Here is a 240120-nt window from a genome sequence, read left to right as displayed (position 1 = left end):
TTCTAGCTGGATGTTCTCATTTCTTAGGACCTGGTTGCCAGGTTGGGCTGGAGCTCTCCTCTTTGCCCTGACCTGAATAGATTTGAGACAGGGACTCTGTGCCTGTTCTGACCAGGTCTTTGGGACCAATGCTGTCTCACATGAAACAGTCTTCTAGTTGAAATGGAAAACTCTCATCTGGTACAGCAGTGGTAAAGAAGCAAAGCAGGCTTCTGGTTAGGCCGAGTAGGCCTGTGTAGTGTAGGCTAAGAAGTCTTCGGAATAATCTCCACCATTTCATGGAGCCAGCTTTAAAAGATATTGGTTATTTGCTAGACACCAGTATAGTGTGCGAGACTGTGCTAGAAGAATGTTCCTTTGCCTCAGTTTCTCCTGTGCACATAACTGCCCACAGTTATGTGATCTCATATGGTGTGCTAGCTATGATTCAGGTACTTGGGATCCTGCATTTCAGACCTGTTCTCTCCAAGATACTGTCACCACAATTTAAACTTCGATAATTTCGTCAAAGGAAGCTTGTCAGTGCAGGTTAGAACAATAGGGTTTGCAGTATTTCCTTGCCTTACACAGTCAGAACTTGGGAGAGTCTTGTCTGTGTATACTATGTTGTTTAAAAACAGCTTTATTGAGGATTAACCTATAATAATCTAAACATCTCAAAGTATACAATTTGGTAAGATTTGACGTGTATGTATTCCCATTTCACCATCACCACGGTCAAAGTAATGAACATCTCCATCAGACCCAGTAGTTTCTCCTGTTGCCTCTGATTTCTTACCCCTGGCCCCTACCTGCCTCCCTATCTTCAGACAAGTCTTAGTCTGCTTTCCGTCAGTAGATTAGTTTGCATTTTTTGGAGTTGTATGTGACTAAAATCGTACAATGTATTTATTCTTTGAGGGAGGGAATGTGCTTTCTTTACTAAACATAATGGAAACTTAATCCTGAGATTTATCCATGTTTCTAGAGTTCATTGCTTTTTGCTGCTGAGTACCAAGCTCTCCACTGTATGGATATTCCAAACACAGGTTGTTGATCTGTTCACCTGTAGAAAGACATTCAAGCTGTTAGCAGCATTGGGTTATTACAGATACAACTTTGTACATTTGGTTCTGGTGCTTTTTTTTTTTTTTTTTTAAATGCCAGTTACTGACTCAATTTTTATTTTTTTATTTTATTTTTTAAAAATATTTTATTTATTTATTTATTTATTTATTTATCAGAGAGAGATCACAAGTAGGCAGAGAGAGAGAGGAGGAAGCAGGCTCCCCACTGAGCAGAGAGCCCGGTGTGGGGCTCGATCCCAGGACCCTGATATCATGATCTGAGCCGAAGGCAGAGGTTTTAACCCACTGAGCCAGCCAGGCGCCCCTACTGATTCAATTTTTAAAATAGCTATAGTCCTGGGGTTCCTGGGTGGTTCAGTGGGTTAAGCCTCTGCCTTCAGTTCAGGTTGTGATCTCCGGTTGTGGGATGGAGCCCTGCATCAGGCTCTGCTCAGCAGGGAGCCATCTTCCCTGCCCTCAACTGCCTGCCTCTTTGCCTTCTTGTGATCTCTCTCTGTGTCAAATAAATGAATAAATAAAATCTTTTTAAAAAGTAAAATAAAATAGATATAGTCCTAGTTCTCCTTGTGTGAGTTTTGGCAATTTCTTTCAAGGAATTTTACTATTTCATCTAAGTTAATAAATTTGTGGGCATGGAGATTTTGTAGCATTCTTTTACTATCTTTTTCATGTCCATGGAATCAGTAGTGATAACCTTTCTTTTTTTCTTTTTTTCTTTTTTTTTTAAATTTGAGACAGGGACACCTGGCGGGCTCAGTCAGAAGTACGTGCAACTCTTGATCTCAGAGTAAAAAGTCCAGGCCCCCATATTGGGTGTAGAGATTACTTAAACTGCTTTTTTAAAAACTGAGTCATAATTCACATAACATGCAATTGACCTACTTGAACTGTGCAATACAATGACTTTTACTACATTCACAGAGTAGTGTATCAATCACCACAATCAATTTTAGAATATTTTCATTGTCCCCAAAACAAGCCCTTTACTCTGTAACCACTATTCCCATTTTTAGGAGTTTAATCCATTTTGAGTTAACTTTTGCATTGGTGTGAGGTAGAGGATGCAACTTTGTTCTTTCATCTATGGCTCACCAGTCTTCCTGCTACCTGTTAAAAAGACTATTATTTCACCATGGAATTGTCCTGGCAATTTGTCAAAGATAAGTTAGCTATATATGTGAAGAATTACTTCTGAACTCTAAATTTTTTATAAGATTTTACTTTTAAGTTATCTCTACACCCAATGTGAGGCTTGAACTTACAACCCTGAGATCAAAAGTTGCATGCTGTACTTACTCCGCCAGCCAGGTGCCCCTGAACTCTCAATTCTATTTCACTGATCTATATGTCTAAATTTAGGCCACACTGTCTTGTCTTACCTAAACTTTTTAGTAAGTTTCAAATTTGGAAAGTGTGAGTTCTCTTTTTTGTAATTCTTTTTCAAGATTATTCTGGCTGTCCTAGGTCCTTTAAATTTCCAGGTCAATGTTAAGACTACCCTGTCAGTTTCTGCAAATAAGTCAATGGGACTTTGGTAGGTATTATGTTGAATCTATACAATTTTGGGAAATTTTGCCACCTTAATTTTAAATTGTCTGATCTGTGACTACAGACTGTCTTTCCATTTATTTAGTTCTAATTTCACTTTTTTCAATAGTGTTCTATATTATTCAAAGTTTTTCATTTCTTAAACTCAGATACAACTTTTTAAAAAATGTTCTTTTAAAGATTTTATTTATTTGAGTGAGAGAGCATGAGCAGGGGGAAGGGCAGAGGAAGAAGAAAACTCCCTGCTGTTCAGAGAGCCCAATGTGGGGCTCTATTCCAGGACCCTGGGATCATGACCTGAGCTGCAGGTAGAGGTTTAAGTGACTGAGCCACCCAGGCGCCCTAAATATAGTTTCATTTATTCTGAAACAGCTTGAATGACATAGAATTCACACACCACCCAGCTGATCCATTTAAATTATACAACTCAGTGGTTTTTGATATGTTACATTATTTCTTAATTATAATAAATAATATATAAACATAAAAGTTGCCACTTTAACCATTTTGAGTAAAGAATTAGGTGGCATTAATTACATTAACAGTATGTAAACAACACCATCTGTTTCCAAAATGTTTTCATTACCCCTTTGTAACCATTAAGCAATAACTCCTCATTCCCCTTGCCCCAAGCCCTGGTGGTCTCTAAACTGTTTCTCTCTATGGATTTGTCATTTTAGGTACCTCATGTAAATGGATTCATACCATATTTGTCCTTTGTGTCTGTATTATTTCACTTAGCATAAGCTTTTCAGGGTTCAATCAGGTTGTAGTGTGCATCAAAACTTCATTTCTTTTTATGTCCGAGTAATATTCTGTTCTATGACATTTTATCGATTTACCTGTTGATGGACACTTGGATTGTTTTTACCTTTTGGACTGCAAATAATGCTTTAATGAACACTGGCATACAAGTATCTGTTCAAGTGCCTTACTTCACTTTGGATATATATTTAGGAGTGGGATTTCTGAATCATATGATAATTCTGTGTTTAGCTTTCTGAGAACCACCAAACTATTTTCCATAGCAACTATACCATTTTACATTGCTAAGTATTTTATTCTTTTGATGCTATTGTAAATAGAATTTGGGCTTTTTTTTTTAGATTTATTGATTTAATTTAGAGAGAGAGAGTACATGCTCACATGATTGGGGGCTGGGGCAGAATCTGGAGAGGGAGAGACTCTCAAAGAGACCCTGCAGAGCAGAGAGCCAGATGTGGGGCTTGATCCCATGACCCTGAGATCATGACCTGAGCCCAGATCAAGAGTTGGACACTCAACTGACTGAGCCACCCAGGCACCCTGCAATTGTTTTCTAAATTTGCATTTTATTTGTTCATTGCAAGGGCACAGAAATATAAGTGATTTTTGTGTATTGATTTTGTATGCTATAGGTTTGCTGAATTCGTTTATTAGCTCTAACAGTTTTTTGTGGAATCATGAAGTTTTTCTACATGTAAAGCCATGTCTTCTATGTGCAGAGATAACGTTACTTCCTTTCCAGTTTGGATGCCTTCTATTTCTCTTACTTTATTTCTCTGGTTTGAATAAAAGTGGTGAAAGCTGGCACTTGCTTTATTCCTGACCTTGGAGGGAAAGCTTTCAGTATTTCATGAGTGAGTATGAGGTTAATTGCTGGGTTTTCATAATATGGCTTTTGTCATGTTGAGGAATTTCCCTACTATTTCAGGTTTATTGAGTGTTTTTATATATTTTATCAGATGCTTTTTCTGTATCAATTGAGAAGATTGTTGCCTTTATCCCTTTCTTTCATTAATGTGATTGACTGCATATTTTTTAATATGTCACACCATCCTTGCATTTTAGGGAAAAAAATCCCATATGGTCATGGGATGGTCTTTTCTGTGGGCTGCTGAATTTTATTTGCTACTATTTTCTTGAGTATTTGCATCTATAGTCATAGAGAATTTTTGTCTATAGTTTTTTTTTTTCTTGTAGTGCCTTTGTAGAGTTTTTGTATCAGGGTAATGCTGTTCTCATAGAGTGAGTTTGGAGGTATTCCCTCTTCTTTAGAGTTTGCAAATAAGTGGTATTGATTCTTATGTCCACATTCAGTGAATTCACCAGTAAAGCCACCTGGTTCTAGGATTTTCTTTGTTGTGAGATTTTTCTCCTCACCTATTCAATCTCACCAGTTCAGGCTGCTGTACCAGAATACCACAGAATAAACAAACATTTATTTCTCACAGTCTGGAGGCTGAGAAGTCCAATCAAGGTGCTAGCATACCCAAGGTCTGCTGAGACCACTCTTTCTGCTTTGCAGATGATGGTCTTCTTGTTGTATCCTCATGCCAGGGAGAATAGAGAGAGAGGACATAAGCTCTTTGGTGTCTTGTCTTATAAGGACACTAATCCTGTTCAGGATGTTCACCCTAATAACCTAATCATCTCCCAAAGACTTCGCCTCCTATTATCATCTCATTAGGGGTCAGTATTTAGCATATGAATTCTGGGGGTACAGAAACATCTAGTCTATAGCATAAGTCTATTTGGGGTTTCTATTTATGTGCAAGTATTTGATTTTAATTAAAACTCCTATTTGAGGGGCACCTGGGTGGCTCAGTGGGTTAAGCCTCTGCCTTCAGCTCATGTCATGATCCCATGGTCCTGGGATCGAGCCCCACATCTCACTCTCTACTCAGCAGGGACCTGCTTGCTCCTCTCTCTCTGCCTGCCTCTCTGCCTACTTGTGATCTCTGTCAAATAAATAAATAAAATCTTTTTTTAAAAAATTTTTAAAAACCCTCCTATTTGAAGGTCTTTAGTTTTGGAGGACTGGAAGGCATTCTATTACCTATTCTTTCCATTCTTTAAAGGTTTCCATACGTTTTGGCAAACTCACGTTATCCTCATGACTATGTTTTGGAGGGAATCCAGGTGTGTCAGTAGATTCACCATCAATCCACCTCACCAGCACTTAGCATCTTTCTACAATAGGTTGAATCCAGCACATTGCAACTTATGTAAACTGATGGGGCAAGGATTTAGAAGACAGAAGTTGGCTTTTTCTAAGTGGTTGGAACCTCACATTAGCCATATAAGCTCTCAACAGTGTTGTAGTTAATATGTGTTCAATCTCATTAGCTAAAGTCTTATAAGACTGAAGCAGCAAAATACTAGTCATTTAAGGATAGAATAGTTAACAGAAAATGAATGGTCACTGGAAGATGTTTTCTGGAACCTATTTGTTCTTCATATCATGAGCTATAAAAAATCACTGTCATACCTAGTAAAGCTGAATATTTCCATAACATCTGTCAAAGAGGCCTGTCCAAAAGAAGAAAAAAAAATCAATTGACGTTATCCCTACAACAGTACACATCTTCAGGTTTCTTTAAAAAAAAACAAAAAAAAACCACTTCAGGATGTGTTCTGCCTGTGTTTGTGGGTTTTATGAATTATCATCACTCTAACGGTACACCTAGGTGCAGAAACAGGAGGTGGTTACAGGAGTTTTACTGTGAAGCCATAGAAAAAATGCTCCATAGTAACCCTCGAGCCATTTAATATATTCCTCACTAGTAATTCTAGTGTTCCCTGAAGATCTAGTATATACCAAATGGACTGTATATAGATAATGCATTTCTTTAGGGAAGGTGTCTTTCTGTAAGTATCATTGAAAAACTGTTCGGGGGCGCCTGGGTGGCTCAGTCATTAAGCGTCTGCCTTCGGCTCATGTCATGGTCCCAGGGTCCTGGGATCGAGTCCCACATCAGGCTCCCTGCTTGGCAGGGAGCCTGCTTCTCCCTCTCCCTCTGCTACTCATCTGCTTGTGTTCCCTCTCTTGCTGTGTCTCTCTCTGTCAAATAAATAAAAAAAATCTTTTAAAAAAAAAGAAAGAAAGAAAATATGCTTTGGGTAATATCAATGTAGTTCATTAGTATATAAATATTCTGCTTCTATACATCTCGATCCCTCCCTCTTTATGTCATTACTGTCACAGATTACAACTTTATACATTGTATACCATTATCATAGATTTCTAATTGTTTTGTGAACTTTCATTTTAAATCATACAGGAGGGGCACTTGGGTGGCTCAGTGGGTTGGGCCGCCACCTTTGGCTCAGGTCATGATCTCAGGGTCCTGGGATTGAGCCCCACATCGGGCTCTCTGCTTGTTGGGGACCCTGCTTCCCTCTCTCTCTGCCTGCCTCTCTGCCTACTTGTGATCTCTCTCTCTCTCTCTGCCCAATACATAAATTTTAAAAATCTTAAATCATATAGGAAAAGGGAAGACATAAACGAAATCAAAAGTACAATAATAATCCGTTTTAAATTTACCTATGAAATTACCTTTACTAGTGTTCAGTATTTTCTGATTCTTTGGAGTTGCTTTCTAGTGTCCTTTCATCTCAGCCTGAAGAACTCATTTTAGCATTTCTTACAGGGTTGCTACACTGGTGAACTCCCTTGGCATTTCTTTATCTGGAAGTGTCTTAATTTCTCCATATTTCTTGAAGTTTTGCTAGATATAGAATTTTTGGGTGACATGTTTTATTTTAGGACTTTAAGAATGCCATCACACTGCCTTCTGGCCATTATGGGTTCTAACGTGACATCTGCTCCTAACCTGGTTAAGGATCCCCTGTACATGAGAAATTACTTCTCTCTTGATGCTTTCAAGATTCTCCCTTTGTCTTTGAGTTTCAGCAACTTGACTGTCATGTATCTAGTGTGAATCCCTGTAAGTTTATCTTGTTTGGAGTTTGCTGAGCTTGGATGTGTCTTTCATCAGACTTGGGAAGTTTGGGGCCATTGTTTTTTTGGTTTTTTTTAGAGCCTTTATTTTTATTTTTTTATTTTTTTTCCAATTTATTTATTTTCAGAAAAACAGTATTCATTATTTTTTCACCACACCCAGTGCTCCATGCAAGCCGTGCCCTCTATAATACCCACCACCTGGTACCCCAACCTCCCACCCCTCCGCCACTTCAAACCCCTCAGACTGTTTTTCAGAGTCCATAGTCTCTCATGGTTCACCTCCCCTTCCAATTTACCCAAATTCCCTACTCCTCTCTAACGCCCCTTGTCCTCCATGCTATTTGTTATGCTCCGCAAATAAGTGAAACCATATGATAATTGACTCTCTCTGCTTGACTTATTTCACTCAGCATAATCTCTTCCAGTCCCGTCCATGTTGCTACAAAAGTTGGGTATTCATCCATTGTTTTTTCAAATTTTTTTCTGTCCCTTTCTCTTTCTCTTCTCCTGGGATTCCTACAATGGATACGTAGGTGTGCTTGGTGGTGTCCTCAGCTCCTTAGACTATTCACTTTCTTCATGTTGTTTTTCTTTCTGCTCTTCTGGATAATTAATGTCTAATCTTCAAGTTCAGTGATCCTTTCTTCTACTTGCTCAATCTACTACTGAATCCCACTAATGAGTTTTTCATTTCAGTAATTATACTTTGCAGCTCCAGAATTTTTGTTTTTGATTGCTCTTTATAACTTCTCTCTTTACTGATATTCTCATTTTGTTCAGACATCATCTTACTGATTTCCTTTAGTTCTTTGTCCATGGATTTCCTTTAGCTCATCAAACACATTTAAGACATTGATCTGTGGGCCACCTGGGTGACTCAGTGGGTTAAGCCTCTGTCTTCGACTCAGATCATGATCCTAGGGTCCTGGGATGGAGCCCCACATCAGGCTCTCTGCTCAGCAGGGAGCCTGTTTCCCCCTGTCTCCCTCTGCCTGCCTCTCTGCCTACTTGTGATCTCTGTCGAATAAATAAGTACAATCTTAAAAAAAAAAAAAAGACTGTTGATGTAACATCTTCGACTAATAACTCTAATACATGGGCGTCTCCAGGGATTATTTCTGTCAAACTCTATTTTCTGTGGATACTCATTTTTCTATCTCTTTGTATGTCTTATAATTTTCTGTTAAGAAGTGGACATTCTGAGCATCATATTATGGTAATTCTAGAAATCTAATTCTCCCACTTATCAGGGATTGCTGGGTTTTGCTTGTTGGTAGCTGAAATGATCCTTTGTGGTTTTTCCATATGGCATTGCAAAGTGTGTATTTTTTGTTGTATGTGTTCATTAAAGTTGTCTCTATAGTCATCAAGTGACCTGACAAAGATTTACTTAAATGTGACTCCTGAGAGAGAGAAAAAAATACATCTGTCTTTAAATTCTTTGGTGGCTGGGAGGCACTTCAGCTCATGGGAGTTGAAATAACCACCAACTTCCATTCCTGACACACACTGATCAAAAACAGCAATCAGGATGTACAGCCCTGACTTTTTGAGGACAAAGTTGTTCTTGCCCATTCTGGCTCCAACAAGCCACACCAGGACCATGGGCTGCTGACCCTGTAGCTGCCTGTTCCAGGGCTGGAGGTTAAAAAATGCTATCCCCTTTTTCACCAAAGCTACAATTGACAAGATTTACCACCCCAGCATCATGTTACCTGATTTCAAACTTTACTACAAAGCTGTGATCACCAAGACAGCATGGTACTGGCATAAAAACAGACACATAGACCAGTGGAACAGAGTGGAGAGCCCAAATATGTACCCTCAACTCTATGGGCAAATAATCTTCGACAAAACAGGAAAAAATATAAAGTGGAAAAAAGTCTCTTCAATAAATGGTGCTGGGAAAACTGGACAGCTATATAGAAGAATGAAACTCGACCATTCTCTTACACTGTCACAAAGATAAACTCAAAATGGATTAAAGACCTCAACGTGAGACAGAAATCCATCAGAATCCTAGAGGAGAACATAGGCAGTAACCTCTTCGATATCAGCCACAGCAACTTCCTTCAAGATATGTCTCCAAAGGCAAAGGAAACAAAAGCAAAGATGAACTTTTAGGACTTCATCAAGATCAAAAGTTTCTGCACAGCAAAGGAAACAGTCAACAAAACAAAGGGGCAACCCAAGGAATGGGAGAAGATATTTGCAAATGACAGTACAGATTTGTACTGTCAGATTTGTATCAAAAGGTTGATTGATATCCAGGATCTATAAAGAACTCCTCAAACTCAACACACACAAAACAGATAATCATATCAAAAAATGGGCAGAAGATATGAACAGACACTTCTCCAATGAAGACATACAAATGGCTATCAGACACATGAAAAAATGTTCATCATTACTAGCCATCAGGGAGATTCAAATGAAAACCACATTGAGATACCACCTTATACCAGTTAGAATGGCCAAAATTAGCAAGACAAAAACAACATGTGTTGAAGGGGATGAGAAGGGGGAACTCTCTTACACTGTTGGTGGGAATGCAAGTTGGTGCAGCCACTTTGGAGAACAGTGTGGAGATTCCTCAAGAAATTAAAAATAGAGTTTCCCTATGACCCTGCAATTGCACTACTGGGTATTTACCCCTAAGATACAGATGTAATGAAAAGAAGGGCCATCTGTACCCCAATGTTTATAGCAGCAATGGCCACGGCCGCCAAACTATAGAAAGAACAAAGATGCCCTTCAACGGATGAATGGATAAGGAAGATGTGGTCCATATACACTATAGAGTATTATGCCTCCATCAGAAAGGATGAATACCCAACTTTTGTAGCAACATGGATGGGACTGGAAGAGATTATGCTGAGTGAAATAAGTCAAGCAGAGAGAGTCAATTATCATATGGTTTCACTTGTTTGTGGAACATAACAAGTAACATGGAGGACAAGGGGAGATGGAGAGGAGAAGGAAGTTGAGGAAAATTGGAAGGGGAGGTGAACCATGAGAGACTATAGACTCTGAAAAACAATCTGAGGGTTTTGAAGGGGTGGGGGATGGGAGGTTGGGGGAACCAGGTGGTGGCTATTAGAGAGGGCACAGATTGCATGGAGCACTGGGTGTGGTGCAAAAACAATAAATACTGTTACCCTGAAAAGAAATTAAAAAAAAAAAAAAAGATTTACCACCCTCATCAAATGCTCTGCTGGATGCTACAAGTGTTCTACATACTCCAGAATTACCAGTGTCTAATTTTTCCACAATTTCCTGCCAGTCTGATTACTGTTCCAGTGGAGAGAGGGATTCCTGGCACTTCCTACTTGGCTATCTACCCTGATGTCACTATAGTGGATTTTTGTGTATTCATTTTGTGTCCTGTAAACTTGCAAAACTTATTTATGATTTCTAGTGGTTTTTAATGGATTCCTTAATATTTTCTATATATAAGACCATGTAATCTACAAAGAAAGAGTTTTGCTTTTTCCTTTCCAGTCTAGACACCTTTTATTTCATTTTCTTGTCTAACTGTCTTAGCTATAGCTTTTAGTAAATATTGAATAAAAGTGTTGAGGACATCCTTGTCTTTTTCCTGAACTTAGAGGAAAAACAATTAGTATTTCACCATGAAGTGTGGTGTTAGATGTGGGTTTTTCATAGATACTCTTTATGAGTCAAGTAAGTTGAGTGTTTTTATCATAAAAGGATATTGCATTTTGTCAAGTCTTTTTCCTACATCTATTGAGATGAACATGTGGATTTTGTTCTTTATCCTATTAATGTGATGTATTATGTTAATTGATTTTCAGATGTTAAGTCATCCTTACATTCCTTTGGATACATCCCATTTGATGATTATGTATACTCCTTTTTATTTATAAATGGATTTTTTTTTTGCTAATTTTTGGTTTTAGGTTTGTTTGTTTATTTTAATATATAGCCATGAAAGATACTGCTGTGTGTGTGTGTGTGAAATGTCTTTCTCCATTTTGGTATCAGGATAATGCCTCAGAATTCATCAGTGAAGTCATCTGATCCTGGGATTTTCTTTGTGGGAAGTTGGTTTTTTTTTTTTTTTATTGCTATCTCAATTTGCTTGCTTACTATAGATCTATTCAGATCTGTTTCTTCTTGAACCAGTGTTAATGGTTTGTATCTTTCTAAGAATTCATCCATTTCATTTAAGTTATCTAATTTTTTGGCTTAAAGTTGTTCCTAGTATTCCCTTGTGATTCTTCTTTAGTTCTATAATGTTTATAGTTTAATAGCCCCTATTTAATTTCTGATAATAGCAATTTCTGACTTCTATTTTTTTCTTGGTTAGCCTAGTTAGTGTTACAAATCTGACTGATATTTTTAAAGAACCAACTTTTGGGGAACCAGGGTGGTTCAGTTGATTAAGAATCTGACTCTTGGGGCGCCTGGGTGGCTCAGCGGGTTAAAGCCGCTGCCTTCGGCTCAGGTCATGATCTCAGGGTCCTGGGATCGAGCCCCGCATCGGGCTCTCTGCTCAGCAGGGAGCTTGCTTCCTCCTCTCTCTCTGCCTGCCTCTCTGCCCACTTGTGATCTCTGTCTGTCAAATAAATAAAATCTCTAAAAAAAGAGAGAGAGAGAGGGTGGGGGGGAATGGCAGGGGACAATGAGGAGGAGAGGGAGAGAGAGAATCTCAAGCAGACTCCTTGCTGAGTATGGAGCCCAATATGGGGCTCAATCTCCCAACCCCGAGATCATGACCTGAGCTGAAATCAAGAGTTGGACGCTCAACGAACTGAGCCACCAAGGTGCCCAGGAGCAGTTATTTTTAAGTGTATAACGTAATTGCATTTTGGTGGGGTTTTTTTACAATTTTATTTATATGGCAGAGAGACAGAGAGAGAGAAAAAGAGAGTGAGAGAGCAAACAAGCTGGGAGAGTGGCAGGCAGAGACAGCAGGCTCTCCACTGAGCAAGGAGGCTGATACAGGACTCGATCCCAGAACCCTGGGATCATGAGCTGAAGATCACTGAGCTGAAGGCAGAAGCTTAACTGACTGAGCCACCCAAGTGTCCTAATAATTGCGTTTTGGAAAACATGCTGCTTTCTCTTCTGACATCATCATCATCATGCCTTGAATTTCTGACGTGAAAAAGGCCTCGGGCTAAGTCTGAGGATAAACAAGTAAAGCACGATTTGTACTTTCCTGGCTGTTTTATACTGTGTATATAAAACAGAAAGGTGGCAATAGACAGCAGATGTGTTAAGCAGTAAACCAGAAGTATAAAATAAAAGTGCTTTCTGGGTTTAGAGAAGGAAATGATCACAGGAGAGGAGTGACAGAGGGAGTTAGCAAATGAACTGGATCTTGAAATTGATCATGGAATTGAGCAAACATTTATTAAGCCCTATGTGACACTATGGGGCCAGAAAGATGAGTCAATGGCCTTTGCCTTCCAGGAATGTATGGTCTGGTGGGAGAGACAAACCCTGAGCCAAACAAAAGTGGGCAGAATAAAAACTTGGTGCACCGGGGTGCCTGGGTGGCTCAGTTAGTTAAGTGTCGTATTCTTGATTTAGACTCAGGTTGTGATCTCAGGGTTGGGAGATTGAACCCCTTGTGGGGCTCCATGCTCAGAAGGAAGTTGGCTTGAGATTTTCTCTCTCCCTCTGCCCCTCCCCCACCCTATCTGTGAGTCTGCTTTCTCACTCTCTCTCAAATAAATAAATAAATCTTTAGGGGGAAATGTTGGTACATCGAAGATAGAATACAGAGGAGAGAAATCCCATAAATTTTAAAAGATAACTAGGAATCTTCCAGGTTACTGAGATTTAAAGTATATTGGTCAACTAATTTTTGACAAAGCAGGAAAAAATGTCCAATGGAAAAAAGACAGTCTCTTCAACAAATGGTGCTGGGAAAATTGGACAGCCACCCAGAATGAAACCAGACCATTTCCTTACACCACACACAAAAGTAGACTCAAAGTGGATAAAAGACCTCAGTGTGAGACAGGAATCCATCAAAATCCTTGAGGAGAACATAGGCAGCAACCTCTTTGACCTCAGCCACAGCAACTTCTTCCTAGAAACATCCCCAAAGGCAAGGGAAACAAGAGCAAAAAGGAACTATTGGGACTTCATCAAGATCAAAATCTTTTGCACAGCAAAAGAAACAGTCAACAAAACCAAAAGACAACTGACAGAATGGGAGAAGATATTTGCAAATGACATATCATATAAACGGCTAGTATCCAAAATCTATAAAGAACTTATCAAACTCAACACCCAAAGAACAAATAATCCGATCAAGAAATGGGCAGAAAACATGAACAGGAACAGACATTTCTTCAAAGAAGACATCCAAATGGCCAACAGACTCATGAAAAAGTGCCCAACATCACTCAGCATCGGGGAAATATAAATCAAAAACACGATGAGATACCATCTCACACCAGTCAGAATGGCTAAAATTAACAAGTCAGGAAACAACGGGTGTCGGCAAGGATGCAGAGAAAAGGGAACCCTCCTACATTGCTGGTGGGAATGCAAGCTGGTGCAGCCATTCTGGAAAACAGTATGGAGTTTCCTCAAAAAGTTGAAAATAGAGCTACCCTATGACCCAGCAATTACACTACTGGGTGTTTACCCCAAAGATACAAACGTAGTGATCTCATGGGGCACATGCACTTGAATGTATATAGCAGCAATGTCCACAATAGCCAAACTATGGAAAGATGTCCATCAGCATGGGCAGATGCTATACACACACACACACACACACACACACACACACACACACACAATGGAATACTATGCAGCCATCAAAAACCTCGAAATCTGGGGCGCCTGGGTGGCTCAGTTGGTTGGTTGGACAACTGCCTTCGGCTCAGGTCATGATCCTGGAGTCCCGGGATCGAGTCCCACATCGGGCTCCCAGCTCCATGGGAAGTCTGCTTCTCCCTCTGACCTTCTCCTCGCTCATGTTCTCTCTCACTGTCTCTCTCTCAAATAAATAAAATAAAATCTTTAAAAAAAAAAAACCCTCGAAATCTTGCCATTTGCAATGACATGGATGGAACTAGAAGGTATTATGCTAAACAAAATAAATCAATCAGAGAAAGACAATTATCCTATAATTTCACTGATACGAGGAATTTGAGAGGCAGGACAGGGGAGGGCGTAAGGGAAAGAAAAAATGAAACAAGATGGGATCAGGAGGGAGACAAATCATAAGAGACTCTTAATACCACAAAACAAACTGAGGATTGGGGGGTGGAGGGGAGGGATAGGGTGGCTAGGTGATGGACATTGGGGAGGGTATGTGCTATAGTGAGCACTGTGAATTGTGTAAGACTAATGATTCACAGACCTGTATCCCTGAAACAAATAATGCATTATATGTTAATAAAAATAATAATTAAATTAAACTTTAAAAATATCTTTTCAGGGACACCTGGGTGGCTCAGTTAAGCCTCTACCTTCAGCTCATGTCATGATCCCAGGGTCCTGGGATCAAGTACCACATGGGGTTCCTTGTTAAGGGGAGAGAACTTCTTCTCCCTCTCCCTCTGCCAGTCACTCCCACTGCTTGTACTCTCTCTCTCTCTGACAAATAAATAAATCTTAAAAAAATAAATTATCTTTGCAGAAGAAGGGAAAGACAAAAAATGACAAAGCACGGTATAAGGGGAAGAACAAAGGAGAGAGATAATGACAAACGTGTGCCAGAGACTAAGTCTTGGGACCTTGTATGTCCTGCTATATAACTGACATAACCATGAGATTCCTGAGAATACTATAAGGGGCTTGGAGAGGAAGTGGAGGACACTAAAAGCACCACCTCAGGTTTTTTTTTTACTACATTCTGGTGTGAGCTCATGAATATCCCGAAGACTCAATTGCCACATCTGTCAAACTGGGATGATAATAGCTCCTATTTCTGAGGTGTTCATGAGATGGTTGAATGGGACATTCTGTGTGAAGACTTTTAAGATAGCACCACGGGGCCAGCATTCAGACAGTGATGAATATTTGCTGCTTTTATCAGAGGAGAAAGATCTCTAGAATTGAGTAAAATTTTGATTGGGGGGGCAGGAAATGGGTGAAGGTGGCCAAAAGGTACAAACTTCCAGGTATAAGATAAATAAGTCCTGGGGATGTAATGTGCAGCAAGGTGACTGCAGTTAAGAACACTGTATTTGTAGGTTGCTAAGAGAGATCTTTAAGTACTCATCACAAGGAAAAAAAAGTTGTAACTATGTGAGATGATGGGCTTAACTAGATTATTGTGCTCATGATTTTGCAATATTGACAATCAAACTATTATATTGTATTCATGAAACTAATACAATTTCATTTTTCAAACATAACTCAATAAAACTAGGGGGAAAGATGCACAAAGTGCACATTTGCAGTGATATTAAGGAATGAAATTGCTTTGAAAGGTGCTTGAAAAACTTAAGATGGTAAATTTTTGTCATGACACTTTTATTCTTTTTAATTTTAATTTTATTTTGGTAAGTCTTCGCAAAAGATCTACACTTTTTATAGATTTTCAGTTGTAGAACACAATAGTGTTAACTATAGGCATAATGTATAAGTACCGCGCGCTAACCGATTGCGCCACACTATAGGCATAATGTTACACAGCAGACTTCTAGAACTCTTTCATCTTAAAAAAGCATTACCAAAATTTTATACCTCTTGATTAGCAACTCCCTATCTCCCCGCCCTACTTTCTCTTGGCAACCACTCTTCTGCTCTATGCTTCTATGAGTTTGACCAATTTAAATAGCTCTTATAAGTAGACTCATGCAGTTTTTTTTCCCCTGCAACTGGCTTATTTCACTTAGTTTAATGTCCTTACAGTTTATCCAAATTGTAGCATATGACAGGATTTCCTTCCTTTTTAAGGCTGAATAATATTTCACTGTATGTATTTACCAAGCTTTCATTTGTGTGTGTGAGAAAGAGATAAAGATTAGAATTTTTTTAAGATTTTATTTATTTATTTATTTGACAGACAGAGATCACAAGCAGGCAGAGAGAGAGAAAGAGGAGGAAGCAGGCTCCCTACAGAGCAGAGATCCCGATGTGGGCCTCGATCCCAGGACCCTGGGATCATGACTCGAGCCGAAGGCAAAGGCTTTAACCCACTGAGCCACCCAGGTGCCCCTAAAGATTAGAATTTTGTGTGTGTGTGTGTGTGTGTGTGTGTGTGTGTATATATATATATATATATATATATATATATATATGTCATGAGTGCAAGCCCCACATTGGGTTCCATGTTGGGTGTGGTGTATACATACATATATATATGTATGTATATATATATACACACACATATATACACACACATATATATACACCATATATATATGTATATATGTATATGTATACATATATATGTATATACATATATATGTATACATATACATATATACACCACATATATATACATACATATATATACACCATATATATGTATATTTGTATATGTATACATATATATATATACACCACGCCCAACATGGAACCCAATGTGGGGCTTGCACTCACGACCCTGAGATCAAGAACTGGGCTGAGATCAAGAGTTGGACACTTAGCCACTTGAGCCACCTAGATACCCACAGTCATTACTTGACTTTTTTTTTTTTAATTTTTTTTTTTAGATTTTATTTATTTATTTGACAGACAGAGATCACAAGTAGGCAGAGAGGCAGGCAGAGACAGAGGGGGAAGCAGGCTCCCTGCTGAGCAGAGAGCCAGATGCGGGGCTCGATCCCAGAACCCTGAGATCATGACCTGAGCTGAAGGCAGAGGCTTTAACCCACTGAGCCACCCAGGTGCCCCCATTACTTGACTTTTATCTAAAATTATACAGGGCACCTGGGTGGCTCAGTCAGTTAAGTGTCTGCCTTCAGCTCAGGTCATGATCCTGGAGTCCTGAGATTAAGCCCCACAATGTGCACCCTGCTCAACAGAGAGCTTGCTTCTCCCTCTGCCCCTCACCCTGTTCCTGTTCTCTCTTGCTCACTCACTTGCTCTCTCTTTCTCAAATAAATAAATCTAAAAAAAGAATTATACATTCTTGGGATGCTGGGTGGCTCAGTCAGTTAAGCATCCAGCTTTGGGTCGTGATCTCATGAGTTGTGAGATCAGGGCCCACATCAGGCTCCATTCTCTTGAATGGGGAGTCTGCTTGAAGATTCTCTCCCTTTGCCTTTCCCCTCACTCACTCACTCTCTCTCTCAAATAAACAAATATTTTAAAAATTATAAATTCCTCATTCTTTTTAAGAATTAATCCATTTCTAGGTCAAAGAAGAAATTGGTAAACATACCAAAACTCTACCATTTACGAAAAAAATCAGGGTTAATGTTTGGTGATTATAGTTCTAGTCATTACAGTAAGAGGAAATAATTGAGATATGAAAGGCAGATAATCATTTCTTAGGCTGGATTTCACCATGAAAGCTATTTTTTAAATGAACAGCATTAAATTTGTTTTGCTTAAATTTAAAGATCAAAAAACTAAAACGAAAGGTAATTACTGAGTTTTAGTACAAGAGATGTTAATTCTTTTTTAAAACTCCTCCTTGAAGGGGAGCAGAATATGCTACTCTACCACTTTGGCATGTGGATTATCTTAAGCTGAGGTCAATCAAGATCCAGAAGCCCCAGGAAAAAGCTTTTTACCTCCCCCTTAACTGCCTGAAAGAATTTAGATAGAAGTTCTGGTATATCTAAACTAACACCAGAGATAACTACAAAGAATATGGCATAGGCATGGGTAAACTGGGAAGAAGGGTGGACTGGAAATCAAATTCCTCTCTGTCCCACTGTCTCCACAAAGCATGGCAGACATGTTTACCAAACTTCTGCTCTACCTGTCTTCCTATAAATTTTCTTCTTTCCTGTCTTCGAAGTCCCAGACCCCTACCCCTTCTCCTCTGCTCAGGACAGCATGTAAGTCTCAATTGCCTGACTGCCTGTGGATTTCATATTCTTTTAAGGCTCCTGTACATGTATCATTAGATTTGTTTTTCCCTTGTTAATCTGTGCTATGTCAATTTAATTGTTAAGCCAGCCAAAGAACCTGGAAAGGAAGAAAGAGAAGTTTTCCTCCCCTACACTTTCTTGTATATGGGCAAACCTCATTTTTTTTTTTTTGGCGTCACTTGATTTTATTTTTTAACGTTCAAACAATACCTGGCAAATAAAGAAATGTTCTTGAATTGTGACTGGCACAATGATACATGGCTAGCTGCACAGAGAATTTAAGCAAACTATCCATATGGTCAGGGTGCAGGATAATCTGCAATTACCTGCATTTGGTTTTTTTTGGGCAAACCTCATTTTATTGCACATACCTTTATTGTACATCACAGATACTGCATTTTTTACAGATTGAAGATTTGTTGCAACCCTGCATTGGGCAAGTCTCTCAGCACCATTTTCCAAAAGCATCTTCTCACTTTGTGTCTCTGTGCCACATTTTACTAATTCTTGCAATATCTCAAACTTTTTTTCATTATTTTTGTATTTATTACAGAGATCTGTGATCAGTGATCTTTGATGTTACCACAGCCATTGCTTTTGAGTGTCACAAACCATATCCATATAAAATGGTGAATTTAATGGATACAGGTATATGTTCTGACTGCTCCACTAACCAGCCATTCCCCTATCTCTCTCCCTCTGCTCAGACCTCCTTATTCCCTAAGACACAACAATATTGAAATCAGTACAATAAGCCTACAATAGTCTCTAAGTGTTCAAGTGAAAGGAAGAGTCGCATATCTCTCACTTTAAATAGGAAACTAGAAATGATTAAGCTTAGTGAGGAAGGTATGTCAGGAGCCAATATAGGCCTAAAGCTAAGGCTCTTATACAAAACAGTCAGCCAAGATGTGTGCAAAGAAAAAGTTCTTCAAGAACTTTTAAAAGAGCTACTCCAGAGAACACATGAATGATAAGAAAATGAAACAGCCTTATTGCTGATAAGGAGAAAGTTTGAGTGGTCTGGACAGAATAAACTAGCTACAACATCTCATTAACTACATCCTAGTCCAGAAAAAAAAACCTAATTTTCTTCAGTTCTATGAAGTCTGAGGGAGGTAAAGAAGCTGTAGGAAAAAAAAGTCTGAAGCTAGCAGAGGTTGGTTCATGAGGTTTAAGAAAAGAAGCTGTATCTATAATATCAAACTGTAAGGTGAAGCAGCATGTGCTGATGTAGAAGCTGCAGCAAGTTCTCCAAAAGATCCACCTAAGATCATTAATGAAGGTGGCTACACAAAACAACAGATTTTCAGTGCAGACAAACAACCTTCTATTGGAAAAGGATGCCATCTGGGACTTTCATAGCTAGGGAGAAGAAATCAATGCCTGGCTTCAAAGCTTCAAGGAACAAGCTGACTCTCTTGATAGGAGCCAATGGAGCTGGTGACTTTAAGTTGACCTCAGTGCTCATAGATCATTCTGAAAATCCTAGAGCCTTTAAGAATTATGTTTAAATATACTCTATACTCTGCCTGTGCTCTGTAAAAGGAAAAATAAAGCCTGGATGAGAGTACATCTATTTACAACATGGCTTACTGAGTATTTTAAGCCCACTGTTGAGACCTACTGCTCAGAAATAAAGATCTCATTCAAAGTATTACTTCTCAGAGGCACCTAGGTGGCACCTTCAGTTCAGGTCATGATCTCAAGGTCCTGGGATCAAGCCCTGCATCAGGCTCCAGGCTCCCTGCTCAATGGGGAGTCTGCTTCTTCCTCTCCCCTTGCTCCTACCCCTCACTGGTCTTCTCTATCTCTCTCTCTCTCTCACTCTCATAAATAAATAAAATCTTTTTTAAAAAGTATTGAAGTGCCTGGGTGGCTAAGTGGGTCAAACCTCTGCCTTTGGCCCAGGTCCTGATCTCAGGGTCCTGGGATCAAGCTCAGCAGGGAGCCTGCTTCCCCCTCTCTCTCTGCCTGCCTCTCTGCTTACTTGTGATCTCTCTCTCTCTCTCTCTCTGTCAAGTAAATAAATAATATCTTTTTTAAAAAAGTATTACTGCTGGGGCACCCGGGTGGCTCAGTGGGTTGGGCCTCTGCCTTTGGCTCAGGTCATGATCTCAGAGTCCTGGGGTCGAGCCCCGCATTGGGCTCTCTGCTCCGCAGGGATCCTGCTTCCCCTTGTCTCTCTCTGCCTGCCTCTCTGCCTATTTGTGATCTCTCTCTCTGTGTCAAATAAATAAAATCTTTTTCAAAAAATAAAAATAAAAAAATTTAAAAAGGATTACAGCTCATTGAAAATGCATGTGGTCACCCAAGAGCTCTGATGGGTATGTGCAATGAGATTAATGTTGTTTTCATGTCAGCTAACACAACGTCCATTTTGCAGCCCATAGATCAAGGAGTAATTTTAATTTTAAAGTCTTATTATTTCAGTTCATGGATCTAACTGCCATGGTTATTCCTCTGATGGACATGGGAAAAGGTCATTGAAAACCTTCTGGAAAGGATTCACCATTCCAGATGCCATTAAAAACACTTATGATTCATGGGAAGAGGTTAAAATATCATCATTAACCAGACTTTGGAAGAAAGTGATTTCAGCCCTCATGGATGACTTTGAGGGTTCCAGACCTCGGTGGAGGAAGGACTGAAGTTGTGGTAAAAATACCAAGAGAATTAGGATCAGAAGTGGAGCCTGAAGGTGCTCTTCGGTGGCTCAGTCACTTAGGTGTCTGACTTCAGCTTGGGTCATGATATTGGGGTCCCGGGATCGAGCCCCATGTAGGGGTCTATGCTCAGCAGAGAGCCTGTTTGTCCCTTTGCCCCTCCCCACTCCCCCTCCTCATGATGTCTCTATGTCTGTCTCTCAATAAATAAATAAAATCTTAGAGCAGAAAGAAAGAGGGGCGCCTGGGTGGCTCAGTGGGTTAAGCCTCTGCCTTCGGCTCCGATCATGATTTCAGGGTCCTGGGATAGAGTCCCATATCGGGCTCTCTGCTTGGTGGGGAACCTGCTTCCTCCTCTCTCTCTCTCTCTCTCTCTCTCTCTCTCTGCCTGCCTCTCTGCCTACTTGTAATCTCTCTGTGTCAAATAAATAAATAAAATCTTTAAAAAAAAAAGAAGAAGAGGGGCGCCTGGGTGGCTTAGTGGGTTAAGCCACTGCCTTGGGCTCAGGTCATGATCTCAGGATCGAGTCCCGCGTGGGGCTCTCTGCTCAGCAGGGAGCCTGCTTCCTCCTCTCTCTCTCTGCCTGCCTCTCTGCCTGCTTGTGATCTCTCTCTGTCAAATAAATAAATAAAATCTTTAAAAAAAAAAAAAAGAAGAAGAAGAAGGAACAAAAGGAAGGAAAGAAGAAAAAGAAATGGAGCCTGAAGATGATACTGAATTGCTGCAATCTCATGGAAAAATTTGAACAGATAAGGAGTGGCTTCTTACGGATAAGCAAAGAAAGTGGTTTCTTTTTTTTTTTTTTTAAGATTTTATTTATTTATTTGACAGAGACACAGAGAAAGAAGGAACATAGCAGGGGGAGTGGGAGAGAGAGAAGCAGGCTTCCCACTGAGCAGGGAGCCCAATGCAGGGCTCAATTCCAGGACCCTGGGATGATGACCTGAGCTGAAGGCAAATGCTTAACGACTAAGCTACCCAGGTGCCCCCCAAAATTGTTTTTTTTTAAGATTTTATTTATTTATTTGACAGACAGAAAGAGATCACAAGTAGGCAGAGAAGCAGGCAGAGAGAGAAAGGGGGAAGCAGGCTCCCTGTTGAGCAGAGAGCCCAATGCAGGGCTCTGACCCAGGATCCTGGGATCATGACCTGGTCCAAAGGCAGAGGCTTTAACCCACTGAGTCACCCAGGCGCCCCACATTTTTTGTTTCTTGAGACGGAGCCTATTCCAGGTGAAAGTGCTGTAAAGATTGTTGATATGACAACAAAAGATTTAGAATATTAAATAAACTTAGTCAATAAATCAGTGGCCATGTTTGAGAGGATTGACTCCAATTTTGAAAGAAGTTCTACTATAGGTAAAATATTATTTTGTGGGTGAAATATTATTAAACAACATTGCATATTGGCAGACAAATCATTCATGAAAGGAAGAGTCCACTGATGGCATAGATTCATTGTTGTCTTACTTTAACAAATTGCCACAGCCACCCCCTCTTTCAGTGACCCTGGTCAGCAGCCATAAACACTGAGACAAAACCCTCCACCAGCAAAATGATTATGAGTCACAGAAAGCTCAAATTATGGTTTGCATTTTTTAGCAATCAAATTTTTTTAAATTATATACATAAGTTTTTAAACACAATGCTATTTCACACTTAATAGTCTACAGTATAGTGTAAACATAACTTTTATATGCACTGGGAAACCAAAAAAATCATTGACTCCCTTTATTGCAATATTTACTTTATTGCAGTAGTCTAAAACCAAGCCTGCAGTATCTCCACAGTATACATATATAGTATAGTTTTCCCTGAAGTAAACCTACTTAAATTGCATGTGAAAGAGACAGACACAAAGAAAAAGTGATACAGAACAATTACCATAAAGACCCTACTTGGGGTGCCTGGCTGGCTCAATTGGTAGAGCATGCAACTCTTGATCTCAGGGTTGTAGGTTCCAGACCGATGTGGAGTATAGGAATTACTTGAAAATAAAATCTTGGGTGCCTGAGTGACTCAGTGAGTTAAGCCTCTGCCTTTGGCTCAGGTCGTGGTCTCAGGGTCCTGGAATCAAGGACCTCAAGACCTCATTGGGCTTTCGGCTCAGCGGGGAGTCTGCTTCCTTCTCTCTCTCTGCCTGCCTCCCTCCCTACTTGTGATCTCTCTCTCTGTCTGTCAAATAAATAAATAAAATCTTTAAAATTAAAAAAAAAAAAGACCCTAGGGGCACCCGGGTGGCTCAGTCAGTTAAGTGTCTACCTTCAGCTCAGGTCATGATCTCAGAGTCCTGGGATTGAGTCCTGCATCAGGCTCCCTGCTCACCAGGGAATCTGCTTCTCTCCGTGACCCTCCCCCTTCTCATTCTCTCTCTGTCTCTCACTCTTTCTCTCTCTCAAATAAATAAAACCTTAAAAAAAAAAAGACCCTACTTGGTTACATTTCTGAACTGTAAGGATAAACATTTTTTCAGACATCTAAGCATAAATAGCAAGCCTTCATGCAACGACAATTCCATGGGGAAAGAATAGTCTTTTCAATATATGATACTAAGGCAATAGGATATCCACATATGAAAGGATGGTTTTTGGATCCTTACCTCATTCTATATGCAAAAATTGGATCTAAAGGGCCAAAAAAAACCTATATGTAAGAACCAAAATCATAGAACTCTGAGAAGAAAACAGTATATTTAGTTAGGCAATAATTACTTAGCTATAAAACCATGCATAAGTGACAATAGAAAAAAATAGGTTGGATTTTATCAAAATTTAAAACTTTTGTACTTCAAGTGACATCACCAAAAAAAAAAAAAAAATGAAAAGGCAATCCACAGAATAGGAGAATACATTTATAAATCTTGTATCTGCTTAGGACTTGTATCTAGAATACTTAAACAACACTTGCAACTCAATAATAAGACAACCCATTTTTTAAATGGGCAAAGGATTTAAATAAACATTTGTTCAAATAAGATGTGAAGGGTACCTGGGTGTCTCAGTTGGCTGAGTGACTGCCTGTGGCTCAGGTCATGATCCTGGAGTCCCAGGATTGAGTCTTGCATTGGAGGGGGGTTCCTGCTCATCAGGAAGTATGCTTATCCCTCTAATTCTCCTCCTCAGGCTCTCTCATTCTATCTCTCTCTCTTAAATAAATAAATAAAATCGTTTTTCCTCAAGAAATTAAATATAGAACTTCCCTATGACCCTGGCATTGCACTCCTGGGTATTTACCCCAAAGATACGTAGTGAAAAGAAGGGCCATCTGTACCCCAATGTTTATAGCAGCAATGGCCACGGTCGCCAAACTATGGAAAGAACCAAGATGCCCTTCAATGGACGAATGGATAAGGAAGATGTGGTCCATATACACTATGGAGTATTATGCCTCCATCAGAAAGGATGAATACCCAACTTTTGTAGCAACATGGATGGGACTGGAAGAGATTATGCTGAGTGAAATAAGTCAAGCAGAGAGAGTCAATTTTCATATGGTTTCACTTATTTGTGGAGCATAACAAATAGCATGGAGGACATGGGGAGTTAGAGAGAAGGGGGTTGGGGTAAATTGGAAGGGGAGGTGAATCATGAGAGACTATGGACTCTGAAAAACAATCTGAGGGGTTTGAAGTGGCGGGGGGGGTGGGAGGTCGGGGTACCAGGTGGTATTATAGAGGGTACGGATTGCATGGAGCACTGGGTGTGGTGAAAAAATAATGATACTGTTATGCTGAAAATAAATGAAAATAAATAAATAAATGAATGAATGAATAAAATCTTTTTTAAAAGATGTGAAAATGGCCAGTAAGTGCATGAAATGATGCTTAGTATCATTAATGATGTAAATAAACATAAGAAGATACCAATTAGCATCACTGTGATAAATAAGATAATAACAGGTGTTCACAATGTGGAGAAACTGGGACCCTCATACACTGCAAGCTGGAATGTGAAATGGTGCAGCCACTCTGGAAAACAGGCAGTTCATCAGGATGTTAAACACAGTGTTACCATGTGATCCAGCAATTCTGATCCTAGGCATATACCCAAAAGAATTGAAACATATGTCCACCCAAAAACTTGATCATGAACTTTCATAATAGAAGTGGGAGCAATCTGGGGCTCCTGGGTGCCTCAGTGAGTAATGCAACCAGCTTTTGGTTTTGTCTCAAGTCTTAATCTCATAGGTTGCAGGAGGGAGCCCTGAAACAAGATTTGTACTCAGCAAGGAGTCTGCCTGAAGATTCTCTCTCTGCCCCTCCCCTCACCTAAGTGCACTCTCTTTCAAATAAATTGATCTCAAAAAAATAAAAAATAGAGGCACCTGGGTGGCTCAGTTAAAGCCTCTGCCTTCGGCTCAGGTCATGATCCCAGGGTCCTGGGTCTGAGCCCTGCATAGGGCTCTCTGCTCGGCAGGGAGCCTGCTTCCCCCACTCTCTCTCTCTGCCTGCTTCTCTGCCTACTTGTGATCTCTGTCTTTCAAATAAATAAAATCTTTAAAAATAAATAAATAAAAATAAGAGTGAAAACAACTCAAATATCCATCGACTGTTGACTGTGCAAACAAAATGTGCTACAGTGGAATATTACTCGACCATAAACTGGGATGAATTATTGATACATGCTACAACATAAATGAGCCTGGAAAAACATGATGAGTGAAAGAAGCCAGACACAAAAGACCAAACATTCATGATACCATATATACACAAAATACCTAGAATAGCCAAATTCCTACATCAGTGTTTGCCAAGGGCTGGAGGGAGGAGACATTAGGGAATGGATAAGAAGTTTCTCTTTGGGGTGATAAAAATGTTACAAAATTAGAGAACGGTAATGGTTGCAAAACTCTAAATATACAGAAGTTAAGTTGTATACTTTTAGCAGGTGATTTTACGGCATGTAAATTATATCTCAGTAAAGCTACTTTAAAAAAAAAAAAGTTTCTTCAAGGCCTCAAAAATAGGGGCGCCTGGGTGGCTTAGTCGGTTAAGTGTCTTGCCTTCAGCTCTGGTCATGATCCCAGGATCCTGGGTCCGAGTCCCATATCAGGCTCCCTGCTCAGTGGGGAGCCTGCTTCTCCCTCTGCCTCTGCTTCTCCCCCTGCTTGTGCTCTCAATCTCTCTCTCTCTCTCTCTCAAATAAATTTTAAAAAAAAATCTAAAAAAAAAAAAAAAAAAAAAAGACCTGAGGCGCCTGGGTGGCTCAGTGGGTTAAAGCCGCTGCCTTCAGCTCAGGTCATGATCCCAGTGTCCTGGGATCGAGCCCCTCATCGGGCTCTCTGCTCAGCAGGGAGCCTGCTTCCTCCTCTCTCTCTGCCTGCCTCTCTGTCTACTTGCGATCTCTGTCAAATAAATAAATAAAATCTTAAAAAAAAAAAGACCTCAGTAAGACTCACCTGACTTCACCGTGTCAAATTCAGTGACACATAGCAATGTCTAACCTCTAAGGGAAAGATTAACCTAAAATTTTTATACACAGTCAAAATGTCTATTCAAATACAAAAGCAACAGGCAGACTGCTGAAAAAGGCACACAAGAGAGAAATCTAGCTTAACAAGAAAGATTGAAACTAAAGAATATGACACCAGAGAAGTGAAGGTAAAAGAATTAGAAGTGAAAATTCAATCAACTTAAATATAGAACCAAGATAAAACAATAGGGAAAACACAGTTTGAATAGAATGTAAATGTTATAAACAAAGAAAGAAAATTGAGTCCTTTCTTCCAGAGATGAGGAGAAAAATATTAAACTACTTTCCTCTTCCCTTCTTTCTGCCTTTTGAGTTTGTTCTCTATATACATGTTTAGTTTTGTTTTTTAACATCGTCAGTATGGCTCTAGTTTACCCTGTTCTATGGGAACGAACAACTCCAAAACCTCAGTGGCTCAACAGTACAAGTTTATTCCTTGCTCAGGTCACATATCTAATACTGGTTGTCCCAGGGTTCTGCACTACACACTCACCTTGAGACCTAGACTGACAGAGTTTCACCATCTTGGAGCTGCAGCCCTGGAAATACCTGGCCCTCATGTCAACACACTAGGGGAAAGACTGCTGGACGGTGATCACTGGGCAATAAAAGGCTTCAGTCCAGAGGCAAGACTTGTCACTTTGACTAGCTCCTCTGACTCACAGCCCATTGCCTTGTCTTATCTGCAAAGGGACAAAAAATATAAAGTCCAATGTCCCTGGCAGCAAAGGAGGACTGGATATGGGCAAGCTCTTAAAGGATCAACCTCGGCACAGGATGTGGCTCTGGCCAGTCAAATTTGCCTTCCTTGGACTTGAAGTACATTTCTAAGATGTTAAAGGGTCCTAAATGATAGAGAGTCTTCTGTCTCTAGTCATTTTGAAATAGACCTCCCTAGGAGGGTGCTAAAGCCAGGAGCACTGTGTCTGGGGATTAGTTTCAGGATCTTATACTGGTCAGTGACACCCTTGCTGTCCTCACAGGACCTGTGGAAAGTTTCAATTTTGACTGTGGTTTTCCTGTGTGTCTGTAGCCAACCTGTTTCACCAGGTCTCCAAAGATGTCCATGTTTTTCCATAAATTATTTATTTCCCTACAGCAGCCAAAGTGGATTTTTGTCATTTGAAACTGAAAACCCTTCCTGATTGCGGACTGCTATGCATATAGCAATCAGGACAATCACGTGACTGGGAAACCTTCCCATTTTCATTTACTTGTTCTGTGCTTTTGAATGAGACTTACGATAGAAAAGCTGTATTTATGGGTTCGGCATAAAGGAATTTACTCCCATTCCCCAAGTGGGGCTATTCCTACCAGAATTACCCTTGTTAGATTGGTCTTTTTTTTTTTTTTTTTTTTATTTGAGAGAGAGAGACAGTGAGAGAGAGAATGAGCGAGGAGAAGGTCAGAGGGCGAAGCAGACTCCCCATGGAGCTGGGAGCCTGATGTGGGACTCGATCCCGGGACTCCAGGATCACGCCCTGAGCCGGAGGCAGTCGTTTTAACCAACTGCGCCACCCAGGCGTCCCTGGTCTTTTTTTTTTTGAAGATTTAATTTACTTATTTGACAGAGAAAGAACACAAGCAGGGGTAGCAGCAGGCAGAGGGAGAGGGAGAAGCAGACTCTCTACTGAGTAAGGAGTCCAATGTGGGGCTTGATCCCAGGACTGTGGGATCATGACCTGAGCCAAAGGCAACTGCTTAACTGACTGAGCCACCCAGGAGTCCCTTGTTTGGCCTTTTGGAGACCTTTATTTCCCTTAAGAATAAGAACAAAAGAAATAATGTATCCTATCAACTATGACAGGACATTCTTTCTCAAAAGAGTTCTCTTCTCATCCCACTTCTTTCTCAAAACTGAGAACTTCGGATATTTTTAAAAGATATTTTATTTATTTATTATAAAGAGAGAGCACAAGCAGGTGGGGGAGGGGCCAAAGGAGAAGGGGAAACAGATACCCCACTGAGCAGGAAGCCCAATGAGATGACACAGGTCTCCATCCCAGGACCCTGAGATCATGACCTGAGCCAAAGACAGATACTCAATCAAGTGGGTCACACAGGTGCCCCCTTTGGATTTTTTTTCATCAGTAATTGAACACTACTAAACTGAAGCTAACTGCCAACTCCATTTTGTGAAGAAAAGTATGGTGTCAAGCAACTTCCAGCTACAAAAAGGACACATAAAACCCACAGACCGGGAGGGAATATTTCTAAATCATATATCTGACTTGTATCCAGAGTATATAAAGAATATTTATAACCCAATAATAAAAAGGATTACCCTATTAAAACATGGACAAAGAATTTGATTTTGATATTGCTATATATCTATTATACACATACACACACACACACACACATATCAAGGACATATACATTAAAAGATATTAGGAGGGGCGCCTGGGTGGCTCAGTAGGTTAAGCCTCTACCTTCGGCTCAGGTCATGATCCCAGTGTCCTGGGATGGAGAACCCGCATGGGGCTCTCTTCTCAGCAGGGAGCCTGCTTCCCCCCCACCCCGATCTCTGCCTGCCTCTCTGCCTACTTGTGATCTCTGTCTGTTGAATAAATAATAAATAAAATCTTTTTTAAAAAATAAAAATAAAAGATATTAGGAAAATGCAAATCAAAGTCACAATGAGATGGCACGTCACACCCAGTAGGATGGCTACAATTTAAAAAGAGGAACACTAACAAGGATTGTCAGAGATGTGGAGTAACCGGAACACTCTTCCATGGCTGGTGGGAATGGAGGGTGGTGTGGCTGGCCAATCTGGAAAACAGTCTGGTGGTTCCTCCTAATGTTAAAGCTAGAGTTACCACATAATCCAGCCAAACCACTGCTCAGTTGACAACCAAGAGAAATGAAATACTTGTCCACAAAATATACTTGTACCCAAATGCTATAGCAGCATTATTCACAGTAGCCAAGAAGCGGAAACACTTTGAATGTCCGTCAACCAGAGAGAGGATAAATACAATGCACTCTATCCACATTGTGGATTGTTATTCTGCAATAAAAAGGGAGGGAGAACTGATACATGTTACAACAGGGAGGAACATTGAAAACATGATCCCCAGTGAAAGAAGCCAGTCACAAAGGCCTCATGTTACATCACTGCATTTGTATGAACTCCCCAAAAGAGGAAATCCATAGAGATAGAAAGTAGCTTAGTGGTCACCAGGGCCTGGGGGCAGAGGCCCTGGTGAGAAGGAGCTGCTAACCAGTATGGGTTTTCTTTTTGGAGTGATGAAAATGTTCTAAAATCAATTGTGGCGGTCGTACAACTCTGAACCACTGAATTATATACTTTTTTAAAAGATTTTATTTTTAAGCAATCTCTACATCCAACCTAGGGTTTTCAAACTTACAACCCAAAGATCAAGAGTCACAGGCTGTATGGACTGAGCCAGACAGGTACCCCATGAATTGTATACTTTATTCTGTTTATTTTTTTTTATTTTTATTTTTTTTTTAGAGAGAGTGAGACAGAGTGCACCGGAGGTGAGGGGGCAGAGGGAGAGAATTTTTTTAAAGATTTTATTTATTTATTTCACAGAGTGAGAGAGAGAGAGAGAGCACAATCAGGGGGAGTGGCAGGCAGAAGGAGAAGCAGGCTCCCCACTGAGCAGGGTGCCCTATGAAGGGCTGTATCCTAGGACCCTGGGATCGTGACCTGAGCTGAAGGCAGAGGCTTTAACACACTGAGCCACCCAGGCGCCTCCAGAAAATTTTTTTAAAGATTTTATTTATTTATTTGAAAGAGAAAGAATGAGAGAGAGAGAGAGAGAAAACACGAGAAGGGGAGGGCCAGAGGGAGAAGCAGACTCCCTGCCGAGCAGAGAGCCCAATGCGGAAATCTATCCCTGGACTCCGGGATCATGACCTGAGCTGAAGGCAGATACTTAACCAACTGAGCCACCCAGGTGCCCCCAGAAACTTTTTTTGAGGCTTGAATAAGTTTGTTATTCTCATTTTCAGCTTTTGAAAGTGATTATGTTGGAAGAAAGGAGATCAGCTTCTTGCCACTAAGAGTGAGTTAGAGTTTTGCCTTGGGGAATAACTGATTAGTTTGGTCCTAAGCCATATGTGGTGCCTGGGTGGCTCAGTCATTAAGTGTCTCAGGTCATGATGTGGGATCAAGCCTCACAATAGGCTCCCTGCATCAGGCTCCCTGCTGGGCGGGAAGCCTGCTTCTCCCTCTTCCACTCCCTCTGCCCCTCCTTGCTGTGTCTCTGTCAAATAAATAAATAAATAAACCTTTCATATATATATATATATATATATATATATATATATATATATATTATTTTTTTTTTCAGTGCTTGACACCCTTCCCTTGTTCTCCCTCACCTTGTCCAAGGAGCATCTTCCAAAGACCAAAGTGAGAACTTAATCATGTTTCCCTACTATCATGTCCAGGATGTGGGTAGAGGAAGGACCTCGAAAACCCTTTTCACTAAAGCCCTGGGACCTAAAGCATTATAGAGAACACTGAAAGGAATGAATGACTCTAGACATTGGCCAAAAAGTCAAGGATTTCCTTGCTTGTCCCTCCACCCATTCATTTCTCCATAGGGCTTCCCCTGGAGGACTGCATCTCAGAACAAGCCAATGCCGTTCAGTGTAACAGGTCTCTCATCTGGAAAGTTCATGTGGTCAGGATAACTAGCACTGGATAGAAGTTGCTGCTTTTTAGGAAAGACAGCTTCTAATACACGGTCGTAAGCACCCACCTAGGGTCTGAGGTCTGGGTGGTGCCCTGGATGGGGCTGGCAACTCTTTGGCAGGATGGCTAGGTCACTCTAATTTTAGGGCCTCCATATCCTTGTCTGTAAAATAAAAAGTTTGGATTGAATAATTTCTAACTCTTGGATTACAGTTTCTTTCATTTATTTATTTATTTGTCAGAGTGAGAGAGCACAAGCAGGGGGAGTGGCAGGCAGAGGGAGAAGAACACTCCCCACTAAGGAGGGACCCAGAAGCAGACTCAATCCCGGGACCCAGAGATCATGACCTGAGCCAAAGGCAGATCGTTAACCCACTGAGCCAGCCAGGCACCCCCATACTAGTAATATATAATCTTATCTTATGAAAGGGCAAATGCTTTCAAGGCAGCATTGGCCAATAGGTCCCTAAGTGTGGGCTTCCCACTAGCGTGAAGAATCCACGTTTGTCCCCCGCAACTTTCAGGTGAGTGTCTGGAAGGAAAGAAAATGTAGGTCTTCCTGACCTATATCTCCCTCTGCTCCGCATAAGAAACTACTGTTCAGAGGTGTGTGTATCCTTCCCATCTTCTTTTCCACAGAGTAACATGCAGACAGAAAGGCATGTTCAGAGACCAATCACAGTGATTTTAGGTCGTTGGCTTTTTCATTTCACAATTCCTTAGAGAGTTTTCTTTTTCTTTTTTTAAAGATTTATTTATTCATTTTCGAGAGTGAGAGCACGCATGCACACATGAGTAGGGGTAGGGACAGAGGGAGAGGGAGAGAAGTAGATTCCCTGCTGAATGTGGAACCCTACCTGGGACCCCATCCCACGACCCTGAGATCACCACCCCAGCAGAAATCAAGAACCCAGTGGAAATCAAGAGCCTGGCTCTCAACTAACTGCGTCGCCCAGTCTCCCCTGGAGAGTTTTCTTTATTGGCCGTAGAGTTCCACCAGGCGATTTTTCCTGGATGCAAGGTTTTTTGTTTGGTTGGTTTTTTAACTTTTTTAAAGATGTTATTTTTTTGACACAGAGAGACACAGCGAGAGAGGGAACACAAGCAGGGGGAGAGAGAGTGGGAGAAGCAGGCTTCCCAAAGATTTGGAAGCCTGATGCAGGGCTCAATCCCAGGACTCTGGGATCATGACCCGAGCCGAAGGCAGACGCTTAACTGATTGAGCCACCCAGACGCCCCAAGGTTTTTTAACTTTTTATTATTACTTTTAAATAATCGCTACCCCAACATGGGGTTTGAATTCATGAACCTGAGATCAAGAGTCACATGCTCTACTGACTGAGCCAGCCAGGCACAGCCCAGCTGCATGTTTTTATTCCATGAACTCACTTATAATGCATTCTGGATGTATCCTTCCTAATGATGAAATTAGTAGCAAACATTCTCTTTTCTGTCATAAAAAAAAATGCTACATATCCTTGCATTCATGTTTGTGTGCACATATGCCTGATACCTAGAAACAGGGCTGTGACAAAAGGCAGCTTCCCAGATGCTGACCGTTGCTATGTATCCTTCCAGTCTGTTTTCCAGGCTGTGGCATGTAGATAGAGAAGCGTACAGAGAAATATATGCGTACACAGAAATATATCCCAGTGTCTGTATTGTAAAAAAGTAAGACTGAGGTTGGATTTTGGATTTTGACAGGTGCTGCCAAGTCACTTTCCCAAAGGCTATATCACACAGTCCCTGCCTCTCCACACTCCCTTATACTGGAAAGTGTTGATAATGTTTACATTTTACCAGCCTAATGATAGAAACATGTTCTTTTTTTAAAAAATATTTTATTTATTTATTTGAGAGAAAAAGAGAGCATGAGAAGGGATAGGGTCAGAGGGAGAAGCAGACTCCCTGCTGGGTGGGGAGCCCCATGCGGGACTCTATCCCAGGACTCCAGGATCATGATCTGAGGAGAAGGAAGTCACACAACTGACTGAGCCACCCAGGCACCCTGACAGAAACATGTTCTAACTTACAATTTCCTAATTGCCAGTAGGACTGATTGTTTCAGTTTATGTTTATTAGCCATTTGCCTTCCTTACGCTATGCATTGTCTATTTATTATGGTCGACTTCTCTTTGTTTTTGGTTTTTTGGGGTTTTTTTTCTCTTTCTTATCAATTTGTAATTAGACTATCACCATCGTGGATATTAGCCTTTTGATTATCACTCAGTTTCCCATTAGCCTGGTTTTCCTAACAATTTTGCTACTACTTCCCTTTTGTTCACCATCATGTTAGCAACCCTTTACCTTGATGTTATCATCTCATTTCAAGAAAACAAAACAAAACAAACTGAGCTCCTAATTTGCCCTCTTTTAAATATTAAGTTCTCGGGGCGCCGGTGTGGCTCAGTGGGTTAAAGCCTCTGCCTTTGGCTCGGGTCATGATCTCGAGGTCCTGGGATGGAGCCCCACATTGGGCTCTCTACACAGTGGGAGTCAGCTTCCTCCTCTCTCTCTGCCTGCCTCTCTGCCTGCTTGTGATCTCTCTGTCAAATAAGTAAATAAATAAATCTTAAAAAAAATTAAGTTCTCTTATGACTGGATATGAAATATTCATGCAAGTCAGCAAGGACCTTGAGGTTAGCCAAACAAGTGTTTCCCCCAAAGCATTCAGGAACAATTACTCTGAACCTACCTCGTACACAGCAGCGCAAAGCCACTCCTTCTGAGCACCTTTCTTTACCCCTCTCTGTGCAGAAAGCCCACATTTGTTCAGGTGGCTTGTCCACAGGCTTCCCTGCATTCAAAGAGTAGGTGCGCAGAGGCAGAATGCATATTCGCTCCAATGTCACTTTATCTACAGCACATTTGTCTGGCTCTCGGCTTTAGATGCATCTACTTATTCTTGATGTCTGATGTCTATATTCTATGAATGTATGTTAAAGATCCTGTATATCTAGAAAACTATAACGTGTGGCCTTTTAGCCTTTGCAGGGCCAAGGTGACAGGAGAGAGAACAGGGACTGCAGGAGGTGATGTCCCTCCTCCCTTCTGATGGGTAAGTAAATATTGGGACATATTATTGAGGCTATGCCTGATGTCATATCTGGGTTATAGCAGGGTCGGAGTAGGTGGTAGCAATCATTACCATGCATGTTAATATAATTTTAAAATCACGTTTCCACAAGTACTTAGTTGTACGGATTTATCTCCTAAACTTCACAGTACAGCTAAGAGGCATCTTAATCTGCACTGATATCATTTCCTGCTGAGTTTCCTGAAATGTCCAGGCTGAGATGTAGGCACAAGATGCCAGGATTGGCTCTTGTTGGCAGTTAGTAGACAGGAAAGGCTTCCATAAAACATAAAATTGCCATTAGCTTAATTTTTTTAAGGTCACTCAGGAAGGCTGTATTTGGCACCACTGGCTTGGCTCGGCCATTACCAGCAATAAGCTTAATGTGAACACATGGCAGCTGGAACTGCAAATGTTTTCCTTGAAGGTAAGTTGGGAATAGCGTTTCTTGGAAAGTTTAACTTTTTAGAGCAACACTGGAAGTTTGCATCTACAGACACTTAAGGGTTAATGGCCACTGGAGAACCTATATTTAAAGCTGCCTGCTCATTCTCCTGCCTGTCTGAGATTCAGACTGCAGGAGGGTGGGGTCGGGGTCTCGGGCACAGCACAGCTCCGTGGTCCTCTGCATCACTCTTAGCTCTCACTGAGCTCTGCGGTACATACAGGTAGTGTAGGGACAGGGCCTTTGCCTATGACGCCGTTTAATCTTGGCAACTCACCTGCTGGGCAGTTAGGAAGCTGAGCCTCAGAGAGGTTAAGGGACCTGTTCAGGAGGTGGAAGAGCGAAACATGAACCCCACATCTCTGCGTGTTTTTCCTTGTACTCTTCTGCTCTCTCGGTGGAGGTAGCAGACTGCTGATCTTTTCTTTCCTCACCCAGTTTGGTCATCTCCATGTTCAGGCTTTCACCTAATGAGCTGATAAGAGCTGGAAAATAACTAATGAATGTAGCCTGCCTGCCAAAAACAGGCGCCTTACATCTGCGATCTCTTAATCCTCACAGTTCTAAGAGGTAAACCTTTGAACTTTTTATTTGAATACTGTCATTGATTTTTTTTTGAAGTAGAAATACATACAGAAAAGTACACAAATCCTAAGTATCCAGCCTAATAGGGTTTCACAAAAGGCGCCCTTCTGTGTGATCATTGTGGGATTACTAAAAATAAATAAATAAACTTCAAATCAGAATCCTTTTTCTTTTTAAAGATTTTATTTATTTATTTGACAGACAGAGATCACCAGTAGACAGAGAAGCAGGCAGAGAGAGAGAGAGAGGAGGAAGCAGGCTCCCTGTGGAGCAGAGAGCCCGATGCGGAGCTCGATCCCAGGACCCTGAGATCACGACCCGAGCTGAAGGCAGAGGCTTCAACCCACTGAGCCACCCAGGTGCCCCTTAATACTTATTTTAAGTAAACATTCTTTCAGCAGGTGCCGAGTTCCTAATATGCACCAGATGCACGGAGTGTGCTTGCCTGGCTAGGCTCCTTTCCCGCATATGCCTCCTTTTGGAGCCAGAGAAAGTGCCTGCCTGTCATTATGGTTCTAGATCAACTCTCAGATTTTCTCTGCCGCCAACTGGATATCCAACAACTCAACTCAACTCGGTTCTGACGCTAAGTACTCAGAGTTAGCGGCAGACCCCACAGGTTTAAGGATTCACTGCCACAGAACTAGCCCCACTGCAGATGCCAACTGCAAGTCCCAGCCACCCATACTTCTGTTGGAGCAGCTACAGACCAGGGGTCTCATGATCCCCCTCCTAAGCTTCTGTGCTTGGCTAGAATGATTCACAGAACTTTCCTTATGTTTACTAGTTTATTATAAAGGAAACAATTCAAGAACAGCCTAAAGGTGTTTGGAACTAATATGGAGCACCCACACCTCCAAGCACACCTCCCTCCCAGCACCTCACTATGTTCATGGATCAGGAAGCTTCCAGAACCTGCTGCTTAGAGACTTTTATAGGGATCTCATCACATAGGTATGATTGATTAAATTATTGGCCAATGGTGATCAAATTCAATCTCCAGCCCCTCTCCCTACCCCAGAGGTGGAGAGCTCTAAATTCCAACCATCTCGTCATGCGGTTGTTTCCCCTGGCAACCAACTGCATCCTGAAGCCATCCTTGGCCTCCAAGAGCCACCTCATTAGCATAAACTCAGGAACGGACAGGCTGACTGGGTGGTTCAGTTGGTTAAGTGTCTGCCTTTGGCTAAGGTCCCTTATATTATGTGTTTTTTACCACAGTTATAAAACATCTAATTGTGAGGACAGTCCTGGCACACATGAAATAAATGAAAGCAAAGGAAGATAATGGCTAATTAAGTACTAAACTGTGAAGTGCTATTGGAGCTTAGAGAATGGAGATGCAATATTAGTTTGATTATTGGAAGGGGTTTGAAAGAAAGGTAAAAACTGAATTAAACCTTGAAAGAAGACAGTGGCAACAATACAGAAACCAGTATATTATTAGAGAAATTAAAGTGAAAAAATAAGGTAGTTTTTTTACAACCTAAGACAAGGAATTTTCAGTGAGGAATTAATGAACTGATAAACAAGCACATGCTGAGGCTTATCTTCAATCCTCCCTCTCATCTCCGTTTGTTCCTGCTGCTGTAACAGAACCCCACCGACCAAGGGGCTTCAGCAACACACGCTGACTCCTCACAGCTTTGGAGGCTGGGAGCCCAAGATTAAGGCACCAACAGATTGATGGCTAGTAAGGGTTCATTTCCTGGCTCATAAACAGCTGTCTTCTCGCTATGTCCTCACGTGGGAGAAGGGGTGAGGGAGCCCTGTGAAGTCCCTTTTAGAAGGGCACTGGTCCCATTCATGGGGACTCCACCCTCATGACCTGATCACCTCCCAAAGGCCTCACCTCCTCATACCATCACACTGAGGGTTAGGTTTCAACATACGAATTTTGAGGGGGACACAAACATTCAATCTATGGCACTTCTGTGGTTATAAAGGAATTCATGTAGTGTGTATTTTTAAAAAGCACTTCCTTTACAGTTATTCTAAAGGCATTTAGTTAGGATATCTTGGGGCACGTTCTTTTTTCTGCCGAGGTTCCTGAAATATCTCACAAAAAGTGTCACTTTGTAATGAGAATTTGGCAGAAATTTTCTGCTGGAGTAGTCGAAGTCTATGGGCCTTAATTATAAAGTTGGCTAATATAGCTCATTATAACACAGTAGTTTGGATGTAGGAGCCAGTACTAAGTCTCACATGGATAAAGGGGAGTGCCTTTCAGCCCAGCTGATTTGTGGCTTCCTTGCGCTTTATTCTGGCCCCATCTCCTCAACATCTCACTCTTCTTGTTAAGAGCCTGGATCAGATCAGGTGACGTGTCACGTGAGGGCACAATGGCCAGCCCCTCAGACAGACAGGAACAACAGCCAGGTCCTCAGAGCCTGCCACTTCTTTGGTTATCTGCGAATAGAAATGCTGAGCTGGTGATGAAGAACCAGTTTTCTTGAAGCTGCTGAAACAATATTCATGCCTCCTCTCCAGTGAGCTCTGTTTGGAATGTGAGAAACTATAACCTCTCTTAGCTGGGGACCTGTCCCCACTACTTCCTTCCCCCACTGGCTCCCAGGGAAGGGAGGAAGCATTACACATTGCTGTGTATTACCTGTATTTTGTGAGCTTTCTCTTTAGAGGAAAAAGAATGTTTTGTTTTGTTTTTTTAAATTCTGGTTCTACTGCTAGAACTAAAAAGTTACTCCTTAATGAGATTGACACAAAAGAGGGTTAGAAAAATGGGCAGCTACTTGAACAAAAATCTTCTGACTTATTTAGGGATCTTCCATTTTTGTCGAGATGGAAGATGGGGCTTAGGTAACACAGGATCATTTTTCTCAAATATACTCCTCCTTCCTTTAGACTCTGGGAGTTTACCAACTCCCTCATTCAGAGTAGAGGCATCTTGTCTCCTGTTATTTGAATTGTTCCAGGGACTCTTTGTAGTTTGTTCTTTTAACAGAAGATGTAATTTATCACATGAGTCTGGGGTAGTTTTATCTTCAGGCATGGACTCTTTCAGAGGTTCAAACAGTATACCCAGTGTGGTTCCTTTCCAGCTGCTCCAGGTCATGTGCTACATGGTAGCAAGACAGCAATGCCAGGAGAAACACGAGCTGTGACTTGCTCAGAAACTGTCTGGCCTGAACTGGGTCATGCGGTCATGCTTGAGCCATTCACTGGGATGGGGAGGATGAGAGATGCCAGGCCTGGATCCCGTCCATGCAGGGGAGAGTGAAGCAGAGCTGACCTAAGCAGAGGCTGGAAAGCAGTGGATGTGTGCTCCTTGGGCACCTCACCGCACGCACCCACCAGCTCCTGCTCAGGCGGGTGTGTTTACCAATAGTTAGTTCGTTTTTACTGCTGAGTAGTATTTCATGGTGTGGACCTATCACAGTTTCTTTCACCATTCACCCACTGAACGAGGTCTGAGCTGTTCATAGTTTCAGTCTAGTGTGAATACAGTGGTTATGGGCAATTGTGTAAAGGTTCTCATGAAGACTTAAGTTTTCGTTTCGCTAGGAGAAATGTCCAGTGGTGTAATTGTTAGGGTGTAGGGTTAAGAAACTGCAAAACTGGGCTGAGAAAGTGGCTCAGTCAGTTAAGTGTCTGCCTTCAGCTCAGGTCATGATCCCAGAGTCCTGGTATCAAGCCCTGCATCAGGCTCCCCACTCAGCCGAGAGCCTGCTTCTCTCTCTCCCTCTGCTACTCCCCCTGCTTGTGCTCTCTCTCTCTCTGTCAAATGAATAGATAAATTATCTTTAAAAAAGAAAGAAAGAAAGAAAGAAACTGCCAAACTATTTCCAAAGTGGTCGTACAATTTTACATTCCCATGAGCAATGTATGAGCCATCCCATTTTCTCTGCATCCTCGCCAGCATTTTGCATGCCCACTACTTTTTATTTCAGCTGTTCTCGTAGGTGTGTAAGAGATCTCAGTGTGGTCTTAACGTGTCTAATGAAAGTGACATTGAGCATCTTTTCCTGTGCTTGTTTTCCTTCCATATATCCTCTTCAGTGAAATGTTTATTCGTGCATTTTCCCTATATTCTAATTGGATTGTTTGTTTCTTACCATTAAGTTTGAGAGTTCCTTATATATTCTAGAAATGAGCTGTTTATCAGGTATGTGGTCTGCAAATATTTTCTCCCAGTCTGCAGCTTATACTTATACCCTCTTAAGAGGACCTTTCATAGAGAAAAAGTTTTTATGAAGTCCAATTGATTGATTTTTTTTTCTTTTGGATAGTGTTTTTGGTGTCATACCCACAAACCATTCAACAAGCCCAGGTCCTGAAGGTCTTCTGCTGTTTTCTTTTAAATGTTCTATAGTTTTACACTTCACTTTAAAATCTATGATCCATTTTGAGTCAATTTTTGTAAAAGGGGTTAAGTCAAGGTATTTGGGTTTTTTTGTCCATGGATGTCTAGTTACTCCAACACCATTTGTTTGAAAAGACTCTCTTTTCATCCATCAAATTGCTTTTTTATCTTTGTCAGAAAACAGTTGGTTGGTCTTATGTAAGCAATCATTTTGTTCTTTATTCTGGGAACTACATGTTTGTCCCTAAGCCAATACAGCAGTTCTGATTACTATACCCATATAAGGAAACCAAAATATCAGGTAGAGTGAGTCTTCCTACTTTTTTTTTTTCAAAATTCTTTGAGATATTCCAATTCCTGTTTTTTTTTAAGATTTTATTTGTTTTTATTTGACAGAGAGAGATCACAAGTAGGCAGAGAGGCAGGCAGAGAGAGGAGGAAGCAGGCTCCCCGCTGAGCAGAGAGCCCAATGCGGGGCTCGATCCCAGGACCCTGGGATCATGACGAAGATGAAGGCAGAGGCTTTAACCCACTGAGCCACCCAGGCGCCCCCAATTCCTGTTTTTTTCTATGAAAACTTCAGAATAAGTTTTTCTATGTTTACCAAAATCCTTGGTAGAATTTTGGTAGGAATTGCATTGTATCTATCTATATATATCGATCAATTTGGACAGAACAATATCTTTGTTGAGTCTTCCAATCCATGAACACAGTATGTCCTTTCATTTTTTTTTTTTACCTTTTTAAAATTTCTTTCAACATTTTGTAGTTTTCTTTATATATGCCCTTACATATTTTGTTGGATTTATACCCAAGTGTAAGTGAAGGAGATGTTTTGTTCCCCTCCCCATCCTGGGCCCTGCTTGCCCTTTCTCCCTGCATTCCCCTTCCTACAGCTTTGTGTGGTTTTGAAGAAAGAAGATCCCTAGTTTGGTATGTCTGGGCTCTGCCAGGGTCCTAAGGCTTTAAAGCTTAGGAACTCAGTTTCTATAGAAGTTAAGATCTCTGCCTTAAGGGGCACCTGGGTGGCTCAGTGGGTTAAAGCCTCTGACTTCGGCTCAGGTCATGATCTCAGGGCACTGGGATCGGGCCCCAAATCAGGCTTTCTGCTCAGCGGGGAGGCTGCTTCTCCCTCTCTCTCTGCCTGCCTCTCTGCCTGCTTGTGATCTCTATCTGTCAAATAAATAAATAAATAATCTTTAAAAAAAAAAAAACACTCTGCCCTGAGAAGTAAGAAAATATTCACAGCATGGGTAGCCTTCGAAATTACTCGGCTATTCACCAGACACATTTGTGGCCAGTGCTGTAGCTACATGGCACGTCACACTTTGACACGTTCATCGTACTAGCTGCAGAGCTTCAGCCGGACAGCCTTCATGATCCAGTCAGTAGGGAGGGACGGTGGGGTCAGTGAACAAGGATTCCTGATGCTTTCCAGCATATCCAGCCTCTTTTCCTTTGCATTGCTGTCACCCTCACCACTTCATCGTTTCCATTGCTTCATTATATGTTCAGTGACTTCCAATCAACATGGTTACTTTTTGTTGTTCCTGAGCAAGCCCCAAGAAAATTGTAATCTTCTTCAGCACAAATCAGTATCTGTGCTTGTAGCTTCTCACCAGCCTCTGCTTTCTGGGTCCCATAGCTTGCCTTCCCTTTTTTAATTTTTGGGGTTTTCCTTTTTTTTCTTTTTTCATTACTTTTTCTCCTTTCCTGCTGTGGTGAGATGTTGTTTATTTAGTCTCATTGTTCCTCCATCTCTGCACATAAAGGTCTCTACTAGAACACTGCAGAGGAAAACGATGGTTGTCTTGAATTGCTCTTGTGTTTCCATCTCTGAGAAATGTAAAGTCACTATATGCAGAAAGGCCTTCGGGTACCTGGGTGGCTCAGTCAGTTCAGTGACCTACTCTTGATTTTGCTCAGGTCATGATCTCAGGGTCTTCAGATTGAGTCCCAGGTCAACACTGAACATGGAGCCTGATAAAGATTCTCTCTCTCCCTCTTCCTCTGCCCTGCTTGTGCTCTATTTCTCTCTCTCTCAAAAAAAAAAAAAAAAAAAAAAAAAAAAGCCCTTGTACCATTTATAAGGTACTAACTCTTGGAATGTGTCCCACTGACCTCAGAGAGGGCTAAGAAGGAAAAGCAGATCTGACCTCAGGCTCTTTCCTTCCCTTGGTGTATATCCAGTTGCTGCAGCTTTAGGAGGTTTAAGAGTTAGAAGTTCAGGAGCTCCACAAGTCCTAAGGTGCTAGACAATTCAGGGAGGATGACAGCTTTCAGCATTCTTGGGAGAAGGCCCAGAACTTCTAAGTTTTTAACCAGGACCCAAAGGAGTTGCAACTGGCATATTCCTGGGGGGGGGGGAGCAATGGGAGAATTGGGGGAAGGATTTTTATTTTGGTGAAAACTTTAAAATAAAAATTTTATTTTGGTGATGGCTACACTGGTAGTTACCAGGTTACCACGCCAAGCCTGCCCTTCTCAATTACACTCCAGTGATGCTTGGTCTGGCTGTCTGCAAACCATTTCCCAGAATTCCTTGCCACCTGATTTCCTTTTTAGGCTCTGCTGACAGGAAGTGCTGGTGAGACCCTGGAAGGTGGGAGAAGCCGAGCATCTCTTCCTGTTGGCAGCTACTGTGGTCCTCCTCCAGTAACTGCAGGAAGTTCCAGCTCCCCACTACTTTGGTTCTCTGAGCACTAGCCCAAGGGCACCCCACAAATGTTCAAGGACCAGGCATACAGTACCATTTTAAGAGGTTCCAGCACCAGAGGTAAAATGGTTGTTCAATCCAGCACCAGCCTCTGGGGGCCTATCTTTCAAGGTCCTACATTCTGGGATGCTAAATCTTCCCTAGTATTCTCTAACCCCTAAAGGTGATAGGTACTTCTTAATTTTGCTAATTGTGGGATCACTTCAACATCTACTTCATACCCTTAGACTGTATAACCAACTCCTTGTATTAAATGCCTTTTGTTTGAAATGCCTAGTGTGATTTCTCGTTCCTGGAACCTAATTGGTATAGTACTTGGTACCAGGATTAGGAGTTATTCCCCGCCTCCCAGAACACACATGACTTTCTAATGCATCTAAAGTACTTGCCATCTCCTGCTCATCATGTCCACTCAGCAAGATGTCACCAATGTAATGGATAAGTGTGATGTTCTATGGAATGCCAGGAAGATTAAGTTCTCTGCAGGCAAGTTTACAGTGAAGAGAAGGATAGGTGACATAACCCTGAGGCTAGACAAGTGAAGACATATTCCTATCTTTGAAATACCTCTTTCCTGACTGGACCCTGATGGATATAGTAGCCATTTATAACTATTGCAATTTGAGGATGAACCACACAGGGTTCCAAAAAACATGAGATCTTGTAGAAAGTCTTAAATCTCTAGACTCAGAGAAGGAAATAGGATATATATATATATTTTTACTGCTGGATAAACACGTTGTGGCATATTCATTCAGTATGTATTGAATGACATAGTACCCAATGCAGCAAAGAAAAGAATGAATTATGCCTGTACCCAAGCAGAGAGATGCATTTCTGTGACCTAATGTTGAGAAAAAGAACCCAGACAAAAAGAATACATACTATATGAGTCTGTTTATATGATATCCAAAACAAAACTATCTCTGGTGATATAAGACAAAATAATGGTTATCTTCTGCACAGGGACTAGTACCCGGGTGAAGGCACAAACAAGGGAGCCTGCTGAGTTGCTTGAAATATCTACATCTTAATTTGGATGGATTTGTACATTCTAGGGGCACCTAGGTGACTCAGTTGGTTAAGTGTTTGCTTTCGGGAGACACCTGGGTGGCTCAGATGGTTGGGCGTCTGTCTTCTGCTCAGGTCAGGATATCCAGGTCCTGGGATCAAGCCCTGGTCAGGCTCCTGACTCAGTGGGGAGTCTGTTTCTCCTTCTCCCTCTGCCTGCTCCTCCCCCAGCTTGTGCACTCTCCGTCTCTCTCTCAAATAATAAACAAAATCTTTAAAAAACAAAAGGAAAAAAAGCTTCTGCCCTCAGCTCAGGTCATGACCCAGTGCCCTGGGCTCCTGCCACATTGGGCTGCTCAGCGAGAGGCCTGTTTCTTCCTCTCCTCCCTACTCATGCTCTCGCTCAGTATCTGTCTCTCTCTCCCAGATAAACAAAATCTTAAGGGGAAAAAAAAGATTTGTGCATTCTACATGTGTATGTTATATCTCAGTAAAAAAGTAATATAAAATTCTCAGCACAGACTACATTTTAAGAGTCTTTATAAAATAAATAGATGTGTGAGTTGAGCTTTCCAACTTGGTTTCATTTATTTTACCAGTAATAGCTAGAAGTTTAGAAACTTCTTGATGTTAAATTGTGTACCCAAGGGACATACAAAGTCTTAAAATACATCTTTTCAGAGTAGTATATATTCTCTACCACGGAGAAAATACCATGGGTCTTACCAGTTTGTCAAGAAATACTATCAGAAATATTTCATACTGGGGCGCCTGGGTGGCTCAGTGGGTTAAAGCCTCTGCCTTCGGCTCAGGTCATGATCTCAGGGTCCTGGGATCGAGTCCCACATCGAGGTCTCTGCTCAGCAGGGAGCCTGCTTCCTCCTCTCTCTCTGCCTGCCTCTCTGCCTACTTGTGATCTCTCTCTGTCAAATAAATAAATAAAATCTTTTTTAAAAAAGAGAGAGAAATATTTCATACTGTCAGAAACGTATTTCGTATTTCTGAAACACTCAACCCATGTAGACATTGGTATATACAGATAAATATTTATTTATTTATTTATTTGAGAGAGAGCACATGCATGCATGCGAGCAGGGGAAGGGGCAGAGTGAGAGAATCTTTAAGCAGAATCCCCACTGAGGATGGAGCCCAAAACAGACCTGGGGCTCAATTCTATGACCATGAGATCAAGACTTGAGCTAAAATCAAGAGTCAGATGGTCAATCCACTGAATCACCCCTGCAATTCAGTAAACATTTATTTTAATCAAATTAGAATTTATCCTCCCTTATAAGTACCCAACTGGACGTACCCTGTGGAGGGTACACAAGAGGCAGGCACCATCTATGAAGCAGATTACAGTCTCTGTGTGCTTGCTTTTTGTGGAGGCCAGAGCACAGATTCAGTCTCTGCATCTCCTCCTAAGACCGGACCCATGTCAGCGTGGAAAGTGGGACAGATGAAATCTGTGTTACCCATTGAAATCTCTTGCAAAAACTTATTTCATTACTATGGGTTGACAAATGCCTTTAGTGCATCAGTGCATTGCTCATCCAAGGTGCAAATCCAAAAGAATGGGTATGTCTGTTGTACAGGTCAATTTCATGTTTATCACAACACCCTGATACCAATAAGTTTCACAGTTATTGAGCATCTTTGACATGCTAATCCTATAATAGCTTCATATTTGTAAACTTATTTAAATTAAATAATCACTCTGAGTTGTTATGCTTTAACTTGCTCTAGGTTCACAAGTATTCAGTGTCAGTGCTGGAATTTGAACAGCCTAATTCCAAAGTGCACGCTCTTCATCATTACCATATATACTTTTTTAGATACAGCCACTTTGGAAAACAGTGTGGAGATTCAAAATTGTGCTACACTATGACCCGGCAATTATACTACTGGGTATTTACCCCAAAGATACAGATGTAGTGAAAAGAAGGGCCAGCTGTACCCCAGTGTTAATAGCAGCAATGGCCACAATCACCAAACTGTGGAAAGAGCCCAGATGCCCTTCAACAGATGAGTGAATAAAGAATATATGGTTCATATATACAATGGAATATTACTCAGCCATCGGAAAGGATGAATACCCAACTTTTGTATCAACATGGACAGGACTGGAGGAGATTATGCCAAGTGAAATAAGTCAAGCAGAGTAATCATATGTAATCATCTCATACGGTTTCAGTTATTTGTGGAACATAAGGAATAACATGGAGGACATTAGGAGAAGGAAAGGTAAAGTGAAGGGGGTGGAAATCAGAGGAGGAGATGAAGCATGAGAGACTGTGAACTCTGAGAAACAAACTGAGGGTTTTAGAGGGGAGGTCAGTGGGGGGATGGGTGAGCCTGCTGGTGGGTATTAAGGAAGGCATGGATTGCACTGGGTGTTATACGTAAACAATGAATCTTGGAACACTACATCAAAAACTAATGATGTATGGTGACTAACATAACACAATAAAAAATTAAAAAATAAATTGAGATATAATTAACATAATACTGTGTAAGTTTAACATGTACAATCTGTTGATTTGATACACTTATATACTGCAATATGAGTATCACTACAGACTTAGCTAACACCTCTATCATGTCACACAATTATCATTTCTTTTATGTGGTGGGAACAATTAAGATCTAGTCTCTTACATTACCATATATTCTTAACCATTCAAGGCAAGAAATGATGGGAAGCTGTGCATCTGGAAGCAGATGATTGGAGCTATTTTGATAAGATTAGTGCAGTTATATCATAGCATATTGAGACAACATTTCAGGATCATGCAGAGGGCTGGAGCCACAGTTCCCTTCCCCAATAACATTACATTCCTATTACTTGCTGGCTTTCTTCTCTACTTATTCGGGTCACAAATAATGAGTGCATGACTCCTATGTACCAGGTTTCTCTATTTTGTGTAGGAAATGAGAAAATAAGTAAGACAGCCTCTTCTGTATTTCTGGCATATATTGCCCTCTGTTTCTTCCTCCTGTTCATAGTTTCATTCTGCATACTTTTGCTTTAGTTCAAACTGTTGCTTACGGATGGGAGGTGACCTCAAAGTGACTTTTTAAAAGTCCAGACTCTTTGCCTTTTGGCATTAGTTAACAATGGCCACAGCATCTGGATCCTACTTCTCAGTAAAATGCCTCTTCTGACAGCTCAGTGCAAGGTTTGTTTTTGTTTTAATTTGGGAGTGTTTCAAGTCTAACTTAGTTCCATCATTTACTTCCTGACAGCTTGATAACCAGGGAGCAATAACTCCCTTATCTGTGGGCTGTTTAATGATGCTATACTAGAGCCCTGGGAGCAATAGACTTAGGCCCTTTCCAGATGCCATATTTTAAGACTTCCAGCTGGAAAAAACTTCACTATGTGAAATTTATTCGGATTATTTTAAGTCAGGATTTCATCTTATTTAAAAACAGCAGAAAAAAAAAAACAGCAGCAACAACAAAAACAACAAAAAACGGACCTCTGGCTTGCTGTCTCCTGTATTTCTGGCTGCAGGCCATATGATATCTAATTTGCAGTTTTTCAGGCAGACAGAGGTTAGAAACAGGCAAACGTGGCCTCACCAGCAGATAAGTGTGTCAAGACTGTGACAGGAGTTGTGAAGACCGCTATAGAAATAGCTTTTTTTTTTTTTAAAGTCGCCTCCTGTTCTCCAAAGCATAGCTGTCTGTTCCTTTCTCTGTTGTCCTTCACCAGGTTCTCTTTGGGAGCTTAGGTCCAAGAGACACCAATCGGATACTCAGTTTCCTCAGTTTTTGTTGCCTACAGGTAATTATGCTAGAAGTCTGTAGTAGTAGATCTGATTATGCTTGAGTACATTATGCATTCTAGAGCAGAAGGTTTTTGCTGGAAAGCTTCACTGTCAGATACGATTTGCATTTTTTACTAGATACTTTTCTTTGCTCCTTGAGGACAAACATGTTAAGGACTCCTTTGTGCATAAACAGAATAGCAAAACACAAAACAGTCTATCTGTGGGTTTGAGTCTTTGTTAACAAGATTGGCAATGCTTTAAAAGAGGGCATGCCTTTGCTGCAGGGCCTGTACAGTTTGCGTTTGGAATGGTGAGGGTGTGGGAGCAGGGTGGAAACAAGACTTAGTGCAATTCCATCTGTAATTAACAAAAATGCCAAGTCCTCAAATCAAATAGCAAGTACTGGAAATTGAAGTTATTACTCTTAGTTTTTTTGTTTTTTTTTTTTTTTTTTAATGTTTTATATTGGTGTTTTTGAGACCCTTGCCCTGCTAATGCTGAGCAATGTTACTGGGCCTATTGACATCCTGTCCTGTGGGTAATTGCATCGAAGTCCTCTCCTGCTTGGGAATTCGGGGGTTCAAGACAGAAAGATGGACTCCGATACCAAAGGCTGGGTGCTGTTTGCCCTTCTAGGTCCGTGAAGAGTCTGGCAAGGGGCCTGGAACACCTCCCTCAGGCATGGCCGTCGCCAGTCGGTCAGCTTGATTTACGCGGCTCTGAGCTGCCCGGTTCCTGGCTGCTTTTGAAGGCTGCGGCCGGGTCGCGTGAGGCAACATGAGGCGTGGGCGCTTGTGGGGGAAGGGCCGTGGGCAGCTGGGTGACGGGTGCTAAGAAGGGCTAGGGCCAGGCCGCAGGACGGGAAACCCCAGCAGGGCCCCGGCGCCTACAACGCTGCCCTCCCGGGCCCGCACGAAATCTCCCGGCGCGCTGCACGTCCGTTCGCAGAGGCCGGGCAGCCCGGCGTGCAATGCGCCGGCCGACCGTGCGGGTGGCTAAGCGGGCGGAACGTGGCGCTCAGATATGAGGCTGGCCAGCCGGCGACTCCGGAATCGCTCGGCGACTACCCTTTTATTCCAACTGCCTGGGACTCAGCCCCACGAATGGAAAGCAGCCCTCTAAATTCAACCCCGTAGAGTCGGCGCCAGCCAATAAAGTGCGCGGACTCAGACCACGTGACAGTAGCGGGGCGGTGCTCTGGCTGCTCCGGGATCTCTATGGTTTTCGCGGCTCGCTAGAGGGCGTGTGGTCCACTGGAGGACTCCCTACATTCTTCCTCCATTACCTCACTGCCTCCGGTTGCTGCTGGGATACTGGAGGACTCGGGTCCCGGCTAGACTCAGTCCTCCAGCAGCCCGGGGAATACCTCTAGCAGTTCTTCCCTGCCGCCACCGCCGCCCCGCCGCTTCCTCCTCCGCCCGCCCGCCGGCCTTCTTCGCCCCGCCCCGTCCGCGCCGCGCGTCCGGCCCGCCCGCGGGCCCGCTTCTCTCGGGAGCCTCCACCTAGGCGCATGGCTCCATGAAGCAGGAGAAGAAGGCAGAGCGCGAGAGGTCCCGTCCACCCCAGCTGCGTCTGGGCCAGGAGAAAAGGTGGGAAACTCGGGCTGCGCCGCGCCCTCTTCCTCCTCCCCCGCCGGGCCCGGCCTCCCTCGGGCTGCTGCCGCCGTGCCCGCCGGGCCTTCTCACCCCAGAGCGAGCGGAGGGGCCCGGAAACGGGGTCTCTGGGGTCAGCGGCGGGGGTCCCGGGGCAGCGTGGGGGAGGGGCTGTCGGGTGGCGGGGGAAGAAGGCGAGCGGGGCCTGCGGGCCGCGTGTCCCCGCCGAGGGCAGGGGGGTCGGGAGGCTTTGCTGGGGAGGGGTAGGCGGACGCCCCTGCCCTGGGCCGCGAGGTGAGGTGAGGCGAGGCCAGGCGAGCCTCCAGCTCCTTTCTGCACTCCCTCCAGGAAACAGTCTCGGGTCTATGTAAAGTTTGGTGGTCTCCGGCGCCGCCTGGCGGCCCCCACCCACTGTCCCGCCGCCCCCTCCCCCGCCCGGCGTCTGGATTCCACCCCCGCGGCTCGGCCCTCGGTGCGCTACCCGTCGCTCTGGCGTCTCCCCAACTACCCCCAGAGCCTCGTACTCTCTTTCCCCACCCCTTTTTTTCTTACCTTTCACCTTTCTCTCTGCCTGCTTTGCCCCTCCCTGCTCCGGCCTCTCCTTGCCCACTCTCTCGTCCTTTTCTTGCCTAACTCTCTTTTCACGCGCACGCTTTTTCTCCTCTTTCTCTTCTCTTTTTTCCAAGCCCCACCCTCACTCTCTGCTTCCTTATCCACCCATAGCCCCATTTCCATTACCTCTTCAGCTTAAACTCTTTGGGTTTTTTGCCTCTCTCTCCTTTCCGGGCTTTAGGTTTTGCCCTTCATTCCTTGCCCTCCTCCCTTCCCTGTCCTGATCTGAACTCCTCACTTTGCTACACTCCCTTACCCTCATCCCTCTGGGCCTATCCTCTTTCACTGCCCTCTCCTTGGATAGTGTGGGTGGGGCTTGGAGTCTCCTGTTTACATCTTTGGGAATAGCTTAATTCTCTACTACTTTGGGGTGGGGAGAGTTGTTGAAGAGATTATGAAGAGATTTGTGCAAAACTAATAGTAAGGATGGATGACTCTTACCAACAATTATCATGTCCACCTGGGGTGACAAGATGACCTGTCCTCAGGACCCTAGCATGCTGTCCAGTAATTCTTCAACACCATCTTTGCAGAGGATTTGGGAATGTGCTTGTATTCTGAAACCAGTAGAGAGCCTTGAAATGGTATATCTTGGCCTGAGAGCAAGTTTTGATCTAAATTAGTGGTGGAGAAGTTTTAATGTATGTCTCATGTTCAGGTTCAATAAAACCTTTGATCCTCTGTGTCCTCCCTTCTTGGTGATGACGCTAAGGATGAGGTGATTCAGTGCCTGGGACTGACATTGCTACCTTATATTTAGATTTGGAAATGTTTTGAAGTAGGGAGAGCTTGTTCCTAGCTGTTGTTTTCTTTTTCTTTTTTTTTTTCTTTTTTCCTAGAAATTGCTCAATGGAGTTGTAATTTTTCAAAAACGGTATCTTCTGGGCTGCCTTGATTTTGTTCATTCACTGCACCTGCATTTCTGTCTTAGGTACAGGGAGAAGGAATGGAATCGGAAGGAAGAAAGTTCATTTCCGAGACAAAATAATTCCTCTCCTCTGTTATAGCTGTTCCCCTGGCAATACAAACTATCTGCTTTCAGTGAGTATTACCTTGGACATATTTAGAATGTTTAGAATTTGTTGCTGTTGTTGGTTTTAGTCCTGTGCTAGGACATTAGGATATAGGTTTACTTTCTCACTTGTATTTTTCTGCTTCCTTGAGAAGGTCCTAATACTAATGAATTTCCTTCTGCTTGCTCTCCTAAAGTAAATTCATAAAGACAAGTTTATTTTCCATAATCCCAGTAGAGTGACCTAGATAGTGATGTAGTATTATGCTTACCCTTTACGTTTTTTAAAAGTACATAAGGTCTGACTCCCTCCCTTCCCAAGTAACTAATTTTTAAGACAACCAAAGATCAAAACTCTGAGGTTAATGCAGTTCCTAGTCAAGGTCAGTTATTGGGTCTCTTCCATATGGTTATAATCTTCAGAGATTTTTGGAACATTTTGCCCTAAATCTGCAATGATGATACTATTTTCCGGAAAATTTTTTATTATAGCCGCATCCCCTTGAGTTTATTAAATGTGGTATGCTAAAACTTGTAAGATAGTTTTTCACACTGCTTCACATCTTATTGGAGCCTTACAATCCCTCTGTGAGGGAGACAGGACAAATATTTTCATTTTACAAATGAAAGAACCAAGGCCCCAAAATATCTGGCACTTTGCCATAGATCACACAGTAAAGGGAGAGGAATCTAAAAACAAAACTTCTAACTCCTCTGTTTTTCTTTAAGCTAAGTTGAAATGAGAATATATAGTTCTGTGCATTTTGTAAATCTGTGTAAGTTTTAAAAGCAGTTATATAGGTAGATCTGAATTTTGCGGGATCACTCTCATCCTAAGATCAAGTGTATTTTGCGGGGAAATTTTTCAGACAGCAAGTATTTGGATATGTGTATGTGTGTATTTTGAGGTTTCAAAAATATAAAAGTGATAGTTTGAAATGATTACCAGAATGTTTATCTGACTATTTCTTGAAATAGTTACATAAGTAGGCCAGAATTACAGTTCAGGTGCCATTTTCCTACTCATACAATATAATTATTGATTTTCGGTTCAACTCTTTATCACAAAGGAAACAACAACCCGTTCCCTTCTGTATAAAGCTTGATTTGAACAGACATCTGGACACTAGGTAATAACAAGAAAAACCAGAGACTCCTTTTTTTCTTTGCCTCTTTCCTACCTCCCAGATCTATTTGTTAGAAGGTCATGCTCCCCAATAAGTTGTTTTAAGCTTATCTTCAAGAGGTGAATCTAGATTTTGTTTTTTCATCTCCAAGCTTTTCTAGACATTTTAATCTGGTTATTGTTTGAGATCTAACTACTTTGACACAGAGGTTCCATTAGTACTCATATGTCAAGACTTCTACAATAAATAAACTATTTAGCAAGTTTCATCTTTTTTTAGTGTGTGTATGTAAGCTTAAGAGAAGACTCTGGTAGATTAAAAGTGTGGGCAAGTCAGGCAGCCCAGTATTCATTCTCTGTATTTTCTGGCATCTCACAGTGGATAGATCAGTGGATGATTTATTAGAAGCCATTGCTCTGCAAAGAGGAAAAACATCAAGGTCATTAGAGTAATAATTTCATGTTAGTGATAAGATCTTTTAGACTACAGTGTAGTTCTTAAAGATTTAATTTATTTGACTACAAGGTAGTTGTTAATAGAATTTTGTTATGAGGGCATTTATTTCTCTAGAAATTTTAAGAATTTTAAGCTATTTTTCTTTGTAATATACCCTATCATAGTGGTAGTGTTAATAATACTAGACACTCTAATAAATAATAGTTACGTGTCGAGGAATGCTAGATGCTTTTCATGGCTTATTCATTGAATGGTCACAGATCATCCTCTGTGTTATCAGGAGCCTAAGTCCACAGAGATGTGACAACCCACCTGAGTTTGTGTAGCCAGTACATGACAAGTCAGAGTTAGAATTTGAGCCTAGACTATAATCCCAGAGCCTAGGCTCTGTCCTCTGATGATGGGTGCTGCTCTGTGAAGATGTCAGTGAACTTGAGAAGCATGAGGGAGACCCAAAGCAGGGGAGGAGGGCCATCCTCCCGAGCTAGCCAGATCCGTCGGGGTATCTTCACATCTTCTCCTCAATACAGGTCTCTATACCTTCTTTATAAACATTAGCAGTTTATGAGATACCATTTGTCCTAACTCCTGATATAATAAATTATTTCCCAGGGAAATAATATTCCAGTGCGTAGCTCTTAAAGCATCCCATCATTCAAAAAAAAAACTTCTCAAATACAGTTTTAGAAGCTAGGTATGGCCTGTCAAAGGAAGGCCTTGAGCAAATCTAAAGTTAAATACCACCCATGGCTAAGTCCAGGACTGACCAGTGACTAATGTGTTTTAGCAAAGAAAGCAGCTGTAAGCATAAATCAAACCAAGACATTAATTTAAGGGATATCTGATCTAATTTTTAGAATGAATCGGCCACATTGGATATTCATTTAGCTATGAATTAAACCATTCCTTGGTTTGGGCTGAATAGAGTTGATGTCAATAAGAATACATACTAGTAATTCAGTTTCCTTCAGCTTCTAACACACCTCACAGTTGGCACCTCACAATAGAACCAAAGGTCTAAAGATTAGCTTGTGCCTTAAGCATTCTTTTTATAAAAAAGACAAACCAGTGAAATAACTCAGAGATCTGTAGATAAGATTGTTGGTATGTGGGGCGCCTGGGTGGCTCAGTGGGTTCAAGCCTCTGTCTTCAGCTTAGGTCATGATCCTAGGTCCTAGGAACCAGCCACACTGGGCTCTCTGCTCCGCTGGGAACGACTTCCCTGTCTCTCTCTCTGCCTGCCTCTATGCCTACTTGTGATCTCTCTCTATCAAATAAATAAATAAAATCTTTTATGAAAAAATTTAAAAAGATTGTTGGCATGTAAACTATATGCAGGGCACTGTATTAGGTGTTGTAAAAGAAAACACAAAAAGACCACCCGGCCTCTGAGACTAAAGGTAATGAGTTCAGTGCTGTCTGGAATTGAGGTGGCATGGTAAGTAAGCCACCCAGTGTGGTGCAACAGAGCACTGCTCAGGTTCCCCCACAGAGGGAAGAAGAGTTACCATCTTCTGTTATGGACCCTAATGAAGGTCAAAATGCCTTGACTGTTGCATATCAGATAAAGGGTGTGGTGCCTTTTTCAACAGTAAACATGCTTCCTTATACTTGACACAGGTTAGGAGGTCCTGAAGGAAGAGGTAAACTGTGATTCCTATTACTTCTTCAGCTTTTGTGGAAGTATGGGTGTTGTCTCCATTTGGTGGAAATCTAGTTTTAATTTGTTCATTCTCATTGATTGGTCTAAAGTAGATAGGCAGTAGGAAAATGAAATCAATGCTGCTGGCATTTTAATTTTTTATTATTTTTTTAAAGATTTTTTATTTATTTATTTGACAGACAGAGATCGCAAGAGGACAGAGAGGCAGGCAGAGGGAGAGGGGAGAGCAGGCTCCCCGCTGAGCAAAGAGCCTGATGTGGGGCTCGATCCCAGGACCCTGAGATCATGACCCCAGCCGGAAGGCAGAGGCTTAACCCACTGAGCCACTTAGGCACCCCATTGCTGGTTTTTTTAAAGTGGCCCTCAAGAAGCGCCTGGGTGGCTCAGTGCGTTAAGTGTCTGACTCTTGATTTTGGCTCAGGTCATGATCTCAGGGTCCTGGATGGAGCCCCACATCAGGCTCCATGCTTTGCATGGTGTCTGTCCCTCTCCCTCCACACTTCCCCCTGTATGTGTGTGCACACACTCTCAAATAAATAAAATCTTTTTTTAAAACAGTGGCCCTTGAGGCACCTGGGTGGCTCAGTTGGTTAAGCACCTGCTTGGGCTGAGGTCATGATTGCAGATCCTGGGATTGAACCCTGCGTTGGGCTCCTTTCTGAGCGGGGAGCCCACTTCTTCCTCTCCTGCCGTTCCCCCTTCTTGTGTGCTCTCTCTGCGTCAAATAAAAAATATCTTTAAAAAAAAGAAATGGCCCTTGAGTTTAGCTTTGAAAGAGTAAACCAGCTAAAGGCTTAGAAGGGTCTCAGTGATATATGTGTTTAATAAAGGTGGTTGATGCGTTCAGTGCCGTCTGGGATTGAGGTGGCATGGTAAGCCACCCAGCCCAGAGCAACAGAGGAAAGAAAAGTTTTTATACCCGATTCCACTTATTTCAGACGAACCGACTTCATAGTATCCATTCAGGAACTCCTATATCAAAGTACCAATGTTGGTAGTTTACATGAAGTTTGGGGGAAGGGTAAGAACAAATGCACATGCAGCTTTAGAAAAGGTAGAATGCATCATTAGGAGTAATTTGTTTTTAACTGGTTAGTCTGTTGTATTGAAATACTGTTCTGAGTTCTCTTAGGCTGTACTCTCAGAAGCCCAGCTTTTGGAGAAACCAGTATCTCTTAGGTCATTGGAGGTCAGTCCTGGGAGCTGAGTTGGGGACTGCTTTGTTGTGGTGAGATGGCTCACTTTGTTGGAGTAGGATTAAAAGAACCTTAAAGGGAAAGTTACATTTTTGTTGTCGTTGTTTTAAGATTTCATTTGTCGGAGAGAAAGAGTGCACAAGCAGGGGAGCAGCAGGCAGAGTGAGAAGCAGGCTCCCTGCTGAGCAAGGAGCCCCATACAGGACTCCATCCCAGGACCCTGCTATCATGACTTGATCCAAAGGCAGACACTTAACCAATTGAGCCATCCAGGGGATCCCTCAAAGAGAAAGTTTTGATCAAATTGGTAGACAGGGTTGATAATCTAAATAAGTATTTACTAACCGCACTCTCATTTCCTTCACATTCTTCACCTGTAAGTCACTCATTATTTGCCTTAGGCCAACAGATAAGTAAAATATTGGCCTCCTTAAAAACATGTCTTCAGGGGTGCCTGGGTGGCTCAGTGGGTTAAATAAAGCCTCTGCCTTAGGCTCAGGTCATGGTCTCAGGATTCTGGGATTGAGCCCCACACTGGGCTCTCTGCTCAGCAGGCTCTCTGCTGAGCAGAGAGCCTGCTTTTCCCTCTCCCTCTACCTGCCGCTCTGACTACTTCTTGTGCTCGCTCTCTGTCAAATAAATAAAATCTTCAAAATTAATTAATTAAGGGGGGGCATGTCTTAAGCCCCCTGCAAGGTAGCCAGTGACATCCACTTCAGACTAATGGCAGTGGCAGGGGCACTGATCATTTTCAGGGTCGTGGTTTAAGATGTTGGCTTTGGGCATAGGTCATTTTTTAGGCCATTTTGTTTTATTATTTATTTTTAATTTGTTTAGTAATCTCTGTACCCAAAGTGGGGCTTGAACTCACAATGCTGAGATCAAGAGTTGCATGCTGTTCCAATTGAGCCAGCCAGCGCCCCTCCTGCTCCGTTTTTATTGACAGGATTCTGTGAACTATTAAGTTCGTTTTAGTATACCCTTGAATATAATTCAGTGTAATTCAAGCCCTTGGGAAATGACTGAATCCAATGGATATTATTGGCAGACCTCATCTTCTCTGTGACTTTGGTGGAAGGACCCAGGCCTTGGAGACTGACAGATTGTGGTTCAAATCCTAACTCTGCTACTTAGTGGCAGTTTGATTTGGGGCAAGTTATCCTGCTTCTTTTTTTTTTTTTTTTTTTTTTTAAAGATTTTATTTATTTGTCAGAAAGAAAGGAATAGAGAGCGAGCACAGGTAGACAGAATGGCAGGCAGAGGCAGAGGGAGAAGCAGGCTCCCTGCCGAGCAAGGAGCCCGATGTGGGACTCGATCCCAGGACGCTGGGATCATGACCTGAGCCGAAGGCAGCTGCTTAACCAACTGAGCCACCCAGGCGTCCCTATCCTGCTTCTTAAGGGCAAGTTTCCTCCTTTGTGAAGTGGTAGTAACATTGTCGGCCTTGCTGAATGGTTTCAAGGATTCAGTGTAATATTTAAAGTGTACCTGTTGAGAGCAAGCACTGATCTAAGTGCTAAGTACATAACGGATTCCTGGCCCTCTAGGATTTCCATCCTAATGGGACAGTGAAATATGAGCCTAGGTGATAAGAGCAGCTAGATATATTGCCACCTACTAGGTACCAGGCACTGTTTGAATCACTTTATGCATATTAAACTAATTTAATTCTCCTAAAACCCCAAGAGGCAAGTAGGAAGTACTACTATTCCCATACTGAGGAAACTGAGTCATAGAGAGCTTGATCCCGGAGGAATCAGAATTTGAACAGACCATTTGGCTCTGGAGGCAGCATTTTTAACCCAAGACAGTTCTCTGTCTTTTAACAGTCTAAACAAGAAAGACAGCAACATCCACACTCAGAAACAAACTTGTCATTGGTGGTGGGGGGGGGGTTACTTGTCATTGGTGGTGGAGGGGTAGGTACTTACCTAAGGCTTTCTCAAAAAGAAACCTGTGTCAATCCAGACATTGAAGTGTACAAACTATGATCCCTCAGCTACAAGCAATTTTCATCTCACTAAGAATTGCCCTAAGTACAAAAATAGTATTTTGTTATGGATCAGCATATATCAAGAACAAAAATAGGGGCGCCCAGGTGGCTAAGTCACTTAAGTGTCTGCCTTCAGCTCAGGTCATGATCCCAGGGTCCTGGGATCAAGTCCCACATCGTTCTCCCTGCCCATTGGACAACCTGCTTCTCCCTCTCCCCATGCTTGTGTGTTCCCTCCCTCCCTCTTCTCTCTCTGTCAAATAAATAAAATCTTTAAAAAAAAAAAAAATCTTGTGAATTTTTTGTATTTCATTCAGCCTAAAGTGACAACTTATTTGTGTAGAGATAATGGCTTTGCAGATGGGCATGTAAATATCTAATTTGATTTAAAAGGTTGTAGAATTGGGGCGCCTGGGTGGCTCAGTAGGTTAAAGCCTCTGCCTTTGGCTCAGGTCATGATCCCAGGATCCTGGGATCGAGCCCCACATCGGGCTCTCTGCTCAGCAGGGAGCCTGCTTCCTCCTCTCTCTCTGCCTGTCTCTCAGCCTACTTGTGATCTCTGTCTGTCAAATAAATGAATAAAATCTTTAAAAAAAAAAAAAAGGTTGTAGAATTTACAACCAAAATACTATATTACAGAGCAGTGCATAAAAAGGCAAATTATGTGTTGTTTTTTTTTTTTTAAAGGCAATTAATGTGTTATATGTCCAAATCACAGAGAGATTTAAGTGTGCTTTTTTTGAAGTCAGCAGAATTTTACAAACTTTGGTATTATTGACATTGAAATAACTAGGATCTATTTTCCTGATTCTGTTGACTCTGTTCCTTCTGTTGAAGGAATATTGGTTGTGTTATAACTGTCCATTTTTACATTAGGCTGTTTAAGAAAAAAAATTCAGTAAAAAAAAATTCCTTCCTTCCATTTACATCATCAGATGGGGTGTTCTGGTTTCCTGGCCCATCCGCTGCCACACATTGTTACGCTGAGTGGCTTTGCATGCATCTGCCTTGCTGTGACAGGGAGGAAATGGCTACCTCACCAAAGGCAAAGGTTCCTACTAGGTTGTAGCTTTTTTTGAATTGGGGTTTTGAAAGGATAGAAAGATGTGTAGACATTGGAGTGAGTTCAGAGAACCAAAGTAAATGAGCAAGGCATCGGAGAATGAGAGCTGTGAGGATGGAAAGGTGGGAGCCTTGTGTTGGAAGGTGTGCTCTTTTCAGAATGGCAGCTAACTGCTTTTCATATTCACTCGGGTCTAGGGCTGAAATCACAGATTTAGGTTAGTGATGAGTAAAATGCTGAAAGGATGTGGTTAACGAGGAGAAGCATGAAGATTCCTCTGGGACTCTTTAAAAATAGGGTGGTCTAATTTGGAGGCCCTAAAAGGTAGAGGACTGCAGTGACGAAAAGTCTGACAGGTCCAGTGCTATCTTGCAATCTTGAAATGTCCTCATGCAGCTCCACAATGGCTGCCACCCGCCCGCCCTTCTGCGCTAGGGAGTCCTGGGCAAGAGGGGCTGCTCGTTGCTTGCCTCTATCTGTGATGATCATAAGGCTTTATAGTAAAGGAAAAATAGTTCTTTAGGAAAAGGTCAGACGTCCCTCGTCTGCAACTGAGGATCTCTTCCAGTCATGCTGGTCCACAGCCTTTTGTGATCTGGTGACTGGATGAGAAAAAGAATTTGGTGACTTTCTACATAGACGCTTTCTTTTTTATTTTTGCTTTCTCCTTTTAACTAACCTTTTGAATTAATGTGTAACTGTTCTCTTTTTGGTCAGGGTTCTGCAGCATTCCAGACCTCGAGCACTGAATCAGGATGGGAAAAAGACGTTGTGTTCCTCCACTTGAGCCCAAGTTGGCAGCAGGCTGTTGTGGGGTTAAGAAGCCCAAGTTATCTGGAAGTGGAACGCATAGTCACGGGAACCAGTCCACAACTGTCCCCGGCTCTAGTTCAGGACCTCTTCAAAACCACCAGCATGTGGATAGCAGCAGTGGTCGGGAGAATGTGTCGGACTTAACTCTGGGACCTGGAAATTCTCCCATTACACGAATGAATCCCGCATCGGGAGCGCTGAGCCCTCTTCCCCGGCCCAATGGAACTGCCAATACCACCAAGAATCTGGTGGTGACTGCAGAGATGTGCTGCTACTGCTTTGACGTCCTCTACTGTCACCTCTATGGCTTCCCACAGCCACGACTTCCTAGATTCACCAATGACCCCTAGTGAGTAAATCAGTCAGGTGCAGGGGACATTAAGAAAGCCATGATGCTGTCTTTCTTGGGTTGTTCTCTTGAGAGAGTCTGGCACTTAAAAAAGCTTTAGTATCATTCAGGCAGAGGATAATGGGAATAGGATAATGAGAAATGTCTAGACAATATCTAGAACAATACCTGGATTCAGTAACAGAAGAGGTCTAGGTTACACTTGGCAGAGGTCTAGGTTTGTTTTTAAGGTAATGTTGTAGAAATTAGGATTTTGTTCTTGGTTCTTCTTTTGGTTTGTTGGCTTTATATTGCAGTGGGTAGGTAATTCAACCTCTTGAGTGAAGATACCACATATAACATCATTGTGGACCCAGGTGTTGAAGTCCAAGAGAATTGGAAGTGTCTGAGGGCCAGGCTAGAGAATAGGAGCACATTTATTGGGAGCTATGATGCTCTTAATAAGAGTCCCCTCACTTTGTTCATCAGTAATCCCATGGTGATCCCACATGGCTACTCACACCCCACCAAGAATGTCAGAATCTGCTTTACTGTTTTTACCACAAGACTCCATCATTTTTGTCCCGAACTGGGATCAGTGATTTAAACGGAGTATGTATAAAGTGAAGTAATCCATGCCTGTGTTTTCTTCTTCCACAGAATTGGAAGTAACTCTGAGCTACCTGGCCTTCTTTCCTTCCTTTTCTTTTTTTTAATTTAAATTTTAGAGAGTTAACTTACAGTGCAATATTGGTTTGTGGAGTAGAATTCAGTGATTCATTATTTATATATAACCCCAGTGCTCATAATAACAAGTGCCTTTTTTTTTTAAGATTTACTTATTTTTTGTAGAGAGAGAGAGAGAGAGAGAGAGCATGTGAGCAGGGGGAGGTGCACACGGAGAGGGAGAGAGAATCTCAAGCAAACTCCCCAAGCAGAGTCTGACATAGGACTCAGTCTCACAACCCTGAGATCATGACCTGAGCCAAAACCAACAGTCCGATATTTAGCCACCTGAGCCACCCAGGTGCCCCACAATTACCCATCACCCATAGGGACACCTTGGATGGCTCAGTTGGTTAAGTGTCTACCTTCTGCTCAGGTGATGATCCATGGTCCTGGGATCAAGCTCCATGTCAGGCTTCCTGCTCAGTGGGGAGCCTGCTTCTCCTTCTGCCACTCCCCACTGCTTGTGCACATGCGCGCGCGCGTTCTCTCTCTCTCTCTCTCTCTCTCTCTCTAATAAGTAAAAAAAATGTAAATACCATTTACATTTTTTTAAATTATGAGACACATTGTCCCATCCACCTCCATCCATCAACCTTTAGTTTGTTCTGTACCATTGCGTCTCTTACAGCTTGTTTCTCTCCTTTTTTTTCTCCCTTCCCCATATGCTCATCTGTTTTCTTTCTTAAATTCTACATATGAGTGAAATCATAATGGTATTTGTCTTTCTCTGACTGACTTATTTCACTTAGCATAATATACTCTAGCTCCAGCCACATCATTACAGATGGCAAGATTTCATTCTTTTTGACGGCTGAGTAATATTCCATTGCATATAATATATATCACATCTTTATCCATTTGTTAGTCAGGGAACATTTGGGTTCTCTCCATACTTTGGCTGTTGTTGAGGTAGATAGATGTGTGTGTGTGTGTGTGTGTGTGTGTGTGTGTGTCTGTATATACAATATAAATTTTTTAAGGGTTTTTTTTTTTTTTTTTTTAAGATTATTTATTTATTTATTTATTTATTTGACAGAGAGCACAAGCAGGCAGAGAGGAGGGAACCAGGCTCCCTGCTGAGCAGAGAGCCCAACGCGGGACTCGATCCCAGGATCCCGGGATCATGACCCGAGCTGAAGGCAGAGGCTTTAACCCACTGAGCCACCCAGGCGCCCCTTAAGATTTTATTTTTAAGTAATCTCCATATTAACTTGGGGCTGGAGCTCACAACCCTGAGATCAAGAGTCTGTTCCTCTGACCCATCCAGCCAGGTGCCCCTGAACTGGCTTTAAAAGAACACTGAAGAGATGCTTTTGGAGCATTCATTGACCTAAGATTACTCATTCATTCAGCTGTTAATGCCATATTGGAGCAAGCATAGCCCCACTGGTCAGGGAATGGAGAGGGTATGAAGAAAAAGTCCTCACTTTTGAGAAACTTACCAAGTTGGCAAATCACACACACAAAGCTAAATAATGTGTTATGGCACATTGGACAGAAGTAGAGGGAAAGTTATTCCTGTGCGATTGTGTCAGAGGAAAGAATAGAGAAATGTAACTTTTTAGGGACATATTTCCAGGGGAAATTCAGAAAATTCTTGACTGAACAGGAGGCGATTCTAAGCCTTCATCCTTATGGGATCAGGTGTGTCCCACGCAAGAGAGGGATGTGGACTTGGAAGAGTAGGTGTGGCTGCAGTGTTGTAGGGAATGGGCTGTTGTATTCAGGGGTTTATATTTCCATCGTGCAAACAGTGAAATTCTTGAGGGGTTTTGAGTAGGTTTGGGGACAAAAACTTTCGTGCTGTTCAGGTGTGTACTATAAGGAAAAGATAGGCAGCAGATCTGCTTAGTAACAGTGACCAAAGTAGATAGCTTTAAAAATTTAAGTTGATTTTTTGAAGTATTTTGCTCATTCTGAGAAATAAAGGCATAGGAGTACAGAGGAAATACCAGGATGAAGAGACAGCTCTGTAACCTGTTTATAAAAAATTCTGTTACCTCTAGTCTGATGTAGCTTGACAGTGACAACGCATGACTTTGGCCAAGAAGTAGAAAGTGATAGCTTCTAATAACAGGCTTTCTTGCAGAAACATTGTTTCCCGTCCCCCCAAACATTTAAGAGCAGGACAAGGGGCAGAGATAATTAGGGGAGTAATGGGGGGTTGCAGGGAATGGGGGGGAAGTTATGCAAGCCCAGTGTCAAGTAACTGGGGAACATGGACAATCCTAAAAATAGAGTAAAGAAAAGGAGAAAGACTTGGAAAATTAGAAGTTGAGTCCTGGCCAGAGGGAAAGGAAAGTAGCACAGACATGTCAAAGTGAATTAAAAGTATCAGTAAGGATCATAGGAAGGGCTGCACAGCGCTCCTTTCTTCACACTGTCTTACTGTGGACTCCCCTCTCTCTCCATCCAGAGACTACATAGTCCCACAAAGGCAGAGTCCTTCGGATAGCCACAACTCACAAAACAATCCTTTTGGGGAATAACAGAAATGAATGGGGCAAAAGCAAAGGTTTTGTTACTACCCATGATTGATTTGGGGCTGGAGAATGTTTTTTGTTTTGCTTTTGTAGTCCGCTTTTTGTGACATGGAAGACAGGGCGGGACAAGCGGCTTCGTGGCTGCATTGGGACCTTCTCAGCCATGAATCTTCATTCAGGACTCAGGGAATACACGTTAACCAGGTAATGACACCAGACATAAGCTTTATAGATAAATTGGCTAGAATTGAAACAACTGCCTGACTTTATTTCTTCTAAATGGTAAAGTTTGAGTGTTCTCTTTTTGGTAATCAGGGTGTACGGGGGCTTTAATCTGGTGAGTTACTCAGCTGTTCAAGTGTAGACATTTAATAGCATCAAGTTATTTTTAGCATATTAGTGCGGATAGATAATCAATATTCTCTGCTTAGCTCAGGATTCATAAATTTTCAGGCACATAATGTTGGCTCTCGGCTCCAGAGCAGCCTCACTTATGTTTTCTGTCCCCCTCCAGTGCACTTAAGGACAGCCGATTTCCCCCCTTGACCCGAGAGGAGCTGCCTAAACTTTTCTGCTCTGTCTCCCTCCTTACTAACTTTGAGGATGCCAGTGATTACCTGGACTGGGAGGTGAGAACAGCCGCATTTGGAACTCTGCATCTCTCGTTGCATTTGGGTTCGGGTTAGTACATGGTAATGTATCTCCTTTATTGAGAGAGGGTACAAGAATGTTAAAGCTCAGTTTGGAAGCAGCTGGGGGCCACAAAGGTGATAGAAAAACTGCTGTGATCTTAGAAGTGGGAAGAAATGTGAAGTCTTTCTTTTCCTGTGTCTTCCCAGTCCACTCCTATTCCATAGCCTTCTCCCACGTCTAATAGGATATGATACTGGGGATAAAGAGCATTCCAGATCCCTCTTGTAAGCCCTTGAGTAAGAGTTGTGTGGAGTCATGAGCCTAGATGAAAGCCTTGTGGTATGTTCAGTGGAATAGATTAAAGGTGGAATAGTTCAGATTATTGGATAAGTGGTTGAGAGAATTTATTTCTATAACCCTCGTACTTGGAGAGCTGAAATTACTTTGGCTTCTATACCTGAGGCAAAGAGTTAGTCATGAAAAAGGAGCAGGTCTCCTTTTCTCAGACTTGGATCAAGCTGGTCAGGGGACAGTGTCAATTAAACGTGGTTGCCTGAAGTTCCATTAGAGTAAGTAAATGCTCTTTATTTGATTATTTCTCCTGTAGGTAGGGGTCCATGGGATTCGAATTGAATTCATCAATGAAAAAGGCGTCAAACGTACAGCCACATACTTACCTGAGGTTGCTAAGGAACAAGGTGAGTTTTACAAATGGAATTTCAATGAAGGATACTATTCAGTGTCACCGTTTAAAGGCAGGAAAGTGGCATTTATTGTCTTTGAGCCCAACTGCAACAAAAAATGAGTGCCTTTCTTCCTCTTAGTGTCTATCAAAGTTTTATAAAATGAGAAATAAACTCCCAAAATAATGCAGAAGCTGGGGAAGAAAAGGGGTAAAGACTTCCCTTACCCTCTTGTTTCACTTCCTCTCAGTGAAAAGTTTTATTCCTTGGCCCCCAAAACTAGAGGTAATTGTAGCAAAATTCCACCAATCAGTTGGACCATATTATAGAGTCCATTGTAAAAGGAAGTTGCCCATATCCGTGGATGTTGAATTTTTGATCATTAATTATTAGACCGCGTTATACTTGTTAAAAGGCAAAACATAATCTTCTCTATATTTAGAATATTTAGAAGAATACCTTTCAGTGTTGGTTGTGTGCTCTGTGATATGTAACCCAGTTTCTTTTCTCTCTTCATCCTTCTCACCTTCCCTTCCTCCTCTCCTGTCTGTTTTTGAAAATAACATGTAAAACACAGTATTTATTGGGTGTAAACTTGGAATAAAGAGAAATATCCAGTTCAGTGTATCAGTGAACTAATTATTTGGAGAGTGATTGCCTTATTGGTTTCCATCATGGTTGTGTTTAAACTTCAGAAGCAGTGTGGATGTGGGATAAAAAGGAAGCCTTTTAGCCACTTTGAGGCCGTAAGTCTAACATTTTTGTACAAAAAGGGACACCGTAAATATTTCCTAACAGTGAGATGTGGCAGTAACAGATAATCTGATTACTTGTGCCTTTTGAAAATTTGTTGGCAAAATTTAAAAATTGGGTGTAATTTAGGGGTTTCTCTTTGGTTTTCAGTTTTGATGTGTTTGGTTTTATCTGTTAAAAAGGTGCAGGAACAACACAATGATGTATGTGTGAACAACTTTCCTGTCCTTCGTGAAGGATTGGCATCCTTCCTGCTGTCAGTTCTCTGTAATAGATAACAGGACTCCTAGAAATCATCAGAGTAAAGGAAGGCCACGCAAAGACATAGAGGCTACAGAATTTGAATTCTCTCCTCTCACAGAACAGCCTTGGTTACCAGCACTAGACCAGCAGGCCAGTCTTAAGTTGAGACCATGTTTACTCCTAGATAATTAAAGTGGGATCACATCTGACAAGAAAGACACAAGAACAGGGGGCCTGGGGACAGCCATTATGGTGTTTGTCCAGTTATCATCTCATGTTTCCAATTCTACTTGGATGTCACTGAGGCAGACGGGGCTCTAGGGATGTGGGGCCATTGTCCAGAGCTCCCCTTGACCCTAGCATACCTGGCTGCTTCTCTTTTCTTGCCATTTGAGAACATACCCTACTCTTATGTCATCATGCACTGACCTCAGTGTGCCTCTCTTCTCCTCAGACTGGGATCAGATCCAGACAATAGACTCCTTGCTCAGGAAAGGTGGCTTTAAGGCTCCAATTACCAGTGAATTCAGAAAAACGATCAAACTTACCAGGTAACCCACTGTCTCATTTTCCTTGTCATTTTAATTTAGCTCGGGTTGGATGGAGGATACTTTTGATGGAAAGGACTAGAAAGAATTTTCTCCGCTAATGTCCCTCAAATAAAGAGATCTGGGTCAGGTTTAAGCTGGGAGGAAGCATGGCAGCAAAGGCAAAGATTTCCCAGTGTCCTGGGCATCTCTGAAGCTGAGTTGATGGCAGAGCTGGAGCAGAGTTCAAGCCACGATCAGGTGGTGGATGTCTTCGCCAGACCCACTGCTTGGGAGACTTAAGGGGGCAGACTGAGGTCAGCAATGAAGGCTGTCAGTGCAGAGGTCCAGGGTCAGTTGAAGTCACATGCAGTCAGGTGGCAGTGGATACAGGTGGCATGTTAACAGTGAGAGTTTTCACAGAGAGTTACAAGGAAATACCCCTCTCGTTGGGGGAGGATGCCTCAGTGTAGTAGAATGCACACGGACTTGGAGTCTGAATCCCAGCTCCACCACTGCTTAACTGTGTGACACCTGGGCCAGTTACTTACTCTGCCTCTCTGAGGGGGGAGGGGGACTTTCCTGTATGTAAGAAGTGAATGATAATGCCTTGGGGTTGTTTTAGAGTGTGGTAAGGTAATGTATGAAGAATTTCTAGCCCAGGGCCAGGCAATAATTATAGGTGGTCAGTAGATGTCAGTTCTCTTGCCATCCCTACTGAAATCGGAAACACTGAGAGGTTTAGCTTCTATGGGCTTCTGTGGGCCTCTGTTGGCCCCCTCATCTGTAAAATACTGAATAATCATATACTAACCTCACAGGTCTATTTGGAAGATAACCCAGTGTTTTTGAAATGCTTTGGATTCCAAAAAAAAAAAAAGAAAAAAACTTCAAATACAAAGCATTATTATTATTATTATTATTATAATTTATTTGAACAGCCATTTCCCTGTCAAAATTCAGGAATAATCACCTTGCAGTGGAGGAGTGATTACAGTGGGAAAGAGATGGCTCTGGGTAAGGATTGTCACACCCAGCTCCTGTGGTCTGTAGTAGGCTCCATAGGTTTGTAACACCCCATGCTTCGCATCCTGACTCATGGCTCTTTCCAGAGCAAAGCCAAAGTGCTATGAATTCTGTTCTGATGACCCTGTGATATGATATGGCATATTCATCTGGGAATTGAGACCCGTCCTTTATAGCCCCAGGATCCTTTAACCTGCTTCATCAGAATTTGACCCAGAATTAGGTATCTGTGCCCCTTTTAGTTATAAATAACTTGTTTGTTGCTTTTCTGCAAGTTAAGGTTGCATTTCTGTCAAATTTATCACATTTTATGCAGTAGATACGCAGTTTGCGCTGGGCATTGGTATAGCCATCTTCCAGTCTGCCACCCGTGTAATTTGACCTTGACATTCTTCATCCAGACCCCAGTAGCAGAATGCTTAAGAGCAGCCTGATAAGTAGTGTTTAAAGGTGGGATGTGCAGAAAATACATTCTCAGGGGTGAATTGTGATTGTGCTTTTTCATCTTGTTCATTTGTAATAAGAACATTGTTTTCTTGTGCTGTCTTTCATTTTCTGTAAGTAAGATTGCTCTTGGTCTTCCATTTTTATTCTTTCAAAATGTGGAATAAGCTTTTGGTTTTCTCTGCTGAGTGACTTTACAGAATGAAGAGTTTGAGGTTCCTAATACCCTTTCCTGTTTCCTTGTACAGGTACCGAAGTGAGAAGGTGACAATCAGTTATGCAGAGTATATTGCTTCTCGACAGCACTGTTTCCAGAATGGCACTCTTCATGCCCCGCCCCTCTACAATCATTACTCCTGACACACGGCTGCATGACCAGTCCCATCCCCCTGTGGCCACCAATGGCTATGACATCATTGGAGCAGATGCCTCCTCTTCCTGGTCCAGTTACTTCTATTACTGCACCATTTTATGATGCTAGCTTCCGTTGCCAAGTCTGCCTCCAGCTGACTGAGGGGGAGTGGGGTTATACTGAATGAAACAGAACTTGAGGGGCCCAAGCCTTATCTCAGCCTTTCCTCAATATGGGGTTCCGTTGGATTGGGGCTCCTCCATGACTAGTGAGAATTACCGTGTGGGTTCAGAAGACCCTTGGCATGCAGGTGCCACTGCTGATTTGCTGCCTCTGTGTTGGCCACACAGTGGAAGCCAGAATTGGTGGTTCACGAAGGCTTACCCCACACACACCCCTATAGCCTCCCCAGATCAAGTAGGTGTATTCCCCTGGCAGTCTGGGCAACGGAGACCAACAAGAAACATTTTTAGGTTGTTTTAAATTCCTTTTTTAAACTTCCAGTTTATTGCGTACCAAGAGTTGATCACAACCTCCATGCTTCATAAGTGGACGCCATGTTAGGGTTGAACGTGGGCACCATGAGTCCTCTGAGGCTCCTGGACAGAGACCCACATCAAGATCGGAAGCCCTTTGGATGGCGTGGCAGATCTCATTGCTCAATTAGCCTCGAAGGTTTTAATTCTCATCCCACTCTCAGCTGGATTTTCTGGCACTCTTCCTGCATTGAGTCTCCTGGTATTGAACAGAGCTCTGTGGTGTAGCCTGCTGAGGACTGGACTGGGATGCCCTTGGGAGGTCCTGAAATCATCGCTGCATGCAGTGAGAAAGGAGAGACCTCTTCCTTACCACCCGGCTACCTCACTCCTCTACTGGTAGCAGTGCCTATAGCTGGATCTAGGTTCTCAGAAGGCATAGGTTTTCCAACAAGCGCCTGGGTTGGGCTTTAGAAGGACGCATTGTCATAGGAGAGAATCCAGGGTCTCCAAGCTGTTTTTCTTTTCAGGCAAACATCCTGAGGGACCTTTAAGCAGAGGAGTTCCTTTGTCTAGTTTGCCTGGAGAAGTGGGAAGACTGTTGCTGTTTCAGTCCTTTCCAGGACTTTAGAACAAAGCAATGTAATTAAACAAGATGAATCTTTATCTTGCCTAACATGCTGGGAATCTTCACCCCACCGTGGCAAAGTTCCAAATAGCTCATTTTATTCTAGGTCATTCAGACTTTCATGGCATATTTCCCCTCCCCATTGTTGCTGATTCCAAATAGCTGTCAGCAGGTTTCTCCTCCCTCTTGCCTATTCCTCCCTCGTTTGGTGGCAGAGTTCATAGAAGCTGGGGACTTGGAAAATGCTTTGGAAACGTCACAGAGGCACTGCTGAAAAGATTCACAGGAAGAGGTGGCCAGTTGGAAGAAAGGACCTGGAGGGTGATACAGTGGTTTTCAACAACATGCTTAGAGAACTCTTGAAGTGGATTGGGTGTCAATCCGGTGAACACCATTGTTTTGATTTAATTTATTTTTTAAAGTTTATGTGGTGATGGTGTGGCTTTCCAAAATGGGCAAATATCCAAATCAAAAGAAATTTTGAGTTTTCTTCTGCCAGAAATGGGGGAGGGGAAGCAGGGACATAATCCAAGAAACGACACACTTGCCATTCTAGGTATTGCTGTCTCATTTCTTGGGAAGAAATGGATGAGGGTGAGCAGATTTGCTTGGTACCATCCTCTGCTGTTCATGAGGATATGGAATGTGCAAGGGAAGTGGGCTGACTTCAGGATGCCCAGGTCAGGCTGCACCACCCTATCTTAACTGTTGTGCTGTGTTGGCATCCTGCCACTTTTCCCTTGCAAGGTTAATGAAAAAAAGCTTTTGAAGATTAAGGGATTGTTTCGTGATTTCCTGCTGCTGAGAATAATAAATGTCTTGTTCACAAACAAATGTGACGATAGTTACTCTTAGGTGCCATGGATTGATGTCAGGGTGGTCAGCTCTGGACTAAACCACCCACCTCCAATTTGTACAACAGTATTGATACATAGGGCTACACTCATTACTGTTCAAGTGTTCTCTGTTAAAAGTTGTGTTTAATTTCTAAAGATTAAAAAAAGCAAAAAAATGGTGCTAAACTTTCACCCCTGAGCACGCTCAGTGAGACTGGTCATGCAAGCATTTACTACAGTGCCATGCTCTTCAAGCCTATTTTTTCTTGTAGAAATGTTGCCCTATTTGTCTTCCCCAATGTATAGTATGTTTTTTATTTTATTTTATTGAGGGTGGGGTAGGATACCTGCCGTTTAAAAAATGAACAGAAAATTTTAAAACCCACGAAATGGGGAAAAAAACCAGTGCACAAGAATTGGGCTGATTAAGCCCAGCACCACACTGAAGTGGGCTCAGTGGTTTTGGAGTGAAGAAGCCTTACTCCCTGCACATTCCCTCATGCTCCCATACAAGTCCAGCAGTGGAGATGCTCAAGTCCCTCTGGTCTGGTCAGGGGGACCCAGGAATCGACCAAGTAAAACTATTTGGCCCCATAAGAAATGCCACTGTTCGTGTCTGTCCTGAATGGGGCCTAGTCAGGAAGCAGTCTGAAAGTGTATGGTCATGGTCACCTCAATAAGATGTGTGGCAGGTGGCTCTCAGGAAAAATACTAAGTCTGGATCATCCATGTGGCAGCTTTGCATAGGGAGATGACGGCTCCGAACTGGAACTGAACTGCCTTCCACACGCTTGACCAAAGCAGTGATGAGGGTGGCCAGTACATGTGGTGTGAGTGGCAGGTGTAAAAAGAAGGGAATGTTTTCTGCTTGGTGTTTACTTTGTCCTTGGGCTGCTCAAGCTGAACAGTATGTAACTGCTGTAAAGGAACCAGCCCATGTTGGCTGGTTCAGTTCGGAGTTTGTTTCATCCCTAGCTGTGAGTGCCTTTTGGTCTGGAAAGTTGGATTGTCTCATAATACCCACAGCTAGGACATTCTCTCTGTAATTATGAATTGTTCTTGTTTTATGTTAACTAAAAGAGAATGTCTTTGATCACTAGGATTTGTCAGTGTTGGATTGTTTCCACTGTGAGGTTCTTAAACTTTTTCGCTTCATAATATTAAAGCAACTCATGTTAGAGAACCTTTCAGTGTGAAAGGTTTGTAGTTGAGACATTACATATATTTTATTGTTTATAATAAAAATCATCTATACAGAAGTCCTGGGTGTTAATTTTAATATTTGCACAAGACCTGTTTTCCATGATGTGTTAACACCTACACTTTCACTAACTGTTGATGCTATTTTCTATTGAGATTCTGAAGCTTAGGGAGCTATGTGTTTTGTTTTGTTTATTTTCATTCTTACTTCCCTGAAGCAAGAGACTTTGTATGGCCTTCAGTGCAAAGACTTCAGACCAATTCTTTGTATTACACTTGGTTGCCTCTTGGCTATATAACTTCTGAGTGCAAATCATTGAACTCTTTAACAAAGTATTGTAGAGAATAAATCATCATGGGTAAAAATTGTCTTTGTCCTTTTTTTTTTTTTTTTTGGAATAGTGGCAACAATATTTTTAAGTTTATTTCTTTTTTTTTTTTTTAAAGATTTTATTTATTTATCTGACAGAGAGAGATTACAAGTGGGCAGAGAGGCAGGCAGAGAGAGAGAGGAGGAAGCAGGCTCCCTGCTGAGCAGAGAGCCCGATGCGGGACTCGATCCCAGGACCCCGAGATCATGACCTGAGCCGAAGGCAGCGGCTTAACCCACTGAGCCACCCAGGCGCCCAAACTCTTTAACAAAGTATTGTAGAGAATAAATCATCATGGGTAAAAATTGTCTTTGTCCTTTTTTTTTTTTTTTTTTGGAATAGTGGCAACAATATTTTTAAGTTTATTTCAGTAATCTCCACCCAACGAGGGTATTGTACTCAAAACCGCAAGACCCAAGAGTCACACCAGTGTGTAGAGGAGTCTCCAGCTGAGTCAGCCAGGCACCCCTCACAGTTACCTTTCTTTTTTTTTTTTTTGAAGATTCTGTTTATTACAGTGCACACAAGCAAGGGGAGCGGCAGGGGAGTTGGGGGTAACAGGCTTGATCCCAGGACTCCGGGATCATGATCTAAACTGTAGGCAGACACATAACTGACAGCCACCCAGACACCCCATCATCTTATTTTTGAAGACAGCCACCCAGATGGTGTTTTTAGTCAGCCTGTGTGTTTTGCATGGTGTCCATGATCCTCAACGGTTTGGGTTTTGTTTTGTTTTATTTTGGTTTTTTTGCCCTTGTATTTTTTGTGTGGTTGGTAGCAATGCCACTGGCCTTTTAGAACCAAATTTCCTAAACTGAGGTTCATGTACCCTTTAAAATTTGGGTCTTTCTAGAAAGAAGGTTCATCATTCTCTTTAGATTTCCCTTTGAAACTGACCTTGTCCAAAAAGCTAAAAAACAAGCAGGGGCTGGGGGTTGGGGAGGTTGCTCAAATTGAAGATCTCATTTGGTAATGAATTAATCCAACCAAAGACCTTGAGACATACTGGTGTGGTCTAACCTTAAAGGGAAATGTTTATTTTGGAGGGCCCAGAAAGCATGAGATGGGTTTGAAGAAAATAGCCCAGAATAATTTTTTTTAAAGATTTTATTTATTTGACAGAGAGAAATCACAAGTAGATGGAGAGGCAGGCAGAGAGAGAGAGAGTGGGAAGCAGGCTCCCTGCTGAGCAGAGAGCCTGATGCGGGACTCGATCCCAGGACCCTGAGATCATGACCTGACCAACCCACTGAGCCACCCAGGCGCCCCCAGAATAATTTTTCAAACAAATGCACACATGCTGTGATCATCGTCTTAAGTTTAAATCCTTATTTGCAAGGATGTTATTTAAGATACCCAGTTCTGGGGGCGCCTGGGTGGCTCAGTGGGTTAAGCCGCTGCCTTCGGCTCAGGTCATGATCTCAGGGTCCTGGGATCGAGTCCCGCATCGGGCTCTCTGCTCAGCAGGGAGCCTGCTTCCCCCTCTCTCTCTCTGCCTGCCTCTCCATCTACTTGTGATTTCTCTCTGTCAAATAAATACATAAAATCTTTAAAAAAAAAAAAAAAAAAGATACCCAGTTCTGAGGCCCTTACACTCGGCAGAACTCCTAAGCCTATGGCTATAGATATCCATGCTGTTGGGGTTAGATAATTTGGAAACAGACTACAAGCAACTGTTTAAACGCAGAAGTTGGTGGTAACACTGGGGTGTCTGAGAAGGATTTTCTGTGTGTTTGGGGGTTTTTTTAAGATTTATTAAGAGGGACGCCTGGGTGGCTTAGTTGTTAAGCGTCTGCCTTTGGCTCAGGGCATGATCCCAGGGGCCTGGGAAGCCTGCTTCTCCCTCTCCCACTCCCTCTGCTTGTGTTCCCTCTCTCTGCCAAATAAAATCTTTAAAAAAAAAAAAAAAGATTTATTGAGAGAGAGCAGGGGGAAGGGGCAGAGGAAGAGAGAGAGTCAGACTCCGCTAAGTGTGGAGCCTGACATGGGGCTCATAACAAGCCTGGGACCACTACCTGAGCTGAAACCAAGAGTGGGACGCTTAACTGACTGCACCACCCAGGCACCCCAGATTCTCTGTTTCTTAAAGAGAAGAGAAATTTTGGTTCTAGAAATTACTTCCATATTATCGTATTACTTGAAGTTAAATAGCATGGAATTTCATATAATTGTTTTTTTTGTGGGGTTTTTTTGTTGATTTTGTGTGTGTGTATGTGTGTGTGCACACACGCTGGTGGTGGTAAGATGTGTATAACCAAAAATTTGCCATTTTTTACATTTTTTTAAGATTATATTTATTTGAAAGAGCACATACAGAGGGAGAGGGAGAAGCAGACTCCCCACTGAGAAGGAAGCCCAATCCACATCCCAGGACCCCAGGATCATGACCTGAGCAGAAGGCAGACACTTAACTGACTGAGCCACCAACATGCCCCTAAAATGTGCCATTTTAACCATATGAACTAAGCCAGCTGGTCAGCGATCAGTGGAGTTAATTCTGGGGGTAAGGGAGATGCTCTAAAGCTGCTTCCAGATCAATCTAGGGGCTGACCTTGGCTTGAATACCTGGCTTTGAGATACTATTCAGTGATCTCCTTGAAGGACTTGATTCTGAACCAATACTGTACAAAGAACCATAGTAATGTCCTAAGGAATGCACTGCAAGTGCTGTCCCTTCTGAGTCTGTTTTCCTTATTCTAAAATGAAGCTCTAACCAGGATTCTGGGATCTCTTCTGGCTCCTTGCTCTCTGATTCCTTGAGGTTCTGTATGCTAGAGCAAATGGGAAAACAAGTGACTCTTCCAGCTTCAAGACTATACCTATTGCTGGGGGAGCTAAACAGGAAAGAGGTCCCAAATTTACCATGAGCCATTCAAGTTTCTGCTGCCAAACTGACTTCCCACCTACTACACCAGTATGGCCATTCTTTCTTTGATCCCACCCTAGTTCCTGATGAAAGAAACTCAGAATGCTGATCCTGGAATCTTTAGGCTGGTGGTCTGATAGGCCTGACCTCCAATCTCGGTCCTGCTGTTTATGAGCCAGACAACTAGTTAATACTCTGAGCCAAATGTTCTATTTTATGACAGGACTGAAACTCCAAAGTAGCCTGCTGGAAAGGCTTTGCCCCCAGGCTCCAGCACACTGTTGCAATGACTGGATGACTGACTCTCTAGACTGTTATCCAGTGACAGATGTAGGTGGGGACAACTGGGCAAGTATTCAAAGCCTCTCAGAACCCTAAGCTACTCTGGACATGTGAAAGGAGGAAGTTTAACTATCCTCAGCTCTTTAAGTAAGGACAGGCTTTCTGAAAGAGGTGGTTGCTGAAGTAAGCCCAGCTTGACCTCAAGAAGAGAGGGCTTTTCAGGTAGAATCTAACAGTGCCAGCACAGGGCACACTGCCCTGTCACACTGCCACAGGTCAGACAAGCTTTAGAATCCAAGAGCAGGACTTCAGGGCAACCCCCTCAAGTTTTCATACCTGGAAGTCAAGGGCTGTTGGCAGAATCACACAACCTTCTACCATCCCCATATATCTCCTTCCTTTCTATCTCTAGAGATTGTATTAATAGTAAAAGGGAGAGGGTTACATGTTTATTCCTTTGACTTCCTCGGTAGCACTTACCTGCGAACTTCCTTCCAGCAGCAGGTGCCAAGAATTTTTATTTAATTTATGAGAGAATAGCATAAATTGGGAGATTCTGTACATTAACTCTTTTTTAAAGATATTTATTTATTTATTTGACAGAGAGAGACAGTGAGATAGGGAACACAAGCAGAGGGAGTGGGAGAGGGAGAAGCAGGCTTCCCACTGAGCAGGGAGCCCCATGCAGGGCTCCATCCCAGGACTCTGGGATCGCGACCTGAGCCAAAGGCAGATGCCCAATGCCGGAGCCACCCAGGCACCCCTGTACATTAACTTTCAGTGTACATAGACCTGGGAAACATCATACTATATTAGGGGCAAAAACCTGGGTCCAGGAAAGACATTAGTGATTCAGTCCATAAGAGATTCTTTGAGAAGTACACCAAAAGGTAACAAAAGGTGTAAATTATTACTTGGGTTGAAAAAATGATAAAGGGGCACCTGGATTTCTCAATCGGTTATCTGCCTTCAGCTAGGAAAATGATCCTGGGGTCCTGAGATCAAGCCCCACATTAGGCTCCCTGCTCAGTGGCAGGGAGGGGGACAGTCTCTATCTTCCTCTCCTTCTGTCCTCCCCCCTCATGCTCTCTCTCTAGCTCTGCTCTTTCTCTCTCAAAGAAATACAAAAAAAATTTTTTTAAGATTTTATTTATTTAAAAAAAAAAAGATTTTATTTATTTATCTGAGAGAGCGAATGAGCGAGAGCACAATCGAGGGGAGGAGCAGAGGGAGAGGGAGAAATGTACTGGGCCACCCAGCGTCCCTGTATAAAAATCTTTTTTAAAAATTATTTATTTATTTATTTATTTTATTTATTTGCGAGAGAGAGACAGTGAGAGAGAGCATGAGCGAGGAGAAGGTCAGAGAGCGAAGCAGACTCCCCATGGAGCTGGGAGCCTGATGTGGGACTCGATCCCGGGACTCCAGGATCACGCCCTGAGCCGAAGGCAGTCGTCCAACCAACTGAGCCACCCAGGCGTCCCTCTTTTTAAAAAATTTTAAGGGGCGTCTGGGTGGCTCAGTGGGTTAAAGCCTCTGCCTTTGGCTCAGGTCATGATCCCGGGGTCCTGGGAGCAAATTCTGCATTAGGTCCCCCCCATGCTTGAACTTTCTGTCTCTCTCTCTGACAAATAAATAAAATCTTGTAAAAAAAATTTTTTTTAGGGGCACCTGGGTGGCTCAGTTGGTTGGGCGACTGCCTTCGGCTCAGGTCCTGATCCCGGAGTCCTGGGATCCAGTCCCACGTCAGGCTCCCAGCTCCATGGGGAGTCTGTTTCTCCCTCTGACCTCCCCTCTCATGCTCTCTTACTCTGTCTCTCTCTCTCTAATAAATAAGTAAAATCTTAAAAAAATTTTTTAAAAAGATTTTATTTATTTGTCAGAGAGAGAGAGAGGGAGAGAGAGCAAGCACAGGCAGACAGAATGGCAGGCAAAGACAGAGGGAGAAGCAGGCTCCCCGCCGAGCAAGGAGCCCGATGTGGGACTCTATCCCAGGACCCCGGGATCAGGACCTGAGCCGAAAGCAGCCGCTCAACCAAGTGAGCCACCCAGGTGTCCCTAAAAAAAAGTTTTTTAAAGAAAAAACGATGTAGGGGGCGCCTGGGTGGCTCAGCTGGTTAAAGCCTCTGCCTTCGGCTCAGGTCATGACCCCAGAGTTCTGGGATCGAGCCCCGCGTTGGGCTCTCTGCTCAGCGAGGAGCCTGCTTCCTGCTCTCTCTCTCTCTGCCTGCCTCTCCGCCTACTTGTGATTTCTGTCAAATAAATAAATAAAATCTTTAAAAAAAAAAAAAAAAAGACGCCTGGGTGGCTCAGTTGGTTGGACGACTGCCTCCGGCTCAGGGCGTGATCCTGGAGTCCCGGGATCAAGTCCCGCATCAGGCTCCCAGCTCCATGGGGAGTCTGCTTTGCTCTCTGACCTTCTCCTCGCTCGTGCTCTCTCTCACTGTCTCTCTCTCAAATAAATAAAATCTTTAAAAAAAAAAAAAGAAAAAATGATGTAGTAACAATAAAATATTTATTACAGCAAACATTTGTTTGTGTAAGTTCTGTATAATTACTGGTTCTCTTCATTTCCCGAGGATGATATAATGAAAATGACATTTAAGGAAACTGAAATATGAAGTTACCTTAATGAGTAAATATTCCTCGTATGTACCTGATAATTTCATTCATGTTATGCCTCTCCCATGTCCGTTTGACTAAATGAAAGAGCAGTTCCAAGCCAGCCCCCGCTCCTCAGATCTCTTACGACACCTACACCCAACCAGAAGTGACTTTTTCTCCATGGATCCTTCCGTAGTATTTTCTTCAACTTTCTATTTTCTCGGTTAACCACTTGCCTCTTTCTTTTATTACGGAAAATAAGTCCAGATCTTGCATCCACTACTTTTGGTGATCTCTTTGTAGGGAAAGATTTAGTCTGAGTCATCTTTTTAAACCCAGGGCTTTCCACATAAGTGTTTATAATGGTTTCCTGAATGAAAAAGTTATGGACAAACCACCTTGTGAAACATCACTCTGTGAATTATTTTTCTTTCTTCTTCATCTGTTGATTTCTTCCCTACTGTGTGTGTGTAGAAGATACCAAGTGTTGGGTATCCAGCTAGTCCTTGAGGCAGCACATGGTAAGTTCCAGTAGGTATCAGGTGCTCTGTAAGGGCCTGTTGGATGGATAGATGAGAGAAGGAGGTCTACACTGCATTCCAGGCCTATTTCTCACACCCAGCTGCTGCATGTCCCCAGACTCATTAGGACTTCCATCCTATGCCTCTAATGAACTATGTAGGAAACCGCTTTGAAACAGTTATTAAGTTCTGCCTATGCTATATAACCTATTATTTTACCCAATACCTTTCTTCTGGTAATACAGAAACAGCAAATTAATTTTGTTAAGAATTATTATATTTATAAATCAAAAGAGTATAGGTAATACATATTCTTGTATGGTAATTTTTTTTTTTTGTAAACATAGTTTAAATCATACCTAGGTGGGGGCGCCTAGGTGGCTCAGTGGGTAAAAACCCCTGCTTTCGGCTCAGGTCATGATCCCAGGGTCCTTCTATGGATGGAGCCCCGCATCGGGCTCTCTGCTGAGCAGGGAGCCTGCTTCCACCTCTCTCTCCCTGCCTGCCTCTCTGCCTACTTGTGTTCTCTCTGTGTGTGTCAAATAAATAAATAAAATGTTTTTTAAAAATGATACCTAAATATCGTTCAGCACAGAGACAACGCACTGATTACTTCTTTGTTGCAATCTTCTATATTCTCTGAAGTTGAAAACAGCATCGTTTTTCATCTGCCTACTTTTCTATGTATCATCCAAATGTTCCAACAAAGGCCTCTCAGCATCACTTTCCACGCGTTCAGAAGTATCAGAATAATCCACCACCAATCAATTTTTTTTAAAGACTTGCTGTCTTTGTTGAAGAGTATCTTCTTTTTTTTTTTTTAAGATTTTATTTATTTATTTGACAGAGAGAAATCACAAGTAGATGGAGAGGCAGGCAGAGAGAGAGAGAGGGAAGCGGGCTCCCTGCTGAGCAGAGAGCCCGATGCAGGACTCGATCCCAGGACCCTGAGATCATGACCTGAGCCGAAGGCAGCGGCTTAACCCACTGAGCCACCCAGGCGCCCCCACCAACCAATTTTTTAAAAGATTTTATTTTTAACCTCCACACTCAATGTGGGACTCAACCGACTAAACTAGACAGCCACCCCAATCAAATTTTTTAAATATTTAAGCGTTGAAAGAAATTCCACCATGTGATTTTGGAGTCACTAACCCAGCTTTCCATCCACGGGAGTTCCCAGGATCAGTCAGTCACTCTGCGCGTTTCCGCATTTCATCTAAACCTTCCCCCGCCTCACGACACTTCAGAGGTGAGGAAGCCGAGGCTCAGAAAGTTCAAAGGACCAGACCCACCACGCGCGACAAAGAGATCCTCGTTGCCCCCAGAAAGCTCCACAACGCCATCGCCCGACTTGTGTTGTGCTTTCCAGAGGGCCACGCCACTCCCACCAGCCTCCATTCCGGGCCCGCCCACCGAGCCCTCTTCGACCACGCCCCTTCCGTGGCCGAGACCCGCGCTTCCGCGCTTCCGGCGCGAGGGTACTTCCGGCTTGTGCGGGTGGTTCCGGGCGCGGAAAGGTCTGGCGTGGTGTTGAGATGGCGGCCGGTGGGAGCGACCCGCGGGCCGGCGACGTAGAGGAGGATGCCTCACAGCTTATCTTCCCCAAAGGTGGGGCTGGGACTGCAGGACTGCCCCTGCTGTCCTGCGTGGTCGCCGCAGGCCTGGCGTTGCCCATGTGTCGTCCTAGGCGGGCAGCCGGGCGGGTCGCCTGCGCGGAGAGGGGCAGGGAGGATGGGGGATGCGGCGGTGAGAGGGGCCCCGGGCGGGGCCGCGGGCGGGCACCGCCGGGCTGCCTCGAGAGGGGCCTGTTGGATTCCACGCCTGCTACCCTGGAAACTTCGGCGCCCAGCTGCACACTGCCCTTGAGCAGCCTCTTCCTACTTGTTTAAGTAATTTATTTTATCTGATAAACCGCGAAGTGCTGCAGGGATGTGGAAAGGATGAACAAAGCCGACAGTAGTTACAGTGGTAAGGACAGATTTTAATAAGTAATACACGATTGTAGGGGCCACTGTCTGGCTCAGTCCGTAGAGCATGCTAGTCTTTTTCTTTCTTCTTCTTCTTTTAAACATTTTACTTACTTATTTTGAGAGCGAGCGAGCATGGGATTGGGGGCGGGGGGCGCGGAGAGGCGTGAGGCAGAGGGAGAGGACCCGGGGACTCAGGACGCTGATGTGACTTGCACCGAAGACCGGCGCTTAACGCCGGAGCCAGCGAGGCAACCCTAGCCTTCTAGTCTTGATCTTAGGATCATGAGCCTGGGCACCGAGCCTGCTTTTAAAAAAAAAAAAAAAAAAAAGCTACTATACGATAGCAGTAGGGAAAGAGGCCAGCGTGTACCGAACTAAATTTCTTTTTTTTTCTTTTAATTAAATTAAATTTTATGTATTTATTTGACAGAGACATCACGAGCAAGGGAACACAGGGCAATGGGAGAGGGAGAAGCAGGCTTGCCGCTGAGCAGGTAGCCCGATGGGGGCTCTATCCCAGGACCCTAGGATCATGACCTGAGCGGAAAGCAGTCACTTAACCAACCCAGCCACCTGGGAGCTCCTGAACTCAATTTCTATTTGTAGAAAGGTGACTGGGCGTTTTAAAGGGAAAGTGGAGGGGCTAGCCGGGTCTCTAGGATCAAGGACGTGAAAAATTACTAAAAGCGTGAAGGGGAAGTGATTGGTTCGTTTGAACCCATTTGGGCTTTTTAACTGGTGCTTATGGGGGTTTTTTAAAAAGATTTTATTTATTTATTTGAAAGAGACCTAGCGAGAGAGGGGAACACAAGCAGGGGGAGTGGGAAAGGAAGAAGCAGGCTTCCCACCAACCAGGGAGCCCGATGCAGGGCTGGATCCCAGGGACGCTGAAGTCATGACCTCAGCTGAAAGCAGACAGACGCTTAATGTCTGAGCAACCCAGGCGCCCCCAGTACCCACCTGTTTTTAAATTATTTTATACATAGTAAAAAAAGTGAAACTCCACACCCTTTATCCAGAGGCAGCACTGTAAACAATTTAGTGTTTATTCTTCCAAACTAGTTTTGTTTATTTATAAATAAATAAATACATACACGCCCTTTTATTTGTAAGATGAGATTATGCAAATGAATGCTATAGCCTTTCAAAAATTTGATGATCTGTTGTGTAGTCCTTTTTCTTTCTTTTTTAAAACTCTAGGCCCAATGTGGGGCTTGCACTCGTTGATTCTCATGACCTGAGATCAAGTGTCACATGTTCTACTGACTAAGCCAGCCAGGCACCTTGTCCTATTCTTTATTTTTTAATTTTTAAGATCTTATTTATTTGTCAGAGAGAGCATGCACACACAAGCAGGGGGAGCAGCGGGCAGAGGAGGCAGGGCAGGTGGTGGGAGAATCAGGCTCCCCGCTGAGCAAGGAGCCAGATGTGGGGCTCCATCCCAGGCCCCTGGGATCATGATCTGAGCTGAAGGCAGATGCTTAACCAACTGAGGGTTTTCCTCTTTAAACCTAAGTTTGCTCATTGGTATTCTTACTGATCAAGAGAATTATTTTAGGGGCGTCTGGGTGGCTCAGTGGCTTAAGCCTCTGCCTATGGCTGGTCATGGTCTCAGGGTCCTGGGATCGAGGTCCAAATCAGGCTCTCTGCTCAGCAGGGAGCCTGCTTCCCTCTGTGTGTCTGCCTGCCTCTCTGCCTGCTTGTGATCTCTCTCTGTCAAATAAATAAAATCTTAAAAAAAAAAAAAAGAATTATTTTAAATGAGTATCAGGGGCGAACCCAAATGTCCATCGACTGATGAGCAGATAAAGAAGATGTGGAATGGAATATTGTTCAGCCATAAAAAAGAATGGAATCTTGCCATTTGCAATAACGTGGATGGAGCTAGAGACTATTGTGCTAAGCATAATAAGTCAGAGAAAGACAATCGTATGATCTTACTCATACGTGGAATTTAAGAAACAAAACAGATGAACATAGAGGGAAGAGGGAGCAAACCAGAAAACACTCCAGCTATAGAAAAAAAGAGGGTTGCTGGAGAGGAGGTGGGGCCGGGGGGGAGTGGATTAAATGGGCGATGGGTAGAAGATACTTGTTGGGTGCCATGTGTAAGTGATGAATCACTAAACTATACCTGAAAATAATATACTGTATGTTAACTCACTGGAATTTATTTTTTTTTAAAGGTTTTATTTATTTTATTTGACAGATAGAGATCACAAGTAGGCAGAGAGGCAGGCAGAGAGAGAGGGAGGAGGAAGCAGGCTCCCTGCTGAGCAGAGAGCCCGATGCGGGGCTCGATCCCAGGACCCTGGGATCATGACCTGAGCCGAAGGCAGAGGCTTTAACCCACTGAGCCACCCAGGCGCCCCAACTCACTGGAATTTAAATAAAAATTTGAAGCTAGGAAAAAATGAGTATGAAGATGTGTGTGATGGCAAATATTTGAAGTAGGTTTAGTTGGGAAACTAGAAGATTATGAAATCTAGAGGGGAGGGAGTTCTGGCCACAGGTCTAATGCCTAGTATGTAATAGGCAGTGATCTGGGTGAATGAGTAAATAGCAGATTTGTACAGGTACAAAAGTAGAACTTGGGACACATTGTTAATGTGTTTCCAGTTACCCTAAAGTGCCCTCCCTAACATGTAATAATTCTTAAAATTGAGAATGTAATACAAGTATTATGGAACTAGGTTACCACCTTAAGGAAGTGAAAGAGGAGTAATTGTTGGCTGTGCTCTGTATTGAAATCAGTAAATGGCCTCATTAGGATAATGATGTGTAATTAGTTAATAGCACATCCGCATCAGGTTCTTTGATGTTAGAAACTGTCTCGCCAGACTGATTTAAGTTTTTAGTATTTTATGAACTCTACTGTGCCTTGATAGATCAGTCTAGACAGAGATAAAGCTGTGGGATGTGAGGCCTCTGGATTCATGCAAGGACAAAAACTTGCTGTTAGTCTCAAGATAAAATGAACATTTAGACGCTGTCCTTTGAAGGAGTATTTTCAGCTGACATTTGTGCTTCTCACAAATAGAGTTTGAAACAGCTGAGACACTGCTAAATTCAGAGGTTCATATGCTTCTGGAGCATCGAAAGCAACAGAATGAGAGTGCAGAGGATGAACAGGAGCTTTCTGAGGTCTTCATGAAAACCTTAAATTACACAGCCCGTTTCAGTCGTTTCAAAAACAGAGAGACCATTGCCAGTGTTCGTAGGTGAGTGCTAAAAGAAAGTTTTTGTTAATCCAAACTGTTGGACATCTACATGTAAAATGCTTTTGCCTCCACCACTGCCATCCCATGGACATCATCTGTACCATTAATTTAAGAAAAATAATGTCTTTGTCAGAAATTTTTTAAAAAATTGCTTGTAAGACCAAAATTCTCTTTGACCACTTTTCCCTAAACCTGAAATCCCAGTGATCATTCTGCACAGTAACCACTGTTAGTTTATTCTTAGTCTTCCAGATATTTTCCATGCATTCACATACATACGTTAAACCTATAAAAAACACAGCAGTGTTTGTGGGTTATTGTTGTTTTTAATAAAGTGGGGTAATTTATTACTCACCTGGGATGTCTTCAAGACCTCTATATGTTAATAAATATAAATCAGGAGCATTCTTTCTGAATCTTTGCTCTGCCTACCAGACAGCGGCTTTTAGCATTTTTTTCCTAAGGCATTGCTTCTCAAATTGGGTGAGATGTAACTTGGAAAACTGATGTGCTAAGGCATATAGGAGACCATGGGAGAAACATATCTTCAGATACCAGTTTTATTTGATGGTAGGTGATTTAAAACATTTCTACATTAAAATAGATACCAGCATATTGTGGAATAAAACAAAAACATATATGTGAATTCTTGAATTAAATTACAAAGCTTAAAACCTTGCAGATGCAGAAAGTCACTTTAGCCTGTGACTGCAGGTTGCCTAGGGATACTTGTTTGCTCTGCTCCAGTGAAAATGCTTGAGAATTACTGTCCTTAGGAATAGCAGGTATACCAAAAAAAAATGTATATACACAGATACTTTTTAGAGAGCTGTTTATCATAGCCAAGGTGGAGGGGAACCCAAAACATTCAGTAGTAACTAAATAAATCGTGGGAACTAATTTGTTGGGCTAATCTATTGTCATTCAAATTGTGGTAGCAAATGGAAGTGTTCACATGTTAAGTGTGCAGAAAATGAAGGTGTGAGATTGTATATGAAGTATGTATATAATCTTTCAAAAAAAGCAAGTGTGTGTACTAAAAAGTGTGGGTGTACACATGGAGAAAAGATTAGAGGGAAATGTGCAGAGCTTCCAAGCAAAGCTACAAGCTGTTGGGTCTAGGAGATGACCTGGACACATTCATGAATAAAAGGTTTCAGTATTGTAAACATGTTGGTTCTCCCCAAGTTAATGTATACATTTAGTGCCATTCTGCAACCTCAGGGGAATGGAAAAGGTGACTAATATAATGATCTTAAATTTTTTTTTTAAGATTTTATTTATTTGACAGAGATCACAAGTAGGCAGAGAGGCAGGCAGAGAGAGGGAGGAGGAAGCAGGCTTCTTGCTGAGCAGAGAGCCCGATGCGGAGCTTGATCCCAGGACCGAGGAGGAGGGGACCAAAGGAGAAATATTTTAAAACAAAGTTCAGGGGTGCCTGGGTGGCTCAGTGGGTTAAAGCCTCTGCCTTCGGCTCAGGTCATGATCCCAGGGTCCTGCGATCAAGCCCCACAGTCAGGCTCTCTGCTCAGCAGGGAGCCTGCTTCCCCCTCTTTCTGCCTCTCTGCCTACTTGTGATTTCTCTCTCTCTCTCAGATAAATTAAAAACAAAACAAAGTTCAGGGGTTAGGGATAGGGTCGCTGGGTTATGGACATTGGGAAGGGTATGTGCTACAGTGAGTGCTGTGAAATGTGTAAGCCCGATGAGTCACAGACCTGTACCCCTGGGGCAAATAATACTTCATGTTAATAATAAATTTTTAAAAAAGTTTAAGCACTATACCTTATACCAAACTTGATTTCTAAGGATTTGAATATAAACCATGGTGAATAAAAGTGCTGTGTGATAATATGAGTAAATGAATGTATTATTTTGGCTATGGTTAGTAAGACTTTAAATGTGGGGAAACTTGGTTGACTAGTTAAATGTAAGCTTTGTGAGGGCAGGAACTTGGTTGTATTCATCACTGTGTTAATCTCATTATAGGCACTAAATAGTGAATAAATGAATTTGCATAAATATCTTTAAACTTTGTTACATAAATTAAATGCCATATACAAAATGCAAGTATAAATAATTGGGGGAAAAGACTGAAATCCTTAAGTTTTAATGTCCTTAATATTAAAAGCTCCAACAAAGAAATAAAGAGATAACACTAGTTTTTAAAAATGGACACAGTCTGCAGTTAGAGGCTCAGTTTGAATGAGAACTTCAGGTGGCTAGCAAATTCTTTTGAAATAATGCTCATCTTCAAAAAAAAAATGCTCTTCTTCAAGGAAATTGAAATGGTAAAAGAGCTAAGTAGATTTGAAAAGATTAAACAGAATGGGACACCTACATGTAATAAGTAGGGGAAATGGGGAAACAGGATTTACTGCTGATGTAAGTGTGTACTGATGAAGCACTTTTAGGGCATTATCTCTCAGGACTCCTGTGCTTTGACTGGATAATTAACTTCTAGGAATTTATCTTTAAAACGCATAGTGACTAGTCTAGTACATAAAGAAGTATACATGGTGTTTGAAAAGCGTTACTTAAAATGGTGAATTGAAGGGACACCTGGGTGGCTCTGTCAGTTGAGCATAGGACTCTTGCTTTAGATTCAGATCATGTTCTCAAGGTCATGAGAATGCACCCCACGTTGGCCTCTGTGCTCAGGAGGGAGTTGGCTTGAAATTCTCTGCCTCTCCCCACTTGCTCATTGTCTCTGAAATAAATTTTTAAAAGAGGGAAAAGACTTGATTTTAAAAATAAATAAATAAATAATAAAAGGGTGAATAATTGGAAACAATTGAAATGTTCAACAGCTGGAAATTTGACATATAAATTATAGCACAGTCATTCAGCGGAATGCTGTGTTCAAGGTGGAGTTACATGTAGTACTAATGTGGAAAACAGCTAGTGTTATTGAGTGAAAAAAAAATCACAGAATAACATTTGTTACAATTCCTTTTGTTTTTGTTTTTTTAATTACATTCTTTCTCAAAAAAATTTTTTTCTTTCTTTTATAATATAAAGAGGAATGGTAGCGGATCTCCATGATAGTGTTAACGCCAGTTTTTTCTGGGTAGGGTTTCAGATTATTTTCACCTTTTGGGGATTTCTTTGTATTGTTTATAAATGAGAATATATTCATTTTACAACAAAATCCTTCACACAGATACATATAGTACTTTGTAAACCTTTTCCCGTGTAACTAAGTTTATAATATTTTACTTAGTAAATGAATATAGCTTTACTAAGTGGCAGAAAGTTAGGAAACTGAATGTGTGAATTTTTATTCTAAAACAGATAAGTGTTTGGAACAGTACACTAAGATAATTACTTGATTTTGTGTAGGTATTGATACGGATAGCTTATTTTTCTGTCCTTTATTTTTGAAATTTTGTATACCTAATATGCTTGTAATAGAATAATAAACACAGTAAATGTTCTGTTTCTGAACAGAGAATTAAGGTCTCTGAAACCAAATTGATCATGGATGACCTCTACTTTTTTTTAAAGATTTTATTTATTTGAGAGAGAGAGAAGCAGACTCCCTACTGAGCAGAGAGCCTGATGTGGGACTTGATCCCAAGGACTTTTGAAATTATGACCTGAGCCAGAGGCAAATGCTTAATGGACTGAGCCATCCAGATGTCCGGGATGAGCTCTGTTTTAAGAGCTAAATGTGTAAGAAGCCAAGATAGGATTTGACAATGTTTTATACAATTTGAACTAGAATTGCATTTAAAATAAGACACAGTTTATACATATTAGTACAACATAAGGTATGCCTATATATTTTTTTAGATTTGTTTTGTTTTTGTTCTGTTGTAGGTAAGTTTAAAAAAGAATTTCCTCCAAGTCAGAAATACACAAACATTATGTGTTTGACATAAAATTAATGACGAAAGAAGCAAGGCAGAGTGATAAGAGCAGAGAATAGCAAAATAAATTCTTGGGGGAAAGGGTTGTATATTGTATAGTCTGTAAGGTATATAATGACTTTTCTTTTTTTTTTAGTTTATTTATTTATTTGACAGGGATCACAAGTAGGCAGAGAGGCAGGCAGAGAGAGACAGGGAAGCAGGCTCCCTGCTGAGCAGAGAGCCCCATGTGGGGCTCGATCCCAGGACTCTGGGATCATGACCTGAGCCGAAGGCAGAGGCTTAACCCACTAAGCCACTCCGGCGCCCCTATATAATGACTTTTCAAAGTTAATACTAGCAAGGGGTTCTCGTGCGTGATGTGCTCTGCTCACTCTTGTTGTCTGCCTGATTTTACTTTAACTTCCTGTTCTCCAGGCATAGGAACAGGAAGTGATTTGAAAGTGGGATTTTGCAGCCAAGCTAACCATATAGAAAGATTGCAGGTTATCAGCCACATGAAAAAAGTTTCATCATCATTAGCCAGGGAGATTCAAATGAAAACCACATTGAGATATCACCTTACACCAGTTAGAATGGAAACAACATGTGTTGGAGAGGATGCGGAGAAAAGGGAACCCTCTTACACTATTGGTGTGAATGCAAGTTGGTGCAGCCTCTTTGGAGTGCAGCCGCAAGAAATTAAAAATAGAACTTCCCTATGACCCTGCCATTGCACTACTGGGTATTTACCCCAAAGATACAGATGTAGTGAAAAGAAGGTCCATCTGTGCCCCAGTGTTCATAGCAGCGATGGCCGCGATGGCCAAACTGGAAAGAACCAAGATGCCCTTCAATGGACGAATGGATAAGGAAGATGTGGTCCATATACACTATGGAGTATTATGCCGCCATCAGAAAGGATGAATACCCAGCTTTTGTAGCAACATGGATGGGACTGGAAGAGATTATGCTGAGTGAAATAAGTCAAGCAGAGAGAGTCAATTTTCATATGGTTTCACTTACTTGTGGAGCGTAACAAATAGCATGGAGGACATGGGGAGTTAGAGAGGAGAAGGGAGTTGGGGTAAATTGGAAGGGGAGGTGAACCATGAGAAACTATGGACTCTGAAAAACAATCTGAGGTGTTTGAAGTGGCAGGTTGGGGGGAGGTTGGGGGAATCAGGTGGTGGGTATTAGGGCACGGATTGCATGGAGCACTGGGTGTGGTGCAAAAATAATGAATACTGTTACGCTGAAAATAAAAATAAAAGAAAGATTGCAGGTGCTTTACTTTTTTCTTACTTGCTAAGTACCTTTGATTCTCTTTTTCCTACTCACCAATCTTTGATTTTTGTTTTGTTTTGTTTTGATTTTCTAACACATGGTCAGCTTGTTGCTCCAGAAGAAGCTTCATAAGTTTGAGTTGGCCTGTTTGGCCAACCTTTGCCCAGAGACTGCTGAGGAATCAAAGGCGCTGATCCCAAGGTTAGTACTATCACTGTGCTAAGTTCTTTATATTACTTTCTCCTACAAGTAGAATTACTGTTTCTAGGGCGCCTGGGTGGCTCAATGGGTTAAGCCGCTGCCTTCGGCTCAGGTCATGATCTCAGGGTCCTGGGATCGAGTCCCGCATCGGGCTCTCTGCTTGGCAGGGAGCCTGCTTCCTCCTCTCTCTCTGCCTGCCTCTCTGCCTACTTGTGATCTCTCTCTGTCAAATAAATAAATAAAATCTTTAAAAAAAAAAAAAAAAGAATTACTGTTTCTAAAAGGTGTGTGCATTTAAAATTGGGGCATATAGTGCCAACTTTGAATGGAGTGCCTTCTTTTTATTTTTTGAATGGAGTGCCTTCTTTAACAGGGTATGAACATGATGGTTTTATTTCACCAACTGTTAGCAAAAATGTGGAACAGCTGAATTTCTCACACTGGTGGTAAGAGTGCAAATTAGTATAGTCACTTTGGAGAGCAATTTAGCTACATCTAGAGTTAAAGATCATTATACACTGTAACCCGAAAATCCATTCTTGGGTACTTGCCTAAAAGCAGCTCATGCAGTTCCATAAGAAGACATGTATCCTAATGTTTATTACTGCAGTGCCAGTGATAACAGAAACTTGACAGTCTGTCAGTAAACAAGAGGATGGATAAATAAATCATTTATGTAGCAATGAAGAAATTAATGAACTGGAGCAACATGGAATAATAACAGATACCAAGGGACACTTGGATGGCTCAGTCTGTTAATAAGCGTTTGCCTTTAGCGCAGGTCATGATCCCAGAGTCCTGGGATCAAGTCCCGTATTGGGGTCCTTGCTCAGTGGGGAGCCTGCTTCTCCCTCTGCCTTCTCCCCTGCTTGTGCTCTCTCTCTGACAAATAAATAAAATCTTAAAAACAAAAATACCAAAATCAATTTGAAGTGAAAAAAATTTTCAGAAGGATATATGTAGAGACTATGGACTCTGAAAAACAATCTGAGGGGTTTGAAGTGGTGGTGGGGGGGAGTGGGAGGTTGGGGTACCAGGTGGTGGGTATTATAGAGGGCACAGCTTGCATGGAGCACTGGGTGTGGTGAAAAAATAATGAATACTGTTTTTCTGAAAATAAATTGGAAAAAAAAAAAAGGATGTATGTAGTATGATGCCATTTCCTATAAGGTTTGAAAACAGTGCTGTGTATGGCTTATAGATACATTTATGTATGTATATAGTAAGTATAAAAATAAGATTAGGAATGATAAGTACAAATTTAGGAAAATGGTTAATTCTGGGGAAGGTATTGCTCTAGGGGAGCATACACAGAGCCATTAACTTGTTCCTGTTGTGTTTGTTAAAGAAATTTAAATCAGGGGCACCTGGGTGGCTCGGTGGGTTAAAGCCTCTGCCTTTAGCTCGGGTCATGATCCCAGGGTCCTGAGATCGAGCCCCACATCGGGCTCTCTGCTCCGCAGGGAGCCTGCTTCCCTCTCTCTCTCTGCCTGCTTGTGATCTCTGTCTGTCAAATAAATAAATAAAATCTTAAAAAAAAAAAGAAATTTAAATCAGGCAGAGGTAATGTTAACTTATTGTCTACACTTTCTTAAATCTCTGAAACACTTCATATGTTTTTAAAAGAACAGCAAAAATACAGCTGAAAGGTAAAGGTGTATGTTTAGAGGAGAAGTGGACAAGTGGTGCTCAAAGATTAGTGTGCTAGGGGGGCCTGGGTGGCTCAGTGGATTAAAGCCTCTGCCTTCGGCTTAGGACATGATCTCAGCGTCATGGGATCGAGCCCTGCATCGGGCTCTCCGCTCAGCGGGGAGCCTGCTTCCCTTCCTCTCTCTCTGCCTGCCTCTCTGCCTACTTGTGATCTCTGTCAAATAAATAAAATCTTTAAAAAAAAAATCTTAAAAAAAAAAGATTAGTGTGCTAAAAAAGAATATGTTGTCCCTCGCTGAGACATTCATTTGTTTTGGTTTCCTTCTTGTAGCCTGGAGGGTCGGTTTGAAGATGAAGAGTTACAGCAGATTCTTGATGACATCCAGACCAAACGCAGCTTTCAATATTAATCTCCAAATACCACTCTGCTGCTGAGGGAACTACATCTCAAGCCCAGAACCAGTGTCCTGGTGTCTGGAGCTAACTCACACAGAAATTCCATTGCCGAAGACACTTGGGCTGCCTTTGGATAGAACAACCCAGCTTAGTCTTGGTTTAGGTTGCTGTTGCAGACTTGACTATTGAACCATGGTAACCTGACCTTGCCTCTGGGAAGGGTGAGGTGGGGTGATGTGCATATAAGCTACACTATTGACTACCTCATGCCATGGTTTTGGCCCCTGTGTTTTAAAATATGTTTTAAGATTTTATTTTTTTAAGTACTCTCTACCCCCCATTGTGGGGCTTGAATTAAACTACCCCAAGATCAAGAGTGGCGTGCTCCACTGATTGAGCCAGCCAAGCACCCCTTTTTTAAAGATTTTATTTTTTTAGTCCACATGTTATTTTTGATTCCTAAGATTTCATGTTTTAATTTCAATTTGTTTGTAGTTTTTGAAACTACAGGAAACGACAGTCTTACCTAAATGCAGAAGGAAGAATTAAGGGGCATTGGCTGGCTCGGTAGAGCACGTGACTCAATCTCAGGGTGAGTTCAAGCCCCACATTGGGCATGGAGCCTAGAAACAAAAACAAGCAAAAAAAAAACCCCGAATATAAATGCAAAAGGAATAATTAAACCAGCCCTGTACCATCATCTGAAATCCTTACAGAAAAGATGATACACTAATGACTGAGACAGCATTGGCATCATAGTGCTTAACCCAGAAGTCAAAGAAGAAGCTCACCATGGGAAGCAGTTACACCCAGGATAACTGCCAAGCATGGAGGGCCCTAACATAACCTTGAGGTAGATCAGTACTTGACCTTTTTTCTTAGACTGTTGAAGAATGTAGATTCGGAGGCAGTGGTCCTAAAGTACCTACTCCTAAATTAAGATTTTTTTTCCTTTAGTGGCTGGACTTGAGGATCTGAACACTTTGAAGACAGACTCCTTGGATGGGGCATCCAGTCCAAACCTTTTTCTTGCTACTTAGTGGCAGGTGATCTCTGATGGGGGTGATTGTCTATTTTCATAGGAAGGAAAGCGGAGAGTGTGCACAAAGAAAGCATGCATGTAAGCTAGTAGATTTGGTCATGTGAAGACAAGTATCACTAAGTTCACTAAACTACAGATACTCCCCCCAGGAACCACATGGTTGGAGCAGGGAGAGAAGTGGGGGTGATGTTCCCAGATGAAGGAAGAGGGTCATGGCAGGTAGTAGAAACAAAAACACCCCACCAAATTGGTCAGATACCATAAAAATGTCCATACTCTGACCTAGTGATTGTATTTCTGGAAAATGTATACCAAATATCAGAACACAGAGGAAGCTCTATTTGTCAGGAGCTGATTCTTTTTCCAATAGAGAAATAGTATGGTATGTTATGGTTACTTGTCCATGGACTATTTCTCACCTATTTAACAGGTGAACTTTTTCAGAAGCTAAATGGCTTACAGCCAAAATACTTGGATTCAGATGGACATTGAGGACATTCTGCTACATGAAATGTGAGACAAATACCATATAATCTCACTTATATGTGGAATCTAAAAAACCCAAACTCAAAAGAAACAGAACGGATTGGTGGTTGTCAAAGGATGAAGGGAGGGGTGTGAAATGGGTAAAGGTAGTCAAAAGGTACAGACTCCTAGTTATAAGATTAATAAGGCATGGGGACATAATACACAGCATGGTGACCATAGTTAATAATACTGTATTGTAGGGATGCCTAGTGACTCAGTTGATTAAGTATCTGGTTCTTGGTTTCAACTGGGTCATGGGACCAGGCCCTTGTTGGACTCTGCACTCAGCAGGGAGTCTGCTTGAAGATTCCCTGCCTCTACACCCCACCTTCACGTGCCCTCTCTCTTCTCTCTAAAATAAATAAATCATTAAAAAAGTACTGTATCATATATTTGAAAGTTGCTAAGAGTAGATCTGGGAAAAATTCTAACTGTGAGGTCAGAGTGGTTAACTAAACGGACTGTGATAAGTTCACTATATATGTATATATATGTACATATACATATATATAACTTTTCACTGTAATATATAATCAATACAATGTTCTAAGGCTGGGAAAATATATAAAACTTTTTAAAAAATTTGATTTGGGGGCACCTAGTTTCAGGCAGAAGAGCATGTGACTCCTGATCTTGGGTTGTGAGTTGGAGCTCCCTCTGTTGGGTGGGGAGACTACTTAAAATAAATTTTTTTTTAAATTTGACTTAAAGTAAAAATGAGACACTTGAATAAACATACAAAAGAGGTAAACATTTGTGCTTTTTTTTAAAGCAGTTTTTTGTTTTGTTTTGAGATTTATTTATTTATTTATTTGACAGATGGAGATCACAAGTAGGCAAAGAGGCAGGCAGAGAGAGGAGGAAATGGGCTCCTCGTTGAGCAGAGAGCCCGATTTGGGGTTTGATCCCAGGTGCCCCAAAATCTGTGCTTCTAAAAGGGACCTCCAAGAACTGAACTTGCCTTCTCATCCAGGTTAGTTTACCTCAGCTTAGACAGGAGGTTGCTAAGGGCTCAACCCCCCTTCCCCTTAGGGACTTGGGAGCTGTGGATCTCAGGCCTGCTGGCCTCTTGCTGGGCCTGCACTCACCTGGATAGACCGGGGGGGGGGGGGCAAAAGACTTCAGCTACCTCCACTCATACCCAGTCCGCCTCTGGGCTCTCTGAACAGTACAAATTGACCAGAGGCCAAAGGAGAGAGAATAAGCCCCAATAAAGCCTTCCAGGCAAGGCTTTATTGGCGCTTATGCTCCTGCACAAAGGAGGCAACACAAGGAATGAGTCCTCAAGCTGGCTCCCAAAGAAAAGGTTACCCAGAGAGCTTTAGAGAGACTCCAGGCAGCAAATGAATGGCAGTAGGAGCAGGAATTATTCCCCTGCCCGACACTTGCATATTTAAATAAAGTTCATGCTATACGTGCTGCCCACGTCTAATTAGCATACTACATTTCCGCTCCTGGGCGCGAGTTTTAGTATTACAATGAGAGAAAAAGTCTGTGAAAGGTGGGGATTGGCATCCATCTTAGCGCTGATAGGTTTGGTCCAGCCCTCCCAGCGGGCTTTCCTCTTAGGGAATAGCCTACTTTTCCCTGTGAGCTCTTTTACTCGGGGCAGCTCAGCTTCTCCTACAGACCCAGCTGAAGAAAGCTGGATTTTGTGGTTAGGGGTGAGGAGAAGTGAGTCCAGTGCCCTGTCTCACAAGGCCCCTGAGAAGGCGTCAGCAGTTTCAGGGCCTCCTCTTATGCCAACGTGCTTTTGTCCCTCTTAGTCCCCCACATCCCCTGTACCTCGAACTCGCAGCTGGGGGAACCTCAGCTCTGCATCTGGTATCATGAATTTTCTTTATTTGCATTTCAGGATCTGATGAAGATGCTGGCAGTTCTATATGCCTCTGTAAAGTGGAGAAAAAAACCGTTAGCCCTATGTCCTGTTCTTGGTGGATAAAATGGGCTGGTTTAAATAATCATAATCAGGGGTTCCTGGGTGGCTCAGGCAATAAGCCTCTGCCTTCCTCTCAGGTCATGATCCCAGGGCCTAGGGATCCAGCCCCAATTTCCTGCTCAGCGGGAAGCCTGCTTCTCCCTCTCCCACTCCCCCTGCTTCCTCTCTCTTTCAAGAAAATAAATTAAATCTTTTTTTAAAAAAATAAAAATAATCATAATCATACCTTGTTTCGTTATGTAAGATTGCACAGAGGCTGGGCTGAGTGGCTCAGTGGGTTAATAGTCTGCTTTCAGTTCAGGTCATGATTTTCAGCTCAGGTCATGATGTAGCATCTAGTCCTGCATCAGGCTCAGAGCCTGCTTCTCCCTTGTCCCAACCCTCCCCCCAACTTGTGCGCACTCCTTCTGTCTGTCTGTCTGTCTGTCTCTCTCTCAAAAATAAATAAATAATTTTGTTGTTGTTGTTGTTTTAAAAAGATTGCACAGAGGTAGTCCTTAGCAAAACTGGAATTCTGACTAGGCTCTAATCAGACCTCCTCAGAAACTTGCTTCTGCCAGTTTCTAATTTTCAATGAGCAGGGGTGTTTTGTTTTAAGATTTTATTTACTTATTTGAGGGAGACCTCAGAGAGAAGGAGCAGAGAGAATCCCTAGCGACTCCACCCTGAGCAGAATGTGGGGCTCGATCTCACCAACCTGAGATCAGGACCTGAGCTGAAATCAAGGGTCTGATGCTTAACTGACTGAGCCACCCAGGCACTCTTCCATGAGCAGAGTTAGTTTTCAAAATATTTAACAACTTGGGGGCCATTGACTTATGTGCAGTTAGACAGTAAGTCTCTAATTGCCAGATCGGGGTAAGGTCCTGGGGAGGTGGGAGTGGTTAGAGCTTATTTAAAAAAGCATTTCAGGGCGCCTGGGTGGCTCAGTGGGTTGAGCCACTGCCTTCGGCTCAGGTCATGATCTCAGGGTCCTGGGATCGAGTCCCGCATCGGGCTCTCTGCTTGGCAGGGAGCCTGCTTCCTCCTCTCTCTCTCTGCCTGCCTCTCTGCCTACTTGTAATCTCTCTCTGTCAAATAAATAAATAAAATCTTTAAAAAAAAAAAAAGCATATCAATATTTTTGTAACTAGGATGACGCTGGGGTACTAACCAGCTGAATCTCCTCTTTTCTTTGAATCTTTCTCACCCATGTACACACAAAGGTCTTGTAACTCCAGGTTTATTTGCATTCAAAATAGAGAAGGAGTCAGGAGAGGCTGCCTTTGAGCTCAGTTGTTTGTGGCTAGGCACTGTTAAGTGTTTTACATATCTTATTGAAACTTCACACACTTAAGAGAATTTTTAAAACACTCTAATACTCTTACAACATTCTCAACATCAGGTCATTTATTCAACACGTTTTACTGAGTGCCCACCATATTAGGTTGGGGTTAAAGGAGAGCAACCTTCTTATCTGAAGGTTCCAGGTCTCCTGCTGCCTACATTCTAGCGGGGGAGAGACAGACAAGAAAAAATCAGCTAAGTAGATTAGCCTGGGAACAAGTATGATATTAGATACAGTGCTCGGGGACGGCGTTTTTGAGAAGATGCTATTTGAACTGTCAAGGGTAGGAAAATATGGGAGGGTGGGGATGAGAATTCCAGATCAGGAGAGAATGCTAAGCACAAAAGCATGAATGGGGTAGGGGAATGGGTGCAGAGATAACACGCCAAAATGGCTGGAGCTTTGTAAATCAGGGAAAAACTATTAGGAGCTGAGATTGCAGATGTAAGCAGACCTTGGATTATGGAAACAGGGTTTTGGATTTTATACTCTGCACGTTGGGAAGCTATTTGGAGATTTTAAGAAAGAAAGAAGATCTGATTTTTTTTTTTTAAGATTTTATTTATTTATTTGACAGATCACAAGTAGGCAGAAAGGCAGGCAGAGAGAGAGAGGGGAGGAAGCAGGCTCCCTGCTGAGCAGAGAGCCTGATGTGGGGCTCAATCCCAGGACCCTGAGATTATGACCTGAGCCGAAGGCAGAGGCTTTAACCCACTGAGCCACCCAGGCGCCCCTGATTTTTGTTTTAAACAGGTCATTCTGGGGCACCTGGATGGCTCAGTGGGTTAAAGCCTCTGCCTTCTGCTCAGGTCATGATCCCAGGGTCCTAGGATCGAGCCCTGCATCGGGCTCTCTGCTCAGCAGGGAACCTGCTTCCCCTCCTCTCTCTGCCTGCCTCTTTGCCTACTTGTGATCTCTGTCAAATAAATAAATAAAATCTTTTAAAAAATAAAATAAACAGGTCATTCTTGGGGGCGCCTGGGTGGCTCAGTGGGTTGTAGCCTCTGCCTTTGGCTCAGGGCATGATCCTGGGGTCCTGGGATTGAGCCCCACGGCGGGCTCTCTGCTCAGCGGGGAGCCTGCTTTCTCCTCTCTCTGCCTGACTCTCTGCCTACTTGTGCTCTCGGTCTGTCAAATAAATAAATAAAATCTTAAAAATAAATAAATAAACAAATCAGGTCATTCTGGTTGCAGTGTAGAAACTGGAGCTAGGTGGGAGGGGAAACTGAGATGAAAAAGGGAAGTGGGGAGAACAATTAGGTGATTGCAAAAGTTCACACAAACATGGTTTGGACTAGAGCCAGGGCCAACAAACTTCCTGTAGAGAGAGAATATTTCAGGCTTTGTGGTTTACATGTATGTCTTCTGTCATATTTTTAGTCTTTTTTTTAACCCTTTAAAAATGTAAAACTTTTTAACTAGACTGCAGGCACAGTCTGCCTATATCTGGACTAGAATGATAACTGTAGGGGAAGAAAATTTTTTCCTTTATAATTCCAGATTCCTTTGGCTGGCCTATTAATTAAATTAACATAAAACAGATTAATGAGAAAAATAAATTTAATTACACATGTACAGAAGCTCCATAAGAATATGAGATAAACATGGGGCAGGGTGATGCCATGTAGAGCACACACTCTTGATCTCAGGGTCATGAGCTCAAACCCCCACATTGGGCATAGAGCCAATTAAAAAAAATTAAGCCCACCATCAGGCAATTGAGGCTTATATGCTGTGCTGAAGTAAGAAGAGCGTAGGGGTCTGGGACTTCTAAGGGGAGGAAGACAATTTATGGGAAGATGTCTTTGCAGAGACAGTGGGATGCAGAGGAATTCAATCTTTAGGCCTGGCCAGCTTCCCCCACAGTTTGCAGTTATCCCCATATTGTTTGCAGTTATCCCTGGTGATAGTCCTCTTCCTTGAATCATGCCCTCTATCTCATTATTTCAGACAGTTATGGGGGAGGTAAAAAAATCTTGAGTCTTTTGGACCTTGATTGACTTCAGTTCAAAAGTAATCTGCATGCTTAAGTGGCACTTTTTGGAGAAGCTTATTCTGAACCTTTTCAGAGCACTGGAGATATGTGGTCAGATTTGTAATTTATTTTGAAGACTAAGCCATGTTATTCCATTTACCAAGGAAGAACATGAAACTCAGAAAAATCAGTATTATGCAGTCAGTAAATAAGAAGAGATAAAATGTAAACTCCAGGGGCGCCTGGGTGGCTCAGTGGGTTAAAGCCTCTGCCTTTGGCTCAGGTCATGATCCCAGGGTCCTGGGATCAAGCCCCACATCGGGCTCTCTGCTCAGCAGGGAGCCTGCTTCCTCCTCTCTCTGCCTGCCTCCCTGCCAACTTGTAATCTCTGTCTGTCAAATAAAATAAATAAAATCTTTTAAAAAAAATGTAAACTCCAGAAAAAATGTGAACACAGATTTCTGTGGTTAATGGGATTCCTAGTGATAGAAAAGTATTGAGGACACAAAATGGGATGAAGTTTTTTTTTTTTTAAAGATTTTATTTATTTATTTGAGAGAGAGAGACAGTGAGAGAGAGCATGAGTGAGGAGAAGGTCAGAGAGCGAAGCAGACTCCCCATGGGGCTGGGAGCCTATGTGGGACTCGATCCCGGGACTCCAGGATCATGCCCTGAGCCGAAGGCAGTCGTCCAACCAACTGAGCCACCCAGGCGTCCCTGGGATGAAGTTTTAATAGAGGCATTTGCTATGTTCAAAGTGAAGGACAAATCCTGTAATGAGGACTGAGGTCCCTGAATTTAGTCTATTATGTAGATGACCTCACCAGTGCTGATTAGGTAATTCTGATGGACTGGTTAAAGGTCACATTCCTGGGAAAGGCTGAAACAGCAGTTACTTTAGATAGTTAAGTCTAGGTTTGCTGATCTGGGGCTTAGCATAAGCAACTCCATTTTTGGCCTGTTACCTTTTTCTTTCTTTTCTTCTTTTCAGCAGTGGAGGCAATAGAAGCCAGTGTCAGTTCACTGGGTGGTAGAATCAACACTCTGATTCAGGCCTATTGACATGAGGGCCAGTGTTCTTAACTTTTGGCATGCTATGTAGGCCAAATCTGTAGTTGTGTATGTGGTATTCTAACATGAATTTTTCTGAAAGCATAAGAACTGTATATTTAAAGAAACTGTATGCATTACTTTCTTTGGTCTTTTAATTCAGACACTTTAGCTGGGTGGAGAGATTACTTAAATTAATAAATGAACTAAAAAAAAAGAAAGAACATACGGTGATGGTGATTGCAGTGTTATTTGTATTCGCAGAAGTGCCTGACTGGCATAGTTAGAAGAGCATGCAACTCCTGATCTCGGGGTCATGAGTTTGAGCCTAGAGCCATGAGTTTGGGGCTAGAGATTACTTAATAAATAAACTTATGGGCGCCTGGGTGGCTCAGTGGGTTAAGCCACTGCCTTCGGCTCAGGTCATGATCTCAGGGTCCTGGGATCAAGTCCCACATGGGGCTCTCTGCTCAGCAGGGGCCCTGCTTCCCTTCCTCTCTCTCTGCCTGCTTCTCTGCCTACTTGTGATCTGTGTCTGTCAAATAAATAAATAAAATCTTAAAAAAAACCTTAAAAAAATAAATTTAAAAAAGTAACCTAAGTGCTATTAGTAGAGCACTCATTAAGTAAATTAATTAAACTGTTCAGCCATGCAACAGAAAACCAAGAGGTTATTAAAAGGATGAAGGCTATATCTGTATGTGAACTGAGAAGGAAGAGTCAAGATATATTGCCACAGGAGAAGCAAGATAAGTTTGTAGAGTATCCTATTTCTGTAGGAAAAGAAATTTTGTGTACAATGTTTTCATATATGTGTCTTTGCAAAGACACAGTCTTTGGTGAGTGGCTGCGTCTAGAGAGGTGTCATGGTGTGAGAATGACCATCTTTTCACTGTTTTCCTCTTTGTATCTTTAATTTGGTGCCATTTGCATGTATTAATCCCCCCAAAATAATGAAGCAATTACTCAACCTTTTATTTTTTTTTTTTTAAAGATTTTTTTATTTATTTGAGAGAGAGAGAGAGCACGAGAGGGGAGAAGGTCAGAGGGAGAAGCAGACTCCCCATGGAGCTGGGAGCCTGATGCGGGACTTGATTCCGGGACTCCAGGATCATGACCTGAGCCGAAGGCAGTCGCTTAACCAACTGAGCCACCCAGGTGCCCCTTAAAGATTTTTTTAAAAAGATTTTTATTTATTTATTTGACAGAGAGAGAGATCACAAGTAGGTAGAGAGGCAGGCGAGGGAGCCTGATGTGAGGCTTGATCCCAGGACCCTGAGATCATGACCTGAGCTGGAAGGCAGAGGTTTAACCCACTTAACCATCCAGGCACCCCTAAAGATTGTTTTTTTATTTACTCGAGAAGGAGAGAGCACACAAGAGTATGGAAGCACGTGCAAGAGGGAGGGTCTGAAGGAGAGGGAGTGGCAGGCAGAGGGAGAAGCAGCTCCCCTCGTGATGCAGGACTCGATCCCAAGACCCTGGGATCATGACCAGAGCTAAAGGCAGACGTTTAACCAACTGGGCCACCTAGGTACCTCTAAACCTTTATTTACAGAGAATTTCAGGGTACCTGGGTGGCTCAGTTGTTAAACATCTGCCTTCGGCTCAGGTCATGATCCCAGGGTCCTGGGATCCAGCCCTGCATCAAGCTCCCTGCTCAGTGGGGAGCATGCTTTTTCCTTCCCACTCCCCCTGCCTGTGTTCCCTCTCACTCTTTCTCTGTCAAATAAATAAATAAAATCTTAAAAACAAAAACCCAAAAAAGTGTCCGACTCTTGATTTGGGGTCAGGGTTGTGAGGTTGAGCCCCGTGTAAGGCTTTGAGCTCAGTGTGGAGTCTGCTTGGGATTCCTTCTCTCCCTCTCCCTTTGCCCTTCTCCCTCGTACCCTAGCTCATGTGTTCTCTCTAAATAAATAAAATCTTTCTTAAAAAAGGAATAAAGAAAATTTCAAATACATACAAAAACAGAATAGCATAATGAATTCTAATTATCTATCACTTAGCCAACTTGTGTCATCTGTCTCCCTCTTTCCTCCCATTTCCCCCTTAAGGATATTCAGCCATGTAAAACGAACAAACAAAAACAAGCATTCCTCAAATTGTTGCAAACCCTTAGTTAATTCCTCAAGTTCTGAAAAACTAAAAATGTTGATTTTGAGAAATTTTTGCCAATGTGTTGTTTTACAAAGGAGTTTTTTTTTGGATGTCCTTATTTATTTTTTTTTTAAAGATTTATTTATTTATTTGACAGAGAGAGAGAGAGAGATCACAAGTAGGCAGAGAGGCAGGCAGAGAGAGAGAGAGGAGGAAGCAGGCTCCCTGCTGATCAGAGAGCCTGATGCGGGATTCGATCCCAGGACCCTGAGATCATGACCTGAGCCGAAGGCAGCAGCTTAACCCACTGAGCCACCCAGGCGCCCCTTGGATGTCCTTATTAACCACTTCTGCTGATGTTCTTGGCTGTAATTTTTTTTTTTTAATTTTACTTATTTATTTGTCAGAGACAGAGGGAGAGAGAGCGAGTGAGCACAGGCAGACAGAGAGGCAGGCAGAGGCAGAGGGAGAAGCAGGCTCCCCGCCGAGCAAGGAGCCCGATGTGGGACTCGATCCCAGAACCCTGGGATCATGACCTGAGCCGAAGGCAGCGGCTTAACCCACTGAGCCACCCAGGTGTCCCTTGGCTGTAATGTTTTAAAGCAAATACCATCCTATCATTTAATATACCATTTAACCCACAAATAATTCAGAATATAACTAATAGGAAAATATTTTTAAAATTTAATCAGGGGTACCTGGGTGGCTCAGTTAAGTGTCTGACTCTTGATTTTAGTTTGGGTCATAATGTCAGGGTCATGAGATCAAGCCCCAAATTGAACCTGCTTAAGATTCTCTCTCTCTCCCTCTGCCCCTTCTGCCCAGCCCACACATGCTGTCTCAAAAAAAAATTAATTAAAAATTTTAACCAAATATCAGGTACATGTAAAAAATTGAACAATTCTGTTTTAAAGATTTTTTTATTTTTATTTTTTTAAAGATTTTATTCATTTATTTGACAGACAGAGATCACAAGCAGGCAGAGAGAGAGGAGGAAGCAGATCCCCTGCTGAGCAGAGCAGGATGCAGGACTAGATCCCAGGACACTGGGATCATGACCGGAGCCTAAGGCAGAGGTTTAACCCACTGAGCCACCCAGGTGTCCCCAAAGATTTTTTTTTTTAATTTATTCATTTGAGAGAGAAACAAAGAGGTAGAGAAGGAGAGGGAGAAGTAGACTCTCTGCTGAGCTGGGAGCCCGATGCTGGGCTCAGTCCTAGAACGTGGAGATCATGACCTGAAGGCAGACACTTTTTTTTTTTTTTTAAGATTTTATTTATTTATTTGACAGACAGAGATCACAAGTAGGCAGAGAGAGGAAGGGAAGCAGGCTCCCTGCTGAGCAGAGAGCCCGATATGGGGCTCGATCCCAGGACCCTGGAATCATGACCTGAGCCGAAGGCAGAGGCTTTAACCCACTGAGCCACCCAGGCACCCCTGAAGGCAGACACTTAACCATCTGAGCCACCCAGGCACCGCAAAAAATTGAACAATTTTTTTACTGCCATGTAATATCCACCCATTCCATGTTCACATGTCCTCATTTAACAAAAATTTTTTCTTTTTTAAGTCAGTTTGTTAAATTCAGGTTTGAAACAAGAGCACACTTTGCATTTGGGTGGTATGTCTCGTTAAAAAGAAAATCACAGGTCCAAAATGGAGTCACTTATGTTAGGCCATGTCACCAATGTGGGGTTTAGTCCCTAACCTAATTGCAGTTTCAACTTCCTTCAGCAATGTAGTCTTAATTGGTCAGTTAGGGATTCTCTGGTCAGTACCAGTGACATAATCTGTTGTAGGGGTCAAGGTTAAGCCAACCCAAAATGTGTGTTTTTGTCTGTCTGTTTTTTGCTTAAACATCACCATTTATCACATTGAGTCTGAAATGCAATTCATGACATAATGACAAAAATTTTTTCTACAAGTACTGCCTGAAAGAGTAGTGGCTATATTAAGAGAGATCAAATAAATTGACACTCATATGGAACTTTTTAGACAAAAGGGAGTTGTTAAGGGCACCTGGATGGCTCAGTGGGTTAAGCCTCTGCCTTTGGCTTGGGTCATGATCTCAGGATCCTGGGATCCAGCCCCACATCAGGCTCTCTGCTTAGCGGGGAGCCTGTTTCCCTCTTTCTCTCTGCCTGCCTCCCTGCCTACTTGTGATCTGTCAGATAAATAAATAAAATCTAAAAAAAAAAAAAAGTTGCTCATAAATGTAGGTATTTTTCATTCTCTAACAAGACTTTGTCTTTTTAAAATAAATCAGGTTCTCGTCTTGTTCCCCAAAGATGATGTCCTTTGTGTCCTACCAGGTGATCCAAGTCTTCTTTAAATGGATTGTAGCCTTGTTCCTTTAAACAACGCAGTGCCCAGAAAAGCTGGTCCAGAAGAGAAAATTCTTCCCAGGGAACACACTCACACCTTTCATTTTTTTTAGGCTCTGTTAATCTTTGGTTCTGGGTCATGAGTGATATCTATCTCTCCTTTCCTTAGTACGGTCACATAATGGTAATTTTCTTTCTCAACAAAGAAATTCACAACTAAGGCAAAGAGGATATTTTCCAAGTGAAGAGCTGCTTCTTACGAGTTTTCCCTCTGAGCATATTCTTCCCACGTTTCACCAAACTCCAAATGGCCCCAGGGAGTTGAAAACTGCGTCTCCAACTGACCCTTTCCTCTTGCCAGGAGGACACAAAGAGGATGTTGGCTGCTAGTCACCACTACTCCTACGGAGATTCTAGGAGGCTGCCTGGGAGGCTCCAGGTGGGCCATCATAGCATGAAGACCCAGCAGAGGCCAGCCAAAATGTGCTACTTTGGCATACTGATTGTTTTATTTATTTATTTCGTTTATTTATTTATTTATAGCTAGTGAGCAGGGGAAAGGGGCAGAGGGAGAAGGAGAGGGAGAATCCCAAGTAGACTCTATGTTGAGCTCAGAGCCCAGGGCTCAATCTCACAACCCTGGAATCATGACCTGAGCCCAAATGAAGACTTGGGACACTTAACCCATCAAGCCACTCAGGCGCCCCTATTTATTTATTTATGTATAGATTTTATCTATATATTACGGGGGGGGGGAGAGGAGCAGAGGGAGAGGGACAAACAGAGTTCCCCCTGAGCGTGGAGCCCCATGTGGGACTCCATCTCATGACCCTGAGATCATGACTTGAACCAAAATCAAGAGTTGATGCTTAACTGACTGAGCCAGACAGGTGTCCTGTATGCTTATTATTTTATTTTATTTTTAAAGACCCTATTTATTTATTTGACAGAGATCACAACTAGGAAGAGAGGCAGGCAGAGACAGGAAGGGAGCCCCGATGTGGGGCTTGATCCCAGGACCCTGGGATCATGACCTGAGCTGAAGGCAGAGGCTTCAACCCAGTGAGCCACCAGGTGCCCCTATGCTGATTATTTTAAGTCAAATTACTTAAACAGCCAATTAATAAGAACTTTGATGTTCCTTTGTCTCCTGATGCCCTTTTGTCTCCAGGAAACAGGAGATAAATCTCCCATGTGAAAGGTATCTTCTCTGTACCAGGAGGTAAAGAACAGCCTTATCTCCAGAGATATGGAATTTAGACCCGAGAAGACTATATAAATAATGCTGTTACTTTCTACTAGTTTGCTATCCAACATTAATTCTGTTTAAAATTCCTTACCTAAACAAACAAATAAATAAATAAATAAATAAATTCCTTACCTACTGAACCTCATGAAGAATTGTCTTTGTCCCGTTAATTGCTCACAGATTTATTGTCTCATTGTCTAGAAACATAAAAAATTTCCTGTCCTAGTCACTTCCTTGGGTCTGAATTTTGTTTTTGGGCTTCCCAGCACAAGTAATTAACTTGGCTTTTTTTCCTGTTAATCTGTCTCATATCAATTTTATTTTTACACTAGCTTAAAGAATTTTAACTGGTATAGGAAATTTTTCTTCCCCAACACTGTCACATTGGCCTTCTCCATTCTCCTCCATTCTCCAAAGTTGAGGTTTTCCACTTAGTAAGATTGCCTCTTCCTCACGACGTGACCTTACCTGAAATAATTCTTACTTTCGCCAATTGTCCCACTCCATCTGTTTATAAAAACCTTCATTTTAAAATATTAAAAAAAGGGCGCCTGGGTGGCTCAGTGGGTTAAGCCGCTGCCTTCGGCTCAGGTCATGATCTCAGGGTCCTGGGATCGAGTCCCGCATCGGGCTCTCTGCTCAGCAGGGAGCCTGCTTCCCTCTCTCTCTCTCTGCCTGCCTCTCCGTCTACTTGTGATTTCTGTCAAATAAATAAATAAAATCTTAAAAAAAAAATATTAAAATTTTTTTTAAATTTTAATTTTAATTTTTTTTTAAAGATTTTATTTATTTATTTGACAGAGAGAAATTACAAGTAGATGGAGAGGCAGGCAGAGAGAGAGAGGGAAGCAGGCTCCCTGCTGAGCAGAGAGCCCGATGCGGGACTCGATCCCAGGACCCTGAGATCATGACCTGAGCCGAAGGCAGCGGCCCAACCCACTGAGCCACCCAGGCGCCCCTATTTTTATTTTTTTAAAATATTTTATTTATTTGACAGAGAGACAGCGAGAGACGGAACACAAGCAGGAGGAGGGGGAGAGGGAGAAGCAGGTCTCCCTTGGAGCAGGGAGCCTGATGTGGGGCTCGATCCCAGATCCCTGGATCATGACCTGGCAGACACCCAACGACTGAGCCACTCAGGCGCCCCAAAATATTTTAAAATTTTTAAAAAGATTTTATTTATGGGGCACCTGGGTGGCTCAGTGTGTTAAAGCCTCTGCCTTCGGCTCAGGTCACGATCCCAGCGTCCTGGGATCGAGCCCCACATCCGGCTCTCTGCTCAGCAGGGAGCCTGCTTCCCCTCTCTCTCTGCCTGCCTCTCTACCTACTTGTGATCTCTGTCAAGTAAATAAATAAAATCTTAAAAAAAAAAAAGATTTCATTTATTTGACAGATCACAAGTAGGCAGGGAGGCAGGCAGAAAGAAGGCGGGGGAAGCAGGCTCCCCGCTGAGCTGAGCCCAACACGGGCCTCAATTCCAGGACCCTGAGACCTTGTCCTGAGCCGAAGGCAGAGGCTTTAACCCACTGAGCCACCCAGGAGCCCCTAAAAACCTTCCTTTTGTGTAGCTCCTTGGAGTTCCTTTCTTTTGCTGGATGGGATGTTGAAGGATTTATGAATCACTTAACAAACCCAATTAGATCTTTAATTTTGCTCGGTTGATTTTTTCCCCTAAGTCTCTAATCCATAACAGTCTGCAACAGTTTTATGCCTGTCTTTCTATCTCTTTTTTGTTTGTTTGTTTTAAAAAGTTTTTATTTATTGGGGCACCTGGGTGACTCAGTCGGTTAAGCATCTGCCTTTGGCTTAGGTCATAATCCTAGGGTCCTGAGATCAAGTCCCGCATCAGGCTCCTTGCTCAACAAGGAGCCTGCTTTTCCCTCTCCCTCTGCCTGCCCCTTCCCTTGTTTGTACTCCCTCTCTCTGTCAAATAAGTCAATGAAACTTTAAAAAAAGGGGGGGTGCTGCCTGGGTGGCTCAGTCGCATAAGTGGTGAAGCATCTGCCTTTGGCTCAGGTCATGATCCCAGGGTACTGGGATGGAGCCCTGCATTGGGCTCCCTGTTCAATGAGGAGGTTACTTTTTCCTCTCTCTCTCTGCCTATTGCTCCCCCTATTTGTGCTCGCTCTCTCTCTCTGTCAAATAAATAAATAAATAAAATATTAAATTTAATTAAAGTAAATAAAAAATAAATAAAAAATTTAAAAAAGGATTTTAGGGGCGCCTGGGTGGCTCAGTGGGTTAAAGCCTCTGCCTTCCGCTCAGGTCGTGATCCCAGGGTCCTGGGATCGAGCCCTACATCGGGCTCTCTGCTCCGTGGGGAGCCTGCTTTCTCCTCTCTCTCTTTGCCTGCCTCTCTGCCTACTTCTGATCTCTGTCTGTTAAATAAATAAAATCTTAAAAAAAAATAAAATAAAAAAGGATTTTATTTATTTGAGAGAGAGCACATCAACAGGGGGAGGGGCAGAGGGCAAAGCAAGCTTCTCACTCAGCATGGAGCCTGATGCAGATGGATGGATGCCAGGATTTCAGGATCATGACCATTCGAGCTGAAGGCAGCCACTTAAACGACTGAGGCACTTGGGTAACTCCCTCCTCTTTTAAAGTAAGCTCTCTGCCCGGGACGCCTGGGTGGCTCAGTTGGTTAAGCAGCTGCCTTCCGCTCAGATCATGATCCCAGCCTCCTGGGATTGAGTCCCACATCGGGCTACTTGCTTGGCAGGGAGCCTACTTTTCCTTCTGCCTCTACCTGCCACTCTGTCTGCCTGTGCTAACTCTTGCTCCTCTCTGACAAATAAATAAAAAAAATCTTTAAAAAAAAAATAAAGTAAGCTCTCTGCCCAATGTGGGGTTCCAACTCGCAGTCCCAGCATCAAGAGTTGTTGTTCTAATGGCAGAGCTAACCAAGTGCCTCGATGTCTCTATTCTTTATTAACTTTTTTTGGAGATAGAAGATCATTTGTACAAATCCTATAGAACACAGAACGTAGCACACCTGGGTTGCTCAGTCAGTTAAGCATCTGCCTTCGGCTCAGGTCAAAATCCCAGAGTCCTGGGATCAAGCCCCACATTGGCCTCCCTGCTCAGCAAGGAATCTGCTTCTCTCTATGCCCCTCATCCCGCTCGTGCGCTCTCTCTCTCTCTCTCAAACAAATAAAATCTTTTTTTATTTTAAAATATTTTATTTATTGGGCGCCTGGGTGGCTCAGTGGGTTAAGCCGCTGCCTTCGGCTCAGGTCATGATCTCAGGGTCCTGGGATCGAGTCCCGCATCGGGCTCTCTGCTCAGCAGGGAGCCTGCTTCCCCCTCTCTCTCTCTGCCTGCCTCTCTGCCTACTTGTAATCTCTCTCTGTCAAATAAATAAATAAAATCTTTAAAAAAAAATATTTTATTTATTTATTTGACGGAGAGAGAAATTACAAGTAGGCAGAGAGAGGTGGTAAGCAGGCTTCCCGCTGAGCAGAGAGCCTAATGTGGGGCTCCATCCCAGGACCTCGAGATCATGACCCAAGCCGAAGGCAGAGGCTCAACCCACTGAGGCACCCAGGTGCCCCAATAAATAAAATCTTAAAAAAAAAAAGGAATACAGAATGTTTGCATACTTGTAGTCCAACTCCTAATCAATTTAAAAAACAATTTTCCCAGCAGGACTTGCAAGATTAGAGGTATGAAAAGGTTTATTTATTAGATTGATACTCTAATGCAGCACACCTTGAGAATATTCAAGGACTGGGACACTTTAATATGCTTGAATGCCTTCCCTACCACCGTTGCTAGGAACGGACCATTTGCTTGTCACTTTTCTTTTCTACTTTAGAACCCTGCTTAAGAGTGGACTGCTTAGGGTCACTTCCTGACTCGATTCTCCCACTTCAGCTTGTGAGAATCCCACTTTCCTTTAGAGCTCCTGCCATCCTATCCTACACCTAACCACATGGAACTGGAATTGTCTGTCTCTTGTTCTGCAAGGAACTCTCTTTTGAGAAATGGTTTATTCTGTACCTGGAAGTTAGAGGGAATGCAGGGCAGCACTGTTTCATGCTTAAATAGTGGTCTGTTGACTGAGTTATGAGTTCCTCCATACCACCCATCACTGCTCCTCCCACTCCCACCTCTACATATTCTTTTAGGGGGGTATATATACCCTCACATATCCTAGTGTTAAAAATAAGACCACCGGGGTGCCTGGGTGGCTCAGTGGGTTAAGCCGCTGCCTTCGGCTCAGGTCACGATCTCAGGGTCCTGGGATCGAGTCCCGCATCAGGCTCTCTGCTCAGCAGGGAGCCTGTTTCCCTCTCTCTCTCTGCCTGCCTCTCCGTCTACTTGTGATTTCTCTCTGTCAAATAAATAAAATCTTAAACAAACAAACAAACAAGACCACCATAAAATGGTGTCACTTATGTTTAGCCCCACATCACCAAAAGAAGACTTAAGGTAACTGTAATTTGGGTTCTCCCAGAAATGGGATCTTACACCAATCAATCAGTAAATCACCCAATTAGCACTAGTTAGGTAATTTGCCTGATAGACCCCCTGCCATCTTCTAAAGCAAAGTGACTTTGCCATAACAATCTACCTTTCTGTCTAGTATAACTACCTTATTCTCACTCCTATCTGCCTATAAAACCCTTTCATTTTAAAACTTTATTTTTTAAGTCAGCTCTCTGCCCAATGTGGAGCTCAAACTCATGACTCAGAGATCAAGAGTTGCATGCTCTAAAGGGAGCCAGGAGACCCAATATTTTAAGATTCTTGAATCATATTGCCGTATTATTTCCCAGAGGTTAGAAGACCACTTGCTTGGAAGTTGTATTCTAAACTTCATATAAATGGGATCATTTAGTGTTCTCTTTTGAGCCAACTCAACAGTGTTTGTGATATGCATCCAAATTGTTGTTTTTCAGTAATTATTTCCCATGGGTGGGTAGTAGTTCACACCCAGTAGAGCCACAATATAATTCATTTACTGGCACAACTACTGATTTGGGTTACCAGTGATTGATTACTCCGATCAAAGCTGCTATGGGGGTGCCTGGGTGGCTCAATGGGTTAAGCTTCTGTCTTTGGCTCAGGTCATGATCTTAGGGTTCTGGGATAGAGTCCTGCATCGGGCTCAGCAGAGAGCCTGCATCCTCCTCTCTCTGCCTACTTGTGATCTCTCTTTCTCTGTCAAATAAACAAATAAAATCTTTAAAAAAAATAACAAACTGCTATGAACACTCTTTAAAAAAAAAAGATTTTATTAATTTATTTGACAGAGATCACAAGTAGGCAGAGAGGCAAGCAGAGAGAGGAAGGGCAGCAGGCTCCCCGCCAAGCCGAGAGCCCAATGAGGGGCTTGATTCCAGGGCCCTGAGATCATGACCTGAGCCAAAGGCAGAGGCTTTAACCCACTGAGCTACCCAGGCACCCCATGAACACTCTTGTACAAGCCGTGGGTAGATGTTTGGAGGGAATTGCTGGGTCGCAGGGTGAGTAAGACTTAGCTCTGACAGGCACTGTTAAATAGTTTTCCAAAGTGGATGTACTACTGGGTACAGTTTTTACAACTTGGTCTGACTGAGAGGAAAGGAGATAATCTACCGGCGCCATCTAATGTAAGCAACTGGCGCCTCGGTGGCTCAGTGGGTTAAAGCCTCTGCCTTCAGGCTCTGGCTCAGGTAGCGATCCCGCCCCTCACCGGGCTCCCTGCTCAGCAGGGAGCCTGTTCCCCCCTCCCCCCCGCCTCTCGGTCTACTTGTGATCTCTGTCAAATAAATAAATACAATCTTAAAAAAAAAAAAAAAGTAATGTAAGCAACTTCGTGCTTGACTAAGCTGGGTGCTTTCATTTAAAAGCTCAAAATAGGGGCACCTGGGTGGCTCAGTGGGTTAAGCCGCTGCCTTCCGCTCAGGTCATGATCTCAGGGTCCTGGGATCGAGCCCCGCATCGGGCTCTCTGCTCAGCAGGGAGCCTGCTTCCTCCTCTCCTCTGCCTGCCTCTCTGCCTACTTGTGATTTCTCTCTGTCAAATAAATAAATAAAATCTTTAAAAAAAAAAAAAAAGCTCAAAATACGAAAACAAAACAAAACAAAAAACCCCCAAAATAAAAGCTCAAAATACGGTCTGGCAGAAGCCTCAATTTCATAGCCAAGTGCCTTGCCCACAATTTCATTGTTGAGGGGTGGAGGGGAGGTGTCTTGGCCACATACTGTAAGTGCCACATCGACCCCGACCCCGGAAGAAATTTCTTTCTTTTAGAGATAATCTACTTACTTGACAGAAGCACAAGCGGGCAGAGCGGCAGGCAGAGGGAAAGGGAAATGCCGGCTCCCGCTGAGCAGGGAGCCCCAGGCGGGGTCCATCCCAGGACAACCCGGATCCGGTCATGGTCCGAGCCGAAGGCAGCCGCTCAACCAGCCGAGCCACCCAGGCACCCCCTCAGCAAATTTCTTTCTTTCTTTTTTAAGATTTTATTTTTATTTATTTGACAGAGAGAGAGAGAGAGATCACAGGTAGGCAGAGAGACAGGCAGAGAGAGCAGGGGAAGCAGGCTCCTCACTAAGAGAGCCCGATGTGGGGCTCGATTCCAAGACCCTGAGATCATGACCTGAGCCGAAGGCAGCGGCTTAACCCACTGAGGGTTAACCCAGGCGCCCCACCTGAGCAAATTTCTTATTCAAACTTTAAAACGGGGTGTTTCTGAGAGCATTAAGATTAGCTCACAGAGTGAAGAAAGCACGACAAACCGTCCTGTCCTCCAACCTGCTGCTCCGATTTCCTCTCAGCGGGAACAAAGGAAGCTCTCCCTCATGCAGCGTGGGGTATCTGGCCGAGTCCCGCCCCTCACCTAAGCCCCTGCGCAGATTTCGGCCGACGGAGCTAAGCGCCAGGCGCGCATGACGTAGAACGATCGACGGTGCGTGATGACGCCAGGGCGTGCGCTCGGTGGCTCGTAGGGGAAGATGGCGGCTGCTCTTTTGGAAGAGAGGGATTGAGACGGGTGGAGGGAAAAGGCCAGGCGGGAGAGACGTTCTCGACAGTGAAGACAAACCCTTCGCTCGCTATTCATTAGGAGCTCTGCTCAGCGCCGGAGGGTGAGTGCAGCGGCGGCACGGGACCCTTCGCCTGCAGCAGGCGGCGGCACTTTCCGCCATTTTCAAGCTCGGCCGTTGCGTGCTTTGGGGGCCTGGAGGGGCGCCTGGGGACAGGTTGGGAGAACCGGGAGGATCATCGTCGGGAGGGCCCATTGAGACTAGTTCGAGCTTTAGGGGAGGGAGCTGGAGGCTTGAGGCAGAGCCGGGAAGGAGGGCAGGGTAGGACTAAGGCTCCTGACTGGGAACCGGTGGCGACAAGTAGACGTAGGTAGCGTAGGCCACGGATAAGACGTAAAGTTTGGAGAAGGGAAACGCGTTAAACAGATTGGGGGCGGGAGTGGAAGGGGTTGAGCCGAGAGTTGAATGGTACGTGGCTTTGGTTGGTTCAAGGGGTCTCGGGAAGTGAATGCGAAACCTATGAAACAGCGGCAGGTTTAGCCTTGATATTATCGTGGCTTGAAATTGGTGTTTTTAACAGGGATGTGTCCAGTTTGTCAAGCAAAAACCCTCCTTCTTTGGAAAAGTTACATTTCTGTTTTGTTTGCTTTAGATCATGCTACCTGTCAGTGTCCCTTCAACAACTCCCTCCACATCTCCGGTATTAAATTGCTTTCTGATAACCAGATATTTTAGGATTTAGAAAACTTTATTTATTTATTTAGAAAAGAAAATAAATATTGATACTAGCTTGTTGTAACCCTTGTGGTTAGTGGCCCTTCCGTGGAAAGAGGAAGGTGGGTCGATAGGGAATTTCGTAATTGGATCAGTTTAAATCAGATCATAAAAGTTACTTGTAGAAAGCCTGACAGTGTTTTCAAGTAATTTATGCACATATGACGTTACGTTAACTGTTCAGGAACTTAGGAAGACGTTCGAGTATGAACAAAAAAGCCCGGGGAATACCTCTTGAGAGCGCTGAGTTGACTTTTAAGTACGCTCTGGAAATCTGGTGCTCGCAGTATATTTTGCCTGTGAGCGTGGTGCGCTGGCAGGTCTATTTAATTCAAACAAAACCTTTAGAGACTGTTAGTTAAAAGGAAGCATGTTAATTATTCCCATGGAGGCATTTTTCTTTTCCTAATTTTTTTATGTTTTTTTTAAAGATTTTATTTATTTGACGGAGAGAGAGATCACAAGCAGGCAGAGAGAGAGGGAGAAGCAGGCTCCCAGCTGAACAGAGAGCCCGATGCGGGGCTCGATCCCAGGACCCTGAGATCATGACCCGAGCTGAAGGCAGAGGCTCAACCCACTGAGCCACCCAGGCGCCCCTCTTTTCCTAATCTTAATTGCATTTGACATCATTCTTAATCACCATAAAATACTTTTCTCCCTTTTTAATGGTCTGTTTGCCTAAAAGATGAAATACTGTATCGGTTTGAGTTTGTGTAGAGGTTTGAAGTTACATATTTAGCATATTTTATTGAAATTTACAGAAAAATTTCATCTTTCTGTACTAGTGGTAAGAGTATTGGTAGGAAGTTGGCCTTATATCACAATGAGTTAGTTACAAATAAATTCCCATCTATGATGTTGATGACTTAACTTGCATTCTTTGGTTGGTGAAAAATATTAAAAGGTCAGATTTTGCTATCACAGTTGTATCTTGACCTACGGCTTTAATTACACTTTTACTAACAACTTAAGGTGCTTATTCATAGTTTTCTTTGCTAAGTAATGTCCACATTTTTCACAGTACTTTGGGAAAACATGTTATTTATTGCCCTTATTCAGACTGTTTCAGATTTCTGAATAAGGAAGTAAGGTCATAATAAAGCATGCTTGCTTGCTTTCTAAAGATTTTATTTACTTGACTTTTAAAAAAATTTTATTCATTTATTTGACAGATCACAAGTAGGCAGAGAGGCAGGCTCCCCGCTGAGCAGAGAGCCCGATGCAGGGCTTGATCCCCGGACCCTGGGATCATGACCTGAGCTGAAGGCAGAGGCTAGATTTTCTTTATTTGAGAGAGAGAGTGCATGAAGTGGGGGTTGGGGGTAGAGGGAGAAGCTCATTCCCCACTGAGCAGGGATTGGAAGGCAGAAGCTTAACTTGCTGAGCCACCCAGGTATCCCCATAGTAAAGCTTTAAAACTACAACCTATATATTGACAGAAATACTAGTGAAAGTCTTTCACTTACAAATACACATACGGAGTCCTTTTGAGATTGCTTAGCAAAAAATTAGGACCTTTGCGACAGTTTTTAGATAAAGTAGTATTTGTAGTCTGCAGATTAGAAATCTCCATTACCAAAGTAAATTTACTTAAATTCATAAACTTAACACTTGTTTACGCATTTCAGATTTGTTGTAAAATTCTGGATTTTCCTTAGTTTTCTGTCAAACATTATTCCAAGATTTTATTCGTTGAAACTTTTTTTTTTTTTAAAAGATTTTATTTATTTATTTGACAGAGAGAGATCACAAGTAGGCAGAGAAGCAGGCAGAGAGAGGGGAGGAAGCAGGCTCCCTGCCGAGCAGAGAGCCTGATTCGGGGTTTGATCCCAGGACCCTGAGACCATGACCCGAGCTGAAGACAGAGGCTTAACGCACTGAGCCACCCAGGTGCCCCGAAACATTTCTTTTCTTTTTTTTTTCTTTTTAAAAGATTTTATTTATCCATTTGACAGAGTTCACAAGTAAATGGAGAGGCAGGCAGAGGGGGAGAGAGAGAGAGAGAGAGGGAAGCAGGCTCCCTGCCGAGCAGAGAGCCCAATGCGGGACTCGATTCCAGGACCCTGAGATCATGACCTGAGCCGAAGGCAGCGGCCTAACCCACTGAGCCACCCAAGCGCCCTGAAACATTTCTTTTTTTAAAGATTTTATTTATTAGAGAGAGAGAGAGAGAGAGAGACCGTAGGCGGAGAGGCAGGCAAAGAGAGAGTGGAGGAAGCAGGCTACCTGCTGAGCAGAGAGCCTGATGCAGGGCTCCATCCCCAAACCCTGAGATCACGACCTGAGCTGAAGGCAGAGGCTTAACCCACTGAGCCCCTGTTTGTTGAAACTTTTGCTTGTGAGAGGTGTTAATATCTGGATTTGTGTGTGTCTGTGTGTGGAATGGTGAAAGTTTCTCTGTTGCTGTAATGTGTTATGTGACAGGTAAGTTGCCAGACCACAGTTTTAATGCTGAAAGATATTTGATCTTTGTCTTTGACAGTGACATAAGTTAAAACCTTTTCTCCTTGAACACACTCTGGTTGATAACATTTCTTTCCCCGTTGCAAAAGACTTACATTAACATTGGTCTTAGACACAGAAGCTCTTAAGTATGTTGAAAAAAGTCTTACCTGCATTACTCTCTTCCTTTCTGGTCCTTGAACATTTTATGTAGTATTTCCTGTTGGAGGACTGACTTCATAATGTTTGTATTGAACCTTATATGCATAATTTAAGTGCTTATAAATTCTCAGAGCCTGGTTAGTATTGGAAAGGGCATAGCTTTCAGCAGTAGACAGGCTTAGGTTTGAGTGCCAGGTTCACCACTAGCCAGCCTTTTTTTTTTTTTTTTAATTATTTATTCGACAGAGGGAGAGAGCTTGTGTGAGCACAAGCAGGGAGAGCAGCAGAGGGAGAGGGAGAAGCACGCTCCCCACTGAGCAGGGAGCCCTGCAAGGAGCTTGACCCCAGAGCCCTAGGATTATGACCCGAGCCACCCAGTCTCCCCTAGCCAGCTTTTTTATATTGGGTCAGTTAATTAAACTCTGAACTTCAGTTTCCTTGTATGTAAAAATGGTAATTATTGTAATAGTTTTTTCATAGGTGAAAGAAAGTGATAACGTAGTAAGCATTTATTAAATTTTGGCATTTTTTTCTTTCTGTGACTTGAATTTAATTGGCTAATTCATTTTTCAGGGTTTTTTTTTTTGAGGTATAATCGAAATGTAACGATATTAGTTCGAGGTATTTGTATATATTGTAATATTTATATATATTGTATATTGTATGTATATTTGTATATATTGTAATATGATCAATTAGTGTAGTTTATATATATATTTTTAAGATTTTATTTATTTATTTGACAGAGATCACAAGTAGGCAGAGAGGCAGGCAGAGAGAGAGGAGGAAGCAGGCTCCCTGCTGAGCAGAGAGCCTGATGTGGGGCTTGATACCAGGACCCTGGGATCATGACCTGAGCTGAAGGCAGAGGCTTAACCCACTGAGCTACTCAGGGGCCCCACCAATTTTTTTTCTTGTGGTAACTTCAGATCTACTCAGCATCTTTCATATATGCAATATAGTATTATTAATTATAGTCACATCCCCATGACTGATTTTTTTTTATAACTGGAAGTTTCTACCTTTGACCCCCTTTACCTATTTTACCTCCCCTCCTCCTTTGCAGTTTTTAAAGTTTAACTCATATCTTTGTTAAAGACTTACAGTCTCATTCCTCTGCTAAACTGTTTCCTTTCTCTGTTATTAAAGCATTTTGTGCATATCTACTTGATGTATTTTGGTTGTGTATCTTCTCCACTCCTTTGTGAACTCTTTGAAGGCAGATGCTTTATTGCCTTATATTTTTGTATTTATAAAGCCTAGGCATAGATAGAGTTTTCTGTGAAAATTTTCCTCATAATTACTGGGATTCGTTTTCACACAGATCTGGTTTATTTCTGCTTCTTGGCCTTTACTTAAAACCTCTTTGCTTGCCTCCCCACTCTCAGACCATTCATATCCTATCCATTCCTCAAAATCCAGGTAAATCTTATCCTATTAATAAGGTCTTCAGTGACTTTGTAACTCCTCTCTCCAGTTAACCTAGAGTCTGTGTGACTGCCTTCTGTTACTTTGTGTCCTGTAGTACTTGGCACTATGTCTTACCCATTTTGAGTAGGTCCTTGGACGGTAAGTGCTGGCTGAGTTTGTTATGGGCACCTGCTCTATTCACTGTCCCATTTAGTAAGATACTTTTAAGGAGCAGTTTCCCCTTTTTTGTATGTGGAATAGTCTGATAAATTTTCCCCCATCTTTGTATGTTATGAAAAATTGTAAACATCCAGAAAAGTTGAGAGAATGAACACCTAATACCTTCCATTTCGATTTACCTGTTATTAACATTTAACTATTCTGCTTTAGCCCTCTTTCACTCCCCTCTCAACAGTCAATTGAAATTAAATTGCATATATCAGGGGCGCCTGGGTGGCTCAGTGGCTTAAGGCGCTGCCTTTGGCTCAGGTCATGATCTTAGGGTCCTGGGATCGAGCCCTGCATCTGGCTGTCTGCTCAGCAGAGAGTCTGCTTCCCCCTCTCTCTCTCTGTCAAGTAAATTAAATACAATCTTAAAAAAAATTGTGGGGGCACCTGTGTGGCTCAGTGGATTAAAGCCTCTGCCTTCAGCTCAGGTCACGATCCCAGGGTGCTGAGATTGAACCCTGCATCGGGCTCTCTGCTCAGCGGGGAACCTGCTTCTCTGCCTACTTGTAATCTGTGTCTGTTAAATAAATAAGTTAAAAAAAAAACTTAGAAAAAATTGCATGTATCATGCTGTTTGTCCCCTAAATACCTCAGGATGCATCTCTTTAAAATAATGCCATTCTTCTACACTTGATACGTTTTTATTTCAAACCAGACTCTACCTAAGGTAATATTAAAAACACAGTACCATTATTATGACTAAGGCAATTAGCATTAAGTATCTGGCACTGACTTCTTATTTTTTAATTTTTTTATTATTAATTTCTTTTCTGTCTTTTTTTTTTTTTTTTAAGAGATTTTATTTAATTGTTTGAGAGAGAGAGAGAGTGAGTGAGCATGAGCTGAGCAGGGAGGCAGACGGAGAGAGAGAAGCAGGCTCCTCTGTGAGCAGGAAGCCTATGCGGGGCTCAGTCCCAGGACCATGGGATCATGAGCTGAGCTAAAGGCAGCCCCTTAACTGATTGAGCCACTCAGGTGCCCCTGGCATTGGCTTTTTATTTTATTTATTTTGTTTTATTATTTTTTAAGATTTTATCTATTTATTTGACAGAGAGAGAGGTCACAAGTAGGCAGAGAGGCAGGCAGAGAGAGGGGGAAACGGGCTCTCGCCTGAGCAGAAAGTCCGATGTGGGGCTCAACCCTGGACCCTGAGATTACGACCTGAGCCGAAGGCAGAGGCTCAACCCTCTGAGCCACCCAGGCACCTTGGCATTGACTTTTTAAAGAAGGTTCCACATTTAGAATTTTCTGATTGAATGCTTAAAATGTCATTTAATTTGTTTCTTTAATTCCTGTAAGGTGGAAGTTAAGTCTAGAGAGGCTTTATTAAATTTGGGTCAGATATGTTTGGCACAGATACTTCATAGGTGATGGTATGTAATTTATGTAGCCTTTCTTCTCCTATTGAGGATCCATAAATAAGGTGTTAGTTTGCCCCATTGTTTACCATGTTAAGTTTCCTTGTTTCGTGTGGTGTCTACCAGATTTCTTCATTGGAAAAGTACACTTTCCCCTTTGACCTAATGGTTGATTATTGTTGACCTAGTCATTTATTTCATTGGGGTTTTCTAACTCTGTTGTTTACACTTAATAGCTGTTTTCTGTAAAAAAGAGCTTCCCCCAGGATGCCTGGGTGGCTCAGTCGATTAAGCGGCTGCCCTCGGCTCAGCTCATGGTTCCAGCGTCCTGGGATTGGGTCCCACATCGGGCTCCTTGCTCCTCAGGGAGCCTGCTTCTCCCTCTGCCTGCCACTCCACCTGCCTGTTCTCTCTCTATCTCTCTGACAAATAAATAAAATCTTAAAAAAAAAAAAAAAGAGCTTCCTCCTTTTCACGTTTTAAACTTTTAGGTTTTTCTTTTTAATAATTTAAAGATTTTATTTATTTATTTTTGGGAGAGAGAGAGAGAGAGAGAGAGAGAGCGCAAGTGTGGCAGAGGGGCAGAGGGAGTAGCAGACTCCCCGATGAGCAGGGAGCCCAGTTTGGGACTCCATCCCAAAACCCTGGGATCATGACTTGAGCTGAAGGCAGACCCTTAACTGATTGAGCCACCCAGGTGCCCAAAACCTTTAAATTTTGAGGGGTGCTGGAGTGGTTCAGTCGTTAAGCTTCTGCCTTCAGCTCAGGTCATGATCCTGGTGTCCTGGGATTGAACCCCTTGTCTGGCTTCCTGTCATCAGGGAGCCTGCTTCTCCCCTTCTGCCTACTCCTTCCCCTGCTTGTGCTCTCTCTCCCTCTGTCAAATAAGTAAGTAAAATCGTAAAAAACAACAACAAAAAAAAACCCTTAAATTTTGAAGTAAATACAGATTTACAGAGTATTCAATGAAAGTACAAAAAACTCCAATATAGTTTTCATCACTATTCACTTATTAACATTTTGTCACATTTGCTTTTTCTCTCCTTCCCTTCATTCCTGTTTTCTCCCAGGCCGTTCACAGATGTTATGCACGTTTTCCCCTAAAAACATCATTTTCTCTCTCTCTTTTTTTAAAGCCCTATGTGGGGCATGAACTCATGACCTTTAGGTCAAGACCTGAGTTAAGAACTCCCTGTCATCACCTGTGAAGTGTCTGCGTCAAACATACTTGGCTCAAATTTAATCAAGCTCCTCCGGAGTCAGATGCTTAACCGATTCAGCCATCCAGGCACCCCAGAAATACCATTCTCTTAAATACCCACAGTGTTAACAAATTCTACGTGCTTAACATTAATGCAGTATCTTATATTAGGCTTCAGATTTCTCCAGTTTCCTGAGCAATGTCCTTCAGAGATTTTGTGCCTTTTTAAAAAAATACAGGATTTAATTTAGATTTTTTAAAAAAGATTTTATTTATTTATTTGACAGAGAGAGAGAGAGACAGTGAGAGAGGAAACACAAGTGGGAGGAGTGGGAGAGGGAGAAGCAGGCTTCCCACCAAGCCCGGCTCTATCCCAGGACCATGGGATCATGACCTGAGCCAAAGGCTGATGTTTAAGTGACTGAGCCACCCAGATGCCCCTCTAGATTTAAAAATATATATATTTTATTAATTTATTTGAGAAGAGAGCACATGCAGGGATAGCGGCAGGCAGAGGGAGAGGAAGAAGCAGGCTCTTCACTGAGCAGAGAGCCCAATACGGGGCTTGATCCCAGGATGCTGGAATCATGGCCTGAGCCAAAACCAGAGGGTTAACTTACAAGCTACCAAGGGATCCCTTGTATCTCTTTAGTCGTTAATCAGGACCAGTTATTTGGCTTTTTTTTGTTTCATGACTGACTTTTTTTTAAAAAAAGATGTTATTTATTTGTCAAAGAGAGAGCAGGAGAGAGCACAAGCATGAGGAGCAGGCAGAGGGAGAAGTAAGCTCCCTGCTGAGAAAGGATGCAAGACTTGATGTCAGGATCCTGGGACCATGACCTGAGCTGAAGTCAGAGGCTTAACCAATGAGCCACCCAGGCATCCCCATAACTGACATTTTTAAGAGTAAAGGCCACTAGTTTTGTTTGCTCTTATTTTGGAGGATATTATTACATACTCAACAGATTTTACTTTTTCTAGTAAGTTACTCAATTAGAATCTTGAGTAGACAAAGCTAGGAAATGTGTTTTCAAAAATCATCAGTTTATATTGGTGTTTTATTTTTTTTTTCAAAGATTTTATTTCTTTTTATATTTATTTGACAGACAGAGATCACAGGTAGGCAGACAAGCAGGCGGGGAGAGAGGAGGAAGCAGGTTCCCTGCTGAGCAGAGAGCCTGATGTGGGGCTCGATCCCAGGACCCTGAGATCATGACCTGAGCCGAAGGCAGAGGCTTAACCCCTGAGGCACCCAGGCAGCCCTTGGCGTTTTATTTTAATTTAACTTATTTTTTAGAGGAGATTTATCTATCTATCTATTTATTTATTTAATGAGAGAGAAAGAGTGTGTGCCAGGTGGGGAGGAGCAGAGGGAGAGAAACTTCAGCAGACTCTGCATGAAGTCCACCGTGGGGCTGGATCCCATGACTTTGAGGTCTCAGTGAGCCAAAACCAGGAGTTGGGTGCTTAAGCAGCTGTACCACACAGGTGCCCCTCTTTTTTTTTTAATTATTTTTTAAGATTTTAGTTTTAAGTAATTTATACATCTAACATGGGGCTCAAGCTTACAACCCAGAGATCAAGAATTACATGCACCACTGACTGAGCTAGTCAAGTGCCCCTCCCCTACATTGGTATTGTATTTTTATTTATTTATTTTTAAGAGAGGTAAGAGACGGAAGAGAGAGTGAGTGAGCTGTGTGTGTGAACAGGGGCAAGGGGCAGAGGGAGAGAGAGGGAATCTTTTTTTTTTTTTTTTTTTAAAGATTTTTTTTATTAGAGAGAGAGAGCCATGCATGCATAGAGGGAAAGGGAGAAGCAGACTCCCTGCTGCACAGAGAGCCTGAAGCCAGGCTTGATCCCAGGACCCTGAGATCACAACTTGAGCTGAAGGCACACTCTTTTTTTAAAATTTATTCCTTTATCAGAGAGAGAGAGAGAGCGCGCGCGCGCACAAGCAGGCAGAGGGAGAAGTAGGCTTCCCACCAAGCAGGGAGCCTGAGGCGGGACTTGATCCCACAAGCTTGGGATCTTGACCCGGGCCAAAGGCAGACACTTAACTGATTGAGCCACCCAGGCATTCCCCAAAGGCAGACTCTTAAGTGACTGAGCCACCCAGCCACCCTGAAAGAATCTTAAGCTGGGTGTGGAGTGCAGTATGGGCCTCGGTCTCCTTCTCAGATCATGAGCTGAGCTGAAATCAAGATCTGGAGGCCTAACTGACTGAACCACCCAGGTGCCCTCTCCCACCCACCTCATACTGGCATGTTTTTTTCATATTATTTGAAATTCAAAATCACAGTTAACATTATTATTGGATTTCCAACAAAGAAAGTAGAGTCAAATTTACAGTGCCAGTATTACTAGCAACCCTACTGAGTATAGGTGATTTCAGTCCTCATTTTCCGTAGAATGTATCCTACTAAAGATGAACAGGTAGAGAACTGTGTTCAGAGTTACTTAATGTAACACTTTAAAAAAAAAAAAAAAAAAAAAGATTTATTTATTTATTTATTTATTTATGGAGGGGTAGAGGGAGAGACAGAAGAAGACTCTCTTCTGAGCAGGGAGCCCGATGCAGGGCTTATGACCTGAGTGGAAGGCAGATGCTTAACTGACTGAGCCACCCGGGTGCCTCATAACACTTTTTTTCTACTTGGTCAGTTTGACTTTTTTTTTTTTTTTTAATGATTTTATTTATCTGAGGGAGAGGATGCACATAAGCAGAGGAAAGGAGGGTAGGGGCAGGGGGAGAGGGACAAGTAGTCTCTCTGCTAAGTGCAGAGCCCCATGCAGGGCTCAGTCCCAGGATCTTGAGATCATGACCTAAACCGAAGACAGATACTTAACTCATTAAGCCATCCAGGCTCCCCTGGTTTTATTAGTTTTGATTAGTTTGACTTTATTTGCATTCATTATTGGGGTATGCCTTTATTCTTTTTTTTTTTAAAGAATTTTTTATTTTTTATTTTCTAAAGATTTTGTCTATTTACTTGATAGCTAGAGAAGGAACACAAGCACGGGGAATGGGGGAGTAAGAGAGGGAGAAGCAGGCTTCCCACCAAGCAGGGAGCCCAGTGCGGGCTCTATCCCAGGACTCTGGGATCATGACCTGAGCCGAAGGCAGACACTTAACTACGGAGCCACCCAGGCGCCCCGTCCTTTATTCTTATTGATTTAATTTTTAATTTTTTTTGTATATATATATTTTTTAAGTTTTTACTTATTTGAGGGCATAAGTGACAGAAAGAGCAGGAGGAGGGGAAGAGGGAGAGGGAGAAGCAGCTCCCTGCTGAGCATGAAGCCTGAGATGGGGATATGGGGACTGGGAACGGGATGTGGTGTCCTGGGGATGTGGGGTTAAATCCCAGGACTACGGGATCATGACCTGAGCCCGAGGCAGACTCTTAACTGACTGAGCCACCCAGACTTGATTTAATTTTGTTTATTTTTTGAAGATTTTACTTATTTATTTGACAGAGAGGGATCCAGTGAGAGAGGAAACACAAGCAGGGCTAGTGAGAGAGGGAGAAGCAGGCTTCCTGCCGAGCAGGGAACCTGATGTGGGTCTTGATCCCAGGACTCTGGGATCATGACCTGAGCTGAAGGCAGATGCTTAACAACTGAGCCACCCAAGCGCCCTGATTTAATTTTTTATATATCAAATATTTACATGGTTTAAAAGATAAAACCACACTGAAAGAATACTTAAGTCTCTAGGCCTTCCATTCCCATTCTCATTCACTCACCCAATGTATGTATGTATGTATGCATTATTTTTCTTTTGTAAAAACTTGTGACCTTTTTTTAAATTGTAAAAAAATTTATCATCTTAACCATTTTTTAAGTGTATAGTTCAGTAGTGTTAAGTACATTCATTTGTGCCACGGATTTGAGAATTTTTTCATCTTGCAAAATTGAAACTCTTACTTGTGGAACAACTTTCCATTTCTCCCTCCTCCTGCTCCTGGCAGTCACTGTTCTACTTCATGTTTCTGTGAGTTTGTTTAGTTTAGATACCTCATAATGATTGAAATCATGCATTATTTCTTTTTGTGGCTGGCATATTACACTTACCATAATGTCTGCAAGGTTCATCCATGTTGTAGCATGTGACAGGATTTCCTTCCTTTGACAGCTGAACAATATTCCATTGTATGTATATACCACATTATGTTTATCCATTCATCCATTGCTCATCTACCTTTTGGCTGTAGTGAATAGTGCTGCTATGAGAATGGGTGTCCAATCTGTTCAAGATCCTGTGTTCAGTTCTTTTGGATATATACTCAGAAGTGGGATTTCTGGATCGTATTTTTACTATTATTTTATTTTATATTATTATTTTATTCATATTTATATATTTTTAATTTTTTGAGGAGCCTCCATCCCATTTTCCATAGTGATAATACCATTTTACCATCCTACTAATAGTGTAAAAGGGTTCCAGTTTCTTCACATTCTCACTAACATTTATTTCTTTTTTCTTTTTTTTTCTTAGAGATTTTATTTATTTATTTGACAGAGAGTAAGAGATCATAAGTAGGTAGAGAGGCAGGCAGGGGACGGGAGGAATGCAATGTCCCTTCTGGGCAGAGAGTGCTATGTGGGACTTGATCCCAGGACCCTGAGATCATGACCTGAGCTGAAGGCAAATGCTCAACCACCTGAGCCACCCAGGTGCCCCTTACTTACTGTTTTTTTGATAGTAGTCATTCTAATAGTGTGAGGTGATACCTCATTCTGTGTTTTTTTTTTTTTTTTTTTTGTTGTTTTTAAAGATCTTATTTGAGAGTGAGAACTTAGTGCATGAGCAGCAGGGAGGGGCAGAGGGAGAAGAAGCAGACTCCCTGAGCAGGGAGCCCAACATAGGGATCAGTCCTAGGACCCTGAGATAATAACCTGAGCCTAGGGGCACGTGGGTGGCTCATTCAGTTAAGTGTCTGCCTTTAGCTCATGTCATGATCCTGGGGTTCTGGGATTGAGCTCTGTGTTGGGCTCCTTGCTCAGTGGGTTTTCCACTTCTCCCTTTTCCTCTGCTCTTCCCCTCTGCTTGTGCTGGTGCGCGATCGTTCTCTCTCTCCCTCTCCCTCCTTCTCGAATAAATAAATAAAATATTTAAAAACAGAAGTAACCTGAGCTACCTCAGGGTGGGTGGCTCCCTCATTTTGGTTTTAATTTGCATTCATCTCATGATTAGTGATATTGAGCATCTTTTCATTTGTTCATTGGCCATTTATATCATCTTTAGACAAATGTCTATTCAAGTCCTTTGCCCCAATTTTAATTGGGTTATTATTTTTTGTTGTTGTTGTTGAGTTATAGGAGTTTTTTGTCCATTCTGGATAATTAACCCTTTATTGGATATGTGATTTTCAAATACTTTTCCCCATTTTGTAGGTTGCCTTTTCACTCTGTTAATTGTATCCTTTGCTAAACAAACGTTTTAAAGTTTGGTGTTTACCTTTTGTGTGTGTGACCCCATTCTTTTTCCACCTAACGATACATCCGAGAAATCATTCCATATCCAGAGCTACCCCCTTCCTCAAACCTGCCTCATAATAATGTGATTTATAATAAGAAATATATATATATATATTTATATATAAATATATAGTGTGTGTGTGCACTCTCTAAGAGATATCTTTTCAGATACTTTGCCTGTTTAAAAAATTGGGTTGTCTTTTTATTATTGGGTTGTAAGAGTTATCGGTATATTTTAAATGCTACAGGTCCCTTACCAGATCTATGATTTGAAGAAATTTTCTCTCATTTTGTGGATTGTCTTTTTACTTTCTTGGTAGTGTTATCGAAGCACAAGAGTAATTTTGGTGATGTTCAGTTTGTCTATTTTTTCTTTTGTTGGTTGTGCTTTTGGTGTCATATCTTTTTTTTTTCTTTTAAGATTTTATTTTTAAGTAATCTACACCCATCATGGGGCTCAAACTCACAACCTGGAGATCAGGAGTTGCATGCTCTGCCTACTGAGCCAGGCAGGCACCCTTTGGTGTCATATTTAAAGAAGGCTTTGTCTAACCTATAGTCATGAATATATATATTTGCTGCATTTAATGCATTTAGCAATTGGTTAAACAGTTGATTTACCCATCCAAGAATGTGGATTGTTGTTCATGGTTGATTATGACTTCAGCTTTTTGGTTAGAAAGTTATAGAGAGTTTTACTTTGTGGTTAGACATCTATAAGCCTTTGGGGCACCTAGGTGACTTTGTTGGTTTAGCATCTGCCGTAGGCTCCTGGGATTGAGCGCCACATCTGGCTGCCTGCTCAGTGGGGAACCTGCTTCTTCCTCTCCTCTCCTGTTCTCTCTCTCTAAATACATAAATCTTTTTTTTTTTTAAGATTTTATTTATTTATTTGACAGACAAATCACAAATAGGCAGAGAGTCAGGCGGTTTTGGGGGCGGGGGAGGCAGGCTCTCTGCTGAGCAGAGAGCCCAATGTGGGGCTCAATCCCAGGACCCCGGGATCATGACCCAAGCCGAAGGCAGAGGCTTAACCCACTGAGCCACCCAGGTGCCCTGGTGTAGTTTTTTTTTAGCTGTTTAAATATTTGATTAAGTCTTAGTTTATTGTATCCTTAATAATCACTGTATATTTGAGATCCAGACTGTTTTGGAGGGAAATACCAAATTAAGACAGTATGCATCATAGGGTAATTAAAGACATTGTGTATGCCAAATATTGAGGAGTTTGTTAGGCCAATATGGGTTATAGAACTAGAAACTAAGAACTCCTCTTCACAAATCAGGAGGTACTCAAAGCCTTCAGCTTGTCATTTCATCTTGCTGTTGAGAAACTTAAAATATTCAGGACCATCTCTTTAGGATTGTTGCTTTGGGAATGATTTTTTTTGTTAAGCACTTTTGTCTGCAATTTAGGTATTTGTTCTTAACCTTCAGTTTAGTTGTTAAACTAGGTTAAAAAGGAGCTGCAAGGGGCGCCTGGGTGGCTCAGTGGGTTAAGCCGCTGCCTTTGGCTCAGGACATGATCTCGGGGTCCTGGGATCGAGCCCCGCATCGGGCTCTCTGCTCAGCGGGGAGCCTCCTTCCTCCTCTCTCTCTCTGCCTGCCTCTCTGCCTGCTTGTGATCTCTGTCTGTCAAATAAATAAATAAAATCTTTAAAAAAAAAAAAAAGGAGCTGCAAGAAACTTTGGAAAATTCTTACCTGCTCTGTATGTAATCTTGAAATTATAGAATTGTTTTATTTCTGGGGGTCATTAATCTAGACTTTTAATTGGAAGATAAACAGGATTGAAGAGATTAAATTTATTTGTAGTCACATAGTGGCAGATTCCAGGTCATCTGAATACTAGTTTAGTGTTTTTTTCCACTTCTACAGGAAAACCCAGAGCATTTCATTGTATAACTCCGAAGGGCTTTTTGGTTCATTGTCTTTGGGAGAGAGCTAAAGTTAAAACAGTTACATACCTAGAAGAGCCTTAAGTAGGAAAATCTTCCCATCAGGAATTAAGAAATTACATTGTTTTGTGGTGCTTAAATTGTTACATACAGCTCTGTTTAGAATTGGTTACCGGTAAGAACTTTGGTGTACTTTTGTTTGAGTAATGCAGTGATTTTCAACTTTTAAATCTGCATTTGGTAGAATATTTCTTGGTAGATTTTATAAACACACACACCAACCAATCCACCCACATATCCCAAATGTGTTGCTCAATGCCTCCTTCATGTTTCCTGTACTCAAATTGTAGTTGATATTAATAAAGAGTATTTTTCACCCACGTTTACTGCCCATAGTGCTCATTTCCAGTTGTTTTTTTTTTACATTTGTTTTGTGCCCAGAGTAGATATTTCCAGTTTTGTGTGTGACCATGTTTCTATCACTGTAGTTAGTAGCGTTATTTTTTATAAGTTATTTTGTTTTTATGCATTCACTCATTCATGTACAGTATGCATGTGTTAAAAAAAGGTAAAAGGTACAAGAGGATGTACAGTGAATCTGTCTTCTTCCTGCAGTTGTCTTCTCCTTTTATCTATCTAGTAGCTATCCCTGTTAATAGTTTGTTACAAAATCTTCCAAAGTAATATTAAGGTATATGTAGCAAATTTATATACTGTAGATGTTCTCTTTTTTGTTGCTTTTTACATGCACACTAATAATCTATACATTGTTTTATATTTTTTTTTGCATAAGAAAGCATTTGAGGTTTAACATGAAATCATACAAAAAATTTGTATAAACACAAATCCACATCGAGTCATAACACAGATAGCAAAAGACAAAGTAAGAACAAAGAAAACTAATTGGTGGCTAAATACAGTTGGACGCAGTTGTGTCTTGTATACTAGAAAGTCTTTTACAAAATAATCATCTTAGATCAACAGAAGACTAATCTTCAATGTCTTCCTGCAAGATGGGTTAACTTTAGCAATTTCCTCCTGTTTTTTCCAACATCCTTCTTTAGTATGGCTGGTAATTGTTTTGGTGATTGCCACCCCCTCGAGATACCTTGATGTAAGTGCTCTGTTGGCCACTGTAGTCTGCATATCCCTGTCCCTATCCATAGTTCCCATAGTTATACCCAGTATAATCATAGCCGTCACAGCTACTAGAGTTTTGATTGCTGCCATAGGCACTATTGTAATTTCCATATCCTTGGTCATAATAGCTATTAAATCTTTGGTTCCAGTTTTGGCCCTGACCTTGTCCACCAGCTGCAGCACCTCTTCCTCTTTGTTGCTGCTCTTGCTGTCTATATACCTCTTTGGGTTGTGCAACTTTGATTTCATACTTCCCAGAACCAATTTGATGATACCTGCTTTCTAACAATTTCTTTACTGGCTCTTTGTCTGTATATGTGATAAAACAAAATCCTCTTCTTTCATTTGTTTTTGTATCCATGGGAAGTTCAATATATTCAATCTCTCCAAAGTCTCCAAAATATTCTTTAATTCGTTCTTCAGAAGTATCTGGGCTCAGTCCACCCACAAAAACCTTTTTGGGCCGTTCTTTCCCTTTTAAAGCTTTGGCCCTTTTGGGGTTCTATCAATTTGCCATCCAGTTTGTGTTCTTTCAGTTCCAAAACCTTACCAACAGTAGCAGCATCTTTGAAAAGCACAATTCCAAATCCTCTTGATCTTCCAGTCACCGGATCTGTTTTAATTGTACAGTCCAAAAGTTCCCCAAATCCAGACAAATACTCAGTCATCTTTCTTGCTTGTATTCCAGCTCAAGCCTCCAATAAACATTTTACCGTCATCTTACTGATTCTTGCTCGAGTTGATCTTGGATCCCTCTGCAAATTTTTCTCTGTTGCTGTACTGGTTCATGTCCTCCATGGTGGCAGAGTTGTTGGCCTGGGGGTGCTGGCGCGCAGTCCGGGTCACCTGATTTATAATTTTTTAAAAAGATTTTATTTATTTATTTGACAGAGATACAGCAAAACAGGGAACACAAGCAGGGGGAGTGGGAGAGGGAGAAGCAGGCTCCCCACCAAGCAGGGAGACTGATATGGGGTCGATTCCAGGACCCTGGGATCATAACCTGAGCCGAAGGCAGACACTTAACAACTGAACCACCCAGGTGCCCCATATACTTTGCTTTTTCTGACTTGACGATATATTTGAAGATCCTAAATAGAACTAACTTCTTTATGATAGTTGCATAATATGCATTGTATGTATATTTTATGGTTTACTTTAATTAGTCCTCTCCTTAACAGACATGTGTGGTTTCCACTCTTTGGTTATTGCAAAAGGTGCTTCATTGAATAACCTTATGCACATATGATTGCATACATGTAGGGATAAATTTAGGCAAGTGGAATTGCTTGGTCAAAGTATGTGCACTATTAGTGTATGAATATGGTGGTTTTACTCACATTAACACTCATATTATGGTTTTTGCTTTTGTTTTAAAGTTTTTAGTTTTTAGAGAGATTGAGTACACAAGTGGGGTGGGGCAGAGGGAGAGGGACAAGCTGACTCCTTCGCAGAATGAGAAGCCCAATGAGGGTGTCGATCCCAGGACCCTGAGATCATGAGTCGAAGTCAGACATGGAACTGGTGAACCACTCAGGCATCCCTGCTTTTTTTTTTTTAAAGATTTTATTTTACGTAATCTCTATACCCAGCTTTGGGCTTTAACTAACAACCTTGAGATCAAGAGTCGCTTCTCCACTGACTGAGCCAGCCAGGTGCCCCTGGATTTTGATTTTTTGTGTGATGTTGCTTCTCAGAAAGTGATGAGTCATTTTTTTTTTTTTTTTAAGAATTTTACTTATTTATTTTAGAGAGTGAACAAGAGTGCATGGGAGTGGGGAGCAGAGGGAGAGAGGGACAAGCAGATTCCATGCTGAGTGTGCAGCCTGGTGTGGGGCTCGATCCTAGGGCCCTGAGACCATGACCTGAGCTGAAACCAAGAGTCAGATGCTCAACTGACTGAGCCACCCAGGCACTCAGAGGAGTCATTCTTTAGCAGGAGTAATGAGGGGAATTTATCCCTTTTTGATAATTTTTATAAGATACATTTTTGCATAGTAAAATGTTATGCAGCTCATTGAATACACTATATAAGGTAGACCCTTAAAGGCAATTCATTAGAATCTTACTTTTATAGGCAAAAACTTCAGATTTTATTTTATTTTTTTTAAAGATTTTTTTTAAAAAGATTTTTTGTTTATTTACTTGACAGAGAGAGAGAGAGAGAGAGAGAGGGAACAAGCAAGGGGAGCAGCAGAGGGAGAAGCAGGCTCCCTGCTCAGCAGGGAGCCCAAGGCATGGCTTGATCCCAGGATCCTAAGATCATGACCTGAGCCAAAAGCAGATGCTTAACCGGCTGAGCCACCTAGGTGACCCTTTTTTAAAGATTTTATTTTATTTATTTGACAGACAGCGAGAGAGGGAACACAAGCAGTAGGAGAGGGAGAGGAAGAAGCCCAGTTCAGGGCTCCATTCCAGAACTCTGGGATCACAACCCGAGCTGAAGGCAGACGCTTAATGACTGAGCCACCCAGGTGCCTCCAGAACTTTAGATTTTAATAAAATTTTATGACGAATGTAAAAAATTTAGTGAAAGATTTTAGTAAAAAAATATGCTCATCTTCTTCCTGGATTATTATAGTTGACTGAATTGTTTTCAGGCCTCTTCCTGGTATTACCTTTCATAGGATAATTCACATTTCTAAAATTCACACTTTTTTACTTATATTTCTGGGGTGAGTCATCATTGTTTCCAACACTAGTGTTGTACTTTCTGGATCCCATGGGGTATTTTTTTCCCCAGGAAAAATGTAAATATTTGTATTTGAATTTTTGCAGCTTGAGGTAGGGGGTGTCTTTGAAGTCCTTTTGCCTATTTATATATCCATATACCCCAGGTAAGGCTCCTTGCACTATTTGATAGATTTAGTATGTTTTTAGCATGTCTAGATTGGTGTAGCACGAATTTCAGACACCAGCTCCAATATATGAACTTAGAGGTTTTCAGCTTCTTCCTCTGCTGCTCCCTCTTAACACCTACCCTGTCCGTGAACCATTTTAATAACTCAGGTGCGGTTAAAGCCTCTGCCTCGGGCTCAGGTCATGATCTTAGGGTCCTGGGATCGAGCCCCAAATGGGGCTCTCTGCTCAGCAGGGAGCCTGCTTCCCCCTCTCTCTCTGCCTGCCTCTCTGTCTACTTGTGATCTCTATCTGATAGATAAATAAAATCTTAAAAAAAAAAAACACAAAAAAACTCAGGTGCACCTAAAACGAATACAGTGTTATGTGTCAGTTGTGTCTCAGTTAAAACAGAAACCTTTTAATCCTGTTGCTATTTCCTCTGCCTGGAATCCACCTCCTCCCCCTTTTCCAGTTTGTATATTCCTTCTTTTATCCCTGCATACATTACTTTGCCCAGAACTTTTCTCTTTTACGTCTGTGCTCCCCTGTTTCTTCCCATAGCATTCCCTCATAGCATTTAAAAAAGATTCCTTCATGGGGCGCCTAGGTGGCTCAGTGGGTTAATACCTCTGCCTTTGGCTTGGGTCATGATGTCAGGGTCCTGGGATCGAGCCCCACATCGGGCTCTCTGCTCCGCGGGGAGCCTGCTTCCTCCTCCCTCTCTCTCTCTGCCTGCTTGCGTACCTGTGATCTCTGTCAAATAAATAAAAATCTTAGGGAAAAAAAAAAAAAAGATTCCTTCAGGGTGCCTGGGTGGCTCAGTCAGTTAAGACTTTGTCTTCGGGCAGGTCGTGATCCCAGGGTGCTGGGATTGAGCCCCACATCGGGCTCTGTAATCAGCAGGGAGCCTGCTTCTCCCCCTCCTGCTCCTCCTGCTTGTGCTCTCTCCCTCTCGTTCTGTCAAATAAATAAATAAATCTTAAAAAAAGTAATCTTCCAGTATGCATTTATTAAGGTCACTAGATCATCACATACTTATTGAGTACGTACTGGGTTCCAGGTCTAGTTTTGTTTGTTTTGGTGTTAAAATATGCTTAACATAAAATTCACCATTTTAACTTTATTTTTTTTTCTTCCAGTGAAATTAACATTTTTAAGTATACACTTGTTTGACATTAAATACGTTAACAATGTTTTATAACCATCTATCTCCAGAACCCTTTCAGCTTCTCTAACGGAAACTTTGTACCCATTAAACATTAACTCCCTGTTCTTCCCTCTCTTAGCCTGTGATAAGCACTGTTCTGTTTTCTGTCTCTATGAGTTTGATTACTCTAGAAACCTCATATAGCATATGTTTCCTAATTCATTCTCTGAAGCCAGTATTACCCTAATACCAAAACCACTTAAATATCATACAGGAGGAAAACTGTAGGTCATTATTTTTCATGAATATAAATGTAGACATTCTCAACAGAATAACCGGTTGAATCTAATGGTGAATAAAAAGAATTATACACATTATGACAATGTGGGGTTTATTTCAGGTATGCAAGCCTGGTTTAGCACTCAAAAATGAGTTGAGTTAATTCATTACATCATATGAGTTATGAAGAAAATTTATATATAGAGATTAATAAATTGTGCATTATATTAATACATGCAGAAAAGCTCCTGACAACATTCAGCATCTGTTCATGATAAAATGTTCAGCAAAGCAGACATGGTGGGGATATCCTCAGTTTGATATGGTGCATCTACAAAATTTCCACAGCTAACATCATACTTAAAAGTGAGAAATTACGGGGTGCCTGGGTAGCTTAGTCGGTTACACATCTGACTGTGGCTCAGGTCATGATCTTGGAGTTCCGGGATCAAGCCCTGCCTCTGGCTGCCTGCTCAGCAGGGAGTCTGCTTGTCCGTCTCCCCCTGCTCTTCCCCCTACTCATGCTCCTTGCTCTCTTGTTCTCTCAAATACATAAATAAAATCCCATCACCTCCCAATTTGTTACAATTTTAAAATATTTTGTTTCTCTATTAGTTTGCTAGGGCTGCCATAACACAAGTGTGGCTTAAATAGTCATTTATTGTCTTCGAGTTCTGAAGAACAACAGGTGACTGAGATCAAGGTATCAGTAGGGCCTTGTTCCCTCTGATGGTATTAGGGAAGAATCTGTTCCAGGCCTCTCTCCTAGTTTCTGGTAGTTCCTTAGCTTGTGCCAGTATAACTCCATTCTTTATGTGTGTCCAAATTTCTCCCTTTTATGAGGACACTAATCCTATTGAATTATAGACTCCTCCTACTCCATATGACTTCATCTTAACTAACGACATCTGGAGTGTCTCTGTGTCCCAATAAGGTGCTAAGGTTTTGAGGAGGGGATGTAATTCAACCAATAACATTCTGTCTCTGCATTCATATGTACATATATACATATATTTTAACTGTTTGAGAGTAATTTCAGACATCATGATACCAGATGCTTCATTCAGTATGCAGTAGCAACATGCAGTATCACATCTAAGAAAATTTGCCCTAATTCCCTATTATTATGTAACATCTCCTCTACATTCAACTGATCTTTGGTAGGCCTTGTTTTTTCAAGCCCCAGGACCAGTCATCCTACTTTTTAATTTTTCATACATATACTTTTTTTATTTTTAAAATTTTGTTTTTTCTTAAAGTTTTTTTTTGTTTGTTTTGTTTTTGTTTTTAATTTGAGAGAGCAGGTGAGCACAGGCAGGGGAAAGGGGCAGAAGGAGAAGGGAGCTGGATGGCAGGCTGGATCCCAGGGTTCTGGGATCATGACCTGAGCCAAAAGCAGATGCTTAACTGACTGAGCCACCTAGGTGTCCCTCTCTTTTTTTTTTTTTTTAAAGATGTATTCATTTTAGAGAGCGAGCACACTCGTGCACACGCACACATTAATGAGTGGAGGGGCAGAGAGCCTGACCAATTCACAACCCAGGATGGGAGCTTCATCTCACAACTCTGAGATTATGACCTGAGCCGAAATCAAGAGTCAGATGTTGAACCGACAGAGCCCCCCATTGGTACCCTCATACCCTGTCTTTTTAAGACGTTCTCACTGAGGTATTTCAATAGCAGATCAGGTCTCTATGCTCTGCCAACCTGTTGAGGAGGAGTAGAAACCATTTGCTTTCTCTGTCCAGGAGTCTTAACAAAGGAGACATGTCTCTTGGCGGATAGTTAAGAGGGTGCTTAACGTTAATTAATCGTCTCTGTTAACAGTTATTCTGGCGAATGAATTTTCTTGCTTTGTGTATCTCAAGCATTGTCTCCCCCCACCGAAAAAATGTTTATTTTACATGTGCAGCACATACTTAGTATTTTAAGTTTAAATTATCTGGAACATGCCTTTTCAATTGGTGATAATTTTCTTAGCTCATTGCTTGTAATATACAAACAGAAAAATTAATGTTCTGTGAGCAAATGCTTTCTACTGCATAGTTAATACTTTTTCCTTTGTAACTAAAAATATCTTGGAGGAGATACTTTGGAATTATGTAAGTACTTGTTCTCAAGCTTTTGCCCACTAATTTTAACATCCATTGGTGGAACCTGTATGCAGCAAGTATTATTGGGTGTTTCAGTAGTGATTTTCTGTTATATATTTTAACGTATATCTGTGATAATTCTTACATGTATGCAAGGCATTGGAAATACAGAGACTAAAAGCATTCAGTCCTGCAGTGAGTGCCTGGGTGGCTCAGTCAGTTAAGGGACTGCCTTTGGGTCAGGTCCTAGTCTCAGTGGGGAGCCTGGTTCTCACTCTTCCTCTGCCCCTCCCCCACTGCACACGTGTGTGCATGTGCGCGTTCTCTTTCAAATAAAATCTTGAAGAAAAATAAGAAACACTCAGTCCTTGCTTACATGTAATTTGCAGTTTAGGCAGAAAGATAGACATGAGGGGTTTTGCCAGTGAGATACATGTTTTCTAGGATTATGCATAATTTATTTTGGGAGTGTAAAGACTGAATAAATTGAGCATAATAATAAATTAGCAAAATTAATTTAGAACATCAGTATAGGAATATGCTAACAATGGTTGTTAGAATATTGGGCAAAGTTAGAGATTTTAGAAGACTATTTTATTTATTTATTTATTTTTAAATAATTTATTTATTGGAGAGAGAGACGGAGAGAGAGAGAAAGTGGGTGGTGAGCACAAGCAGGGCGAGTGGCAGGCAGAGGCAGAAGTGGGCTTCCCGCTGAGCAAGGAACCTGATACGGGACTTGATCCCAGAACTCTGGGATCATGACCTGAGCTGAAGGCAAATGCTTAATGGACTGAGCCACCCAGGTGTTCCCCAGAAGAGTATTTTAAAAAGAAAAACATTTTAAAAACACCTGGGTGGCTCAGTGGGTTAAAGGTCGTGATCCCAGGGTCCTGGGATCGAGTCCCACATTGGGCTCTCTGTTCGGCAGGGAGCCTGCTTCCTCCCCTCTCTCTGCCTGCCTTTCTGTCTGCTTGTGATCTCTTGTCTGTCAAATAAATAAATAAAATCTGTAAAAAAAAAAATCACTCCTACCTTCTCATAAAAGTGATCCATATCTGTTGTAGATAGTTTGAAAGAACTGAAGGTATAAAGAAGACAGCCAAATTTTACTGTTAACTCCCATGCGTGGTTACTTTTCTTTTATGTTCCTTTCTATTTTGAGGGGCTTTTTTTGTTCTGTTTTGTGGAATGTTTCATGAATTTGCATGTCATCCTTGTGCAGGGATCATGCTAATCTTCTCTGTATTGTTCCCAGTTTTAGTATATGTACTGCTGAAGTGAGCATCCATTTTTTTAGCTTTTGTACAAAAGTGTATGGTTCTTTTAAAGTAATTATAATTATTTACACTCTGATTTTTTGCACTTAATGTTGGGTCATGAAGTTTGTTTAAAATATTTCAAGATTTTTAGTGATTATATAAAATTTCATCTTATAGATAGGCAGAGTTTATTAGTTATTTCTTTCTGGTTGCTTATGCCTGTGAACTTGACTGAAAGACTTTTTGCGAAACAAAATATTTTAAGTCTACATTGATCTCTATTAAATCATAGAATGGTTTTCTGAAATTTATATTTTAAAAAGATATTATTTATCTGAGATAGCACAAGTGGGCAGGGCAGTGGGGAGGGGCAGAGGAAGAGGGAGAAGCAGGCTCCCTGTTGAGCAGGGACTTCCATATGGATTTGAGTCATGACTTGAGCTGAAAGCAGACCCTTAACTGACTGAGCCACCCAGGCACCCCTAGTGGTCCTTAATCTTATTCCTTCTTTTTAGGGATCAAAGTGTCAAAAATTTCTCTAGCATAGGCAGGGATCAGAGCCTTAAATAGAGTCCAATTTAGCTTGCCTAGTTTCGTTCTTTGTATTCTAGTGACACTGTATCCCCACCCCCAAAATTTAGGTGTTCTGTGGAGGTGTTGCAAGTAGGTGTTACAAATATATTAGATTGGTACAACTTTGCTGTATATCTTTTTTTCCCCCAAAGATTTTACTTATCTATTTGAGAGAGAGAAAGAGTACAAGCAGGGGAGAGGCAGAGGGAGAGGTAGAAGCAGGCTCCCCACTGAGCAGGGAGCCAGACATGGTGCTTGATCCCAGGATCCCAGAATCATGACCTGAGCTGGAGGCAGATGCTTAACTGATTGAGCCACCCAGGTGCCTTTTTGCTGTATGTCTTGAACTTCCTTCTAAGATGTGACTTGAGCTCTGCAGGTGCTCCCGTTCTATTATTTTCCCCATTGAATAGTATAAGTATTTCCAACTCCAGTTGATTATTGTTAATCATGGCAGTTATATTCTGTGATGTTGCAGACACTGAATTAGCAAATACTGAGTGTTTTTTTCCAGGGGAAATGCAGAGTTAGATTCCTGTGAGCCTTTGGTGACATTTGCAGTAAAGCCAATTGAGACATAATCTTATGTGTGCTTCTGTTTAAAGATACCTTATTTAATACATATTGTTGATCCATTAAATTAACTTTGAATTCATGGGCAGTAGTACTACTTACAGCTCATGTCTGAACCAGTCCTGCCTACTTTCTCCATTAAGGCACGTCACAGCCTTCTAGAGCTTAGGAACACTAGATAGCACTTCAGCACAACACTTGGAGACAATTTCAAGCAGTGAAATTAAAACAACAACAACAACAAAATGTGTAAAACTTGACACTCAGTGGATTGCAAAAAGGACACCTATTTACAGTATGAGAGCTGAAACAAGAAGGCACAGCATTGCCTGGTTAGACCTCAGCTGGGAACTTGATCTCTGGGTCAGTTCAAGTTTTTCTTTACTTTCTATGTCTACAAATGATGCCAGAGATTTGGGGCTACAGATAAATTTTACCAAGTAGATAAATTTGTAAATGGGAAATCTTTGAATGAAGATCATTCTAGTTTGAGCAAAGGGAAACCATAAACTGTTTTTCCTATTAAGCTGTTTGTTGTTGTTGTTAACTGCGGGGATGTAAGAAGTATGTTTTTTCGTTCAAAATACAAACAGCTGAATTGTGTACTGAGATTTTCCCCCGAGCCTAGTCATAAAGGAGGCAAATGACAATGACCTAACTATATATTTATTCCCCAAAACAGTACACAAAAGGCATGAAGAAAGAATGTAAATGTGCATAGAGGTGGGAGTAAAAGTGGTTAATAAAATGGAAAAAAGTATTTAACCTTTTATTTTTATTTTTATTTTTTTTTAAAGATTTTATTTATTTGACAGAGATCACAAGTAGGCAGAGAGGCAGGCAGAGAGAGAGAGGAGGAAGCAGGCTCTCCGCGGAGCAGACAGCCCGATGCGGGGCTCCATCCCAGGACCCTGGGATCATGACCTGAGCCGAAGGCAGAGGCTTTAACCCACTGAGCCACCCAGGCGCCCTTATTTTTATTTTTTTAAAAGATTTTATTTATTGAGAGAGAGAGAGAGAGAGTATGTGTGTGTGCGTGCAAGCAGGGGGAGTGGCAGAGGGAAAGGGAGAAGCAGGCTCCCTACTGAGCAGGGAGTCCTATGCGGGGCTCTATCCCAGGACCCTTGGGATCATGACCTGAGCCAGAGGCAGATACTTAACCGAGTGAGCCACCCAGGTGCCTCCAGTATTTAATCTTTTGTTAATAAGAAAACTAAAATAGAGCCTAGAAGAAGTGTTTTCTTTTTTTCCCTAAGACAGCAAAGATTCTTTTGACTTAAAGCTTTATGTACAATGATGATTGGTGCAATTTGAGTTGTAGAGGGATATGTTTTAAAAACAATTCACGAGGGGCGCCTGGGTGACTCAGTGGGTTAAAGCCTTTGCCTTTGGCTTGGGTCATGATCCTAGGGTCCTGGGATGGAGCCCCACATCGGGTTCCCTGCTCAGTGGGGAGCCTGCTCCCCGCCCCCCTGCCTGCCTCTCTGCCTGCTTGTGATCTGTCTCTGTCAAATAAATAAATAAAATCTTAAGAAAAACAAAAACAAAACAATTCACTGGGCGTCTGGGTGGCTCAGTGGGTTAAGCATCTGGTTTTGGCTCAGGTCATGATCCCGGGGTTCTGGGATGGAGCCTCATGTTGGGCTCCCTGCTCAGCGGGAGTCTGCTTTTCCGTTTGCCCCTCCCCTGCTTATGCGCTCTCTCTCTCAAGTAAATAAATAAAATCTTAGAAAACAACAAAAAAATTCAAATAAAAAAATTCAAATATCCAGCAACGAGACATGTTTTAAAGGTAAACCATCCAAGTAGTTTCTGTTCATTAATATTTATAAATACACAAAGCAACTTCATTAGAGAGGACAGTTTTCCTCTTCAGTTCTAGAAGGGAGAGGGTTGGGGGATGGGGTAACCTGGTGATGGGTATTAAGGAGGATACGTTTTGTGATGAGCACTGGGTGTTATATGCAACTAATGAATTGTTGAACACACATCAAAAACTAATGATGTACTTACTATATGTCGCCTAATTGAACATAATAATAAAAAAAATGAAAAAAATAAAAACCTCATTGTTCATTATCAGTAGGAATAAAGGTATTTTCTTTACCATAGTAGTAACAAAATAAAATTAGCAATAATTACTTGATACTTACTCTGTTTATCTAAAGTAACTAGGTAAATTCTATTTACTTAATTTTATTTACCCAATTTACCTAATTGAACTGTATAAATTCAATAAATAATTTGGTATAACATTATTTTGTGCTATATTTTTAAAATTGAGGTATCCTTGCATATAATGTCAGTTTCATGTGTACAACATAATGATATGATATTTTTATATATTGCAGAATGGTCACCACAAATTTAGTTAATAGCCATCACCTTTCATAGTCACAGTTTTTTTTTTTCTTGTGATAAGAACTTATAATCTACTCTTAGCTACTATTTTTTTTTTTAAGATTTTATTTATTTATTTGACAGAGAGAGATCACAAGTAGGCAGAGAGGCAGGCAGAGAGAGAGAGAGAGAGGAGGAAGCAGGTTCCCTGCTGAGCAGAGAGCCCCATGCGGGGCTCCATCCCAGGACCCTGAGATCATGACCTGAGCTGAAGGCAGAGGCTTAACCCACTGAGCCATCCAGGCGCAATTACTTTTAGCTACTTTCAAATTTGCAGTACGGTATTACTATTATTTTTAAAAATATTTATTTATTTGACAGAGAGAGCACAAGCATGGGGAGTGGCAGGCAGAGGGAGAGGGAAAGCATGCTCCCGGCTAAGCAAGGAGCCCAATGCAGGGCTTGATCCCAGGATCCTGAGATCATGATCTGAGCCAAAGGCAAATGCTTAACCAACTGAGCCACCCAGGTGCCCTGCAGTGCAGAATAATTAATTAAGAGTTACCCTAGTGTCCACTACATTTCCACAACGTATTTATTTTATCACTAGAAGTTTGTATTTTTTGATTGCCTTCACCCAGTGTCTCCCATTTCCATCCCCCACCTCCGGCAACCGCCAGTCTATTTTCTTCAGTCTGTGTATGTGGGTATTTTTATTTGTTTCTGATTCCACATGTATATTTCACCTATACAGTATTTGTCTTTCTCTGATTTATTTCACTTAGCATAATGCCTTCAAGGTTCATCTGTGTTGTCAAAAATGGCAAAATTTCATTCTTTTATATGGCCAAATCATACTGCATTGCATATTCACACACACACACACACACACACACACACACACACTTTCTTTATCCAATTTATCTGTTGATGGATACTTGGGAGGTTGTAAACATGGGTGCATATCTTTTTGAATTAGTAGTTTTGTTTTCGTCAGAGAAATACTCAGAAGTAGAATTGCTGGATTGTAGAGTAGTTCTGTTTTTAATATTCTGAGGAACCTCTACACTGTTTTTCATAGTGGCTGCACCAATTTGCACCAGTTCACATTCACACCAGCAGGGCACAAGGTATCCCTTTTCTTCACATCCTTGCTGACATTTGTTTAACATTTTTTTTTTAAAAGATTTTATTTATTTATTTGACAGACAGAGATCACAAGTAGGCAGAGAGGCAGGCAGAGAGAGAGAGAGGAAAGTGGGACTCGATCCCAGGACCCTGGGATCATGACCTGAGCTGAAGGCAGAGGCTTAACCCACTGAGCCACCCAGGAGCCCCTAACATTTTTTTTTTTTTTAAGTCAGGGTCCCAGGGTGCCTGGGTCCAGGCTCAGTCGGTTAAGCATCTGCTTGAGCTCAAGTCATGATCCCAGTGGGATTGAGCCCTGTACTTGGGCTCCCTGCTCAGAGGAGAGGCTACTTCTCCCTCTCCTGCTCCCCCTGCTTGTGCTCTCTCTCTCTCTCTCTCTCTGTAAAAGAAATAAAATCTTAAAAAAAAAAAAAAATCATGGTTTCATTGAGGTTAGTTATGTCTCTTTAGTCTCATAATCCAAAATAGGTCTCCCTTTCCTCTTTTCCTCTCAGTATTGCATAAGCACGTGTGAAAGGGCATCTGTTTTTTGGACAGTCACATTTTCCATTTAAAATTAATTTGGGGGGCATGGTGGGAGGCTGAGTCAGTCGAGTGTCCAATTTTTTTTTTAAGGTTTTATTTATTTATTTGGCAGAGAGATAGAGCACAAGTAGGCAGGGAGGCAGACAGAGATACCATCACTGGTAATATTTCTGGTGTATTTTTCTATAAGTATTATAAGCATTTACAAACATGAGTGTGTTTGTAGTGCCACTGGCCTGCTTTATTCATTCGTTTGTTTCATTTACAAGCAAGATAGCCAACCAAGATAGTTTTATTTATTTGTTCTTTTTTAGATTCTGTAATTATTTTTTTTTAAAGATTTTATTTATTTATTTGACAGATCACAGTAGGCAAAGAGGCAGGCAGAGAGGAGAAGCAGGCTCCCTGCCGAGCAGAGAGCCCGATGCAGGGCTTGATCCCAGGACTTTGAGATCATGACCTGCGCCAAAGGCAGAGGCTTTAACCCACTGAGCCACCCAGGCACCCCTAGATTCTGTAGATTTTTGCATTTCCTTCTGGGTTAATATTTATCGAGTTAAAAGCATAGCTTGGGTCATTTTTTTTTTTTTAAGAGATTTCATTTGTTTATTTGACAGAGACACAGTGAGAGAGGGAACACAAGTGGGGGGAGTGGGAGAGGGAGAGGCAGGCTCCCCACTGAGGAGGGAGCCTGATGTGGGGCTCAGTCTGAGAACCCTGGGATTAGTTGTGGGATCACAACCTGCGCAAAGGCAGATGCTTAACAACTGAGCCACCCAGGTGCCCCAGGTTTTGTCATTTTTATAAGTTAAATCTGGGAAGGTTAGGAATAGGTCCAGTTTTTAGTGTTGGGTATAGCTCTTGTGAATAATTTGTAATAATACCTTAGATTGCTAATATACTTCGTAGTTTGTGAAAATTTTTTCTGTGCCAGTCATTTGAATTTAACTCTGTATGGCGGTGGTGAGTTTTCAAACTGCAGTCAGAACTGCTTTCTTTCTTTCTTTTTTTTTTTTTTTTAAGATTTTATTTATTTACTTGACAGAGATCACAAATAGGCAGAGAGGCAGACAGACAGAGAGGGGGAAGCAGGCTCCCCACAGAGCAGAGAGCCTGATGTGGGGCTCTGTCCCAGGACTCTGGGATCATGACGGGAGCCGAAGGCAGAGGCTTTCCTCCACTGAGCCACCCAGGCGCCCCTCTTAGTACTTTCTTGATAAAAATTCTTACAGATTAGGAATGGAAGGGTTTTTCTTTTAACTGTTGAAGGGCATCTATAAAAATCTAGCTAATATCACATTTAATAGAGAATACTTAATAGAGAAAGACTGAATGCTTTCTCCTTCAAGACAGTACAATAAGGCAAGAAAAAGAAATAAAGCTTTTAGAACAGAATGACATAAATTGCCCCTATTTACAGATGACATGATTTTTTTTTTTTTTAAATTTTTTTTTTACAAACCCTTGTGTCGAGGGCTGACTTTCAATAGATCGCAGCGAGGGAGCTGCTCTGCTACGTACGAAACCCCGACCCAGAAGCAGGTCGTCTACGAATGGTTTAGCACCAGGTTCCCCACGAACGTGCGTTGCGTGACGGGCGAGGGGGCGGCCCCCTTTCCGGCCGCGCCCCGTTTCCCGGGACTAGGGGCTCTCCGCACCGGACCCCGGTCCCGACGCGCGGCGGGACATGCCATGCCACGCGGGGCGCGCGCAGCGGCCCGCCGGCGGGGACGGCGGTACAGATGACATGATTACCTATGCAGAAAACTCCAAGGAATTGATAAGAAGTCTAGGATCAACATGTGAATTTAGCAAGGTTGCAGAATAAATGGACAGTGTATAAAAATTAATTGTGTTTCTTTATACTGCCAGTGAACAGCTGGGAATGAAAATAAGTAAAACACAGTTCCATTTAAATAGCACCAAAACCAGGTATAAATCTGACAAAGCTTGTCTGTGTGTCTGAAACTACAAAACATGGTTGAAGCAAATCACAAAAGACCTAAAGAATTACCTGTTTATGGTTTGATGACAGATATTGTTAAAATATAATTTCTTCTCAGATTGGTCCATAAAGATCAAAATCTCATATTTTTTATGGGTAATAAGCTGCTTTTAAAAATTATAATATGGCAAAACAACACAAATTGCTAGATCAGTTTTGATGAAGAACAACATAGTTGGGGAATCTGATGAAATGTAGCGGATTTCAAGACATTCTGTAAAGGTAAAGTAATCAGGATATTGAGGTGGATCCACATGAAATACAGTCAGTTGATTTATGCGAAGGTGTAAAAGCAATTTGGTAGAAAAAAGATAGTCTTTTTCAGCATACGGAGTTGGAACAATTGGACAACATATGAGAAAAAAGAATTTCAAACCATCCCTTATACCTAATACTGAAATGAACTCAAATAGATCAGAGATCTAAATGTGAAATGTAAAATAATACAATTGGCAAAGGAGAACAAAGGAGAAAAATCTTTATAATCTTGGTTTAGATGAAGATTTCTAGGGGTACTTGGGTGGCTCAGTGAGTTAATCTTCTGACTTCAGCTCAGGTCTTGATCTCTGGGTCCTGGGATTGAGCCCCATGTCAGGCTCCCTGCTCATTGGGGAGTCTGCCTTTTCCTCTCCCTCTGCCTTTGCTAGTCCCCCTACTTGTGCTCTCTCTTTCTCCGTCTCTCTCTGTCAAATAAAGAAAAAAGTAAAATCTTAAAAAAAAAACAACAAACTCCTCTACAATAAGAAAACAACCCAATTAAAGAATGGGGAAAATATTTGAACAGAAACTTTGCTGGACAAGACATATGGGTGGTAAGTAAGGACCAAAAAAATGCTCTATATCATTTGTCTTGAGGGAAATGCAAATGAAAACCACAATGAGGGGTGCCTGGGTAGCTCAGTGGGTTAAAGCCTCTGCCTTGGGCTCAGGTCGTGACCCCAGAGTCCTGGGATTGAGCCCCACATCGTGCTCTCTGCTCTCGCTCAGTAGAGAGGCTGCTTCCCTTCCTCTGTCTCTGCCTATCTGTGATCTCTGTCAAATAAATAAATAAAATCTTAAAAAAAAAAAACCCACAATGAGATACTACTATATATCTGTTAGGGTGACTAAGAAACAAAACAAACAACTCTTCTCTGCCTAGTTGACAAGTATTAATGAGGACGTAGAGCAACTGGAACTTTCGAAGTTGCTAGTGGGAATGTAAGATGGTATAGGCACTTTGGGAAATCTTTTTGCAGTTTCCCGTAAAGTTTAAATATGAAGTTACGCGACCCCACACTTTCAGTCCTAAATACTTACCCAAGAAGAATGAACACTTAACATTTACACAAAACTACACATGACTGTCAGTAGTAATTTTGTTCAAATTGCCAAGCACCGTGGACAATTCAAGTGTCCCTCAATTGGTGAATGGAAAAACAAACCGTAAAAAAGGAATTACTGGTACTTGAAACAACATTGGTGAATCTCATAATTATTATGCTAAATGAAAAATGCCAAACTTAAAAGGGTCACAGTGTGTGATTCTCTTTATATGACATTCTACAAAGATAAACTATAGTGATGGGAAACAAACAAAATGGTTGCCAGGGACTAGGAGTAGTAGTAGAAAATTGGTAACAGGGTGCTGCATCTTGATTTTGGTTATTTTATGATTCTGTGCATTTGTCAAAATCTGGAAATGTTCCAAGTTCTAAAGTTCTAAGTTCTAAAATTTACTTTTTGGTGAATGTAATTTTAAAAATAAGTTAATCAATAGTATGAGAAGATAGGCCAAAAACTGGGAGATAATACTTACAGAAGATTTATCTGATAAAGGATTGTTGTCCAAAATATACGAAGAACTCTTAAAAAGGGTACCTGGTTGGCTCAGTCGGTTAAGCGTCTGTTTTTGGCTCAGGTCATGATCCCAGAGTCCTGGGATGGAGTCCTGAGTGGGGCCCCTTGCTTGGCAGGGAGCTTGCTTCTCCATCCCCTTCTGCTGCTCCCTCTGCTTGTGCTGTCTCTCTCAAATAAATAAGTAAAATCTTTTTTTTTTTTTTTTAAAGATTTTATTTATTTATTTGACAGAGAAAGATTACAAGTAGGCAGAGAAGCAGGCAGAGAGAGAGAGGAGGAAGCAGGCTCCCTGCCGAGCGTAAAATCTTAAAAACAAAACAAAACAAAAAAAACCTCTTAAAACCTGAGAAAATGAACAACTTGGGTTGGCTCAGTTGGTAGAGCATGTGGGTCTCTCTCTCTTAAGGTATTCATTTGACACAGAGAGCACGAGCAGGGGAAGCAACAGTCAGAGGGAGAGGGAGAAGCAGGCTCTCTACGGAGTAAGAAGCCCGACGCAGGGCTCGATCCCAGGACTCTGGGATCATGACTTGAGGTAAAGGCAGACACTTAGCTCACAGATGCCTCCCTATTTTTTTTTTTTTTTTTTTAAGATTTACTTACTTTATTTAAGAGAGCAAGAGAGCCAGCAGGCAGGAGGGGTGGGGCAGAGAGAATCTAAAGCAGATTCCATACTGAGCATGAAGCTGATGCAGGGCTCGATCTTAAGACCCTGAGACCTAATTAGGCCCTGAGCAAAAACCAAGTGTTGGACGCTTAACCGACTGTGCCACCTAAGGTGCCTCAAACATGTGGCTCTTGATCTTGGGGTCATGAGATAAGTCCCATGTTGGGTGCGGAGCTTATATTTCAAAAAAAAAAAAAAGGGCAAAATATCTAAACAGACACCTCACTAAAGAAAATACACAGGTGTCAAGCATATGGAAAGATGCCTAGCATCACATCATCAGGGAACTGTCATTTTAAATAAGGAGATACCACTATACACGTATTGCAGTGTCTCAAATCCAAAACACTGATAATAGTAAATGCTGGTAAGGGTATGAAGCAACAAGAACTCTCATTCATTACTGGTGGGAAGGCAATATGGTGTAGTCAGTTTGGATAGTTTTTCATTTTCTTACAAAACTAAGAGTACTCTGTTATCAGAGGATCCAGCAGTCCTCCTTTGTATTTATCCAGGTGAATTGAAAATATGACTATACAGAAACTTGCATATGAATACTTATTGGAGCTTTATTTATTTATAACTGCCAAAATTTAGAAGCAACCAGGACATCCTTCAGTGGTAAGCAAAGTGGTACATGCAGACAATGGGATATTAGTGCTAAAAAAATAAATGAGTTGGAAAAGACATGGTAGGACTTCAGATACATACTGCCAGGTGAATAAAGCCAATCTGAATACTGCTTAAAAAAAAAAAGTCCATTACAATATATTAAATGAATTGAAAAGAAAAGAATGATAAGCCATGGCTTTCAAATGAGTACATGGCAGGTATTTTTCTTGAAGGGGAATGTAGGTAGACTGTGCTTCAAGGGAAACAGTTGTCAGCATTTGTTAGTGTGATAAAAATTGATTTGTAAAGATACAAGTTTTGAACACTTGTATCTGCCTTGTGAGATTGAGTTTCCCAGTAATTAATAGTTCTTTTTTAAATTATTTTTTTAAGGACAGGTCTGTTTTTCACATGCTTCTGCATATCTGTCTACGAATGCTTGTGTCTTAGTGAAAGAAGAAGTTGCTTGAAAGAAGGTTTTCACACAATATAGGTTCAGTGAGATAAGCATATGGCTGTTCTCACATGCTTCTGCGTGTAAGTTTACATACACTTACTTATTTATCTATTTATTTATTTTAAAAAAGTTTATTTATTTATTTGAGAGAGACACAGCGAGAGAGGGAACATGAGCGGGGAGTTGGAGAGGGAGAAGCAGGCTTCTTGCAGAACAAGGAGCCCGATGTGGGGCTCAATCCCAGGATCCTGGGATTATGACCTGAGCCGTAGGCAGACACTTAACGACTGAGCCATCCAGGTGCCCCTACACTTATATTTTAATAAATGAAAATATTACTTGAAAGATACTTTAGGAGCACCTGGGTGGCTCATTAAAGCGTCTGCCTTTGGCTTGGGTCATGATGCCGCACCCTGCTCTCTGCTCAGCAGGAGGCCTGCTTTCCCTCTCCTAGTCCGCCTGCTTTGTGTTTCCTCTCTTGCTATGTCTCTCTCTGTCAAATAAATAAATAAAATCTTAAAAAAAAAGACTCTTTATATGCAGTATAGTTTCAAAGATGGTTTATGCACAATGTAGTTTCAGTGAGTTAAGCTTAGGGCTTTCACATATGTTTATAAACTGGTGCCATATAAAAGATGTTAGTTGAAGGATGCATTAAAAACAGTGTAGTTCAGGGGCGCCTGGGTGGTTGAGCAGCTGCCTTCAGCTCAGTTGGTTGAGCAGCTGCCTTCAGCTCAGGTCATGATCCTGGAGTCCCAGGATTGAGTCCCACATCGAGCTCCCTGTTGGGCGGGGAGTCTCCTTCTCCTGCTGACCTCTCTACTCTCTTGCTCGCTCTCTCTCTCTCTCTCAAATAAATAAATAAAGTCCTTAAAAAAAAAAAAACAAAAAACAGTGTAGTTCAGATGAGTTAAGCATACTGCTGTTCTCGTATGTCTCTACACGTAAGTGTACAAACTCATGTAGTATTGATGAAAGAAGTTACTTGAACAGTGATTAATACAAACTCTGGTTTTGGGGTGCCTGGGTGGCTCAGTCGGTTAAGCGGCTGCCTTTGGCTCAGGTCATCATCAGGATCCTGGGATTGAGCCTCACATCGGGCTCCCTTCTCCGCAGGGTCTGCTTCTCCCTCTTCCTTTGCCCCTCACCTGGCTCATGCTCTCTCACCTCTCTCTCAAATAAATAAATAAAATCTTAAAAAAAAGAATACAGACTCTGGTTCAGCGAGTTTAAGTGTATGGCTGTTCCCATATGCTTCCACACATACTTTAACAAACACTTGTGTCTTAGTGAAAGAAGATGTTAGTTGAAGACCAGTGGTGATTTTAATAAAAATGATTATTTTGCTTTATAAGAAATGTGAGTTAGATGATATGTATAATTCTGTGAAGCCAGTGTTTTCTAAATTATCAGTGCATGATGTAAAATCATGCATAGTTAAAAGTTCTTAAGTGCAAAATAAACAAATGCACTTTAATGTAACAGAGTACTAAAAGCTTGTTGATGTGATTTATTTTTATATTTTAAAGATTTTGTTTATTTATTTGAGAGAGCAAGAGAGCACGAGCCGGGGGTGGGGGATGAGAAGCAGGTACCCTGCTGATCCAGGACCCTGGGATCATGACTTGAGCTACTGCAGGTGATTTACTGACTGAGTCACCCTGATGCTTCTTATTAATGTGTAGATGCCACATTGTCAGATTTTGTTGGAATATTAAAGAATATGCACAACTTTCTGAGAAAGCTATTATATTTTTTCTAAATATATATCTGTGGGGGTCCATATATTTTTCATATACTTCAACCCAAATAACACACTGTAGTAGGTTGAATGCAGCTAACATGAGAATCTAGCCGTTTTCATTTAAATTAAGCTAGACATTAAAGAGATTTGAAAAAAATGTAAAAAATAAGTGTCACTCTTTACTAGCTGTTTTTGGGCAAGGGGAAGTAGTTATTATAATGGGTTTTTTCTTTTTTATTTTTTACAGTGAAAAAAATGTATATTTAGATTTAGCCAGCTGGATCTGTTTAGATGATCCCAATTTTTTTTTTTTTTTTAAAGATTTTATTTATTTGACAGAGATCACAAGTAGGCAGAGAGACAGGCAGAGAGAGAGAGGGGAAAGCAGGCTCCAGTGTAGCATGATGCAGGGCTAGATCCCAGGACTCTGGGATCACGACCTGAGCTGAAGGCAGAGCTTTAACCCACTGAGCCATCCAGGCGCCCAGTGTTTTGTTTTGTTTATTTTTTTCTTTCCTTCTTTATGATCCCAGTTTTGTTGGCAACGTCTAAAGCATTATAGTCAGGAGCCAGTCCAACATGCTTTCTCTCCATTGGGTCTGTTAAGGGTGTTGACCTTGGCCACATCAGTGTCAAGAGTTTTTTCACAGCCTGTTGCTTGTTGGTCTTAACATGTACAATGAACACAAGTGTGTTGTCTTCAGTTTTCTTCATGGGTGACTCAGTGGTCAGGGGGAACTTAATGATGGCATAGTGGTTAAGCTTGTTTCTCCCAGGGATGCTGTTTGAAGAATATCTGGGATGCCTTTGGAGATGTAGTATCTTGGGATGTCAGAATGTAGGTGATGTACAGATTTCTTTCTGTGACTGGATGCTTTTCAGCACTGCTTTCTTGGCCTTCAAAGCCTTTGCTTTGGCTTTGGCTTTGGGAGAGGCAGGGGCTTTCTTCTTTGTCTTTGGCATCATCATTGTGAAAGGAGGGTTTATCATTATTTTAAATATATGTTAAATATTTTGAAGCTTTCTGTTTTAATTTCTAAATGGCAAGTATCTGTAAATATCACAATAAACAAAAATTTAGGGGAATCCTCAAATTTATTTTTTTTCAGGATCTTATTTGTCTAAGAGAGAGAGGGGAGGGCGCTTTTAGATGTAGTTTTAGATGTAGTCTAACATAAGATGTAGATGCTTTTAGATGTAGTCTAACATAAGAAGGGGGAGTGGCAGGCAGAGGAAGAAGCAGTCTCCCTGCTGAGCAGGGAGCCCCACATAGGGCTCAGTCCCAGGACCCTGAGATCATGACCTTAGCCAAAGGCAGACAGTTAATGACTGGGCCACCCAGACACCCCAGAATGCTCAATTTTTAAAAGTAAAGGTGTCCTGGGCACCTGGGTGGCTCAGTTGGTTAAGGAACTGCCTTCGGCTCAGGTCATGATCCTGGAGTCCCAGGATCAGGTGCCACATTGGGCTCTCTGTTCAGTGGAGAGTTTGTTTCTCCCTTTGATCTGTCTTCTCTCATGCTCTCTCTCCCTTCCTCTCTCCCCCGCCCTCTCTCTCTCATAAATCAATCAATCAATCAATCAATCAATCTTTAAAAAGTAATCTTTAAAAAAAAAAAAAGGTATCCTGAAATAAAAAGTTTAGGACCTTGCTGTTCTAAGGAAACTGTTTAAGAAGTGAACTGTCCAAGTTACTTGGATGTCTCGTGGTTCTCAAATTTTTGCTGCACTTTAATATCATTTGGGAGCTTTTAAAAATCTCTGCTGCCCAATTCATATCCCACACAATTAAATTAGAATGAAGATGAGAGCCTTAAGCCTGGCTTTGGGAAGGGTAGCTTCAGATCATAATTGAATCTTTGAATTCCTTATTCCTAATTTAAGAGGTCACTTTATCGGAAAATGCTGTATTGTTTTTGTTTATTTTTGCAAAGATATTCAGTATTCCAGTGAGAATTAGTTTGTCCAGTTTTTATTGGTTAAATACTTGCTAAGTTAATATAATCCATTTTTAAAAACAGTGTAAAAATGAAAAAGCTCTCGCTTTGTATGCTAAGGACAAGGATAAAAACCACACTCACTAATCACTGACTTTATCTTCATTGAAAACAGTTGATGGTATAGGTTTCTTTATCCCAGAATCATACTTTTGAAATATTGAATTGTTACTTTCTAACTAAGCTGAGTGGCGAGAATTGTGGTCATAGATGGATTATATGTAAAAGTTAGTTTTTAACTTTGGACACAGAAAACTACATCTAAAAGTGCAGGTACAGTATCAAGTAATATGCATTAAACTGACCCAGTGCAGTATCCATTAAAATGTTTCAGTAACTACAGCTTAAATATGCAATGGAAGCTGCTTTTAACCCCAAGGTTATGAAGAATTATGCAGCTAAATCTTTGGCTGAAAGCTATAAAAATTGGACAGCCCCTACACTGAGAGTTAATTAAAGTTCATCTTTGGGTGCCTGGCTGGCACACTCAGTTAAGTGACTGACTCCTGGTTTGGACTCAGGTCATGATCTCAGGGTGGTGAGGTTGAGGCCCATGAAAGTCTTCCAACTCAGTGGGGTGTCTGTTTGTCCTTTTCCCTCCCCTCTCCATTCAAATAAATTAAAAAAAAAATGGATCTTTAATGTCCAGTTTAGATATCAGCAAATTTCTGGTAGCAGTCTTAAAATGCTTATCTTTTTTTTTTTTTTTTAAAGATTTTATTTATTTATCTGACAGAGAAAAAACAAGCAGCGGGAGAGGCAAGCAGATGGAGAGGGAGAAGCATACTCCCTGCTAAGCAGGGAGCCTGATGTGGGGCTCAATCCCAGGACCGTGGTATCTTGACCTGAGCTGAAGGCAGACACTTGACCCACTGAGCCACCCACGTACCCCTTAAAATGCTTATCTTTTCAGTTTTGACTATGTGTATTTTCAGCATGGGTGGTTTGTTTTTGCCAATTAGGGAATTGTTTGTGTTAACTTTATTTCCTCATGTTAACTTTTTAAATTTCTCTTTTTTTAAAGATTTATTTATTTATTTATTTGACAGGCAGAAATCACAAGTAGGCAGAGAGGTAGACAGAGAGAAAGAGAGGTGAAAGCAGGCTCCCCGCTGATGCGGGTCTCGATCCCAGGACGCTGGGACCATGACCCGAGCTGAAGGCAGAGGCTTGAACCCACTGAGCCACCCACGCACCCCTAAATTTATTTATTTATTTATTTTTAAAGATTCTATTTATTTACTTGACAGACAGAGATCACAAGAAGGCAGAGAGGCAGGCAGAGAGAGAAGAGGAAGCAGGCTCCCTGCTGAGCAGAGAGCCCGATGCAGGGCTCGATCCCAGGACCCTGAGATCATGACCTGAGCCGATGGCAGAGGCTTAACCCACTGAGCCATGCAGGTGCCCCTAAATTTATTTTTTATTGAGATAATTTATATATATATTCAGTGCATTTCTGAGAAAAAAAACACAGAATGATCTGTATACCTTACCTAGTTTGTGCCAGTGGTGGTAATTTTGAAAACTGTAGTACAGTTTTGTAAAACTGTAGTACAGTTTTGTAAAACTGTAGTACAGTTTTGTAAAACTGTAGTACAATTGAATATGGACATGGTATTAATCTCCAGTTTTTACAGAGATTTCCCGAGTTTTATTTGTACTCTTGTGTGTGAGTTCTCTGCAATTTCATTGTGTGTATATATTTGTGTATCTACCACCATGGTCGGGATACAGTTCGTCACTGCAGTAGTTCCCCTTTTATAGTCACACCCCTTCCCCATTCCTAACTGCTGGCAATCACTGATCTGCTTTCCATTTTTGTCATCTTGTTATTTCAAGAATGTCACATAAATGAAAGTATACAGCATATGACCTTTTGGATAGGTTTGTGTATCTAGTACTAGAGTCAAGGTACAGAATCACTTGAACTTTTATTTTTAATTAATTTATTTTTCAGAGATTTTATCTATTTGTCAGAGAGAGAGAGAGAGTGTACACATGCATAAGCAGGGAGAGGGATGGGTGGAGGGAGAAGCAGTCTTCTCACTGAGCAAGGAGGCCGATGTCGGACTCTGTCCTAGAACCCTGGAATCATGACCTGAGCAGAAGGCAAACATTCAACCGATTGAGCCACCCAGTTAGTTGTCCCATGAATCATGTGAACTTATTTTAAAAACTATTTTAACAGTTACCTTCTTGTTTATTCTTTAAAAAACTGAATGGTCTCAGTACTGCTCCTGATTTGTTCAGGATTCGTATTTATTAATGATTGGGCAGTGAAAAAAAAGAGACCGTGATCATTTTTGTTACCGGTCTTGGTTACCACTGATGTAGGTCCCCTCAAAGTTTTGTGACAGATTATATATATCAGATCTCTTTTAGGGTAGATTATTCATCCCAGGACCTACTTACTGGTCTGGAGATAAATTATTTTAAAATAGAGATTGCCAGGCTGGTTTTCTGACAATGGAGTCTAGGTTTGCGTTAATGAGAATGGGGATCTTAAAACCTTCCATTATTTTTTTTTTTTAAAGATTTTATTTATTTATTTGACAGAGATCACAAGTAGGCAGAGAGATAGGCAAAGAGAGAGGAAGGGATGCAGGCTCCCTGCTGAGCAGAGAGCCCAGTGCGGGGCTCCATCCCAGGACCCTAGGATCATGACCTGAGCCGAAGGCAGAGGCTTTAACCCAGTGAGCCACCCAGGTGCCCCAGAACCTTCTGTTATTTTTTAAAGTTGTACAGTAATTTTACTTGCTATCCTAGCTATTTAATGCATCAATAATTTGTTCTTGGGTTAGAATTATTTCATCTCCATTTGGGAAAACAAGCTTTCTTGGGGTAATCAGAAACTCTGATTAGTGGTTGATATGGTAAGAGTTATTTTATTTGATAATTGGACCAGATCCTGGTGCCATAGCTACTACCACTTAGGGCATTTGCCACATAGGAATTTCTTTGGCTATGAATACAACAGTGGTAGCAGAAATTCAGTGATCAAAAGAGGAAGTTGCATAGATAGGAAATCCACAGGAAGACGATACTTTTTTTACTTGTGACTCAGTATACACGCATGTACAGCTGAAACAGAAGTTTCACAAAAACAGTTCTTTCTTGTAAAACGTACGGTTCAGTATTAGGTGTTCTATTAAAAAAATTTTTTTTATTATTAAAGTACTGTTGTTTGTTAGCCAAGTTGATTTCAGGAATCACCAATACGATGTGACTTCTACTTTAAAGAAAACTGCTTTAGGCCAGTTCGTGACACCAAGTCATGGAGGGTCCCCCCCTCCCTTTTAAGTAAACTCTGTACACAACGTGGAGCTTGAACTCATGACTGACTGAGCCAACCAGGTGCCCCAAGTTGTGTGTGTGTGTGTTTTTTTTTTTTTAAATTCAGAGCCTCAGTTCTACCCTCTTGAACAGTAGTTTAAAGATCTTTGGATCTCTGGATGGCTTAGTCCGTTAAGCATATGACTTGGTTTCGGCTCAGGTCATGATCTTAGGGTCGTGAGGTCAAGCCTGGCATTAGATTCTGCACTTAGTATGGACTCTGCATGAAATTCTCTTCTCTCCCTCTGCCCCTTCTCCCAGTCATGCTCTAGAGTGTGTTCTCTCTCAAATATAAATTAAAAAAAAAAATCCTTTCATTTATTCTTTTATTCAATTATATGAAACATTTAGTAAATCCATTTTGGATTGAACTTGTGGAATTAGTTTTAGCAAGGTTATTTTCCTGTTTAAAAAAAATATAAAAAATATCTATCTATCTATATCTATATCTGTCTGTTTTTCCCCTGTGTTTTAGTTGGATATCAGCTGTGATGGTGAAATTTTCCTAGCGGAGTCAGAAATGTTTGGTTGTGGGTGATTATGGTTGATTGGATGTGTGGATGATTTGGTTGTAGATGATTATGGTTGTTACTCTGTGGATGATTTGGTTGACCCACAATCAAATGTTTGGTTGGGGAAATGATTATGCTGACCCTGGTATGCTGAGTGAATGACAGAGCATTACTTGTTTCTTTTCTTTTTCTCTCTTTTTTTTTTTTTTTTTTAAGATTTTTTACTTATTTATTTGACGGAGAGTGAGATCACAAGTAGGCAGAGAGGCAGGCAGAGAGAGAGGGGGAAGCAGGCTCCCTGCTGAGCAGAGAGCCTGATGTGGGGGTCAATCCCAGGACCCTGAGATGATGACCTAAGCCGAAGGCAGAGGCGCCCCTAATTTATTTCTTTTTACCGTGTCTTTTCCTATTATTTACCCCTAGCCCACCCCAAATTTTAACATGAGAGTGGCTTGTGCTGTAATCATAATCATCCTGTTATATTCCTGTTGCCTATGATAGATCCGTCCTGGTAAACAGGTATAGTAGATTCTCAGTGTAGTAGTGGATTCTTACATTACTTTCTTTTTTTTTTTTTTTTTAAAGATTTTATTTATTTATTTGACAGATAGAGATTACAAGTAGGCAGAGAGGCACGCAGAGAGAGAGAGAGAGGAGGAAGCAGGCTCCCTGCCGAGCAGAGAGCCCAATGCGGGACTTGATCGCAGGACCCTGAGATCATGACCCGAGCCGAAGGCAGCGGCTTAACCCACTGAGCCACCCAGGCATCCCAGTTCTTTTTTTTTTTTTTTTTTCTTTCAACAGACTACTCACTTTGTTGGCTAAGGGAATAATATATTTCATTCAAAATAATATCTGTTGAGCAAAAAGAATCTTAGAAGTTATCTGCATTAACCTCATTGTCCAGGTGGAGAAAGCATATGGAGAGAAGTTGAGTAGCTTGCTTATTTTGGGGAAGTAGTTGAAAGCTTGAAGGCTAAGGATATGGTGCAAACTTTTGTGAACTCGGGAGTCTGTATTTGTCACGAAGTTCAAAATCTGTTCTGCGAACTTAGACATTATAGTCAGTGAATCAGAATGATAACGCTGTATGTGATGTAGGGTATAATATAAAGTTGGCACTTGATGAAATGTTGTGATTGCTTGAAACATAGGAGGTTTTTTTTTTTTTTTCCTTAAGAATTTATTTATTTATTTGACAGAGATCACAAGTAGGCAGAGAGGCAGGCAGAGAGAGAGAGGAGGAAGTAGGCTCCCCGCTCAGCAGAGAGCCTGATGCGGGACTCAATCCCAGGACCCTGGGATCATGACCTGAGCAGAAGGCAGTGGCTTAACCCACTGAGCCACCCAGGTGCCCCAACATTGGAGGTTTTTGTGTATGAGAAAGACATGATAAGTTCATTGTTTCAGGTGGATTTATTTTTCTTAGCTATTTGCTTCTCTTGTTAGTATGTATACCCAAATTACTTGTCCTCTTTCTACCTCAGTTCCTCTGTCTTGTCCCACCTTCCCTCACCCTCTCTCCTAGATAGGAAATGAAAATGCTTTGGGACAAACCAGGCTTGTAGTTTAAACGGTAATGTTCTGTTAATGTAGCTTAAGTGAATACTGCAGCAAATTGGAATCACAGTAATTACTTTTATGGAGAATAGAGCTCTTCTTTACTTTTTTTTCTTTTAGGATTTTATTATTTATTTGAGAGAGCGAGCGAGAGACTATGAGTGTGAGTGTGTACACAACCCAGGAGCCAAGGGGGGAGGCAGAGGGAGAGGGAGAAGCAGACTTCCTGCAGAGCAGAGACCCCAACATGGGGCTCAGTCCCAGGACTCTGGGATCATGACTTGAGCCAAAAGCAGATGCTTAAGCACTGAGCCACACAGGCACCCCAAGCTCTTATTTTTCTGCATTTGGTTATATATATATATGTATATAAATGTACATGTGCTGCCAAAGCAAGCACTGCATATGTATATATATGTATGTAAAGAAAGATTTCCTTGAAATGTTGTCCTGAGCGAAGCCTAAAGGATCATTTTAATGACTCGAGTGAAAGGTCTGTCTGGATCACTTATTTTTCAATCTCATGTGTGGAGTTTTCTGCTGTCTCTATTAGAGAAAGCTGTTTTTTTATTATTATTATTATTATTATTTTTTTTATTTTAAAGATTTTATTTATTTATTTGAGAGAGAGAGAGAGACAGTGAGAGAGAGCACGAGCGAGGAGAAGGTCAGAGAGCGAAGCAGACTCCCCATGGAGCTGGGAGCCCGATGCGGGACTCGATCCCGGGACTCCAGGATCACGCCCTGAGCCGAAGGCAGTCGTCCAACCAACTGAGCCACCCAGGCGTCCCGAAAGCTGTTTTATTATTGCTAGCATCTTTCAGCAATCCATACTGGTGAGCCAGGAGAGCCAGGCATTTTGCTCTGAGTGCCATTGTATTTGTCTGCTAGGGTTGTCATAACAAAGTATAATCTTGGTGGCTTAAACAACAAAAATGTGTTTTTCACAGATTGGGAAGTTTGAGGCCCAAGATTAAGATTTGAACAGGGTTGTTTTCTTCTGAGGCCTTTCTCCTTGACATGTAGATGGCTCTCTTCTCCCCCGTGCTTTCATATGGCTTTCCTTCTGTGTGTGTGTGTGTGTCCTATCTAATCTCCTCTTACAAGCACACTAGTCATATGGATTAGGGCTCTGTCTCCAAATACAGTCATATTCTGAGGTTTTGGAGGTTAGGACTTCAACATATGAATTTGTGAGGGGACACAGTTCGGTCCATCACAGCTACTAAGAGGCTCTGTTTTGGGGGTGGCTGGGTGGCTCAGTTTTTGTGTCTCCTTTCAGCCCGGGTCATGTCCCAGGGTCCTGGGATCAAGTCCCACATTGGGCTCTCTCCTCGGCAGGAAGCCTGCTTCCCTCTCTCCCACTCCCTCTGCTTGTGTTTCCTCTCTCGCTGTGTCTCTGACAAATAAATAAATAAAAATCTTAAAAAAGAAAAAAAGAGGCTTTGTTTTGACTTTGTTAAGTGACAGTGATTTATAGGAAGTGAAGCTGAAGTGAGTAAGGTTTAATGCGAAGACTGGTCATTGTATTGTGAGGAGGTTTGCTTTTATTTTATTTTAAGGCTGGGTCTTGATGTAAAATATAATTGTAATTTTTCTCCCTCTCTTTTTCTTCATGCTGGACCTTTATTTTTAGAACAGAAGTAGTACTTGACCATTCATGAAAAGTTAAAAGTTCTTCTTCTTCTTTTTTTTTTTTTTAGAATACAAATTTATAAGTGGAAAGGTATCTTTTCCCATCCTCTATAAGGTCTTAAGTGAAGGAGTAATATTTTTTTTTAGCTTTAACATGTGAATTATTCAACAGTGTTAGTAATAGCATAGTGATTGTTTTATATTTGACTTTGTTTTATATTTGACTTTATATTTTTTATTCTCCTCCTTAGAAGGTAAATCCTGGATTTGGCTCTTGGTTAATGCTTTGTGTCCATGTACCTATCATCCATCTTCAGCACCGTCAACTTGTTAATATTTCAACTACCTCACCATCTAAAATTTTTTCCAGTGGATTAAACTCCCCATTTTTTAATGGAGATAAAAGTCACTTAACGTAAAATTCTCTGTTTTAACCATTTTATTTTTATTTATCTATTTTAACGATTTTATTTATTTATTTTGAGAGGGAGAGAACACAAGCAGGTGAAGCAGCAGAGGGAGCGGGAGAAGCAAGCTCCCTGCTGAGCAGGGAGCCCAGTGTAGGGCTGGATCACAGGATCTTGATCTGAGCCAAAGCACACGCGTAACTGAGCCACCCAGGCACCCCATATCTGGCTTTTTTCACTTAATATAATGTATTTAAGCAGTTTTTTTTTTTTTAAATATTTTATCTACTTACTTTAGAGAGAGGGGGAGACGGAGGGGGCAGAGGGAGAGGGAGAAAATCTCAGGCTGACTCCCTGCCAAGCATGGAGCCTGATGGAGGGCTCAATCTCACAACTCTGAGTTGAAACCAAGAGTGGACACTAAACTGAGTGAGCCACACAGGTGTCCCCTTAACATAATGTATTTAAGATTTATCCATGTCATAGCATGTATCAATGTTATATTCCTTTTTTTTTTTTTTTTTTGCTGGATAAATTTTTTTTTAAAAGATTTTATTTATTTGAAAATGAGAGACAGAGATATCAAGAGAGATCCTGAGTGGGAAGGAGAGGGAGAAGCAGGCTCCCCACTGAGCAAGGAGCCTGATGTGGGACTTGATCCCAGGACTGTGGGAATCATGACCTGAGCTGAAGTCAGACACTTAACTGACTGAGCCACCTAGGTGTCCCTGGCTGAATAATTTTTAAGCCTCTTTTGTTACGTGTAACTATGTGGGTTTTTTTGTTTTGTTTTGTTTTTTTGTTTTTTGTTTTTTAAGTAGGCTCCATACCCAACGTGGGCCTTGAACTCAAGACCCTGAGATCACGAATCAGATACTCTACTGACTAACCCCTAAAATGTTATTTTTGTAACATCGTTTATCATTCATACTTAAAAAACCTTAATTCTTATTTGATATCAGTAATGTTAGAAAGTAGATTAGTAGGATGATTTTATTCTAATAAAGTTAGAAATTTGATGGTTGTAAAGGGAAAAAAATAATTTTAGGATATACTTTTTTTTTTAAAGATTTTATTTATTTTATTTGACAGATAGATAATCACAAGTAGGCAGAGAGGCAGGCAGAGAGAGAGGGAGGAGGAAGCAGGCTCCCTGCTGAGCAGAGAGCCCGATGCGGGGCTCGATCCCAGGACCCTGGGATCATGACCTGAGCCGAAGGCAGAGGCTTTAACCCAGTGAGCCACCCAGGCGCCCCTAGGATATACTTTTCAAAGCTGTGTCTTTTTATTTATTTTTAAAAATTTTATTAAAAATTTTTTTAAAAGATTTTGTTTATTTATTGGACAGAGATCACAAGTAGGCAGAGTGGCAGGCAGAGAGAGAGGGGGAAGCAGGCTCCCCGCTGAGCAAAGAGCCCGATGCGGGACTCGATCCCAGGACCCTGAGATCATGACCTGAGCCGAAGGCAGAGGCTTAACCCTCTGAGCCACCCAGGTGCCCCTAAAAATTTTATTTAAGTAATTTGTACACCCAACCATGGGGCTCTAACTCATGACCTGGAGATCAAGAGTCGGACGTTCTTTGACTGAGCCCACCAGGAGCCCCAAAGCTGCATCGTTTTGGAATTACTGGCCTAGACATCTGAATTGAAGCCATTTGTTGAAATCTGGATGCTGAAACTTAGTTGGATTCATGGGATAGCTGAGTAAACAGATACCTTATTATTATTCTTCACCAACATTATGAGGCAAATCCTGAGTGCAGTTTGTACATTCTAATTTAATTCACACATAGCCCTAAAAGAAAGAAAGAATGCTTACCTCATTATAAGATTTTATTTTATTTATTTATTTATTTATTTATTTTATTTATTTGCGAGAGAGAGACAGTGAGAGAGAGAATGAGCGAGGAGAAGGTCAGAGAGCGAAGCAGACTCCCCATGGAGCTGGGAGCCTGATGTGGGACTCGATCCCGGGACTCCAGGATCACGCCCTGAGCCGGAGGCAGTCGTTTAACCAACTGCGCCACCCAGGCATCCCTGCTTACCTCATTATAAATTAACATTTATGAGAAACCTTCTGGGCTTGTTCCAGAGTAGTGGAAATAATATGTATTAAATGTATATTTTATCACACGACTTAATTTTGTTGTTTATTTATTTCTCCTGTCACCCCCCCCCCCAATCGTATTATCTTTATTAAATGGTTTCAGGAGAGACTAAAGTGACAGGATGAATGTAGTAGTAGTACTAAGAATATATTCATCAAAGGAAATAATAAATTTTGTTCAGGTCCTTATTTAGTGTCTTGAATGAGGAAAGACAAATAAAAGACTGTAGAAAAATAATGCAGAGTACAATCTCTCCTGCTGTCAAAACAAAAATAATTGTGGAAATTGCTTTTAACAAACACCATTTATGTGCTTTTTATCATCTGATTTTTATTTTTATTTATTTTTATTTTTTATTTTTCAAAGATTTTGTTTATTTGACAGAGGGAGACAGAGAGAGGGAAGACAAACAGGGGGAGTGGGAAGGGAAGGAGCAGGCTCCCCACTGCAGGGAGCTCAATGCAGGGCTCCATGCCAAGACCCTGGGATCATGACCTGAGTCGAAGGCAAATGGCTTAACAACTGAGCCCACCCAGGTGCCCCATCATCTGACTTTTAAAATGTGCTTAAAAATGTGTTTTTAGGGACGCCTGGGTGGCTCAGTTAGTTGGACGACTGCCTTCGGCTCAGGGCGTGATCCTGGAGTCCCGGGATCGAGTCCCACATCGGGCTCCCAGCTCCATGGGGAGTCTGCTTCGCTCTCTGACCTTCTCCTCGCTCATGCTCTCTCTCACTGTCTCTCTCTCTCAAATAAATAAATAAAATCTTTAAAAAAAAAAATGTGTTTTTAGGGGCGCCTGGGTGGCTCAGTAGTTAAGCATCTGCCTTTGGGTCAGGTCATGATCCCAGAGTTCTGGGATCAAGCCCCAAATGGGGCTCCTGCTCAGCAGGAAGCCTGCTTCTCCCTCTCCCATTTCCTGCTTGTGTTTCCTCTCTCTGGGTCTCTCTCTGTTAAGAGAAGTATAAACAAATAAAATCTTTTAAAAAAAGGTGGTTTTCTGTCATGCATTTTTGTGTTATTGGAATACAAATGTAATTAGAGTTGAAAAATTGTAAGCTTTTGATATTTTTTCTGTTAAGATGGTAGCTTAATGTTGCCTGTATAAATATATAAATACAGATACTGAGAAATATGGTTCTCTGGTAATTTGATCCTGAAATTATATCTATATACTTAAAAATATTTTTCTTCTTTTTAAAGATTTTGTTTGGAAAGCTGGAGTGTCAGTGGGAGAGGGGGCAGAGCGAGGGAGACAGTCTGAAATGGACTCTGTGCTGAGCACAGAGCCAGATGCATGGCTCCATCTCATGACCCTGAAGATATATGACCTGAGCCAAAATAAAGGGTGGGATGCTTAATGTACCATCTCATGACCCTGAAGATATATGACCTGAGCCAAAATAAAGGGTGGGATGCTTAATGTACCACCTCTGGATATACATACTTCTAGCATTCATATGAAGTAGGATAGTTTATTCCTTTTTCTGCCCTATTCCTAGGAAAGTTAAAGGACAAAAAAGTCATATTTAAAAATTTTGTAGCTAAAAATAAAATTAGTTTTACCATTGAACATCTAATGAAAACTTCATTTAAAAAATGTGAAGAGGTTTCAGTGATTCTGCCCTACCCCCTCAACACACAGAGTACATAGCACATTCACCCCATGTTGTTATAAATTGTGTTTTTTCCCTCTACCAGGCTGAATTTTACAAAAATCTCATTAGCACTTATTTTGTGAATTGGCCTTTATCAAATGTCTAACTGGTCTCTACCATTAAATCTAATAGTTTGGGTTGCCTGGGTGGCTCAGTTGGTTAAGTGTTGGCTCAGGTCATGATCCTGGTGTCCTGGGGTCCAGTCCCGCATCAGGCTCCTTGCTCGGCAGGGAGCTTGCTTCTCCTATTTCTCGCTCTGCTTCTGTGCTCTCTCTCTCTGACAAATAAATAAAATCTTAAAAAAATAATAGCTGGAAATGATACTAAAAGCTGGAAATGATATTTACTAGAAAATGGAAGAGAAGTATAAAAAATGTTCATTTTAAAATATTTTCAAGTAATGTTGCAGTGCTGATACTTGTAGTGAAAGTACGTTTTCCTTACTCTAGACTCCTAGAACGAATACATCACCATGGCTACAGAAATTGGTTCTCCTCCTCGTTTTTTCCATATGCCAAGGTTCCAACACCAAGCACCTCGACAACTATTTTATAAGCGACCTGATTTTGCACAGCAGCAAGCAATGCAACAGCTCACCTTTGATGGAAAACGGATGAGAAAAGCAGTAAACCGAAAAACCATAGACTATAATCCGTCTGTAATTAAGTATTTGGAGGTAAGTCCAGTTAATGTGCTTCTGATGACCAGACTGCGGCTTTTTCAGAAGAAGAAAGTTTTTAGAATTCAGGATAATAAGTATAACTGTGTTTCTTGAATTTGTGGGGTGAAGTGGAATTTCAGATGAGGCCAGTCACTAGTACTTTGTTTACTTTCTGCATGTATGAATCATCTTCTCAAAAATTATAAAATTTAAGCTCTCATTTACAGTTTAAGCTTTTATTTTTTAAAAACATTTATTTATTTGTCAGAAAGAGAGAGCGTGTGCGTGAGAGTGTGAGTGAGCGCATGCATGAAAGCACAAGAGCCACAAACGGGGCTACCAGGCAGAGGGAGAAGGCTCCCCATGGAGCAAGGAGCTGGAAACGGGACTTGATCCCAGGACCCTGGGATCATGACCTGAGCAAAGGCAGAAGCTTTACCAGCTGAGCCACCCAGGCATCCCATAGTTTAAACTTTTAGAACAAAGTTCACAGCAGATCTCAGAAAATGGTACTTTAATCCTAAGGCCAGCCTTAAAACACTTGTTAAACTCACAGGATATTTGAAATGTTAAGAGACTACCAACATAGGACTGTTTCTATGAGAACAAATGTTCAGAATAGCAGTTTTGTGTGTCCAAGACACTGGCTGAAGGAAAACTGATTTTCTAAGCCCCCAGTGGTTGATCACTCTGTCAGAGAAAAGGGCTCCACTTCTTTGACATTCAAGCATTTTTGGGTGAGAGCAACCCTGACATGGCAGCTAAAGCCCAAATAGACATCTCTCTAAATCTCTGCTTGATATTTCTCCCTTTTGAGTTCTTTATTTACTTGTCTTCACCTAGGAATTAGCCTCTGCAATTTGCTTTCATTACTAACGCTATTACTTTAATCAGGTTTTGATCTGCTCTGGCCTGCTATGAAGAAAATTTGTATGCTTTTTCTTACCTGAGACTGTTGTTAAAGACCTATTTGCATATTGGATAATTAGTATGTTGCAAACAACATAAGAGAAAAATATTCAGAAATGAAGACAAACTTAGGTTTTTCCAGGTAATTCAGGTGGAAAACTAATCTAGGAGAGGTTGAGAGGAATTAAGAAAACCAAAGGTAGGATACCAGGAATTGTTTTGTACTGAGGACTTTTTATTTAATTTTTTTTCCTCTGAGTTTTTATTTCTTGATTTGACAGAGAGAGACACAGCGCGAGAGGGAACACAAGCAGGGGGAGTGGGAGAGAGAGAAGCATGCTTCCTGCTGAGTAGGGAGCCCGATGTGGGGCTCGATCCCAGAATTCTGGGATCATGACCTGAGCCAAAGTCAGACGCTTAACGACTGAGCCACCCAAGAGCCCATGTGCTGAGGATTTTGAAGGAATTGGGAGACGTGTGCCTATCTCTTATCCTTTTTCTTTTTATTAAAGCATGGTCAGTGAGAATGTGCTGGGGTCAGCAGTATCTTGGGTGATTGGTTGGGGATAAGGTGAGTAAAAAGGGAAATTCTAAAATAATGTCAGTAGGATATGGTCTTTTTAAGATACCCTCTGTTACCTTTGTTTTAGAACATAATGAAAAAGTTTTAATCCTGTTTTCTCCCCATTTGATAGTAGCTTACATTTTATTAATATTTACTTTAGTTTCCAAACAGAGTATAATTGGACCACATTAATTAATTTGTTTATTTTTAAACAGAATAGAATATGGCAAAGAGACCAGAGAGATATGCGGGCAATTCAGCCTGATGCAGGTTATTATAATGATGTAAGTATTAAGATATGTTATACTAGCTTAAGGTTGCTTGGACATTTGAATGTAAATGTCTTTGCTTGCATATTTGAATGTAATACTGTGTGATCTCAAATGCAGATGTGGATGTTTCTTTTTCTTTCTTTCTTTCTTTTTTTTTTTTAAAGATTTTATTTATTTATTTGACAGACAGAGATCACAAGTAGGCAGAGAGGCAGACGGAGTTGGGGGGGGAGCAGGCTCCCTGATGAGCAGAGAGCCCGATGTGGGGCTCGATCCCAGGACCCTGAGACCATGACCCGATCCGAAGGCAGAGGCTTTAACCCACTGAGCTACCCAGGCGCCCCTCTTTATACATTTTTATAATTAAAACAAAACATTCTTAAAAGAGAAAATAACATTTCTGTACTCTATGGGTTATTATTTTTTTAATCTCAGTTAGAATTTTTCTTTTACTTTAATGGTGTAAGAACTTTTGATTTGGGGCTTAAAGAAATGTCCAACAGAAGATTGTACTGCCTCAGAGTCTGGAATAGGAAAGTTAATTTTAAATTTGGTTTATTGTGAACATGTTTTATTGTGTTGACCTTGAGAAGTAATTGGAGATACTGCATATTTGATTTGTTGTTTGTTTAGTAATAATGGACATTTAACTGTCCTGCATCTCAGTTTTCTTCATTTAATTAATACAGACTGATTATAATAATAGTTTTTTGAAAGTCATGTATAGTCCTGAATTTGTCTTTAAATGTTGAAATAAATATCTTGTTCTTTCCCTGGTTTATGCCCTGTGTGTAATCAGAAGCTCTCCAAATCCAATTTTCTCTTTTTGTAGCTGGTCCCACCTATAGGGATGTTGAATAATCCTATGAATGCAGTAACAACAAAATTTGTTCGAACATCAACAAATAAAGTAAAGTGTCCGGTATTTGTTGTTAGGGTAAGTATTTTTTGAAATACTTTTTTGGATATTTTTTTGAAAAATTAATCCTAAGTTAGTCTATACATATTTAACAGGACAAAATTAAATTATTTTAAGCTTATATCTGGGATAAAAATTGGTATGTTTGCTAATAATTTTATTTTGGAATAACCCACCATTTATCCGTTACATTCACATTTAGTAAGGTATTGGTTTTTGGATTGTTCTTCATGATGCAATTTCCATAGAATTCTCTGAGCAGGCCATGGATCTATATTGTAGTAGGGCTCAGGCTCACTTTTGAATAGTAGGGTGGCTTTTGCTGCTGTTCAGAAAGCAGCATCTCAAAGTTAATGAAAACTGTTTGGTGTCACTAATAAGGAAAACACCTAAAAAGACCAAAGACCAGTGGTTGACCATAATTTTTAGCTTCATAAAGGTACATAGTAGGTACTCAAGACATTAGCATGAAAAAAGACAAAAAAAAAAGATTTTATTTATTTATTTGACAGAGGGAGAGAGATCACAAGTAGGCAGAGAGGCAGGCAGAGGGAGAAATGGGCTCCCTGCTGAGCAGAACGCCCAATGCAGGGCTTGATCCCAGGACCCTGAGACCGTGACCCGAGCCGAAGGCAGAGGCTTAACCCACTGAGCCACCCAGGCGCCCCCCAAAAGTTTATTTTTTAAATAAATAGATTAGCATGGTTTAAAATTTGAAAATTAGAAGGGGTTTGCAATAAAAGGCCTTCCCATCTTCATCTCCCAGGCATCCAGTTAGTATTACCATTTGTGATAGTATAAGCATTTTCTTTGTGGTTTGCTAAGAATGTACTTGTTGGTTAGCAGTATTTCAAGTCTAGAAATGTAGGATGGAGTTAATAGATTTAAGCAAATAAAAATTGAAAAAAAATGGGACAGAGGAAAGATAATAATGGTAAACGTTGTGGCAAATGAGCAAAATAGGCAAGTCCTTGATATTAGGAAGGTACAGTAGAGAGCAGGGAGAACCAAAGGTCTGGGGAAATATTGCAATTTTAGGTCTCCCGTTTGCTTCAGAGGCCTAAAGCAGTAGAAACATTAGTAAAGAAACACTTATTTTTTTAGAACCAACCAGTATATAGTGTAATTTTGTTTACCAGGGAATTTGATTAAAAGGGTTGCTGTGCAGCTAATTTTTTATCTTCTTAGCATAATAGAGAAAATTGTTTTGAAATGTATAAAATCGGAGCATTTTGTATCATAATACAAAAGGATCAAATTGTATTTGTTATAGTTCATTTGGTAAATTTCTCATTTGGGGATCAAACTAAGGTACCAGGAGACATTTGCACACAGTGGAGACATAGTCCAAATTACAAGGTATCAAGATACCTGTTGCCTATAGTTCTGTTGCCTGTAGTATTTACTTGGTTGGGATCCATAACAGATAACAAACTAGGAAAGTAGGATTTTATTCATAATAATCAAAAATCATGTTGTGCTGGTAAGCAATAAAAAGTCAGGTTTTTCAGGATGCCTGGGTGGCTCAGTTGGTTAAGCGGCTGCCTTCGGCTCACGTCATGATCCCACTGTCCTGGGATCGAGTCCCGCATTGGGCTCCTTGCTTGGTAGGGACTCTGCTTCTCCCTCTGCCTGCCACTCTGTCTGCCTGTGCTCGCTTTCGTTTCTCTCTCTATGACAAACAAATAAATAAAATCTTAAAAAAAAAAAAAAGTCAGGTTTTCCAAATAGTCTTCATTTTACATATCTCATCCTGCTATTTTTATTACCACACTTGTATTTTTCAGCTGTGTGTGTCATAATTTTTAGTTAAATATATTTAGTTGCCCTGAAAAGTTTGATAACCTTGATGTCCTTAAATTGGTACTCAACTTTTTTCATAAAACACCAGTAACTTTTCTGCCTTAATTGGTCCAATAGCAGATATAATCCTTCTTTGAGTTGTTTTGATGATTCACCATTTTATTTATGTAACCTGCTGTGTATCCTTGGAAAATTTGGTCTTTCCATATTTTGCTTTTAAAGGTTTTTTAAAGTGTGTAGATGTGTGTAACTTAAACAGGTACTTTTAATGCATTTACTATTTTTTAAAAATGATTTATTTATTTTGAGAGAGAGAACACTTGAGGGCTGTGAAGGGAGGGGCAAAGGGAGAGGGGGAGAGAGAATCCCAAGCAGACTCCGTGCTGAACATGGATCCTGACATGGGGCTTGATCTCCCTCATGACCCTGAGATAAGGACCTGAGCCTGAAATCAAGAGTTGGATGCTTAAATGACTGTGTCATCCAGGAGTCCTACGCATTTACTATTTTTAATTTAGTTAATGAGCTAAAATACTAATACAGGTTCTTTTCTGACAAAGTACTTGCTTTTAAGTCTGAACTGTGCTTAAGTGGAAGTCAGTATTGTCTGTTGAATATTGATTATTGGATTATTTTATAAATACTTTCTGAATGTTTTAACAATTAGCTAAGATTCTTTTTTTTCCTTCCCTAGTGGACTCCAGAAGGAAGACGGTTGGTCACTGGAGCTTCTAGTGGAGAATTCACCTTGTGGAATGGACTCACGTTCAATTTTGAAACAATATTACAGGTAACAGTAATCATCAGAGGGTATCATCCTCCTGTGGTACTGTAAAGAACTAGAGAGATACAGTTACTTTACTGGCATCTTAAACTTAAAATTGGGCAAATCATTCTTGTGAGTTAATATATGCTCCTGTCAAGCCTTCTGTCATATATTCTTCTACATAATGTTTACACATGATTTAATGTTTTCACAGGCTCATGATAGCCCCGTGAGGGCCATGACTTGGTCACATAATGACATGTGGATGTTGACAGCAGACCATGGAGGATATGTGAAATATTGGCAGTCGAACATGAACAACGTCAAGATGTTCCAGGCACATAAGGAGGCGATTAGAGAGGCCAGGTTTATACACAATATACCATTTTCTGTAGTCCCTATTGTCATGGTTAAATTACTCTCTAAGTGTATTCTGGGTGCAGAGATGCATGGGCTCTGTCAGATTCTGGGATACTTTCTGCACCCTATAAACACAATATTTTTCTTTGTTTTCACACACTCACCATTTCACTGGCACTTTTCTGAAGTAGTGTTGTCCCGGTATCAGCCTTTGCAATATGTTAGAGATGTATTGTCTGCCGCATTTTGCACTGGTTTTCTCTTTTCATTTATGGTTAATAATGTGTATACGTTATTCCTTTTTACTACCTACTGTGTAAGACAAGAATCTTTCATTCCAAATAAAGAATTCAGTCTTTAATTATACAACTGAATAAAATCTAAAGCCTACAGAAAACACCTTCAGAGTTCACACAAAATACAAGAAAAAAGGCTTAAGTGAAGACCTGGTTGGCTTGGTTATGCCACGACTTCAAAAGGAAAGTATAGTAGGACTAAAAAGCTCACAAGTAACTCTGGATGTGGCAAACATTAATGGAATAATGAATGGGTTCTTCAAGCTTTGAAACTGTAAGCAAACCATTGTCAAGAAGACTCTAGGACTTCTGATTCACTGTTGAGAACATCAGTTATGAAAATGTATAAGTGGAGTTTAAAATATTTTCAGTGAGTTGTATATTTTTACATATCAGTGAGATATGTAGAGTAAAACTGGAAAAAAAAAATCTTGAAAGCAAGCCTGAAGAATTGCTGCAGCCTCAGAATAAAGCTAAGCAGCATTCTTTACGGGTGTACCGCCCATGCGTGGAAGGAGGTTGACATCTTTATAGAAACATCATTCACTGCAGTCACTTGTTTCTACTTTCAGAGTCTTAACAAAAATTGTTGGATAAACATGCTCCTGCAAAAACTGTGCTTTAGTGTCCTGCCCGTACATTGAGTTTCATAGTTGGTTCTTTGTTAGTTACAGGACTCCAAAGTTCAAGAGAGTTCTTAGAGGTAGATGAGAAACTTGGTTTTTCATGACAGGGAGGGAAAGATGGCAAAAATCCTTTGCAGTAGATTATCTCTGGCTTCAAACACAGTCTGAATGTCTCTGTGTTCAAGTTTTCCCAAAAAGGTGCAACATCCATGGAGTAGCTTGTCAGGGAGAATGTGTGAGAGTTTCCCACAGACCATTCAAATAAATGTAAAACATTGTATGTAGGGTGTTTAGCAACTAGTCTTTAAGTAGCTTGTCCAGAATTTTTTAGCTTATCGTTTCATGAAGCATCTGAGGTAGAAGCTGATGCTCATTTTTTGAGCGGTATTCCTATGTGATTTCAAAGAGTGTTTAAGGAGTAATGCAAAAGTATAATTCATTTAGTTTCTACACTAGTTCCACATTTTCTGTTGGTAAGACAGGAAATACCGTACTGTGGGGAGTGTGGGAAGCATTAGAACTAATAATACATTTGTAAAGTTCTGGACTATTGTTGAATGAAAACTAAGAAGCAACTACTCTGTAGAATTCTTCTTTCGATGAGATGCATTTGTTAGCTGACAACGTTCTCTTTAAGGGCTTCTTCACTGTTGGAGTACTTCCCTCTCCTGTTTATAACGCAGCACAGTGTTTTTATTTTTCCCTGTCTGAGAAGCACAGATAATCTGTTAAATGCTGACTTCTTTCCCCTGCTGTGTGTCTTCATGTAACAGTTTCTCACCCACGGATAATAAATTTGCTACATGCTCTGATGACGGCACTGTTAGAATCTGGGACTTTCTTCGTTGCCATGAGGAAAGAATTCTCCGAGGTACGTGTACTAACAGTACTGATTGGAATATTTAAATAGGGAAGGCATTTGTGGTTAAATCATTACAATACCACAATACCAGCTTACATCTCCATTCAGTTTTTTTACATCTACACTGTCTCTTTAAAAAAACCTGAACACTTCTGGTTCACAGTCATTTTGTAGATTTTTACTACTACTGCTGTCTTTGAGTTAGGTTATAAATTACATACAAGTATTCCTCTTCTCTTATCCTGCCACCCCCGCAAATTACTTGCTTACCTGTACTGATCCATTAGGGCCATATTCTTTTCCTGTCTTATAGCCAGCATAGCTTTCTCCAACATAGTGGCACTATAGTTTTATTTAGATAGCTCACATTCTCCTGGCAGTCTTCTTACAATATGGTTAACTGAGGTAGCAATAGCTACACTTCTCATTATTGCTGTTTCTGAAAGCAGGTGTTGTGTTTTTGTTTTTGTTTTTTAAACAGTATACCACATTTGTGTACTACATGACCCACTAGTTACTAAATTTTTTCTTGTTTGCTTTTATCAATTTCATAATTATAAACTAATGTCTATCAGTTACTCCCTCCTACAAAAGAAATCCGTATTTCTTACTTGGATTAACTTAGTTTCAGACTTAATGCATTAAGTGGAGCTGTTGAACTACTAACAGTTTATCTCTACCGTTTTTGTAAAGTCAGTGGGTGCTAGAGTTAGGGAATTAACTCTGTTTATGTATGTAATACAGCCATTGAAACAGACATTTACATTAATAAAAACATTTAATCTCATTAGTTCATTGTTAACTAGGAAGGTAGTGTTCTGAACTGCTTAATTTGAACTTGTACTGATTTAACAGAGTATATTCTACTCTATACTCTTGATTCCAGTATCCCATAAGAGTAACATCTTCCTCTCATAAATGCTGGGTAGGCAAATGGGTGCCACAGACACTGGGTGTCAAGAAATTACTATTCAGAGATTTTCCTTTCTATTCAAGAGTCTTGGTTGAATTTTAACAACATTCCAGAGCTTAATTTACAGCCTGTAGTAGTGTTGATGCTTTCTAGATAAGAAAGTAAATTCCCTTAATGATATATTTCAAGCCAGTATTTTTTTTTCTTTTAATTCATGTTTGTTCACATGTTTCTGGCTTTGCACGTTTTGTGTGGGTTCATCCACAGTGCTTTATGGTGATAGCTAGCATAAGGATATAGTACCTATCATTGAAGGAGTGTACTGTGAATATTATAATATTGTACAGTTCAGAACTAGATGGAGTCTTTAGAATCATTTAGCTGGACTTACTTTATGGATGAGAATCATGACCCAGCAGACTTAAGTGACATGTTCAAGGTAAATAAGTTCAGATTCAGGACTTAGAATCTAGCCTAATGGTACGCTAATACTGCAGCTTTTCTCACTCTTAATGGAAGTCTTAGCTGTTAAACAGACACAAGATGGATAACTTTTTCTAGGTTTTGAAAATCCCAAGAAATAAAGAGGAAACACAATAATTATACTAAAGTATCAAGACAATTATTTTTATAGTGGACTATAATAATTATGAAGTCTTAAATAAAACTACTATGCGTCTTGGATTAAATAAAAGAAAACCTATGTGGTAATATTTTTCACTTCCATGTTCCAGTGAAATATTATTCAGTTTTGGTAATGAAACAGTTTCTAGGTAGTACTTAAGAACTTTTCCTCTGAAATTTAGAGTCTATGTGTGAGATACTCTAGCTGCTAAATATTTTCAGATTTGAGTTGAGGCAAATTTGGATAAGATGAAATGGATGCTGAAGTATTATTTGTAATTCCTTTGGCTTAAAAAATAAACCAGCATCCTGCCTATGTTATTCGATAGCTGAATTTTATTTTTTATGTAGGGAGCTCTTTTTACTTTAATTTTTGCTATGGAATTTTCAAACATGTACAAAAGTATTATGAATCTCCATGTACTTCTAGGATGCATATTCTAGCTTAGCTTACTCATGATTTTTGCTCCCTTTTTTCTTAGTACCTCAATGGGTATCTGGGACCAATATGAATATATAAGCCAAGTTTTATACCACCCAAATAGTAGTTCTAATAGAAAGTCTGGTGTAGTAGATGAGTTATTAGATTCCAGTTATCCATTTCCTGTCATTCCTCATTTTTCTAAATTCTCTGAATTTTAGTGGTGATTATAAAACAGTGAAACGGTTAAAGTTTTCCTATCCTTCACTTGTGGATTCCAGTTGTCTCAAGCCTGGTCTAAAATTCTTCACATAAAATTTCAAGTAAATTTAATTGAGCTTTATACATGGAAAATTGGGTCACAAAGTCAAACAGATAAGGATAGGAGCTTCCACTATCTAAAATGTCAGTTGGGGGGCACCTGGGTGGCTCAGTGGGTTAAAGCCTCTGCTTTCGGCTCTGGTCATGATCCCAGGGTCCTGGGATTGAGCCCCGCATTGGGCTCTCTGCTCAGCAGGGAGCCTGCTTTCCTTCCTCTCTCTCTGCCTGCCTCTCTGCCTACCTGTGATCTCTGTCAAATAAATTAAAAATAAAATAAAATGTCAGTTGGTCTCTATGAAGGGATGATGTTCAGCTAGCTTACACAGACTTAAACATTGGACAGTTAACCATAGTCTTGCATAATGTTAGTGTTGTACATCAGACCAAAACTTGGGTTTAAGTATTTTTTAAAAGATTATTTATGAGAGAGAGCGAGTGAAAGAGAACAAGGAGGGGAAGCAGGAAAGTGAGAGGGAGAAGCAGGCTCCCCCTGATCAAGGGAGCCCTACTCGAGGCTTGATTCCAGGAGACTGGGATCATGACCTGAGCTGAATGCAGACTGAGCCACCCAGGCACCCCATCTTGGGTTTAAGTATTAAAATCTAAGAACATTTAATTTTAATTTTAATTTTTAATTTTTTTTTTTAAAGATTTTATTTATTTGACAGAGATCACAAGTAGGCAGAGAGGCAGGCAGAGAGAGAGAGAGGAGGAAGCACTCTCCCCGCTGAGCAGAGAGCCCGATGCGGGACTCGATCCCAGGACCCCGAGATCATGACCCGAGCCGAAGGCAGCAGCTCAACCCACTGAGCCACCCAGTATTTATTTGACAGAGACACAGTGAGAGAGGGAACAAAAGCAGGGGGAGTGGGAGAGGGAAAAGCAGGGGGAGTGGGAGAGGGAAAAGCAGGCTTACCTCTGAGCAGGGAGCCTGATGCAGGGCTTGATCCTAGGACCCTGGGATCATGACCCAAGCCGAAGGCAGGCACTTAACTGAGCCACACAGGCACCTGTGGGAAAAGCTAAGAACATTTTTAAATGAAGGTGATGTTTATGATCATGTAGTTTAGCTCTTTTTATCAAATACTTACCTTTTCTATGTCATTCCTAAAACCCAGTCTTCTATTCGTAAACATTTTTAGTTTTACAGTATTCACTACCTTAAGTGATTCTTTTTCCAATTTTTAGATAGCTTTAAGTTTTAGAAAGTTCTTTCATTGTATCAGATATCTGCTTCTGGGGACGCCTGGGTGGCGCAGTTGGTTGGACGACTGCCTTCGGCTCAGGGCGTGATCCTGGAGTCCTGGGATCGAGTCCCACATCGGGCTCCCAGCTCCATGGGGAGTCTGCTTCGCTCTCTGACCTTCTCCTCGCTCATGCTCTCTCTCACTGTCTCTCTCTCTCAAATAAATAAATAAAATCTTTAAAAAAAAAAAAAAAAGAAATCTGCTTCTGTATGACTTGTCCTACCTCAGGAACACAAAAAAATTGAGTTTATACTTTCTTCACGGCAGCCCTTTAAGTGTTTGAAGATAAGTATCATGTCTTCTTTTTTTAGTACGTTTAGTATGCTGAAGCGAGCATTCTGTCATGTCTTCTTAATGTAGACCATCAGCTGTAAGCATACAGGATCCTTGTGCATGGTGGAAGCCATAATACCATACTGTTGACTGCAGAATTTATAGTTGCTTTTTTTTTTTTTTAAAGATTTTATTTATTTATTTGACAGAGAGAAATCACAAGTAGATGGAGAGGCAGGCAGAGAGAGAGAGGGAAGCAGGCTCCCCGCCAAACAGAGAGCCCGATGCGGGACTCGATCCCAGGACCCTGAGACCATGACCCGAGCCGAAGGCAGCGGCTTAAGTGTCCTTTCTGAGATTGTTAGTGTGCTTTTTGGAAAAGGAAGTAGTTACACAAGAGAAAGTCATCAGTATTTTTTAAGGTTCAAATGAGTACAGATTTATTTTTAGGAGATTTGCTACTCAAAAGATCTTGATTGGTCCATAGGTATGAAATTGAATATACTGAAAAACTGAGAAGTATTGTGTGCTACTCATTACTAAAACATATGTAGGTCAGCATAATTTATACAGTTATCCTTTTTTCCCATTATTACTTAGAGCACTTAATCTGTGGGCTGGGAGTAGAAGAACATTTAAGAACCAGAAGTACACAAATCTAAGTGAGCTTCTAATGTACTGATATTTATTGCATTTGACTCTCAGTGAAATGGAGGCATTAAAATCCATTTATTTAATTAATGACCATATGCTCTGTGTATGCTCCCATTAGTAGAAGAATCTTTTTAAGGTACGACACCTTCCCTCATGCTTCTTAAAGTTTAGTAGGGAAGTTATTTTCACACACTGAAGATGGTGGAGAATATGGGAGAAGAGTCTTGATAGTCTTAGAAAGATAGTCTTACCTGTACAGAGTTAGAAGCAGATCACTTAAGACTAGCTGAAATGTACATGAGAAAGGTTGAAAACACAGAATCAAAAAGAAAAGTGAAGTAAACTTTAGTGAGAAGCGTAATACTCTTCAAAAGAACCCAGTTTACAGAGTTTCAGCATGCTTTCATTTTGTTTTACCTTCCTGGTTTTAACAATAGCTGATACCTTACACTTGTATGTATTAGGCATATTCTAAGAACTTTTTTTTTCTTTCACGAGAGAGCATGAGCCAGGGTGGGAGGGTCGGGGGAGGGGTAGAGGAAGAAGCAGAGAGAGGATCTTTTATTTATTTATTTGACAGATTGAGAGCATAAGTAGGTAGAACAGCAGACAGAGGGGGAGGGAGAAGTAAGGTCCCTGCTGAGCAGGGATACCAGTGTGGTACCCAGGACCCTGGGATCATGACCTTAGGCAGAGGCTTTAACCCACTGAGCCACACAGGCGCCCCTGAAGGCAGCCTCTTAACTGACTGAGCCACCCAGGTGCCCCTCAGGGAGAGAATCTTAAGCATGGAACCCAGCATGGGGCTCTGTCTCATGACCCTGAGATCATGACCTGAGTGGAAATAGAGTTGGATGCTTACCCAGCTGAGCCACCCAGGCAGCCCTCTTGTGATAACTTCATTTAATCTTCCTGGTAACCCTATGCTAAATACTGTTTGTTTGACATTTTACAAATGGGTAACCAAGATACAAAAAGTTAAGTAAACTTGCCTTAAGGTCAGGTAGCTTGTAAGAGGTGGGGCTGGGATTTGAACCCAGGTTTTTAGGGCTAGAGTTGATACTGAACCACTGTGTTAAACTGCCTCTTTTCTGTTTGAAAAGTAATATCAGCATGGGTGTAATGATGTCTTTCTGAGCTGTGATGACAGAACTATAGAGTTTTTTTGGTGAGAGGAGAAGGGTGTAGGTAGAGGGAACTGATTTAGGCACTCAAGTTCATTTTATCATTCGTCTTTAAATTTATCCATGTAGGTGGGACACCTGGGTGGCTCAGTCGGTTAAGTGTCTGCGTTCGGTTCAGGTCATGATCCCAGGGTTCTGGGATCGAGTCCTGAACCTGGGAGTGTATCCTTGCTCAGTGGGGAGCCTGCTTCTCCCTTTGCCTGCTGCTCCCTCTGGTTGTGCTCTTTCTCTTTCTCTCTGATAAATAAATAAATAACAGTCTTCTAAAAAAGCCCAAAACTGTCCATGTAGGTTATAGGAGTTCAGTGTAGGATATATTTAACAATAGAAAAATGATACTACAATGAATAGTTCAAACTAAATGGGTTATAAGATACATGCTAGTTTATGTAAATAGAACATGGGCATAAGGAGTTATACTGAGACTTACTTAGGAGGTAAGGTCTGTTTTCAGTTTTCGGATTTACCCCTCATGGAGAGGAATTGAACCCCTGAGTATGCACAACTGAAGAAAAAGAATATTTTTAGTACCTTTGGTAAGTCTCTGTGTATCCCTTCCTTATTGCATTGACTGTGGTCTTTAATAAATGAGATCAACCCCTTTGCAAAGATCTTTTGGTTCAGCAGTGTGTTTTGAACTATGTGAAGACATGTTTATGAAGTTGAGTGTTCCAGAAATCTTTGATGCTTTTTACTGAAAATAATTTTACTTATTAAAGTAGAATTGGCAAGAGACATAGTTCTTGATTAATGGACCTACTTGTACAGTGTTTACAAAACATCCTACAAGAAGATCCTGTCTGTTCTCCCTAAGAAAAGCATAGAAATACCCAGCTTCCTTTAAAATAGCCTATGTAGGAATAACTCCTTCCGCTAACATAGCATATATCAATATAAAAAGCTCTTCAAGCACATCTTACTTAATCATCCAAAGAACCATACATAAACCTATTTTACATATGGACGCTGATTTTCTGTCTGTGTTACCTTATTTTGAGGAAGAGTTTGTTTTAAGGCTCTTTTCCCTCTGCTTTCCTGAGAAGATTGGATTATGGTAGGTTTTCATATGTAAAGAATCATCTGAGTATATTATGAGAAGAAAAAGACTTACTAAGTCTTAATAACACCCTAAAGCACAGTTGAAGAAATTAGTGTGGTAGGGTTCTGAAACGTTCATTTTATACGGTACATTCACATTTTTGCAGGAATTGTTTTAGATTTTTGTATTGGGCTTTGTTCTTTCTACCTCAATATTTATTTTAAATACTGCACATAATATAGCAAAAACCTGCTGAAAATAGATTTGTAGCTTTCTTGGGATGTCAGATCTGCTCACTGCTGCTGTCATAGTGTGTTAGTTAAGAGTCAAGAGCAATTCCCAGACACACTTGTATATAAAGATGCTGGTTTTCTGACAGTTACAAATCACTGTGAATAATAATTCAGGCATTTGATTTTTAGAAAGAGTCTGCATCTTTGCAGTAATTATTCTATGATTATCTGCTTCAGTTTATTTTGAGTGAGGCCGAAATTTCCATTTGCTGATGAATTAGTTACCTGGTTATATTTTTAGAGCTTCCCAGCTAACTAGGTTTGTAGTAGTTTTTCTTTTTCCTTTAAGATTTTATTCATTTATTTGACAGAGCACAAGCAGAGGGAGCTGCAGGGGGAGGGGGACCTGCAGAGAGAGAGGCAGAAGCAGGTTCCCCGCTGAGTAGGGAGCCTAACCTGGGGCTCTGTCCCAGGACCCTGGGATCATGACCTGAGCCAAAGGCAGCTGCTTAACCACCCGAGCCACCCAGGCACCCCCTTTGGTAGTTTTTAAAGCTAAAATTCAGAGCTTTGGAAAGAGCCGTAAAATTAGATATATATGTAATATGCTTTTGGCTTTTTCATTTTTAGTTGGTAGATCCTTATGCAACTAAAGTATGGTATCATCAAAAATAGTTACTTATCAGGGCGCCTGGGTGGCTCAGTGGGTTGAACCTCTGCCTTCCGCTCAGGTCATGATCTCGGGGTACTGGGATCGAGCCCCGCATCAGGCTCTCTGCTCAGCGGCTAGCCTGCTTCCTCCTCTCTCCCTCTCTGCCTGCCTCTCTGCCTACTTGTGATCTCTGTCAAATAAATAAATGAAATCTTAAAAAAAAAAAAAATAGATTTAAAGAAAAAAAAATAGTTACTTGTCAATGAGGGCAGTTAAGTACCAAAACAAACACTTTTTTTTTTCCTTAAGTCAGTTTTTCCCCTTTACTGTATTTTTAAAATTTTTCAAGTATTTTATTTATTTGACAGATAACCAGAGCAGGAACACAAGCAGGGGGAATAGGAGAGGGAGAATCAGGCTTCTCACAGAGCAGGGAGCCTAATGTGCTTGATCCTAGGACCCTGGGATCAGGACCTGAGCCAAAGGCAGATGCTTAATGACAGTCACCCAGGCACCCCTTTCCCTTTACTTTAATGATATACTAGAAAACCATTTTATTTAAGGGGTGCATGGGTGGCTCAGTTGGGTGTCTACCTTTAGCTCGGTCATGATCTTGGGGTTCTAGGACCGAGCCCTGTGTGGGGCTCCCTGCTCAGCAGGGAGCCTGCTTCTCCCTCTCCCTCAGCCTGCTGCTTCCCCTAGTCATATTCTCTCTCTGTCAAATAAATAAATAAAATCTTAAAAAAAAATTAAGTTTAAGTCCTATCTTAGGAATTTTTAAGAAGCACCTATGGTGCTATGATCTCTTTAGTTACAGAGACCAGAAAAAGAATTTCTATTTAAAGAAAGAAATGGGGGCTCCTGGGTAGCTTAGTTAGTTAAACATCTGCCTTCTGCTCAGGTCATGATCTGGGACCCTGGGATTGAGCCCTGTGTCAGGCTCTGCTTGGAGGAGAGTCTGCTTTTCCCTCTCCCTACCACTCCCCTTGCTTGTACACACTCGCATGTGCGCGTGCTCTGTCAAATAAGTAAATAAAATCTGGGGTGCCTGGGTGGCTCAGTGACTTAAGCCAGTGCCTTTGGCTCAGGTCAGTGATCTCAGGATCCTGGGATTGAGTGGGGTGTAGGGCTCTCTGCTCAGTGGGCAGCCTGCTTCCCCCCCCCCCATTCCCGCCCCCTCTTGGCTCTCTGCCTACCTGTGATCTCTCTCTCTCTGTCAAATAAATAAATAAAATCTTTTTAAGAAAAAGTAAATAAAATAAGAAATGGTAGTTTCTAGGTGATTTATACCTTTTTTATGCATTGTTTTATAAACTAGTCTTAATTTCTCCCAAGTACACTAATCAGTTTCTCAAAGCCAATCTGTTGAACCCTCTGTTTTTTTCCCTTTGTAGATACTTTAATATAATTCTCTTTGAGAGAATGTTACCCTTATTAGGATGCTTTTAGAATATCACATGTTACTTGGATTATTAGCCCAGTGAATTGTATCTGCTTTAACTTGCTGATATTTTAAAATGTTTTATTAGTCCCTAGGGAGCACCAGGAAGGCACAGCCACCACAGGGGGCCTGTGGTGCTTTTGAATAGGGGTAGGTAGAGTTTCTCCTGCTCAGAACCATCCATCTGTAAACGGAATGCCTTTTGTAATCTTTCTGACAGTTGGCAAGCTAAACCTCCCAATCTGAGCCAAGGAAGGCTTAAGAGCTCAAAGAACAGCTCTTTCTCTTTTCTTTCTATGAAAAAGTTTCCATAATTAAATCCAAATACAATGTCTCCCTACCCCCTTTATTCTAGATCTGTATACAGTAAATTTAACCATATTTTTGTACATAATCCTTTAAATATTTGAAAATGACAGAATTTCTCTTAAGTCCCTCTTATTCAAGTTGAATACTACATTTCCCTTTACTCTTTTTCATGATTTCCTGATCCTTCACCATTCTGAGCATCTCTCATCAAGAATTAAGGTTCACCATTCTGAATATCCATTCTTACTAAATGACAGAGGGCACAACACCACATGAATTCATACTAATCCTTAAAAGCCTACATTTGTATTTATGTAAACTCATAAACCATTCTAGTAGGCTATAGAATTGAGATCAAAAACCTAAATACTAGACTTAACATTCATCTCTTTAAAATTGTACATGTTAAATTTATGTTTATTAAATTTAACATCATAGTATCTTCTTGAATCCTAACATCTAGAGAACTCCCAGTCTTGGATCACCTGTACTTTGCCAAGCATGCAATCAAGATTAATTTAAAAATGTTAAATAGGACAGAGGCCAAGTAAAGAACCTTGCAGCTCTCTCAACAGATTTGCCTTACTGGTAACAAACATCCAGTGGAAACTTATGTTGGAAATGGTCTTCAGGTCATGTAGTTAAAAAGCCATGATCCTCTGCCATGATCTTCAGACTGGTTCAAAAGATTGCCTATTATGGGGGTGCCTGGGTAGCTCAGTGGGTTAAAGCTTCTGCTTTCGGCTCAGGTCATGGTCCCAGGGTCCTGGGATTGAGCCCCATATCGGGCTCTCTGCTCAGCGTGAGCCTGCTTCCCCCTCTCTCTGCCTGCCTCTCTGCCTACTTGTGATTTCTATCTGTCAAATAAATAAATAAATCTTAAAAAAAAAAAAAAAGAGATTGCCTATTATGGTTTGGCTGTAATTTTCTTGAACACCCCTCTAGTAGTTCTTTTTAAAAAATTTTTGTTTTAGAATGACTTAACTCCAAACCACTGATTTTCAGTGGAGGCAATAATACCCTATAATGAGCATTTTGTAAAAAGTTTTCTCTGAGTGTGTACTGGTGTCTGTTTAAAAAAGCTTGATGCAGGTTGCCTGGGTGGCTCAGTCGTTAAGCGTCTGCCTTTGGCTCAGGTCATGATCTCATGGCCCGGTGATGGAACCCTGCACTGGGTTCCCTGCTCTGCGGGAATCCTGCTTCTTCCTCTTCTACTCACCTGCTTGTGTTCCCTCTCTTTCTGTGTCAATTAAAATCTTTAAAACAACAAAAAAAAGCTTTATGCATAGTGGACATTATCAGTGAAGATATAGAATATTTACAGCACTCTAAAGATCCCTTCATACCTTTTCTCCATCCAACCCTTTTATTAGGTAATTTAGACATTCAGAGGTACCTATTTTCATTAATTTCCCTTTTTCCACTGGTTTTTTTTTTTTAATTTTCTCTTTTGTTCTTTTGTGGTTTCTTTCATATTCCTTTCCCTTATGTACAGTTGTCTTAATTTCCTTGACTTGCCTCTTTTTAAAAAATTAAACATCAGGGCGCCTGGGTGGCTCAGTGGGTTGAGCCGCTGCCTTCGGCTCAGGTCATGATCCAAGCGTCCTGGGATCGAGTCCCGCATCGGACTCCCTGCTCAGCGGGGAGCTTGCTTCCCCCTCTCTCTGCCTGCTTGTGATCTCTCTTTCTGTCAAATAAATAAAATTAAAAAAAAATTAAACATCAATTTTTAAGAATTTCCCTTAGGAATTTTATTTGTTTGTTTATTTATTTATTTATTTATTTATTTATGTAAGTACGTAAGCTCTACTCCCAGTGTGGGCTGTACCTCGTAACCCCAAGATCAAGAGTGACATGCTCTATCCACTGAGCAAGCGAGGCACCCTGCCTCTATTTTCAATGTTTTATTATTTTTTCAGATTAACTTCTTTTACTGGTTTCCTGCTACTTAAAGCAACACAACAAAAGTTAGTATATGAAGAGATAGTATTGTGTATTATTACAGTCACAGGCTCTGGAATCTGGATATTAGGTCACAGTTAGCCCTTAGCAGCCATGGAACATTGGGGCATTACTGTGTCTTTATTCCCATCTGTGTAATGGGGATAAGTAATAGTACTGACCTTCCTGAGTAGTTGTGAGAATTAAATAGGTTAATCCATGAGAAGCATTTAGTGCCATAAAGAATATTCAATTAATGTCAGCTATTACCTCGTTTCCAAAGCTAATTTCAGAGCCTGCTTCCATCTTTCTGCCCATTTAAGGATAAAAGTGGTTTCTTAAGAAGTGTATTTTACTTTTCTCATCTGAATGTTTTTCAGGGGCACGTGGGTGGCTCAGTGGGTTAAAGCCTCTCTGCCTTCAGCTCAGGTCATGGTTTCAGGGTCCTGGGACCGAGCCCTGGGATCAAGCCCTGCATCGGGCTCCCTGCTCAGCAGGGAGCCTACTCCCTCCAACCCCAGCTTCTCTGCCTGCTTGTGATCTCTTGCTCTCTGTCAAATAAATAAAGTCTTTAAAAAAAAATGTTTTTCAGCCATTATCATTAGTTGTTGGAATTGTACAAGTTTCTGTTTTCAGGTAGTCCATAAATATGACCACTTGTTTAAACAAGTTGTCATGATTTTCTAATGTTTTCAGGTGGAAAAAATTCAACACTAAGAATTGGCCTTTTAAAAAAAGATCTTCTATGGAAGCATTTAAAGATTCTATTTTAATTGTTAGATGAATCAATTATTTAATGGTTACCATGTCAATAAAAATTCAAGGCATGGCCTTGTCCCTTCAGCAGCATTTCCAACATTTCCCTAGTTCTTTTATTTCTTCAAATACGTTTTGTCAATTGGGCAAGCACCATGGTGAATGGGAATGCTGAATACACCGAAAATCAAGTCTTCACAGCTCATCCTACTGCCACAGACTGTGGTCATTGGTGTCTAGACTGTTTCATTGGGACAGCATTTATTTTTCTCTGGGGGAAGAACAGTTGTTTTCCTATTGACCAAATTTAATCACAGTAATTAATTTCTAAATCCATTTAGTAATAAAGTTGGGTTAGCTAGTGATAAGTCTGGTAGAATGTCGTTTCTCTTAGTGATCTTCGACTAGTAAGGGATTAGTAGTAAATTAGGAATCTTGGGGGAACTGTCATTCTATGTATTTTCTGTCCCTGGGGGTGAGACTTAAATATAGAAACCTTATATCATCTGTTTGGACCTCCTGATCCACCCACTCTGCCCCATCTCATCAAACTTCTCAGTTGACAGCATACTGGCTGGGGTGTAACCTGTTCTAGCTCAAAAGTCTTTGGTGGAGGTTGTTGGAGGGTGGGAGCTAAACCCTTACCTAGGATGTAGCAGATAAACTGATAAAGTGATTCTAAGAGCAAATAGGGTGATACTAAAGGAGACATTAGGAATTAAGGAGCACTGTAAGTTTAGTGATTCCTGAACTTAAATTCTGCTTTTTTGAGATCATTCAGTATGGTGCCCAGTTGTAATGCTCTCTCTGTAGGCCCTGAATGTTAAGTACTGGAGAAGTTGGGTGATACTAATATTTCATGTGTTTTTGGAATGGTGAAATTATCATTTTCTAGAAATTTATGGAAACTATTCCATTTGTATTTTTAAAAATGTATTATCTGATTTTTGAGAACATTTTTAGTTTTATAGATTTAATGTTTTAATGTGTTGTACAAATGTAAATTATTACCAAGGGTCTTCTGGATAAAAATAAAATGTTTATTAAAACAAAAATCCTTCACGAGAATTTGCTAGGCATTTTATTTTGGTTTATTCTAGCAGAGAAATTATTAAATCAGTTGCTATAAAGTACTTTCACTCCTTGAATGGACTGTTTTAAACTTAGGTTTCTTTATTTTTTAGTATTTCAGACTTCTGAAGATTTTATTTATTTATTTGAGAGAATGAGCACATGATGGGGCACAGGAACAAAGGGGGGAGGGAGAGGGACAAGCAGACTCTGCTGAATGTGGAGCCCAGGATGGGACTTGATTCTAGGACCCTGAGATCCTGACCTGAGCAAAAATCAAACGTTGGTTGCTTCATCAGCTGAGCCACCCAGGTGCCTCTTGGAATTTCTTTTTTTTAAAGAAGTAGCACATTTGCATTTTGGGGTTAGGGGAGAGGCAAAAGGAGGGAAAGAACCTTAAGCAGGTTCCACACCCAGTGCAGAGCCCCTCCATCTCACAACCCTGAGATCATGACTTGAAACCGAAATAAGTCAGATACTTAACCAACTGTGCCCCCCAATTGTTCCTGGATCTTTTTTTTTTTTTTTTTAAGCTTTTATTTATTTGATAAGAGCACATGAGCTGGGGGGGTGGCAGGGAGAGGGAGAAGCAGAGACTCCCTACTGAGCAGGGAGCATGACTTGGGTCTCGATCTGAGGAACACAGGATCATGACCCGAGGTGCAGGCAGACACTCAACTGACTGAACCACCGAAGTGACCCACCCCTGGACCTTTATTTAAGGGGAAAAAAAAGAAAACTGCTGTCTTCCTGCAGTGAGGGAGTAAGAGAGTGACACAGTTCTGATTTAGGAACTAGGTATTAATGCTTATCAGATGAAAAGTATTTGAAAGAGGAAAGTTGCAGTGCTGAAGGAGGTATGCCATGGACTGTGATTCATCATGAGGATAAAACTTGGGATTGTTAGGTTTACACTGTAAAGAGACAGTTGCCAACATTTTGGTGTTTTTATTATTGTAGAATCACATTTGAATTAAGTATGCGTAAGGTTACTGGGCCATAAAGCTCTTCTAAAAAAGTTGTAGAAGTGATTTACAGAGGGGGCTAGAGTTAGTGGAAAGGTTGTTCTTAACTGGATTACTGCTAATACCCTAATACAAATACAGGTGGAAAGATACATGTCTACTATAAAATGTAACTTAGAATATTTAGCCCATTGTTCTCTGAAAGATCTAATACCTCCTTTACATGGATTCCAGGAGACCACAAACTTTCTTTTTCTACTGTAAGTACACAGGCATTACTTGGTATAATATGTATTATCTTTGAACAAGCTTTTACATAATTAAAAAAAACCTGGTTCTCATTGTTAAATCGAAGGTATAGTTTTGAATTGCGTGTTGGCATCCCAAGATGAATTTGAATCATTGCTCCTCCTACTTGTTGGCTAACAAGGTTTTCATGGTCCATAGGAAGTAAGTGGTAATGCCTATTTTAACAGGGAGATCAGATTGTAATGTATGTAACACTTTATGTGCTATACAGATAGTATAGTAGTGATGAGAATAGGGCAGTGGTAATGAAAATACTTTCTCTCTCAACCAAAACTCCCAAACAGTGCAGGTGCTAAGAAATTAAGTACCTTTGAAGATAATGACTCTTACATGATGCTCCAAACTTAACATCTTCCAGGTCCAGGAAGGACACAATAGGTACTTGGGGAAGTGACATTATACCCCATGTCCCCACCCCCAGACATAAAAGTCTTTCAGTTTTATCTGAAAGGTGAGTAATGGGTACTTTATTTTCTTAAGTTTCTAAAAAGCTGATTATACAGTTGATAGTTAAAAACGTGTTTTCTGTTTTATCTTTGGGGCAGAAAGGGGCTTTTAAAAAAATTTATTATTCCCCTCATGTTCTTCAAGACTTTGTTAAACATAAAGTTATGAGTCATCCTGGTGTCAATAGTAGATTTGTTTGTGTTGTAAAAACTTGTTTGTTCTAAGTTGGCATTCTTCGTTTTTATACCTCTGATATGATTCCTACTTACAAAAATAACATTCAGCTGCTAAGTGGGAGATTTTGCCCAGTAAAAAAAAAGTCTTCAGTGAAAGAACATATACTAAAATCTTGCTTTCCTTGCATATCTAGCCTATTATCCAGATTTATTATACAGTGTTACACAGTAACACTGTAGTGTTACAGTGAACACTATTTAAAGAAAAAGTTATCCTGTTCCACCTTTTCCTTATATCTTTGTCTTTATTGTTGGATATTTTACTGGAATCCTTGTTTTAAAATACTTCTGCATCTAGGTATAGTCCATATACTTGAGTATGCTTCCCATTGAAATGACTCTTGGTGAACTCCTCCTGCTCATTTTCCTAATTAACATTGCTAGATGGGCTTTTCCTTTATGCTTTAATGATTTTCAGTGTGATTGTCATTAATGCTTTTTATTTTATCTGAACTTTTCAACACAAATATTATAGCATAGTCTTGACATTAAAAGCAAAGTGGAAGAAGTCTTGTACCAAAGTTATCCAAAGTTGCCCGCTCTGTGAATTTTGAGATGTGTATTAGTTAAGCCATATATTAGAGTTATTTTGTAACCAATGTCAGCATGTAGTCTGTTCTCATTCCACCATTAGTATTTAAAAGTGTCAGTGCCTTTCATTCAGAGACCACCAGGAGCACACTTGTAATTGAACAAGTTGGATTTATACTCTCTGCAGCAAAGAATACAGACCATGGAGATTATATTATAGGATTTGGACATTGGGTAATTTGGGGGAGGGTTCAAGGAAGTGAGGGCTGTCACTCCTTTAGTATAAGAGAGATGTTTGGTATTTTGTGTGTTGTATAGTGACCTTGTTTTTGTTTGACTTCATCCTGGTCTCAGAGTTGTCTAGTGGGATCAGGGGAACAAAATGGTTAGCTATAAATGTCAGATCAGTCTGTAATAACATTGAGACTTAATTGTGAGTATCAGATTAGTTTTCAGCGGTCAGGGACTACCTTTTTATTTTTTATTATTACTATTTTTTAAAATCTTTCTTAAAAGCATTTAAATCCAAACTGGCTTTTCACTATATAGGAACCAGTTGGATGGGGGGTGGAGTGAGGTTGGTGTTAGCTCAGGATTCAGTAGCAATGACATTGGGCATGTCACTACAAGCTTCAGTGTTACCAGTAGTTATGTTTTTTTTTTTTTTTTAAGATTTTATTTATTTATTTGACAGGCAGAGATCACAAGTAGGCAGAGAGGCAGGCAGAGAGAGAGGAAGAAGCAGGCTCCCTGCTGAGCAGAGAGCCCAATGCAGGGCTCGATCCCAGCAACCTGGGATCACGACCCGAGCCGAAGGCAGCGGCTTTAACCCACTGAGCCACCCAGGCGCTCCACCAGTAGTTAGTTTTTACAAAACGGCAATTGGGAAGCATGTCATGGCTAGAGCAGTTAATGGGTAAAATAAGAGTATGTTCTTTTTTAATAAAAGAAGTAGGATGTGTGAGTTTTTGCATTAGTCTGGGGGATTCTAGGGTTTATCCCACTAAATTTAGTGTCCAGGGATTGGTTCGTAGTGCTTCAGGAGTTTTTTTTTCCATCTGGGAAGAGTCAACTATTCATTTTCTATGTTGTCTATGTTAATACAAGGCAGTAAATACCAAAGAGATTTTAAAGGTTTTAAGACTTAAGAACTCTGTCAAATACCTTACAATTAAAAATTATAATAATTGTAAAAATTCCTTATGATTGTTAGATTGACTTAAGGTGAACAATGGCCTGTGTTTTCACAGCTCCATTGTCCATCTTAGTCATGTTCATCAAAGACCATTAAGTGGAAATTTATATTGATTCATTTATTCAAACAGTAGTGTTTATTAAGTGTCAGGCCGTGGATATGGTGGAGGGTGTCAAATAGCCATTCCTATCTTCGTAAGCAGTACTATTGATTGCTGATTTTTGTTTTAAAAACATCAGTTTTAATAGTCTTTTCATTTTATATATATTCTAGAATAAGCACTGCATTATTGTATTAATAGTACACTGAAGACTGCTCCTATGATTAATAAGGTAGTTTTATAGTTTTTGTAACTTTAAAAGTGGTAACTTTTAAAAATCAGATATTTATGGAGCATCTGCTCATACAAATCCAGAGATACCTCTAAATGTGGAGGTATTCAGAAAAAAATTGGTATCATAGTAAACTGCAAGATAGGCTTCTTTTGTATCTTCATTTTGAATAGTAAGTTGAGAGTATTCTCAATACTGAATCTCTTTATCATTTGGTAAAAATTGAGTAAGTTTTAGAGCTAGAAAAGTTATTTTTGTAGTTAATACTTAACTATGAGTACTTTTTTTTTTTAAGATTTTATTTATTTATTTGACAGACAGAGATCACAAGTAGGCAGAGAGGCAGGCAGAGAGAGCAGGGAGGAAGCAGGCTCCCAGGGAGCCCGATGCAGGGCTCGATTCCAGGACCCTGGGATCATGACCTGAGCCGAAGGCAGCGGCTTAACCCACTGAGCCACCCAGGCGCCCCTAACTATGAGTACTTATCAAAGTTCTAGAGCACATTTGGGTAGGGTCACAATATGAGAGAATGCAAAATGTCCAGTTCTGTTAGACAAAATACATTATAGGCAAACCAGTTTTCTCCATGTGATACTACTAGATTTGCCATTGGTCTGTGGAATTTTCCTTTAGAAATAAAGAACATAATCATATTTGGTCATGGAAGTCTTTTTTTTTTTAATAGTTTGCATTTTAAAGATTTTATTTATTTGGCAGAGAGAAATCACAAGTAGATGGAGAGGCAGGCAGAGAGAGAGAGGGAAGCAGGCTCCCTGCTGAGCAGAGAGCCTGATGCGGGACTGGATCTCAGGACCCTGAGATCATGACCTGAGCCGAAGGCAGCGGCTTAACCCACTGAGCCACCCAGGCGCCCCTCATGGAAGTTTCATAGCTATATAATATCTTTGGATGTTTATGAGATCCTTTAAGAAAGGATTTAGACTACAAAACTTTTTACATCTTGGAGCTTTTGGTAGAGCAGTAGTAGCAAATTCTGAGCATGGTTGATTTGGACACAACTAAGGGTGGTAACATTCCAAAATAAGATTTTTCTCCTAAAGACCGTTAGAAGAATGTTTTAAGTTTTAAACATACTATATTGGACTATCATTTAGATCTTATTTACCAAGTACAGTACATTTTGCATAGGAAAAGGGATTCCAGAGTTACCACAGATTTCAGGATTAGTAGGGAACTCATCACATAACCATTTTTTATCAGTGTCTAAATTAGTGTAGATATCAGGACGTGTCTTCATATTATTTAGCCATGTAGGTTTGTGGTACATTCCCTTGGTTAAAGTTCCTGGATAAGGTTTTGTGTTTTGAAAGTAAATCTGTGCAGCAGCCCACTTTCATGATCCCCACAGAATTATTTATATATATTATTTATAATAACCAGTAGATTTGCATATAAATATCTAATTTATAACTATCCATTTACCAGGAGGATTGATGTAGATTAATACCAGTTTACTATGTCTTTTTATAATTAATGATGACTACAAGTCTATTTGCATTATGTCATTTTTTTCCCTATGAAATGGGATGAGTAAATTTTATTTTGTATATTGTTACCTTCAAAATTTAATGATAGGAGAATATATTGTAATTGCTGTTTACAGTGGTAAGTGACAAGGAAGCAGAAATTACTACTATCGATCCTCTTCTCCAGCTGCTTTAGAATTCTAGATAGAGTTGTAGTTTTTACTTGGGGCAGTCATAACTCATCTGAGAGTCAGCAGTTCTGGCTTTGAGTCCCAGCTCTGCCACTGGGCAAGTCAGTCTCTGAGTTTGTGTTTCTTCCTCTGTCAAGTGGGGCTAATGATACCTACCTCACAGGGTTGTTGTGAGGGTCCCAGAAGAAGTACACAGAAGATGCCACTGCTCACGTGGCAGGCATGAAGTAAATGTGTGTTGCTTAAGTTGCATATGTGCAAGGAAAGCTGGTGTAAAGAAAGTGACATATTGAAGTGAATTTGATATAAAAGGAGTTTGGAACTGATTAGGAAAGTTCTTATAAAGGGTTTAAGAGGAGATGATTAGATCAACTGTTGGGATGGGATATTATACACGATCATTCTATTTTCAGTAAGGGTTCTTAGGATTAGAAGTATCACTGATAAAATCAATTGTATTGTTAGCCACATTTAAATAAATAACATTGAAATATAACTATGACTTTTTTTAAAGCTTTATTTGTACAAGTCCGCATACTTTGCTTCCACTGTCATATCAGAGCCACCGTATTCCCTGAAGGCAACACTTCACTCCCACCATTCCTCTTGCACTGTCCCCCAAATTCTGTTCTTTTCCTTTGTTTATGGCTTGCTTGTTTGCTTTTTGAATAGCTAACAATTTGAGTCTTCCTGAGAACCATTAGCTGGTTTTTTTTGAGTTCTAGTTAGGTCAGTTGATAATCAATGAGCATAAGATACACTGCGTTATTCTACAGATCTATAACAGAATCTTCCTTTCATTGCTGCTTTTTACTAGGTTTACAGTATCCTGAAAATATATAAAGGCCAAAAAAATATGATACATCTTTGTGGTGTGAGTTGTTTATTTGGGTTTTTTTTTTTTTTAAAGATTTTATTTATTTGACAGAGAGATCACAAGCAGGCAGAGAGGCAGGCAGAGGGGGAGGGGGAAGCAGGCTCCTCGCTGAGCAGAGCGCCAGATGCAGGCCTTGATCCCAGGACCCTGGGATCATGACCTGAGTTGAAGGCAGAGGCTTAACCCACTGAGCTACCCAGGCGCCCCTATTTGGGCATTTTTAATAGACCGTTTAAATTTAGATCAGAATCTACTATTTCATTGTTAGAGATACTTATATAACTGGCACTGTGGTCACTTTGTAAGTCCTCATTTATTCTGTTGTTTAGTCTTCGATTTTTCTCCTTTTATTGTTGTCTTCTCTAAAAATAAGTAGTGAAAGAAAAACTCTTTAAGCACAGTTAAGTTTGCGAAGCCTTTACCTTGCCACATGACTGGATTTTTATTCAGTGTGATGGCTGAAGATGGAAATTAACAGAAACTGAGAACGTCGTGGTCCCACACACCCCAACATCACACTACTCCCACAGAGCGTAGACAGGCAGTGTTGCTGCAGATACTTGGCTAACCAGCATTCTCTCTCTGGGAAACATTGATGACACAATTCAGTGACTATGGGCAGTCGACTAGCAAAGAAATGTGTAAACTGTGGTCATACATATGCGCACATGTGTTTTTCAGAAGACAACCATTAGACTGAAGCCCACTATCAATGAGTTCCCACTAGTTAAAATGGATTTACTTTGTTCTTTCCACATCTTGTTGTCCTGTCCCCAGGAATATGACAGATGATAAAAACAAAAGCAGACTGACCACATAACAAACAGTTAATTGATCTATGTGGGGATATCACTTGCAACCTTGACTTTATTAGCGGTGTCGTTCTGTAGCCAACCAAGCTGAAGACTAAATGCAGCATTAAGATGCATTTTTTCCCCATCAGTCATGCATGGCAAGGAGTATATTCTGTGTATCACATGGAAGTAAGATTCGGAGAGTACTGTAAGGTCTGGATTCACACTTTCCCACCATGTGCCATATGGAAGGCTGAGATCTGTGGTACAACAGTGTTGGGGGAACAGGGGTGGAAAGGTAAGGAAAGAACTGGGTGAGATTAATGTGGAAGTTATCTTCTTGAGAATTTTCTTCCTTTACAAAGGTAATTAGTAAACATTCATGAAAAGTTCACACAAATAGAAGTAAAAAGTCAGTGTCTCTACCCTTTTCCAATCTCACATCCAGAGTTCATCACTATTCTATTAATGGTGTGTTTGTTTCCACAGTTTTTAAACCTACACAAGAAGATACTTAAAAAAAAAAACTACATGAAATGGGATTATACCACATACATAAATTCTTTGCTGTTTTGCTTTTCTTATAATACAATATATCATAGTCATCTTTTTGTATCATTACTACCCTGGACTTGTTTTGGTAACTATAACATTCCATAGCATGTATCTGCCATAACTTACTTAACCATTCTTATTGATGTTTAGGATTTCCAAGATTTTTACTAAGAGTTGTATACTAAGCTTTCTGTACTTTGTATTTGCTGCCACTCATGTAAATTTTCCTTTAGGATAGACAGCTATGAACCTGGTGGATCAAAGAGTATGAACCTTTAAACTTTTGGGAGATAATTTTTAGTTGTCCTTATGGTCTTGGAGTCATTAATGATAAAGCTTAAGGATGTTGTGGTCTAGCCAAAAACTAAAGGTAATACAGGATTTTTCCACCACTTAAGAATGTAATCTTATTTTTAAAAATTATAATTTGCTCACATGGTAAAGTGTTTTCTCCAACATCATAACAGGATAGAATTTGAAATGTAAAAATCTGCCAATCCTTGACCACTCACCAGAGATAAGTTTTTAAACTAACTTGTTTTTGTTCTTGTGGCTACCATCAGAATTTAAAATAATACATTTCATGGTATATCTGTATGACTTGGTGTCTCTTTACTTCTTTTCATGAAAGATGAGGAGTTTTGTGTACTTACACCACCAACTGTGCCTTCTGCCTCCTGGGTTTTCTTATTAAGAATTGTGGTGGCTTTGATTGTTTTCTCTAGCTTTTAATGTTCTTAGTTTCTTAGTTTTTTGGGCCACCAACCTGAGGCAACTTCCCTTGACTTACTCACCATTATGGTAATGAAGAAGTCCATGCCCCTCAGTGTCTCTCTACTTCTTTCTCCTCTCCCTTTACTTTTAGACATTGTCAGGAATTTTAGTTTCGCTTCATTTTTCCTTACAATTTCTAATTACTTCGTCTTTTTTTGTAATGTCACTAAAAACTCTTATCATAGCTTTTATTTTATTTTTATTTATTTATTTAAAAAAAGATTTTATTTATTTATTTGACAGACAGAGATCACAAGCAGGCAGAGGCGAGGAAGCAGGCTCCCTGCTGAGCAGAGAGCCTGATGCGGAGCTTGATCCCAGGACCCTGGGACTATGACCTGAGCCAAAGGCAGAGGTTTTAACCCACTGAGCCACCCAGGCGCCCCTTATCATAGCTTTTTAAAAGACTTTAATTTTGCAGTTACATTACATGGATTTTTTTTTTTTTTTTAAATTTTTGAAGACATTCTGTAGCTGGTTCTCTGACTTTTTGCTCTGCTTTGAATTGTCTTCTGTGCCAGTGACTGCAGTCATACTGGACATAAAAAATTTTCCTTTAAAGAAACAGTGCTTGGAAGTAAATTTCAAAATTCTTATGTGTGGTGAGATGTATAATTTGCCATCGTGCTTGACTGTTTGTTTGGGTTGTGAATTCTTGGCTCTAAATCCTTTACCTCAGAATTGTGAAGGCCTCCATTATCTATCAATATCAGATGCTGTTCTGATTCTCATTATTTTGTCTATATAATCTGGCTTTCCTCTCTGAATGATTTTGAAATGATCTCTCTCTCTGCGAAGTTCTGTTTTGCTGTCACCCACACTGAAGTGTAAGTATTTTAGACATCTGTCTTTTTCGGCTCGCTTTAATCTACAATTCCAAATCTTTATTTCATTCAAAGGGTTTTTCTTTTTTCTTTGATTTTCCAGAATACTATCTTCAGTCACGCCTACCCTGTTATCTAGCCCTTCTGATGACATTTTTATTTTAGCCACTGTGTTTAATTTCCAAGATCTAGTGGTTCTCTGGTATTTTCATTTTTCATAGTGACTTGTTTTGTTGTTTGTTTTAAATGAATATACCCCTTAAAACTTTTAGCATAAGAATTGAGGTATTAGAGTGGTTTGGTTTGGTCTAATTCTGATTTGTTTTCCCTTAATCTTTTTCCTGGTCTTTCTCTTTCTTCCTGTTTGACTTTTTTCAAATGTTTAGTGATCCCTGGTTGGTTAAATTTGAATGAAGATTTGTATTGGTAGATAAGTAGCTCTTCCATTTCTTTTATAGTTTGAGTAAGGCCATTTACCCAAAAGGCTTTTCCCCTGGATAGTAGCCCTCACCATGGACTGTGTGTGTGTGTGTGTGTGTGTGTGTGTGTTAGTGAGCTGGGTGGGAGGAGTATGTGGTAACTGCCACAAGCCACAGTTAAGTGGATTGTATTGTGAGATGGAATGCTTGGTTTACATCACTCTCAGATGGGATGGCTTTCTCCTCTCTCCCTCATCTTTCTCTCCACTGTCTCTTCTCTATTGCTCTTTCCTTCTGTTCTTCCTTCAGGTCTTAGCATTGGCACAAGCTTTATGCTGCTTTCTTCTCCAGTCTTAAATCCTATTGGGTTTCTTCCAAGACTTACTTTGCTTTGTTTAGAAAGCACTTGTCTGGCTTTAGCTGAGGGTAGCTGTTTTATATAAATGAGAAGTCAGCAGGGGCCTGGACAAGTGGCTTTATGGAGGGTTCTGTAATTATCCTCATAACGACATCACAGCCTTTGCCACTGAGCTGTCATGGAGCTTAGAGCCTCCTCCCCTCCCCCCAGGTTTATCCCTTTTGGGGTTTAAATTCATCACCCTGAGATCAAGAGTCACATGCTTTTCTGATTGAGCTAACCAGGCGCTCCTGTCTTTTTAAGGCCTCTAACAGTCTTCTCTGTGTTTTGGATTTTTTTTTTTCCATTCTGGTTTATTCCTCAGTAATAAGCCCATTTCTTTTTGGAAAATACTTACATTTGGGTTAAATTTCTTTGAAATTTTTTAAAAAAGATTTTATTTATTTGTTTGACAGAGAGAGACCAAGCAGAGAGCCCGATTTGGGACTCGATCCCAGGACCCTGAGATCATGACCTGAGCCGAAGGCAGAGACTTAACCCACTGAGCCACCCGGGCGCCCAATTTTTTTTTGAAATTTTAATAAAATTAGTGGTCAGTATCAGTCTTGGGAAATAAGTACATCCACTGTAAACCTTTGAAAGTAACTTTGGAAGGGCCTTGCATACATCATTTCATTTAGTACTAAAATCATCGTTTATTTCAAGACATAATTTCTTTTTCACATTAGTGATCTTGAAACAATTTGTTACTTTCCTCCTGGTATTCCTACTTGTATCATTTTTCCATTTTTAAAGAAATGATACATATTTACTTTTTTAAAAAAATATTTTATTTATTTATTAGAGAAAGAGAGTATGAGAGGGGAGAAGTCAGAGTGAGAAGCAGACTCCCCGCTGATCAGGGAGCCGGATATGGGACTTGATCCTGGGGCTCCAGGATCATGACCTGAGCCAAAGGCAGTTACTTAACCAACTGAGCCACCCAGGTGCCCCCGTATTTAAGTTTTTAATCATGTATTTGAAGCTTGAAAGAATTCATGGCAATGGGTGATTTAGAGGTAAGTATTTAATTAAAGTCACTGAAAGACACTTGAATTAAACCTCATATCTTTCCTGTAGGTCTTTTTCTCCCTAGAAATGAGTTAATATTCTTTAAAAATAGAAAAAATGTAGAGAGAATCATTGAACATTTACTCCATAAATATAAAAATAAGTCTGTTTTGGAGACTGCATTTTAGGCTAGTGGAATCAATAGTTAACCTGAAAATATTACCCATCTTTCTTAGTTACTTAAAACATAGACAAAGTAATAAAGGCAATGGTGACTCCCATTTTAGACTTTGCAGTTCTGAGAGAGAAATGGCATTAGATCCAGGCTAATCTTGGATAGGTTGGATGTTGGTAGTTAGAGCTCAGTGTTCTTTTCTCAGAGGTCATTTGAAAACTGAAATTTAGCAAAGTCTTAAGAAGTCTTACTTTGTGGGAGTATTTTTAAATCAAGCCATTTTCTGCTTTCCAATCCTCTGTCATCGTAGGAACAGCTCTTGCTGGATAACTAACTATGGAAATATCTGTCCCCATGGTGAAATTTTTGAAGGCAGAGATTGGATCAAAATAAGAGCTTTTATTTATTGTCTATTCAAAATGGATACCAGGCATGACACTGAATTATTTATATATCTCGTTTAATTTCTGAAATAACCTGTTAGTTGAGTAACCTACATTTTACACTTGAAAATATTAAGACTTAGCAAGGGTTAAATAAATTACAGAAGCCCATAACTGGTTAAATGACATCCATTTTTTTTTCTTTTAAAGATTTTTATTTATTTATTCCACAGACAGAGATCACAAGTAGGCAGAGAGGCAGGCAGAGAGAGAGGGAGAAGCAGGCTCCCTGCTGAGCAGAGAGCCCGATGCAGGGCTCGATCCCAGGCCCCTGGGATCACGACCTGAGCCGAAGGCAGAGGCTTTAACCCACTGAGCCACCCAGGTGCCCTGACATCCAATGTTTAAATAGGTCAGGTTTAGTCCAAATTTTTTACTATCAAGCTTTGTATAGCATATGAGCACTAAACAACATACCAGTATGAATTAAAGTATATTGAACATATCCTTTCTTTGATTTCAAATAATACTGTACCTGTGCTCCTATTGGACAAAGCTAATTTCATCTCTTGTTTTTTTCTTCCTATGAGAGGGAAAGTACAGTATAGTAGAGTTTATGTAGAAATGAGAATATTTGTGAATCAGTCTTGATGGTGCCCAGAGAGGAGGGCAGAATTAAACACTGATCTGTTTTCCCTAAGAATATAGTTTTGGTTTTTAATACAGTACGCATAGATGTATTTTTTGTTCTTTTGGCATTTCATCATTCATTCATTCATTCATTCATTCAGTAAAATACAAGAAGATGGCAGATTTTAATCACCTCCACAAGGAAATGCTGGTATTCCTTATAATATGTCAAGTTTAACTTAAGGTGGTCTGGATTTTCACATTTCCTAGTAAGTATTTATTACTTGGTTTCCACATTTGTAGAATGGTAAAGAGTTCTTTTTTTCTTTCTGAGATCTATGGAGAAATTAAAATATTATTTATCTTCATTTCATGCTTTTGTTTATTATGAGGCATTGGCTGGGTAGTGAATTCAGTTCCCCCCCACTTCAGCACTGTCAGGATCTTTTTCCAGTCTTCTTGGAGCCAGTGTTTTGATGAGAAATTTTATGATAGTTTGTAGAATGTCATGCAATTGGGATTTATCTGATGTGTTTCTCATGATTGGTTTTGGTTTTATGGGATTTGGGGAAGAGGATCACAGAATAAAGTGTCATTTCATCACATCACAGCAAGGATATACATTATCAACATGATCTGATATTGACCTTGGTCACCAGGTTGAGGCCATGTTGGAGTTCTCCAGTGTAAGGCTACTCTTTCCCCCTTTTTTCATAGTGTACTCTTAGGAAGGAAGTCATGAAGCAGAAACCACACTTAAGGGGCGGGGAGTTATGCTCCACATTCTTGAGGGTGGAGTAACTATGTAAGTTATTTGGAATTTTCATGCACAAGAGGCTCAACTCTTTTCCTCCTTCTTGTTTTTATTCAGTTATTTATATCATTGTGAACTAATGGGTATTTATTTATTGTTTTTGCTATGATGGAAGCTAAGTAATATAACCAGCTCCCAGTTAACTTTATTTCTGCTTTGAAACATAAAGGGAAAAAATTGTCAAGATCCAATTGGAGTGTAATGCCATCTCAGAATACTTACGTATAGAAAAAGTTCTTAATAATAGCTTGAAATTCTGGGAATCGTGCGATATACCCTGCCTCTAGCAGTTATTTAGGGGTTCATATAACCTTATTCTGGTACAGGTAAATTTCTTTAACTTTGTAACTGTTACCTTCCTTAGTAGTAGATGAATAAGATTATATAGGAAGCCACATTTCCCCAAAATGCAAATACACCCAAGTACATTCTGGCAAAACAGAGATTCAAAGTATAGTTGTGCATGGTTATGATCACCATGGGGGCTAATTAATTACTTCTAGTTTGGCCAGGATTGTGCGTTGCTCTCATGTATCTAAACCTCCGATTTTGAAACACAGTGTCCTTATTCTGGCCAACTGAGGGTGATTAACCAGTTTACTGTTTTAATATATTTTTTTCAGAAGGAAGGCTTTCCCTAGAAATGCCCTTAAGTACCATTTAAAATTTCTTGTTTTCCTTTTTGATCCTGCTTTTTCTTCTTTATTAAGGCTTTCTTTCAGTCATGGCTTCTTTTCATTCTTGGCCAAGGAGTCCGCTGGCACTGATGACTCTATTGTTAATGTAGCAAAGAGTATAATGTAGCATACTGCTCTTTTTGGTAGTCTTGGTATTGCCAAACCTTCCCATCATTCTTTTAAAGTTTTTGTTTTTATTTTTCTTTTTTACACTTTCTTTCTAGTTTTTCAAGTGATGGTTATATGCTTCTTTTCTTGACTCTTTAAGACTGTTATACCATCTATATATTACTATTGAATTAATGAATGTGTGCAGAAATGTTTGCTAGAAAACCTTGATGTCTGATTACACACATACACACACACTCTCCCACTCCCACTCTGTGCACACTTTCTTATAAAGGACTTTGTAGTTGGTTTCTACCTTGTGTTTGGGATACCAGGTATTTCTAACCTCAGACTAATGGCTGATGTGCTTTGTGATACTGGTTGTTAATATTTGGGACAGTACAATAATGAAGGTTGAAAGAATATTCAGTTGTTGCATTCCTTCCCTTTAAACGTCTTTGATGAATATTCTCCAAACTAGCTTTTAAAAAAAAAATCCTTTTAATTAAAATCTTAAAAAAAAAAGGGCTACAAAGGGTAATTTGCTGTTGGGCAGGAAACATGCTGCAGAGTTACTTCTTTCTGGTTATTACAACAGAAGAATATAGAGGATCAACATTCATTCTATATACTCTCAGGCAATGGGTTGAGAAAGAAATGGAGATTTTCCTGTTGCATCAGTCATCTGATTATTTTTCTCCCTTTCGTAGTTTTCAAGATTTTTCTAAATACAATTTTTAAAATTGACTCAAATGGAAATTGTGCTTTTCTCTGTTATGTCCTCCCCCCACATTATTGTATAAGTTTAGTAGCAGTCCAAAATGTAAGTTTCAGCAAAACTTACGGCTGCACATGTTCTTATTGGACCCAGGAATTATTTACATGTCATATATTCATTAAAAATTTTCACGTTGATGCCAGAAGTAGGTACATGGCATTAATCTTATGAGATGTATGCTTACTTCCAGTTTTTTTAAGTAAAAGATTTATTTTGGAGAGAGAGACAGAGCAGGGGGAGGGGAGGGGCAGAGGGAGAGAGGAAACAGAATCCCAAAACGACTCTGGCTCATCCCAGGACCCTGAGGTCATGGCCCAAGCCAAAACAAAGAGTTAGGTGCTTAAGCGACTCTGGCAGTCCTTAATTTCAGTTTTTAACCTACTTGACAGTTTCTTTTGGTTCAGCCTTTGTCAGTCTTCCATGTAAATACATAGTACAGTTGAATAGAAACCATTTACTTGCATATGCAAATTACATGTGTGACTTAAGTAGGAATCTGGCAAATTTATTATGTTTCTACATCCTTGTTTCATTTGAGTTTTTTTGTTTGTATACTGGATACTCTTCTGACAGCATACATTTCACATTTTTTTTTTATAACCTGATAAACACTTCCGTGTTACCATTCAGCTGTGTCAAATCCTTACATTTTGCCATGCTTATTTCTGAAAAATTTTAAAAGAAGACTCCATTACAGATACGGTTAAAAGTCCCTTTATGCACCTCTCCCTAGTGCTTTTCCTCTTTTTCCCCAGAGGTATCTACTCTTCTGGATTTAAGCTCTTCATTGCCAGACAACAAAATAAGCTAGCATTTAAAAATTTCCCAGATTTCATCTTCTGAGGGATTTGGAAGTGCTTTGAGGAAAAAAGACTCATGGTCACATTCTCACCTGCAGATTTGTAATTTATATTGAAAGCACTGAAGGCTCTCAGACATGGAAAAAAAAAACCTGTTAATTTTTAAAATTCAGCACTGCACAGCTCTTTGACCACAGAACCCCTTCACCCAAGATTTCGTGCTCTGTTGTGGCTTTGAACATGATTCCTGAAAAACACTGCCTAGAGGTATACTGTTCCATGATTGACTTTCCATTTAATTTTATAGATTTTTACTAATGTCACTTTGTAGATTTGGATGACAGAAATACTAATACTATCACTTTCAGTTGATATTGACTGTTGGATTAAGCTTAAAATTACTTTGCAAAAAAGGGAGGTAAAATGATAATAAATTGCATATTCGTTGGCCAGGGTACAAGTTAATTATGCTGTTTCATTTTTTTAAATTCTTGAGTCTGCTAATCTATTGAATACTGAAATGTCTGGCTGTGGACCATGGCAACAAATATCCTTTGCCTTAAACTAATCTGTTACATTTTATGTTCCTGTGGCTGGAAGTAGACTGAATTTGTTGTTAATGTTTGACACATTTTCTTGAATAACAGTTCTTCAACTGTTAATGTACAAGATGGTACTTGAAATCTTTGTTTGCTTTTTTCTTCCTGTATTAGAAAATCTGGTGCTTTTTGTAAGTTATGTATAAAAGAAATTTTTCTTAAGATTTGTTCGTATACTGGTTTGATCCAGGAAAAATAAAATGGGAAAATGGACACCATTTTTGACCTTCAAATAAAACTATATATTGGTTTTCAGACTGTTCGCCGAGCCTTGGGGTCATACGCATTGTCTTAAGGCAGGACGTTTTACCTCTGTGGGATGATAGGTCCCTTAGGATCTCATGAGAATGTGGAGGAGAGATGAGGTTCTTGAAAAATACAAAGAGGGACAGTTTTTACATACAATATCGCAGAAACCAGGGAACCTCTTCCTTGAAGGAAGAGTCGAAAAACAGACCTCTTTCCCTTGCTGGCTTGTAACTCTCACTGCACCTTATGGTTCTGAGATAGTAAATGATAAACAGGAAGCCTCCACTTTCTACAAAAACACATCTGGAACTGTTCACCAAATATCTAAAGACTAAAACATCAGCCCTGTTGTTAGAATTTTAGGGTTTATTAAGGAGTCTCTGTATTTTATTTCTAGGATCTCCCTTAAAACACACACACACACACACACACACACACACACACATCCAAGCAGGTTTTGTTTTCATTAGGGAAAATTGTTTTGCATTCTGTACCTTGCTATTTTAGGCATAGTTGTGTAACATTTTTATTTTTTAGTTTTTTAAAAAATATTTAAGAGTGAGTGAGCACCAGTGGATGGAGGAGCAGAGGATGAGGGAGAAACAGACTCTCTGCTGAGCAGGGAGCCTGATGCAGGGCTGCATCCCAGGACCCTGGGATCATGACCTGAGCTGAAGGCAGACCCCTTAAGTGATTGAGCCACCCAGGCGCCCAGTGTAACATTTTTTAGAAGAGATTTTTCTGTTTTTAATTTGTGGAGAAAAATCTCTAAAGACCCTGCACTAGTTGTTTTGTTAGCTTAATTCAGTCTTTATTCTGAAAATTTTTATTCTAGGTATTAACTTTCTTAAAAGTTATTGTACCTGGACTATATGATTCTACAAATATTTCCTTAGTGTTCAGTCTTCATTTTGTTTGGTGATTTTAGAGATCAAGCATCCAAAATAGGAGCCCAATGAAGGTTGCTGTTATGCACACTAATTTTGAATTAATGAGCCAGTGAATGAGCACATAATTGAGCATGTAAAGGAATGATCAAGTGGAATAAGTAAAATCATTTTCCTCCCATTTGGTATAAATTCTAATGTACAATTAATTGGGTTTTTTTGCAGTTGATTATTCTGAAGTAGTAAGTTAAACAACCCTCAGACAGTCAGATACAGTTCACAAACCAATGCCACCAGCCTCCGAAAAGATGCTAATTCTGTTACTATTCATTTAGCTAGGACCAAAGAGAGTGTTAGCTAGCTAAGAAATATGCAAAATTCACTCCCTCCAAAGCTTAATATCTAAAAGTAACCCCATATGGTGAGATTAATTTATAATTTCTTTGGGTGGGGTTGGGGCATGGTTGCCACATTCCTTTCTTCCTTTTTTCTCCTCACATTCCTTTATTTTTAACAAGACCCCGCTCTTCAGAATCAGTCTAATTACTTCTTAGAAAGGTAAAAGAAGTAATTTTTTTGGTCAGTACCATTCAGCTTTATTTATATTTATTATTATTTTTTTATTAACATATAATGTATTATTAGCCCCAGGGGTACAGGTCTTTGAATCGCCAGGTTTACACACTTCACAGCACTCACCATAGCACATGCCCTCCCCAATGTCCATAACCCAACCACCCTCTCCCTACCCGCCCCCCTGCCCCCACAACCCTCAGTTTGTTTTGTGAGATTAAGAGTCTAAAAGAAGTAATTCTTATTTATGTATTTATTTTTAAATTTTACCCCTAAATTCTTTTCTTATGTAGTTCTGAGACTTGGAAAGGTGTACAGAATTTTGTCTACTACAACCTCCTCAGTTACATTTGATTAATAAATGAAACAAAAGGAACTACAGTTGACCCTTGCACAACGGGTTTAGGAGTGCTGATCCCTTCACTGCAGTCTAAAAACCTCGTATAATTTTTGATTCCCTAAAAACTTAACTACTGATAACCTACTGTTGACCAGAAAGCCTTACTGATAATATAAATAGTTGATTAACACATATTTTGTGTATTATATGCTGTTTTTACAATAAAGTAAGCTACAGAAAAAAATGTTAGCAAGAAAATAAGAAATAGAAAACCATTTATAGTACTGTACTGTATATCAAAAAATATTTGCATGTAAGTAACCCTGCACTGTTCCAACCCCTGTTCAAGGGTCAACTGTATTTTGCCACTTAATTTGGATGTTATATTTAGTGAGGTGAAGGGAAGCTAGGAATAGGAAGAAAATTCGGGGCACTTCTGGGGATTGGCTTAGCCCTTTTAGGCCTCAGTTTTCTCTTAGGTAACAATTTCAGGGCTGGATACCTTTGCAGGTCTTCCCTAGTTCTAGTAGCAATTGAAGATACTTTTTTGTTGTTGTTCATTATGTAGCAGAATGAATAAAAATAATACAATCATGAGAGTGTAAGTAGAAACTTCCTTTTGAATGGCTCATTTTAGTTTAAATCAGTGTTGTCCAGTAGGACTTTTTCTGATGATGGAACTATTCTAGATCTGTGTTATCCAGTATACTAGCCAATAGTCACATATGACCTTTGAACACTTGAAATAATGCTATAGAGAGTGAATGAGGAACCTAAATTTTAACTTGGATTAAGACAAATTTAGGTAGCCATGTGGCTGATAAGTTACTGTATTTGACAGTGCAGGTGAGATTCTTAAGTATTTGTAAATATTTAAAGGGAATTCCACACATATATTTATTATGACACTCTTGATCTTTATGTAATGATTTGCACTTGGAATCTCTTAATTTTAGAAATTGGCAGTTGCACCTCCAACTTTCAATATTTAAATCTTTCTTCCAGCATATCCTCCCTTTCTAATTGCAGTCAAGTATGGATAGGTACTATGACCTTTTCCAGGGATCCTGGAGTCTTGGTAGTAGCAATGCGCCTGTATTGCTAGCTTTTTAAAGCTGTTATCCTACCAAGAGTTTATGTGTTTACCACAGTCTCCCTGTAGACAGACGCCTGTCAGTTCCCTGCAAGGCTACACCTTATCCTGTGTTAGGCTTTGTAGTATCTGGAGAGGGTTTGATGTTGAGAATTTTATCTTTATATTGTCTTATGGGCTTGATTCTGAAATGTCTTAATTAAGGGCCACTTTACAAAATGTTGGGTCTTCCACTGACAAGCAGTTTTTAGTCTTAAAATCTTGAACTATCAGCAAGATGTTGTTAGTACTAAAATATCTAGGTCACTGGACCATAAATTTACTTGAATGAATTTTGTAGTAAGTCTGTGTTAATTGCTTCAGTATTGCAAACACTAATTACATTCTTGAAATTTCCATGTTTGGGGGTCACAAAGAATTTTGAATGGTTCTATTCTGAACTTCTGGACCTTTGAAGTGATAAAAATTAGTATAGAGACATTCTTTTGGGTTAATGGTTAAATTGATAAACTATGTGTTTGGGTCTCCAAACAATTATTTCTGAGAGAATAATTCGTTTAAAATTAAGTTTTAATATATGGCACTTAGCTCACAAAACCCGTAATATTCTTGAAACTTCATTTAGTGATACTGAGTCTGAGAACTGTCTGAAAAAGTGCATCCCCACTGAGGCTTTGAAGCACATCTTTCTGGGACCACAAGCACTGGTTCTGTATTGGCAAATAAAGACACTAAGTAGTATCAGTCATTCTTGAGGTTTGAAATGAGAGAAACCAAAGGCAGTTGCCATTAATTAAAGTAATAAAAGAACGTTTAAAAACTTCTCGCAGTCCAAGAGTAAATGCCTTCTTATTCTCATAGCATTTCTTCTCCCTAAAAAACTATTACCAGCTTAACTTTTTTTTTTTACAAATTGGACTAAATTACATCTTGCTTTTCTGTTTGTACTTTTTATTTTATTTATTTTTTAAAAGGTTTTATTTATTCATCAGATAGAAATCACAAGTAGGCAGAGAGGCAGGCAGAGAGAGAGGGGGAAGCAGGCTCCCACAGAGCAGAGAGCCTGATACGGGGCTCAATCCCAGAACCCTGAGATCATGACCAGAGGCTTTAACCCACTGAGCTACCCAGGTGCCCCTGTTTGTACTTTTTAAAAGGCTTATTGAGGTATAAGTTACATGTGGTAACATTCAGCCTTTTCTTAGTTATACAGTTCAATGAACTTTGACAAATACATATACTGTAATAAAGGTATGTAACATTTCAGTCCCTTCAAAAAGCTTTCTCTGCTTCACTTTTGTAACCACCACCATAATCAGGATATAGAACATTTCCATCACCCCCCAAAAGTTCCCTCTTCCTGCCTCAGTTTTAACAGCTTTATAGTACTCAGTTATATGGATTTACCTTAATATTCTTAAATAACCCCTCATTGATTTTTAGGTGTTTCCAGTCTTCGAATTCAAGCAAGGTGAAACAAACGATCTTTGAAAAATTTTGGTGTGATTTTACAGCTACAGATATAGGGTAAATTCCTAGCAGAATTAAGAGTTGTAACATTTTGATAGATACGGCCAGATGGCCTCCCTCCAAAATTGTACCAATTTACTTTCCAACCAGTTGTGGATGACATTGTCTGTTCCTCTCTTATTTTTTTTTTTTTTAAAGATTTTATTTATTTATTTGACAGAGAGAAATCACAAGTAGACAGAGAGGCAGGCAGAGAGAGAGAGAGAGGGAGGCAGGCTCCCTGCTGAGCAGAGAGCCCGATGCGGGACTCGATCCCAGGACCCTGAGATCATGACCTGAGCCGAAGGCAGCGGCTTAACCCACTGAGCCACCCAGGCGCTCTGTTCCTCTCTTATTATCACTGTGTCACCAAATTTAATTTTTGCTACTTTGATAGAGAAAATATAACCTAGCAAAGTTCCTTTTTTCCCTCAATTTATTTCTCAATTTAATTTCTTATCTTTTTTTCTCATTATAAAAAAATCAGAGTTTATACACACACATAAATCTAACCTGTGTTATTTGTGATGATAAATACAATGTAACATTAGAGAAAATGTGAAAACTTCACCTCTGTTTCTGATATTTCAATATAGTTTTCATTTGCTACTTATTTGCGTCTACATTTTTGAACCTATACATTTTTATAATCAGACCCATGGCATATGCACGGTTTATGCATGTATTAGTTTGTTTGCTGTCTTATTATTTATTTATTTTTAAGATTTTATTTAAAAAATTCATTTATTTTTAAAGATTTATTTACTTATTTTAGAGGGAGGGTATACATGAGCAGTGGGGGGAGGGGTAGAGGGAGAGAGAATCCTGAAGCAGACTCCCCGCTGAGTGTTGAGCCCTGAGCCCAGATGTGGGGCTGGATCCCAGGACCCTGAGGTCATGACTTCAGCTGAAATCAAGAGTTGGACACTTAACTGACTGAGCCACCCAGGCGCCCCTGAGATTTTATTTTTGAGTAATCTCTAGACCCAGCGTGGGGCTTCAACTCAGAACCCTGGGATCAAGAGTCGCAAGTCCCACGGACTGAGCCAGCTGGGCACCTCTTGTTTGCTGGTTTTTTTTTTTTTTGTTGTTGTTGTAGTTGTTTTTAAAGATTTTATTTATTTATTTGACAAGGAGAGAGAGATCACAAGTAGACAGTCAGCCAGAGAGAGGTGGGGAGGCAGGCTCCCTGCTGAGCAGAGAGCCCGATGTGGGGCTCGATCCCATGTCTCTGAGATCATGACCTGAGCCGAAGGCAGAGGCTTAACCCACCGAGCCACCCAGGTGATCCTTGTTTGCTGTTTTAAAATGCACTTTAGGGGCACCTGGGTGGCTCAGTGGGTTGAAGCCTCTGCCTTTGGCTCAGGTCGTGATCCCAGGGTCTTGGGATCGAGCCCCGCATTGGGCTCTCTGCTCAGCAGGGAGCCTGCTTCCTCCTCTCTCTCTGCCTGCCTCTCTGCCTACTTGTGATCTCTGTCTGCCAAATAAATAAATAAAGTCTTAAAAAAAATGCACTTTATTTCATGAGCATTTTCTTTTGTTCTAGAATCCTCATTTTAATAGTTTTTTGGTCTTTTTTTGGTCCATGACACAATTCATGTAATTTATCCCACCTCTGAAATTTGTTTTCATTATTTTGAGCAAAGTTTCAACTGCCATCTTTTAAATATAAAAGTTTAAAAAAATCCTTTAAGTTACTTTCTTAGGATAAATTTCTATTGGTCTCATTGTTCTGGATCTAAATGTGACATGAGAGGGTACAGTTTTATTGTTTGAAATAGTTTTTCTCACTTCATTGGGAATTCAGTAACTTTTTTTTACTAAAGAAGAAAGCAGTTGCAAATCAGTTGCAAAGTTGTGCATCTGTGCCAGGTTAACCTATTTATTTTTCCTCCTTTTCATTTGAAAAAATGTAAAAGTGATATGTGCTTCTTGTAATGATTTCATATCCACTTTACAGAGCAAACAGTCCTTTGCTATTTAGTAAATTAAATTTTTTTCATTGATTTTTTTCCCCCCAATGGATCATTCCTGTGTTTCGGTATTTAAAAATTAACAAACAGTATACAGTGAAGTCTCCTTACCCAGTTCCGTCTCTTGGGGGCAATTAATGTGATGATTCTTCTGTTTTCTTTCTGTTTTTCACATTTTATGCATATTTGAGCAAATGTATGTCTGTGCTTTGTGTATGTGTGTGTCTCTTTTTAAGCCATAAATGTTAGCATGATGCACATTTTTTGTACATACTTTCTTAAATAAGTCTTTTATTTGTATTTAATTTAATTTAATTTAATTTTTTAAAACGATTTTATTTATTTATTTGACAGAGACAGATCATGAGTAGGCAGAGAGGCAGGCAGAGAGAGAGAGAGGAGGAAGCAGGCTCCCTGCTGAGCAGAGAGCCCGATGCGGGACTCAATCCCAGGACCCTGAGATCACGACCCGAGCCGAAGGCAGTGGCTTAACCCACTGAGCCACCCAGGCGCCCTTGTATTTTAATTTTAAAAAAGTAGATGACCCATGCATGTGATTCAAAAATAAAGTAATGTCAAGACTTGAATAGCTGCCCTCCCATCTGTTCCCTGTCTGCTATCTCTCAATGAGTCTTTGTGCATATAGAAGCAAATAGAGACTTATTTTCTTTTCCTCCTGTAACTCTTAGACTAACCTTTCCACATCTAAGGAGGCAGAATAGAATAGGCATTAAGAGCTATGGATCGGGGGCCAGCTCCCTGCATTCAAGGTGTCTGCTCTGCCACATATCAGCTGTGTGATCCTGGGCAGATTGCCTAACCTGTCTGTACTTTGTAATTTTCATTTGTAAAGTACTAGTCAGTATACATACTTTGCTTCGAATAGTACCATACATGTAAGAAGTATGTGTGCTCACTAGTAGTAGCAGTATTTTTATTATTAAGGACAGTAACCAATAAAATAATATCCTAGAATCTGTACCGTACAATCAGTTGGATTTATATTTAGTGATATGTATGGATTTGGGTAAATTCATTTAGCAGAATAGGATAGATGAGATTCCTCACTTGCTTAGGTTCTACTTGAATACTTTTTATTTTACTTAAAAAACTTTTAGAAAAGATTTTATTTATTTCACAGAGACACAACACAGCAAGAGAGGGAACACAAGCAGGGGAAGTGGGAGAGGGAAAAGCAGGCTTCCTGTTGTGCAGGGAGCCCAGTGTAGGGCTTGATCCCAGGATACCGAGATCATGACCTGAGCCAAAGGCAGTGCTTAACAACTGAGCCACCCAGGCGCCCTTATTTAAAAAAAAAAAAAAAAAAAAATTAAAGGTTTATTTATTAGAGAGACAGAGGGTTGGGGGAGGGACGGAGGGAGAGTGAGAAAGAAACTTAAGCAGTCTCCCCGTGAGCATGGGGCCTGACACCGGGCTCAGTCTCATGACCCTGAGATCATGACCTGAGCTGAAACCAAGTGTTGGACACCTAACCGACTGTACCACCCAAGCACCCCCCAAATACATTTTAGAAAATGTCAGAAAACAATTCAAAGCAGCTCAAATGTATTTTTGTTGTTCCTTTTTTGTTAGCGGGTTTTTTTTAATCTTTTTTTTTTTTTTTTTGCATATAGTTCTTTAAACATACTTTTATAACAAAAGCATCTCAGAAAAGGTGAGGGTAGAGGTGGCTGCTAAGAGTATGAATTTTTTCTCCATAATGCATCACATTTTAAAAGTGTTTTCTCATGTATTTTCCAAATTTGTTTAAAATACACACATATCTCTACATAATATTTAATTTTGAGTGATAGTGACCCATAAAGCTTTTTGAAAATTCCCCGGCCATATCTTTTTAGGATCAAATTGTTAATGGCATTAAAAGTTCTTAGAATGGGGGCATCTGGGTGGCTTAGTGGGTTAAGCCTCTGCCTTCAGCCCAGGTCATGATCCCAGGGTCCTGGGATCGAGCCCCACGTCGGGCTCTCTCCTTGGCGGGGAGCCTGCTTCTTCCCGTCTCTCTCTGCCTGCCTCTCCGTCTACTTGTGATCTCTCTGTCTCTAAATGTATCTTTTTATCTAAAGATAAAAAAATATTTTTTTAAAAAAATTGTTTATTTATTTATTTATTTATTTGACAGAGAGAGAGAGAGAGAGAGATCACAAGTAGGCAGAGAGGCAGGCAGAGAGAGAGAGAGAGAGAGAGGAGGGTAAGCAGGCTCCCTGCTGAGCAGAGAGCCCGATGCGGGACTCGATCCCAGGACCCTGGGATCATGACCCAAGCCGAAGGCAGAGGCTTAACCCACTGAGCCACCCAGTCGCCCCTAAAGAAAAAAGTCTTTAAAAAAAAAAAATAAAAAAGTTCTTAGGATGCCTGGTTGGCTATGTCAGGAGAGGATATGATTCTTGATCTTGGGCTAGTGAGTTCAAGCCCCACAGTGGGTGTTGAGATTACTTAAATAAATGAAAAACAACAGCAACAACCCTGAAAAAAAAGTTCTTAAGCCAAGCAAGGGACTGGAAGACTGAATTGTATTTCTATTTAATCTTTCCATCCTCAGTTCTTTTTCTTGATAAAATCAAAGCAACACAAAACCTTTTTCCCTTTTCACATCTTCACATCCCAGTTATAAAATATATGTGCACTGTTGAAGATATAAAAACAAACAAAAAACCCCAAAAGAAAACATAAAAACAGAACAGGGAACTAAGAATAACCATATTACCTCTACTCAGCTTAGTATTATTTCTGTTTAACAGTTTGGTGTCTAGACTTGCATTTTTCTCTAGATAGGTGTGCATACACACTCATGGTACTGATCTCCCTTTTACAGTGGTGGCATCAGGAATGCTGCACACACACGGGTTTTTCTTTTTTCAATTGTATCATGAATATTTTAATTAACAAATTACTATAGTATCATTTATAACAGGTGCATCATATTCCATTGAGCACATATGCCATACTGAATTATATTTTGTAATATGTTTCCTATTCAAGGGCATTTAAAAATAAGCTATCTTTAAACATTTGTGTAGGCAAATCTTTTTCGACATCCATTATTTCCTCAGGATAAATTCTGAGGTATGAGGTTCTCAGGTTGTAGGATATGCATGTTTCTTATGCTTTGGCACACATTGTCAAACTGTTGTCCAGGCAGTTGGTATCTCCCTGCATACTTGGCAGCATGGGGTCTTTTCTTAAGTCCATGCCTATTTGAGACACAAATTACTCCCCTTCTGAATTGGTGCAGATTAACTTCCCATTGCCTCTAAAATCATCTCTTTACTCTTCCTTCTTCCCTCTCTTGCTATTCTTCCATATCCTTCCTCCTTCCCACCTCAGATTTCATAGAAGCTGGATTTGGTCCTGGTTGGAGAGGGACCAGTTTCAAATACTCTTCAACACACTTTTTACCTGCATTGTAGGGCATTTGCTGTATAAAATCTTTCTGAGGCTTTTTCTGGACAGCCCTGATTTTTCAAATATTAGTTACTAATCTCTTTCAATTGTAGAAGTTCTGATTTTCACTTTTGTGATTTTTAGTATCAGTTAATGTGTTCCATTTGTTAAGTGACCCTATGCATTAGCACAGTGATTGAGAGAACTATTTCTGGAATCCTGTAGATCAGGTTTAGATTCCAGCTACTGTTCTTGTTGACTAGCTTTAGAAACTAGGACGTCTTACTTAACCCCTGCAGTCCTTCCGTTTCTTTTCTTCACTTGTAAAACAGATAAAATGATAATACCTTCCTCAGGATTTTGTGAGGATTTAAAAAGGTGCTGATTTTAAATATTCCATCATGCCCTAACATACTAGTAAGCACTCCACAGAGTAGCTCTTACCATCATCTCATTTGGCATGTGTGTAAATGAAGCAGGAATTGTTTTTCTCCTTTTGCATTTTAGTAAATGGAATTCCATCAGAAAGATAGAATATTTTTCCTACTGCCACATCTAGAAAGCGCTGGCATGTGAACCTGAATTTAGGACTTTTGATCTATAAGGACTACTTCAAAGTGGGAAAACTATAGAGTGAATGACAAGAATTGTGCCTTGTAATTAGGATCATCCAGAAAAACATGACAAGCTTTAAATATGGGGCTTGAGTGACACAGCTTCTAAAAAGCTTTGGCCAGCCAGAAGTAGGCAAGAAGATGAGCTTAGTTGCCTGAGAAGAGGAACTGTTCCTGTGCATCTTGACCTCAAAAGAGGTTGCTCTATTCAAAAGTCTTCCCCACACAAAACCAAAAGAGGCTTTTCAAAAAGGTGAAGGTGATGGAGTACTAGGATCAAAACGTTTAATAAGTTTGTCTGCTTTGGTTTAAATTAGAATGGAGTGCTGCTTTAAATATATGACTGATTAGGTTTTATTTCTACTTGTTTTCAACAGGGCATGGTGCAGATGTAAAATGTGTAGACTGGCATCCAACAAAAGGGTTAGTTGTTTCAGGAAGTAAAGATAGTCAACAGCCAATCAAGTTCTGGGATCCCAAGACTGGGCAGAGTCTTGCAACACTGTAAGTGATAGGAACTATACCTTGGTCCCTAAACAAAGGGGAACAAGACTGTCTGTATTTTTTAACTTTGAGCCTTCTCTCGTCCTGTGTATTCATGAAAAACTAGGGTACAAAACAGATGAACTTGTACCTAGGGTCTAATGATTAATTAAATATGATTTTTGTTCTTCCATATGTATCTAAATTTAATTTCGGTATCCCTGGGAGTGGGGCAAGGATGAAGATGAAGAAAAGGTGGTTCTCACTATCCTAGGTTGTGGTGTCCTTGTGATACATTTTGGCACTGTATGTAGCTAAGGTGGCACCCACTTACTTACTAGACACAGCCCAGTCTTCTTCATCTTACCGCATCTATTTGTAGAGGAATTTTCCCCCCAGTTTTGAATCCGTTCTCATTTTCTGTTTGAGGTGCTTACTTACGATGCAGCCTCATAATAAAGTTTTGTCTTTTTAGAATTACTTATTATTATTATATTTTATATTACAATATATATTTTATATTATTATATTTTACATGATTATTTTTTATTATTATCTGTCACTGTTCATAGTTAAATAAACATATTATTAACATGTGTTTTGACCACACCCCTGCATCCTGGTCTTTCTGACTGGAAAGTGAGCCAAATCCAGAGCTGGTTGGAGCAAGGCTGCCTTGTTACATAACTCCAGTGGCCACAACCAAATAGGACACATTGTGACTCCTTGGAGATGTGCATTTTGTAGGCCTTGATTTGTAGTGTTTTTAGTTCAAATTAACCCTCAAACTATCCTGTGCTCTTTTTTAAATGCTTGTCTTAATGAGAGGAGTGTCACTGAATTTTATGTGTTCAAGTGCTTCCCCTGCTTTACAGATAAGCTTTTCTATACAGTTGAAGCTCTGCTGCTGTTTTCATTCGTTAATGAAAACTGTACTTAGATAATGGACATTAAGAAGCAATAATGCTTGTAACATAACAAGACCATGTTAAAAGTACACTTGAAAGAAATAGGTCAGCCACAAAAATAATGTCCAAACCTCTTGCCAAGAGGCCCAACCTCTTGTGTCTTGACCCATGTGCTTTTTAACAAAAATGGCTGTTGTGTCGATTTATCCTTGTTTTGAATTCTGACAGATTATTTTCTTGGTACTTTGTTTCTAGTCATGCCCATAAAAACACAGTAATGGAAGTGAAATTAAATCTCAATGGCAATTGGCTACTCACTGCATCACGTGACCACCTCTGTAAACTTTTTGATATCCGAAACCTGAAAGAAGAGCTTCAAGTCTTCCGAGGTCATAAGAAAGAAGCCACAGGTCAGTAGTTGTGGCATGCTTCTCATTCTGTTACCTGTAGTCTGTTGAGATCCTAACAATTTTGCCTTTGCCCACGTTTTTGTTTCACAGCTGTGGCCTGGCATCCTGTTCATGAAGGACTTTTTGCCAGTGGAGGTTCCGATGGCTCTTTGTTATTCTGGCATGTGGGGTATGTGATAACTTATATGTAAAGAAGTTGTATATTTTATGAAGAGAGCACCCAAAAGTGTAAAACATAATGTCTTTTTCCTGAGTGTTCATATGTCCTATATCAGAGACTTCTGCAGTTTTCAATTCTGTAAACTCAGCTTGGAATAGAAAACTTAGCACCTTTATTTTCAGATCTAGAAGTCATTAAGGGAGATTAAAGCAGATTTCTTTGTTTCTTATTGGTGAATTCATTCTCCAACCATTTTTCCCTCTGAAGTACTCCTCAGTAAAAGAATACATTGTTGATGACCAAATGAATACCCCTGAAACACAAGGAATTGACCAGATTCAAAGTAACAGGCTTTGGTAGATTTACCAAAGCAAAAGAAAATGTCCAGCATTTGTTACAGCAAAAGAAAATGTCCCTTTTTTTTCTTCCTTTTCGGTAACTTTTGTGAAAAGACTTCTTTCTGTGATGCTATTACAGGGTAGAGAAGGAAGTGGGTGGGATGGAGATGGCCCACGAAGGGATGATCTGGAGTCTGGCTTGGCATCCTCTTGGACATATTCTCTGCTCAGGTTCAAATGACCATACTAGGTAAGCTTTCTATAAGAAATAACAAGGACTTACTCTCTTCATGAAGCAGCAGAAAATGAAGATTTATATTTATTGATAGATAAATATATTTGTAGTCCAACTTCCTAGGAACATGTAGTGGTTTATTGATAAGTATGTAATAATAAGAAATAATGTATTGAGTATGACTTTGTTACTTGAATTTTGGTTTGCCTTCTTATTAAAAAAATATTTTGACATCTTAAATTTTTAGAAGAAAGTCACTATAAAACTTTGTTATGTTTACTGGTGGGTTGTTTGGTACTCTTAAGTGCCCAGAAATATACTGAAACCGTCCTCCTCCCCTTACCCCTCCAATCACTTTTATTTGACAGCAAATTCTGGACCCGAAACCGACCAGGTGATAAAATGCGAGATCGATATAATCTCAACCTATTGCCTGGAATGTCTGAAGATGGAGTAGAATATGGTAAGATTCACATATTTTTCCTTCTTTGAAATCTGATATACTCTTATTAAAGCGTTATAGAAAAGATTATATAAAACTAAATTTAGTTTCATAGTTTACTGATTGATAAGGTTTCATTTTTATAAAGTGTTCATTTATTGGGCCACTATGTTTATAAAATCTCTGTTGATAATAGATGTATTCCTATTTATAGATGACCTTGAACCTAATAGCCTGGCAGTAATTCCAGGAATGGGAATACCAGAGCAACTAAAATTAGCTATGGAACAAGAGCAGATGGGTAAGAGACATTGTACCTATGTGTTTTATTTTTATAAAATTTTGGGGGGCCCCTGGGTGGCTCAGTAGGTTAAAGCGTCTGCCTTCGGCTCAGGTCATGATCCCAGGATCCTGGGATTGAGCCTCACATCGGGCTCTCTCCTCTGCAGGGAGCCTGCTTCCTCCTCTCCTCTCTATGCCTCTTTGCCTACTTGTGATCTCTGTCTGTCAAATACATAAATAAAATCTTAAAAAAAAAAATTTTTTTTTTTTGTAGACTTGTTCCTTACCTTCATGATACTAGATTATTTTAAAAATGCCAAAATAGTTTATGTTGAGACATGTTGATAAAAGTGATATGAACTACATATTTCAAAAATGTGGTTTTTTCTTTTTTTTTTTCTTTTTTCTTTTCAGTGTTCCAGAATTCATTGTTTATGCACCATACCCAGTGCTCCATGCAATACGTGCCCTCCGTAATACCTACCCCCAGGCTCACCCAACCCCCCACCTCCTCCCCTCCAAAACCCTTTTTGTTTCTCAGAGTCCACCGTCTCTCATGGTTCATCTCCCCTCCAGTTTCTCCCAACTCACTTCTCTCCATCTCCCTATGTCCTCCATGTTATTTCTTATGCTCCACAAATAAGTGAGACCATATGATAATTGACTCTTTCTGCTTGACTTATTTCACTCAGCATAATCTCTTCCAGTCCTGTTCATGTTGGTACAAAAGTTGGGTATTCATCCTTTCTGATGGAGGCATAATACTCCATAGTGTATATGGACCACATCTTTTTTATCCATTTGTCCATTGAGGGTCATCTTGGTTCTTTCCACAGTTTGGCAACCGTGGCCATTGCTGCTATGAACATTGGGGTACAGATGGCTCTTCTATTCACTACATCTGTATCTTTGGGGTAAATACCCAGTAGTGCAATTGCAGGTCATAGGGAAGCTCTATTTTTAATTTCTTAAGGAATCTCCACACTGTTTCCAAAGTGGCTGCACCCACTTGCATTCCCACCAACATTGTAAGAGGGTTCCCCTTTCTCCACATTCTCTCCAACACTTGTTGTTTACTGTCTTATTAATTTTGGCCATTCTAACTGATGTAAGGTGGTATCTCAATGTGGTTTTGATTTGAATTTTCCTAATGGCTAATAATGAACATTTTTTCACGTGTTGTTAGCCATTTGTATGTCTTCTTTGGAGAAGTGTCTGTTCATGTCTTCTGCCCATGGTCGAGTTTCATTCTTCTACACATAGCTGTCCAATTTTCCCAGCACCATTTATTGAAGAGACTGTCTTTTTTCCACTGTATATTTTTTCCTGCTTTGTCGAAGATTATTTGACCGTAGAGTTGAGGGTCCATATCTAGGCACTTCACTCTGTTCCACTGGTCTGTGTGTCTGTTTTTGTGCCAGTACCATGCTATCTTAGTGATCACAGCTTTGTAGTAAAGCTTGAAATCAGGCAGTGTGATGCCCCCAGTTTTGTTTTTCTTTTTCAACATTTCCTTAGCAATTCAGAGTCTCTTCTGATCCCATACAAATTTTAGGATTGTTTGCTCCAGCTCTTTGAAAAATGCTGGTGGAATTTTAATAGGAATGAAAGTACAGATTGCTCTAGGCAGTATAGACAGTTTAGCAATGTTTATTCTTCTTATCCATGAGCATGGAATGCTTTTCCATCTTTTTGTGTCTTCTTCAATTTCTTTCATGAATAATCTGTAATTCCTTTACCTCTTTGGTTAGGTTTATTCCCAGGTTATCTTACGGTTCTTGGTTCTATAGTAAATGGAATCGATTCTCTACTTTCCCTTTCTGTATTTTCATTGTTAGTATATAAGAAAGCAATTGATTTTGTATCCTGCCACATTACTGAATTGCTGTATTACTGCTAGTTTGGGGGTGGAGTCTTTCAGGTTTTCCATATAAAGTATCATGTCATCTGCGAAGAGAGGGCATTGACTTCTTCATTGCCAATTTGAATACTTTTTATTTCTTTTTGTCGTCTGATTGCTGTTGCTAGGACTTCTACAACTGTGTTGAATGAGAGTGTTGAGAGTGGGCATCTTTGTCGTGTTCCCGATCTCAAAGGGAAGGCTGTCAGCTTTTCCCCATTCAAAAATGTGTTTATTGATGACGTGGCCATTTGCTCTCATTTCCTTGGCTAACTGCTTTTTTTTGTGGTTATAGGGAAAGATGAATCAAATGAAATTGAAATGACGATTCCAGGTTTGGACTGGGGAATGGAGGAGGTGATGCAAAAGGATCAGAAAAAAGTTCCTCAGAAGAAAGTTCCTTATGCAAAACCTATTCCTGCTCAGTTCCAGCAGGTGAGTAACTAGCAGCAGTCCCAACTTGTCCACGCACTGTGGGGTTCTGCTTCTTAAGTGCCTCTTGCATTGTCTCATCTATGGAAAGTATTTCTATACCACAGACTTCTTTGGAGTATTCTTCAACAGAGTTCCCATCTGCTGCTCTGCAGTTAGTGCTGAGTTGGTCATGATTCTTGTAGCTCTTCTTTTATTCTCACCTACTTTTTACTGTCCAAGCTATCAGAGGAAGGAGAAGAAGCATGGAGCAGAGAGAGTATGTTGACTCTCTTCTTCATTTGTCTGTCTTCTGCTTTATTTGTCCCCTCAACACAAAGTACACGTGCCCTTTCGAAGAGGTGGGCAGGCTTTTCATTCTCAATAACGTGTAAGATCTTACGGTGTTTTTCAGGTTAGTAGTTTCTACCCGATACTGTGCTTTCCTGACTCATTCTCGTTACAGGAAGGAGCATTACAAGTAAAGACAGTATACAAGGCTGGCTGGCTTGTATTTGTCAAGTTGGAATGAGCTAGTGACATTACAGAATGTTTTTCTCATTCTCTCACTGTAATATACATACTTAGGGTGTATTTTAATATTCTCTTCTTTCCCAAGGCTTGGATGCAAAATAAAGTTCCAATTCCTGCCCCAAATGAGGTACTGAATGACAGAAAAGAGGACATTAAATTGGAAGAGAAGAAGAAAACACAAGCAGAAATTGAGCAAGAAATGGCCACATTACAGTATACTAACCCACAGCTTCTGGAGGTGTGTGATACTCTTTAGGGGATTCAAGATGATCCAAGAAAATAGTGATAATATTTTTTATTGATATGCTCTTAAAGAGAAGGGAAGGACTTCTCAGATGGGTCTTATGAACACCACCATTTCTTTATGTTTTTCGAATTTTCTTTTTTTTAAAGATTTTATTTATTTATTTGACAGAGAGAGATCACAAGTAGGCAGAGAGGCAGGCAGAGAGAGAGAGAGGAGGAAGCAGGCTCCCTGCTGAGCAGAGAGCCCGATGCGGGACTCGATCCCAGGACCCTGAGATCATGACCTGAGCCAAAGGCAGCGGCTTAACCCACTGAGCCACCCAGGCGCCCCTCGAATTTTCTTAATTGAAGTATAATTGACATACAATTTCATAATAGTTTCAGGTGTGAAAGAATTCTGTTTCTAACACTTTTAAAACAAAATTAGTCAAGCAGTGAGTAGAACTAAGTTAAATATACATTAAAAAAAAAGATTTATTTATTTGAGAGAGAGAGAAAGAGTGTGAGCAAGCAGGGGGAGGGGCAGTGGGAGAGGTTAGAGAGAGAATCTGGAGCAGACTTGACACTGAGCACAGAGCCTGATGCAGGACTTAATCCCACAACCCTGAGATCATGATCTGAGCCAAAATCAAGAGTCAGACACTTAACCTACTGAGCCACCCAGTCTCTCCTTCATATACATTTTTTTAAATTTTTTAATTTTTTTTATACATTTTTTTTTTAAGATTTTATTTATTTATTTGACAGACAGAGATCACAAGTAGGCAGAGAGGCAGGCAGAGAGAGAGAGAGAGAGAGAGAGGAGGAAGCAGGCTCCCTACAGAGCAGAGAGCCCTATGTTGGGCTCGATCCCAGGACCTTGGGATCATGACCTGAGCTGAAGGCAGAGACTTTAACCCACTGAGCCACCCAGGTGTCCCCTTCATATACATTTTATTTATTTATTTATAAAGATTTTATTTGTTTATTTGACAGAGATCACAAGTAGACAGAGAGGCAGAGAGAGAGAGAGAGGGAAGCAGGCTCCCTGCTGAGCAGAGAGCCCAATGCGGGACTCGATCCCAGGACCCTGAGATCATGACCTGAGCCGAAGGCAGCGGCTTAACCCACTGAGCCACCCAGGCGCCCCTTCATATACATTTTTTAATGGGAAAGATAAAACCAACATAGTTTTAACTTGATTCATGTATTTATTGACAGATAAAATAAGTTTTCTGTCAGCTCTAGAGCAGGTGGTTTGCTCTTATTTTTTTTCACCTTTGACAGTTAACCAAAAATGAGTAAATTTTTGAATGTAATAAGATGATTATAAATAATCCTGACTTCTGTTTTCCCAGTATTTAAAAAGAAGGAGTCTAGGGAGCCTGGGTGGCTTAGTTGGTTAAGTGACTTCTTCCAGTCAGTTCATGATCCTGGGGTCCTGGGATCAAGTCCCATATCGGGCTTCCCCTGCCTCTGCTTGCCACTCCCCTGCTTGTGTTCTCTCTCTCTGCCAAATAAATCAATAAAATATTTTTTAAAAATATAAGAAGGCATCTAGAGTGAGTCTGGAAGTTTGTGTGCTCTCAGAATACCTGAATGTTATATGAATTCTTGTTACTGTGGAGTATTGAAAGGTTGATGCCTTATGTTTGTCTTGAGGCTCCCCCAATGAAATAAATTATAGCAGTATGTCATCTTCAAGGGTTCTGTTGTATTTACCAGTATTTTTTTTTTTCCCTTTCTTTCCAGCAACTTAAAATTGAAAGACTTGCACAGAAACAGGCTGAGCAAATTCAGCCTCCTCCTTCATCTGGCACCCCTCTCCTTGGACCCCAGCCCTTTCCAGGACAAGGTCCAATGTCTCAGATTCCTCAAGGTTTTCAGCAGCCCCATCCATCTCAGCAGATGCCAATGAACATGGCTCAAATGGGGCCTCCAGGTCCACAGGGACAGTTTAGACCCCCTGGACCCCAGGGACAAATGGGGCCACAAGGTCCTCCGCTGCATCAGGGAGGTGGGGGGCCACAAGGATTCATGGGACCACAAGGGCCCCAGGGCCCGCCCCAGGGGTTGCCAAGGCCTCAGGACATGCACGGGCCCCAAGGAATGCAGAGGCACCCTGGACCTCATGGCCCTTTGGGACCTCAAGGACCACCTGGACCACAGGGTAATTCTGGTCCTCAAGGTCATATGGGTCCTCAGGGTCCACCTGGCCCACAAGGTCACATAGGCCCTCAAGGCCCACCTGGGCCCCAGGGTCACTTGGGTCCTCAGGGGCCTCCTGGTACTCAAGGTATGCAGGGACCACCTGGTCCCAGAGGAATGCAAGGACCTCCTCATCCTCACGGGATACAAGGTGGGCCAGGGTCTCAAGGGATCCAGGGTCCTGTGTCTCAGGGACCTCTGATGGGATTGAATCCAAGAGGAATGCAGGGTCCTCCGGGCCCCCGAGAAAATCAGGGTCCTGCTCCCCAAGGGATGATGATGGGCCATCCGCCTCAAGAGATGCGAGGACCTCACCCTCCAAGTGGACTGCTGGGACATGGCCCTCAGGAGATGCGAGGCCCTCAGGAGATGCGAGGCCCTCAGGAGATGCGAGGCATGCAGGGGCCTCCAGCCCAAGGGTCCATGCTGGGCCCCCCCCAGGAATTGCGAGGGCCTCCAGGCTCACAAGGTCAGCAGGGGCCGCCCCAGGGCTCTTTGGGGCCTCCACCCCAGGGTGGCATGCAAGGGCCCCCTGGACCTCAGGGACAGCAGAACCCGGCAAGAGGGCCACATCCATCTCAAGGGCCAATACCATTCCAGCAACAGAAAACAGCTCTGCTAGGTGATGGGCCCCGGGCCCCCTTCAATCAGGTATTATTTATTTCTAACTCACAGGCATTGCACATTGGGAAAATAAGCTCTGCACGGAGGTGGCACTTCCAAATGCTGTGGAAGGCAGTCACAGATTGTATCACTGTCTCTCAAGTAGTCACAGTGGCTTGAGAATAGCGTCATGGCTGAAGAAGGAAATGAGAGTAAACAAGACCATTGAATATATTGTAATATGAATCTTTTCAATAGAAATCATTCCAGAAAAGATCGACTTTCAGTTGAATACCATTCATAATTGTCCCCAGGCTCTAAAAGAGCTGTGGCCCTGAGGAGGAAGCAGGGGTGGCCCTAGGCCTGTTAGATCCCCCTTTCCTGGGCTCTTTAGTTTGTAGCCTGGGGTTTCATGGGCTAATCCACCTGCCGGCTCTACTCTTTAAGATAGGATGGAGTATTTAACTCACAAGTGTATGGTAAACTCTGATCTCACTATTTTCATTTCAGTGAATGCTTTTAGAGATCTCTGAATCCAGAATTGTGCATTCTCAGATGGTGACCCCCTGGACAAAATGCTGTTCAAGTTGTTTTCCACTCACATGTAAATTTATTTACTGGAGGGAGTAATTCTGTAGAAATTGTCTTGGCCCTTTTCTGAGGATTCTGTTTTTGTTAGCTGAGTTTTATTACCCATTTGTTGGGCTTGTGCTTGAGAAGTGGTGTGAGGAGGGTTCAGGTTTTTTTTTTTTTTTTTTTTTTTAAGATTTTATTTTATTTATTTGAGAGAGAGAGAGACAGTGAGAGAGAAAATGAGCGAGGAGAAGGTCAGAGAGCGAAGCAGACTCCCCATGGAGCTGGGAGCCTGATGTGGGACTCGATCCCGGGACTCCAGGATCACGCCCTGAGCCGGAGGCAGTCGTTTAACCAACTGCGCCACCCAGGCGTCCCGAGGGTTCAGGTTTTGTGTGGGAATTACAGAAAGACTGCATTAGCACGAATGGATTTACCACTCTTTGGCTCTCTGGTTTTGATATTTTTCTGAGATTGATAGTCTGGAAGCATTATTTGGGTATGAAGCACTGGGTTTGGAGAGGATATGCTGCATGTGAAAAACAACAGTCTGTTTTTGCTTTTTCCAACACCTCTGAGAATCTGTCCTGTGAAAATGACATTGGGTTTACCAAATTAAAATAACCAGCAGAATAAGCAGGTTAGGCATTACTCTTCCATAGATCTTCCAGGACTTACAAGTGTCACAGCAGTGAAGAGTAGTTGAGTTTATTTCCAAAATCTGTTGGACATTTTTTAGAATTTACGGTGAGGGGAATAAATCTAGGTTTATTGTCCTGAACTACCCTAAAATGTGCAGTGTTGTATGTTTTATTAATACACAACATTTGTATATGTGTACAGTATCAGTTCCCTAACCTTATAGTAATGAATAGCTTTCATTGGGAGGACAAAAACAGCGATGAACTTTAGTTACGTTATGACTGAAATTAAAAACATGTCAGATTCAAGAGGATAGGCCTGAGTTTCTGGGACAATTCAGCTAGAGTTTTTATTATATTAAGTAGTAAAAGATATTATACATGAAAAACACAATGGCTGTAAAGATTTAGTTGACCTATAGAATGAGTATAAAGGTTGATGCATTATAGGACATTTCAAATCTCAAGCGTTGACTGATTAAATCTTTATTCCTATTTTTTATGTGCTGAAATCTGACTTTCTTCACTTTGATAAGCCTAATTATTTAAGCCAGTTGTTTCAGTTGGTTTAATTTAGTGGAATTGCTTTCTGGTGTTAAAGTAATAGCATGAAAGATGTTGATAAGAGCAGTCCTTGGGCAAAGAGGACAGGAACCAAAGGAAGACAGAAATTACAGGTATTGAGTTAATGATAGTCATTTGTAGCTACAATGCTGGGTGTCCTAACAAGGCTGCTCTTTCATGTAGCTAGTTTGGAATGTGCAAGCCATTTTGGTTTTGAAACTCTGCTATTTTTATAGTAGGCCCAGTTACCAAGTGCATTTTTTTAAGTAAAGAAATGTATTTTTTAAATTTTATTTAAAGATTTTATTTATTTATTTGACACACAGAGATCACAAGTAGGCAGAGAGGCAGGCAGAGACAGAGAGAGGGGGAAGCAGGCTCCCCACTGAGCAGAAAGCCTGATTCGGGGCCAGGACTCCGGGATCATGACCTGAACCGAAGGCAGAGGCTTTAACCCACTGAGCCACCCACGCACCCCAGAAATGTCTTTGTTAAGAGACCTGATCCAAGGTCACTGGATAGTGTGGAGACTCAGAATTTAGACATGGCTAGGTTAAAAAAAACATAATCTTAGAGACAAGTTGGGATGAGGTCTGGGGTTCCAGAACATGGAGACACAGAAGAGGTTTGTATCTGCAGGGACCCAAGGGATCCAGCTGGATTACAGGCGACTCACCTGGGAATGAGCCATAGGGTGCTGAGGATGGGGAAATGCTGAGGTAGAGAAGAGGGAGGTAAAGCCAGCGTGAACATCTCATCTTGAAACCCTTTCATGTTCTTTTCCCTCTTCAAACCCAGCCCTAGCCTCTTAAGAGGAGTAGTTATTTTCTGTAGCTGGAAAAGAGTCCCAAGTGTGAGAGCCAAGTTTACCTGTCCTGGAGGATTTCCAGATCTTTACTTTTGCCAGAAGTTCCTCCTTTGTGCAGAGTGTTAATGTTACGATTTCTGACTTTCCATTGTGGTTCTTACTTGGCATCACAGGTAAAGATCTAGCTTTAAATAAAACCTATCATCAGGTTTAAAATAAAAGTGTTATCTTTTGTTATGGTAAGAGAAGTATCTCCTTCCCCCAATTTAAGAATGATTTTACTATAATGTCACTAGCTGTGTGTTTACTGCTGGAGGCTTTGGGACAAATTAGTGTTTTTATCTTGTCACATTATGATAAAATTGCTATTTATGAAGCACAAGCCTATGATTTCACACCCCCGCTTTAAAAACATCTTTTCAGGAAGGACAGAACGCAGGCCCCCCACCCCTGATACCAGGCCTAGGGCAGCAGGGAGCACAAGGTCGCATCCCCCCTCTTAACCCTGGACAAGGACCTGGCCCTAACAAAGGTAAATATCTGCTCGGCTGAATAAGAGTTGTATTTTACCACCTCTTGGTAAATCTTACAATAAATAGTTTATTGGTAAGTAATGGATAGAATGGTCATTTGAACCCTGTAGGAAAAATAGGAGCACTGTCATTTCAGGTAAAGACTTTGTCTTCATGTTGTTTTCACAGACTTGCTTTAGTTAGCTAAAAATGCTGCCCTGAGGAGGTAAGCTCCTCACCACCTTAAGCTGGTGGTGAAAGTGCTGGGACAACCGCTAGTAGAAGGGCTGGGCCACAGGCCGGCCTTATCCATGTCTGGGGAATGGGAGTGGGTCCTGTGCTCACTGAATGCAAGTGCATGTCATTTGTATCCTGGAAATCTTCCACTTAGTTTTTGATGAGATAAAGAATTTAGAGATTTTAATAGTGTTTTTAGTATTATCCCCTTCTCCCCCCAAATTGTGTCATGTATGGAATTCTTTAGCTGGTTATATTGTTCTGCACAATTTGACAAGAAGAAAGCAATGTACTGATGTATCCAGTTCTTGATACTATGGAAAGCACAGAAATGAGAACTGTCAGTATTTAGATGTGAGTCTGTTTGGAAGTTGAGTTAATTTCAGGAGTTGAAAGCGCAGAGGCAGTCCCTTGTGCTGAGGTGTTCTGCTATCACAGGGGAAGGGGCTGGAGCTGGAGTGAGGGGTGGTAGACTGCTGACTAGAGAGGGTGAGGGCAGGACTGAGTGATGTGGATGGAGGGAAGGTTGGAGATGGAGTTGTTCAAGTCGGTGCACTGTTTCTTACAAGGAGGACACAAGCCAGAGATCCAGGAGTATTGTGGAGGTTGCACTTCAAAGAATTTAACTCCTTTTAATTTTTAATTAGCTGAGCCCACAGCACTCTGTGGCACATGTTACATTTCTTGCCCTCTTTTGATCAGATTAAGAAGAGTTTTCATTAGCATTTTATAGCCGTAGGACTTTGGGAGAAGCAGGACATCCTAGGAAAGGGAGCAGAAAAGGAATTAGGAGAATCTTTATTATAGTCTCATTGCATGAAAGTGGTGGCCAATAGGGAAAAAGAGAAAGAAAGAATCCATCTTTGGAATTTGGGGACCCTAAGAAAAGAAGAGTCTGTTACCCGCAAGGTACAGCTATCAACAAACTGAGAGCCTGCCTCTCTTCCTCTCCCCTACCTTGTGTCTGTCTCCACCTATTTCCCTCTCCACCTTGCTCTTCCCCTTTTCTCTTTACCTCTCTCTCTCTCTTCCTCCTCTCTTTCTCCTCCCAGGGACCAAAGGGAGAAGGGAGAGCCGAGAAAGTGGCCCTGCCATCCCCTACTGGATTAACCAACGCCGCCGCCCCATCACCGGTGGCCACATCCCTTCTAATTTGTAGTGGTGGGTTTCTTTCCTTGGAGGAGCCAGGGTACTTTTAAACAGATAGAGGTAATGGGAGGATTATTATTCATAGGTAAGTCCAAATGGAATGTGTTCAGCTTCCTCAGGTCAAAGTCTGCTGTGTCTGAGATCACACCAAGTTCAAGCAACATAAAGTCAGAGAAGAAGTCACTAGCTGCAGGAACCCACTGAGAAGTGAGGAGCCCTCTTTACCACAAGGAGAGGGACCTGGGATATTTGCAAACTGAACAAAGAGGCAGCTTAGAAGGTGCTTTCCTCAGCTGGGAGAGGACTGGTTTAATGAAGGAAAGACTAGGAGGCAGAAGGCACAGGAAGAGCTTGAGAGAAGAGAGAAACCTTCTAATAGTGTTTTTTTATACTGACATTTCCAACTTTTTTATATGTGTTGAATGGTGAGGAGGGATTGAAATGGCCAAAAGAAGGGAACAAAAAGGGAAGAGGAAGGGCATTGGGAGGGGAAGAATTCTGGCTGACTGTGACGTGAGGGAAGGAAGTTTGTCTTTACTGCCAAGGGAGGAGGAGGGAAAGACACGAGCGGGGCAGGTGGAGGAATTTCATCTTAAAAATGTAGTTGTTTTTAGAGCAGGAGGGTCCCTTTGCTACCTACTTTTAAAAAGTGCTTGAATTGTATGTTGACGGAAAATAGGTACATATTTTCAATGGCTGCACAGTAGCCAGGAGAGCAAACCCCTTCAAGGTTCAGAACTAAGCCAAGTTAACCATCACAACTTTAGTTGGCCTGTTTCTAGTTTTATTCAGGACTTGGAATATTTTACATATGTTAAAATGTTTTCAAAAAATTTTTAGCGGGTTTCCAAACACTGTGTGCAGTGAATAGTGATAGTTTTTATAGTTGAGGGATATATATCATTCATCCATGCAAAGGGGTGGAAAATATGTTAATATAACCCCGAAACTAAATTTTAAGCAAGGGCTGTTTGGTCACCAAGCAGTTATTAGGCCCATGGTTCCATGTGCAGTAGGAGGATTTTGTTAAGGATCAAAGTGTGCTTTTGTTACAGACCCAAGCTGTCCACTTCCCTGAGGGGTTTGAATAAAGTATTCCCTGTCTTAAAAAAAAAAAAAAGAATCAAAGTATGAGTTAATGAATCAAGTTGAATGAACTAGGGGTTAAAGGAGCAGCATCAGGGATGGTGGCAGCATAGCCTCAGCACCCGGCCTTTTCAGGTGCAGAGGTGAATTGCCTATGCGTGGCTTCCTGGCCAGCAGCATGAATTTTCTCTGTTGTCTCCTCCCTGGCTATGGAGCAGACAGGCCTAATGAAGTCCTAGAACAATGGGGAAAGGGAAGGGATGCTCATTCTTATGCCTGTGAGACTGTCGCATGTTTTCTCAATTAATCCTCACAGCAGTAAGTAGTTGCTAATCTCATTTGAGACTAGTAATTTGTCCGAGGTGGAGGTGCTTAGTGAGTGGGTGATGAAGTTGAAATCTGCACCCCAAACCTGTGTTTTTCCATTAGATAGTGCCTTAGGGATTTGTCTCCTAAGTATGCTAGAACTAAGGAGGGAAAATATTCTAAATACAAGAATGCATTCTCAAATTGTAAGATGCTGAATATCAGACCTGTGCTGGTGGGATTCCTGGAAGACAAGGTAAAAATCAGCTTTGTTTCCTTTAGGTGACTCACGCGGCCCTCCAAATCATCACATGGGCCCCATGTCAGAGAGGCGGCATGAGCAGAGCAGCGGCCCTGAGCACGGGCCTGAGAGGGGGCCTTTCCGGGGCAGCCAGGACTGCAGGGGTCCCCCTGATAGGCGTGGCCCTCACCCCGACTTCCCTGATGACTTCAGCAGACCAGATGACTTCCATCCGGACAAGCGCTTTGGCCACCGATTACGTGAATTTGAGGGGCGAGGAGGACCTTTACCACAAGAAGAGAAGTGGAGGCGTGGGGGCCCTGGGCCTCCGTTTCCGCCTGATCACAGGGAATTCAGCGAGGGGGATGGCCGGGGAGCAGCCCGGGGCCCTCCGGGGGCTTGGGAAGGCCGCAGACCTGGAGATGAACGATTCCCCCGGGATCCTGAGGACCCGCGTTTTCGAGGGCGCAGAGAAGAAAGGTGGGACAGATGCTTTGTGGGTCTAGTTCTTCCCTGGAGCTGTTGAACTGTTCTACAAAAGTCTCTTTCCTCTTTTGCTTGGGCAGAGGGCACTATATTGATTACTAGTTCTATCCAATCTAAGTTTTGCGTTTAGACTTGAAGCAAGTAATTATGCTTTTTAACATTTTTGTGTCTTTTTACCTTTACAATTTAGATATCTTTTTATTTTTGCTTATTTTTTGGTCCTTTGTGAGGATCAGTGTAGTATGAAGTTTCTGGAACCTGATTAGAAGTCGCCAGATTCTCTTGGTTAGAATGATGTACTATGACACATCTAGGTTGAGAATAAAAGAATTATGAGTTAGTTTTTGTATAATTGCCTAAAGATCTTAACACGATCAAGTCAAACTGAAAATTAGTCTTGCTGTTCGGTTAGGTCAAGGTTAGGGTTAAACACAGCTTACGGGGGGGTAAAATAGGCCCTGAAGAAATGAGAGGAAACAAGCATTAATGAATCTCAGAGGAGACTGAGACTCCTCCCGTGGTGGTGATGATTATTTCTGTGTGCCAGTGAATTATGAGACCCGTGTTCTTGTCAGCAGTTTGCAGATGAGGGGCGATGATGAGGCTCCACACAGTTGACTCTTGGCCAACTGGAGGTATGGGAGCGGCTTCAGGCTGGGCTGGTGGACTGCCGTGCACATGCCCATGCTGTGCGGCACTCCCACTATATGGCCACAGCGTTGCCTATCCCATCTCTCTTGACCGTTGCTAGTGGTAGGGGACTGAGTTCAGGGTTGGATCCCAATCCTCATGGGATTTGTTAGAAAAGAAGGGCTGATAACATGGCCAAGGGGGGTAAAATCAAGGGTTCAAGAAAGCAGCTTCCAGAGGGGTGTTTTTAAAGGATTTAAGGGCTCCTGGTTTTCTCAAGGGCCTCTCTCAGAGGTATCCAAGGATTCACTCTTTGAAATGTCTTTATATTAGTCTGAAAGAGCCTCATTTCCAATGGCTCTGACCTCAGTGGAACTTTCATTGATTTCTTGAACCTTTGCATCTTGTGCAGCTTCAGATTTTACCGTGCCTCAATTTTATAGTATTTCCTCTGTCAGTGACAGACCCACAGCCCAGACTCTTGTGCTGTTGACAGCTTTCTGTTGCTCTTCAGATATGCCCAATGTGTTCCTTTTCCTGTTGTGCTTGCTGTTTTCTCTGCCCGGAACACAGTCTCCCAGATGCTTTTGGCTCACTCTGGTTAGATCCCTCCTCCTGTTAGCCCAGTTCCTTTACCCTGCTTCCTATTTCTTCATAGCAGTTAGCACTGCTTGACATTAAACGATGTGTTTATTTCTTTGTTACGTGTATCTGCAAGGAACATGATGGCTTCCCTAGGGCACAGGGACTTTGTTTCTTTACCTCTGTGTCCCCAGGACCCAGTGGTAGTGGAGACACAGTGGAGGTGCTCAGTAACAAAATGAGTTTGTTAAATGGGGAAGGGGAGTCAGTTTATCAGGAGATGAACTAGTCAGCTTGGACTGCCATAACAAGGTACCATGGGCTGGGAATGTGAAACAACATGAATCTATTTTCTCGAAGTTCTGGAGGCTCGAAGTCATGGATCATGGTCCAGCAGGGTGCGGTTTTGGTCAGACTTCTCTTCTGGCTTGTGGGCAGCCAGCTGCTTTCTCCCTGAGTCTTGGCCTGGTACCCTTCTCATCAGGGTACTAATCCCATCACAAGGCCCCCACCCTTGTAACCTCTTCTGAGTTTTTTCCCCCTAAGACTTTATTTATTTGAGAGAACACGAGCTTGCACATGCATACACATGGGGTGGGGTGGGAAGAAGGAGAAGCAGACTCCCCACTGAGCAGGGAGCTGGATGGGGGGTTGATCTTGGGACCTTGGGATTATGACCTGAGAGGAAGGCAGACTCTTAACTGACAGAAGCACCCAGGTGCCCCATGATCTCCTCTAAACTTAAATTACCCCTCAAAGGCGCATCTCAAATACCATCCCATTGAGGACTAGGGCTTCAACATACAAGTTTAGTGGGGGACACAAACATTTAGTCCTTAATACTAAGGCCTTAATACTAAGCCACTTTTTTTCTTTTTTAAAGATTTTGTTTATTTATTTGACAGACAGAGATCATAATATAGGCAGAGAGGCAGACAGAGAGAGAGGGGGAAGCAGTTGACCTGCTGAGCAGAGAGCCTGATGTGGGGCCCCATCGCAGGATTGTGAGATCATGACCTGAGCCAAAGGCAGAAGCTTAACCTGCTGAGCCACCGAGACGCCCCTAGAAGCCACTTTCTAATGAGGGCACGGTAGATTCTCTCTTTCTTTTCGAAACTAGGACGATCATGTAATGGATGCCTTGACAAACGAATCCTGTTGTGTTTGCAGGGGTGGGATGCTCCCTGACTCTGTCCCAGGAACACAGCGCCCCCTGCTGTTCTCTTCCTCCTCCATTCATCTCCTTTCAGCCAATTCCACCTTTACCTTAAGTTGTTATTTCAGTCAGTGTCCTTGTAGGAGTGTGGGTCATCATGGTACCTCAGGACCAAGCAAGTTTTAAGAAGTTAGCTGGAATGGTGGAGTGAGAAAGGGAAAGCTCTTTTTGTAATAAAATACCAAGTTATCAATGTAGGAGGAGGGATGGAATTAGAAAGTCACTTCTTTATAAGCTGTCAGTGTCCTAATTGATTCAGGCCAGGATTATCAGATGCTAAAACCACTGGTAGAAGATCGTGGAGAAGTAGGATATTCTCTTGTGCCAAAACATAACCCGCAGATTACTTAATTGTGAAGGAAACAAAGTATACCTTTGCTACAGTGAAATTTGGCCCGCACATCACTTTTACATCATAAACAGGGAGACAGACTGGCATCTGTGAGAAGGTATAAGCAGTTTTGTTAAAAAGGTTTAACCTGAGTCTAATCATGAGGAAATAATCAGATAAATTCAAATTGTGGTACATTCTATAAAATAGCTGCACGGATCCTTCAAACACATCAGGGTCATGAAAGATAAACTATAGAAGGGTTCTAGATAAAGTAGACAAAGAGACATGGCCATTAATAACAGTATATGATTGGGATTGAAATCTGTATTTAAAAACAACTGTAAAGGACATTTTGAGGACAACTGGAGAAGTTTGAATTGGATTATATTATATAATATCGTGTTATTCGAGTAGTAATAGTATTATGTAGGAGAAAATCCTTGTTCTTAGAAGAAATGTATTGAGGTATTATGGATGAGGTTCATGTTGTTGGCAGCTGATTTTGAAATGGTTTAGAAGGTGGATTTATTAAATAGATGAGAGAGAAGAGGCACGTGTGGCAATATATCTTAACTGATTAAACAAACATAGATGGACACATAAATATTGTTGTTCTCTTCTTTCAACTTTGCTATAAGTTTGAAATTTTGCAAAGTGAATCATTGGAATAAAAGATGACTAAATGGAGACTCAAGAAAAAGTGGAAGGCCTGGCCACTCGCGCAGACTGGCCCCATGCCCTTGCTCCTTCTGATCCTTTCTCCAGCCCCAAGGCCTTTCTCTTTATGCTCATGTACCTTTCCTACATGGAGGCCCCTTTTCTGCTTCCCCAGAGGCCTCCTCTGGCTTGGGTGCTCCCTCTCAATGGCTGTGCTTTGGCAGTACTCCTGGCCAATTCGGCCTCCAGTCTAGAATCCTGAGGGACAGTGAACCTGTCGACCAGCCAGGGCCCTAGGCTGCCAGCTAGCCAGTGGGGGGACTGCATGTCTACCAAGTGCCTGCCTGTTACAGCAGTCTGCTGTGGAGGGGTTCTGTAGGTGAAGTTCATGGCCAGCCCTGCGTAGAGGCTGTGAGCTGGGCAGATGGGAGAGCAGGTGCTCCCGAAGGATTTTGGTATAGTTGGCAGGTATGAATCTGTACCCCACTTTTTCTGATTATAACTAATAAATGTTTATTATAAAAATATAAATGATAATGAAAAATATTTGGGAGGCAGTGGTAAAAAGCCTGGGCTGGAGTCAAGACTGGCTGAGTTCAAATCCCAAGACTTATTGTGTGTCCTTAAATAAATGACTTCACCTCTCTGTGCCTCAGTGTACTCATGGGTAGAATGGAGTTAATGATGTGGTGGTGGTGAGGATAAAATAAAATGATATATGTGAAGCACTTGGCATGATTATTAGCACTTAAAACTTATTGACTGCTACTATTATTCATAAAAGCTTTAGGAGAAAATGAACACAACCCTACATTTACCTTCCTGCTTGTTTTTGCCTGTAATATTGGGATTATAATATGTGTACTTAAAAAATACATAATTTTTTCTCCCATTTAACATGAATATCATATTTTCTTATACTTTATGCTTCTTTGAAACATGAACTCAGAGCTGTATTCCATTAGGTGGGTATTTTGCTGTTTTTTTTCCCTGACAGCTTTAGAAGAGGAGCACCCCCAAGACATGAGGGCCGTGCCCCTCCCAGAGGGAGGGACAGTTTTCCTGGTCCTGAGGACTTTGGTCCAGAGGAGAATTTTGATCCTTCTGATGAAGCAGCCCGAGGAAGAGATCTTAGAGGTCGAGGTCGGGGTACCCCACGAGGTGAGCGTGTCCTGAGGACACTGATTCTAGCAAGGACGGGTTGTTGGGGACATACATGAAACAGTCTGTGAGTGTGGTGTTATGTTGTTGTGTTGTGTAGGAGGAAGGAAGGGTTTACTCCCCACTCCTGATGAGTTCCCTCGCTTTGAAGGAGGACGGAAACCAGACTCCTGGGATGGAAATAGAGAGCCAGGTAAGGAAGGACAAATGGTATGGCTTCTGGTGACGTGAGCCCAGCAGTTCCCAGAGTGTGGTCCAAGGACCCCTGGGGATGGGTGTTCACCAAAGTCCTCTGTTTTCTGACTTGTATCTCTGTGAGTCCACATCTCAGCTGGACTGTCCGCAAATCCTTCAGTCAGCAGCAATTTATCGTGGTAGACTGAACACAGAAACAGCTGGGAGAGTCCAGGTTTCTTCTTCTGAGCCAGACATCAGACGGATTTGCCTAAGTAGAAAACAGTACTGCTCCTTTCACTAAATTATTTTGTTCTTGGAAAGTACAGTTAAAAGAATTGAAATTTTCTCAGTTTTAATTGCTAATTTGGCAAATATTATTAGATATGTCTCAAATTAAATCTCAATAATTTTTTTAAAAAGATTTTATTTATTTATTTGACAGAGAGAGAGAGAAAGATCACAGGTAGGCAGAGAGGCAGAGAGAGGGGGGAAAGCAGGCTTCCCGCTGAGCAGAGAGCCCAACGCGGGGCTCGATTCCAGGACCCTGAGATCATGACCCGAGCCAAAGGCAGAGGCTTAACCCACTGAGCCACCCAGGCGCCCCTAAATCTCAATATTTTTTAAGAGTGTAAAAACATTCGAAGACTAAAAAGAATGAGAATACTATTTTGGACCTTACCTGTCTCTTATTTTAAGAGGTCTTTTGATTTCTAATCAAGTCTTGACCTTTTTCATGTACTCATGATGTGACTTGACCTGGCCTCTGGTGGGTTTGCAAATGTTTCTTGCATGAATAAACATTGGTTCTCAAGTTGCTGTTCTATTTATCTACTTAATATTATTTTTTACACTTTTATTTGTTCTAGAGAGAGATAGAGTATGAGCAGGAGGGGCAGAGGGAGAGGGAGAGAGAGAATCCCAAGCAGACTCTGAGCTGAGTGCAGAGCCCTATGCCAGGCTCAGTCTCACGGTGCTGAGGTCATGACCTGAGCCAAAACCAAGAGTCAGATGCTCAAGTGCCTGAGCCATTGCTACTTATTCCTACAATACAATCTATCTGCTTTTGGTCACACTGTACTTCAATATAGGATTGCAGATTCTTAGCCTTGTGAACCTGTATTTCCTGTTTCAGGTCCAGGTCATGAACATTTTCGTGATGCTCCTCGCCCTGATCATCCCCCTCACGATGGTCATTCCCCAGCTAGCAGAGAACGTTCCTCTTCTCTCCAGGGCATGGACATGGCATCCTTGCCACCCCGAAAGCGTCCCTGGCATGATGGGCCAGGGACCTCAGAGCACAGAGAAATGGAAGCCCCAGGGGGTCCTTCTGAGGATCGAGGAGGCAAAGGTAAGTGGAGGCCAGTGATACAGTTCCAGGAGCTGTGGTTGCCACAGTTCTGCCAAGAAAGCTGTGGGGACCCTGCGAGGCCTCATCGCCAGGACACCTGCATCCCTGTGATCCTGTTCCATCTGTTACTGACAGGATATCCAGGGTCTTTTCTCCATTTCTACCCTGTAGGGCTTAGGCTGTGCAATGGCGCATGTTCCCAAGTATGGTGCAAATGCAGCTTGTTTGGGCTCACACCGTAGCCAGTCAGACCCTTTACTCAGGTGACTACAAGCTCAGCCTCCTCCACGTGCCTCCAAGAATTCCCTTCCCTGGTTCATTCAAGTGTTTTTCCAACTCTTTGTCAAGGTGCCCCAGAGCAGGAGAGACACTCCTGCTCTCATTGGCACACATGCTCTTCACCACTGGCTGCTCTTAGCTCTCAAGGGTGTCCTCAGTGACAGAAAAACTGTCTTTCCAGGTGCTATGTTTTGTTTTAGCCTGGGTCCAGGAGGAACTGCTAATGCCCAGAGTCACAAAGACTTTGAGGAATATGGTCTGGAAAGGGTTGTTTTTAGGGGGGCAGTAGATTATTTCTACAGCTTGAGACTTTGGATCTTTTAGAGGTAGCGCTTTCACCCAGGAGCAGGAGCCACCCTGTGGTCTCAGGTTAGGCTGGGCCACGGCCTGTATCTTAGTTTGGAGGCTGCTAGGAAGCAGGCCTAGTTAACCTGCCTCATGTTTATAATCTCTTCATTACAAAGTTTTGCTTTCCGTTTTTGGTGGTGGTTTGGTTCTTCTCAAAGCAAAACTCTAAGAAACTACCTCATGTCATCAATAGATCTCACCATCTAAGTACACACATGTTGTTGGTCAGTATGGGCACACAGGACACCTGTGTAGGTCCTAGCCAAGGCCACATGGCTGGTGTGGAAATGACTTCCTAGGTGACATCTTCTCTGCCCAGGTACCTTCAGGTGGGCCTAGGCTACCTTTATAGGAAAAGCAGTCAACATTTTTCCTTTGGCTAGCTTTCCTAACCACCTTATTTTACCTAGATTCAAATTCCACTCAGAAAGTTAAGACATAGGGCACCTGGGTGGCTTAGTGGGTTAAGCCTCTGCCTTCAGCTCAGGTCATGATCTCAGGATCCTGGAATCGAGGCCCACATCAGGCTCTCTGCTTGGCAGAGAGCCTGGAGCAGAGAGCCTGCTTACTCCTCTCTCTGCCTCCTTGTGATCACTCTCTGTGTCAAATAAATAAAATCTTAAAAAACAAAAAACAAGTTAAGACAAAAATAGGGCACCTGGGTTGCTCAGTTGGTTAAGCATCTGCTTTTGGCTTGGGTCATGATTCCAGGGTCCTGGGATTGAGCCCCATGTCAGGCTCCCTGCTTGGTGGGAGCCTGCTTCTCCCTCTCCTCCCCGTTTGTGCTCTCTCTTGGTATTTCTGTCACTATTTGTTTCTCTCTCTCAAATAAATATATAAATAAAATCTTAAGAAGAAAGTTAAGACAAATAAAGTCAGCAACAGTCTTCTGGTAGTATATTATGGGAGATAACGGCCAAATCCTGTTAGCTCATGAGAAAATTTTAAGTCAGAATTCTAATATACTTAAAAAGATTTGTGTGTCCAAGTATGGAACAAATAAAACTGTCCCTGGGAGAAATAATTCTAAAAGCTAGGTGGTTGGTTTTGGTTTTTTTTAATGCTTTTGTGTTTAAAGAAATACTTTATTTCACTATTTGAACGCCACATGGTTGTGGAATAATGATAGTAAGACCCATTGTAATTAACACCAGCAGTTTGTTGTTTAATTTTTTCAGTGTTCCAAGATTCATTGTTTATACACCACCACACCCAGTGCTCCATGCAATACTTGCCCTCCTTAATACCCACCACCAGGCTCACCCATCCCCCCACCCCCGCCCCTCCAAAGCCCTCAGTTTATCTTAGTTGCTTCCAAAGTCCAGTCTGTGCTTTTCTTTCTTTTTTTTTTTTAATTTTTTTTTTTTTAAAGATTTTATTTATTTATTTGACAGAGAGAAATCACAAGTAGGTGGAGAGGCAGGCAGAGAGAGAGAGGAGGAAGCAGGCTCTCCGCTGAGCAGAGAGCCCGATGTGGGACTCGATCCCAGGACCCTGAGATCATGACCCGAGCCGAAGGCAGCGGCTCAACCCACTGAGCCACCCAGGCGCCCCCCAGTCTGTGCTTTTCAAGCCTTCCTCCACAATAGAGTAACACCCCCCTTGCCCACCCCCCCACCCCCCACTGGCATAGGAGGTTGAAGATGCACTTGCTCAAGTAGAGACATGGCTCAGTGTGGTCTGACTCCCAGAGGTGCTCCAAGTTCACTTCTGGGTTTCCCATCATTTCTGTCACACAGTCTCTGGGAACAGGTCTGGTCACCTGGGTGGGAATGAGATAGTCATTGATGAGAGGGTGGAGGCACAGCTCTTAATGCTCTGAATGATACTGCTGATATCCTCAGAACTATGTTAAGACCCAGAACATTCCACTGTGTTATTGAGCTTGTGCTGGGAGTTACTAATTAACAGTCTCTGATCCAAAAAGAAAGTAACATGAAATTATTTTTATTCATTTTAGGCCGAGGGGGCCCAGGACCTTCCCAGAGAGTGCCAAAATCCGGGCGTTCCAGCTCCTTGGATGGAGACCACCATGACAGCTACCACAGAGATGAACCTTTTGGGGGCCCTCCAGGCAGCGGTACTCCTTCCAGAGGGGGCCGAAGTGGCAGTAACTGGGGTAGAGGGAGTAACATGAACTCTGGCCCACCAAGGCGAGGAACTTCAAGGGGTGGTGGAAGGGGTAGGTAGAAGCTGATTCCCAGGAGGCCTCTCCGGACAGTATTTAAGAACTTCTTGTGGACTTAACCAAGACAAACAAAAGGAAGCCTGCACCATGTAGCCCTGAACTTTTTCTGGGGCAGCTGCATCCCAGGAGCCCCTAGTGAGGTCTTCAAGATGAAGAGACTGCTGCTGGCTACCCAGAGTAGCTGGCTTTGTTCTGTCCTGTCCACCCTCACTGCCCTAACTCCCATTGTTTTGTGAAGATAAAAGCTGGAATCGTTTTTTTTTTTTTAAAGTGTCATGAGACATGGAGCACCTCCACAAATTTAAGTTCATGTCCAATTGGAAATTTGTTTCTATATGTACAGTTTGTCAGAGAAAAAACATTAAGTTGTTTTTGTATGAATACAGAATGTGATTTACGCAAGAATTAACAGAAAACTAGTTGTGGTGTGCTTGCCTTAAGGAAACCCTTTGTTTCCATTGCATCCAATCAGCTGGGGGGGGAGTACAATTATTGCTTCTTTTTGTGTGCACATTTGATGGGTACCTCTGAGCCATCTAAGCTAATTTCATCCCTGTACTTGGTCTTAAATTCTCACCTACCCATTCGGTTATACTTATTTTTGTAACAGAGTGAAATACTTTGAAACTATTAACAGTTTGAAGTAGATTCAAAGCTTTAGTTGCCACCTGCTATGGCAAGTGGGAAATTATACTCTGAAGAAAAAAAATCTGGCTGTCCAAGTGGGTGTTCTCCCTTGGGTGCATCTCCTCCTGGTAATCACATCTTAGACTTGAATTCCCTTGTTTCTGATGAGAGGTAAACCAGAAATTAACTGCATGCACCCTTCTGATTGATTACATCATGTCACAAATTAAGTTGAGAAGGAATGAACCAAGGATCTCCTAAAACAATTCTGCAACACCATCTCTTACACCAGCATTTAAGGACGAGGATAGTTCTAGCTTAAAGCCAGGAAGTTCTCATCCACAACAAATTTAGTTAGTTTTAAATAAATGTAACATTTGGCCCTGTTTGGATTGGAAGCCAAAATTCAGTTTGATAATCCTGTATTTTCTCTACTGACTCTTACTTTGTTAAGAAAGCTTTTATTATTCAAAGGATATTTCTGTGGCCACCCTAACATCTTTAGCACTGGAGACAGGTTTACTTGGCAAATGTGGTGGAAGTCTCACAGTTGCTTAGGACAAGGGATGCTGGCATGGGTGGACAGCATATAAAAACCTCTTAATTAGTTCTCTATTAATGCAAAGCATGGTAAAAGCTAAGTTATTTCTGCAGTGAGAAAATGTCAACCACACACAGCTTTTTAGGGTGTTAAAACCTAGAGACTACAAGTGATTCATTTTTTTTTAAGATTTTATTTATTTATTTGACAGAGATCACAAGTAGGCAGAGAGGCAGGCAGAGGGGGAGGGGGATGGAGGCTCCCCGCTGAGCAGAAAGCCCACTGCGGACCTGAGCTGAAGGCAGAGGCTTAACCCATTGAGCCACCCAGTTACCCACAAGTGAATCATTTTCACTTTGTTTTGAAATTAAAAACATTTATCGGCATGTCAGTATAAACACATGATTAGGAGGCTCAAGAAGGCTTAAAATTTGTGGAATATTCTTTATTTGCCCTCCAACTGGCACAGCTTAAAAAGTTGTAATCAAATTCTGATTAAGGTAAAATGGGATCCAGGGACTGAACCCATATGGACATTAGGCTCCTTTTTCTGAGACTGATGTGTTAAGAAATTTATCATGTTAACATTTTAGGCTTCAACTTTAAAAACAGTACCTCAGCAAGCAGATAACCAGATCACATTTTGAGAAACAATTGCTTTAGGAAAAACCTGAAATTTCTACACTCTAATTTATTAAATATTTAGAATATTTTAAAACATCATTACCAAAATACATACAAGGTATTGTGCTTTGAATTTTACAAATGCTAGATTTTCAGTGTTCGAATTCTTGAGACAATGTTTGGAAAACAATTTAAAAAATATAACAGCATCAACATAAAAATGTACTGAACACTGTAAAATCTTCCAATGTGCAAATTCTAGAGAAATGGAGAACTAGAACAGATATTTAACTGAGGGACAGAAGGAGCAGTCAGTGGCCCAAGTTTTTCCAGTTACAAAAGTCAGTCACTCCCTGAAAACGGTACATTTGCTTTTACTACAAACACCCTCTTGGTTTTCCTCTTGAGGTAGGTAAGTAACCCTGTTTACTGATAACAGGATAGGGCAGTAATTAGAGAATACTGGGTTGGGGGCCTCATGAAGTTGGGGCAGGGCTTAGGACACTGATCAGGATCCAGGAATATAAATAACTGAGTCTGAACAAAGAGGCAATGCTCCATTGCTGCCTGACACACCTGTTTAGGTAACAGTGAACTCCAGCCCCAGAAAATAGTTATTTTCAAATCGTGCAATCCAATGCACAGAAAAAAGTGGTTCTCAACTTTAGCTCAACATGGAATCATCTGGAGAGCTCTAAAAAAATACTGATGCCTGGGTCTGCCCCCACCCTACCACCCACCCCAAAGATTCTGACTGAGCTGATCTGAGGTTTTGCTCTTCAAGTAATTCTGATGTGAACTGAGAACCACTGACACAATTTAAAAATTCTAAATACTCCACTTCCTAGTTAATATATAGATACTAACAAAACATGTCGTTTTTTGGACTCCTCAGAATATCCAGTCCGAACTTTCTGGCAATACATTAGCATATACAGTAAAGTCAGAGACAAGAGACAATGCTGAATTTAAAAGGAACCTAAAAGGAAAAGCATCTTACGGTGCATTGGAATTAGCCGACAAAATGTAAATTATACCTTAAAAAGCAGGTAATAAAACTAGGAATGATAATTAGGCTTTATAGAAATCCATGGTTTCCGTCAAATATTTAACTTTGGATGTAGAATTCTCTCGTCCAGCAGGAGTCCTCAGCCCAAGTTCTGCCCAGGGACCTCTCATAGCACTGAAATGTCCTACTTCTTGGAGAAGACATTTCCCTTTTAGGTCCATTGCTTTTATGGTCTAATACAGAGCCAATCTTTAATTTTGTAAGGCACCATATTTACAATTTCACTAAAAAATGAAAAAAACCGACGTAAGCCGTCTTAACTAAAGTACTTAAATAAAAGCCGGTGGATAAATTTAGTGTTTAATTTGGTACGCTTAAAAATCCACTCAATGAATCAGGAAAAAATTTCTAAGCCAAAGAAAACAAAAGCGTATTGTAGCTAACCAACTACAGTCTACCACTGGATTTTTTTAATCGACAAGGTAAAAAGTCTGAGGAAAGCCAACAAGAGCAGCTAATTAAAACTGAGGAGCCATTCTTTTTTTACTGCGCTCAATCTAAAACTGGGGTTAACGCAAAAGCAATTTACCATAAAATTTTCACAGCATATCCCCAAGTCAACGACAACATCTCGTTTTATAGCACATGCTACCGAGTAAGACGGGAAAACGCTGAAACCGAAGAGCTTCCGAACCGGCTCGAGTCTCAGTTTTAGGACGGCCACTCCAAGACGCTGACAGGTTCGCTGGCACAATAACCGAGCAGCCTTTACCCAGCGCGATCGGGAAACTGGCGGGTGCAGTGCTCGGCTCGGTCCGCGATGCACCCCGGGCGGGCTCCCGGTGGTCTCCCGACGGCACATTCCGGGGCAGGCTTCGCGCTCTCCCCCGACGGCAGGTACCGGGGCAGGGCTCCGCGCCACCTCCGGCGGCGCGGGCCCTGGGGCTCTCACACCGGCAGCGCCTTGGCGAGGTTGGCGCCGGGAGCCAGGCGTCCGAGCGCTACTCGCAGCGCGGTGCCCGCGCCCCAGGGCAGGAGGCCGAACAGCACGGTCAGCAGCGCACCCACCTGCAGGAAGGCGCCCAGCGCCGTGAGCAACGTACTGCGCAGCCCGAGCGCCGCGTACAGCGTGGCGCCCAGCGCCGCCACGTAGAGCAGCGCGGGCCGCGACGGCGTCTCCTCGCCGCGCAGCAGGCGCCCGCACGCTGCGCCGCCCCGCAGCAGCATGCCGCCCACTAGCGCCAGCGCCGAGCCCAGAGACCAGAGCAGCGCGAACTTGCGGGCGCGCAGCAGCAGCACGGGCGCGTAGAGCGCGGCCAGGCCGAAGCAGAGCGCGGCCAGCAGCAGGCACACGCCGCTGGCCGCCAGCCGCTGTGCGCGCGTCACACTCGGCAAGCACGCTGGGCCTGTCGCCACCGTTGGCTCCGCGGGACCCCGCGCCCACGTCCAGCGCAGGCCCGCGCGGCCCAGCCACGCCCCCGCCGGCCCGCCCCCTGCCGGGGGCTCGTCAGTCTTTTCCGCAGCGAGCAGCGGCTCGGCGGCCGTCAGCCCTCCGGCTTTACCCTGCGCCAGGTACTCCTGCAGCTGGCGGTGGAGGTCCGCCATGTTGGCCGGAGCGGCCGCGGGACGCGAGGGCTGGTGCCCACTTCCGGTTTTCCTCGGTTGCTGGCGGAAGCGGCTAGGCCTTCGGCGGGAGGGGTGGGACCTGCGGCCCTTGCGGAAGAGGCGGGGCTGCTTTCCTGCAGACTTGGGGTGGCTCGGTTACCGGCGGTCGGGTTTACGGGTTTACAGTCCCCCTGCATTGACCATCTTGGCGCCTGGCGTTATTCCTGTTGGGCGCTGTTACGGACTGAATTAATTATGTCGGCATTAAAAGTTAGTTGGAGGACGGGGTGCGTGTGGTTATAAAAGGTTACATGAGGGACCCTTGTGGTGGTGATGGGACAGTTCTGTATCTTGAGCTTATGGGTATCAGTATCCGCTTGTGATACAGCCCTGTAATTTTGCAAGATGTCGCCATTGGGGGACTCTCCCTATTCTTAAAACTGTATGCTAATCTGCAGTTCCTCTCAATAAATTTAATCTTTTAAAAAGTTCAAATCTGCAGGACTTAAACGTGGTTTCTTTGGAAAGGCTACCGAAGTTGATGAAGGATTTAACCCCCCTTTCCACAACCAGCTTATCTTCTGTTCCCCCTTTAAGCAGAGGCCTGGCAATATTCTTGACTCCTTCAAGCCCCATGTACAAGACTTGTAGATGCCCATTTTTTACATTTTTGGTTCACCTTTTTGTGCTCCTGACATCTCTGGGTCCAGTGACTTGGGCAGATCACTGATAAGCTTGCCGGATCTCCAATCAATTCCTGATGTGTCCTGATGTGGCTCCCAGGGATCCTGCTCTTACTTAGAGCCTTTTTGAGGTCTCCTCCAGGGCTTCTGTGTCACTTGTTTGGGCCTGGGTAGTTTCTACTCCTGGACATTTAGATGGAGCAGCACCTCCAGCTACTTCTGATGTTCTCACCTTTCCCAATTTGTGAAAATTTACTTGTTTATGTATTTGCCAGCAACTTGAGCACAGGGTCTCTTTCATGTCCCTTTTCCTAGGACCTTAAAGGCGGCTGCAAATGCATGGAGCTGTCAATTCAGTGTTGTAAAGATGCTTGAAAGGCTCTAGATCCTGCCTGAAGCCATTGATTGAAACACCTTTTTTGCTTGACTTTATAAATGCCTCTTGTGAACTTAAATGTGATGGCGCAGGAGTCCTTTTGTAATATGAAGTGCAGTATAAGTAAGTTGCACAGCAGTCTACTGGGAGTCTTTGGCTCCCTTGCTCCAGAAGACCATTCCTTCCTTTGTCCTGGGGATGGGAGGCAGTGCCTATCGCTGCAGGCTGTTTCTAGTAATCCTCTGTCACCTGGCTTTGGAGACACTGACACAGAGAGGCCAGGGTATATTCTTTTGGCTCTTCTCATCACCTTGGTACTGGCTTCCCCATGACAGCATGACCTGGTACCACCCAGTGGGCAGGTGACATTGCTTTGTCCTCTACCCTTGGAAGAAGTAGGTGTTCCTGGCTTTCTGCTGTTGTCATTTCTGGCTTCTCAGCCTTTCTGTTAACTGTGTAACCACTTTCCCCATTAAATTTCCCTGGATACCTTTTTCCCGGTTGAATCCTGACATACAGTGTTCTTTTTCAACATACATTACAGTTATTATCTCACTTGTGGCAACCTGAAGAGGTAAACTGAGGCAAGCTTGAATTACCAGAAATTGAGTTTATTTGGGAATGGCGTAAGAACTACAGTTTGGGAAATGCAAACTATAGCAAGCTATAGGTGACTACCATTGAGGATTTGGGGGGTGGGGAGCTGTATTTATGGTAAGGAGTGCAAAGATGGGGGAATTCAGCCATCGTCCAAATGGTAAGTTTACTGGCCTCTGGATAAAGAGAGATTCTTTTTTTTTTTTTTCCCTTAAAAATTTTAGAGAGAGAGAGTGTGTATGTGCATGAGTTGGGGAAGGGGCAGAGGGAGAGAGAATTCCAAGCAGACTCCATGTAGAGCTCAGAACCTGATGTGTGGCTTCATCCCAGGACCCTGAGGTCATGACCTGAGCTGAAACCAGGAGTTGGACGCTTCACCAACTGAGCCACCCAGGCACCCCAGGAAGAAATTCTTGGTGGATATTCATTGGTCAGGAGATAAATTTCCATCTTCTGTGAATCGAGGATTTAAAGGAAGTCAGCTTTTCAGTTTTTTCTTTTTTTTTTTTTTAAGATTTTATTTATTTGAGAGAGAGCGAGCACAAGCAGGGGGAGCATCAGAGGGGTAGGGTTGAGCAGGGAGCCTGGGACTGGATCCCAGGACCCTGGGATCATGACCTGAGCCAAAGGCAGATGCTTAACCAGCTGAATCACCCAGGCGCCCTTCTTTTTCGTTCTTAAGTTTTGCTGAGAGCACATCCATTTCGTATCCTCTGGTTCCATTTTAGATTGAAATTCTTTTGCACATGTAATAATAGTGATCATCCTGATCACTTACCATGGGCAAAGCCATTAGGGTGGCTACTGTCAAACAAAACACAGACAAGAACGAGTGTTGACCTGGAACTGGAGCAATTGCAGCTATGAGATGTAAAAGTCAGGATTGTTCCGCTCATTGTACAGATGAGGGAAAACAGAAATATGGGGAAGTTAACCTACTTGAGGTCACCCCAAAAGTTGGTGGTAGAGCAAGACAACAGGTTGTGTGATGGAGTTTTAAACATAAGGAGTTCCTCCCTGGAAATAGAATTGTATAAAACCAGAAAACCTGTTCAGGGTTGGTTCCCACACTGATAGGAGGACATAATAAAACCATCTCTAGATACCTGCTCCCCTCTAGCTACTACAGCAGAATTCACTTAAAGAATCTGAAACCCCATGTCTCCACTTAACCCTATTCTTCCTTGAAACCCCTTCATCCCCTTGTGCCCGCAAAATAGTTCGCAACCAGGTCACCAAATATTTCTGTGGCCAAGTACAGTAAAATTTCAGTTCCTAGCCTCCTTAAACTCCCAGCAGGACATGACACAGTTGTGCCCTCCCTCCTGAGAGCATCGCTTCCAGAACAGCACACGGTGCAAGCTGCGGGGCCCCAGCTCTCCTGGGTTTGCTCTACATGGGGTGCCCAGGCCTCCCTGCTCTTTCGTATGTGCCCTGTGTTGTTGCAAGCCATCTTATGCAGGACCTTGGGCAGATCCCTCCCTCACTTCTCTACTGGATATCCAGTAGACATCTTGAAGATGACATATAAAATGAAATTTCTGATTCCCAATTTCTCCTCCAAATCCCCCCAAACCTGTAACTGCTACCTCGCTCTTCCTTCTCGTTTCAGGAAGTCACACACCCTCTCACATCCTACAGCTCTACTTGGGTAGTCCATGTCATGCCTGGGCCACCGCGTCTCCTCCATGACTGACCCTTCCTCTGGTCTGGCCAGCTGGTCAATGCCCCCCTGCCCCAGGACTCTGTCTCAGTACCCCTTTTGGTCCAGGCCTCCTAGCTGTTCATACAACAGCTGGGGGCGCCCTCACTTCCTCTGATGCTTCCCTGCTTTCACAGGAACCATATCCTTTTGTTGCCCCATAACCCCCTCCCACCCGCCACACCCTTCTACCACCTCTCCCATGACTCTCCCCTCCCTCATTCTGGCCCAGATACAGTGGTCTGAGTTGTTTCTGGATATGTCAAAATCATTCCACCTCAGTGCCCTTTTTCCTTGTTCTCAGCCTAGAGCATTCCTCCCCACACCCCATCCCCAAATACTTTACAGCTTACACCCTTTGTTCAGGTCTCAGTTTGAATGTCCCTCTTCAGAATGTCCTCTGACCATCCTAAAACAGTACCTCCTGTCACTCTCTATCCTTGATGCTGACAAACAAATGTATAATTACTTCCTTGGTAGTGTAATGCATCTGAAGAGAATCAAAAATACAAATCCCACACCATCATTCTGAGCACCAGTTTGCAGTAGATTGTT

At 41.3% G+C, this 240120-nt stretch overlaps 4 protein-coding genes, 1 non-coding gene and 4 pseudogenes across 16 annotated transcripts; 4 read left to right on the top strand and 5 right to left on the bottom strand.

Annotated features, from left to right (window-relative positions):
- Positions 1-5400: 5400 nt before the first annotated feature.
- On the bottom strand, positions 5401-8916 carry LOC122903544 (annotated as a pseudogene).
- Positions 8917-15484: 6568 nt separating this feature from the next.
- Positions 15485-47846, top strand: LOC122903543 (annotated as a pseudogene).
- Positions 47847-48490: 644 nt separating this feature from the next.
- Positions 48491-70299, top strand: AMMECR1L (AMMECR1 like). Of its 2 annotated transcripts, XM_044242728.1 has the most exons (8): positions 48491-48654; positions 50201-50310; positions 58497-58941; positions 62226-62336; positions 62647-62761; positions 63373-63463; positions 64899-64995; positions 66690-70299. In XM_044242728.1, exons 3-8 carry the CDS (start codon positions 58535-58537, stop codon positions 66799-66801), a joined length of 933 nt encoding a protein of 310 aa, XP_044098663.1. In that variant the 5' UTR covers positions 48491-48654; positions 50201-50310; positions 58497-58534; the 3' UTR covers positions 66802-70299. The 2 variants fall into 2 exon arrangements, with proteins under 2 accessions (XP_044098663.1, XP_044098664.1); XM_044242729.1 differs by lacking the exon at positions 50201-50310.
- Positions 70300-78066: 7767 nt separating this feature from the next.
- Positions 78067-91480, top strand: POLR2D (RNA polymerase II subunit D). Of its 5 annotated transcripts, none has more exons than XM_044242720.1 (6): positions 78067-78191; positions 81594-81774; positions 87016-87111; positions 89093-89352; positions 89653-89749; positions 89874-91480. In XM_044242720.1, exons 1-4 carry the CDS (start codon positions 78119-78121, stop codon positions 89169-89171), a joined length of 429 nt encoding a protein of 142 aa, XP_044098655.1. In that variant the 5' UTR covers positions 78067-78118; the 3' UTR covers positions 89172-89352; positions 89653-89749; positions 89874-91480. The 5 variants fall into 5 exon arrangements, with proteins under 5 accessions (XP_044098655.1, XP_044098657.1, XP_044098656.1 ...); XM_044242722.1 differs by having other exon boundaries at positions 89653-90010; positions 90115-91480; XM_044242721.1 differs by lacking the exon at positions 89653-89749.
- Positions 91481-101330: 9850 nt separating this feature from the next.
- Positions 101331-101934, bottom strand: LOC122901881 (annotated as a pseudogene).
- Positions 101935-109587: 7653 nt separating this feature from the next.
- Positions 109588-232217, top strand: WDR33 (WD repeat domain 33). Of its 7 annotated transcripts, XM_044242711.1 has the most exons (22): positions 109588-109764; positions 159523-159749; positions 161424-161492; positions 162313-162417; positions 164897-164992; positions 165183-165334; positions 167024-167121; positions 207517-207643; positions 208786-208940; positions 209031-209109; positions 209578-209688; positions 210042-210136; positions 210330-210416; positions 212593-212732; positions 213328-213480; positions 215220-216326; positions 219288-219396; positions 222437-222875; positions 227298-227461; positions 227562-227654; positions 228771-228986; positions 231574-232217. In XM_044242711.1, the coding sequence occupies exons 2-22, from the start codon at positions 159546-159548 to the stop codon at positions 231801-231803; spliced, it is 4029 nt and encodes a 1342-aa protein (XP_044098646.1). In that variant the 5' UTR covers positions 109588-109764; positions 159523-159545; the 3' UTR covers positions 231804-232217. The 7 variants fall into 7 exon arrangements, with proteins under 7 accessions (XP_044098646.1, XP_044098647.1, XP_044098648.1 ...); XM_044242712.1 differs by lacking the exon at positions 219288-219396; XM_044242713.1 differs by lacking the exons at positions 227298-227461; positions 227562-227654; positions 228771-228986; positions 231574-232217 and adding an exon at positions 220666-220774 and having other exon boundaries at positions 222437-222500.
- LOC122902769 lies at positions 125610-126595 on the bottom strand (annotated as a pseudogene).
- Positions 133299-133406, bottom strand: LOC122903801. Its single transcript, XR_006384027.1, has one exon. It is a non-coding gene; the product is annotated as a U6 spliceosomal RNA (small nuclear RNA).
- A 1182-nt stretch (positions 232218-233399) lies between the features above and the next one.
- SFT2D3 (SFT2 domain containing 3) lies at positions 233400-236217 on the bottom strand. The gene has a single exon (XM_044242710.1). It carries the CDS (start codon positions 236205-236207, stop codon positions 235551-235553), a length of 657 nt encoding a protein of 218 aa, XP_044098645.1. The 5' UTR covers positions 236208-236217; the 3' UTR covers positions 233400-235550.
- Between the last annotated feature and the right edge of the window lie 3903 nt (positions 236218-240120).

The sequence above is a fragment of the Neovison vison genome, chromosome 3 (assembly GCF_020171115.1).
Source record: "Neovison vison isolate M4711 chromosome 3, ASM_NN_V1, whole genome shotgun sequence".
Classification (NCBI taxonomy): domain Eukaryota; kingdom Metazoa; phylum Chordata; class Mammalia; order Carnivora; family Mustelidae; genus Neogale; species Neogale vison.
This window is presented reverse-complemented; position numbering and strand designations above follow the sequence as displayed.

What these genes read in the sequence shown, in the direction of transcription:
- WDR33 (XM_044242711.1), top strand. Translation starts at nt 159,546, where the DNA reads ATGGCTACAGAAATTGGTTCTCCTCCTCGTTTTTTCCATATGCCAAGG. An exon ending in TGAGGAAAGAATTCTCCGAG is followed by an intron (nt 167,122 to 207,516) that starts GTACGTGTACTA and finishes TGTTTTCAACAG; the next exon opens with GGCATGGTGCAGATGTAAAA. An exon ending in TGAGGATCGAGGAGGCAAAG is followed by an intron (nt 228,987 to 231,573) that starts GTAAGTGGAGGC and finishes TATTCATTTTAG; the next exon opens with GCCGAGGGGGCCCAGGACCT.
- AMMECR1L (XM_044242729.1), top strand. Translation starts at nt 58,535, where the DNA reads ATGGGAAAAAGACGTTGTGTTCCTCCACTTGAGCCCAAGTTGGCAGCA. An exon ending in AGATTCACCAATGACCCCTA is followed by an intron (nt 58,942 to 62,225) that starts GTGAGTAAATCA and finishes TTGCTTTTGTAG; the next exon opens with TCCGCTTTTTGTGACATGGA. An exon ending in GTGATTACCTGGACTGGGAG is followed by an intron (nt 62,762 to 63,372) that starts GTGAGAACAGCC and finishes TTTCTCCTGTAG; the next exon opens with GTAGGGGTCCATGGGATTCG.
- SFT2D3 (XM_044242710.1), bottom strand. Translation starts at nt 236,207, where the DNA reads ATGGCGGACCTCCACCGCCAGCTGCAGGAGTACCTGGCGCAGGGTAAA.
- POLR2D (XM_044242721.1), top strand. Translation starts at nt 78,119, where the DNA reads ATGGCGGCCGGTGGGAGCGACCCGCGGGCCGGCGACGTAGAGGAGGAT. An exon ending in ACCATTGCCAGTGTTCGTAG is followed by an intron (nt 81,775 to 87,015) that starts GTGAGTGCTAAA and finishes ACACATGGTCAG; the next exon opens with CTTGTTGCTCCAGAAGAAGC. An exon ending in TCAAAGGCGCTGATCCCAAG is followed by an intron (nt 87,112 to 89,092) that starts GTTAGTACTATC and finishes TCCTTCTTGTAG; the next exon opens with CCTGGAGGGTCGGTTTGAAG.